Source organism: Dicentrarchus labrax, unplaced genomic scaffold (assembly GCF_905237075.1).
Source record: "Dicentrarchus labrax unplaced genomic scaffold, dlabrax2021, whole genome shotgun sequence".
Classification (NCBI taxonomy): domain Eukaryota; kingdom Metazoa; phylum Chordata; class Actinopteri; family Moronidae; genus Dicentrarchus; species Dicentrarchus labrax.
In genome coordinates this window covers 14,190,887-14,474,883 of record NW_026136720.1, presented here as the reverse complement: position 1 = coordinate 14,474,883, position 283,997 = coordinate 14,190,887, and the positions used below count along the sequence as shown (strand labels likewise).

At 39.9% G+C, this 283,997-nt stretch overlaps 19 protein-coding genes and 7 non-coding genes across 49 annotated transcripts; 19 read left to right on the top strand and 7 right to left on the bottom strand.

The window, feature by feature from the left end:
- The first annotated feature begins 34,611 nt into the window (after nt 1-34,611).
- snapc5 (small nuclear RNA activating complex, polypeptide 5) lies at nt 34,612-37,088 on the top strand. Its single transcript, XM_051383462.1, has 4 exons — nt 34,612-34,775; nt 35,234-35,361; nt 35,471-35,551; nt 36,251-37,088. Exons 2-4 carry the CDS (start codon nt 35,272-35,274, stop codon nt 36,434-36,436), a joined length of 357 nt encoding a protein of 118 aa, XP_051239422.1. The 5' UTR covers nt 34,612-34,775; nt 35,234-35,271; the 3' UTR covers nt 36,437-37,088.
- Nucleotides 37,089-37,335: 247 nt separating this feature from the next.
- Nucleotides 37,336-42,986, top strand: lctlb (lactase-like b). Of its 2 annotated transcripts, XR_007881382.1 has the most exons (16): nt 37,336-37,523; nt 38,447-38,633; nt 38,756-38,916; nt 39,023-39,110; nt 39,216-39,325; nt 39,424-39,552; nt 39,656-39,751; nt 39,852-39,906; nt 40,013-40,174; nt 40,259-40,539; nt 40,677-40,803; nt 40,901-41,100; nt 41,269-41,332; nt 41,606-41,681; nt 42,244-42,288; nt 42,459-42,504. XR_007881382.1 is itself a non-coding variant. In XM_051383450.1 (15 exons), exons 2-15 carry the CDS (start codon nt 38,507-38,509, stop codon nt 42,572-42,574), a joined length of 1,761 nt encoding a protein of 586 aa, XP_051239410.1. In that variant the 5' UTR covers nt 37,339-37,523; nt 38,447-38,506; the 3' UTR covers nt 42,575-42,986. The 2 variants fall into 2 exon arrangements, 1 of the variants encoding a protein (XP_051239410.1); XM_051383450.1 differs by lacking the exon at nt 41,606-41,681 and having other exon boundaries at nt 37,339-37,523; nt 42,459-42,986.
- On the bottom strand, nt 42,629-47,487 carry zwilch (zwilch kinetochore protein). Its single transcript, XM_051383449.1, has 18 exons — nt 47,307-47,487; nt 47,096-47,138; nt 46,891-46,983; nt 46,345-46,484; nt 46,026-46,216; nt 45,829-45,908; nt 45,597-45,752; nt 45,390-45,461; nt 45,209-45,302; nt 45,066-45,118; nt 44,876-44,978; nt 44,701-44,780; nt 44,439-44,595; nt 44,254-44,282; nt 44,023-44,159; nt 43,832-43,927; nt 43,345-43,460; nt 42,629-43,220 (listed from the first exon to the last, which is right to left on the bottom strand). Exons 1-18 carry the CDS (start codon nt 47,354-47,356, stop codon nt 43,111-43,113), a joined length of 1,800 nt encoding a protein of 599 aa, XP_051239409.1. The 5' UTR covers nt 47,357-47,487; the 3' UTR covers nt 42,629-43,110.
- A 398-nt stretch (nt 47,488-47,885) lies between these two features.
- Nucleotides 47,886-53,761, top strand: rpl4 (ribosomal protein L4). Of its 4 annotated transcripts, none has more exons than XM_051383456.1 (10): nt 47,886-47,994; nt 48,674-48,845; nt 49,003-49,109; nt 49,364-49,502; nt 49,757-49,881; nt 50,298-50,427; nt 50,792-50,948; nt 51,148-51,231; nt 53,411-53,531; nt 53,624-53,761. In XM_051383456.1, exons 1-10 carry the CDS (start codon nt 47,992-47,994, stop codon nt 53,693-53,695), a joined length of 1,110 nt encoding a protein of 369 aa, XP_051239416.1. In that variant the 5' UTR covers nt 47,886-47,991; the 3' UTR covers nt 53,696-53,761. The 4 variants fall into 4 exon arrangements, with proteins under 4 accessions (XP_051239416.1, XP_051239415.1, XP_051239414.1 ...); XM_051383455.1 differs by lacking the exon at nt 53,411-53,531 and adding an exon at nt 51,411-51,531; XM_051383454.1 differs by lacking the exons at nt 53,411-53,531; nt 53,624-53,761 and adding exons at nt 51,411-51,531; nt 51,624-51,759.
- LOC127354019 (small nucleolar RNA SNORD16) lies at nt 49,199-49,297 on the top strand. Its single transcript, XR_007881447.1, has one exon. It is a non-coding gene; the product is annotated as a small nucleolar RNA SNORD16 (small nucleolar RNA).
- LOC127354020 (small nucleolar RNA SNORD16) lies at nt 49,579-49,678 on the top strand. Its single transcript, XR_007881448.1, has one exon. It is a non-coding gene; the product is annotated as a small nucleolar RNA SNORD16 (small nucleolar RNA).
- LOC127354014 (small nucleolar RNA SNORD18) lies at nt 51,001-51,070 on the top strand. Its single transcript, XR_007881441.1, has one exon. It is a non-coding gene; the product is annotated as a small nucleolar RNA SNORD18 (small nucleolar RNA).
- Nucleotides 51,271-51,337, top strand: LOC127354015 (small nucleolar RNA SNORD18). Its single transcript, XR_007881442.1, has one exon. It is a non-coding gene; the product is annotated as a small nucleolar RNA SNORD18 (small nucleolar RNA).
- LOC127354013 (small nucleolar RNA SNORD18) lies at nt 52,755-52,825 on the top strand. Its single transcript, XR_007881440.1, has one exon. It is a non-coding gene; the product is annotated as a small nucleolar RNA SNORD18 (small nucleolar RNA).
- Nucleotides 53,035-53,101, top strand: LOC127354016 (small nucleolar RNA SNORD18). Its single transcript, XR_007881444.1, has one exon. It is a non-coding gene; the product is annotated as a small nucleolar RNA SNORD18 (small nucleolar RNA).
- Nucleotides 53,271-53,337, top strand: LOC127354017 (small nucleolar RNA SNORD18). The gene has a single exon (XR_007881445.1). It is a non-coding gene; the product is annotated as a small nucleolar RNA SNORD18 (small nucleolar RNA).
- A 29-nt stretch (nt 53,762-53,790) lies between the features above and the next one.
- On the bottom strand, nt 53,791-63,232 carry map2k1 (mitogen-activated protein kinase kinase 1). The gene is made up of 11 exons (XM_051383453.1): nt 62,948-63,232; nt 57,235-57,445; nt 56,723-56,869; nt 56,443-56,520; nt 56,213-56,264; nt 55,730-55,854; nt 54,976-55,183; nt 54,708-54,772; nt 54,526-54,584; nt 54,334-54,379; nt 53,791-54,246 (listed from the first exon to the last, which is right to left on the bottom strand). The coding sequence occupies exons 1-11, from the start codon at nt 63,028-63,030 to the stop codon at nt 54,133-54,135; spliced, it is 1,188 nt and encodes a 395-aa protein (XP_051239413.1). The 5' UTR covers nt 63,031-63,232; the 3' UTR covers nt 53,791-54,132.
- Nucleotides 63,233-72,869: 9,637 nt separating this feature from the next.
- Nucleotides 72,870-141,149, top strand: megf11 (multiple EGF-like-domains 11). 10 transcript variants are annotated; one of them, XM_051382792.1, is made up of 27 exons: nt 72,870-73,078; nt 86,691-86,823; nt 88,747-88,861; nt 90,378-90,479; nt 90,891-90,991; nt 95,160-95,252; nt 95,428-95,448; nt 116,564-116,810; nt 116,979-117,099; nt 118,193-118,329; nt 120,217-120,429; nt 120,926-121,100; nt 125,418-125,538; nt 126,562-126,725; nt 126,835-126,937; nt 129,708-129,854; nt 131,276-131,410; nt 133,597-133,725; nt 134,317-134,445; nt 135,086-135,214; nt 135,367-135,495; nt 135,602-135,835; nt 136,194-136,363; nt 136,452-136,515; nt 137,619-137,663; nt 138,420-138,626; nt 138,880-141,149. In XM_051382792.1, exons 3-27 carry the CDS (start codon nt 88,755-88,757, stop codon nt 139,053-139,055), a joined length of 3,399 nt encoding a protein of 1,132 aa, XP_051238752.1. In that variant the 5' UTR covers nt 72,870-73,078; nt 86,691-86,823; nt 88,747-88,754; the 3' UTR covers nt 139,056-141,149. The 10 variants fall into 10 exon arrangements, with proteins under 10 accessions (XP_051238752.1, XP_051238755.1, XP_051238751.1 ...); XM_051382795.1 differs by having other exon boundaries at nt 135,599-135,835; nt 139,163-141,149; XM_051382791.1 differs by having other exon boundaries at nt 135,599-135,835.
- A 9,200-nt stretch (nt 141,150-150,349) lies between these two features.
- Nucleotides 150,350-173,956, top strand: dennd4a (DENN/MADD domain containing 4A). Of its 3 annotated transcripts, XM_051382606.1 has the most exons (31): nt 150,351-150,562; nt 155,156-155,487; nt 155,680-155,926; nt 156,031-156,100; nt 156,259-156,428; nt 157,316-157,554; nt 157,681-157,747; nt 157,910-157,968; nt 158,073-158,217; nt 158,503-158,678; nt 159,062-159,162; nt 159,981-160,199; nt 160,649-160,794; nt 161,287-161,307; nt 162,900-163,033; nt 163,187-163,319; nt 163,713-163,919; nt 164,033-164,161; nt 164,293-164,437; nt 165,768-165,890; nt 166,891-167,001; nt 167,632-167,706; nt 167,825-168,666; nt 168,751-168,967; nt 169,570-169,661; nt 169,770-169,945; nt 170,166-170,556; nt 171,016-171,133; nt 171,412-171,574; nt 171,659-171,723; nt 172,166-173,956. In XM_051382606.1, the coding sequence occupies exons 2-31, from the start codon at nt 155,177-155,179 to the stop codon at nt 172,300-172,302; spliced, it is 5,229 nt and encodes a 1,742-aa protein (XP_051238566.1). In that variant the 5' UTR covers nt 150,351-150,562; nt 155,156-155,176; the 3' UTR covers nt 172,303-173,956. The 3 variants fall into 3 exon arrangements, with proteins under 3 accessions (XP_051238568.1, XP_051238566.1, XP_051238567.1); XM_051382608.1 differs by lacking the exon at nt 167,632-167,706 and having other exon boundaries at nt 150,350-150,562; XM_051382607.1 differs by lacking the exon at nt 161,287-161,307.
- Nucleotides 173,957-174,041: 85 nt separating this feature from the next.
- On the bottom strand, nt 174,042-180,896 carry LOC127353406 (sodium/potassium/calcium exchanger 1-like). 2 transcript variants are annotated; one of them, XM_051382611.1, is made up of 10 exons: nt 180,782-180,896; nt 179,281-180,494; nt 178,200-178,259; nt 177,843-177,951; nt 176,530-176,610; nt 175,881-175,969; nt 175,425-175,691; nt 175,244-175,333; nt 174,924-175,090; nt 174,042-174,801 (listed from the first exon to the last, which is right to left on the bottom strand). In XM_051382611.1, exons 2-10 carry the CDS (start codon nt 180,322-180,324, stop codon nt 174,552-174,554), a joined length of 2,157 nt encoding a protein of 718 aa, XP_051238571.1. In that variant the 5' UTR covers nt 180,325-180,494; nt 180,782-180,896; the 3' UTR covers nt 174,042-174,551. The 2 variants fall into 2 exon arrangements, with proteins under 2 accessions (XP_051238571.1, XP_051238572.1); XM_051382612.1 differs by lacking the exon at nt 176,530-176,610.
- Nucleotides 180,897-181,413: 517 nt separating this feature from the next.
- Nucleotides 181,414-187,359, bottom strand: LOC127353408 (sodium/potassium/calcium exchanger 1-like). Of its 3 annotated transcripts, none has more exons than XM_051382615.1 (6): nt 187,210-187,359; nt 185,115-186,113; nt 184,000-184,239; nt 183,817-183,906; nt 183,496-183,662; nt 181,414-183,393 (listed from the first exon to the last, which is right to left on the bottom strand). In XM_051382615.1, the coding sequence occupies exons 2-6, from the start codon at nt 186,087-186,089 to the stop codon at nt 183,132-183,134; spliced, it is 1,734 nt and encodes a 577-aa protein (XP_051238575.1). In that variant the 5' UTR covers nt 186,090-186,113; nt 187,210-187,359; the 3' UTR covers nt 181,414-183,131. The 3 variants fall into 3 exon arrangements, with proteins under 3 accessions (XP_051238575.1, XP_051238574.1, XP_051238573.1); XM_051382614.1 differs by lacking the exon at nt 187,210-187,359 and adding an exon at nt 186,365-186,707; XM_051382613.1 differs by lacking the exon at nt 187,210-187,359 and adding an exon at nt 186,391-186,707.
- On the top strand, nt 187,301-191,544 carry ints14 (integrator complex subunit 14). Its single transcript, XM_051382620.1, has 11 exons — nt 187,301-187,522; nt 187,626-187,733; nt 187,889-188,044; nt 188,328-188,446; nt 188,551-188,693; nt 188,789-188,881; nt 189,368-189,512; nt 189,621-189,754; nt 190,022-190,140; nt 190,614-190,679; nt 190,762-191,544. The coding sequence occupies exons 1-11, from the start codon at nt 187,301-187,303 to the stop codon at nt 190,993-190,995; spliced, it is 1,539 nt and encodes a 512-aa protein (XP_051238580.1). The 3' UTR covers nt 190,996-191,544.
- On the bottom strand, nt 191,266-195,437 carry hacd3 (3-hydroxyacyl-CoA dehydratase 3). The gene is made up of 11 exons (XM_051382621.1): nt 195,200-195,437; nt 194,410-194,452; nt 194,248-194,321; nt 193,973-194,137; nt 193,799-193,844; nt 193,592-193,702; nt 193,371-193,498; nt 193,100-193,212; nt 192,251-192,357; nt 192,032-192,163; nt 191,266-191,913 (listed from the first exon to the last, which is right to left on the bottom strand). The coding sequence occupies exons 1-11, from the start codon at nt 195,275-195,277 to the stop codon at nt 191,837-191,839; spliced, it is 1,074 nt and encodes a 357-aa protein (XP_051238581.1). The 5' UTR covers nt 195,278-195,437; the 3' UTR covers nt 191,266-191,836.
- Nucleotides 195,438-195,449: 12 nt separating this feature from the next.
- ppcdc (phosphopantothenoylcysteine decarboxylase) lies at nt 195,450-204,201 on the top strand. Its single transcript, XM_051382622.1, has 5 exons — nt 195,450-195,700; nt 197,801-197,896; nt 198,246-198,374; nt 198,473-198,641; nt 202,998-204,201. Exons 1-5 carry the CDS (start codon nt 195,581-195,583, stop codon nt 203,075-203,077), a joined length of 594 nt encoding a protein of 197 aa, XP_051238582.1. The 5' UTR covers nt 195,450-195,580; the 3' UTR covers nt 203,078-204,201.
- Nucleotides 204,202-208,859: 4,658 nt separating this feature from the next.
- On the top strand, nt 208,860-220,126 carry cunh15orf39 (chromosome unknown C15orf39 homolog). Of its 2 annotated transcripts, XM_051382610.1 has the most exons (4): nt 208,860-209,158; nt 212,469-215,751; nt 216,574-216,608; nt 218,066-218,233. In XM_051382610.1, the coding sequence occupies exons 2-4, from the start codon at nt 212,511-212,513 to the stop codon at nt 218,069-218,071; spliced, it is 3,282 nt and encodes a 1,093-aa protein (XP_051238570.1). In that variant the 5' UTR covers nt 208,860-209,158; nt 212,469-212,510; the 3' UTR covers nt 218,072-218,233. The 2 variants fall into 2 exon arrangements, with proteins under 2 accessions (XP_051238570.1, XP_051238569.1); XM_051382609.1 differs by lacking the exon at nt 216,574-216,608 and having other exon boundaries at nt 208,868-209,158; nt 218,066-220,126.
- A 1,065-nt stretch (nt 220,127-221,191) lies between these two features.
- On the bottom strand, nt 221,192-235,219 carry arih1 (ariadne ubiquitin-conjugating enzyme E2 binding protein homolog 1 (Drosophila)). The gene is made up of 14 exons (XM_051382619.1): nt 234,763-235,219; nt 229,739-229,806; nt 229,439-229,586; nt 228,389-228,481; nt 228,234-228,289; nt 227,230-227,296; nt 226,943-227,049; nt 226,766-226,808; nt 226,551-226,622; nt 226,042-226,172; nt 225,745-225,802; nt 224,847-225,107; nt 223,138-223,250; nt 221,192-223,053 (listed from the first exon to the last, which is right to left on the bottom strand). The coding sequence occupies exons 1-14, from the start codon at nt 235,048-235,050 to the stop codon at nt 222,969-222,971; spliced, it is 1,590 nt and encodes a 529-aa protein (XP_051238579.1). The 5' UTR covers nt 235,051-235,219; the 3' UTR covers nt 221,192-222,968.
- Nucleotides 235,220-235,801: 582 nt separating this feature from the next.
- On the top strand, nt 235,802-243,334 carry hexa (hexosaminidase A (alpha polypeptide)). 2 transcript variants are annotated; one of them, XM_051382617.1, is made up of 14 exons: nt 235,806-236,136; nt 236,751-236,849; nt 236,949-237,014; nt 237,223-237,269; nt 237,417-237,527; nt 237,618-237,719; nt 237,963-238,095; nt 238,385-238,565; nt 239,625-239,711; nt 239,799-239,871; nt 241,510-241,690; nt 241,918-242,008; nt 242,119-242,226; nt 242,337-243,334. In XM_051382617.1, the coding sequence occupies exons 1-14, from the start codon at nt 235,866-235,868 to the stop codon at nt 242,398-242,400; spliced, it is 1,614 nt and encodes a 537-aa protein (XP_051238577.1). In that variant the 5' UTR covers nt 235,806-235,865; the 3' UTR covers nt 242,401-243,334. The 2 variants fall into 2 exon arrangements, with proteins under 2 accessions (XP_051238578.1, XP_051238577.1); XM_051382618.1 differs by lacking the exons at nt 241,510-241,690; nt 241,918-242,008; nt 242,119-242,226; nt 242,337-243,334 and adding an exon at nt 240,391-241,503 and having other exon boundaries at nt 235,802-236,136.
- A 3,786-nt stretch (nt 243,335-247,120) lies between these two features.
- Nucleotides 247,121-280,989, bottom strand: ccdc33 (coiled-coil domain containing 33). Of its 4 annotated transcripts, none has more exons than XM_051382264.1 (12): nt 280,689-280,989; nt 265,839-265,986; nt 264,919-265,124; nt 264,751-264,814; nt 262,690-262,885; nt 262,047-262,135; nt 261,808-261,936; nt 261,572-261,665; nt 261,355-261,488; nt 261,054-261,143; nt 260,813-260,929; nt 247,121-249,152 (listed from the first exon to the last, which is right to left on the bottom strand). In XM_051382264.1, the coding sequence occupies exons 2-12, from the start codon at nt 265,887-265,889 to the stop codon at nt 249,069-249,071; spliced, it is 1,254 nt and encodes a 417-aa protein (XP_051238224.1). In that variant the 5' UTR covers nt 265,890-265,986; nt 280,689-280,989; the 3' UTR covers nt 247,121-249,068. The 4 variants fall into 4 exon arrangements, with proteins under 4 accessions (XP_051238224.1, XP_051238222.1, XP_051238223.1 ...); XM_051382262.1 differs by having other exon boundaries at nt 261,808-261,939; nt 280,689-280,988; XM_051382265.1 differs by lacking the exon at nt 247,121-249,152 and adding an exon at nt 260,448-260,717 and having other exon boundaries at nt 261,808-261,939; nt 280,689-280,988.
- Nucleotides 249,160-253,255, top strand: nr2e3 (nuclear receptor subfamily 2, group E, member 3). Its single transcript, XM_051382266.1, has 8 exons — nt 249,160-249,586; nt 249,887-250,037; nt 250,158-250,261; nt 250,377-250,640; nt 250,885-251,072; nt 251,161-251,401; nt 251,480-251,585; nt 251,698-253,255. The coding sequence occupies exons 1-8, from the start codon at nt 249,523-249,525 to the stop codon at nt 251,828-251,830; spliced, it is 1,251 nt and encodes a 416-aa protein (XP_051238226.1). The 5' UTR covers nt 249,160-249,522; the 3' UTR covers nt 251,831-253,255.
- Nucleotides 253,194-256,469, top strand: stoml1 (stomatin (EPB72)-like 1). The gene is made up of 7 exons (XM_051382267.1): nt 253,194-253,366; nt 254,054-254,160; nt 254,244-254,393; nt 255,227-255,430; nt 255,510-255,714; nt 255,836-256,033; nt 256,169-256,469. Exons 1-7 carry the CDS (start codon nt 253,210-253,212, stop codon nt 256,363-256,365), a joined length of 1,218 nt encoding a protein of 405 aa, XP_051238227.1. The 5' UTR covers nt 253,194-253,209; the 3' UTR covers nt 256,366-256,469.
- Nucleotides 256,516-260,637, top strand: LOC127353197 (cholesterol side-chain cleavage enzyme, mitochondrial). Its single transcript, XM_051382261.1, has 9 exons — nt 256,516-257,087; nt 257,343-257,498; nt 258,166-258,365; nt 258,494-258,697; nt 258,845-259,005; nt 259,107-259,273; nt 259,577-259,655; nt 259,761-259,952; nt 260,044-260,637. Exons 1-9 carry the CDS (start codon nt 256,840-256,842, stop codon nt 260,164-260,166), a joined length of 1,530 nt encoding a protein of 509 aa, XP_051238221.1. The 5' UTR covers nt 256,516-256,839; the 3' UTR covers nt 260,167-260,637.
- Nucleotides 280,990-283,997: the final 3,008 nt, after the last annotated feature.

Here is a 283,997-nt window from a genome sequence, read left to right as displayed (position 1 = left end):
GGAGAAGAAAGATAGACACCTCCCATAGTTATCAAACTTGTTTTGTGCATAAATTATGCAACATAACCTGTTTTGATGTACTACATACTGAATGTCTTTATATCAACACGTTTTCTTATTGTATATAATTACGCAGTGTATTATGCAGTGTAGACTGTACAAGGACTTAAGAACTTGAAGCAACAACCCACTCAATAGTTCTTGGGCCACCAGTCCCAAAATCTCTCATGAAGAACAGCTTTTTATATTTTTACCTAGTATTTCATTATACCACCATGGCTGTTAATACCAGTTTCACCTGGTTAACCTGGGTAATAAGCAAGATACATAGTCACTGATAGGCATTCACTAATTCAGGGGCATATGTGGGCATAATTGATCATAAATGGGCCACATACTGTATATTTTCCAGATCTGTTCCTAGAGGATAGAGTTTTAGTTTTACATGACACAACTGATGGAGATGTTACCTTGCTGCTGAATTATTTTTGTATTCACGCCTTTCAGTTTATTTATGTAAAATAAGTGTATGAAGAATTTACATTTTTCTAGCCCTAAAGTCAAATACAGGTTACAATTTCTGATGGTCATGTAATTTGCACATCACTACAGCATAATACCTAGTGCCTGACCAAGCTGAGATGATCCCTGTATAACGTGAAGTGAACTTATGTTCTGTAAAACTGAAGCAGTGGGTGAAAATGGCCTGAAATACAGTATATCCAATGTGTGTGCGTGCTTGTGTGTGTGTGTGTGGTCAGGCACACTTTCAGTCTCCAAGTCTGTTGCGTCCTGTATACCTTACAGGACTATAGCTCTGGGGGCATGTAAGCACTCAATTATGCAAATAGTCTCAAGATACTTTTTCGATATGATTATTTGTTAAGTGTAACTAAAACAACACTTAAAATAAAGTACAGTAATCAATACTATATAAGTTGTGTCTTACTGTTCACAACAACAGCAACAATCTGAATGTGAACAGCTTTGTTTAAAGGTGACTGTTAAAATGATTTAGCAAACCATCATTTGGAACAACCTATTGTTCGACATGTTGCAGAGTGACTTCCTTGTTAAACTTTGATCTGCTATATATATATATATATATATATATATATATATACACCGTACTTGTATACTGCATACTGTTTTACAATGGAATGGAAAACACTTCAGGAAAGGCAGACCTTCTAATAGTCGACTAAACCACTTTTCAATAGTTGGATTGTTGCAGCAAAAAACCCAACAATGTTGAGGAGCTGTGTCTTGTCACTGGGACAAAACGATTGATTTACAGGACAGCTCTGACCAGGACTCTGACTCTGGGGATGATGAAGACATGGCAGGTTCAAGCGAGCTGATTTATAAGTCCACAAGTATTTGTTTTTGTGTTGGAAGTTTTGAACAATGCGACTTGTGTGATTCCGAATTGTTTCTGCTTTTGCGGTTAGCATTTAACAGGAAGCTGTTAAAGTAGTATTTTTAAATTAATATCATAAATGTGCTACGCTTCGACTAGTCAATTAATGGCTTGAACGAACGACTACGATAGTGATACAACACAGACTATTATAAAGCTTTGTCAAATTGAGACCTCATCACCATCTCTTAAAATGAATCAGGTACTGTATTTAATTTATTTGTTAATCCTGTTGGTATGTATATTAGGAATCTTAAGTGAGGTTTTTGGCGTTTTACTACAGCGTTCAGCTTCCCCTTATGCTTTACATGCACGTATAACATCTTACAGCACGTTAAGAAAAAAGCAGAAAACTGCTGTGTTGTAACGTGTTTTGTAGTAAACTTCTGAAACTGTTGAATCTCAATCTTAAAACAGATAAACATAGTGGATGTCTTCTAAAACAAACTACTTGCTTTTCATAGAATTTGAACTTGTGATCTAATCAAAGAAATGTTGAAATTAACAATTATAATAAACAGTTTTAAAGCCCTAAAACAGGCTAATATTTTGTTAATACATTTACAAACATTCAAACCAGCAATGCTTCTGTCTCTTGTGTCGCCACAGCAACTCTATCTAATCTCTACTGAAAATAACAAGAACACCAAAAACAACAGGACTGGCTGGGGCTGAGGCAAGAGTGAAGAGAAAATCAGCAGTAAAGATTTGAAACAGGAAGAGTGTGGCGTCAGTACAGGCTGGAGATAAGAGCACTGCGCTCCATACACAAACACAGGGTTTCTGTGGCTGAGTGACTCCCAGCTCTCCGGGCACCCTCACAGTAGCTGTCCTCTCCCCCTGGCTGGCTCCGGACCACAGCCCGTCACCCAGCCCTGCACACAGCAGATCCAGGGGCCTGATACACCCTCAGTGACTCCAGGGGTTTTAAAGGGATTTGTGCAAGTCCAGAGGACTGACGGGCCCCCTCAAACAGGCAACCCTGGGAAAAAATGAGGGGACTTGTATCCCTTGCTGCATTCCAACCAGCCCTGTTGGTTAAATGTCATTGCAGCTCAGCTCCAAGGTAACTAATTAACAACAAAGCCTTCCTATTTATTTTATTATGTTTCCCACTGTGTCCAGCTGAGAGAGATATTATTCTAAATTAATATTGCAAGTCAAAGAAACAAAGCCCTGTTTCTCTAATACGACCCCAAAGGCTTGTGAGTGAAACTGACTACTGCTCCTAAGTACCCTAACTTGATTCTCACATGGTCTACGTTCCCAGCCATAAAAGAAGAACCAGAATCATCTTTGTAACAACAACAGGAATACAGTACATATTATAACTGCTGTCAAACGGCTGCTGTATTTACATACAGAAGCAGGATCACATACTCCTTTCCTTCACCACGAAACCACTATCTGTTGCAAGCATGCTTCAAATCCTATTATCGGAAAATCCTGAGTCAAATATCCTCCCCAGTGAATCTCACAGGGCCATCATTCAGCAGGCCTCTGTGTGTTATGACAGAGAGGTAAAGAGAGAAAAGACAAACAGCAGAGCAGTCAGATGAGCTTCTGCATGAGACAGAAACAGCCAAAAGTGTAACAGCACTATTCCTTATCTTGTGCAACAGTCTCATTCTCGTTTAGCCTTGCTTGTGAAAAGAGTTTTGCTAATTTTCTCACAGTCGGGAGACGAAGGAGAGTCTCCAACACCATCAGAGGATCAACCAAACTGATATAGGTTCTAGGCTCAACATGACAACGTTTTTTACCAGGCAGACAGTGTGTGTGTGTGTGTGTGTGTGTGTGTGTGTGTGGATGAGAAGCGAGGAAGCCTTTTGGCACAGGGTTGAAGGCTGGGAATCCTAGCCGGGTTAATAAAAGTAGCCCGTGGGGCACTGTTTTTCCAGGCGCTCTCTGTGATGTTTGAATGTGAACTCAAACAAGCCTTCATTATGTGGCCACAGCCCTGGAGCCCCTGGTGCTGGGAGAGAGGCCCTGCCACTGACAGCCATGGCTTGCTGGCGGGTGCAGACGCCTTCCCCTCAGCTACGTCTCCTTCTCTCTTTTTACTCCCCCTGCCTCTGATCCCTTTCTCCACACTGTTCTTAGACTCTAATCCTCCATTCCCCCTCTCTTTCCTCTCTAGTGCAATCCTTCCACCTCAATCTCTTTTACCTCTGTCTCTGTCCTCCTCTTATCCTCCCTCACAACTGCCTTTCCATGCATTTTTCCAATCATCCTCCATGAAGGCCCTTGTAGGACCCGGAAGCCTAGTCTAATCCACCATCTTTGTGGGTTTAGTTTGGTATGAATGTAACATTTTACCATACAATGACAGCTTCCAGACATACGTGGGTATATGGCTCTGGAGGTACTTCATCATATTTGGTGGTCCACACAATGCTGACCCTGCATGAAATAACAACAGATTTTTCAGAACATACACTCGTCCATCATACTTAATCGCAGTACATCATAATCTCAAATTGACACTTGTGAAACTGCCATTATTGCTTAAACACAATATTATGATTGGCCTGGTGTGCTGCTGCAGATGTTGTTTCATGAGTAGCTTGGAGCTGGCTGCTCCTCTTTACTTCTTTCCGTCAATCCATTTCTCCAAGAGAAAGTGTACAGCATCACAGAACTCTCTTTTAAAACTTTTTGAGAGGGAGATGGAAAGAAAGCTGAATAGATCAAATGAGAGGAGCAGAATGAGAGCGAGAGAGACACAGCGAGAAAGAGAAGGGAGAGAACTGTAATTAGAACCATCTTTTCTCCCAGTTATTGCAGCCCAGTGTTTCCCAAACCAGTGGTAAAATAAGCCCTCCTCCTCTCTCTAGCCTGATCTAGAGACACCCGCTGTGTCACTCACGCCAAATCCAGACAGAAATGATTAAGAGCTTTGGCCATATTAAACTTCTGGGAAGTTAAAAAGGCCAAAGATACGAATGGGCAAGATTTGGAGAACACGGCACAGCAAGGTGCTGGAGAAATATCACAAGGTTGACAAAGTGTGAAATTCACTTTGAATGTAAGAAACTGCAACATGCACTGTATGCTTCTACAGGGACATCTATTTATGGCTATCAGTCATATATAGCTGTACTTGACTGGTTAATGGTTTATCTTACCAAATCTTTGGTGATACTGTCTCGGGCTTAAACCATTGAAAACAGACCGTAGCCCTTCAAATTAGGGAATTGTGGCGCTTTACCTAATAACTGGGTAATCTGTATGCTTTTAACAGACTTTGATATGCTCTATAGGCACTATGTTGGAGACCGTTTGGAGACCCGCTGATTGATACATAAAAACACCATAAAATTATTAATTTGGCTCAGGAAAATAATTTTGTCTGGTGTGATGCTAATACTTGAAAGGTCTAGTGTGTTATATTTTAGAGGCTAAACATTGTTTTGGCAGAAATTGAACATTATATTTCTAACTGTTTTCAGTAGCGTATAATCACCTGGGGAAAAAAAAAAAAAAAAAAATATATATATATATATATATATATATATATATAGAATTGTTATGTTTTTAGTAACACTTCTACTTAGGGCTTAGAAGGGGAGAGTGAAGCGAGGCAGTTGCGATCTGCAATTATACCACTAGATACCACTAAATCCTACACTGTCGACATTTAAGCACTTATGTTGAGTGATACTAGCCTGACCCAAAGAGGGCTGACCGACTTTTATTGGTGAAGTTACATTACATTAATTTAGCTGATCTGAGTGCATTCAACCATGAGAATACAACCCCAAACTTTCAAGAATCATGCATACACTTCTTCAAATAAGCTGACCTGCTTCAAGTGCTACATTTAGAAATAACTTATTTGAGGTTTTAGAATGAAATGATCTATGGGTACATTGTGGCAATAAGATATAGTTTGTGTCTGGGCTGGCAGGCCTATGTGGCTTGCATGTTGGTGCTGCTGGAGGTAAGTAAGTAATCAGTAATACTAATCTACTGTTTGTCTAACCGGTGACTATGCACACCAGCGGCTCCATTCAATCCTGGTTGTTTTGTCGTTGGTTTATTTAAATTAATTATCACTGACTTTGTACAGCCAATTCATCGCTGCAATGCTTTCAAACATGGCCTGGAAACAGGTCTCTAGCTATTTGGAAACACTGAACTTATGTCCAAACTCTGTAAGCATGGTGCACTGTATGATCTAACAAGGACAAGATACTTGGAGCACATCAATGGGCCATTTTCCCAATAATATAATTCAGGTTACGTAATAGAGGGCATCTTGTCCAATTGTCAGACAGCTCAGCCATCCTGTCACCAACATGAAACTTTGGCCCATGACGTCCTGTCTTCCACACTGGAGTCTGATTGAAGCCTGTGTGTGCATCTCTGTGAAGATCCTCTGTAACATCTAGCCAGAGGCAGGGAACAGGCCTAGGCCTAATAGTCTGCATAGCTCCACAACGACAAAATGATTCATTACCATAGAAACCACTAATGTGAGTCATCTTTTGAGTAATCATCAATTATTCATGGAGCAAGGCTCTCAGACTGTTTTGTCTGCTTTGTAAACACAAACTAACTTGCCCCTCATGGTTCCTAAAAGTGAAACAAGTGGCTGGTTCTCATCCTGCCCCATGTTTACTGATGGAGTTTGACTAAGTGCTTAACAAAAATATACTATGTTGTGCTTTTCATACATATTTACTTTACAGACCCAAGCAAGCCACAACTCTACTATCACGGAGTCTTCTGATATATTATCTCATAATAATTTTACAGTACTCATACACAACTTCAAAACAAGTGGACCTGATGTCTCCTTCCTCAGTCACGGCCACAAGGATGAAATACAGCAGAGTTTTTAATTCATAACTGTGCTGGAGCTGTGAGAGTTGTGACACCTCCTGTAGTGATGAGACTGACTGACATGGAAACACCAAACACTCTCCAGGAATTCAAAACACGTGTTTCATCAAGTGGTGTTGATAAGTCAGCATATTCTGCCACTGAGGATCCTGGGAGTATCAGTGTCGGAAAACTCCCACTGTGTTGGGTCTCACATCGGGCTATGAAGAGGAATCTTGCTGATCTCTCCTGTGGTGAGCGTTTCGGACAGGTCAGCTAAAATTGAGGGTGAGAACCCATACCAGAGTCTGGGCAATGTTAAGTCAACACCACCAAACAGTTTGTCCTGTTGAGAGGTCAGCCATCCTCACTTCCCTATGACCCCTGACCCCTGACTTCTTGCCTCCAGCACTGCGCTGTCTGCTCTGCCACGCCTATCTGTCAGTCTGCCTGTCTCACTCTCAAACCGCAACACAACCTCAATGACCTGAAATACAGGTTCTTGCCCTGAAAAAGAATAGAGAAAGGCTAACCCAGCTCATCTAATGAAAAGTCTGAATGAAATGCAACGGCTTGTGTCATGCTTCATAGAAAAATGGACTGGGATAGAGGCCAAGGCGGCATAAGCCACAACAAAGACATTGTCCTTAACATGCTCAGAGGAATAAGAGGGATTTGTTCTAATACTTAAAGCCAAAAGTGTTTTTTTCCAACAAGGGCTTGTGTGTGACTAGTCTCAAACTGCATTAGCCCTTCAAAATATGTTTTTTTCTTTTTTTCCAGCTCAGGGCCAGGATGTCTGAAGCAGATTTCATTTCTTCATGAGGAGTGGGTGATTTCCTTGTGTATATAGAGACATGGCCCAGTTAGATAGCACTGTCTGCACAGGCTGGAGTCAGGGTTCCTCGGCCCACAGATAAGAGAGGGACGGTTTTGTGTGTGCATGTGTGTTTGTGTGTGTGAGAAGAGTGAGAGAGTGCTTTCAGATCCAGCATATCTGAGCAGCCCTCTGGGCTGTTGTGAGTTTAATGGTTACTGAAAATAAGGAATAGAACTCTCAGCATGCCTACAGAGTAACTTGTTGCAGTAAATTCTGTTCATATGTTGACTACACAAGGCACTGGGACAGCTACAGGACAGCACCTCTACCACTGGTAGAGATGTTCCTATCAAAATGGTAAAAGAAAGAGAAAAATGTCTAATTGAACTGTGAATTTCTCGAAAGAAAGGTTATTAATTCTAAAACAAAATCCTAAATTGTACTGGTAGCCAGTGCAGCACATTTGCATTCAATATAGTAATAGTTAGCAGGTGAGGAATATAAATAATGTTCATTATCTTTAGCCACATTCATTTTGATTAAGGCTCATTCTTAAATGATGCACAAGATAAAAGTACATTAAAAATTCTAATTGAGAGAGACATATAAAGGTACCATGTTGAATAGGATAAGGATGGATAAGAGAGAGTTTGGGGAAGGCTGGGGTGGAGAGGTGGGGTTGTCGGGTCTGCAGTGTCGGACAGAGCTGGGACACTGTCGCCTATTGATCTGCACCCCTGGCACCTCTATGCAGACTGTTGTTGAGAGCAGGTCTGCCGGCCCTTTCTTTGCAGAGCCGGGCAGATTTGAGTGGTGCCGCAGCCCAGCAGCTGGGATGTGCAGTGAATACAGTCTGCACAGATAAACAGTGCCTTGTTTAGCCGTTTCTTTGCCGCTGCTGAGCCAGCTGATAACAGTGGCGGGAGGGCAGGCGGCCCTTGGCGGCAGTGGACAAGGCCTGGGGTTGCAGACACTCTGGCAGCACCAAGCTCCCTTCCCACATCCCTCACTCCCCCCCAGTCTAGCTAATCTCGCCTCTTTTCTTTTCTGTCTCTTTTCACAGAGGAGGACTGTGCCAGTTAATTGCCAAGTGAGAGTGAAAACTATCAGTCAGCATGGTGAGCAGAAAGAACAGAGGGAGATGGACATCAAGGAGACAATCGGTGCTGGAGCAGTTAATACATATCGATACATTTGTGTGAACAACTGCACACACATGCAGGATATTTCTCTCTGTCATTTGACATTTCAACAAAAACCTTATGTCATTACACAAAAAACATCTCAATGTAAGGCAATGTAAGGCAATGTTTTATTGGGTTATAATGTTTTGAAACTAAATGATCTGAATACCACAAGGAATTACATTCATGTTGGACACACCAGTGTAGAGGTCTGAGAAACAAAGTTACTGTGTAGATAGGTCTACTGCGGGCCGACAGCACACAGAGGAGAGATGGGAGTTGAACTGTTCTCCCCCTCAACACCACAAGCTGTCATCTCATTGTCTTGGCCCGGCACCAGGCGCTGGAGTAATTGCAGCAGTGTGGCATTGTGGGGAATACTTTGCATTCCTACTTTCACAAGGAAGTTTTTCTTCTTTCCCTCCCTCACACTGCAACCTGCCACAGATGAAACATGTCTCAAACAGTGTTGTTTTCACTGTCGCTCTGAGACAATGGGGGTATGTGTGTCTGTGTGTGTGTCAGGGGGCAGAAGAGTAAGAGTATCCTGCTACAATAATGAATTCCATTCTGCACTGTAGTGAAAGATGGAGGAGGTGATTACGGTGTGTGTTTGGCTTTGGGTGGCAAAGGTGGAGGTGGGATAATCGGCAGTCACTAGCGATTAATAGAAAAAAAAGCTCTAAATGGCGGGGTTTGGCATATAAAATCTGTCAGTGTTGGGAGAACCCGTTAATAGCACTGGCATACAATTTAAATGGAGCTAGTTTAATATCACATGCTATAAAAAGTAGGAAGTTAAAACCAGGCAGGGTGAACTCTAACTTCCCATATTTTGTTGTGAATTGAACTCAATGGCTCACCTTTGCCTGCCCACCCCCCTACCATTTCAATTTATCATCTTAGCCCTTAGAACCCTGCTGATAGCCCAAACATACCAGAGGATCAGCAATCAATAATGGGGGAATGTTTTGCCCAGAACCTACGCCCCCTCCTTCAAGACCACCCCCCATATTCTTGACTTAAGAGGCCACATCTGTTTTTAATATTCTTGCCTCCGTGCTGCAGAGTTACACAATCATGATCAAGTGTGCTCTCTGAAAGGCAGAAACACTCACAAATACAGACAAGGACTCATGCCAATACCAACACAAACATACACTCTTTTGTGGCACACTAAAGGAAAGAACAAGATGTCACTGCGATCACTGGGCTTGGTGGATACGTTTAATAACATGAAGCTGGGATGCATGTATAGTACATGCCTGAGGGATGTTGTGAAATCAATAATCAGGTTGCGAGAGAATGTTTTATTATAATAATAATAATACGTTATGGCATTACTGGATCATATAAACCAGTTTTTTCACCCTGGATATCCAGGATTTGACTTTTCTTTTTCTTTTCTCTGTCTCTATGGCAAAAATTTTTTTCTGAAGAATAACAAAGAATATAAATTCCTGTGACAATAATCTTTATCATAGATACCTTAGTATTCTCATACAAAGGCCTAGTAGCTTAAAGCTTATATTCTCTGAATTAGTGACCTGGGGCATGTAAGATATAACCTTTACACTTTGGAGAGATGGAGCGAAGTAGAAAACAGAAACGTTAAATGCCATGGATAATTTTTAATGAAACCTTTGGGAGTACTGTTATTTATCGCTCTGTTCCGTTCTGTCATCGTCAGACCGACCTAACAGTTGCTTATTTGTTTAATTCTCTGTATGCATAACATCTTGGCTATCTAGTACTAGTAAGGCTAGGACGACTCAAAAGAAATAATGAAACAATTACTTGTTTGGTAAGGAGAGAATTTAGCTACAGCCACTGAAACAGCATCCTGTCACCCTTTACCCCATGTGTTAGTGTCACCACTTTATCTTGTTGTTTGCCAGTGACCACATTTTGAGAGCGCCACATTGGAACGAATCTCCAACTGAGAATTTCCCCGATATGTTACAAAACTGGAAGGATGCCATTGGCTGGTTGGTCCCAGCTTTAAGCTCCTCGTGCAGAGTATGACAGCCGTTAGGACTCCAGATCACCTTACACTCCACTTCCCAAGTGGCTCCGGGATTCCTGCAGTTACACTTAGATGTCAAGTTATGAGCTCCATGGAGTGACAGTGGAATTTATCAAGAACTTGTGCACCTCACTGGGGGGCGGTGGCATGCTTTTGATTATCACCCCTGTAAAATTGTGAACGGTTGAAACTAGTTGCTTATTTCACAGTACAACATTTTATTCTGGAAGCTCAAGTATAAAGTCCTTGAGTTTCCCGATGTCTTTGTAAGTTAAATAAAGGTATACATCAAAACAAGCACCTAAGATCCATATGTAATAATGGTACAGACAACCACTATAGGTACTACACCAAAACAAAACAAAAAACATTTTTTACTGTTGTTGCCTCCTCTCCTGACAAAGCATTGTGGTGACCACATTTTTGTGAGTTTTCCTTTCTTCCACTGTGATCCCATGCTGGCATTCCTTTGGCTCTTTTTACGACTATGCCAGCTCAGACTGGCTCAGCTCTGCCAAGCACCAACACAGCACTCTTGGTTTACGGCATTCTCTGATTCTGTACAGCAAGCCCTACATTATAATTATCAGCGCAATTAGCTGATTCACAGCATTTTAACACTGTGCCTGAACATACTCAGACATCTCATCAGTCACAGTTAAAAGCCTTCTGTCTCAGTGGAAAGCTATTCAGTGTGCTTGGGAAGGCTCTTTCCTGTGCAAGGCGGATGCTGCTAAAACAATGTCACAATGTAGTGACTCAAATTACTCTGACTGATGGAATGCATCACACCTTTCCATATTTCACCTGTCTCATTTGAGTGTGTATGTTGTGACAGGCACATGCAGGAAGTCACTTTAAGTAGCTGCCTTTGGATGGGGACTAATGGGTAGAGAAAAGGGCAATGTTGTAGCTTGAAAGATGGAAAGGCCAAATGAAGTGTGCTATAGGCACTTTTTGTGATTGGGGTACTTCTAAAAAAGCCAGCTGCCACTGCAACCCCTTCAACACAATGCCCCCACCCTTTCATCCGACAGCCAACTATAATTATAGGCTAATGGTACACAGATGCTATCTATCATTTTTTAAATGTGTTTTATAAGATATAACTGACAATTATACATTACACATACACAGAATCAGAAATACTTTAATAAACCCAGGGGGAGATTAATTTAAGAAGCACTCAAACTGGTTCTCGGCATTGACAGACACCGTCACACACACAATAAAACACTGTATAAAAACTGGTTCTGAAAAATAAATTATATTAGTGCACCCTATAATTACGTTCCTCATAAATAAATACCTTTGCCTGTGGTCTAAAGCTGATAGAAGCCATAAGTTTCATACTCCACCCAAACTCGCTTGTCCACTACCAACAAGTAGGGGCGCTGGCCATGATTCAGCCCAGACAAAGCAAACAATAACCTGACCTTGATGATGGAGATAGAGTTAGCATGTCACTGGAGGCTGGGTGATAACATTTGTGACCTATGCCTCTGGCCAGCTTTGTGCCTGGCTGGCGCTCTGCTGGTGCCACTCTGTCTTCTGTACACCAGCTGATTGAATGTTTCTTGTCTGTTTCTCACAGCCGATTGCAAACTGTCTAGCCATCCTTGAATACTCCCCCGCACCCTCAACTCCACCCATATCGCCACGGTCGGCTGCACACTGTGAAGCAGTGAGAGCTTCCAGTGCTATCTGCTTCATCAGACCCTGATGATAGTGTGGAGACTGGCGTCTGAGCTGGCCGATAGCCGTCGGGCGCTCTCTGTTCAGAAATAGAGATGTGCAAGAATGGAAAAATATCACGAACACAGTCATTATTTCCTCTCAATCTTCTAATGCTGTTGTTGCATCATCAGTGTAAGTGTAAGCACATATACTTTAATCCTGGTTTGACTCACAGATAATGTTTTTATCTTTTGTAAGAGAAAAGGGGTACAGTATATTTCCAGTCTGCTGGACTTTATCTCTTGCTATTGCTGAGTTCTATAAAAAACATAGTGTACTCAGGAGAACGTGCCTCGCTACATGTCTCTCTCTTCCTGAGTTTTCTCTTCAGTTGAAAGGTGAGGTGATTGCAGTTCAGAGGTTGAGTACTGGACTGGTGTGCATGTGTGCTGCTGCTTCCTGTCGACTGTAAGTCTACTGGTAGTTTGGCGATGGGGTCACCTCACAGGACTTTGTATTCAAAGAGGAGAACAAACAACGGAGACCTAGAACCCTCCCCCACTCCCCAGTCTCTTTCCAAATATTGGCCCCTAAAGACTCAGTGACAAAAGCTCATGTTCACATCACTGATGTGTGTGGGCAGCGACTGGGGAGAGGTTCTCACTCCATTCCCAAGTTAAGCCTGAAGATCAAAAGTTTGAAAGAATTACACCTCATTCAAATGTTTTCATCAGTCCATGCAAACATAACATGAATTTGTTTTGAAATAAATCCATGAGGCAGGGAATCTTTAGCTTTTCTAGCTGACTGGCTGCTCTGACTGAAGCCATGCTAAGCAGGGTCAGTGGAGATTCCCAGTAAATGGCCATGTCGCCAGTGCTCGCTGCTGCTGAGTCGACTGACAAAATAATGAACCGCACAGGCCTGTTTGATTTCCTCTGGAGACAGCTGAGCGGGAGTCTGATCCTCATACAGCCCTGGCTCTCACTAACCCAATCTGCTTCACCCCGCTCTTTCTCTCTGTCTCTGAGCGAGAGACGGCGTCTATGCAGGCTTTTTTAGGGTACATCTATTCACTGTGATTTATCGTAAATTAAAAAGCTGGGAGCTCAGTTGCACATGTAAAATGCCCTCCCTGACTGCCTGGCCATGCTCCACACTGTCTGAGCTGGATTCCATTTCCTCTTATGCCCATTTCGTTGCTATTGTAGCAGACCAATAATTCACATGAAATTGTGTGTTTCCAAGGAAAGGTTCATTTAACCGTGCAGTTTGTGGTGAATACTGATCATGCTAAAATTAGACAGCTGGCATGTATGAATATTTTATGTACCACAATATTATGTAGCTGTACATATAGACACTGCTGTCAGGTGCAAATTTGTGAAAACAGTGATTTTGGACGGACTGCACAGAACTATGGCAGTAACATAATTATGGGTCCATGATATTACAGTGCAAAAGTCAGAAAGGCTGGTGAAGGCACTGTCATGAAGGAGCTCGCCGAATTCAGTATTTTTCTGGGAATCAAGGATGTTGGCTAGCATGCAGGCAGTCAGTGGTGATGTGTCTTGGCAGGCACAGATAGGGGCAGTGTAGTCATGGACCCAGTCATCATCATCTGGCCACACATTCCTACCCTATCTGTGCAGTAAACTGGATCTCCTTCTCCCTCTTATCAACTGTCAGGAATTTTCTATCAGGGGCTCTCTCTCTCTCTCTCTCTCTCTCTCTCTCACACACACACACACACTATCTCTTTTGCTCTCTTATTCTGACTCCCTTGCTCTTTTTTCTCCTTTCCTGTCCCTTCCTTGAAGCTGCAGAGCTGACACAGAGCAGAAACGGTTAATGGTCATTAAGATAAGGAAGCAAGGAGACGTCAGGCGGCTCCTAGGACAGGCTGGAACTCAAACAGCTCCGGTGCCTACTCTGTCAGCACAGCAGAAGGCCCTCTGCCCCCGGGAAGCACCACTCACATACAGCGGACGCATAAAACAAACTGACACATTTAATCAATACAATAACCATAAAAAGCAGTTTTGGCCCATATCTGTAGATCTGGCAATTCTTATGTAGTAGACACATCTGAACGAAAAATGCTTTGTTTTATTTTGAAATTCCAAATAGTATTTAGTTGACAATCAGTCAGCATCTTTCTGAAGGTGAATAAATAAACATAAAACTGTATTTCTTTTCTATTATTCAAAGCATTTCTTTGCCTTATGTTATGTTTTTTGAATTGCCTTTTTGTTTAAAAAGTACTTGCATCATTTAAAGTTTTCATTTCAGTCTTTCGTCTAAAACGGGCAAAAACTACGACTGAGACACAAGAAAATGAAGGCTTGACTTGAATATTCCTCTGTGGCTGGCAGAAAAGCCCAGGTCAGGTCCAGTACGTCTACAGTGTATGGTGACCTCCCACTGTCAGTCACAAAATGGTAATGAACAATTTTAACATTTTATTTTAGCTGTCTTACAAAGTGAAAGTGTTATTTTCCCCCATTAAATGGAAAATATAAACTATTTCAACAGTGTTACATGACATGAAAACTAGAGGCTGTAAATCAGAAACTGCTTCATACAAACTGCATTTTCCATTGGTGTTGTTTCCCTTGTACCACAACTGTTAAGACCAGAGGGGCCAGCTCCACTTCCTCTTCTTCTGAGATAAAAGCATTTTAAATGAAATTATGTAAGCCTGCATTTACATTGGCCTTATTTCTAATCTCGCGCTCTTATTTCCACCTCAAAAAGGTGTAAGACTAAAGAAATGAGAAAATGACAAAGAAATAATAATAATGTGGGCAAATTAAAGATTAAAGACCAATATCTAACTATCAATAAATTCTACATCATAAAACAGAATTCCCTCATTCCTTTTTTATAGTATATAATACAGTTTTATAGTAATAAATATAAAACTGATAGTTTGACTGTAGTTTTATTGAAGCTCATGTTTATTTCATTAGTGTTTTTTTCCAAAGTCACTTTTCATGTCACTAATTATGACAGTGGTTAAAGGCTTGGTCATGAAAATAAGAAACTTAGTTAAGAAAAGTTAGTGAATTATTTCACCATACTTTCTTTAATTTGTATAGTTAGCTGCATTTCTAAATATGTATTTATTATCATATAGAATGATATTTAAAGTTTAAAGTTGATATTGAAGAAGATGACAAAGTGTAGCACGGTTACTATTACCCAATATCAACAGAAGTGCATACTTATTTGCTTTTGTAGTGGATGCATAGTTTTCAGAGCTGAAGTGTTATTAAGTCTGACATTTCAATTACACTGGTTTCCAGTGACCACTGTATCAACCAGAGTACCTTCTAGATAAAATGAGCTCAATTCCATTTTTGCTTGAGGTCCCACCATGTACAGCAAAACTATAAAGCCACTGTTGCGATAAGAATTACAACTGAATGTTGTGTGCAGAGTACCACTTTGCTACTGTCCCGTTCCTGCATGTCGTCTTATCATCTGGTGTCCACATCCTGCAAGCTAAAACATGGGTACAATTCATGCCACTGTGCCCATAACCCTGTAGTAAGTACAGCCAGAGGGGTCCTTATGGAGATATTTAAGTGCTAGCACAAACTGAATCTGAATTCAATAGTTGTGAATTTGAAATGCAGAAGATTATTTAAATTTTATTCCAAATTCAGTTCAGAATTCAGTTTTAACTCAAAGGCACTCAGCCGGGGGAGAAGATTTAAGACTCCATCCAGCTGCTTTCAAAGGACTTCTTTAGATGCAAGGCTTTCTGGGTATGTAGGCCATGAATGGAGCTGTGCAGCTTCTCTCATTTTGTCATGGCTGACAAAAGACCTGCTGCATCTCACAACTCACAGGTAAGTGTATTGCACTTTATTTATTAACACTGTATTTAAACATATTTTTATTCTAGTGCACATTCTGAAATAGTTGATGAGCAGGTCAAATGCAATAGACAAACCAACTTTATAGGGAAACAGAGGAGGCAGGCGCTGAATTTGAAAACTGAATTCTGAACTGAATTTGGCACTTTTTGTATACAATATTCAGTTTGAACATTTCAAATTAAAAACTATTAAATTCAAATTCAATTTGTACTGGCACTAAAATAACTCCATAGGTCTCTCTTTCCCCTCTCTCCCTCCCATTCACCACTGTGTGATGACAGACCCCTGAGAGGAGCCCTTTGTTGGTAATTGAGCTTACCTCATTTTCAAAATACCAGGAGCCCTGCTGGATAATAAAAATGTGCCTATACTGGGGTACATATTTCTGGCAGAAGACAAACAGTGCTATGCACAGAAACAGAGCAGTACTTGTTGAATTAGACCAGAAAGAAGGAAAAGGTTTGTTTTTTTTCATTCCCTGACTTTTCTTTGGTTTAGATTTTTTTCTCCCACTGCCTTAACTACAGTGGGAGAGTGGCCTTGTGTGGAGTCTGGATCGCAGGGGCCTTAGTAAAATCCACCAGGGAGCCTGTAATTACTCAGACAGCACTGCTGCCATCAGGCCACGCCTCCAGCACTCTTCAGGCTCGGCGGCCTGTAAACGTGTCAGTGGCAGGATGTCTCTCTTCCTCTCTCTTATACACTCTCTTACAAACAAGAGGATGGTCCAATACACTGTCTCAAAAAATACAAATTACAGAAGTAACCTTCAGTGTCTACCTATTTGCATTGGATGGTGGTAAATGACCTGATGATGCTCTTGGCCCTTGAACTGTTAGTATGACTCCTTTATGAAAACAAAATGTCACTTCTCTCCGTGTAGTGTAACAATGTTGGGCCTGTAGCTACACGGCAAGGTGACAACAGCTTCTGGGTTGTGTAAGTAATGTTTTTCAATAAATCAGGACATCATAGCCATCTCCAAAAATAACGCAAATAATTAGAAAATGCTCTAGTCTATTTGCCTTCTAATACCAAAATAAATGAAGCAGGAATAATCAAGAGGAACTTGGATAACAATGCAATGTGCACAATATCTTCCATACTACTGGAGGAGCTAGCAACACAGAGTTGCACATGATCATACATAGGCACACAGGAATGCTTTTTTCCTCCTAACTTGCACACAATCTTGAGCTCTAACTATCGGCTATCTTACCATCAGTGTGGAGGCTGGCAGACACGAGTCTTTGAAATGTGATCCTTGTCCCAGCCAAGTCCTGCCTCCCTCACCCTAATTGGATGATTATATCCAGAACAACATTATTTTAACTTGCAGTGAGACAGGGGACTCCTTTAATGCTAAGTAAATTCTTCTTGAGTTGCTGTTTGTACCTGTGGCAAAGAGTTACCAACTTCACGCTGTCAGGACTGGGAACAAAGCAGGGCTTGGCTTGGCCTTGTCAGCGTTTTAGCTATTTCAGTGGTCATCCGTATATCAAAAAAAATCCTAAAAACAGACAAAACCTCTTGAATATTTGCTTAAACTTTCAATGCCCCATAATCATGCCAGTAATGATAGTGTGTTTGCTTTGTCCAAACACCAGGGGCTCTGTTCTAAACACATAGAAACACACACACACACACACACACACACACACACACACACACACACACACACACACACACACAGGCATTTACACACATAGAGCACTGGGACGATGATGGATGTGAAGAAATTACAGGCCAGGGGCCCTGAATCTCCTCCTAGTCATTTAAATACACAATGCACATAAACATAGGAGGACTACACCAAATCTGATTAAATTTATATTGAAACAAACTATTAGTAAAATCACAATGTTCACAACATGGGCAGCTCAGTTTGAATCACTCAACAATAACCAGACTGAGACTAAATCAGATCAACACACTGATTTCATCCTTATTAGTGCTGAATATTACTTAGGTTATGTTTTCCCTACCAATCATCAAATGACTTTATGCAAGCGTTTAGTATTCTCAGTAATGAGAAACACCCGTATGTTATATGGTCCAGGGATGGAAATGTATTGAAGTCAGTGGCACTGTATTCCTGAGTGATTTTGTTGGTAGACATTAAAAGTTTGAATAAAAATAAGTTGAAATATCAAAGGCTTGGGTTAAAAAAACAACATCAGCCCAGAGGGGAAAATGGTACAATTACCTACAATGTGTCAGGCTGCTTGCCAGTTGAAAAACAGGTCATGGAAAATGTACATATCCAGCACAGAGAAAATGCAAAACCGCACAGTTACGTAAGGAGTCCAATAGCATTGTCATTCTTCATTAAAAAAAAAAGTTTGTTTACAACACCAAGAAACTCTGCAGGCAGTTTGTGTTTTTGCGTTTGTGTGTGCAGGCACATACAAACAAGCTTCAATTCATGCACAGTCATTTCCTCACTGTTGACTGAAGTGAGTCAGAATAAATTACAGCAACACAAACACATACACTCAATCAAATCCTGATGTACGCATCACCCCCATCACCTCTGGCCTCTACACTGCATTAACAGCCTAAAGTGTGCCAAGGCATTACTATAACAGCAGTCTAAAACTATGCTATTACATGGTTTTCTAAATAAAGAGCATCCTGTCACGACACTGAGTGTGAGTGAGAAAATGGCAACATGTTTCCTGAAAGCTCCACAGAGGGAATTAGCATTGGCCTTGTCACAAGGTCAGGGTTCACATCAGGGGTATGGTGGCAGGAGAGAAGTCACATGACCTCCTTACTGGCAACTGATGTTTGAGGTTTTTGGCTCCCAAGCCTTCAGCAGGTGAACAAACACTTCAGTCTATATTCTGAATAACATGCAACCGCTTCTGGGGAGCTAATGCTGTCATCACCTGGCACAGAGCTGGACTTAATGCTGCTTTCAGAGTAGTGTTTTCTCCCACATTCAAAACTGTCTTTGCATTCAAAGGGTCTGTGTCTAATTAAGATTTATATCACTGATACTGTTTGTCATTGATCAATTTGTACAATACGAACCCAAATTAAAAGGTTTAAAATAGGTTATATTTGTCTACATTGAGCTAACATTCAATTATTTATGTAGGTTTTTCTTGTATCATACAAAGCAAGCAAGGGGATATGGATAGGAATTTGAAATACAGTAACAACCGGGCAAAAGGATTAAAATCTTTTCTATCTTTTTTTATCTTGGAGAAAACAGAATATTTTTGCATTAAATTGGTTACAATCTCTTGAGGATTATGGAAATTACCTAAAAACAAGTGTTGTTAAACAGTTAAACAATCAGCTTAGACCTGATGATGTCCCTTCACTGCACAATAAATGAACGCACTTGCTGCCTGATGGTTGAGTAAGAACATATGTTATTATATTATTATACATATATAATACAAAATGACTTGCGACATGTGTTTGCCAGACCTGGGTGGCATTTCCTCTGAATGAAGCAGACAAAAGCTAACCCAAGAAACACATAATGCAGAACAAAAAATAAATCATGAGTGAGGGCGTATATAGAATAAAGAAAGTGTCTGTCAGGGCCTTGTTTGTTTGTACTCTTTCCCAGGCTGCCTGGATTCATTAACACGTAGCCCTTGGCAGCACCCACTTTGGCAAAGAGTTGAGCAGGAGGACGACCACGGCTGTGAAGCCTCCACTCACCAGAAGATGAGGACATGTCTTCTCCACCCATCCACACTGAACCTTACCCCACCCTGCACAGCACCCTCCTCTGGCATAATCAATTCCCTCCACCCTTGCTGCAGTGTCATATGGGTCAGTCGCCAGGCCAAATGTACTAAATATTTGTATGCTTTCAACAGACGTACTAATACAGAGTAAGGCTGGAGAAAAGATTTTAGATTACAGAAACAATGAGCAGAGTGGATGCTGTTTGGAGAGAATGGGTGGGAGTAGACACCCATTTAGAGACCATGGAGGCAGTCCTAAGATATTGTGTTTCCAGTCATTACTGCCTTGCTTTGTTTAAAACCCCTCAACTGGCCAGGTACTCCCCCTCTACTCCTCCTAACCCTCACTCTCACCCACAATGCACCTGGAGCAAGGCCAGGGCTGCTGTTAATTTGGCCTCATTATTAAGTTAAATGCATCGCGGGCGGCGGTGCTAGAGCTAATGAGCAGTGCAGAGCTGGCTGTGCTGCTCCCAGCCTCCTGTCCCAGCCATTAGAAAAATTAGAGAGTGGAAAATGAGTCAATCGTTGTGGAGGCCTTAATTGAAGTTTTGAATGAAACTGTCTCTGATCTGAGTAAACCCTGCTCTGACTGGAAAGGTCTCAACCCTCACAATAGCTCCTGTTGGGAGCAGAATGTGTATTTGGGTCAACAAAAGCAACATGGTGTAGGACAAGGTGTTTTAGGTAGGAACAGATACACAACAAAGTGTGCATAATGTAGACCAAGTAAATAATTTACAATATCTTCCAGCCATTGTGTGTGCATATGTACGTATATATATGTATATATGTGTTTTGGTTGTGTTCATGCACAAGATGGTATCTGAGGTGTGTGTGGGTGGCAGGCTGTCTGCACAGGGGGAGCTTTGGCTTTAGAGGAGAAGCTCAGAGCGGGGCCACTACAAAAATACACATGTGAGAGACAAACAGGGCACGCAGTGTATCAAAAGACTAAGTTACACTTAAGGCTTTTAAAGAGTGGAAAAAATACTGATTTGTATAAGAGCATACACTGTTCAAAGCTGTCCACTATTCTGGAATAGTATCCTTCTTAAGTCATCTCAGAGACTGTCTATCATCTAGCCACTCAGTCAAGACCGTGAGAGACTGGGAGGTTTAGAAGTATCTATGTTTAGATGACTTTGAGGGTTTTTCCTCTGCAGCCTTGCTAAATTGTCCAAACACGACCACACTGGCATTCATTTGCACTTCATCCCAACACAGCTTATCCTGACCACATATTGACAATGTTTTTCTGGGAGATACTGGGGAGATAGCTGGCCAAATCTTTGAAACCAAATCAGCAGCTTACAGAGATCAACAAGAGGCTCCATTTCGATATTAAAAGAGAGAGAAAGATCAGTTCTCTGTTTAGGTTTGGCTGAACTCTAGGAGAAGATAATAGCCTGAGGTTGGAGGAACATGGGAGGAAGATGATGACGGTGTGTGTGTGTGTGTGTGTGTGTGTGTGTGTGTGTGTGTGTTTGTGTGTGTAGTTTGTGGGTGTTTCCTAGAATCTGACAGACATTTCTGCTCAGATTTGTCTCAAGGGTCAGAGGTTGTAGTAACTGAGCTTTGTTCAAGTGCCTCATCCAGGCTCTTGTCTCCCTTTTGCTGCAGTGTGTGGCTTGGGACAGTGTATAGAAAATTCCTGTCACAGTATTGTCCTCCTGCAAGCCTGCTTCTGATGGAGAGCACTTAGTAATGTTTATAGCTGTACAGGTTCAAAGAGAGGCCAGCAGCACAATGGAGCAGGGCAAGTTGGCTGCAGCACCACTGTGTGGGAAACACCATCACACACCAAGGAATCAAAACAAAGACACAGAAGGGGAAAAAACTCTGCAGGGATTAAGGAAATTGCCATTTTTTCCATTTTATTTTTCCACGATGAATTCTGCAGAAAACATTTCCTCAACACAACAGCGATATTAGCCAAAAGGTCCTGTGGCACAATAATGGACTACTTAGGAAAATGACAACAGACATAAAGTTCATTCGTGCATCAGTCAAAAACATTTTGTTTTCAGTCACAATTATTTTTCTTGCACTGAAATACCTCACTTTTACAAAAGCTGGCCTCTGATTGGAAAATGGCCCTTTCTCAGTGAGCCATTGGCTGGGTGAATGGGTGCGGCCATAAGGCCATCTATAGGGCAGTGTTGTCAAAATTATTACATCAATGTGCATGACACTGCTAACTGGTTGTAACAGCTCTTACTTGTATGTTGACTTCCTGTCATAAGAACAGAAATCTACGCATACTTGGCGTCAGTGTAGGTGAAGGGCAGACACAAATGCCACATTAAAGGGATAAAACTGGAGTTTGGGTTTTGAGTAAATGTTTGGCTAACTCAGCTTCATCACATGTCCAGCATTTAACTAAATACTGTGCTGACATTGACCATCACATACAATAAAGGCAGCCAGTCTTCTCGTGGTGGCCTTCTCACCCCAACAAGCCCCTGTGACCTGTCCTTCAGGCTCCCCCCCCCACCCTCCAATGCTTTAATCCAGCTAACCTTGTCAAAACCACCAGACCTCATTCAGAACAAGCAGATGACTCTCTGCACGCCAGTGGCCTCTATAAATAGAAATTTCATTGAGGAGCAGCAGGCTGAATGGGAGGTATTGTAAACAGCGGGCCAGCCTAAAGCCTTACACAGGCCTAACCTGGGAAAGTGATGGAAAGTGACATGCTGCAGCCATGAGGCATGCAGTACAATAACAAACTGACACCACTGTACCACTGTCCTTCACTTCACATGTAAAGGTTTTACCTCACACTGTTAACTGCCAAAAACCTACTTGCAAACAGCATACAAAGAACATTCTTTGGGTTAAGCAACAAAACAATGTGGTTTATGTTTATTTCTAAAGTAAGAACGCTGTCTCCGACAGATTTCAACTTTCCAAACTTCCCTGTGACCCCTTTAAACAATAGAAAAATGGGATGTTTGTGGGAAGACCAAAGTGGACTGCTCACTCTGCATTTTGTATTAAGAATAGTCTGCATATGATCCTTAACTGACCATGAAGCAGACAGCTTTCCTTTACAGTATGTACTTTACAGTGTGGTTCCTCTCCACAGATAAGAAGTTGTTTTTAGCCACAGATCCAGCCTGTCTGTGAGCTGTGTGATTCAATCATCATTAATTCAGCTTACTTACCCCAGTTTATACACAAAGCAGTGTAACAAGCCCTCTGGCACATGTTAAAAGGTTTGGCATGGGAATTATGTCTTCCTAAGGAGGGAAAAAACATGTTGGATAAATCAAAGGTTTATTTTTTTAACAAAACTGTGCCATTCAGTGAAGTCAAAAACTGGCTGACATCTCATTCAGTCAGTTCAGCTATCTGCAGAGTGAATGATGTAGTCTCATAGGCGAGACAATTTGATCAGTGGGGCTAAGGACACACACCTTGTCTGTGGCAGAACAGCAGGGGTCTGACTCTGTTGAGGAGCTAGATTATAGGCGCTTCTATCCACCTCTGGCTCTTTTAGTTTTCAAAATCTTTAACACATGGACCCAACTATGAAGGAGCCTAGACAGTCACCTACCGAACTACACAAAGAGAAAGATTGAGAGAGAGACAGTGAGAGAGAGAGAGAGAGAGAGAGAGAGAGAGAGAGAGAGAGAGAGAGAGAGAGAGAGAGAGAGAGAGAGAGAGGTTGAACCATTTTTAAGCCACTCATTTGATTCACAATTCACACGCAGATCCCAGCCAGGGGGCAGGGATTTTGCGGAGGAGAGATCAGTAGCCAGGCTTAACTTAAAATGTCAAATGCTTTACTTTGACTTCATGGAAAAAAAGACAGTTCAGAAGACCCGACAGACCACATGCTACCAAGCATTTTTCCCTCCTTACTTGAAAAAAATCTCAGAAGCTACAGGTATAGACTGGCTCTTTCATCGAGCTGTAGTAAAACAACGAGGTGCTTCAGCCTCGAAGGCCAGTGATACCTGATCATCAAACTGCCACCCATTAGAGCATTAGGAGAAGTCATTTATTTTGCCTATGTAGGTGCTAAACTCCATGAACCATTCCCTCATACCCCTGCTGAAATCTTATCCAGAGCAGCTCTGGCCCCACGGAGAGAAAGAGGGATATTGAGGGGCTAAGTCGGACGAGGGCTCTGGAGACCGGGCTCACCGGAGTAGACCTGCCAGTCCAGGGTCAGCCGGAGAAATGACAACCCCCCCCACCACCACCACCACCTCTATCATTCCTTCTCTCTCTCCCCTCCTCTCTTCACAGCCTAGCTGGAGGACTTTGTACTACAAATTCATTGTTCACGACAGAAAAAAATCTGCATGCTCAGAATGATCAGTCGTGGTTTAGCTCCCAGAGCACAGGGGGTTGGAGGTGATGACTGACGCCCTCCCCTTTTTCAGCCTATGACCTAATGCAGGTAAAGGGTGAGGCTTGGAACTAGACTGCTCCCCTCTCCTTTAAGCCCCACACCCAAATCTCCCCATTTAGGTATTTGTTGAACCTCCTGCACTAAAACCACTGCCTGTAAAGGAACAGATTGGGTGTTGGGCAGCACACAAGTTTCCATGCATGGTAGGCAATGAAAGGAAAGCTCAATGGGCTTCCAGCCTACCCAATTTCACAACTATTAGACTACTGAAAGCCTAGAATAACTAAAACAGCAATAATAAACCGCACTTCAGTTTAGATACAATTCTCAACTCAAAACATCATAGAAGTAAAAAGTGTTAATTTGTATTCATAAATCAACATTTAAAAAGAGAAACTGTCATCAGTGAACAGAATGAAGAAGAAGAAGTGATGGAAAGATGAACTCTGGGGCACACAGGATAGAAAATAGTGTGTTTGCATGGTGTCTCATCTAAGAGGTGTTTCCAGGTGCTGCTCAAGTGGCTTATCTGAGGATTGTCAGCTAACACCTAAGCTGTCATGGGTTTACCCAGCTCGAATTAATATATGACACAACACAGTGAACACCTTAAACCGAGTGTCTGACACACCAGCATGAAAATAGATGTATCTCGATTGTTGAACTGCATGCAGTAAAAAATAATACTGAGGAAGTGGTAGTTAGCATACCATACAACAGTACCCATAATTTCTTCTGGAGGACAAAAAGTCTTGAATACAAAAACGTTTCCAAAGAAAATAAAATGTTTTCATCATTACAATTTCCACACATGCTTGCTATTTCTATCTATTGCAGTCATCCTTTACAAACATGCTCACCCTGTCTGATGAACAGCACCCTCTGCTGCTTAGCCACTGAACTATCCATCCATCCACTTCCTCTACAACTTAAATTGTTCAGGATCAAGGGGGTTGAAGTCTATCCCAGCATGCAGTGGGTGAGGACTCTAAACAACTCACCAATTCACAGTGCCAACACATAAAGAAAGAAACAAAATGTATGTTTACATTGACACACATTAGCTGAACTAGCTTCAGGGTAGGTCAACCCACAGAAAAGAAAGCACCAGTGCAAAATAAGCCTCCATATCATATTCATTAGGAAGATTGTCTATAAGCTCTAACTAAATGAAAAACAGTTCACATTCTGTCCTCCACAGGGAACACCATTAATTAAGTTTCTGGGAAAAGTGCAAAAAAATAAACACCCAGAGAATTGGTCAAAAGGTTTTATAAAGTACCACATGAGTCATATAGAGTGCAGTACTGTATCATTATGAACAAATCTTATTAACTGCAACATCCAAGTCCAAGAGTAGAAGTCTCTGGGAAACTGACCACTGGAAATGCTTATGACAGCCAACTTTTCTCTCCTTACAAGCCACATTACAGACATCATAAGATATATGGATGAAAAATGAAATGCAATGGCAAATGTATTCAATATTGATACAGATGACCTCTTCGCTTCCATTTGTCATTTTTAGCCAATATTATTTTTGTCCGAATTACTCAAGACGATTAGGCATAATTCCCTACAATCAAGAGTGGCGGTCTTGTATCAAGAGTCAATCCCAAACTGGGGAAGAGGATATTTCATCCAGCGGCTTTGCACAGGGCTCCAACAATAACACCTCCCCACTGAAAGGAAATTCCTCCACCTCCTCTGCTGTCGGCTCGAACACAGCTTTCTTAATCCGGCTCTGGTAATGAGGTCATTTCACAATATAATTTTCTACCTTCTTTTTTTTTCATTTTAACAAGTTAAATCTGGTGTTTGCCAGGTAACCGAACAAAACTTTGTGATTGATCTCTATCATTAATATGATAATTTCTTCAAAAACTATTAATGATTAAATATAATCTGATGAAAGGGTATATTTCCTTAATTGTTCAATAGTATTTCAGTTCAGAAGCCTTCAGTGGGAGTGGAGAGAGAGGAGGTGGTAAGGCAATGGAACAGACAGGGATGTTGTTGAGAGCTATGCCCTGCCAAAACCAACTCTGATCACTGCTCTGAAACCATCTGACCGCAGGAGCAGCCAGTCTCACCTTAAGTGGAGGTGACAGTGTGTCTAGGAGACACGTTACAAGTCAGAGGAAATTGGAGATAAACAGATAAAAGAATGCAATCTCTGCTGGAAGTAGCAAGGCACAGGGGGCAGGAAATAAACCTGTATTTAAGCTGATTACCCGAGCAGAGTCTCAGCCCCTTTCAGCAGCTCTGTACAGCCCGGCCTCACCAGTACCAACGTTGTTAATTAGAGATTTGCTAAGGGGAAAAAAGGCAGCCTTGTCAAACTTGCAGGAGTGTTAGTGATGGCTGGCTGGAGGGGGACATGCAGGGCTCTTAATTGGGTCTGTATGCTGTATCGGTGGCTGGCTGGAGCGCTGGTGATGATTGCTGTGAGCAGGTGGCCGTGGTGGCAGCTCCATGCAGGCCGTCCCAGGCCAGCCTGTCTGTTCTTGTCAGGACCTGGAACACTGAGCAGACAGCTCCTGAGCCCCGCACTCATTACGCCAAGTTGCCCACCCGGTTGCCTAGCAACGCCCTCACAGCCCCTTCACAACACTCCCTCCCTGGTCCCATAATGTAACCCACAGTCCTGCAGGACTACTTCCATACAGTCCAGCTATGGGAAAAAAAGATGAATACACTGCTACCTCTCACTGTCCTCTTTAAATACAATGTGTAGTATATTAAGCCAACTGTAATGCATCATCTTTTCCCGTTGTACCCAACAACGTTCACCAAATAGTATTATGTCAGTGCCAATCAATGACAGTGGTGTGTTCTATATGAAACCATCTATACTTTTATTATGTTAGCTGTTGCAACTGAAAAATGACATTGTGAATCAGAGATTCAGTATCCACTTTTTTTCATCTAACATGTGTCTCTGGATTTGAATCAGGCAATGTCTCAGACATGCCACAGCTGGTCATACATGACATTTGCGATTATGATCTGTCTACTAACAGTACTTCAAAAAGCACACAAATGCAGACACGTGCAAGCTTTCACACACGCATAGGAGTAGTTAAGATCTTGGATGCATTCTTGCTAAATATGCAGACCATTTTTTCTGGCAGTGATCTCCATTTGCACCAGAGTGTAGCCAAAGTAGGAGTGGGGAGGGGGCAGCTTCATGCAAATACTGCTTGTGACTTCAACTGCAGTCCAACAACTGCATTAGAAGCTGTGGAGAGACAATGCAGCAGTCTAAAAATCAATGTTCATAGACTTATATCTTTATTGCAAACCAAACAGGCTGGGTGCCAATATGACATTTGTTGGTAAAATTAAAATCTAATTAATTTTAAGGTGATACAACTGCCTGATGCAAAGTTTACAGGGAAAACTCCAAACTGCATGGGGGCAGAACATTTTAAATGCAGAATCTTTGTTAGATTTCCCCAAGGAACTGATTACCAAATGTAATCAGTTTCTTGGGGAAATCTATTTCCCAAGGGGACCCAGCATTTCTTTTGCTGCGGTTAGATTACTTTGGACAGTAGTCAGCCAAAGTTTTATGATTCAATGGAATTTTGATGAATGCTACAAATGAAGTGTAAAAGTATTAATCATGTCAGGGTTTGACTGGACGCACTTTGGAGAAGGGCATGTGGAACAGTGCCTGAGCTGGAAAATGACAGGAAACAGTAGAATGACATCAGTTATGGCACAGTGCAAGGTCTGTTTAATGAAATGGAGAAATCAATGGGTTTCTATAACGCCTTTAAAAACATGGAGCACACCTCGAGACTCCAGTTGTGAATTAAAAAAGGACATATTTCATGCAACCACAGAAGAAATTGGAGCACAGTTGGAATTCAATCAAAACCAACATCACCCCCTAATATGCAGTGACTAATCTGGCAGTAATAGATGTTATTTTCACTTCTCTCTTCTCAAAGCGTTATGGCTTGAAACTAAAATGAAACCAACTTCTTTTGTGCTGTGCCTAAGATCTGTATTATTCAAGTTGATTTAATCCAGTCATCAGTCCACTAAATGACACTGAGTCCCCACAGTCCGGGTCAGTGTTCTGACTTCAGACTGTCTGATGTTGAAAAAGGTCAATATTAAATCATAGCCCCACCCTGAAGGCTCTCTCTAACATAACAATCCACACCAGGACTTGTTCACATTCTGTGGTGCCGCTCCAGTTACTGAAGCCGTAGAGAGGGGAAAATTCTCAGCCCCAGACCCACTTCACTGTGCCAAGAAGCCAACACCATGCGAAAGCTGAAAACCCAAAGGGCGATCATTTGTCACGGGCAGTTCGCACGTCTGGAATGTCTCAGTTTGTGCACTCAGAATATCAGACAAGATGGGTGGTGTTCCTAGAGATCAGGGCCGCTCTCATGTCGGGCGATCAAAGTGAGCAGGACTGGCGCTACAACGTTCACACGCAGCTGTGTCTTCCCTGGGGTTGCACTTGGGCTGCGGGTGCTAGACCTCACTGTGGAAGTGCCTGTAAATAAATGGTTTTGTCACTGTGTTCACACATTCCTCCAACCAATGGGCCTGCTCTGCCTTATGCCTCCATTAGCATAGGCTGCCATCCTGGCAGCTGACTGCTGACATCACCTCATTACAAAACATGCGGACTTCACAGAAGGTATAAAATGATACTCGCAACATACCACCGTCATTTAGGATGTACTGTGATCTGCAGGAATCTACTGTACAGTACACGTTCCACAACATCTGGGACATTCGATTGATACAAAGTCTCTCTCTTTTATCTGTCCGTAAATATGGAGCTACAGCTATGAAGTCATTGCTCCCCGCCAAGAAATAGTCCAGCACATTACAGCTCGTAAAACCACAACTTGCCGGGGGGGGTTTTATGGTTGTTTTTTGTTTTGTTTCGTTTGTTGTTGTTGTGTGAGAACATGAGAGAGCGGTATCAATTCTCATCTAACTCCCAGGAAAAAAACTTCACTGTAGCCATAGGGAATGTGTTAGGACCACTGTACGCCTTTGTCTGGTTAATGAGAGTAAGGAAATCAGGAGGAAAGCAGGAGTGCAGTACCTGTGCTATGGTCTTTCCATTAGGAATGTGAGGAATGCCCAAACTTCTGTAGTCAATATTTGCTTTAGATGAAATGATAAGAACAGTTCAGTCTCTCACCAACTGCAACTGGGATGCCAGCCAAAAATTTGAGCCCAAAGGAACACATTAATCTGCAAATTAACCAGCTAAACGATTGATTTGCATTGCCTTTAGAACACGAGAAGCACAGAAAATTATGGAATACGCTTTTACCTAGCCAATGCCATGGTATGATCTCACAGCCAGTCCTATGGGAGTAATCGGACCTTATGTTGTCATTTGACCTTTGTCCTTGGCATGAGCACCTTAGACTTCCCATCTCCCACTGCTGTAGAGAGCCCTATTTTACAACCCTGTCATTAATCAGCATTTTGGGTTGTGGTGAATAGGGTCAAAAGGATTTGTTTATTTTCACCTTTATCCAAAACATCTTTCACCACATTTTGTGGCCAGTTGGATATTTGAGATTGAAAAGGCTTACAAAAAAAGAGAAAAATGAGCCTGCAGACTTACTAATAATGAATCATTATGAAAAGAAAAACGACAGCAGAAAAGAAAAACACAGTGGATTTCCTTCTAGCTGGTCTGACATTACAAGGATGTTTAACTTGGGGTACCAAGGGAGGTGAACTATAAAGAGCAATACACCAGCCTCAGGAGAGCGAGAGAGAGAGAAAGAAAGAAAGAAAGAGAGGGAGAGGGAGAGGGAGAGAGAGAGAGAGGAAAAGGGAAAATGTAATTAATCACGCTACAGTCTGTGGGTCTGGTCTGGTGGAGGTGTTCTTGAGTTCTGGGTTTTGTTTGTCGGTTTTGAAAGAAAGGCCAGTGGAACAGGAATGCTGTGTATGGGTGGTCAATTAGTTTACAAATTTCAGCTGTGACAGAGGCATTCTCCTCAGCCCCGGCCCCAAACTCCCTCCTGCCATCCCTGACCAAACCACATCATATCAGGGCCCAAACCTCATGCCGTGATCTGAGGCATTCCCTGGGCTGTAACATAAAGAAGCTCACTCGATTTAGCTCAACCTAAATCAACAGCCTTTTACTGTGGTTACGTTGGATTGCCTTACATCCAGGATCTGCCAGCGCTTTTAGCCCCTTTTCAGTTTTCCATGCGTCCGACGTACTTCTGAGAACCGGACCTCCATCGCTCCGTCACTCTGCTTTCTCACATCCCTGGGATCGCACAACATGTTGCACATCCTTTCCGATTTGACCGAAAGTACTTATACCTCCCTGGACAGATCAGTTTAACTATAAAAGCCAAATAAAAGCCACATAAGCAGACTGAAATCAAATCTATAAAATGGGATAAATATGCTTTCTTGAACTTATCACAAATAGAGCACAGAACCAACAGTGTCTCCTGGTACGCAAGTGCTTCAGATAATAAAATGCTGACGACAACAACGATCAGGTTTTCCAGTTGGAAAGGGGAGTAATACTCGGCTTTTACTACGCTCACTTCATGCATGACAACAGCATCATAGCTGCAGTGGGCACCTAGCCACACACACACACACACACACACACACACACGTTCATGTGTTGAAAGACAAAAAACACCCAGCGGATCACACCACACTGTTGTGGTTAATCTGGTGATTAACACTATTATCAATCATCTTCTGTAATGCAGTGACAGCGTGCCCACCGGGATTGAGCAGCTGACTGATTCAGTGTGAAAGTTATCAGTGTGCACAGAATTAAGGCAAACTGGATCATTGTTCTACATGTTCACTCACATGAAGATGATTTCTACTTAACACACAGATTACATAAAATGAAATATGAACATGTAAGTTTGTCCTCTTGCACTGTATACTGCGACAGTGTGAGTGTCTATAGGCATATTCTCTGAGCACATAACTGATCTGTATGAGTACACTAGCACATCCAGCCATTGACCCCCATATGCATCCATACCTTTCTGGCTTTGTGTACGTGCAGAAGATTGTGCTGATTACAAAAGAATGAACTCCAATACATTTGTCCCACTGCGTGTGCGTGCCTCTTTGCATGAGTATGTGTGTGTGGGAGTTCAGGACAGGAAACGTAAAGGTTGAGGTAGTTCCTTGCAAACAAAGGCTCCTCTAGATCTCTGCATGAGTCCTTCCCTTTCATTGGCGCCCAAGGCTCCAGTTCATATCACTGTTATGCTAAGAGGGAACATCCTGGAGCTGCCACCCCCATTTTTCCCTTCACCCTCTACAGATGGCTTGACATTAAGTGAATCACAGTCATGTAGAACATTAGCAAACATTAGCTTTGTTATGAATAAGTAAAATTTCAGTGTAAAGCTCTGGTAGACGAGTGCCTTGTTCCTGAACCAGAGATAAATGACAAGCAATGCTGGCCATGATCTGGTTTTCTTCAGCAGTGATTGCAAGGGAACACACGATTCCCCAGTGACTCAGCGACCCCATCGACTTTACAAGCCCTTTGCTGCTTTTTCACAATCTTATCTCTCTGGGCCTCACCTTACAATCTGTCTCATCATCTTCCCTCCCACTCTCCTTCTCCATCTTTCAACCCTCCTTATTTCCATGCTCCTGCTCCATGGTTTTAACTGCCATGATTGAAAATTGAGTCATAACTTCCTGACGGCACTGTTCAAAGGTCATCCCCCCCTTCTTTTTTTTCTTCCTTGCCCCCTTTCCTCTTCTCCCTTTTGGGAGGCCCCTCATCCAACACGCCCAGTACTGCATTCCACAAGCGATGGGAGCACCTTCAAACGCTGCACAAGCAAAGCGGACCACCGCTCGCAGCAGCACGCAGGGCGACTGAGCCCCGGGCATCAGCTGCCACCAGGCCTCAGCACTAGGATCAAACCCTGCCAGGCAGCGCTTTGATTGGGGAGAAATTGCAATGTAGCAGCAACAGAGTCTGCGTGATGACAAGGAAAAAGCAACTGTAGCTCTCAAGGAGCAGAGTGATAACTGTACAGTATTAGCCACCTTCAAGCTGCTGAAGCCAGCTCCAAGTAAAACCCTCATGCCACAGAGGGGCCTCTCATGTCTGTGCTGGGAGGCTGGCAGCTGCGGTAGTGGGGCGCAGGCTTCTGAGCCCCTATTCGTCTGACCCCCAAATCCTTAAGGTCTCTAGTACACTGACACACAGCTCCGGTTTCACCCTCCCAAGGCTCCCTATATGCTTGACTCTCAAAACAATAATGTTCTTGTACATGGTCACATACCATGACACAGCAAACTTACAGTGCTGTAATTAACCGTCAATTAATCCATGAGTTGACCGACACAAATGTAATGGAATCCAATCTTGACTATTTCTCTCACACGTCACCCTCAGTGGAAGTGAAACAGTACGAGCAAAGACGTCAAAATTATTACTGCTTGACTTATTTCATAGCAAAGATCATGAGTAATTCTGTATTTCGGAAAAATCCTGCTGGGTATTGTGCTGAAAAAAATATTTTTTTTTACAGCAAGCAAAAAAAATTTCACCTCTGAATACTGTAAAATATTTTGAGGAACAGTTGTCATTAAAAGGAGCAGAACATATTTCTTCATACAAGCAGTATAGTGCATCATTTTGGCGAAAAGGACTGCACTATAAAATCTATATGTTGTCACATGCGTGCATGCGGTGTAGCTCAAAAAAGCCCAGTTCAGAGGAGTATTGACAGAAATACTTGATATCAAACCTGTATCAGAGACACATGGTCACCCTCTTGTCAGGGAGTTCAGCACTGCATTGCAATGGACAGCTGCTGCATCTCACCTGAAGCACAAACATAGAACATTTTCAACAAGTGAAAACACAAAGATCAAGATAGTAGTGTAGTAATATATAACAAAATATTGGGTTACATTTGTGTGCATATAAAGAAGGAGGCAGATTCACAAGCAGGATGGCCCGTGAGGACATTCATACAGGTGCCATGAGGGTAAGTGAACTACACCCCATCGGCATGAAATCTGTGTCAATCTTTAATTCAATGTTTGTGTAAATAATTACTTTCCCTCACAGAGCATTAAAGTGTAAACAATATCTTACTGTTTTGTTTGTAGAATAAAATGAATCATTACATTTTCAAGGATCGTGACCAGGAATTACATTTCACCACATGTTAATGACCTGCGCTGTTGAAATTATTGTTGGGCACACCAATAGAAGGCATCTGGTTTAGGAAATTTGAGGAACCTACATCCTACTGCGGTTCTGTTTTCATGTGTGTGAACAGAGACAGGTATGTCTCTCCTCTTGGCTAGCCTCCATTGTTAGTCTCCAGTTGTGCCTGCATGTTGTGATTATCAATGCACACATCTGGATGGACTTAGTCAAGGAATCCTATAAAGAACCTAATGGGCTCTTCTAACATTTTTTGAAGACTGATTAAGAGCCGTTTCAGATCTTGTTCACATCAATGAGTTCCATCTGCGATCTATTTAAGTTTTCACCGAATTCGTTGTCTACATTACTTGCTCCCTTTTCGGTGTAATGGGGGGTTTGGGGGATTTAGGGGAGACTTGCATGCTTTGTAGGTAACAGTTAATGTGCAAGACTGCTGAATATTTGCTAGTGGAGCAGGTCAGATACGATGTGACTGTCCAACTGAGCATACATGGAAATTGTAGATGTTTCTGTACCATGAAAACAATCCCATCTTCTTTAACATGCATGCAAATGCTTAAAAACACATAGTCATAGTCATAAATCTGCCTTTTCCAACAAATCTATTCTTTAAGCATGGTTGCTAACATTTGTTACTTATCTTTAGTCTTGCAAATCATAAAATAAAACCACTTTTTGGAGTCACGCCGTCATAAAAGGCCAATTGAAGTTACACCTTGCATTTTAGCTCAGTTACATCTAGCACACAGTCTGGTGAAGTAGCAAGCAGGCCTCGCTTTTAAGGCCTATTTGCCTTTCAATGGTGTGACCCTTATGTTTTATGGGGGAGACTAACACCATGAACTACATTTGTTACAAATTAGGCTTCCTAGTGCTGTAAAGTTGACACCTGCCACTTCAAACCTTTCTTTGGAGAGGAGGACGGCCATTGATAACCGACTAGAAAGAAAAAGCAGCATTACTACCCGGTAATGAGCTAGGCTAGCTACCGTTAACTCACGTCCACCTGGTCAAACTGACCGCAGGGTACCAAATAACATATTAAAAATGCTTTGGTTTGTTTACACAGTTTTGTTTAGCTACTAAATGGTCTCTTATCATCTCAAAAACACATATTGTTCAAATAATTATCAGACAATTATCTTATATCCATCAAAAATAATTATTAAACTCATTTTCAACTCAAAGGCACAAGGCGACAGTACCAGCCTTTGACCACAAGATGTCGCCAGACTCACCGCTCCGCTACTATTTATGTTGCCTTTAGGTGCTTCTCTTAAGGTCGTATTTCTGGGATTAGTTATAATAAAAGGATATGTAAGTTGTGGATTCTTTTTGATGAGTCGACTGCAACAGAAATGAACGATGGAACAAAACTATCATACATATATTTCTGTATAATGTATGTATAAAGTAATTTCCCTCGAAACATCGTTCGTTCCCGAGACAAGAGCTTGTAATTTCCCACAGCACGTAAAGCTACAATAATCCCGGATATGACAGCATAACCACAGGACCCAAACTTTAGCTAGTAGCTGAAGCTGTAGCACAACAGCTAAGCTATCAGTATTCAAAATAAAAGCTGTCGGAAGCACGTTATCTTGTGTATGACCGATTTCGACGTTGATATGGAGCTGTAGGCAGAATTTATAAACGAAGGTAATGGTCTCAAACTGGGTTTTACTCTTTCATGTGAAATGAACTGTCACTCTGGGGGACCGCTATGTAGCCAAATTGTTTTTTTCCGTAGCTAGCAGTAACAGTACAATCTGTTTACATGTTTAATTTGACACTGTGTGAACTGCTGTGAAGGTTAAACGCCGATCTGCTCGTAACTTGTTGTGATAAAAGCCTTGTTGTACCATTAAATTAACTTAATTACCACACGACTACAGTGGCTGGTTGCTGATGAGCAGAGCTGCTCAATTGTCAAATTGTTAAACGAAATCTAAATAACACTCATATCCAACACAGCTTTGACTAGCATACTTGTAAGACTTCTCAGTGAGTTTGGGGAAGACACTTCCCAGAAACGTTGCCACCCCCATCGCCTTTGTAATCCACAAAAAGTCTGGTATGATTACTGCATCCCTGACTACTGATCCCTTCCCTGTCAGTGTTGAGGAATGGTCTGACTGCAGCAGTACCAGTAAAGATGCACAGCCGTCTGCAGGAGTTGAAGAAGGAAGAGGAGACTCTCCTCAAAATCAAAGTCATGCTACAAGACCAGCTGAACAGGCTGAAGGTGAGTGACAGAGTTTACAGCACAAGTGTTTTGGGGTTTGTGGTACCTGTGCTTTATATATATATATATATATATATATATATAATAATGTGTTAATTCTGTGTTTCAGTTTGAAGAAGGGGCCTTGAAATCTATCATTAATGCTCAAACAGAAGAAGGAGCCTCTCAACGTTCAACCCCAGAAACTGAGGTAAATCAGATCAAGAAACAGCCCTGCTCAGATGTCACAGTCTGTCATCCTAACATGAAATTATATTGTTGCTTGTGTTTGTTGATGAATTGACATTTAAGTGGTTTGTGGAAATTGAGGATCAGATGTTTTTGTTACACTGCTGTACTGTCTTACTGGAGATGTTGCAGTCTGCAGGCCTGCATTACCTCACTGATCATATTTAGATTCACACAAAAACCAGGTTACTCTGAGTAATAACATTAAGACAGGAAATAGGTAAACATGTTTATGTAGTTTGCAGTAATCTGATTACTGCAAAACCCCAGTTTAGATACAGTACAACAAAGGTTGCCAAGAAATCATGTTACGCCAGCAGAAATGTTGCTGAGTTCCCTGGGTTAATTTTGAATCCCTTCATCTGTGGGGAATAATAATAATATTACAGTGCACATGGAGGCACTGACTAAATCATTTTACGACTGTTTTTTTTTTTAATTACTTCATTTTACTCAGATACATAGATAGCTGTTTTGAGGAAGCTTGTTTGTGTTATTTAGCAATTCAGAGATTGAACTGTGGAAATAATAAAATGTATACTTCATTTACTACGCTGAATAATAAACACCCCCCTTTCTGCTACCAATGCTTCATTTGTGCTTCATCACAGGTATGCACATATTTATTTGACATGTCGTTTTCGTTTTTTCATTGTTTCAGGTTAATATTAACCTTGACGATGAAAGTGAGATCAATCAGACCAAACTGCTACTGAACGCTGCTGTAGATTATGATATGGAGGAGGACGACGACGATGAGGAGGAGGAAGACGAAGAGAACGATGAAGAAGATGAGAACGGGTTTGAGTTTGTGCCTGAGGAGGATGAGGAAGAGGATGATTACTGAGATTCCCAGTGTTTCATGGGGCTTCAATATTTGCACCACTGAAGAAAAAAACACATGTAAACGGACATCTGTTTATTTGTTCACCTGTTTTGTACTATCACTTAGAAAGTTTAATTTATTTGGATGGAGTGAGTAACAGTTACAGTGTAATGATGTGTGGTGCGAACAGTATCCTCTCCTCTGCCTGATTGAAGGCATGTCATCCAGATTTCAAGTTATGTTAGAATAAACCTTTTTCACAGCAGCCATTTTGACATGAAATAGTAGGGTAAACACAGGTGTAACCACTGACTAATTAAGGTTCTGTTCCATTTAGTGTAGCAAAGTCTTTCCAGTGAGCCACCATGCACAATAGCAGCACCCTGATCGTTTCACCTGAATGGAAAAAAACCTTAGTTAGTATGATTGGTAATACCTGTGTTTACCCTACTATCTCATGTCAAAATGACTGCTGTGAAAAGGGTCTATTCATGTGTCAAATCTTGTGCGAAATGTAGTAAGACAGTGTTATTAGGTGCTTATAGCTTACTATACATATTGTGCATTTTCAGGATTAACATTAAAATGTATGGCTGGGCCATATAAGAAGATAGTGTGTATGCATTATGTAAGAAATGATAATTAAGCACAAAATAAAATGTTTTGCATAGGGTTCACCTGTCTGATTTTTACAATGTACACATACATGTTATGTTTTTCATATGTAATGCATGTTTACTTATGGGCAATAAGAGGATGCTTCCTTTTGTTCGTTTCTTTCTCAGATAGTCAGTTAATGGTAATACATATATAAAATTGTCCTAACCTGACCCAGGCAAATGAGTAATGCAGTGCAAACACTTTCCACTAGCAAACCATTCAGCATTTTCTAAACAGCTAAAACAATAGCCTGACAATAAGGCCAGCTTTCACACTGACAGCAGGGACAGCTCTGGAGAAGGGTGGTGCTACAACAGGCAACGTACAATAGAGATTGCACCAATAGATATATACAGCTTTCTACATGGTCTGCTGTTCCAGGAGAATTCCCATTCACCCGGGGACTTGGGCTCAGCACACATACCTGCAAATGAATTCTTCATAAGAGGTAATTGGACACCTTGTTCTACACAATTACTATTGTGGATCAAATTTTATGGAGTGATGTTTATGGATTCTGCACTTGTGATTTAAAAAATTATTTTAAACAAAAATGCATTAAGGAGAAAATTACATATTTTGAAGAAAACAAAGGTAAACATGACCAGAAATGTATTTTACTTAGATTTGCAGGAAAAATTTTTATGTTCTATGTCTGAACTTTCTCTATATTTTTGGATTTAAAGTTATTATAGCACAATGTCTTCAATTTTGCATCATATGATAAGTCCTATGTATCACACTGATTTCATTCACATTGGACTATAAGACTGAAGTGTGATATGATGCACCTGAACATCTGGCATTTAAATTATTTATGAAGAGAATAAGTTTATTTTGTGAGAGTTTTGATCACTTAAATCTGGACATTAGCCATGAAAATATAACAAATAACATAGATTTCTTTATAAATGGCAAATGAGGAGGTTGTGAAAGCAACCATATTCACATTTAGTCCATATGTGTGTGCATCCACTGACGTGATTGTACGCTGTAAATATCAACCTCGCTAACATTAACTTTGCTTACAGAGGTGAAAACCATAGTTTGTATGGGATCTGTCTGCCTCAGCAAGATGAGCTCACACTCCATTGACTTTGAAAAGGGGTATTTGGCTCTGCATTAGGGATGTGGGACCCCCTGCAGTCCATCACACTGGAAGCTTTCAGATTGATTGACGACAGTTTATTGTGATTATATTGACAGTTTTTCTGTTTCTACTTTCTACTTCTGTTTTCTGTTATTACTTTTACAAAAAAGGGATTGTAAGCATGTGTGTGTATCTCTTAGATATAACAACATGTTTGCCCCCACACCAAGCTTGTTATTGTGGTTAAGTGGAGATGCTAAATGGTTCTCATCTGTGTGCAGACATCAGTGAGGGACTGGAGCAGAACCAGACAGTGACTGTGCTGCAGGCTCAGGAGTATCATGCTGCCCCGCTGTGCGTTCAGTGTGTGTCATGTGTTTGTGTTGGTGCTGTGTCTGTCTTCGGCTGAGGACTTCGACTGGACAAAGAACGACCACAGCTCCTTCTATTATGGCACTTTTCCAGCTGGTAAACACGTGTTGTTCTTTTCTTCAGTGGGACAGATTCAGTGCACTCAATTATTTGGTAACTGGTTATATCATCCCTCCTAAGAGTCATCTAACTCACAGTTGAATGGTTTTATTTATTAGGATTTTCGTGGGGTGCCGGCAGTTCAGCCTATCAAACAGAAGGAGCCTGGGACAAAGATGGAAAAGGACTGAGTATCTGGGACGTGTTCAGTCATAAGAAAGGCAAAATCCAACGAAATGAGACAGGGGATTCCTCTTGTGAAGGCTACCACAAAGTCAAGGTGGGTTGATCGTGTGTGGTGTGTCTTAGAGATATAAATGCAACATGATTCTTTGATTCAAATATTTCCCTCCATTGTGTGTAAATGTGTGTTTTTTGTTGTACAGGATGATGTTTCTTTGATGAAGGAGCTGAAGCTTAACCACTATCGCTTCTCCATATCCTGGCCTAGACTCATCCCCACTGGCATTAAGTGTGAGTAACAGCTGGTAATTCAAGCCCTTTGGAACTGAGCTGGTGTTTATGATTGAATTTGTTAATTGCTAAAGCTGAGGAGTTATGTGTTATGTTTTTTTGCAGCTGACCACATCAATGAAAAAGGAATACAATACTATGATGAACTGATTAACCACCTGCTGGAGAACCAGATCACTCCCATTGTTACTCTGTATCACTGGGATCTTCCACAGGTTGGTATACAAAATACTGATAATACCCAACTTCCCTAACTTTTTGCATTACTGCACTATTATTCTTTACTGAGTTACTGTACCCTTTGCTTTCCTAGGTCTTACAAGAGAAATATGGTGGATGGCAGAATATAAGCATGGTCAATCATTTCAATGAATATGCTAACCTGTGCTTTGAGAGATTTGGCAATCGAGTCAAGTACTGGATCACTTTCAACAATCCATGGGTAGGTTTTTTTTAAATCATAGAGCTCGGATAAGTATGTATATACCTGTTATTTAAAGTACTATTAACACACTAATATGCTATAATCTGCTAATCTGATTCAGTCTGTAGCGGTTGAAGGTTATGAGACAGGTGAGCATGCTCCTGGACTAAAGCTGAGAGGAACAGGGGCGTACAGAGCGGCCCATCACATAATCAAGGTAGGAGAATAAATATATATTCAGTAAACAAAAACCCTCAGCACTTCATGTGCCACTTTGAACTGAAATGTAAATCATATTCATGATATCTTTTTCATAGGCACATGCTAAAGTTTGGCACAGTTATGATACACAGTGGAGGGGAAAACAAAAAGGTAAACAAGTTCAAACTCTTGAAAGTAATATATTGAATTAATTCAGTATCTCCCTCTCAACAGTACTGTCTGTCTTAGTGTTGAGACCTGCTATTCACATCTGCAGGTTTGGTTGGCATCTCTCTGTCTGGTGATTGGGGAGAACCGGTGGATATCAGCAACCAGAAAGACATTGAAGCAGCAGAGAGATATGTCCAGTTCTATGTGGGCTGGTTTGCCACACCCATCTTTCATGGAGACTACCCACAAGTGATGAAAGACTTCATTGGTAAGATTAATTGTAAGCAGTTAATCCTGAAGTAACATCAGCCATTGGGGAATTAACTTATTGCTATCATAACTGTGTGTGCAGGAAGGAAGAGTGTCCAACAGGGCCTTGGGACATCTCGCCTGCCATCATTTTCCCCCCAAGAGAAGAGCTACATCAAAGGGACCTGTGACTTCCTCGGCATCGGTCATTTCACCACCCGCTACATCACCCAAAAGAACAACCCATCAGGTCGTAGCAGCAGCAGCAACTACTTCACTGACCGTGACCTGGCTGAGCTGGTTGATCCACGATGGCCTGACCCGGGGTCTGAGTGGCTCTACTCTGTGCCCTGGGGTTTCAGACGTCTGCTCAATTTTGTCAAGGTGACTTATAGTGAATGATGCAGAACAGGCTTGTTGATATTTGTGCTGTACCTGTAAGCAGCTCAGCACACTGCAACTCTAGTTCAATTACATTAAGACAGCTTATTGCACTTCATATTGATTTGTTTCCCATCTAGACTCAGTACGGAAACCCAATGGTTTATGTGACTGAGAATGGAGTCTCTGAGAAGATGTTGTGCACAGAGCTGTGTGATGATTGGAGGATACAGTATTATAAAGACTACATCAATGAGATGATGAAAGGTGAATGAGCTCACACACATGCTTTTTTTTGTTTGGAGTGAATCTATTCAAAGATTAAATTAATCCAACTCACTCTTTGCTCTGTGGTGTCACCCAGCCATCAAAGATGGAGTCAACGTGAAGGGCTACACTGCATGGTCCCTGCTGGATAAGTTTGAGTGGGATGAAGGCTACTCCGAGAGATTTGGCTTGTACTATGTGGATTTCAGGAACAAAAACAAGCCTCGCTATCCCAAAGCTTCTGTTCAGTTTTACAAACGCATCATCAGTGCCAATGGATTTCCCAGTCAGAGAGAGGTAAGAGACACAAAGTGGTTGCTACAAAGCCCTGACTCTAATCCTGTCCAGACAATGTTTTCAGATGTTCTGTTTAAATGATAACATTGAGAATCACTGGTCAATGCTCCACTGTGCCACAAAAATAATTCCAGTGCTGATATGTGATATAATTGTAAACCCCCACAGGTTGAGAACTGGAGAAGGAAGGCTGTTGAGACTTGTTCTTCTAGCAACCAGCTCCTAGCGGCAGGTCAGTTCGTCTATAACATTCCTGACCATATTTAGCAATAATCAGAGGTGAACAACTAGCTGGGGTAAACAAATAAAGATTCTGACCTAAATATCAAAAATGTGCATATAGGTTTTAAATGCAATCAAGAATTTAATTTGACTTGAATTTGTGTTGCTGTTCAGGAAACACATAAACAAATTATTAGTTAAATAAGAATGAGGGAAATATAAAACATAATTAACAAAATCTCTAACAGAATGTCTGAGATATCTTCTTTGTTTGCCCCTCCAGCTAGAAGAAAATCCAAGGAACATGCAGAAATGCCAAAGGTTTGGCCAGTGCATGATGAAGTGTAGAACTTATGAGGGTATATGTCTTCCATTCATGACATTTCTTTGTTGTTGATTTGTGATTGTGTGGTTAAATCTGACTAACAGAATTAAGCCTCTGCAGTTTAACCCTAAAACTTGCCTCTGAAACCAGCTTGTACACAGTGTGAAACTACATCTTCCTTTATCTGACATTTTACTAGTGTGCTTTAATCTAATTTGCAACCAAGAAGGACCCTTTTGATTTCACAGCAGCTTTGACAAAAAGTCCGTAAGCATAAAGCTTATCTGTGGACTTGTGCCCATGGGGTATTTCACAAAGCAGGATTACACTGTTTATCTTTTTTAGTTTAGTCAGATAACATAATGCCAGTGAAACTGTTAGTGATGGATCTTCAATTTAAAAAGCAAAATGTCAGCATAAGGTTATCTGTTGATAACTGATATTCATAAATAACATTTCAGGAGATTCGATTTTTAAAAACTATCTGGCTTTGGTACAAATGCTGCTTTATTAAATATTCCCCAGTAGCTGCATGCAGTTCTCAAAGGGTTAAAGTGCCGTTAATCAACTCTGAGTACTTTCTCTTTTTTTATTAGAGGAACAGCGGAGTACTGCTGCCAATATTCTAAGACTTATACATGGTAAGGAATCACTCATGTTCACTACAAATTAGACAAAAAATGATCTGATTCAGGGAAGAATATTAACCCTTTGAGTGCTGTGCTTGAGCATCATTATTTGCTTCATAAGCAGTCTTACCTACGTTATAATGCTAGTGAGTTGTTAATGTGTGTGTGTGTGTGCTTTGCAGACCCTTTGACCAGCCACATGGAGATGGTAACTGAGATTGTTGTTCCCACTGTGTGCACACTCTCTATTTTGCTCAGCGCCATCTTCCTTATGTTCCTGCTGCGGAGGCGGAATTAGAAAGGAGCTCTTACAGTGTGCATGTTTACAAACACAATCAACACACACACATACTGTAAATGCATAATTTCTTTAATGGATCACGTGTGAACAGAAATGAAATACATTATTTGAACTGAATTTCAAGAGAATTAGTGACTTCATTATGTGATGTGCAATAATAATGAATTTAATACCAGACACTCAGACTGTGTGGATAGCCCTGCAACATGTTGGATTTTATTATTACAATATTGCTGTGGAATATTACCATTACAGCCCTTGTGATGTACTGTACATTGTGTTTTCATTTGGTTAAAACAGGGAGTTGTTTGGAGAAAAAAAAAGCCTCTTTAAAAACATCTCTTTAACTGCTACACTGAACAGAAGAAATTCAGCAAATGTGATAATAAAGATGTGATTAGAAAACCCATGACAGTGTCACAGAAGATACATACAAAAGGACTGAAAGTTATTAATTCAAAACGTTTGACAGAAAATATAAACAGAAAACACTTTAGTAGAATACAAAAATGACAATAAACCCCTCTTGTTGTTCAGTTTTGCCCTGTGTACATTGACACAAAGCTGACGAGACTGCAGTACACCATGGTGGAGAAGAAGGCAGGATCCTCACTGTCTCCATTCACTGTTTCATTTTGGTAATCTAAAGACAGAACGGTTAAGAAAGAAAAATGTTAACTGTACTATACACTGGGGTAGAAACAACTTAAATACTTATACTTACAATATAGGAACTATATGGCATGTGGTGGTGCATTAAACATCACCTGTTTCAAAGATGACATGATCAACCAGTGGTCTGTCACTGAGCTGTAAGGATGTCCTGACCTCACGAGGACCGTGGCCACTGGACACCTCAACCCCCCACACTGCTGGGTGCTCTCTGAGAAACATGAGGGATGAGACAACAGCCCCTGCTAAGACTTTGCAGTTGGTACTTACTTCCTATACAGTACATGCTGTGATCCAACTGTGATGCAGTGTGAAAAGAAAATGTGTTTCTCACAATATTGAGCACAACAAACTCCATGAACACATCTGAATACAGTTGACTTGCTTCTTTTTTTTATTTCATACCTGATGCAAGGTAAAAAATCCAGTCACAGAAGTTCTGTTTCACCTTTCTGACACTTTTGCCGGTGAAGCAAATCACTGGTTTGTGTTAAAACATGAATGAAAAGACAAGTATCTCGACTTCATTTACAGTTTTCTTTGGATATAATAAAATAGTGTGCAAAGGGTTGTATTTCTTACTTCTGGTAGAAATGGCTGATCAACGCAGGTTTTATTTGCAGTTTAAAATCATGCTCCTCATCATATGGGTATGTTTTGTAGTGCTGCAAACATGATCTATGAGAAATGGAATTGTCTACTTTAATGTCATCTTCAGGAAAGTACATTCTGCACACTCATAAATCACTGGAAAAAAGCCAAAATTGATTTACTGTGTGAGAAGGAAGAGCCGATCGTAGGGCAAACCCAGGAAAGTACTGCAGGTCAAAATAATTTCCAGCAGATGGTGCAGTTTTCTGAGTCGGATCACTTGCTCCTGCAGATCAACCTCTGTGCTCAGGAAGTAACACTGTAGAGTAAAATATTCAAACTCACTGGTAACATAACTAACATAAGTAAATAAGTAAATAACATAAGTAAAATAGCCTTAAACCTAAACTTACCAAGTGGTTGAGAGTTGTCAATTCTTCACCTAAGAAAATTAACAGTTGCACATAGTTGAATATCAAAGCAAAGTTTGTGCTTAATAGTTCATATGCAGTGAGATTAAATATTACTGTAAAACCTAAAATCACATGAAAAGGACGTAGAGTTATACAGAGATTCAGGGTGATAAGTAAAAGGTTACCAATGAGGTAGTTAATGTAATCCTTTCTCATCTTGTCCACACCCATCTCTAACAGCATGTGGACGGGGGTGACACCTGTGAGAGACACATGATCGATCTGCTGGTGGTAGGACTGCAGGATCAGCTTGCTGAGGGAGCTGCTGCTGTCTCTGTGAATCTGGAGGAAGTGATAGACAACAAAACGAACAAAAAACACTTAACACACATCAACCATCAATCTTTTTCTCAGTGTTAAACGGTTTGCAGTAGTATAATTTCATACCCAGGGTTTAATGTCACCGTATCTTAGAGCTTCAGTGACCAATTTCAAGCAATCTCCGATGTCTTGGTATGAAGTCACACCTGTAATGAAAAACGGAGAAAAATGATCGTGGGTTTTCAGCTTGTAATGCTAAATCAAATCAATCCTAGTTTCCTTCATAAAGAAACTGACTTACTCTTTCTCATCCGAACCCACAGCTGCTCCACAAAATCCAAATCCCCTCGTTCCATGAGAGAGTTGAAAATTTGAGTCTCTGTCTCAGACTTCATCTTTGTGGTCTTTAAGAAAAGATGAAGCAAGACAGTTACCTAATTTATTCAGAAATGAATAAACTTGTGAAAAGTCCCTTGATTTTAACATCCTACCTCAGCTGGTTTTGCAGCCTGCTCCTGTAGTGTCTTTGCAGTGCTCTGAAGCTCTGAAAGAAGAAGAATAATAATAAGATCTTCTTAACTTTCTGTTAGCATTAAATCACAGTGAATGTGCATTTATTTAACAAAGCTGATACCTTCTAGCAAGGCCTTGGTTAGAGTTACAGCTGATGTGCTTTCCAAAGGTTCCATCCATTCAGTCTCACCAGTTCTCAAACCATCGGCAAGAGTCTGAAACAACAGGAGGAATCTCATATAGCTAGGTGTTGTTTCTTTTATTGATACTCACGATCATTCATCTCGCTGTGAGATACAAACCTGAAGAAACTCCAGCTCCCTGTACATCTCAAACATTGGGCTCCTCATATCCCCACTGGCAACTTTGATATTCTGCATGTGAAGATAAACAAGGCAAGCACGCAAAAAATCCATTACTTTATTCAGTATCTTAAAATTCAACTCTATGTACACATAAAAAGTGGTATTTATGGTAAGTAGTTTTGAGTGTTAATTACTGGTGCTTACCAGTGTTGCTGTAGAGGACAGGGGTGGGGTCTCAAGGATACTCTCCACATGGCTCCATTTAAAATCCACTGTCACACTACTCTGTGACTCAATGGTGGTGTTTTCAACAACAGTGGAGCCAAACAAGTTGAACCTGGCACTGCCTTTAATCGCCATCTGGAAGCATTGACAGATGTAAGTGAATGAACATTCATTCACACTGTCTTACAAGAAAGGATACACATTCACTTACCGAGGATGGGTGATGCCTTTTCTTGTGCTCTTGTTTAAGATCGCCCAAAGTTACAAGAGATTTTTTGTCCACAGTTGAGCCTAACAACATTTGAGTTGGAATGCCAGAAACATCAAAATCACACAGGAGTACAAATATTCCCTAATAATATTTTATGGGTATGTTATTCAAAGAGCTATGAAGCATTTGAGATATACCTTTGCAGGTAACGGAGTATAATTTGACACCAGATACTTTATTGCCCATGCAGACTGTTTCAGCTCCAAACCAGGTTGTTCCAGATGGATCAGACATGTCACATCGCACCCACAGAGGGTGTAAAACAGGGTTGTTATCCACAGCTGACACATTAGCATTTTGAGATAATGTGTACCAAGACAGCAACTGCCTGTAAAAAGAGAAAGAAAATACCACATTTTGATCGTCATCTACAGTGTATTAGATACACTGATTACATAATCCTACCAGCACTTGCTTTATTTGGAAGTGTTTTGGAAGCTTTTTAGCTTTGGTCACCTTGCTTTCATGATTGTGAGCGGCTGTGGTCCCAATTCTATCTGGACTTCATTGGCATCCTCTTCATCATTATCATCATCATCAGCGCAGTTTGATGTTTCAGTCATTTTTTGATCATCGGGTTCATTTATTTTTGGAACCTTGTAAAAATCACAAAGAAACATGATGGTCCAATGGTGTGCATTAGTGAGGAGTTAACAATATTGTATGAAAAAAATATATAAGCAGGTTACAGTACACCCCTTGCTTTTACTATGGTGCATGGTTATAATACACAATAATGGCAACTGAAGTAAAATTCAAGGTTAGTGGAGTATACTGATTTCTATTTAAGCTGTTAAACTGAATGTTGACCGCCTCATACCAACATTAACATCCTAAACAGCTGGTGATGTATCAGATGAACCATGCACCAAGAAACCTTAGATTTCTAAAAAAAAAAAAGACTATGTTCTTGTGTTACTGAAATTACATATTACACAGTAACACTAGAGCTTGCAGACACCCTGAGTATATATAATAAGTCACAGCATTAACACTACTCACAAGTTTTTCACAGATGAAGACTGGCTGGTTGCCACAGTACAAATTCAACACAGGGACTCTGTCTCCATTCATCTTTAATATTTGGATGTCCTCCTGAAACCCAACATATACTGTATCAACATCAATACCATAACACAGATTATGTTGTTGTTTAATACAGCAAACTGCGACAGAGTCTACTTTAATTTAGGTACAATTAAATTACCTCATATGTACACGGATCATTGTGTTCCTCTTCTTGAAGAGACCTTAGACCCAACACAAATAACACAACAAAAATCAACCTCTCTTTACGTACATGATAAGTTGTGGTTATTGAAACAATAAAAATAGTGAGCATAAGCTAAAGGCTGCCTGGCGTTCATTTAACGTTAGCTAGCTACAAATGAGTAACGTTACACATCCAGTAAACTCACCGAAGAACATCATAAAACTCTTTAGCACAAGATATCATCTTTGAGCCCATTGCAAAAGTATAGAACAAATGTCCTGTTACGGAGGAAATAACGTGGAGAAATATATAAAACCGAGGTTTTAACAGACTTCTGGACTTTGGGCTGCTACTGTTGATATTTTTTGACAGTGGCGCGCTAACTGGGGCGGTGACGTCATGGGGTCACAGGTCATGACTTTATCGTTATACGTTTACGTATCAGAAATTAATAATAGAAGTTAGCGAAATGTACACAGCGCCAATACCAAATAAACTGTTAAACGTAAATAAATTAAATAATATTTTTAGAAGAAAACAGTTTATTAAGAAAATATAGTTCGGCCTTTGTGGTCATCATGCGCCAACATGGCGTAAAGAAATAGTCCCGACTGTAGCAAAAAAAAAAAAAAAAAATTAAGTTGGTTTTGTTTCGCTAGTATAATTTGAATGAAAATACTAACGCAATTGTTTGTTACAGTCGTACAAATTAATGATGTGTGTTTCTTAGCGATAAGTAAAACGAAGCTGGAAAATGTATATGAACGGAAGTGATATTCGTCGAGGCGGAGGCATAAACCTCCCAGGGTGATTCACCAACTTCCTTTTTACTGTGGCCGCCATAGCGAGTGGAGCGTGGTCCCCGGCGAGCCGAAAAATAAGTATCGAAAATGGTGAGAAATTGTACTCGGATTGTTGTTAATACAGCATATTTTGCGCAGGCAGTATCTCGTCGTTTTTACTTGTACAAATAATCCAGTATTTTCTGCCGTTGGGGAGCTCAGATTCAGATTTAACGGGGCAGTGAGTCGGTCTGCTCCCGGCAGGCGAGGCTAACACGAGGAGCCATTTTGGACGAACAGTTGAACCGAAGTTACACGTGTGTTTGTCGCCTCGCTGCTACACCAGTAACACGCAGACAGCAGATGTCACTCATTTAGCTGGCATCTGTGTTTTGATTTGGTCGCTGTAGGAACTACTTGTGGTATTTAAGAGTGTTTACGCACTGAACGCCGTCTACAATGATTGAACAAGGGAAAAACTGACTTGCTGAGCCACGTTAGCATAATCGAGCTAAGCTAAGGCCAGCAGTCGCAGATTTCTCGGTGAACTTTTCTCCGTGATGTTAATGGACAGGCTCTGCTGCTATTAATGTTAGCTGAGCGACAGCCACACTTGATTTGAAATACTGTTTGCCCTGAGTTTTATCAGACTGCCTTAAACGCTAGCAGTGTGTCTCAACATCTTAAATGATATATTTCTGGTATCTTGGGAGTATGCCTTACCTTCTCAAATGCAGCGTTATGTATCTCAGCAGCATGTGTAACGCTCAGTGTTCATTTTGCTTTCTAGGCCTGTGCCCGACCCTTGATCTCGGTTTACTCCGAGAAAGGAGAAACTGCAGGCAAAAATGTTGTCATGCCTGCTGTATTCAAGGCTCCAATTCGCCCTGATGTTGTGAATTTTGTTCACACAAACATGCGCAAGAACAGCCGCCAGCCTTATGCAGTCAGTGAACTGGCAGGTGAGTGTATATGCCGGTGCTCAACTCACATGTTGATCAAGGTCTGCTCTTATAGTTAAACAGTTTTTTTAAGATGGTGATTCAGGTCATACATTCACAAATTTGTATGTATCTATTTGTTGTGTCTGTAATTTAGCTGTGTAATTGTTTATTTCAGGTCACCAGACCAGCGCAGAGTCCTGGGGTACAGGAAGAGCTGTGGCCCGTATCCCTCGTGTGAGAGGTGGTGGTACTCACCGCTCTGGCCAGGGTGCTTTCGGAAATGTATCCTTTTGACCAGAATTCAGGCTTACATCTTTTTTTTCTCACCTTTTTGTATGTGTCCAAGCAAACTGAAACTGAATGAAAACACTTGCCATGATGGTGTAATTTGCGTCTGATTTTGTGAACAGTGACGGTTGCCTGCCGTCATATGCTGGCACAGAAAGCTGACGACCAACTGAGTCTGAGCAGGTTTTAGGTACTTCAGTACTTGTGTTGCTGCAGGAGTTGTCAAAACCTCCTTGACTTTGATCTAGATGTGTCGCGGAGGACGCATGTTTGCCCCCACCAAAACCTGGCGCCGCTGGCACCGCAGGATCAACACAACCCAGAAGCGCTATGCCATCTGCTCCGCCGTGGCCGCCTCTGCCATTCCTGCACTTGTGATGTCCAAAGGTGAGCTCCAAAAGCAATATTCGTAGAGGACGAAAAGACTTATAGAAATGTTCGTAGTGCAGCTTAACGTTTGTCTTGCCATGATGGTGTAATTTGCGTCTGATTCTGTGAGCAGTGACGGTTGCCTGCCGTCTTTAAGCTGTCACGGGGAATTGATGAATGTTAAATTCTGAGCAAGCTCTGGTAATACTAGTCTTTGACAGTCGCACAAGTGTGTATGTGGATTGGGTTGACACAGTGGTTTTGTCTTTTAGGACACCGCATCGAGGAAATCCCTGAGGTCCCACTGGTGGTTGAAGACAAAGTTGAGGGCTACAAGAAGACCAAGGAGGCCGTGCTCCTGCTGAAAAAGCTCAAAGCCTGGAACGACATTAAGAAGGTAATATTTCTTACATTTGGCCGGACTCAGCACTCAATTAGGGAACAAGTGATTTGAAAATGAAACTGTGAATATGAAGTTGGGTGCTAATTTCAGCATGAAAAAGATTTGGGCTTTATATCCATATTGTATCAATGTAGGAATCATTGCTCTTTTTATACATAAACCCTAATTTTTGCTGAACTCCCTTGAACATGTTATACTCGCCTGAATAAAGTGACTAGGATCTTATCTGATGTTTTTGATCGTCTAACCTTTAAAACCTCAGACTGAACATGATACTTTCAGTAGAATTAATTAAGAACAATTACCTGCACGTGGTAACTGCCTAGGTTTAGCACACTTATTAGGCTTTACCAGTTAGTTTTTATTTTGTTTAATGGCATATTGAAGTTATATAAACCTTCTGTTCTCAGGTCTATGCCTCTCAGCGCATGCGTGCCGGTAAGGGTAAGATGAGGAATCGCAGACGTATCCAACGCAAAGGACCATGCATCATTTATAACCAAGACGCTGGTGTTACCAAAGCCTTCAGAAATATCCCAGGTATGGTATTTGGTCAAATGCCAAATTTGTTACTATGTTAAATGGATTTCAGTACAGTATCTTATTACTTTATTTATATTGAGAACCTAACAACTTAGTTTGTATGCAGTGAGTATTACAAACTAAAATGAAGATGAAGTAGAAAATGGGACAGTGTAGGGACATAGGCAGTAAGACTGTGCGCTATCCTTTAGAACCCCATAGCTGTGTAGTTATGTACGTGTATAATGACTTTTTCAATCTTGTGGTTATGAAAGTTTTGAATAAGTAAAAGTAAATTACTTTTTAAAAGAAGCAACCTATCTTTACCTTATGTGACTCCAGCCTGGTGAGTGTTTAATTATTGTGCTGTATTGTATTGAAGGCATCACTCTGCAGAACGTGAACAAACTGAACCTCCTGAGGCTTGCCCCTGGTGGTCACGTTGGACGCTTCTGCATCTGGACAGAGAGTGCTTTCCGCAAGCTGGATGAGCTGTACGGCACCTGGCGTAAACCTGCTTCCCTGAAGCTCGGCTACAAGTGAGTATTTAAGAAGTAATTGTAAATAATAGTAAAACCAATGTCTATCACATTACAGTGATGAGCTTCCACTTCAGGTCCGTGTTTTTGAAACTCTGTGATATTTAAGAAGTTCTGAGTTTTAGCATCAAAAGACAAGACAGTTTACTACTTGACACGATGGATTTTAATTAAATTATTACTTTTTATTTTTTTCCAGCCTGCCCATGCACAAGATGACCAATACCGACCTGAGCAGGATCCTTAAGAGCGAGGAGATCCAGAAAGCACTTCGTACACCTAGGTAAGCACTGCTCAGTTGACATTTTCTTTTAAAGCTTGTCAGCTATGATGATGTTCCACTTCAGGTCCGTGTTTCTGAACCCTGATTATATGGAAGTCCTGAGCAATACAGTGTTTCCTGAAAACGTGCAGTTTAGCAGAGGTTCAAGTTATTAAGACAGTCTTTTATTGTAATTACAGCAAGCAGATCAACCGCAGAGTACTGAAGAAGAATCCTCTGAAGAACTTGAGGATAATGCTCAAACTGAACCCTTACGCCAAGACAGCGAGACGTCATGCCATCCTTAAGCACGACCCTGCGGTAAGAATATTAACAATTTAAGCTGGAAGAAAAAATTGTAGACTGTAATTGTAGGGTGTGACTTTGAACTTGTATGTTTGTTCTTTCCAAAGATCAAGGCTAAGATGCTGAAATCCAAGAAGAAGCCTGGGAAGAAGGGAGCTCCCGCCAAAACCAAGGCATAAATCTATAAATCTTTTTAAAGACTGGAGTTCAGTGATAAAAAAAAAATAAATCGGTTGATTCAAATGCACGAGTCAGACCTGTCATTCAAAAATTTGTCTTATAAGACTATTTATTTCACATAAACTAAGATTGTAATCTGATGCTGTAAGTACACAAGGTAAAGAGGAATATAAAGCACACAGGTTGAGCAGCAGTTACGATTACATTTAATCATCATATGGCTGTACAGGCAGGCCTGCAATGTAGCCCCCAAGAATTGTTTTAGTTAATTTCACTTGGCATGTAGGCGTTTGCAGTTAATTTACAACTATTGATTTCACAACCTTTAAGCTTATTTAGTACTCAGTGTAAACATACTTTTCACCCATAATGCCAATTCACTTATTAGTGGACCATCAGGATATCAGGTTTGTTGTGGATGTTTCACATTTCTGAAACATGGATGTCAGTCTAAGTCCACTGGTACACTTGATTATAAATGGAACAACAATTATAAAGTTAAACTGCAGATTTCATTTTGAAGCCTTTTACTGGTGTTAATCCATTTTGTATGGAAACGGTAGGCTCTTTTTATACAGTACCCTCAATTTTGGGGGAATTGTGACTGTTTTACTCACCTAAAGTAAAACTAAGCTGCAGCACAATCTCAGTAAAGCATGACTGGGTAAGATGAGTTGCAGATGGATCGAACACAGAAGACAGTGAATCATCTACCACAAAGACACTGGTGTCACCAAAGTCGGCAAATATCTCAGGTGTGTTGATCAAATGTATAATTTATTGCTGTTAAGTAAATGTATATCAGAACAGTATTCTAAATGTTTATATTTAATACAGTGTATAATTCATATCCTTTTTACAAGTTTAAATTAAGATGAAAATGCTGCAGAACTCTAATCTGAACCACCAGAGGCCACGCTGGATGTTGGACCCCTCTGCATCTGGACAGATGAGCTGTATGGCACCTTACATAATCCTGCTTCCCCGAGGCTTGACGACAAGTGAGTTTTTAAGGAGCAATTACTTTGTAGTACAGGTTAAACTAGTGTTGGATCACTTTACAGTGATGAGCTTCCACTTCAGGTCCGTGTTTTTGAAATTCTGTGATATTTAAAGAAGTTCTGAGTTTTAACATCAAAAGACTAGTCTGTTTTTCTATCTGAATCAATTTCAACAGGAATTTAATTCTTTATTATTTATTCCAGCCTGTCCGTGAACAAGATGACCAATACCAACCTGAGCAGGATCCTAAAGAGCGATGAGATCCAGGAAGCACTTCGTACACCTAAAGTAAGCACGGCTCGGCTCTTGATAGTTCTCTTTTTTTTCCAAGTTTGTCAACTATGATGATGATCCACTTCAGGTCCGTGTTTCTGAACCCTGATTATATGGAAGTCCTGAGTAATGTGTTTCTTTAAAACTAAACAGTTTTAGCAGAGGTTCATTTTAACACTGTTACATTGTCATTACAGCAAGCAGATCAATCGCAGAGTACTGAAGAGGAGATCCAGAAAGCATTTCGTACACCTAGGTAAGCACTGCTCTGTTCTTGATAGGTTTGTTTAAAAGCTTGTCAACTATGATGATGTTCCACTTCAGGTCCGTGTTTCTGAACCCTGATTATATGGAAGTCCTGAGCAATACAGTGTTTCCTGAAAACTTGCAGTTTAGCAGAGGTTCAAGTTATTAAGACAATCTTTTATTGTAAATACAGCAAGCAGATCAACCGCAGAGTACTGAAGAAGAATCCTCTGAAGAACTTGAGGATAATGCTCAAACTGAACCCTTACGTCAAGACAGCGAGACGTCATGCCATCCTTAAGCACGACCCTGCGGTAAGAACATTAGCAATTTAAGCTGGAAGGAAAAATTGTAGACTGTAATTGTAGGATGTGACTTTGAACTTGTATGTTTGTTCTGTCCAAAGATCAAGGCTAAGATGCTGAAATCCAAGAAGAAGCCTGGGAAGAAGGGAGCTCCCGCTAAAACCAAGGCATAAATCTATAAATCTTTTTAAAGACTGGAGTTCAGTGATTTAAAACAAAAATAAATCTATTGATTTAAATGCATGAGTCAGACCTGTCATTCAAAATGTTGATTCACCAGACTATTTATTTCACAAACAAATAAAGATTGGCGCTGTAAGGACACAAGGTAAAGAGGAATATCAAGCACACAGGTTGAGCAGCATTTATCATGATTAAATAATTTGATCATTAGAAAAAGATGGCTTTTCAGGCAGGCCTGCAATGTAGCCCAAAAATTGTTCAATACATAGTTTGTTAATTTCACTTGGCATGTAGGTGTGTACACTAAATATACAACTATTGATGGCACAACTATTAAACTTATTTAGTACTCTGTATAAACAATACTTTTTTACCCATAATACAAATCCACCCATTAGAAGATACGGGGGTTTCTTGTTGACAGGTCTCACATTGCTGTACCGTGGGTGGGTGTCACAGGCTGATTGAGTCCAATGGTACTGCACAACCAGCCAGCAAAGTCAACCTGCTCTGCATCAGACTGTTTGATAAAAGAATGCACCTGAAGAAAAGGAAAGATGTGTAAGATGGTAAAGAGATGAAGAAAAATGTAGCCAAAAAGAACACAGCTAAATATACACACACTCACCGTCAACTGCTTCAGGTCTGCTCTCTCTGCAGGATTCTTAATCAAGCTGCAATGGAGACAATCTGAGAATGTAATGCATTTTAACACCACTAGATGGCATAAAGTCTGATTGGCAGATGTGGATATTCCATTGGTACTGATGTCAGTAAATATTACGATTTATATTAAGAAAAAAATATTTGTCCTACATACCATTTATTCACAAAGTCTTGAAATTCAGGGCTAAATATCCCAGGTAGCTTTGGTGGAGGCTGAAAAAAAAAAAAAGGTCCAGTCAGTACTGAATTCATTAGGCTACAACATTGTATACTATGTATACTATATATACATTATATGTTCATGTCAGGATGTGGTCATATAGTTGGCACACTCACCTCATTGACGATGTAATCCAGCAGCTCAAATATAGCCATCGGTGGTCTGCTGTCAGGTCCGTATGCTGGCGGGTAATAAATAAAGATATCAGCCTGTGACCTCTGCACCATCATCACTCAAGGCCACCAATAAACTTCACTATTTCAATTAAACAATTCCAACATACTTTTAGAAATTATTTAATTACAAGGTGCTGTAATTCAAAAAAAGAGAGCGACTGTGTCCGGTGCAGAAATACAGGATGAAGCAGTGTCGTCTTAGACTTACAGCTGCCTGGTCGCCCTGGGGGTCGTGGCTTTGGGGAAGATTCACTGGAGGCAGCCTCCCCTTCCACTGGGAAACCAAAAATCTGTTCCAGTTCTTTAGCATCAGGTGGGGGGATAGGGAAGCGTCCAATAGCCATTTCAACCAGGGACAGACCCATACTCCAGATATCCGACTGAACAGAGTAATGGGTGCCCTGTAAACGTTCCGGCTACACAACACACATGCAATTATCACTGTTATAGCAGTTATTAATTTGTGCAACAGTTAGAACGTTGCAGATAAAAACAGCATAATAAGAACCACAGCAATCAAGAGTAAAATTACCTGGCTTCAGGCAGGTTCCAACTTTACAGTAGTAAGTTGATAGTAAAATAGGCAACGGTGATAATATATTAGAATAAATACTGTGAGTTTGAGTAACCAGTTTTAATGAAAAGTTTTCAAATGCAGCTTGCATGCTAAAGCAGATTAAAAAAAATACATCTGTCACATCAATTACTATCATGTTAATAAAAATAAGTACATTGGGGAAGATGCTGAAAAGATATGTGGCCTACTCCACATGAAACCTATTTATAAATCCAGTCCCAGCTGATCTATGAGTCTTAAAAATTGTGAATTGAGAATGAGCTGGGGACTCCACTTGCCTTTAGACATATACATCTGAGACCTACTACAGATGTAACAGGAATCCTAAAGGCTAATGTGTGAATGAGAGCAGCATAAAAGGAGGAGTGTGTCAGTTTTAACTTACAGACATGTAAGAGCGAGTGCCCACAAATGAGTTGGCCATGGAATCTATGAGCTGTCCGCTCACTCCAAAGTCACACAGCTTGATCTCACCGCGGGAATTCACTAAGATGTTAGAGGGCTTGACATCTGAAAGAGGGACATGCAGTATTTAGGAGAACATGGCAGACAAATGTTCAACAGGGAACAGTAAGCACCATAGAACAAACTTCTGCAAAGGCTTGGGGCATGTTGTGCTTTGTGTTGCAAGCCTGTCTGTGTAACATTTCCTTTCATCATTCATATGTACAACAAAGTTCTAGTCTATGTATCTGAAACAGGGAATCACTGCAAGGTAAAGAATAATACTCTGCTTCAAGTAATTTAAACCAAAACGTGTTATTAAGTATAGCATACATATGTATTGTTCATGTATTTAAACGTCTTGTAACCTTTAAAAATACAATTATATTTATAACATATTTTAGTAGATTAAATAGTGATTGACCTCTGTGCATGATCTTGTGTTTCTCCCTCAGGTAGGAGAGCCCTTTAATGACCTGGAAAGACAAATATTGCATATCAGCCTAGCAGATTATTTGGTAGTACACAAGAAATAATGTACTACTGAATATGCATCCGTGAGAAAAACAGTTCTGTATCCAAAAACAAAACAAATATAGCTGTAGTGTGACGACCGAACACAAAACTGGTAGGAGAGGTGTTGGAGCTACCCACAGCGATGCTGACTTTGCCAAGGATCTGCTCTGGGATCTTGCCCGCCTTCTTCAGAGACTGATCCAGGGAGCCGCCGTCCTACAGCCAGCAGGGGAGCAAAATACGGAGAGCACAAAAATATAATTTGTGAAATTCAACACATTCAAACAAAACTGGTTTGTGTCAATAAAAGTAGGGTTGCACAGTACAGGCAAGACAACACACTTGTTACACAGACTGTAAAGCAGCTCTGAATGCTGTGTAAATACATTGGCAGGCACAATATATGAAAGATAAGTACCATATGTTCCATGCAGATGCTGATTTCTCCATCGCTGTAGAAAGCTCCATAGAAGCCCACAATGTAGGGTGAGTTACACTCATGCAGCACCTGCAGTTCCCTAATGATCTGGTTCCTAATTGCTGGTTTGATCTCCAGGTGGATTAACTGGAACACAGGATCATGTTTTATTTATGTTCTCTCATCACACAGAATATGAATACTAAGATTTTCAATCTGTCTTTTCTGTGTGCACACACAAGAACATTAAATACTCTACATGGTTTTATGATAAACAAAAAATCATTAGGAAAAATGTTACAATGTGGACATGTGTCAGTATTTCAGTGTGGATCAAACATAGCTTTTTTAACATTGTGTTAAAGACTGTTTGTCACAGTCACCCATATTTATGTTGTTGTCAAAATACTGGAAAAACAGTGAAAACAGTGCTGATGCCTGTAAAAATCAATGCCTGTCTGATATACTGAAGGAAACTCAGCCTGTAACTGGCCATCAGGGCCTCAGCTTACCTTCCTTGCCATAATCAGACCAGAGGGTCTGTGGGAGACCTTGAAGACAACTCCTCCGTTGCCTGCACCCAGCTCACAGATCTTTTCAAAGTCATCGTCCTTCAGCTCTCCCACCTTCTGCTTCTGTGTCAGAAAAGCCTCCAGGCGTTTCCGCTGCTGCTCATCTAACTCAAGCTCCTCAAGTTTTTTTTGCAGTGCCTCCAAGTTTGTTCTTAGAAGGTAAAGACAGAGAGGAAGATGAGTAAATCATGTATTATTAACGTATTCTTTCATAAAAGGACATTGAGTCCATTCAGACAGAACTTTCTCAGATGTTCTTTCCTAGAAGTACCAGCAGATCTGGACACTGTGTGTGTATCTATTATATAATTGAATTCTTGAAAAAAAAGACATAGCTTGGTGTGTGACAAGTACTACTGTATGTGCCTTGGGGAACAATGGCAACTAAGCAAAGACCCACCAGGAAGACAGAGAGGGTCATCGAGTATGTTTTAGTGTAACTTCCCAGATCCTGATGAGAGGAAGCTCAGAGCTCCTCTGAGCACTGACACTGCTCCCCAAATGCTGTTGTTATGGCAATGCATTTCCTTGAGACATCAATTATGAACCTCTGACAACCATTATCTCAAAACACTGTACGTACTGCAACACAAAGCCAGTCAAAAATCTTTGTATAGGTGGACTACAGTGCTCTTCCCTCTGCTGCTCCACCTCCAGCAAAGAGAGGGTTAAGTGGTTTTATTTTTGACTGCAGGCCTGCATATCCATGGAGACGAGGTGCTGAGTTAGAGTTGGTTGTGGGTAGCGTGGGCGTTTTTTCGACAAGAGCTGGGGGTGGAGGAGGCTGGAGATACTGAGAAGAAGAGCAGCCTGAAACACACTCCACACAATACGTATGTGGGAGAGACTACAGTAGCTCCACACTGCAGCCTCCCCCCACCTCTGGGTGCAGGAAGAAGTGAGCACGACACTGGCCCTTTGTGCTTCATCCACACAATGTCCAAGGACATCCAGTAGAACTTGCATGCAAAAGACTCAATATTTCTGCAGCTTGGCATAAGGTCCAAGAAAGAAGATGGCATTGCTGTTATCATCATCATGTGTTAAAGGCTTTTAGCCATACATTAGATTTTGCCTTGTGACTGGGTTGCAAAATATTTGCCTACTTTGACTTTTATAACACTATAAATTCTTTAAAAATGTAAGTTATTTACATTTTAGCACAAGAATAGGATATTACGGTACTGTAAAACATTATTACATACAAAATTACATTATTAATAAAAAAAATGAAACCATATAAACTTATGCGGCTGCAGCTGTGATGCCTTCATATATTTTTCCACATCAAGACTGCTGTCAATCTGCCTTTTTTTCTCCACAAAACCTACAACATAGATCACAATGGACTGAAAGATGTTCAGTGGATCAAGTATTAGAAAACAGGAGCATCACAGACTCAGTGCTTCATCAAATAAAGCTCATGAGTTAGTAAGGATCCAAGGAAAATACAGTACCAGTCAAAAGTCCTCTCCCATGAGAAAGTGTATCCAAAAGTTTGACTGGTACTGTAGATCATATCTTCTTTGCTTTTTTAATACAGAAAACATTGTGCTTTGATTGATTGAGTTTATCTAATACCTCCACAAAAAAACAGAATAGTGTTTAAACTGAAGTAGTATCAATCTCTTTGTGGTACAACCAGATAGCGTACGCTGTATCTAACCAGTGAAGAATCAGCACCACATACTATGGTTGCTGTTCTGGGTTAATCATTAATTTCCTTTTCACACATTCACATTTACACAACAAGCCTATGTATAGGAATGAACAGCAACCTTTTCTGGATAAAAGAGGTATAAAGATTCCCTAAATAATACATTCAATAATTAATTCTGTAAGTTTGGATGAATATGATAGTAGGATTTTATCCAAGATTTTAGCAAATAGCAAGTTGCCTGAGCAGGTCTTCCCAGAACAGGTTGTTTTTATTTGTTCTCAGATCTCCACTGATAATATTACATGGTTGGCTGGCATTATGTGGACCACTCAGTACACTTCTCTCGTGGCTGCCAGCCATTTCACGCTGAGAAAGCATTTGGCGGGCAGTAATGGCAATTTCTTTTCAACAGAGTAGAATGGTCTGCTTTCAATAAGAGGCGCATCGATTGCTGCTAGTGTGAACATCAGATCTTCCTGTGTGCTGGTCTAAAATCATTTATAATAATATATACAATAATAATAATTTATAATCATTTTTATGTGTCTGCTTAGAAACACAAGCATTTTCTCCCCTTTTTATTCAAAACAATTGGTAGGTTTTCTTTAGTTTCAGCTATATTGATAATGTTTTATCACCCATACGTCCTTATACAGTATAGGCCTTTTTCACAGAACACATTTTGACATGTCACAGTAGACAAATCACAGGTGAAATTAATACAATTAATGATGACTGAATTTCATTAGGGTTCTTCAGTTTCAGGTTCCTGGCATTGTGCATGCTCGCTCACTGACACGCTGTCATGGCTTACGGGGACACTTGAAAAGGACAGACACATCGTTAATGTTATTAGGAACACCTGTGCCTTTTCTAAGATGACAAGTCTGTTGCGAAGAAGGTCAGCTGGGTGGAGATGGTGGTATAATCAGCCAAAATATGAAACACCTGTAGGGATGAACCTGGCTGTGTAGGGCCTTTAATTGTTCGATTCATGGTGATCCCAAACATACACACTCATCCTATTATACCATATGTGGAGCAAAGTTGCCTGGTCCTTTAAATGCAGTCCTCCCCTTCAGTGGTCTGCAAATATTTGGCAAAGCTGCAGCTCTCCACAAGCAAATTACCCTTCCACCTTGCAGAGCTAAAATTAGGAAATCAGGAAATATTAAAAATTTTGGTTGACACATCGGCCTCGTTAGACATTTACACTCTGCACTCTTGGAAATGGATCGGCCTACTCCTCTGTAACACCTACAAGTTCAGATGCACATTGCTCACCTCTTACAACAAATTATAAATCAGACATGAATATCGTTTATTTCTCATTTCAGCTTCAAAGAAGTTGTCTTGATGATGATACGTCTAAACACTGGATGTGATATGATGAAGGGGGCACTTTAGGAGATTGCACATCACCAGTTGCTCAAAAACTCTGGAATTTAAATGGACTATAATTTGTCTAGAGTATAGGCATTCACTTAATATGCAATAATATACTCAATTAAGGTTTAATGGATTTGGTTCCAGCATTTTCATTGTGTATTCAGACTGTGATCCTATGATGTTTGGTACCCTTGTCATCAGACACACATCATATAGGTTCATCACTAGATCAATCAAATTGAACTTGTAATGCTGTGTGTACCTATAACAATTATTACTCGGGTTCCTTTTTCACGTGGCTGTTCAGAAGTTTAGTTTTTATGCAGTGTTAAGGAACAAAATGTCTGCAGATTATCAGGGTAATATGTGTGCCTGCAGACCAGTCATCAACCATCACAGAGCCTCAGACAGATGAAAGTGTGGACCCAAATAAATCTGTCTTTTTATGGAAAAGAGGTCAGAGTAACACCATGCTGCATGGCTTTCTGTCATCAGTGTGTCAGTCTGAGTGTCACAATGCAAGACACACACACACACACACACACACACACACACACACACACACACACACTGTGAGTTCCTGCTCTGGTGGGAGGGATCCCTCCACAACAGAGACTTCCACATCTCTGATTCAGAGTTCCTGATTGTTGCTGCAGATCGTGACATGCAGCTCCTTGGCCTCAGCGGGAGGAATGTGCTCAACTCCAGCCAAACATTATGTCATCATCAACTCCTACTGAGCAAAGCCAAAGCACAACTACCCTGTTTAACACTATTAACATACTGCTCTTCCAACATAAAAGCATGAAGTGTCTTTAATATCCGCTAATATCTTTTATGATCCTAATATATAAAAGTGTATAGATAAATGTATATATGGAATATTAATTATAATGAATGCTCTCTCTTTAATATTCAATTTAAAATGAAATGTTACAAAATTATAGCACACTTAAGATGTTTTCTATTTAACGTCAGCTAATTTATGGAGCTGATACAAAAAGTGGATTAACTGATTAACCAATTCACAGAAAATTAACCATCTGTTAACCATTAAATGGGAGAACTTACTGCTTTTCTTTGTCTTAAATAATAAAAAACTGTGTACATTTATGCTTTGGACTGCTGGTCAGACAAAAAAGAAAAAGCAGGTTTATTAGTCTAATTATATGTTGATTTAATACAGGGTTGGATTTTAGTCCTTCAGTTGTATGATCTAATGAAATATTACACCTCTACAACACATTTGAAAACCATCACGAGGGATGATAGCTTATGTAATACTCATCTGTACTGATACAGCTTGCTGCTGGACTGACTGGGCTTTTCTCTGTGAACTCAGAGCTATGAGAGCATTGTGTCACAACAATTTAATATCTCCATTACTGTGTTTTGTCAAACGGTGGTGGGAGCAGGCCTACACAAAACTTCTTCAACACACAGAAATATTACTGGCTCCCGGCAAAGGTCGATCTCTGACTAATCCGTGTCCACACAAAGTGGGATATAAGAGTTACAGAGCGACCTGCTCATCCTTGACACTCTGAAGAATGGCCCTGAGAGCTGCACATTATTGATCCTTTTCACAGCAGACATTTTGACTTGCCATAGCAGGAAAAACACAGGTGATACAGATGTTGTTTACAACGGCTCAGTTACATCAAGTAGTCCCAGTAAGCCAGCATGCACAATACCAGAACCCTGGACACCAGCTCATCGAGATGTAATGCAGTTAATTAGTTAATAAGAGTATGCTAAGAGTAACACATGTCTGCTGGGAAAAACCTCCAATGAAAACTATGTTAACATTTTCTTTGTAACGTAATTAATTTGTGTAAGAAAGCAAAAGTAAAGAAATAAATTGGAACTGTAAAATTTTCAGCAGCTGCAACATTTAGTGTAAACTAGTGCGTGAATCGATTAGCTGATCAACAAGCAAATCTATCAACCACAAATCTGAAAATCAATGAAACAATTGGTATTTATAAAGAAAAAAACCCAAAGGTTTACTGGATCCAGCTAAAATATGAGTTGATATGAATTACTGGTTGGGCTGGTGCATGGCTGACACACTTCAATCGATTAGTTGATCAACAGAAAACTTGTAGCCAACTATTATTATAACTGTTTAATGACAAACATTTGCTGTGTTTTGAGCTGTTTGAAGATGTATTTTTAAGTCAAAATCATTAATTGAAAAAATAATATCGACTTTCATCAATAATGAAAATGATCATTAGTTGCGTCTGTGCAGGCATAATGTGAAGACGTCACCTTGGACTTTGGAAACTTAGATTATCAATTATTCATCATAAGCATCTCAATATATGAATCGATAATAATGAAGGTTTTCATTAGTTGCCGCCCAAGCACTCTCTCTCTCTCTCTCTCTCTCTCTCTCTCTCGCACGCACACACACACCTGATGCAGAGTCCACAGAGTTACACATACAGTAAATGGGGTCCATGTTATTGCAGTTGTCACGAGCCGACTACATATTAAACACGAATTTGACATAAATGATCGATCACATGTCGTTCATCAATATATCCCCCCAATCACCAGCAGTCTGAATGTCAGCAGCGCATCAATATTGACACTCACTCCGTGGCTCCGGTGCCGTTGATAGTGTTTCCATCGGGGATCGGGTTGAGTTGGATCGGCTCTGGCTTCCTTCTCTTCTGCATGTTACACACGAGAAACCAGCTGGTGCACAAACACACGAGCTACTAGATGAGGAAGAGGCTCGGTCAGATTAGTCGACAGGCTGGGCTGACAGAAGAAGAAGAAGAAGACACACACGGCGGTGCAGTCATAGGCTGGAGGGACTGATATTCTTCTTAATGGGTGGATGTGAATGATCCGGGAGATGAAACGTCACAAAAATATTTACGTTCGTCTTCCGGACAGCATGGTGGTGCTTGGGACAGCGCCCCCCTCTGCTGGTCATGTGTGGTATTGTAATGCTTTAACCCAAGTGACAGTTTCATTCAGATCAGAGGTGGCAGCAGGGTTGTGGCTATAATATCATTCATAATATTTGAACTGTGACTATTATTATTCAAGCTCTCTTTATACATCCATGACATCGAGGCCATTTTCTCTCTCTTGTTTCTGGGAATTTGGGGGTTTTATCCACCTGCAGACCACAGGTAGATGATTTTATAGGCCGGTTTAGCATTTTAGACTCAGTGTGTATTTAAACTGGACTACCTTTAGGCTACAAAATAATGAAAAGAAATGAAAAATCCAAATAAAATATTGTCCAGTATGTAACTTATACTAGTGTGATATGGAAACTTGGAGCCACCAGACACTGAGAATTGACTTTACAGTGACACAGGAGACATCTTGTGTTCAGCAGGAAAACTTTAGAAATGAACATATTTTGCATATTGATAGATTCTTGAATTGTGTAATGAGGCAGAAGGACGCCTTATTACTGATTTTAATGTGAAAATTACACCTTTTTTGTGGAAAAAACATATCAGACACACATTATTTCTCCAATTAGACTATGTATATATGTCTTTACTTGTCTTTAGATGCAGTATTTCCCCACCAGATGATGATATGCTATGACCACAGTACCTGGATACAGCCCTGGGTGGGAGGGCACTGTTTTTTACAAGTCATGAGCAAGTTTGAAATTTAGAGATGCAACATCCAATATTAGCTGTCCAAAATGAATAATTCCTCCTTAATATTAATGCCATGTTTCCCTTATTCTAATAGTAGCGATAAAATAGTCTTAACAGAGTCAATTTAAGTTAAAGCCAGAATATATATATTCTAGTGCGATAACACAAGAAATCAGATGTAAGTTTGGCTGTTTTACTGTTTTTTGACTGAATTTAATGATGAGAAAATGATCAAGAAAAGTATAAATAAAACTTTCTTCACCATTTCCCATACATTCTTTTTTATTATTCAGGATCCCACCATTATATTTTCCTAAATGTTTAATTATGCAAAGTCCAGAATAGCAATGACGCACTTGGACCTCCCAGTAATGTATTATTTCAATAATATTGTTTCAGGTAATTCAATGTCTCACCACAAGATAAATAGAAAAGCGCCAAAAAGAATTTAATGGAAGCGAAATGAATGCAAATGTGAGTTCACTTTCATGCAACTTGTGTGTAATTATTATGCAAATGGAGTAAATTATTTAAATGCAGGAAAAACATTTGAAGACCACTTTATGTAATTCATTTAATGTCATTAATTTCTAATTAGGATGGAATATGTTTATTATCAGTAGTCACCATTTTCAACAAAGCAAGTCAATAATTAAATAGAGCTTATTGGGTAAACAATTTAATATTTAGCTATTCCCGATTTCGTCTTGCTCCCACGTTACAGAAAACCTCCAGCATTTACCTCACCAACCTGTAATCTCATTCGAAGATGAGCGTTTAAAATAATTTCACCATCTTTTTGCTTCCAGTTTATCATCAGCCTCCCATAAATCCAATGAAAATTTAAACATGTTCTGCTTCTGTTTTATTTCAGTCCACGATCACTGAGGATTCAGTGTGTGATTTCATCCACAGCAATACCCTCTCTTCTTTACTTCCCTTTAAACACTTGGCAACTTGTATTATTGTTGACACTCTCTGTGGCTGTTGAGAGGATTAAAAGAAGCTGTTGATGAATATGTTTTATATTCTACAAGAGATCAGATTTTTACAGGAGCTCAGGCTTGTGCTGAACAGTCCCAAGCTTTCTTATATTTTTCTATCAATGCCCTTTTTACCAGTTATACACTGACAAAAATCTCAAATCTCAAATGGCTTTTGACAAAATGATTCCGACAAATTAAATTCTGAACTTTAAAACAATTTTCTGAGTACTTATTAACCTATTCATCTTTCTGATCTATTAAATCACAATGGTTTGTTCTTTCTTTAATTTAGGGTTAATACTGTATCAGCCAGACTGTTTGACCTCTGTGGACACAATTAATCAAAACTACAAATTAATGGTTTCACCGGAGCACATCACCTCTCCTAGTGAGTGATGTGTCAGCTGTCAGCCTGACCGTACCATGTAGATTAGATATCAAGCACAACCTGAAACTGCCCATTTTTATAATCTGCTCTGAAGTCTCTACACTTTGTCCTGACAGAGACAAGGCCACTGAGTCGTGCTCAGTTTACCAAAAGCATCTTGCTGCCAAAATCATCTTTTCCTCCATAAACTAAGACTGACAGCAGGAAATATTGGTCGGGTCCTATCTTGAGCCCATGGACAGGAACCGTGTGAATTCTAAGTTGCTTTTGACAAATTGGGTTGTGGCCACTCAAGTATATCAGACCTGCTACAATCCTCCCACATGGACCATAAAACATGTACACCAGCGTTTTTTTTCCTGGGGGTCAAGACCTACACAACTTGTTGCAAGATGATTATCAGGATAGGAAAAACTCCTGCTTCTCAAAACTCTTTGGAGCTTTTTAAAATCTTTGCCTTTGTCCTTGTGAAAAAAGCTCTGAAACACTTCAAATGAACTGCTCACAACATATAAACATATACCTATAGAGAGGGGGTTCAAGTACTAGATATTTCTTTGTATTGAGGGTTAAAAAGCAGACATGGTTGGGAACCATTTCTTAAAACAAATACTGTTTTTACTACATTTGACCTGTGGGAATGCCAGGTCTTCTCGACTTGATGGGAGGATTCTTAACAGAAATATATATATATATATATATATATATATATATATATATATATATATATATATACATATAGTTTACACTGTCATTGCATGCTTTATTTCCAATACATTCTCTGAAGTACATCATCTATTGGGTTTTAAAAAACAAACATAATATCATCAAAAATAATAATGATGACAATATACTGAGATGACTACATAACAACTGAAGTTCATTCAGCTTGGACTCTATTATATAAAACGTAAACAGCCAGCTGGCTAACACTGGTACATTTACAGAAATGTTGATTAATGTGTGTTTTCTTTATGAATAAATAAATATAAATTATATGAAAATAAACACCTCCTTCCTTCCCCCACCAGTCCACTCGCCTCTCCAACAACCCTCATCTTTTAATAACATTACTTGTGTGGACCAGGGTAAAAGTAATCTAAACAAGGACTTGATCAAATGATAATATTCCAGGGCCCCCCTGCAGCTCACCTGATTGAGCTGGCGTCCCATGTATCGAGGCTGAGTCCTTGCTACAGCGTCCATGAGTTTGGGTTTTTGTTGAGTGATTTAAGTTTTTGTGATTGAGATTTCCCCTCCACCCCAAATCACAGGAGAAATTGCATTTGTGTTGCTCTAAACAATAGAAAATTATACTAAAAGTCGACCTCCAATCAAAAAGGAGTTTTGCTCATTGTTACTTCAGCCTGCACTGTAAATAATTTTGAGCTGGTTCAATTTCAAGAACTGAACTTAAGCTGAATAATAATAAAGTCTTATTTGAGTTGTAAAACCAATTGAGTTACTTAAGAACTTGAGAAAACATGTTCAATAAGCTTAAGATATTGAGTTGAACTAACGTTCACAATGATTTGATTTCTTTTCACATTTTCTCAGCTAGTCAGTTCTTCATTTCACACAAAGAACTTACAGCTGCTCCTGTTCCAGCATTGACACAAACACAAGATGTGAAGCTGCTCCCAGTGAATTTATCAAATTTTATATGAAGGAGGTAGAGACTGAATTCAAGACTAACCTTCATCGTGGTTTGCAATGTTTTTCGTGTTGTGACTCATAACACATCTTAATATGTATTAGAGACACACAGCACGTTTTCATCATGTAAAAAAAGAAGGATCTCAAGAGAATTTTAAACAATGCATGCTGGGAAATCTGCTAATATGCTGATTCTTTAGAAACTTAATTTATTTAATAAGTTGATTGAACTCGGTATGGTGCATTCATTCAAATGCTCATTCAAGTCAAAATACTTGAGGTTAAAAGAACTCATGTTTGTATGTTCTGAAGTGGTCTGAAAATAAAAACTAGAACATTTAGGTTTAATTAACTTAAACTTAAATAAAATGTTAATATATTCAAGTCAATGAGAAAAATTGTACCCAATTATGTTTCAAACACACACACACAAAAACACAATTGTAATTGTTTTACTCCAAACGCACTATTTTCTGTCCATTTCAAAGAAAGACAGTTATGTCCATTAGAATCTGAGCATGTTCTGAATTTAAGACATGGAAACCGATCATATATCGTCTAATATGCAACTTGCAACAGGTGTGAGTGGAGAACTCCATATGCACATACACCGAGAGTGGATCTTTCAGGGAAGTAGGAGACATGTTGTGGCCAGCATCTTCATCATCATCTAAAGATACTGGATTTTTTAATAAGGGCAAAGGAGATAGATTCTTTAACAAAGTAACATGATTTTTTTATGGAAACTCCCTGCTATATCCAAATTATTATTTAAAGTAGAGCAATCTTTTTTGTATATCTGAACATGTCTGGAGGGGATCTTTAAAAAATTTAGCAGCAACATTTTTTTTTCCAGAGTCAGTGTCTCTGGTACTCAGGATAATCCACTGACCTAGCTGTCAACAGTTTTATGAGGGCTATTTCCTTTTTAGAAAGCAGTTACAATGAAAACTTTGACTTTGAGGTCTGTGGATTATCCAGAATAACAGGGACTGTTGATGCTGCTCCAAATGTCACCCCCCAATGTCATTTATCAGAGCTGTGAACACCACAAATTAAATTACATTTATGTCCATTTTAATGCAGCAGAAATCTCAGAGACCAATATCCCAAATGAAAAATCTGCGCAAATAAAAACAAAACTGTGTTTATTCTATCTATTTATTTATATGTTTTCATCTCTGCTTGCAACTGAATTGGCGGACAATCACACATTCACTTGAAATAAACAAATACCTTACAGTCTTGCTCTCTGTTGTTTCTGGTTTTCTAGTTTTTATATTTTATATTTGATATAAATGTTTTCATCTCTCTCTCTCTCTTTCTCTCTCTCTCTCTCTCTCTCTCTCTCTCTCTCCTATGGTTTTGTTTTGTAGTGTCTGGTTGTTGTTTGTTTGTTGTCAGCTGTAAATTAAAGTCAAATAAACTTTAATATATACAAAATTAAATAAGCAAAAATATTATTTTGCAGCAGCATCCAACTGATGTAATGTCTGTCTATCTATCTATCTATCTATCTATCTATCTATCTATCTATCTATCTATCTATCTATCTATCTATCTATCTATCTATCTATCTATTGATTGTGCACATGATATCAAATAAATCAATGTCTTCGTACTTCTTTAAGCCCTTCTTTTAATTAGCGTCTACTGATTGAAATAATGTTTCTTTTGTTATTTGAGTGGCAGAAATCAGACATCACTGTGGAGCAAATGCACATTATGGAGGATGGCAACTGAGAATTACAACAGATGTCAGATGTCTCTGGCTTCTTTAAGTCCAACACTATTTGTAGTGTTAAATGGTTTCTGTACAGTATTATTACAGTATTTTACAGTAGCATTGTGTTTACATTTATAGTATTGCTAGGCCAACAGTTCCTCAGTTACAGTTTAGTTCCATTTATTTTAAACAAATACAGTATATAACTGTAATCACATACTCAAGAGACAACGCTGTGCCACGAGGACACCGCAGACGAGACATAAAAGGAACAAGCTCAGATACACTGATTGAGGAGGAGCTGCAGTGCTGGAAAACCAGAATACGCCATGTCTTGTTTGATGCTTTGGATTTGTTGCCTCATCCACCACTACTTTGTTTGGGGAGTTGGGGATTTGTGGTCAGGGATTACAGCAGGCCACAAAGGCAGCTTCTGAAGCAGGCGATAACAGCAGACAGCACAACAGTTGCTCTGACTGAGAGGAGAGGCCAGCAATGGGGTCCCAAACATGCAAATCTGTCCAATGACTAAGACAGAAATGTAGGCACAGGATGTGCCAGCTTTGGTAGGACAAGAGGGTACTCATGCATTATTTTCATTTCTTTGAATAATTGTTAATAAGCATGCTATTTGCTTTTTATTAAGTGGTTGAATCTCATTAGTGTTTGAGATTCCCTCCTCAATCCACATTCAACAGAATTACCTGCAGACTGTGGACTTAATTTACAAGTGGTGGTCTATTTAGTCCCTTTTACAATATTCCTTCACCCTGAGTGTCTTCCCCTTGGACAGGATGGAGTTTGTGAAAAGGAGCAAAAGAAAACAAAGGAGGGAAAAAACAAATTGCTTCAGGAGAGGATTTTTCTCTGCATAAAATAATTTGTTTGCAGATCCTTGAGTAGTGTAATGGATTTTCAGTTTCATACAGAACATAATGTCCCTTACCCAGTGGCAATGGGAAGGTGGAGCTGTGCCCTTCTGTTTGAGTAAGATAATTCAGCAGGCTAATACAAAGGCAAAGACAACTGTGTCTTCTTTTACTACAGATGTAGTTCATCTGGAGCCGGGCCAAAGCTACACACAGAGGACCGCATGCGCTGAATGTAGCTGCAAATACATTTCTGATAAAGTATGAAAAAACAAAAGTCTGACTCAGCTGAACTGAGGCAGAACAAGTACTTGTAAATGACTGATACATAAACACACACACACACACCCACACACACCCACACACCCACACACACACACACCCACACACACACACACACACACACAAGTGAGATACAACGCTGGGAATACTGCAGGTTTGGTTTAGGGGGATGTTGAACTACACAAGGTCATGGTAAACATAGACATCCACCTGAAAGTTAGCAGTGGTGTAAAGTAGAGACATATTCAACTATATTTCACAGGTACTTTACAAATAGTAATTTAAACAAATTATTATGTTAATATGATAAATTAATAATAAAAAAAGGTCAAACATTTCATGGTTCCAGATTGTCAAATGTGAGGATTTTGCTGCTTTTCCTTGTGTTAAACTGAATCAACTGTGCGTTTGAACCATCAGGCTGACAAGACAAGAATGTATTTTAGACATACCAAACAATTAATTAAAAATCACCATAATAATCAATAAGTTTAATTATCATTAAGTAAGAGCCCTATATAATTCAGTTAGCTGCACTTCAACCAACTACAATAGTAAATGTTTCTTACACATTAATGCATCAGAGAGATTATTCTAATGATATGATATATAACACTCACAGGGGCCAGTACTTTATACTTCAACTACATGTTGCTAGTAATACATCATTTATACATACTACATACATAATAAATACCTGAGATTTTTCTGCAGTGGGATATTGTTACTTCCTCCACTGCTGTTCCCATGGAGTTCTAATTGCAATTAAATGCAGACAGTCGGTTGACTTTGGGAGATTAGGTAATTACTGTAAAATCAGAGCATAATGTGTGAAATATTTTTCTTTGTTATTTCAGTGATTTTGGGTGTTTGACATTGCACATAATCACTGAGAATCACCGAGAAACATCAGAAAAAGAGAAAGAGAGGGTTTAATGGCCCTCTGAGAGCTTGGAAACTAACAGGTTGTAAAAACTTTTTTAAAAGCATATTTTGACACAGTTCAGTGGTTTAGCAGTTTCACCAGTGCTGAGACTGATAGCGAGCTTTGAGTGGCTGCAGAGGTGTTGATTGGTGGTGTAGATGACTACGGATCTGTTCAGTGTTGAGTGCTATACTGGATGTGTGCTGCTTTTAGAGCATTTATCAATAAGCCACTGGCAATACTTTTTACATTCCCTGCTGTGTCAAGTTTTATTTCACAGTTGAATTGTCATATGTTTCCTGTAACATGTCTTTACCACATTTGGTGCTGACACTGAATTTAAGGATAAGTCTAGTGTCAAACAATATATTTTTTCTTATTAGCAATAAATCCCACAAAAAAAGACCTAAACCAGCTCAGCTCTCAGCTCTTTTTCACTTCCCTACCGTGTCTGTGGCAGGATAGGGAAGTCAGCAAATGTTACCGGAGTAAAGGTGTATTTGTTGGGGAATATTTTCATTTGCAGATTAATACACATTTGGTGCTCTACCGCAATGGTTCCCAACATGGGGGTCCAGAGTAAAAATTTCATGGGGGGGTCACAAGGTCTTCTTGATTTTAAGGGGTGTGAGACCACTTTTTGAAAAAGATATACTGTATAGGTCTACAGTATAAACACTTCATTCATTTCTGTGGAGAAACCTAAATGAAATTGTTATTAGATTATTATTTAAGATATAAATCTTACTGGATAAGGGCAAAATGAAGACTTGAATACATATATTCAAAAAGACCGCACTCTCTGCTGAATAGCCTCATCCTGCATTAGAACATTTAAATCAACCAAAGAGCTAATAGCAGTTTATCAGTTGTTTTATTCTGTTATTGTTGTACATTGACTATAATATGAAATATCAATAAAATATGTTACTTAGTCAGGGGTCATCAGTTTACTCAACTGTAGAAAAGGTATCCCTTCAGGAAATAGGTTACTCTAGTGCTCTAGTGAGGAGGACAGTGTGTGGGACTCACCCATGCAGTGCTCGTGATCACAGTAATAAAGCACTGTTTTCAGTAGTTTTTAGAAAGCAATTGAGCTCTGTTTTTGTTTTTTGCATTGGATTTGTTGACAATAACAAATGTACATATCACCAGACTTTACAGTTTTATAGGTAACACAATTATTCAGTAAAAAAAAGGATAATTTACCTTAAACGGTCTGTCCACTACACTCACCAGCCTCTGACCTCCCACTTTCATACATCTCTGTCACTTTAAGAAACTAGATGCTAGGTTTCAAAATCTTTCATGTGGAAAATCAAAACGGGAATAATGTCTGTCGCAGGAATCGCTGCAAGGTGTGAGGTAGCTCTGCAACAGTGATATCTGAGACCTCGCTCAAATACACAAATGCAAAGTTTTTCTGCCATTGATCAACTTCCTCTGAAGCAAAAATGGAGCATAAATCTATCATAGGCCGATCAGATGAGAACATGTCAGCGCAGGTGGATCTTCAACAATCATCTGAGCATTGAAGGAAAAGCTCATTCTACCTGATCTTACTTGATCTTTTTTCTCCTGGTTCAGAGGAGAACTGAAGTGTTCACCCTTGCAGAAACATATAGGATCCAATTATAATAATTATGCCGTTCCGGGCAATTTACCCACTTTCTCTTCATAAAGGTTTGAATGCTGCAGCCATGTATAGGAAGAGAAGACATGTAATCTTTTATAGAATTATAAAAGAGACCCTGTCTTTGGATTTTAGACACCTTGAACGGGTTGCTTCCCCATTAAAGGTGGTATCTCCGAGTTGAGTAATAAATCACAAATTGTTGTAGGAATGTACAACAATACCATAACTGTAGTACTATGTTTAAGGTGATATTGTGTTTGTGTTTGTGAGTGTGTGTGTGTAGAGGTGTAGGGCTTGATGATAATGGTGGGTGGGGGGTGGGCATGCAGCATCAGCATCAGCGCCCATGACGTCAGCAGAGTTTAAAGTGGGCCGCGCTTCACCCAGTGAAGTAGAGGAGAGAGAAGAGGGAGGAAGCAGCGGTGGTTCCTCTCACAACACCTGACTTCTGCGCTCCGCTGTGCGTTGAAAACATGCCGGTGTGAACTCCCAGAAACTACCTGCTCTAACCTACCTGCAACTGTTTTGAGTTTTCTCGCTGATCCAAAGATGGAAGACCGTGTTGCGCCGTGGACCCGCTGATTTCTGTTTCACTGAGGGCGAAAACTTCTCAAATCTCCTGAAGGGTGAGTTCAAATGCATTTTCCCGAAAACCGAAGGAAGAGAAAAAAAAAAAAGCGGGGTGTTTGATTGATTCGGAAGAGGATGCAAATGATACTGCTGCAGGCATGTCAACAACCATCGACAATATGTGTGGTGATTAACAGCTCTGCAGATGTTTGTTAGAAGAGATAAATTGCTTTTTTGTTGTATTTTTGTTTGTGTTGTTGAAGCGGCCCGCAGTAACTTGGGGCGCAGTCTGCTGGCATTTAGAAAGCGCTGCTGTTGGCTGCTTGATGTGACAAATTGTGCTTTCTATTTAATTAGGCTATTGGCGAGTCTATCCCATGGAAATGTGCGTGCTGTGCCAAAGAAAAGGGCTGTATCATTCCGGAGAGTTTTATAATCCACTGCAGCCATGTATTGTTTTTTTTTTAACATGCCTCGTAGCTTGCATGATCAGCCAGGGAAACTATTAGTTTAAAGACATTTTAAAGCGTTTTGTATTGCAGTGAATGCTAATGATGTAGAAGTGTGTTACAGGATGCATAAGCAGTTGCTTTGAAGTGCTTCAATACAAGTTTACACTGGTGAGTCTAGCTGATCATCTTTCATTTCTTTGTTCATCTCCATGTTAAAATGTTACATTTTAAGATTAACATTGCTTTAAGTGACGCTTCAATGTCACATGGTCTTTCTCAGTCTAAGATCAATTTCTCGATGAGGATTTTAAGATGATTTTGTGTCCTTCAAAGTCAAGGATGAGGAGTGAATCCAGCAGCTGCGAGGAACGATTTGATTCTGTCTAGAATGAACATCCCATGCAGTAGCCTATGTTATATCATTTTCGAGCCACTAGATGACAACAGAGTGCAAGCTAAAGCAGCTGATTAAACTTGCATTAGTCTATTAGTCAATGAGCAGATCTGCACCATGGTTTAATAATGGAATCATTACTGCTGTTGATTTCCTTTGTGCAAAACTAAACAGACCAAGAAGCCTTTTTGCAAAATCAATGATTTTTTATCAAATCAGTGGCAGATACATTAGGTGAGCACACACACAGGCTCTCTCTCTCTCTCTCTCTCTCTCTCTCTCTCTCTCTCTCTCTCTCTCTCTCTCTCTCTCACACACACACACACACACACACACACACACGCACACACACACACTGTCATTTGAAATAACCAGACCCTACAGTAGCTGCTGTTGTTTCGCCCTGTTGGAGCTGCATACGTTGTAGCCCACGCTGTGTATCGGTTCTCCGCATTACAGCAATTTGTCATACAGTCATTTATCATAAATGTACCTTGGCACTACAACAATACAGGTTTTCTTTTGACCCTGAGACTGACACTTTGTCTATACTAAGAGCATGTTTTCGAAAATGGAGATTTTCTTGTTGTTTGATGATTGTATTTTTCTACTTCTTGTTTTTTGGGGGATATATAATGGCTACACATTTACAGGCTTCAATCACTTCCCAGTTTTAACATCCTTCATTCTTTTCCACCTCATAACTACAGAAACACAGCACATGCACATGCACGTGCACGTGCACAAATAAATAATTCATCATCATGCAAACACACATTTTTAACTTACAATTACTGTTTGCTTTTGTATTAAAAAGTTAGATGATGATAGTTTCAAAGTCATAACTACTTCTAATCGACTGAAGCAACAAAGCCAGTTGGTATTTTTGGACCATCTTACCCAGAATAAGAGAAAATGAGGATTAGCATCTCTAATGTTTTTATTTTCTTGTGTTTGTGACTTCCATGTCATTGTAATTTAGGCTGGCAAACAAGTTGACTAAATCCACATATTAATTTTTTATATTTTGTTGCTGTCCTGTGAAAATTATATTTCCAAAATGTCAACTTTCCTTGAGCATAAACATTGTTTTCTGCTTCGTGATCATGCATGTTACAGCTTAAATTGTTTGTTTAGCTTATTAAGGAGTAGGATCATTTTCTTAGTTAGGTTTATCTGATACATTTGAAATAACCAGATCTGGAGATGCATGGTCTTTTCCTTCAGCATTATCTGGCCAATGAGTTTAGGATGTCATTTCATCAAATTATAATGCACATTTATTCAGATTTTTATTTTTTATTCAAAAATATTTTTAAAAATTAATATATAGTCATTTTTTATTGGACCTCAGTCTGCCTGGTGTGCACTTATGTACAAATATTGTAACATGTTCAGTGAGCTTTAAAGTTATTTTCCCCTCTAATAAAGTGGCCATTAATTAAAGCTTGTGATCTGTAGGTTGTTGTTGTATACCATCTGGTGGTTCTCCAGCGTTAGGGTTGGTTCAAGCTGTGATTTCATGCAACTTTTTTCCAGCAATGAGAGGTCATGCTGCCAGAAAACAAATTGATACTCAGTTCAGCTTCAGTGACTTCAGCTCTCAGAAGAGCCAAGGACGGCATTTGCCACAGAGACGCCATGAATTCTGACGTTATTTAATGAGAAGTGAGCAGAGACATCTTTGTCTCATTTTCGGAGCTCTTCTAAAGCGGCGGATCCCTCAAGGGCACACAAGTGGCTTGTGCATTTGGTAGTTTTTTTGTTATGTGCACTTTACAGTCTAGTAAACCCTTTCAACTGGAAATCCTGATGTTTGGCTCAATCAATACATTTAATTAGTGCTGATTAATGAAGGAGCATGGCTGTGGAAGGCTGACAGCTTTCTCACTTCACAAGGACGCGTTCTATTGGCAAGCAGGGAGAAATTGCTTTTCATGGCAGGAATTAGATTTTTGTAGTAATACCAATTCGTAATGTAGATTAAACAATAAAAGAATATATTAGATATTGTGTTAGTGCAATTTACATTTCTGTTTGATTTAGAGGACACTATTTCATTCTTTCATTATTCAATATGCACACTTGATAAGCTGCTGGTTTGGACCCATGCAAGCTCAATCATTTCCTAATCACATGTGAATTAAAAGATTTGCAAACACCCATCAGCACATTTGCTGAGAAACAGTTTTCCCCCCACAGGCCAGATGTGTTGTTGGCAGTGTGAACAGTCTCCAGCAGCGTATCAGGGTGTGCAGTACATACAGTATGCTGTAGGATAATGAGTGTATTGGGTCCGGTTCAGAAGGGCAAATCATAATCGTCAGCTCAGCGTTATAAACTTGACACAGATTCTGAGAACTACATGTGAGAGCTCAGTACTGTAATATTTCAAGGCAGAGTTTCTTCTAGAGTTTGTGGTTTTGAACACTGTTCTCTGTCAAGGCCTCTCAAAAGTAACAGCTCCAATGACCTTTATTCTGCAAATTAAGCTATTTTTGCTTTGCGCTGACTGATAGATCTTATTATTTCAGCAAAAGTGCATTGAGCATTGAGTAAATACCCTGGAGCCATAGCAACTACATTAACAAAAGTTAATGAAATATATGGAGGCAGGACCTGAACTTTGCTTTACTTTTGAAAGCTGTGGCATTTACATTTTGCACGTCTGTGCAGAGGCAATGAAAATATAATACAACATAGCATACACCCACATTTTGTCTGTATAAACATATTTATGTAGCCTAAACAGCATTATCTGACAGACACTGGCTTGTTTACATCCGTTTTGTAATGCATTACCTTTTTTTTGTGCATCTGGATTGTATAGAAAAGGCATGGTTGTGAGTGTTTTGCATCACAACAAAGTTAAGTAAGTGCAAAGTGATGGTAAATTTTTAAGGCTGCAAGATTTTGTTCCTAAAAAAGCATAGCAAGCTGGCATTGAAAATAAGGAGAAATCTGCAATTTAGATTCAGCTTCAATTCTATGTTAGCTGTCCCAAAGGTCTCTCGCCATGTCTGCATCTGATTATGCTTGCTTGCATTTAATTAATAATTCGACAATGCACGGCATTGATGTCGGTCAGCCAACGCTCTGCAGGGGAATAGATTTCCTGAGCCTGATATCCAGCCACGGCCTCTTAGCGAGGGAGCAGAAACGATGAGCTCAGGCAGATTTCAGATACAGAAGCTCCAGCGTGGAGCTGCGTTAATCCCCCCTCCCTCAGGTGCAAACGCTCCTGGGGAGGAACACCACGGACTACAGCTCACCATCGATGCTTGGCCGCGCTCTGATTAATGCACTCATCAGTTCTTTTCTTGTTTGTTTTAATGACAAGCATGTCCCTTGTGGGAATCTGGTGACTTTTTGCAAATACTGCTGATGCATCTGCTTGCACCTGCCACTTTTTTCTTTCTTGTCTTGTGCAAGGACTGCTGCCATAAAGCGTGAGGCTTTTGACATGACTAGGCTGTCAGTTACAGTGCAGGGAACCACATGACACATTTTCCACCGGAGATACAGGAAATACATGAGCTGAGGAAATGAGCAGTGATAAGATCTCAGCGTGTTGGGATGTATTGTGCTTTGTTGATAAGGCTATTATTCATCATTATGGCTCAGACAGCAAAAATCCACTCTCCATCTCAGGCACATGCTTGTTACACATAGTTTACTCACTGATTTACATTTGCAGTTGAGTTGTAGCATTACTAATTACTATGGAGTTTAAAAATGATTTAATCACTTATTTATACTGTAGAGAAACCAAATCTTTTCTTTTGAGAACAGAGGTTGTTGAGCGGAAGTAGAGAATGGAAATATGGTCTTCTCCAAAAACATGCTGGAATTTAACATTTAATTGTAATTTGACAGCATCAAAAAGGTATTGAGAGGCAGTAAGAGAGTTTTAAAATGTTGCAAAAATCAGTTAAACCGGATGTGATTCGTTGTATAAAAGTCCCAAGAAATGTAGAAAATCATTCATTACTCTGATCAAAGAGTGAGGCTACTGTGAATAAATGAAAAAACATCACTCAGACATTTCCAAGCGTCCCGTTGTGTGAACCTGGCATGGGTCCTGAATGTATTGAAACTTTGCTGATTGTTTCCTTATTATCAAACAATGTTCAATCAGAAATGACATGCACTACATACAACAAAAGGAAAAAAAATCCAGTGTGTGTGGTCTGAAAGGTAGAATTAATTTGAGAGAAGCCTGAACGATTTTAACACTGATCTTAGAAAAATATGTAATTAACATGAAAAGCTGCCCTGAACACGAACTCTTGGGGCCACATGATTATTATTTAGGTGTTTCAATAAGTACCATAGTGTGCCCAGTATGTCTCAGTAGGGTAGCTGGCATAGTAATTATTATTCACATTTCCTATTATACAGCAATTCTGCAACATGATCGATGATTGATGATGATCATCACCGTGGCAAATGCAGACAGGGGAAGACTTGTGGTCATGCCACATTTGGCTGCCTATGTGTGATTGATGATTAAGTGGACAAATGATTCACTGTGCTCAACTGTCCATTAATAGTGTGATGCCTGTTAGAGTGTGATACCTTGCCTGTGGCACCTTTCAGAGAGACCTCATCATAGTATTGTGTGTGCGTGTGTGCGTGTGTGTGTGTGTGTGTGTGTGTGTGTGTGTGTGTGTGTGTGTGTGTGTGTTCTTTCGGGTGTGTACATATAATCACAGTGCAGCTGAGAGTCTGTTGAAGTGAAATTTGATTCAGAAACAAAGATTCTTTCTTGCATATGCTCATCTCCATTGATGCATTGAATGGATACCTGACATTTAACATATTCCTGCCAAATCTCAGCCACATGCTGTGCTACTCCTGTTTAATAAATGTTGTACATGCATCTCTTCTCAGCCTGTCCGATCAGTTCTAGCGAGCAAACTCTGGCCCATTTCCAAAGTCTAGTGATGGATCTTTGTGCTATCAGTGAGCCGCTTTGAGCCCTATAACATAAAGCCCCTGCGCTTATTCAGCACCCGCGTACCTTGCTTGTGATCAATGGCCAGCAGTCAGGACAGTGAATGGAGCACAGATTGAACCACATCTGGGATTTGGATGCTGAATAACTGCCCACTCAACAGGGGCGACTCATGAATAATACACACAGCCAGCCGAGTGTCTCATCTCCTTTGGCCCCTCACAGGCGATGCTTTTGCACTCAGACCTGTCCAGAGAGCAGAGGGTCAGGGCACAAATACTCCGCACCCCCCAGCATCAGGCAGTATTTTTATTTTGAGCACTTTTATGTACAGCACAAGGCTGTGTAGGTTGAGATGGGAGAGAGAAGTGCAATCATAAACACTTATGTCCTTTTTCTACCATTTTCAAGCTATGAATAAAAAAGCAGAACAGGACTGACTTATACTACAAATATCATTAATTTTAAATATGGCATGTATTATTTATTGTTATATATTATGGTACATATAACTATGTATATAATATGATATAATTGCTCTGTATGCTAATACTTTTATTTTGTATGTTGGATTGCATGGTTATATTTACTCTGTTGTGATATATGACACCGTTATATGCTAGTATGCACTACAGAGAAATAGAGATATAGGAACCTCTAATTAAGCAGATGATTTATAACAAATACATTTCTGTAGATTGTTTCTTCAGCCCAGTAGTTTTATTCTGTATCTAATGATTATACAAGCAAATTCTCTATCAGTTACATTTCATTTCATTTAAGTCTGTCATGTCAGTGATGAAAATAGGCATTTTCTTTGTGTATTCATCAGGCAGACTGAGCAGAGTCACAAGCACTCCTCTCTTTTGTTCATTTTTTTTAATGCATTCAGTCTAAGTAGGCGTATTTTGCTCAAGTGGATTCAAGGACATTTAAAAGGTCATGGTGGCAAAAATTGGGCATACATCTTTAATGCAAATCCAGTTGATGGAGCTCTCATTTCACCAAATTGAGATCACCTGGTTGCACGATGGCCAGGCTTAACGTGCTACAGAAGCATATTTTCAGATTTGATAATCGTGATGGTAAGTCATTCCTCTTTCAGTCATTGAGTAGTGATCCAGAAGGTTAATGTACTAGTGGGAGTAAACCATTGATCTAGAGAGGAATGTAATTGTAAATATAATTGTTAACATACTAAAACTACAGTACATCAGTGGTGGAAGGTAATGAAGTGCATTAAGATTAGATTAGCCTTTATTGTCTCCTTTAGAAGAAATTTGTCTTGGGCATTGAGAAGAACACCGTGATGTAGCAGCACAAATGTAAAATCAAACTACAGTTAACATGCAGTATCGCACACAGATATATAAAAACCAGAACATACATGTCGAGAATAATGCACGATGCCCTATGCCAAAATATTGCACAGATACATTCCCCCCAATAATAGCCAGTAGTCCCTCAGTGTTTACAGTCTAATTATGTCATACACAATAATATATCAGTTACAGGGGCATTTTACAGCAGAACCAGCACTTTAATTGGATACTTTTGCTTATCATATTTCTCTACTTATACTTAAGTAGGATTTTAAATGCAGGACTTTTACATCTAATGGAGTATTTTTACATGAATTTTGTACTTTTATGTTCTTCTTCCACCACTGCAGTACATACTCTGATCAGTAAACAATTGTATGTTTGTTGTATTATTATTATTGTTGTTCTATTGTGTGTAAGACTAACGTGAACTTCAGTACTCTTAAAAAAAATAAAAAAATAATCAAGCCTCCTATGAGATCTCAGAGGAATGTCTGCAGAGAAAGCAAGGTGCACCCAGGCGCAGTGGCTTTTCTCTTCCTCGCTCCCCCTGTCTGCTTCACACACCGCTTACCCTGCGACATTTGGGACGAGTTTCTCACTGCTTGGCTTCTCACATCTTGGACACTGACACAAAATAAATGAAGACACAAAGAAGACACAAGGTTCAGAGTTGGAAGGGGTTGGTGGCTGAGGTGTGAAACTATTGGAGTGTAAAATTGCCCTGGCAGCCGTGCTGTTGTTTCAGCATTTCATGGCGAGCTGCTCAGCTAGCGTCCCTACTTGCCTGCTCAGTGCCTTCTTCCCTCCACCTTTTTTCATTTGTTTTTCTGTCCACACCATACCCACTGAGTTCGGCCCCCTCTCTGTAGTGGCTGTAACTTTATAAAAACACAGCGGTGACCATCTTGGCTGCTTAGTATGCGTGGTTGTGTGGTTGTGCTTCCTTGACCAGGGCTGCAGAGTATTAGAGTAGTTCAGTTTTGTTCCCTTGGTGGGAGAGAGCAGAAGGTTCAACGGGCTAATATTCACACATTAATTTGTCATAAGATGTCCAACTGTTCTCCAGCAGCTCTCATTACTCGCAATCAGTCACAGGGTGGCTAATTGTCTGTGTTGGGAAGAAGGGCCTTACTGCAAGAAGGAGCCTGACTGGTGCTTCCTGCTGGAGGCAGCAGGAGGCCAGAGCTAGGCCAGCAGAGAGAGGACAGACGTAGCGCAGAGGGCATTGCAACACATTTGGCTGTCATTGTGATGCCTGGGGTTTGTTATTAGAAGCATGGGGTGAAACATAGTGACTATTCTAAGCAGCAGGCAAAGCTATATGACATCAGGCACATTGTTATTTTGGTTCATTAAGTGGTGTTGTTTCACTAATTAGTTTTCTTACAGAAAATGTAGGCCTAAAGCTGGTAATTGGTGACATGTTTATGACTGTAGATTTTGTGCCTGTTATATGGATAAGAACCCAAATCCAATTAATTACAAAAAAAGTGATGATGTTTGACGGTAGAAAAACCATGAGGAAAATGAGGGCGAAGTTGGTATATGCTCTATTCTACTATCTATATTTGATGATCATGTTTACTCACATTAGTTTCAGATTTTCTGCTCTTTCTTTGAACCAGTTCTGAACAGATGGCCCGACTGGCTCTGCTGCTCTTCTCCCTTGTGTGTCTGATTCTACATTCATAAAGCTAACGTTAGACTAGATTAGTTCCTCTGATGTCCATGAAGCAATTTCTCATTATTGCCTGTGGTTGAGAGTGGGCAGACTCCTGCCTGGGAGCACACAGGACAGTGTTTGTCTGCTCTGACAGGCTGCAGAAAGTCTTTGTGCCCAGACTGAAAGGAATAAAAGTATGAGGAGAGCCTCCCTCCAATGGGCTGTGTCTGGTGTTGGCCCTGCCCTGCGGTAAGGCAAGGTTATTCAGATGAAAGATGGTGTTGAGATTAGTGAGCCCTGCCTGGGCGCGTGGACGTCCAGCATGCCGCACTGCGTGATTTATGAGAGTCGTGATATCAGCGGTCGCCACATGAATAAACCATGTGGCCAGAATTAAGCTCCTGTTAAACGACGCACAGCATTTTCCCAGGTGCCTCAACCTCAAAGTGGAAATCACAGTCATGAAAGTTGTATTGATGCCATTGTGTTATAGCAGTTTCATGAGACCGCTTGTTGATGGTCCAGTGCGGCGGCTGAAGAACTACCAGTTCTAAATCTTCTGAGGATTTTCCTCATTGCTGATAATTCCCATGACTTTACCAGTGCTGTCTGCTGAGGGTTGGATGGTTCGAAGTTCATTAATGGTTGGATATGAAACACTGTTTGTGATGAAACACCAAAATGCAGCACAGCCAAGTTGAGAAGATTTGAAGACTTAACAGAGGAGAATGTAACTCCTCTAAATAATTTCCATCCCTGTAATTTTATAGCTTGTTGAATTCAAATGTTGGAATTTATAAAGTGTCTTTTTAAAAAACACACTAGGGCTTCAATTAAAATCATCATCGATTAATCTGCTGACTATTCTCTCCATCAATTAATTGTTTGATGTATGAAACGTCTAAAAATAGTTAAAAAAACCCACCACAATTTCATAAAGCCCAAGATGAGGTCTTCAGATTGCCTGTTTTGTCTGAAGGACTGTCTAAAACTCCTCTACTTTAAAAAAACAGTATTTAGTATTATTATTATTATGATAGATGTGTTATACTTATAATCAGCATCTGTACTAGATTTATAAACATAAACAAGTCAACGTAAAGTGAGAAAAAATCGCCAAGAAGTCTTTAAATAAAACAACTATTGTTGTATATTTTCTTGTCTTTATTACAATATATCACAAGAGGCACAATGTATAGTGAAGTGATGTGGTGGCTGAATACACCAGCACTCCTGGGAAACTGAAAACTGCATACATATAAATGTTGTGCATGCTAATAATATGAATATTGTACATCTGTCTTCCGTCCTTCCCATCCATCTTCACTCTCTGCTTAGAAAATCATATGCTGAAGCAGGATGGAATTATATAAAATAATGTGAACTCACGATATCCTCTGTCCTCACAAATGAGGTGAACCACTAATGTCCATAAACATAACTAAGCAGTATTAGAGTCATAGAGTGTCTGGTCTGAGATTGAGAGATTGTGAAGTTAATCCTTAGCTGGATCATGTCAAGCTGGCATTCCTAATCATTCAAGTGTAATAAAAAGGAAAGTCCCCATGAGTGCATTTTTACTGAGATCAGGTATAAGACATTGCTGCCTTGGCTGCACTTCATGCTGTCAGCATTACTGAAATTCCCATAAATGCAGCGACAAACACCCTCTCGGGCTTTATGACTTCAATACACTTGATGCCAATTCACGTGTTTGGTCTCTTTAAAGTGATGTGTAAATAGAGAGGAGCAGGAAATCAAGAGAAACCTAGAAAACTCAAGATTCCTCAGCACAGAATAACTTAAAGTTTAATGGATTTTTGTCTGTTGGAAGACGTTTTTAGGTCCTTACCTTACAAAGAAGGAAAAATGTATAGAAGACCACTGGCAGCATATACTTGAAGTACTAAAAGTGTTCCTTTTGCAGAATTATCCTGTAGTATTATTATCATTACATATCTGATTATTGATACATAAAGCAATTCTTTAATATTATAGATAGTTAAGTTGGAGCATTTAACAATAAACTGTTGGGTAGCTAAATTCACTGTGGTGAAAAATACTGTTCCTCTTAAATAGTGCAGAGTCAATATAAAGTTGCAGAGAATATAAATACTCTTGTAAAGTACCAGTGCCTCTCAATTGTACTTAAGTGCAGTACTTTCCACCACTCAGCACAGTTGAAACATGCTTAAAACACTTTCCAAGAAGTGGACTGAATACAGATTTTGCAGTCAGTAGCAGCAGTATTTAGTATTGTGCTTTTTCGTTGCTCCATTCGTCAGGAAGCAGCACGTCCCCTGACATGTCATTGTCCTCTCCACATCACACACTCAGGTATGTGGCTGAAGCCAGGGGAAGCAGTGTCTATGATGCACCACACCATGGCCTCTCTAATGAGGCCTGACTCTTAATGACTCACAGCCCCCAGCAGCAGACAGGGATGGCCAGCAGTGGGGCTTATCTCATTGGCACTCTGTGCTGCGTGGTTACACCTGTAACCTTTAGATCACTCCAAATTAGGTTGCTCCGGGAATCCTTCAGTAGTGATTACAAAACAGATTGAGTGGCCAGAAGAATTCTCATAAAAATTGTGTATGAGCCCTCCGCTTGAATTCAGAGGAGGAATAATAATGGCTGATTGTGCAAAGACATGTTACACACAGAAGCCCACAACTGATCATGCATTCTGTCTGTTTCTGCAGAACAAGATTGCAATACTAACTGATGTTTCCGTTGACTGGTTTCCATTATGTAGATGTAAATTAACACAAGCAAGCCAAAGCTGAGCATTGTGATAAATGAGCACATAGAGCACTAAGATGAGCTGGAGAAGCAGCTGCGATCTATACTTGGGAGGTGAGCTTCTGACTTGTGCCAGTCAGTCATGCCTGCTGAGCATCATTCATGGATGAGTCGAGGTGCTGGTCAGCCAGGGGACAGTGTGGTTAATTGCATTGCACTTTAATAAGTCACACACTGAAGACATGTGGCTTTAATCATGCAGATGTCTCTGCTGTAGGCAGTACTGGGGACATAGGTGTCTCAGGCTTATTAATGTCAATGTTTCCATCGGTCACCAATAAGTCCTTATCCTCACATATACTACAACGTCCTTACACCTTAACACTACACCCTGCCTCTTGTACTTGTGTCTCCATCAGTAGCATAAAAGATGCTGCTATTCAGCAGTTTGTCGGCAGGATCAGATACAGCAGCAATGCAATTGAGGGTTTTGTAGTCCCAGTAATCAAAGTGGTGAGGAACAGGAGAGAAATTCATTTAGGGGGAATAAGGTCTCTGGAGAACATTTTGTTGGTGTAAAGTGAACATTGTTTGATGTCAAAACAGAAATAAACTGTTTTTGTGGATGTCGGCAGATACAGGAAGAAGGCATACAGTAGAGCCCCAAATGATAAGCGTCATATTGATCCGACTTGTCTGTCCTATGCGGTGCTCTTTTTCTTCACAGTTCTTGTATGCAGAATCAACAATGAACAGAAGTTCACTTAGACCCAGTTAACCGTTATTAAAAGTATAATACATTTAGTCTTTTTGTAAACATTCAGATGTTGATATACGCTCTGAAGGACATGGCAGGGATCTCTTCAGGCATGACAAAATATCAGGGAGTTTCTTGTCCTTGACATTCACACATTCTGTTCCACTGACACATGCGGTGCTGCACTCAGCGGAGGTAGATTGTGACCAGATCTAACAGGGTAAGATTTGGTATGAAATCTCTGTGTGATAATATTGCACAATAGGGACAATCTGTAAAGAAAATATCATTTCAGATTCAAATTTACAACTGCAGTCTTTTGCATTTTGTGGCTGTTCCTGCATAAAAGTTGCCTCCTTAAGGAGTTAAATAGAAAACTGATTAGTCATCACATAGGGCTTAATTTTGGAACTTATATTACAATAATTGAGCTCAGAATGCAAAAACTAACTTTTACTATGGTTTCTGTTAAGTGTTAAGTTTGTACGGAATTTTTTTTTGTCTATTTTATCAGATCTGCTGAATTTGATCCAATGATTCAAACCTTATTGTTAATGTAGTGATAAATGTGTGCTTGTGTAGTGCATTTGTTAGCCAGCTACATGATGGCTCCTCTATAGACAGCTTAATTTAAATTCAGTTCTGATTACCAAACAGAGATCTCTAAATGATCTTATTTTTGAGTACAATAGACTTAATGAGTCTACCTAAAATAATTCTTCAGTCTTAGGTATCAGTGTCCACCCAGCTAAGGCCCCTTAGCAACCATTTATATGCAAAAGGAAATGGTTTGAATTATTTATTTAGCCAAGAACAAAACAGCCATGTTATTTTGTTGTGCTTGTGTTTACATCTTAATTCAGCAAATGAAGGGCAGAAGAATCTCAAACCTGCCCTCTGACCTCCATGAAGAATTATTAAGAGCAGTGTAATGAAAGAGATGACAAACACATCAATGTTCTGTTCATGCCTGTATTATCATTGCAATAACCCTTTTGTAGGCTTTGTTAATGAGTACAGATAACATGATCTTGTTGTATTGTGGACAAGCCACTTGTAGTGTTTGAAGTGTGAAGAGTTCATTGTATCAGGCCCTCTTGAGTTAATGTAGGCTTTTATTCCTGTGCGTAACTTTGTGTGTCTGTGGATACCAGGTAGGAGGGACAGGGAATGAAAACTGTGTGGTCGGATGTGGAGGCTGTGCAGAGTAAATTGGCCTTTCAAGAGCTGCTTTTGTGAACTATACCCCTGTTGAGATTCTTGATCCCATAAGAAATTTATGAGTTTGTGTGTGCGCATGCGTGTGAGAGCAAGCAAGGAAGCATGTGTCTTCTGTGTGTCATCATAAGCTCATTATTTTTCTTCTCTCCCACAGATCTGCGACTTGTCATCACCTCTCCCAGCGAGTGTGTGTGTCTGGGCACAGCGGCATTTCTGTCACTTTGTGCTTCCAGTGTCTCCTCAGCATCCACAAAAAAACACCCAGGGACCACAGGCTGTAAGATTAGGTGAGCTTAAGGTCACATGCCTCTGGCTTCTTGTTCTGGCTATCTTGCCCGAATTCATTCAGGATAATCCTAATTTTATTACCTCTCAGCCTCTCCCCGCAGGCGTGTTACTTAAAACTTGTGAGGTCTGACAAATGTGACATGACAAGTTATGAGGTATTCCACTTTTCCAAAGCCATTCGGAGAAATGACTGAGGGTGGTGGTCTAATCACAGGAGCAATAAAAGCTTGTCAGTCAATCAAGCAGGGTCCCTGTAGTATTTAACAGGATTGTTTCGGAGAAGGGCCTGAATATGAAAGCAGCTGTAACCCTTTAACATGTGTGTATCTTGATTAATCATCCTGTTAAGGAAATGAACATGACTTTAACCTCTGCCTGTTCAGATGAACTGCTACTTAGAGGAAGTAGAGGTCTGATTGATTTTCTTTCACATGTGAGTGAGCTACATGCGGCTATCAATGCAGAAGATTAGCTGAACATGTGAATGCCTGTGTTATTGGATACAGTCACTCAGAAATATTGAACGCATGCCTTATAACACACTGAAGCACATGCAGGGCACACACAACCTAATGTATGCATTTAAACACATGCATAGATATACTACACTTACAAAGATACAGTGTCAGCCTCCTTGTATTTATTGTCATGTGTTTGTTGATTATAATACAACAATGTGTGAGTTTTCTATTCTCAAGAAGCCATATAATGTTTGAGTTCCTAGACAGATCAGATACAGTAATGTTATGGCTAATGGGATCCAGGCATTAACCAAAAATATGAAATATGTTGCATGTCAGTCATATATGTGTCATCCATATATCCTCTTTGGTAGCGATTTGCTAGGGTAAGACCTGCACATGTGGCAAATCCATCACTGTCATGTCCTTTGATCATATGCACTCTTCCTCTGCCTATATGTCTAATGAAATAACCTGCTGGTCTAAACAAATCAGCATCTTTGTCACTGTCATGGGGAGGTTTCATCTCTGCAGCCGCTCACTGAGCAGAGCACATGTGCTTTTTGAAGGTCTTACTGAAGGAGAAAAGCATCGGAGAAAATGTTAAAGAAGAGCAGACACGTAGAACTACTCTAAAGGAATAGTTTGACATTTTGGGGAAATACACATATTTTATGTCTTGTTGAGAGTTAGATGTGTAAATCGATACCATGATTTCTTGGCCAATAAGAAGCAACAGCCCAGATACAGTTTAGCTTAGCATACAAACTGAAAACTATGACCGCTGAATTTGTGCAGTCTGTGTTTGTTCACATTGCATTGTGTCTGAACAAAGCTCACTAATTAATTATCCAACTATTTTAAATAGTTTTGCACATAACCACAACTTTCATACATGAGAGTGATGTAAATCTCTTCATCTTATTCTTGGCAAGAAAGCGAATTAGTGTATTTTCCAAAATCGCAGACTATTCTTTATAGATATATAATATAATATTAATAGGTATGTTTTCATTAATGAATTACCACCTGAAAATAACAATCGTAGTGTTTTCGTTACCTTAGAATGAGACGTTTTTTATCTACAGAGAGAGCAGGTCCTCTTCCATAGAGGCCGCCATGTTTAACCACCATGTTTCTACACTAGCCCAGGACAGACAAACCAAAGAGTCATTCATGTTTTTTGTGAGTTTCATGTGTTTCTCCCACATCAATGAAAAGATGAGGCTAGGGAGTTGTAATCTGCAACTACACTGCTAGATGCCACTAAATCCTACACACTGATCCTTTAAACAAGCACAAGTATGTGCTTTGATAATCCTATCTCAAAAACACAAGCTGATTAAATCATTGGAGATGTACCACTCAGTACAAATACATTCTTATTAGAAAGGCCAATATGAGAACTGATCCAAGTTACAGTCAGAGCACAACCATCTTTCTTCCCTGTCCTCCTCTCAGAGTGAAGAATGAGGTCATCTGTTGCCCTGCTGGCCCTGCTGCTTGTTCTGGGCTTGACCACTAGTGTATGGAGTCTGAACCCGGACGACCCCAATGTCTGCAGTCACTGGGAGAGGTGAGCATTATCCTCTTGTGTTTACCACGGTACATTGAATTTTAGATTTAAAAGAGAATCTTCTGTATTTTAACTGCACCAGCTTCCACAATTGACATTGTCGATCCTGGAACTTTTCAATGTACCTGCTGCACGCGTTCTTAACTAAAGTTCTAGATCTATTCTCAAAGTCCATACGGCAGTATCGATCTCACACAGCTCAAGTCGCCAAGCTCTGAGAGATGGGAGGAGTTGCAGCTTCAAATGAAATATGCAGGCAAATTGATCAGTGTACTCTCATCCCAATCAATCACGACAGCCATAGAGCCTGAATAATTATTAGTTGTGCTGGGCAGTGTCACTTATGAGAAATAAGCAGGAATAATTTCTTTCTTCAATGCAAAGGGGAGGAAAGAAAGCTGTGAAGATATATTGTCTGGATTATTGCCTGACCAAGGTGAGGGTACTTAGGGATCGTGGTTCCACCTTGTTGGCATCGAAATGAATTCCTTAAGTGAGCTGTGTTCATGGCTTTGAGGTCCTCCAATATCCTCTGGCTGCATATATCACTAACATGAATCTAAAAGCTGCTTTCAAGTCCTTTCTTTGCATATCAAAGTGATTGTATTACTTTCACTGGGACTGCATCCATTGACAGGACCTGTATGCTGTAATTATTTTATTCTCTTCAAACATCTTGAAGAAGCATGACAATCTATGTTCATTGCAGCGTCTTTCAATGATGGAAAAAGCATTCAGATCTTTTATTTTAGTAAAAATACCACTAAAACTAAGTAAAAATACCCCATTATAAGTACTGCACTCAAAATGTTACTTAACTAAGAAGTACAACTATTATCAACAAAATGTATTGTTGAACAGAAAAATGCCTCCTGTAACTGACTATGATTATATATTCTTAATAGAAAATTGTAATGTTAAATCTTACAAGTAACTATAGCTGTCAGATAAATGTAGTGAACAGAAAAGGGCTTCTGTGACTGACTATGATTATATATTATATTATATTATATTATATAGCAATTGGTTGTAGATGTCTGAGACCAAGCTGGCGTACTGTTAATAGTTTTCATCCAGTGGTTCCTGATTTTGTTGGGTTGGGGACATGATAAATCTCGGAGGTCTTGAGATGATTAATAGGACAGTAGAAAAGAAATAACTAAATTCTGCTAAATGCATTTGTATTTATTTGGTAACTTTTCTATAATGTTTGCTTTTTTTGTTAAATAACGTTGCTTCTTTGGGCCTAAAAAAACTAAAAACTGTTATTTAAGTGTGATTACCAGTTATTTTATAAGCTCATCATGCGTTTTTATGTAAAATCTTTTATGTGAAAACATACAAGTAACTATAGCTGTCAGATAAATGTAGTGGACTAATAATTCCCTCCGAAATATAGTGCAACTGAAGTATTTTAAATTGGAATTAGTCAAGTAAAGTAAAGTTACCTCTAAATTGTATTTAAGTATAGTACAGTTCTTCCCACCACTGGTGTCTTTACATTTCTGTCTTCTAGCTACGCTGTGACTGTCCAGGAGTCCTACGCTCACCCATTTGACCAGATCTACTACACCAGATGCACAGATATCCTCAACTGGTTTAAATGCACAAGGCACAGGTACATTCTCCTTATTTGTTTCTATATTTGTTTCATCAGGGATTCGGCCTTCACTGTCCCCCAAAAGCAGAGCCAAGTCTATGAAGGCCACAGTAAATGTCCTTGTTAATGTGGCAGATAGTGAAGTGGTCAGAGCCAGGATGCATCTGACTATAATCATCTTACAGTAAATGTTTTAATTACTCCATTAAGGTTTATAATGGGCATCCAACTAAATAAGTTCAGAGTCCCAAATACTGACTTTTATTTTAGCAGGTGTTTTATACAAACTTCCACTGGCTTTTAATTCTGTTTCCGCTTGTACTTGAAAATCATGTTACAACCTGCTTTTACCTTTTATATGTTTTCTTGCCCTTCAGAAAGGGTCACTCTTTCCATCACGTAGCTGTCTCGGTGTGTCTGTTTTTCCAGGATCAGCTATAAGACAGCTTACCGGCGGGGAGTGAGGACCATGTATAGGCGCCGCTCACAGTGTTGCCCTGGTTACTTTGAGAGCGGAGACTTGTGTGTTCGTGAGTATCCTTTATTTAACTCCTTTGTCCTCGATGATGACATTTCAGTTTATGTCTGCTAGACATTTAGAGAAAAGAAGTAAATATTAGGATTGATTGGTACTGTGGATGCCCACCCCACCTCCATCACACCCACACCAGTCTGATGCTTTCTTTTTATAATGAACACCCAATAACATGCCACCATTCATGTGAATTTACTCAGTTTAAGACGATTGAGCACGATTTAACATGGAGGCACAGTATTTTATACCGTAGACTGCTCTCTTCCAGTAAGAGTAATATAATCAAAGTTGTATAACAATGAGAAAATTTAACGAGCCAAGAGGGTCCCGGTTACAGAGTGAGTAGGTAGCACCCACCATAAAACCACACCGGAATTCAATAACCTAGAAAGAGCAGAAGCCGTTAAAGCTGGACTGTAGCAATACGCTGATAACAATCCTTCACTGTCACTTTTGTAGCTTCATTAATGGTCATTGATTTCTATTTTCACACATCAAACAGAATATTTTTGCATGTTGGCCAAATAAAGACAGAGCATATAGCTTCTGAAAGTTACGTTTTTGATATTCTCGCCTTACCTAATGTTTTATTCCCTTTAAATAAGATTAGAATCACACTTGAATATTTTCCTAGATCTTTTGCAACATGAGGGAGTTGCTGATACAGTGACTGCAGCCATGCTCTTTGACCACAGCTGAGCTTGTCCTTGTCTAGGCTCCGCTAGCCTCAGGGTAGCAGAGCACCGGGAAGCCAGCCAGCAAAGAATAAGAGCCGGTGTGAAGAGGCAGGCGCAGATTGATCAATAATGTATTCATTAACCATTTGACTGACAATGGAGCTATTTGTTCATTAACGGTGTTTTCAGGGTGTTAACTGGGTGAATCTACAAACTGCGGAGGTGCATCTCAAACGTGGCCTCTCCACTGTATGAACAATAGGTGTTGTTTTGATATTATGTTGGGCTGAGAGTGAAAGCAGCTGCCCTCCCCTTTAACCCTCTTTCAGGTGAAGAGGGGAGGCTGAGTTGATAGGGGCCGAGAGGGCAGTTTTGCTTTCTGCTGCCTTTGCAAACCGTTCCACCCCTTTTAATCCTAGCACTCTCACTACTAGGATTAAGAGATTTGTACTCCCTGAGCTGTTTTGCATGCAGTGACAAAAGGGGGCCTTATAGAGTAAATTGACCCAAAATTAACTCAAGTTGTCTATTTCGGGACACTTTGTTATACAGTTAGTTTACAGTGGATTTATCCATGAAGGCTATTTCATTAAAAGGCAGAAATGCTTCCTGAATGTTTGCCTTTTAATCTTTCCTGTGTTATTTTATTTTTTATTTTTGTCATATGGCACTACATCAACTCTTACATTAACTCCTATGAGAGACGGCTAAATGAATCTGGGGATGTGAAGACCTCGAATGAACCAAAATTATCACGCAAACACACAAAGGAGAATACTTCTGACACTGAATCAACAACATTATCTTTAAGGATGTTTTTGTTTGTTTGTTCTTTTGTTTCATCGTGTCTTTTGGAAGTGATTGTTTTCTCAAAGCTCTCCACAATAAGTTGAACTTTTATCTGTTTCTCTTTAATTAGTGCTTGAAGTTACTGACTAGAGGTCTTTATTAATTCTGTGACCTTTGATCTGTCGTCAAGTCATTACCTTAATCTGTAACTAGCCTATGTAGGGGATGTGAGGAACTCATTTCCCTCCTAATAAGCATGAGTATTACAGTTGTGCACGAGGAAGTAAGAGGAACTCGCTAATGACAACAGCTCCTAATATCTTCAGAGGCTGGCAGTCTCTGCAGGGCTATGAGTCCCTCTTTTTTGCAGAACATTTAGGCCAGATGACTCCTGCATGACTCTTGCCTGTCCAGTTGTGAAATATAATTCTAAAAATTACTTTGACGGCAGAATTAGTTGGGTCTTGATAAAGTTTCAGGCAGCAATACGCTAGCACATTTCACATTTGGGGTTTGATGATCAGTAAGATGATGAGACTTTTTTCCAGAAAGGGATTCTGTGCCTTTGATTTCATTTTGGCTTTGTTGCATTTTTTAATGCTTCAAAGACGCAGTTTTAAAATAAATCATCTCTGTGCTAGACAGAGGCATGTGGAAGAAGCTTTGGAGGGAGTTGTTTAATACGTTCTGTAGGCATATCTCTTAGATTTATCAGCTACATCACAATTTTACACATTTTTTCACTTCACTTTCACCATCAGTGTTCTATATCACAGTACTTCTACAAAAAGCATAAACAAACAGAATTGAGGTATTTTACTTGACTACAGCAAAGCTCTCAAAAAACCAGGGAGAATAACGCAGTTAAAGACTATACAGATGTATTTTATCAGACATTTTAAAAGATTGTGGTTTGACTGGGCAAGAATCTAAAATTTATTAACACTGCATGACAATCACCAATTAGCTCCATTGTTCCCTGTTCTGATAACACCTCTGCATAATGAGTTAGATTAGCCTTTTATCTAGATGAAAGACTCAATTTTCCAACAGATTCCTTAGACATGAGTTAAGCAGAGTGATTCATGAATTTCAATTAAAATGAAAGACCTACCTCCTACTTTATTATGCCAACCCTTCCGTACACCGGTTCAGATCTCAGGAGAAGGGTGCGCTTTATCCTTTCTCCCATATTCAAAACTTCATTTCCATATTTCTTTTTTTTTTCTAAGGGATGTGACACATTTGCATTTCCCTGTTCTTGCTGATCAGAATTTGCTGATTGAAAGTAAACGAAATCAACTCATCATGGTGACATTGAATTCGTCTCCTCTTCTGTTTGAATACCCTGCATACGGTGGACTCGATTGATTACATGTAGTCAATCTCACACCTTTGTTATCGTCAGCACAAATGTTGAAGCCCCTTTTTCTTTTTGCTGGCTTACTGTAATTAGACGTTTATTCTGCCAGAGTACTGATGCTCAGAAATCTGCCCTAAATTATCTTTCAATCTCTGGTTTACCATTTTTGCCTTGGGAGCATTTCTGCGATTAGCACCGGCTCGTGGGTGTTTGGGATTCACTCCTCTTTCTGCTCTCCCGCAGGCGGTGGATCCTAATCGAAGCCTGATTGAGTGATAATCTATAGTAGCACTGTTCAGGCCTGCATCCAGCTCTCTGCTGACCTCTCTGCCTGCAGGATGAGCGCCATAGTGTTGCACACAGAGCTGCAAGATCGCCCCAGGGCTTATGTTGTTTAAAAAAAAACCCACAGATGCTGTTCTCTTGCCCGTTTTTCACCTTTGATCATAAAACAAGGAAAAAAAAGCAAAAGAGACAGAACTTGGATGAAATGTTGGACGAGGTCTGATCAGTTAAGGCGTTGGTCTGTCTGTTCTGCTGTCCTTGGATTGTGTATCATCCCTCCACAGGCCGTGTTAGTGGACTGCTGATTCCCATCAGGCGGAGTTTCTCTCTCTTCGTATTGGCCTGACTGTCTCATTCCTCAGATAAGAGCCTTTCTGTCTTAACCCTGCTGGCCAGATGACCTTGGCTGCCACAGATTTATTCATGCTAAGTGCTTATTTTTGTGATACTTTTCTTTCTGGCACTGTGGCAAAAAAAAAAAACTCCATGTAAGTTGCTTTATTATCCAGCTGAACCAAACACCCAACTCTTGTGAATGTGCTCCCAGGCATACTGATGCCGACCCAATCAATTGGTTGCCGTGTTGCTCAATATGAATGATCAAGAAAACTGCACACTTAGTAAACACTGCGGTGCCTGGACCTGCTACATTAAAGCATCACTATATGACAAAGCACTGGCTGATCAAATTAGAAGGGATTTACAGCTTGTTCCTTCATGGCTCAACAGCTCATTGTGGAAAGTAAAGCTGTGTCATAAACAGGGATGTTGACCAAAGACTCAATCTCCTAAAAAATCATTTAGCCCAGTGTCAAGTAGTGGAGATGGATGTTAAATATGAGTGCCATGGCTAAGATTTAGTCCGTTGATGGTATTAGGGAGATATTGAGTGTTCAATTTTATGGGCCATTTTCTTTCAGCTGTTATCTTTGTGCTTTTCATTATGCTGTTTATTGGTGGTTTAATGATGTTTTACACTCTGCCTATGTGTGTGTGTGTTAACTCAATTATACCCTACACTGATGAGGGAATGTCTCTCTGTGTCTCAGCTCTGTGTACAGAGGAGTGTGTCCATGGTCGCTGTGTGTCTCCTGATACATGCCAGTGTGAGCCTGGATGGGGCGGACTGGACTGCTCTAGTGGTGAGTGCACTTTACTCCTAAACTTGCATTTAGTCACTTAGACCCATTTAAAGTATTCCTAAAATTACTTTTACCACCCAGTTAATCGATATGAATTTACTGTGAATCCTACAACTGTTTTGCCTCGATGTGCGTCTATCTCAAAGCTGCTCAGCTTTGTATCCTCTCTTCTTAGCAAACACAGCCAATGGAACAGGTAAGTCACAATGAATTCATTTTCATTTGCTGGAAGTGGAAGTGATTTGCTTGATGAATATAGCGGATGGATGGATGGTTGCATCCCCCCTGTGTCTACCAAGCTCTCTGTTATGGTCTTAATCATGATTAGACTGGTGCCTATGACTTGTTCAGTGGAATGATGAATCAATGCCAAGCTAAAACAAGCCATTGTGCTGGCCTTTCAGTTTACTGGGGTTTCCTCACAACTCCCGGAGCTGGACTCCAGGAGGGATGGGAGGGTGGAGTTATGCATATCCATCCTGCAATCAGCTAAATGCTGGAGAGTCACTGAGGCCAGACAGGAGCAAAGAATTTATTTACTCTTTTGTGATATTTATGTCTGCAAAGAAATGAATGTGAATGTGCATACAGGAGGCTCTTATCCCCAGATGGCAATAACCCAGGCACCATTTTCTGTATCAACATTTCTGACCCCAAATTCTTAACTTCAACTGTCTGCTCCTTGTAGCATTCAGCTGTTATTGCCTGTTGCATATTTAGGAATGAGAAATGGGAGCTAAAATCATCATCATCCGTAGTGTTATTGTATAGATCTATGAGTTTTCATTAGCAAGAGAGCCATTCCCTGATTAGCAACTGTGTGTAAATCAGCTGCTCTCACTGCAGTGCCGGCCCATTGGAGGTGGATTCATGGGCATAAATGACAAGCCTGAGCTGTTTGCCGCCGCTCACTCCTACAGTCTGGTGAGGGGTCCAACGGGGAGGATGTGAGGTGCCGGGCCCCCAGGGACTCTTGTCCCAATCTTGGTTGGTTAGGAGTGCAGTCGTGTGTGCCTTGCAGCCTGCAGGTGCTGGGCTAATCCACCTTATTAAAACAGACTTGATGATTGAGACAGAGGCATTATTCATAACTTTAGATTTCCATACCAGGCATGATTCCAGGCTTTTTCATTTACGAGCTTTCATCTGTAGAAATGAGGAATGCGTGCCAATTTTTAAATTAAATCTGCCCTCTTTTTCCTTCGTGTAAATGGTTCAGCATGTTTTTTTGTCTTTCACTGTAAATTTTACTTTCACCCAGCTCAGATAGGTGATGTGAGCTTCGGTAGTCTTGTGGAAGTCGATGCAGCCATTATATTGTGACTCACATGGGCTGAAAAGCACATATTAGCGTCTATTCAGTTCCAACACAATCAATGCCATGGTTTATTTTACCGGTATTATGTTTGAGTTGAGGTATTTGTGCTCACATAAAAGCCAATTCCCTGACACGATAGCTGGTGAGAGGGCAGAATGAGCTGGTCACATGATGAAGGATGTGTGAATGTGATATAAAGTGTGTCGCCCAGGCTTGGAGATGAAGAGCTGCCGTGGGATGCTGAGCGGCCTAAAGCTGAAGTGACAGCCTTTCAGCCAGTGATCTGGAGCTGGATCAAAGGCTTGGGCCCCGTTTCTGGAGCAGCACCCACCAGGAAGCAGTTTTGTATATGGGTCAGGTGGTGAAAATAAAGAGTTGGACCGTTTGTGGCCAGAAAAGAGAAGGCGATATGGTGGGAGAAATTCAGTAAGTTATGTTGGGAGCAGTGGTGAAGGCTGAAGAAAGATACTGCCTGTTTTTCACCTGCTGGTGTCCACCTGCTGTAGCCAGAAAACATTTCATCCTCTTTCCCTGGCCTGAGGCAGCAGTCCCACTGAGACCAGACCTGCTCTGTGATCTGGCCTGGAGTCCTGGGGTGTCTTCGTTCCATCTCAAGGGCAAACTGGTAGATGTGGACCACAGATAAATCGGAAAAAACGGGGTGTTTGCTGTTGACTGTTGTCTGCAAATGTTGTCTCGTTCTACATCCATCACATGTGGATTTGGAGCATTCTGGGTTGAGGTTGTGTTTTCCCAAAAGAGTGATGAATGATTAATTGTTGTTGTTGGTTTGTGTGATTTCTCTAATGCCTGCGTGTTGTGTTCGTGGAACGTGGTCTTGAAACATGTTTCTCTGATCAGATGTCATGAAACGAGTTTTTACTTTTTCATTTAACGAGCTATTAAAACAGTGTGGTGACATGTACCTGTTAATGTTTGTTTTTTTGTCAGTTTTTCTCTGTTGTGTTGTGTTTTCCATTGCTTGGCCTTATTCTCTTTTTATATTGAAATGTACTGTGTTCGTCTTCTTTGTGCCACAGTGTATACTTTGTTTTGTCAGTAGGGTTTCTCTCGAAAAACAACTTTGTTCTCAGTAGGATTTTCACAATGTAAATAAAAAAAAATGGAAGAAAAAATATTAGACTCAATAAAACAGGGACAGCAGCAATTTTTGCAAAGGCAATTCAAATAGATGGAGCTCTGCTTATGGGACTGAACAGTATGTCTTTAGTCATTTCAGTCTTCTGAAGTATAGTACAAGGTTTTGCCAAAGTAGTGATATTATTGGTTGTAGTTTGCAACAAATATGGTATATGTTGCTGTAAAAAGAATGGCGCAGTATGAGATGAAATGGGAAATCAAATCTTTGTAGAATATTATGAGTTTATTGAATGAAAACTGTATCAAGTTTTTTCAGAACCTTATGAGTTTCTTGGGTTTAAAAGTAGACTTTCTTTTTCTAAAGTTGCAGAGAAATGACCCTCCATCGTGGTGTACTTTTCTGCACTCATGATTTAATCTCTTTTGATGAGACTGTCACACAGGGTCACTATATGCTACAGTAATAACAGCTTTCAAATGAAGAAAATGATAAAGATAGATGTTGTATGTACAAGGTATATTTAGCTATGACTGCCATCACTTGTAAGATATTAGGTGCAATGAAGCACTGTCATTGATTTCATGTGCTCCAGTCAGATAATGATATGTTCCCAGTTCTCAGGGAAAGGAAATGTGCATAAATATGGAGCTTTTAGTGTTTCTTCTCTCTGCCTTACTGGAGTTTGCTTCCCCTTATTGTGGTGGAAATGTTCACCCTCTTGTGCAGAGATTCTAAAAATCAATGCTACCAAGATAAGTATCTAGAAAGTCCAAGGAGTAGTTTAGCTTTGTTAACCAAAAAGAATCCTTTGCGTTCTAAGAAGAAATCTATCACACTTAATAGCCAAATCTAATGTGGTTGGTCAACCGTGGTCCATGAGGTAACATATTCCTCCCTAATGTATTCAAATGGGAATGCAGCCACTGCTGCGGGTGCTTTACACATGGTTAATTGATGAATGTGGCCTATGAACACTTGGTTATGGGATATTGCACCAGACAGGGGAGCTACATGCTACTTATGTTAATTGTCAACAAAAACAGTAATATTATTCATTATTAAGGTAAATCAGTGATTGGTTTCATTAGATACTGAACTCATTGTGTCAGATTGAGAATTTGGGCTGGGTCAAGCAGACATAGCAGATATTTCCTTTATTTCCTTTATTTCATTGTGGATGATATTGCCCCAACCAGCATAGACACAAAGTGAAGGAGTAACCGGACCAAAACCGTGCAGTTAAACTTCATTTTGGCTTGAAAAACACCCTTGTGAGGACTCCCTCTGGCATGGCACCCGTCGACAGTATTTACACATTATTCTCAGAAGTGCATCTGTGCCAGATGGTTCCACTCCAATCCCACAGCAGCAGGACATTGACATGCATCGCTGTCAAAGACCAAGAGACTGTGAATTACACTGAACAGGACAGAGATGCACACACACATTTTCAGCAGCTCGACACATCGCTCCAAATGTCTCTATACTTTTCTCTCAAAGCTTCTCTCTTCATTAATCTTACAGATAGTGAATTCAATATTTGTGTGTGTGTGTGTGTGTGTGTCTCTTTTGTGTGTGTGCATTTTGAATTTCTACATCTAAAGCAACAAGTCACTTTTCTTTTAGATGATGGCCCCATATCAACAAAAAAAATTGGAAAAGTGAGATTTGATCTCCACACCACCTTTTAAAAAGGAAGTCTAAATGGATTGAATTCCTCATTATACAACCATGTAAAGAGAGACGTTTGGGAGAAGTATAAATATTCTAACTATCATTCTGAAAGGGGTTCCTTGCTGCTTGTAACAGTCGATGCCGACTGCCTCATTCATTTTGGTAGATCAAAGCGCCCAGGCAACGGTATTTCTTCAGGGGACAGGAGATGGACCGATCTATAGTGCCTTGTGGAGCATAGTTACTACTCTGTATGTGTGTGTTTGTGTGTGTATGTGTGTGAGTGTGTCCATGAAGCCCTCCTGCGTTGACAGAGCTTTGTTTTTGTATAGTACACTGGGCTCCCGGGGAGCGTTGCAGCCAGTTTATTTACTGCCAAGTATGTGACAGTGTTATTTATTTTCTCCACAGCACAGAGTTCATGCTCATTGAGATATCACCTCTTTTCTGACTCTTGTACTGATGAACTGGAGCCAGTTTTCAGTTCGATCTTAACGTAATTATCGCATGTTTATTGGTGTAGATTTCTTTGGTGTTTAGCCCAAAAGCAGCCCTGAATAAAAACAATGTAAGGAGCTGTGTTGGTGGGGATATGTTGTTTAAGGTACCAGTGACACAATGAAACGCGTTTATTATATTATTAATTTTACTCTGAGACAAGATTTTACAACAGCATAAAAACGATTAAAAATACAGCATCCACGTTACAGAGTAACCTAATTACCAGGAATATGTGCTTGCACGTATTTGATAGATTTATTGGAAGTTGAGACTGGCTGAACTTTTGCTGGACAGCAATACAACATCATCTGGCTGCAGTACTGCACTTGAATCAGGTTCAACATTTTTGCCAGACAACCCTGTGTTGTTTTGCCAGAGTCCCCTTCGTTGCAAACCCTGCTACAACCCTGGACTCATTCATACACTCATTGAAATGAATGAGGAGGCTGTGGTTTTTTCACTCAGGGTTTAAGTTCGTCTGAACACGCATGATTAAATAAAAATGGATTGCACCATAAACACTAATTATAAATATTATTTCTATCTTACACACATGTAACAGTTGGCGGCAGTAACCAGCTAAGAAACATAGCAATGTGCAAACAAAGGAAGTGAAGAAGACGGCAGCTTGTTAATGTGAATGCAAACTATGCATGATTTAGAATATTTTAAAAATCGTCTTTGTAAAAGTTTTATGAGGAAAGAAGTACATTAATTATGTTCAAGGATACACACAGGGTCTTTGGGTGAGAAACTATGAACGTAAACATAACTTTTATTTGTTTATAAGAAAACACCACAGGGCATCTTTAAGTTGAATTTATTGTTTGACCCCCTAAAACTGCTAAGTTATGTTTCAGCTTTGACTAGACTGCATTTTTTACATTTTAATGGTGCAACCCATTTAGTAAATCATCACTTTAACTAGTAGTCCACTAACAGTCACTAAGAATTGAGGAAGAACTTCACACACAAACTTTGTTGGTTTGAGTTGAACATTGATGTTGGCTGCTAAACAGAACAGATTGAACTATGTGGATGTCACTGCTGGGGCTCTGACAGAGATGTTTCAAAGATGTGACAGCATGCCTCTCAGATCTTTCCTTGCATGTCTTTCAGTGACTCATGTGACTTATGTGTGATGTAAATCACTGTGCCGAGACCTCAACTGACTGATGGTGAGTCCATCGAATGAATTGTGGCACATGCACTGTAGCTGACTGTAGCCTTCTTTACTGCTGACAACACACATACACAGATTTGTGGTGATCATGAATGAAATATTATTCAAATATTCTCACTGATGGGGACCACCACAATATTTTCAAGAGGTTTTGCATTAGTATTATGCATCAACTAGTTTGACAAGCGCGCACACACACATTCTCATTTATACACGTCTTCATAACATTTTCTGTACATATAAGCCTCATTGGCCCAGTATGCAGATTGACTTTTCCCGGCTCTGAAGATTTTTTTGTACCATCCCATTAACCAGGATTTATTGTTCCCCAAGAGCTCACTGCTCCATTACCTTTGGGAGAATGCCTGAAGTGTATGTGTGTGTATGTGTGTGTGTGTGTGTGTGTGTGTGTGTGTGTGTGTGTGTGTGTGTGTGTGTGTGTGTGTGTGTGTGTGTGTATGAATTTGAGTATGCTTTCTTTCCATGGATATAACCTCAGCACCAAAAGCAGGTGGATATCATTGCGTATCGTAGTGATGGTGAGGATGATCAGTACAGATACAATATCCAGTCCCACTGGTCATTATCACCATGATGCTTATTAGTCAGTAAGAGAGAGAGTTAAGAGCTCCTGGAACACAGTACAGAGCTCTGAGAGTCTGCATAGATGGCTTGATTTAATAAGGACATTAAAAGCCTTATCTCCTGTCCTTAAGAGAAGGTCAGTGTGTCTAAAATAGCTGAAATGCTATGATAACAGTTTAGAGAGATAAGATATCTCCTGAATACTAATGTAGAACAAAGCCGTTTTAGGCTCATTTCACAGTCTATAAGTCACACTTGAATTTGTGGTCCATTGCCATGTTTATGAAGTTTGTTTTCAAAGATTCAATTGATTTTTATCGATCATTGATTTTGATGACCTTGTTAACCTTTTTACACACATGGTGTGTGGTAGACATAATTCTACACACCTGGTTTGGACTGCTATAGGGTTTAAACACTGCTTGGTTTTGTCTTGTGAAGTCTCTACAGCAGTGCCAAATCTTTTTCTTTCAGTCTTTAGTCTCATAGTTTTTTTTACTTTGACCAGTTGCACATCCTTTTTGACTTGTGACCCTTTAAAGCGAAGCAGTATCGTCTTGTGAAATGTTTTTAGTGGCCTGAAAATGGAAAGATTTAAGAAAAGCCATAATTTGTGTAAGGAATCGTTGTCTTTCTAATCATCTCACAGTCCCTCACATTCCTCTAGCAACCCCTTAGTTGAGTCTTGGTTGAGTTGGAAACCACTGATCTAGACCCCTTGTGCCTCACCTTTTTGACCCATGATAACTTTGTTACATTGTAATTTTCCCCCCTTATTTTATTTGAATAATTTAAAAAAGGCTAGGAACACAAACAAAATACACAATACTGTAATTCACAAGGAAAATTTGAGAAAAGCTTGAAAAAATGAACAGGATATTGTTCTTTTTTCTGATTTAATATCCTGTTCATCATCGATTGGGTTCAGATTGGACCTAGACTACACGTTTTATTTGCAAAAGACACCCGTATCATCTTTCAGAGCCTTGGTTTCATGATAATTTTGGCCAAAATAATAGCTTGAGATGTAATTCTGTTCTTAGGGATCATCACAGTCCTTTGGGTGCTGTGTTGCAGTGTCCTTGGTTTGCTTTGGGAGTGGGAGCATATTAGCAGTCTTTCTCAGATCCTCTGGTGCACCTGCAATCTCCTGATGTTTAACCCTGGACTTCATTGGAGTGTTGCAGTGATTACAGGCCGTCCTGAGGGACATCGATTGTCCTGCTCCTCCTAGGCAAGCCCCACACAATGCTGACGAATGAACTCGTGGCCCTGCCAAGTCCAATTAACTGTCAGTGCCGCATCGACGAGCTCCTCCGTTTGTTGAGAGTGAAGAAAAACAAACTTTTAATCAAATTTGCCTCCGGGCCCTAGGGTATTTGGGGTTGTATTTTGCATTCCACTGTGTTCTGCCTCGCCTGCAGTCGTGCCACCCTCTCAGAAGGTTATATTGCATGTTGTTTGTGTGAGATAGTAGAGTGCCTGCACCTTACTTTAATGGCAGTCCTATCTTTCCACTGTCTGTGACTGATGAATCATCCAGTGCTAGCATTTTAATATTATACAGTCACAAAGGAGAAAAAGCTTAGGAAGCTAGGTCAACTCATAAAAAATATATTTGTCTACACAGGCATTGTTTTATACAAAAAGTATTACTTTGGTCTGTGAATCACAGTAGAGTATTGTGTATCTTTGGTGTGAGTTTACAGTAACTTGTCGCCAGAACATGCTTTCCCCCAGACGCCGTCAGTGTCTGGAATGTCTATAAGCACCTTTGACAAGCGGATCAATATAAACCCAGGTTACGATCTTGCTGAACAGTTTGTGTTTTTTTCAAAGCATTAACATCTCCACAAATACCCTCTGCTAATTCTACCAAGGTCGAGATAAACAACTCTACTCCCCACTCCTCTGATTAGAGTAATGCAGACATTAAAAGCCCAGAAATTCAATTAAATTTGTGGCTTTTGCGACAGTCGAAAAAGCAAAAGGACAAAACCCAAAGAGACGGTATCGCATAGCTAGGGCGTACTAAGTGGAACAAAGAGATGTAGCTTGGGATCTAAACATCGACAAAAGGGCATCTGGATGATAAGGATCAAAGAAAATTTTAGAGGAAATGGAATCATTACCAGACACAAGGATGCATTCATGAGGATACAATCTGTGTTGTGCAGAATCTGATCCAAATTTAGTTGTAAAGCTGGAAAAGAAACAACAAAAACAAGGTCAATGCCAATGAAATTGTCTTTTTTCACTGTGCAGCCGAGCACGTGTTGTCGGCCAATACGATGTTCAGTCTGAGCAGAAAAGCAGGCCTATAGAAGTTCATCATGTCCTGTTGTGTGCACTTCATTAAGACCTTTCAATTGAGTTTAGATGGATAAAAGACAGAAAATGCTGACTTACTGGTTCAGGCACCCGCATCCTCAAAGTGATGAATCCCCCCTGAGAAATTAGATTTGGAAAGAAACTTGACACCATGTGATTCTTCCAGTCTCGCACTTTAAACATTCGCTTGTATTATGATTCTGGGACATGTTCCTGGGACTCACTTCCATTCGAGGCGTAGGCATACTGTAGTTTGAATGACAAAATCGCCCTCCACCACAGAACCTTTGCACTGCTATTGGAGTTGGTTTTTTAATCTCATCGTACATGTGTATGGTGACAATAAAGGCATTCTATTCTAACAAAAAGAGGGTTAAGGGCCACGGATCATATGCCCTTAAACTAGACAACTTCAGTTTAATCAGAAGTGACCAATGATTCAATCAATTGTTGTTTTAAATATTTTACGCTGTTCCTTCACTCATAGTAAATGTCATGTGGACTGAGATTCAGGATGTATGCCCCATGTTGACAGCAGGTGCTGGAACCTCCTGCTCTTCCCAGATGGCTCAATTAATTTCTTAGCTTCCTCTTTAATGTAACTACAGTATCTCACTCCCTAGCGCTCTCTCTTTCTGTCTCTTTTCGTCACTCTCACACAATCTCTCTCTCTCTCTCTCTCTCTCTCTCTCTCTCTCACACACACACACACACACACACACACACACACACACACACACACACACACACACACAATACTCCCTAAGTTGCTGTTGTATACTTTTCACTTCACTTTGACTTTGAGAATCGGGGAGAATAATTCATGGGCCTAGCGAGTTTCAGAGACTGGAAGAACAACACTGCTTTCCGAGCCTGCAGTTCATTTTAGATGAACTCCAGGATTTCCTCTTTTTTTCTTTTTGGGAGAAGTCTCTAAAGGGTCTGCATTATCCTGGAGAGATGATGGTATAAAGGAAAAAGCCTTAATCTACAGTTTTTCTGTGTTAATCAAAGGCTGGAGATGTTTTCCTGTTTCTGTCCTTTCATATTGTACCAGCTATCTATCCATCCGGTGCCGCTGCTCTTCATACCTAATTGAGTATTACGCCCTGCTGTGGTTTTCAAACTATTTCTAGGTTCTGTTTTTCACAGGATCCAGTGCTAATTTAGTCGGTTATTAAACACGCTGCTATACCACATTTTCCCAATTTTCAGATAAATATGTATGATCCAGCTGAAGTTTAGTAAGTAACTTAAAGTTATTTATTTCTTCGTGTTTTATGGCTTGTTTTTAGACAGTTAAGCTAATTTAAACACCCAGGATTAAGGTTTATTATTGCACAGATAAGTAGACAGCGGCCAATAAAAGTCTTTGCTTTTAACTTTCTTCCTGCAGTGTATTATGTCTGTTGGCATTACTGGTGGTCAGGCAGGTAGAAACTCCTCCAAAGATTTATGGCTTCATGATGAGCATTTGCATAATGTGAGATCATTAAAAAGCAATTATCCTTGTGTTTGTGTTTGTGTGTGCGTATGTGTTTATGTATTGTTGGGATTCATTTGGTAGGTGGATAGGCACACTGATTGTCTGTCTTTAAACTAAATCATGTTTGTGTATACAGTGAGAGACGGATCCATACGCTGTGACGTGTTAGACGCATAAAATCGTTGGTTTGAGTAAACAACTGACATGTGCTGTTTGCTTACAAAACACACCGTGGAGAGAAATGCTCAAAGGCATACAAACAGGAAAAAATTACTTCCACTACTTTTGCATTCATACTGTGTTTGTCAAAAGGTTTTAGTGCTCTTTTACTGCATTTTTGATACTTTATTACTCACTGGATAGGTACTTAAGGTAGTTCAAATAATGATATGATGAAATGATAGAAAACATTATTTTCAACCTTACACTTCAGAGTGTTGTTGTTTTAATGCATGGAGGCATGAAAACCTTTCTGATAAAAGTGCTAAAAAGTATACCTGTCCTCTCTAATAATAATTATAATAATAATAATAATAATAATAATAATAATAATAAATAAAGAGTTAAATAGTTGAATTTGTATTTCATTTCCTCTCAGATTTCTATGCCAATCGCCAAAAGCTTTTAGCTAACAGTATTATAATGAAGTACTGTAATTCTGAGGATATGCCCTGGCCTACCAATCTTGTTCTCCAAATTTAAGAAGAAGAAGTTTGTTTGGTACAAAAATCCATTTGTGATGAAAACATGATAATTCTCACACTAATTGTGAATCATACAACATTTGCAATATCAGTCAGAACAATTGCAATATAATTTATTTGTCATATCGTGCAGCCCTAATTGGAAGGGTTTTTTTTATATGTTGTCAATCAAATCTAATTTAAACAAACCCACACAGTCTGAAGGAGAGCTTTTGAGTTTTTGAATATGGAATTATTTTTCGAACAGTTACTTTGCTTTTCCCACATTGAGTCTTTAAGGTTAAAGAGGAATACTCAAGATTTGAAACCAAGTTTTCATAGGTTTTGAAGTAGATAGCGTTTACAATAATCAAAGAAAATTAAGAGCAGCAATAAAGTTTCTCTCCTACCTACCTTGCCCCTTTTTGTGTCTTTGCTCTATCCAAACCTCTTACTGCAGTGTGCTCCTTCACAGAGAGCAGCGTCTGTACTGTTTAGCTTGGATTCATATCAGTTACAAATCGATTCCAAGTTTTCACTTCCTCTTCACTCTCCTGTAGCAAAAATGTTTTTGCAACACACTGTGCATAATGGTAGTCAGCTGAGATTTGGATTATGCTGCAGGAGTGATTGAAGAAGTTTCTGTGGACGTTTTGAAACGGTACAATATAACTGTTGTAAATTCATGGCAGCTGACCGCTGTTCTCTATGAAGGATTGAAGTGACAATTTTAGCCACAGCCACGTCAAGCCTAAAGAAGGTTGAGTATTTGGTACTGAAAAGACTTAAGTACTGTGGTAAATTTCCAGGTAAAGAAAGTCATGGCACATACTGTAACTGCAGTCATTAACACTGGACTGTCTCAGCTTCTCCTATGGCTCCATTGTACATGCACACACGTACATGCTCTTAATAGTAGATTAGCGTGGGTGAGCTGACCTATTGGATAATTGTTCAAACAAAAATCAATAGCCAGTTATTTTGATAATCTGATAATAATAAAGAAAAGTATATTGCGTAGTGTAGTTTAGTTTTAATTTTTCAAAAGTATTCATAGGCTGGTCTGTACAAACAGTATTTATATTAAACTGCAGGACGTTAACTGTTGGTCACTTGTCACTTGTCAGTTACACGCTAAGATTAGTCAGTCCCTCCAGGAAGTTGCGATGTTGCGATTGCAACAATTAATGCCAATGCAACCAGTCCCCATGACGTCTTCACGACTTTTCCGCAAATTTGACCAATCATTGTAGTTTCCCGCACAAACTGTTGAGCCATACGTCTCCAAACTCACTTCCTTGTTTCGAATTGTGAAGATTCAGACATGTGTGTACCCTATCCAAACAGTTACAACAACTTTATTCTCACTGGAACAAGTTGCTTTCAATTCATACAAAAGAAAAATCACAACACCTTTTTCAATTTTCTCCCACAATTTCATTGCAGAAAAAATGCCTAAAAACGTTGCAACATGCATACCATTTTTCCTGAAAACCTGCCGTGAGCCCAAAAGAAGCCCACGAAATCCTGGAGGGACTGATTAGTGTTTTCCTGTTGTGTGACATTGAATGTATTGTGAAGTGTGCTATGGGGTTTGGCTTGACAGCTGCAGGCTGCAGGATATTGTGTTGTCTGTATAGTGCGACCTGCTGCACTGGTGCTAATTTTTGTGGTGCATCACCAAACAAAACCTACTTCTATAACATGATATTTTCGGTACAGCAGCCTGGCACGTACATGGATAATTGATGTCATGCTGATGATAAAACGAACTGGTTTAAAAAATCTGTTTCAAGCTGATAGAAAGCCCCAGATTCACCTATGACTGTATCTGCCTCTTTTGTCTGGAGTGAAACAAACTTGTCACATGAAAAACTCTGTACATAGTGATATTTACAATAAATAATATTCTGTTAGTGGGCTGGGTTGAATTTTCTGTCTGTTATTGGACAACTACAGAAGTCATACTATGGACATAGAGGTGCACTAATTAGTACCATGTGTACCACATATTTAACAGCCGCAGCTTCCACTAGTTTAACGCCTCATTTATTAAGACCACTTATGCAAATCAAGTCAGACACAATTCTCTAATTGGGATACCGAGGCACAACAATAGCCCCTCACACTTGCACTCAAAATGAAAGACAGTGCAGGTGAAAGAGCACACTGTGATTTTACTACTAGCCGAGAAAACCACAATCCATGAGATGAGCGACTGCCCTGTCGCTGTTTTAGTTTTATTAATCTCATCTTGATTTGATGTTCATTTTCTATGTCATCAAGCAATATTGAGAATTTATAATGTAATTTATTTCATCCTCTGAGATTTCAAAGACAGTTATTATCAAATGGAACACCCATTTTAATCTTTTTTTTCTTCTTTTAGTTGGAGGGGATATGCCTTCTGTTTTACCTGCAGTGGTGGAATACATATTCAGTTACTTAAAGCAATAATACCACAGACCAAACAAAAAATACACCATTACAAGTAGAAGCCCTGAGCTGTTCTTATCAACAGACGCTGCAGGTCGCCACGTTTCTACAGTAGCCCAGAACAGAGAAAGCAAACACTGGCTCTAAAGAGGGCGCTTTGCATTTTTCGTCAGTTTTGCGGCTGCTGTAGTTTCTCCTACACACTTCACAGCCTGTTCTCATTCCCCAGTCCTCAAATACAGATGCCAGCAGTGTTCAAATAGTTGCAATCTGAAACTTCACTGCTAGAGGCCACTAAATCCTTCACACTGGTCCTTTAATGTTTGTTGTTTTGATTATGTATTAAAGATAAACCTACTTACTGTGCAAAATGGCCCCTGTCAGTAGAATTGTTCATAATTATTAATTAATCAATACGTAAGCAGTATTTTAATATCTTTGTGGGTTGAGTTGGGGTTCATTTTAACTGCTTTAGATACTGTTTTGTAGTTCTAGATAAACATCATATTTTATTAACTGATTATATATTTTGTTTGTACAATCTCCATTTGAAAAGTAAATTTGGCTTTGATATAAATGTTATGGAGTTAAAGTACAGTCTTTGCATTTGAAATGAAGCGATATAATGCAGCATTAAATGGAAATAAGTACAGTTCACTTAGACTTCTTCACCACTGCAAAATGTCTGTGCACAGAGAACCAGACTTTTTTTTACACACACAGCTGCGTCAATGCCACAACAAACATTCATGAAATATATTGCCCTGAGGATTCTTTCATTTTCTCATGAAGCTGACACTGAGGGTTCCCTTGTTGACATTACATGAATGTACATCAGTCTCTACTCTGTGACCTAACCCCTTTACATCGACTGCTGTTGCCCCATGGCACATTGTACTTCATCCTAATTAGAATTAATAATTGAAAATAGGAAATCAATGTGTGCAAATGAAGTCGGTAACAGTTGGTTTTATCAGGTTGACATTGTTTTTTGAGCTGCTACGTCGTCGCCCGTGACTGATCTGCCTTGTGTGTTACGTTTGTGATGCAGTGCAGTTGTGGCTTTATTTATACTCTGGTCACTGTGTATCGGTGTGTACTGTAGATAAACGTCCACTTCTGCTCTGATTGCTTTTCTGTTGTTGTCCTGTGGCAAGAGAGCAACGGGTTTGTTTTCTGCAGGACAGGGTGAAGGGTAAATTATTAATTGGAAGGAGCAGTGGGCTGTGTAACAATTTGCTGATCCAGAAGCTTTCATGAGCCTTGTCAGGTTCTGTTGAACAAGTGACTGGTTTACTGCACCGAGGCAAAAGCATCCCTCAAAGGCTGCCGGCGTTACTGCTCAACACACCCCGTTTTATTAGAAAGAGACGGACACTCTTTTAAGTTGCATCACTCTTAAGAGCTTGTTTAGAATAAAGTGTGAGATGACCTGGCCTTGTCTGTCTCGGTCAACCTACGGCCCTGTTAACCCTGATAGAGCTGCGCTGCAGAGGAGCCGGCTGGCACCTGCGGGGCTCATATTGATCCAGGTTCACATCCCAAATAGAACTTGGACAAATGATCAGATCCTCCTCAGGATAAACAACCAGGCCAGTCGTTTTAATCAGTAATGCATAGCCCTAAAAGAATTAAGTTATTCACTCATTAGTTCTGTGGTTCCAAATAGGCAACAGTCAGATCTTGTTACTTATTATCCGACTGCAAGGTGGTATCAGGAGGGAGCATATGGTGCATTATAGAGAACTGTTTGAGCAGCAAACTCTGTTCAGAGAGTCTCAGTGTTGTGTTGTGTTGTGTTGTGTTGTGTTGTGTTGTGTTGTGTTGTGGGCTTGGTCTTGTGCTGCTCTCTCTCCCCCAGGGGAATGTGAACACACAGGGGTTCAGCTAAGATGAATTAGGGCAGGACAAACGACACGCCCAACAGCAGAAGCTGCAGCACGCTGTTATTCCAATTCAGCAGAACTGCCCCATGACTATTGGCAGTTTCTTCTTTATATTTAGAAATTCATTTGTCAAGCTCAGAGGGATGTATCTAAACTGTTTACTTGTCGTGTCTGGGTTTTCTGAGGACTAATAAATAAAAGTGTAATAGGTGTCAGCAGAACATGGAGAGGACAGTGGGGCCTGTCTTGTAGGGTATTGGCAGCTTTTACAGCCTCAAGTTCAACAAAGCTGAGAGACATTTATCACTCAATGCAAATTTAACACTTCACACAACAATCATCACTTTCCCTTTAGACCCTGGTACCAGTCCTGTCTGTTTTCACTCTATTAGTCTGCGTCATTGAGTCAGGGTGCTGTGATGAATAGCCGAATGTTCAGCTTTTATTGAATAAGTCCTATTACAAATAGCTCATATTGACTGAAGAGAAGAATATAGCATATTCTTGTGTCAGCTAAATTGTAGGCAGAATTGTTTCATTTTAACATTTAAAATCTGTAAAGAAAGCCTGTCTCTTCATGCCATTTTGAAACAGTCACTTCCCAGTATTAATTCTGGTCATGGAGTGTAATTTGAAAATTCAGATCTGTCAAGGAAAAAAAGAAAACGAACAAAGCTAGTGGTACAAAGCGTGACTCAGACAATATGAAACTCAGAGGTGCACTCTTCTCATGAGGCAATGCAGGAGACTCATCAAGACAATGAGTCACGCTGCTTTGCTTTGCCACAAGCTCAGCTGAAGAGTAAGCGAAGAGTAAAAAGCTCTCAGGAGCCAGAGCATTTTGCCTTCTAATGTCTTGTATGAGTTAAGTTATTTCTCAAGTGTCAACAGTGTGTGTTAATAATAGTTATGTGACAGTGAGTGACTCTGGCAGCAGGGAGTGAAGTTTGGCTGCGTGCCAAATATTCCAATAGCAATAATGTGGTTTTCCCAGTTGGAGTTGGCAAAGAAGCAAGCATCTGTCTGCACTAACCACCTCGAGTGGCCAGCGTTTATACCAGTCCAGCCGTGATTCACATTGAAGTTTGCTTTTGCCCTGTGTCCAGCTGAATAAATGAAGACTAAAACTCTGATGCCATTTGAATGCTGAGAGATATTCTGCTGTTTAAAGAGCTTGACTCTGGCCCTTGTTTTGAATTTAGCTTTGAGAAGCTTTTGACTGTGGCGCATTCTCTCCGCGTAGAGAACAAACATTTTGCTGAAGAGGCCAAGTTCAGGAGAACTTCTGAATGAAAGTGAGCTGCTGAAAGCTGTTTGGTTTTAATCCTGTTGCAGCCAGCCCCTGATCATGCAGACTCTTGAGAACACTTCAAAGCTCAGCACCACCGCGATGGCTCTCTCAGCCCCTTCTTTGGACATCACCTTCGGAAGTTTGCTATCTGCCGGTACCCGTCGACGTGATCTGTTTTGTTCCAGCCAAGTGGATTATACCCAGCACCTTGGGATCGGACCTTTCCCTGTGTGTGAGGTTATCCACATTCCAACTGTTATGCATTATGAGCTCTGAGAGTCTGGGCTGGCTAGTGTATGTGTCCTCTGGTTAGGCTCACTGACCTGCAGGCCCGACCAGTTAATGGGCTGGATTGCAGCTTCTCTAGCTTCAGACTTGTGTGGGATTTGCTGCCTACACACCCTAACCCACAGGGGGTCCTCATCACCTCAGACAATTTAGCTGTACTCTCTAGAAGCAGAAGCCTTCATGCTACATGCTACTTTCTTCTGCTGTTTCTCTCTGTTTTTGCCCACAGCTCATCGTGAACTCTGACTCCTTAATCACAGTTAAATGCTGTCAGAGCTGGGAAGTGAGAGACTACTGGGTAAAGTTTGAGAACCTCTGTGTAGGAGAGAGACAGCGAGATAATGGGCTTTGCTCTCAATGTGCTGAGGCCTCTAACTGCAAGCTAAAGATGGTTTAAAACTTCAAATGGTAACATTTGTTGAGCTCCTAAGCACCAGAAAAGTCTGCAAATTAAGCGCTGGATAGATTTTGGTTTATTTCTGTTTTTCTCTGCCGCTCTGGGTATTTTTTACTGACATCATATTTTGAGTTATACATGAAATGCACTCTGTATTGAAATGGTCAAGGTTTGAAGCTGAAACCAGAGGTGATGATGCCTCTAGTTATATAGGCAGTGTGCCTGTTTTTGTACTGTGTGAAGGAGCACTGTTGAGCTGAGGGAGCTCTGATGAGTGCTTATAGAGTGCTAAACCAAGTTCCAACTAAACTGCTCATCCATTACCCCGGCCGCCTGCACACATCTCAGATTTAATGTGCCAGGGTCGTTTGCGTGGCAGCAGCTCAACCTTCAGGGAACTCATTCATGCCAGACTGGAGGCCAGGAGCAGATTAGATCAAATCAATGTGAGCCCTGTAATGTGGCCTCTAGTCTGTCTGACCACAGAAGTAATACTGCACTAGCCCAGTGTTTCAAGACCCCCTTCAGGGCAGACCTGTCTGTATCAGGGAAGGGCTGATCATCTTCCTGCTGTGTACCTGGAAAAACAGGCTTCAGTGCGGACCATAAAAGAGGGTTCATTAAGCTCCCACTCTGCCTGATCACAGCTCTGGCAAAGCGAGCATACAGGGAGGGGGCGTAGTGTCTTTACATTTACAACTGAGTCTGCGATGATGTGAGAATCAATAGTAGAATATTCACCGTCCGGGCTGCTGTGCTGGCCTGGATCTCAAGCTGGGCTTTTATGTGAGGCAATACAGCAGCTGCTGCTGCTGGAGAGACATGAGACCGTACCAATCACTTAAATCACCTCTACATCCTCAAAAGAACAATTACCCTGGTGAGAGTGAAGACTGCCTTCTACCCTAGCTCAGTGCCAATTGTTTTTCACATAAAAGCTGTTGTTCATTTAACCTTGAAGATTAGCTATTTGCTTGCAGTTATGGGACGTATTGAGTGTTTCTAAACAGACACATCCCCTGAGAAATGTGGGAATTGCTTGTTTTACATCGTTCCCTTAGGTACCGCTTAGTAATTTTACCGAGCTCTTTACATTAACCCATGTAGAGCAACTAGGTTATATAACTTAACCAATTTTCTTGAATGAATGAATATTACAATGCAGCCGGCAAGACAAATTTAGCTTAGCTTAGTTTCTTTGTTGAGGGATGTGTCACAGAGGATGAACATTGTCTCACTGTGTTATTTCCATTACTCGTGGGTTCAATAATATTGGCCAGTTAAAAAGTACATTTAGAAAAAGTTTGAAAAGTGAGCATCGGAGTTACAGGAGTTTGATGGTTTCACTGCTTCCAGTACCTTCATTTTTTCCCCATTGGCCATTTTGACAGCTGACTGCTGAATTTGCACCTGAAAAAGGTGTTTAAAGACATTCAAGTAACAAACTGTTATATTTGAAAAATCACTCGTGTTCTTAATCTTTGCATCTTCTTTTGCTCTTCTCTCTAGTCACTGAGAGGTGTGAACAGCTTGCGTCCCTTTTTGCAGATTAATTTCAGGGTATTTTTATGGCCTTTCTCTTTGATGTAGTATGTCAACATCACTCAGTCTGGTACAGTATATATCTTGTTATTTAGTGACAGAACTAAATTTTGCACCTGTTTGATCACATCATGTTACTTCTTGGTAATGCAGAGTTTTAGTCATCCTACTACAAAGGAAGTAACATGAATTTGAGTTAAAACACATTAAATCTGCATAGATATTTTTGATATTTACACTGAATCTTATGACTCAGTGTGTAATGTGAATGATGCTGCCTGTAGTGCTAAAATCAATGGGAGTTCACCCAACTCTACAGAGCTCTTTGGCCTGTTTTAATGTATTTGTGGTATATGTTTTGCCTGGATTTTATCATATGGTTGAGTCTGAGTTTAAATTAGTAGATTAATAGACTGATCATGCAACAGAAAATTTTGTTTGAAAATTTGTTTACCAAGTAAATTTTTTTTTTAAAATATACCAAAAAAATAAATCACTGCTTCAAATCTGAAAATGTGTTGTTTTTCTTAGCCTTCTTTGATAGTAAACAATATATCTTTGGGTTCGGGACCATTGGTAGGATAAAACAAGCAATTAGAAGACAACTGTGGCTCTAGGAAATTATGATGGCCATTTTTCACATTTTCTACATTTTCTCCGTTTTCCCGTGATAACGAGTTAATTAATTTGAGATCTCGAGATAACGACTGTGATATGATAACTGCGGTAAAGCCAGCCATTACTTATTTTTTATTCATCATGGGTGCATGAAACACTTTAATGTAACATATTTTATTATTATGTATTATGTATTATGTAGGTTCGAATTATAGCTTACTGTTCTTAATACCTTTATTTTGAAAACCGGAAGTGAATACGCTATAAATTTAAGTGCGGCTGATATGACCACGGAGATCAGAGTAACGGCTGGCTTGACCACAGTTATCATATCACAGTCGTTATCTCGAGATCTCGAATGAATTAACTCGTTATCACGGGAAAACGAAGGAAATAAAATGTATGAATACATGGCCCTTTAGGGCTTCCGTAATTTTCTACACCAAACAATTAATCAGTTAATTGATATTAACTGATGATGAAAATAATAGTTGGTTGTAGCTCTATTCTCATCAACTGCCAGACAGCTTTAGGTTAGCTGGTGAATATAGGAAAGCACCAAAACAGAACTAAAAATAAGGAAACAAATATACATTTTACTTTAGGTGACCAGACCAGGGATGTGATATAAAAGGGTTAAAAATGCAGTTTCTCAGCTTTAGATAACCATGTGATGTTCTTGTTGATATTGATTTGGGAAAATACAGCCCCTATACAGCACCACAGTGTTAAGTCCAAATAAGTCAAAAAGGAAAGAAAATCAACAGGTATGTGTTCATTCTTATTATTTTTCTGATATTGTTTGTATAGACCTGTCCAATACATTTATTTGGCAACCTGTCTGTAAAGGAGCTGTGTTTATCAGCTCTCTATACGGTGTATTTTTCAGCCAGAAGCTTTCTTTAGTCACTTGGTTACAGTTTGATGAATGTGTTGAAAAGCTCATATTGACAGGAGTTATGAATTTTGTTCTGCTGTGTCGCTGGCTTTATATTTGTCTTACAGAAGCTTTGCGATGTTCTTATGTGTGAAACAGAGGCTCAGTGGTCACGCACACAGTCTCACTTTGATTTCTGGATCACATCCTTTCTGTGTGGAGTTTGCATGTTCTTCCTGTGTTTGTTTGTTCATTTCTCTGAATGTGTGTGATTGTCTGACAAAGTTACCTCTGTGACAGATAGCAACCTGTGGAGGGTGTTCCTTTGCTTTTTGCTCAGGGCATGCTTGGACGCACTCCTGCAGCCTATGACCCAGAGCAGGAGTGAAGACAGTGCATGAATTTTAAAGATAAGACTGGTGATATTCTATATATTTTGTTATTGTGGAAAGTGAAATACCAAAACCAAGTCCATCCCTCAAAATAAATAAATAAAATCAATATGACTTCTGTACCTTGCAGCAAATACTCAAACAGGAAACTATGTGTGTATTTGTTTGTTAGTTATGAGCATTTAGCTACAACAACACAGAGGTGTACTACATGTTGGATTGACTCAAAATAAAATACAGTGCCCATGCTGTTGGTAATGACGAAACATGTTGCCAAGTGCAACCGTGTGGCTCATTGATGTGTTTTTAATCGTTTGGATGACAGTGGAGCTCTATGGCACCGATGAATAGGCTATATCAGGCTGCACAGATTTGTAGGATCGGTTGTTGGTTTTGATATTTTAGGGGGATTTGTTGACAGTAAACATTATAAGAATATCATTACACTTATGAATAAAAAACACATTTACATTAGAAACTGACATTTAATTAAATTTATAGAAAATAAAATACATTGGCATAAGCTGACGATGAATGTCAACAATATCAAATAGGAAAGTGTTAGTGAGTAAAGTAATTAGTTGGTGGGGTGATTTAATTCACGATGAACTATTACATGCGTTATAAGAAGTTATTTTGTGACTGACAAGATTTTAGATGGTTGCATATTCCTCTTTTGCTCTGTTGCTCTGTCTGATGCCACTTCTCTCTGTGCCTGCAGGCTGTGAGAGTGACTACTGGGGACCTCATTGCAGTAATCGGTGTCAGTGCCAAAATGGGGCGAAGTGTAACCCTATCACAGGTGCCTGTGTCTGCACTGATGGGTACCAGGGATGGCGTTGTGAGGAGCCCTGTGAGCACGGTTACTATGGCAAGGCCTGCCAACTACCTTGCCAGTGTCTCAATGGTGCCACCTGCAACCATGAGACAGGAGAGTGCATCTGTGCACCAGGGTACTCAGGGGCTTTGTGAGTACCAGCATCATATTTATTCCTTTGCAAGTTTCTCTTTGGTGTCAATGAAAAAGGGTTGTGTTGTTTGTCTGAGTGTTCTTTGTTGATGCAAAGAACTGCAAGCAAACACAAGTTACAGTATGTGTCTGAGACATTTGACTCTTGACTCGTGTTTGGTGACAGCTGTGGAGAGCGCTGCCCCTCCGGTAGTCACGGGCCTCACTGTGAGCAGCGCTGCCCCTGTCAGAATGGAGGAACATGCCACCACATCACTGGAGATTGCTCCTGCCCTGCCGGGTGGACGGTAGGTCACACGAGTAAAGGTGGGAAGGCAATGAGGAAGAAAGGCCTGAGAGAACCAGGTTAATACTGTCGGTGTTCTGGAAAAAACGTTTATATCTCAAATGTAGTCTTCAGAGCAGCAGCATGTTGAGAACCTTGATCAATATGCTGTGTTCAATTATAAATGAGAACGTGGGATTCTCTACTCCCTGCAGGAAGAAAAAGGAGTTCCTAGAGGGGAGGTTGAGCATGCTTTCTCAAACCACTGTTCACAAAGTAATGTCAAGTGAACACCCACAGTCAACAGTATAAAGTGATACACTAGGGACGTTCCTATGTCCTTGTATTTTAAGGCAACGTTACTGGTTTGATTCCAGCTGGAGACGTGTGTTGCATGTCATCTTCCTTGCACCCTCCTCACTTGTCAAACTATTGAATGACTTTCCTTTGAAATCAGGGACGGATGATATGGATAAAAACTTCTCTTACCATATAAATAATTATAATCTAATGTATTTTCTGGAAATTCAGTTAAGAAACTGATTGCATATGAAATAACCATATATGAACTTTTGGACTAATTAAATACCTGACAAATCAATGTACTTTATTACATTTATTAAAAAAGTTTTGAAAAATTCAATTTTGCTGTGAAGCCTTCCTCGTCATCGATGAACAACGCTGCCTACAGTTACCCTAAAAAAGGCAAAGATTTGAAAGGGACAGATAAACAATTTGATAACATCTCTAAGGCAAGACACATTTCTATTCTCTCATCATCATATTGCCCAACGCTACTTAAGATCAATTACTTGCCAATATAGCAACAACTGTTTAAAGTGTACAATCAAGATATTCTAATATATATCCTGGCATGTTATCACTACCATGGGGTCCATTAATGAACACTTTGGACTTCCCGTGTGAAAACAAGAAGTGTTGTTGTCAGTTTCTTTTCTGTTCTACATAGGAGAAGATGAGGCACATGTCAGAAACAGATAAAACATAAGTAGTAACATCTCTAAAACAAAAGTGTAAGAGTCTTGGGTATTTCAGACCTGGCGTAGTTGTGAGAGATGTATCTCATATGGTTCTTTGCTGGCTGTTTTTCAAAGGGTTCAGTTTGTGCCCAGCCATGCCTTCTTGGCAAGTACGGCATCAACTGCAGCAAGGACTGTTCCTGTCGTAATGGCGGACTGTGTGACCACATCACAGGGCAGTGCCAGTGCGCAGCTGGCTTCAGTGGACGCAGGTACGCAGCAGACACCCCTGGCAGACAGACTCAGTTATTATGCACAAAAGCCTTTTTTTTTGTTGCACGCGGTGCAAACTTTTGTACTCCTACTTTGAAAATAGGTCAGACAATGGAATGATTTATTGATATTAGTATTTAATGCAAAGGGATGGTTTCATGCCAACAGTTACACATTAAAAAGTCAATCATTTACCTATTCTCTTTGTTGACATCCAAATGAGGCACAAACCTGGCTGTTCTTTAAAAAAAGAAAGGAAATGTAAGAATAATCTCACACTCGAGAGAAATAAGCACTTATAAATGCCCATTAGTCCATTTGAGGGTGGATTGGAAGCTTTTAATAGGGGTGTTTATGTTTAATTAATCTTGTACTTCATGCTGGCCAGCAAGGTTTCATGTCTTCAGCCTTCATCCTCCTCTACTCTCAGCCTGTCCATTGATCTCACCATGGGCTACATGCTGTTTGGATTCTGCTCATTAATTATAAGTAATGGGCTTATATTAAGGTCTCATTGAAATCCACAGATCTTTTCAGTTCTCCATGCCTGCCAGAGCAGCCCAGAGCAGCCTGGGTTTATTAGTTCAGCTAAAGCAATTGTCTCTTGGATGGAAACACTTCCTCGACAAGACCTTTCCTTTACTTTATTATTTTGCAAAATTGCCCTCATTCATTTCGTCAGTGGCAGGTGAATTAACCTGCCAGGAATAATCTGAGATTGTGTTAGCCCCCACCCTCTGCTGTCTAGTATAATAATACCATTGTCCCCTGATAAAACTAAAGCCAGGGTAATTTAAACATGAAACATAACTCGCCCATTTTATAATGTAATTGAGCTATTTGTAATAGCTTTGTTACACTCTTGAGATTGATACTCCACCAGGATTGTATCGTTAAGTCAGTATATTTAAGTTTAAAAAAAAAAATCCACTTTCTGATCTGCTTCAGTGCTTCATGTGGAGAAACTCCTCAGCAATTCTAATTTCTGTGGTTGATGACGATTATTAAGTCTTGTTCGACCCCTGCAGAGATACTGAGGTCCTGACTGCTGACAGCAGGGGGCTGCTTTTTTAGGGCTTCCCTGTCATGTACTCGTGGAAATTTTGCCATGTCAGCTTTGGAATTCTGACTATATTTTCAAATTAAATATTAATTGTCTAAATGAATAAATATAAAAAGATTATTAATAATATCAGATTTTTTACTATATTACAGTTGCAGCCGAAGAGCTTCACTCCAAAATGAAATTTCAGCTAGCACAGTATATCCAAAATAGAAATTTAGTGTTAGGGTTTTATTTGTAATAATATACAAATAGTAGATTTTACGGCAAAACAGCAAAAGCATTATAATGAAAGAGGCAATAATGCAATAACATACATACATAAAATATATTAAAATTAGTCCATCATGTACTTAAATAATATAAAATATATACTGTATAACCCTTTTTATTTTTTTTAGGCCTGCAACTAGCAATTATTCTCATTGTTGAGAATATTTTCTTGATTAATTTAGTATACAAAATGTCCAAAAATAGTGAAAGTCACCGTTTCAGAGTCCAAGTTGATGACCAACAGTTTAAAAAGCAAACATATTGATATAATGATATGATATAAAACATTAGAAATTAGTAAATCCTCACATTTGAGAGAGTTTGAGACTTTTGCTTGTTAATGGCATAAACAGTTAATGTATTGTCAAGATGCTGCTCATTAGTTTTCTGTCAATCGACAAATAAAAGTAATGTTTTCAGTGTATCACGCATGCAGTGCTGCTTTGACCTTTTTAATATTTTCGTGTTACCACTCTTGACTCAGGTTTTTCTTAATGCACTTGTCGTTTTTAGAACACCAATTTAAAAGACAATGTAATCTGTCCTCCAGGTGTCAGGATGACTGTCCTGTGGGCAGCTTTGGTCGGCAGTGTAACCAGAAGTGTGAGTGTCAGAATGGAGCAAAGTGTCACCATATCAATGGAGCCTGTCTGTGTGAAACGGGATTTAAAGGCCCTAACTGCCAAGAGAGATTCTGTCCCACAGGCCTCTACGGCCTCATCTGTGACAAGTACTGCCCCTGTAATACCACCAACACCGTGAGGTAAGTGAGACATCAGTGCAGTGCCACACACAGCCTCACTCTGACCAAGCCCATAAGTAAAGCCCACTGTAGCATAGTGGTTCAAAGCTATATGAATTAAGACTTCTCCAACCGAATTTTGCTTCATCTTAGCTCTAAGCCAGCACTCATTCTAAAGTCTGGACACCTCTTAGCCATGTCATCCAGTTAGCTTTTAATCGCGACCTTTGCTTCATTCATAATTTCTCAGCAGCATTCATAGTTAATGCAATGTTAATGCTCTGATTCCGGCTGGAGTTGGGCACCAACCATAGAAGTCATTACAGAGCGAAGGAGAAAGGGGACACCTCATCTATCTGAAACAAGCACGTAGACACATAGATGGATGAATTGCTGTTGGCGCAGACTTCACACTTTGACCCTCACGAACGAAGTGTTGATACTCTCAGAGCTGAAACTTCATCTCACTCGTTTTCTTCCTGTTGTTGTCCCATCTTTCTTTCTCATTATGTTGTAGCTGCCACCCACTTTCAGGTGAATGCACCTGCTCTGCGGGATGGACAGGGCTTTACTGTAATGAGACCTGCCCGCCTGGATACTACGGAGAGGGATGCATGCTGCCTTGCAGCTGTACCAACGGAGCTGACTGCCATCCTGTCACCGGTGCCTGTATATGTGCCCCTGGGTTTATGGTGAGTATCTTGACTGCTATATATTTTTTTGTCAACTATGTTTTATTAAAGAATGGTTGAAAATGCCGTCTACCCACTCACTGCTATTTAATGGTACTTAGGTCAGTGGATGTTATCATGGTAATGTTTTATTGTTATTTTAGATGTTATATGTTTTATTGTTATTGTTTTTTGACCTTTACTTTGTCTCACGGCCAGTCTCATGAGATCTAAATCTCCTTTTAGAGGGAACCAACTCAATGTTAGCACAATTATGTTACACAAACCAGCACAGAGCCAACATTCACTTAAGGAAGAAAAATAGGAAAAATCACAAAACACATTTAGAAGACATTAAAACATCAGTCCTTAAAATGTCTTGACTTGTGTAAAATAATTTAACATGTTTCTATTTTGCTCACTATTTTTAATTTAATCACTGCTATAATTACAGTGTCAACTTGTATTTATTCTATTGGTTACATACATTTTTCAGGAGCCTGCCATAGATTAATTGTCATTGTAACCTTGCTTCTTGTAATCTTTGTTATACTTAAGTCTGTACAAACATTAAAAAATAATGATCAAAGGGGATCCGTGTAGGGTATCAATATTGTGTCAATAATATAGCTTATATGTGAAATAGTTCATCCTAGTGTGTGAGCTTAACTTGTGAAGGTTGTTGCTCTGATTTATATTTGATGTTATTTGTGGCCATAGTAAAATGTTTGCGTCATTGTGGTCGTAATGTTCTGGAAGTGGTCCCAATATTACTTTAGAAGCTTTTTGTACACAGGCAGGCAGAGGCAAGGTGAGGCATTTTGTTATTGCCTTATTATGGATGTGTTCTGTTGCAGCAAAAGAAATTCCTTGCTAAATGATTCATTCTCTGGTCCAGGCCTTTGCTGACATTAATAACAAGCCGTGTGTATTTTACAAATACGGTTAATGTGCCTTAACTTGTAGCATTAGAGAGACAAGTAGAGAACAACCTTAGATATATATATATATATATATATATATATATATATATATATATTCCTAGACCAATTGGGAGAAAATTGAATCTTTGACCTACATACTTTTCCATTTTAGTAGTTTTTGTGCAGCCATATTGTCCCCTTTTACAACTGTCAAATTAGTTGGGTAACTTCAATCAGTTTTCCCATTGTATTTCTTGTCTTGCAATCTGAAGTTACAGAGCAACAGAGACCGAGAGGGTACATTTCTGCCAACATTACATTTCAGTGGAAATTGCCTGTGTCTTACAGCGGGCCACTGTGGTGAATTGAGCTACCGAGCGGGGCCGCAGACTGTGTCTTAATTTGCTCCACCTGTTCTCTTTGGCGGCTGCTGGGAAGGGCTGCCAGATCCATTAAACAGACCTAGAGGGCAGGAGTTGGATAGAAAAAGGAGGCAGTCAGATGGGAACAGACACACCTCATATGGAGGATTGGTGTGTGTATGTGTTGAGGGGGAGGCGGGGGGGGTTATACTTGCTGTTGTTCAAACAACACAGACCACGGATGGTTTGCCTATAATGGTAGAGCTGTGACCGTGGTTCTTACCTGTAAGTGTGTAACTTTTTGCCACATACATGACTTGATCATTATCACACAGTGGGGCTTTTTAAATTTGCTTGATGATGGCGTTGATTGCTGGTGAAGTCACTTCCCCATGGGTGATAGAACAAAGATGCAGCAGGGAGGCTTAGTCCTGAGTCCCATCGGGGGGCAAACCAAGCAAAGTGTTGGAGCAGACTGAGCTCCTGAACGCTTGATTTAGCTCTAGTAATTGGACATGCTCTTTTTGACTGGGACAAAGTGATTACATGTTACCTATTCAGGCATTGTCCCTTGCAATCTGCAGAATGTACTCACAGTAACATTTCTCCACTATGTCTTCAGTTTCTACAGATTGTGTTGATACTGTATCTGAAATATGAATGCATTAGAAATGGATTCCAGTCTGCCTTTGTAGGTGGTGAAAACAAATCATTTTCCTATCTCTCAGGGCTTCTAGTCTCATCAAAAAGGTTCAGGGGTTCATTTTCTGTCTTGCTGCATGAATTTTAAACTGCAGTCACTCATCCAGCAGTTAGATGAACTGTTAAGGAGTGAGACTGATTGGTAATTAGTGGTACCATTTGCATCTAGTCTCAATGGGTTCCAGGCTGATCAATGTTGTGTCAGCGAGAGGCTTTCTGGAAAAAAAATGCTCTCCAATTACATTAAGATACTAATAGGTATGAATTTAGTGCCTTGGCCAAGGACGACCTGGCTGCCTCTCAGCGGCTCAGGTCTGGTTGCTTCCTCCATTGGCTGTGTAGTTATGTAAGGTCCTGCTGCTCTCGTGCAATGGACTGACAGCCCGTGTATTAATAATGATTCTCCACATACAGACTTCTATCCTTCGCAGCTCAGAAGGAATATGAATCAGTCAACTAATGAGAGAGCTGCCTTTCCCCTCTTGAGAGCAGACCAACCGCTGGTCTCTGTGCCATGAGGGTGAAACCAAGTGGAATCCGACGCAGCCATGGATGCAACAAAATCCATGTGGTCATTTGTTGCTGCATGACGTTTTATCCATGAGTCCAGTCACCAGTAAATTGCCTGTGCTCTGAAGACGGGCTGAACCTCCCTACCCCACCCCCCAGCCCCCCTGGCTGGTCGAACTTCTCTCCGCACTTAACAGCTGTAACTGAACTGCTATTGTTAGCAGTCTTGAAGCTGTCATTTCCAGTAGAACAAAGGTTATTGCAACCGATTGATAAAAATTTCATTCACAGACAGGCGCTTTTATGTGGTGTACGGGGAGGAGAGATGTTTTAAGATGTGTGTTCTGCCCCTGGCGTCCACTGGCACATCTCCTCCTGCCTCCTGTTTAAACTGAGTTCAAAATGATAATGAGAGCAGTGAGCAGCCAGCAGTCCCTCAGTGCTCTGGTTAGCAAAGCAAGAGCCACTCAGGACTCCTCTGGGCCACTAATTGGAACTCTAAATCATTGTGTCACCTGTCACTCAAGGAAGGGTTTGGAAGAGAGGGTGTGGGAATCCATAGACTGGCTGTGATCTCCAGCTTAGGGAGGGACGAGACTAGTGGAGGTGGGCTGTGCTCAGCCTTTAAAGCAGAGAAATTCTAATGATAGCAGGCTGCAGAGGACAGGGAAGGAGTGCCCTGTGTCCTTCATCAGATAGTTCACTCTAATGCAATGGTAAGGGACTTAAAGTCCGCGCCAGCATGGCTGCTGTTCCCCCATTGGTGTGCTTATTAATAGTACTGTAGGGGACTAATTGAGAGTCTGCTACAGTCTATCAGGGACGTCTCAGGGATCCTGTCTTTCCCTGTCCACCCTGTTCTCCATGGTGTTTATTTGTTTGGGTTTTGCATTTATCCTACGTCTCTCAAGTTTGGTTTTGTCATCATATTGTCATTCTTAGTACTGCTAACTCCCACTGTTGGCCTGAAGAGGGTGTAGACAGCCATGTGCTTTCTCAGATACACATAGTATCACCAGCTGCTTCGGAAACTGCACTTCAACCAACCAGTAGGAGTCGCTAATGAAGGGACAAGGATATGATCTTACAACAGTCAGTTTAGTCCTTAATATAGAGACAAAATTGAGGGTTGAACTCTGGTCTTTCAGGCAGTGGGTGAGACTTTTGAGCACTGTATCACTGCACCTATGGAATTTAATCGCTATGGTGGTCCCACTCACTTGTGTCTACAAAATCCCTACTTCACCTTGCAGTTTATAGTTTTATAGATATATCTTCCGTCAGGCATTTCACCAAACAAGGACCATCACCTGAGTTTGTTTAGAACAGAAATGGTTTGATCAATGACGTAATGCTAGTTGGACAGAAGGGCAGATGTGGTAGTACTTCGGTTGAAGGCTGATGGGGTAAGAGTCTGGATTCTCTGGGTTGGAGTCCTGCCAGTCTCTCCACTGATGAAAGTGGAGACCCCCCGTGAGACTAAGCTAAAGGGAGAGAGAGAGAGAGAGAGCGAGAGATGGAGAGATGGGGTGGAGCATGGTTGCGAAACGCGTATGGAGTGCATAATTGGAAGCTGGGAAGCTTGGGGGAATCAAGGGTAGTCCCTCCTCTTGAACTTCACTTACTATTATAGCTTTATTTTATTTTACAGTTGCATACAGATCCAGTATGACTGGTATCAATAAACAGTTCAGTAAGCTAAGGAGAAGTGCAGAGAACCTTCCCTGTCTTTCTGTCCACGTCAATTCAGACTATATTATTCCTATTTTAAGTCTGCCAGAGTCAGCATTTATTGCCATGCTGATACTTTGCCTCATAACTTTGCATTGTTTCTACCTCAGGGTGAGGACTGTGCTACTGTCTGTCCTCCTGGTCTGTATGGACCAAGCTGCATGTCCACCTGCTCCTGCCATAATCACGCATCCTGCTCTCCAGTCGACGGCTCCTGCATCTGCAGGGAAGGTACAGTATAATTGACTGATGGTAAAGGTTCAGAGCAACTCCTGAGCTTTGTAAGATATGCTACACTGACTGTACTGTATGCTTTATTATCTGACAAGTCAGATTCTTACACGGATGAACAGCACAGTCTGAATCCTCTCATTCTGTGCTTGAGAATGGAAGACAAAACACATAAAGTAGATTGTTTTCGTATACATAGTATATTACATGTATACAATGACCCCTTCCCTTTACTTAGTCCCTGCTTCTTATTTTAAGTTTTCTTTTTAATTACGCTTAATCTTTCTAATTCTTTTATTGTGATATACAAGCCTTTTTGGCTTATGAACCCTTATAATGAGACATCTGATTGAGATCCCTCATCTCAGGTTATGGCCATAGTGTGGACATTTTTTGTGGATGTTTTGAGCAGTTCAACCAAAGACTGATTTTTCCTTCCAGATTGTTTAATCTGAAGGCTCTTTAGAGGTCCTGAAGGAGTGAAAGTATTTTTTATTTCAGATAAAAGCAAAAATTAAAGACCTGAGGTTATGGTGCCACAATGCAACATCCCATCTCTTTCTCCCTTGTTTCTCCTCTCTTCATCTCTCTACTTTCAACTATCTAATAAAGGCATGAAAAATCCCCAAATCAGAGCAACAAGATTAAGAGCCTAAAACCGTGCTAGCAGGTCTATTGGTGTGGTTAGCTAAATACTAACACGTCTTAGTTTAATGTGTTGGCATGCTAAAATTAGCTAATTAGCACCAAACACAGGCTGCAGCTCAGGCTGTTGGGAATGACATTAGTTTTTCAGGTGTTTAGGCATGAACCAAAGTATTGGACAAATAGTTACCTGATGATGCCACTAGAGGAAAGGTTAAGGGATCACAAAAGTTATTACTATGCAGATTTATTTTAAGGGTTTGAACCCCAGGTTGGGAACCACTGTACTATACTATTATTTTGGTTGTCTAGTTGTGTAAAACAATGTAGCTGTATCCACAATACACTTGGAAATGTCTCTGCTCTGTCTTACCCCAGGCTGGCAGGGTGTGGACTGCTCTATCCTCTGTTCCAGTGGTACCTGGGGTCTGACCTGTAATCAGACATGCTTATGTACCAATGGAGCTGCATGTGACCCTATAGATGGCATCTGTACGTGTTCTCCTGGGTGGAGGGGAGAGCACTGTGATGAGTCCTGCCCAGTAAGTCTGTCTTATAACTAAGAGGTTGCTGCAGAGAATCCTGTGGTTCTTGAACCTTTGGGGCACCATACAACTTGTAGCTGTAACAGTGTGTTTTTAACATTGTCAGGATGGCACCTATGGCTTGGAGTGCCGTGAGCGCTGTGACTGTAGCCATGCTGATGGCTGTGACCCAGTGAGTGGCTACTGCCGCTGCTACCCCGGCTGGACAGGTCAGTATTGCTTTAATAATAACAACAGGCTTTAGGGACATAAATATCCTCTGAGTTCTGTTTATTCATCCTTATCTTTTTCAAGACATCAGATGCTTGTCAGACAAACTTATTTACCAAAACAGGAAAATATGCTGGGGCATTCATGGTTTCCACTGTTTACAGTATGTTTACAGAGTGTCTAAGCAGTGTTTTGTTAATTGAATGTTCAATTTGTTTTGCCACTAAGCCAGCGGGGTATATGAATGTGAGTAAAATAATTCTCTTGGCCGATTCACTGGATTCTGGTATGCACTCATGCTTATATGGCATCCATTATTGGTTATACGCAATGTCTGAAGTGACTCACAAGATAAATATTTGGAGATAGAATCAAATCATTGGCCCAGAAAGCTCTCATGAGTTTTAAACAGACTATGATATTATGGTATTTTTTATTTCCATGTTGTTGTAAAATTCCAAGTTGTTGTGAAATCTGACTGAACCAACTGCCATACTAATTCATCAGAGGATTCACTCTTTCATAGTCGGCATAGTCTCACTGTTTGAACTCTGATCCCCTCCAGACCCAAAAATTCCTAGTTTTTTCTGAACATATGTCTGCTCTTTGTTTCGTGTCATTTCAAACATTTGCTTACAGGGAAAGAGGTGGAGGTAGGAAAGTGTGAATGTCACAGCAAGGTTGAGGATCATTATGCTCAAAAATGAAGTGTCGCATCTGAATGTCAAATACAGGGGTCTAGCGGAGGACCTGGTCTCTGAGCCTGGGTGGAGAGGTGCAGTCAGGGAGGGAATAGATTCAGCAGGAAAGGTCAAGCCTGTGAGCTCTCAGCAGCCCACTCCATTCAGCCTCCTGAGCTTAGGGCATTTATTCTGGGAAACAATGTGGGTTTTATTATCTGCAAGAACGGAGGCGGCAAAACGGGTCTCTCATGCTCTGAATCCTGCACAGGTCGGGACCATCTGTCAGCCTTAATTGAGTCACTGGGGTGCAGGGCTGGGGGCAACGTACAGCCCAGTGGGCCAGACAAACACACATACATACATACTTGAATCATAGAGGCTTGACAATGGGCTCTCAGAAGGAAGGAGCACCTAGAGAGAAGAAGATGTGGGATTCGTCACAGGGCTAAGTCAGGGATAGAATAAAATGGCTATTTACAGAAACACTGGAGCTATTTCTTGCTGTAAACACTGTCATATCACTGAGCATGCTGGCTCCAGAGTTGATATGGCATCCTACTTTAGTGTCAACTTGCTATTTGTTTTATTGTGGGTTTTTGCGTAAACTGTCAAGAAGGTTGACTCTAGGAGTGTGTGCATGTAAGTGGCTAAGTCATCTTTGACCCGCACAGTTGTTGCTTAACTGTCGTAAGCCTGACATCAGCCAAGAAAGACTCAAAAGAAGTGCCTACGACAGGACACTTGATGCAGGGGCGTTATGCCAGTCCATGTTAAATAACTTCACCTTTTATTTCAGAAGAGATTCCATGTCATGGAGCAGGTAATGTGAGTGCGTGTTTACATGCACTGAGAGAGAGACGTTTGCTTTGCTCTGCTCGCTCTGTACAAATTGGATGGTGGGACCTCAGGCACTTCTCGCCGAAAAGCCTCCTTTGAAGAGACTTCAGTTCTGGCTTCTCTCACTCTTTCTTCTTCTCCCTCACTAGGCATCCAAAGCCCCTCTGTTTGCCACCATTAGACTGAAAAGTGTGATGCTCTGCCCGCATTCATTTTCTGACAGTAAAGGCAGTCACAGTTTTTTCTGCTTGGCCTAGCAGAACCTCAAACACACTTGCACAAGTCTTGCCCTCCTTTTGATGTCTATGGCTGGGCTTCTGACTAAATCACTGCTACCATGCCCCTTCCTCATCAGCACTAACATTTCCTCTCCTTTACTCCTCCATTGCAGCCCCAAGGCACCCTGGTTACTGTATAACATTAGTCCCCAGAGTTTAGTCCAGGTTTAATTCAAAGGTACTGCACTAATGCTGCTTTAATGGCCACACCATTCTCAGATATTCTCACTCAAAGGAAATTTCAAATGAGGCTTCGAACTAAGGGCTGGCACTTGAAAGGTTGCAGAGTTTGTGCACGTGTGTGAGTATGTGACTCCAACAGTGTGTATGTGCCTGCATGGTTGCAGCAGTATTGAACCTGTGTGTATGTACAGTACATGTGATTTTGCCCCTTAGTTTTTTTTGAAGGCATGGGTATTGCTAAGAGAAAATGTGCTGCTTCGACGGATGTGAAGACATTCATGTGAACAGTGAGAGAACCGTATAGATGCAGTGTGTTTTGCGTTTGTTGGTTGGAGCTGCGCCAAACACACAGTGACACTTCCAGGCTGTGCACTTGTAGCCTGAGTTCTTCCCTTCGGCTCTGTACACTACCACGGCTCTGCTGAAAGAGAATGGGAGACAAGCTTGGCCTCTCTGGAGACCCAACCCTGTTAATCAACACAGTGCACTGGCAGGGAGCCCCAGTCAGATCAAAAATAAAATACATTTGGAAAGGAGTCTGGAAGGATGAGCTGAACTATAAAAAAACACACTCCAAAATGCAGCTTTTTCATTTAGGATTAAAATCAATCGAGGATCCATGCTGGGTGTATAACCCTCCACAGATCCACTGTGATCAGGCATTGTGAATGCTGTCCTTTGATGATGTGTTTTTACAGATGGCAGACTATTTAGAATATTTCAGCACACCCGTCTTTGCCTTCTTAGTGTGCATTCGCTGAATATTTGTCATTGTAATGTGCCTGCAGGAATCCACTGTGATAATGTGTGCCCACAAGGCTTCTGGGGACCCAACTGTTCAGTCAGCTGCTCCTGTCAGAATGGAGGATCCTGCTCTCCAGAGGACGGCACATGTGTGTGTGCACCTGGATACAGAGGGACCTCCTGCAAAAGAAGTAAGCCTCCTTCTCTTTCTCCATGCAACCTCTCTTTATCCAAACCTTTAAGAAATCACAGGCACGAGACTGAGAGGGCCGCAGAAACAAACTCCATCACACAAGTGACCTTGGTTTGGTCTTTGAAGAATTGTTGAAGGGTGAGCCAGCTGGGAAGAAGCAGTTAGTTGTCGGTCATAACTGCTTGAGTGTAAACCCTTCATCACTACTATCACTTAATCACAGTGTATGTAGCCCTATAGCACACAAACACACAGACTCCTCACCCCCTACCCTGTCCTCAACAACCAACTCACAGTGGGAGACTCACAGTCCTCGGCCGAGGCTCATCAGAGGGTGTGCTCACTGGGAGTGCTAGTTCAGGTTTCTGAATGGGGTCTGTCTGAGGCCTCTCTCAAGTGATGAGCTCACTGATTGGGAGGGAAATTCTCAGTCACAAACTTGTAAACATCAATTTGAGTGAGTGAGTTGCGAGATTAAACAAGCTGTGTGTGTGTGTGTGTGTGTGTGTGTGTGTGTGTGTGTGTGTGTGTGAGAGAGAGAGAGAGAGAGAGAAAGAGAGGAAATGATTACTCCTCCAAATTCAATGTTTACACAGATAATGTTCTCGTCATGTGGAAACCTCATAACTGCTGCATTTTTGCTGCTTTTTCCTGTTGAAATTTTAATTGGAGGATTACATGCTTCTCCAAAGGCTGATAAAGGTGTATCACACCTGGTGCTTTAAATCAAATCAAAACCCATGGGGTAAACTTAACACTGCATGGTTGTCAAACAACAACCAAGGCTGTTTTGTCAGCTCCTTAAAGGTTTCTTATTTTGGAAATACCTGATTGCCTCTTGAGAATAATGGCATTGGAGCGGGAATCTTCCCAAATCATCGGCTATAAAAATAGGAACATAACATGGATTTTTAAGGCTCTCGCTGAAAATGAAATTAAACTATGTTTTTATTTAATATATTTATATCAATTGCAGTATCTGCACAGCTAACACTCTTTCTATAAAATGTTAGTATAATTACTTTTATACAACCGTCTGAATATTTCTTAATGGTCCACATTCTTTCAATAAAATCTGCATTATTAACGCACAGTTGTGCATTTCCTGACATTTATAGATCATCAAGCTGCTCTCAAGACTTAACATAAAAGAGATTTTCACGATTCTCTTAACTATTTTACTATTCTATCTCTGGCAGCAGATGAAATGGGAGTGATTACAATAAAGACTGACTCCCCTGCTTTTTCACTCCCTTTGCTGTCTCTCCCCGTCTTTTCTGCTTTAATTCTTCCGGCCTTGATTTCTGTACTCCCTTGATCACTCTTGTCATGCCCTGTTTCATTATTATATACCTCTTGTTCCATCCAACACTGTCGACTGATTCCCTCTTCTCTCCTGCCGTGCTCTGCCGGCTACAGTCTGCTCTCCGGGGTTCTACGGGCACCGCTGCAGCCAGTCGTGTCCGCAGTGTGTGCACAGCACCGGGCCGTGCCATCATGTCACGGGCCACTGTGAGTGCCTGTCTGGCTTCTCTGGCTCTCTGTGCAACCAAGGCAAGTAGCCTTCTTTGTCCCTTTGACCTTTTCCCTGCTGTTTCTCTTGCTGTAAAATTCATTCACTATGAAGTTTAAGTCCATGCTACTGAAAAATGTTGAGTACAATTTATATCTGAAAATGCCCGAGCATTTTGTCTTGATAGGAATTCGAAAAAAAAAACCTGTATTTGAGTGGTTCGGAAATACATTTTATTATGTAAAAGTAAGTTATTAAGTGCTGATGCCGACAATATCTCATAATATTTTAGGGTTCATTCATATGTCAAATAAACTCCTTCTGTCATAGCATTATGTGAGGACACCTGTATGTTTTCCTACAGTCCTTGCTGTTCTCAGTGACTCTAATAAGATCAACGGATGACCTCCTGCCTCTCCTTCTGGCATCTTAGCCCTGAAACTTTGAATAATGGCTATTATCAGTGCACCCCAGACCAAAATGGGAGAAAAAAAAACAACCTTCAACGGGATCTTGAATATTGCTGAGACCCACTTTTTTAGACAAAGAATACATCAAGTAAATGTTGCTGTCCCTCTGCCTTATTCTGCGAAGAGAGCTGCATGTAAATTGCTTTTCACAAATAGACAAAGAAACAACACATGTGCACGTCCGTTCATCTTGTTAAATTTAATTTGAAGGCAACCAGGCAAACTTTTTCTTTGTGTATAGCCTCAAAGATGTTGTTTGAATCACATAGGAAGATCTTGTCAGGAAGAAAGTGTGCAGCCTGTGTCTTACTTTCATAGTTTCTTCTTTTAGCTTTCAATGTGTGTTGATTATGATGTTTCATGAGTAATTTTAAACACTAAACACTACAAGCTATGTTGACAAATAAGTGTTAGAATACTTAATTACCATATAATGTGTTGACAATATCATAAATGTCATACATCATACATATATATGTGTTTTTATGATGATATAGCTCGTAGTCTTGTTGTATGTTCGGTGTATTAAAACACAAAAATGCAGCTTATAAAGAGATTGTTTAACGTAAAATTCGGGGTATCATGCTAGTTTTTTGTCTCGTCACTCTCCATCTATTCAATAGCTAAATGTTAGCAGTTCATCCAATATCGAACGTGACGGTTTACCAAAGGTCCATAGGTATTTGTTTTGTTAGTGATTCCTCAAAGGCTATAAAGTGCAAAGACACCTATATACAAATGTACTGTAGATTTTACTTTCTAATAATTTACCTTTTTTTTTATAAATTACAGAAAGGCAATTGGGGATTTTTGAATTCTCTTTCAAGGCTTTGAGCAATGTCTTACAAATAAAAGTTTAATAGGTTAGCTGAAAGAAGAGAAAAAAGGAAAAGCGAGTGTTCGTCCTCATTTGTCGGACTGTAATTACTGGTGAGCAGGCGTTAGGCCGCGAGGGACGAAGGTGGCCAACAACATACACATTCTCCTCTTTTTGAGCCCTGTTGGCGTCCTCACTTGTCCTCTGTCCAGCACACAAAGTCCCAGCTTAATGAAGCTCTCCTGGTGTGTTGAGGCTTGAATCCCCAGAAGCAGCAGTATGGGGGAGCCAACCTCATGGCCTAATGACAACCTGCTTGAAGGAGCTTGAAAGAGCTCTCAAGAAGAGGGGAAAGCCAGTTGAAATGTAATCATTAAAATCACCCCACATGAAAATGAGTCAGACCCATCTCTTTCACAGCCAGACACCTTATCTGATATTTCTAACGCTGGGCTATTCTCTTTATATGAGACCTTTTATGTATCTGCTGGCAGTGCAGCTCCCTGATCCTGATGGTTAGATACACCTTGGTTCAATTTGTCTCACAGCCAACAAGAAAACACAATGGAGGTTTCATTGGAAATGACATCTTTTATTGAAGAGTGCCGGAGAGCATTGAAATATTAATTTCATAAAAAATGTATACGGTGGTCTGTGTACATGGTCTATTTTAATTCTGTGGCACATCACTCATTCCACTCTTGTGAGTGGAAATGGGGCAGTTGTGCCACTGGAGGCCGTGATGTGATTGACTCCTCCTTTTGTTTAAACAGATCACTTCACTTCATGTCCACTCAAATAGAACAATATCATCCATTAGAGGAATATGTTTACACAACCTTTCACATAATGAGTTTGTTTGCATAAAAGTTTGGTGTCATAATGTTAATGGATTTTACTTGTCTTTGCATGTTTGTTAATCATGTTTTGTATTTTGCAGTCTGTCCGAGCGGCAGGTACGGCAGGGCCTGCGCTGAAATCTGCCTCTGTACCAACAACGGCACCTGCAACCCCATTGATGGCTCCTGCCAGTGTTTCCCTGGCTGGATAGGAGAGGATTGCTCTCAGGGTATGGCTTCCCTCCTTCATTATGTGTTCAATTTACTTTCTCTCAGATTTTCCCATCTCATTGTCTGTCTCCACTCTCACATTTACCTTCATACACATTAATTACTTTCATGACCCTACACATTCCAAGAACTACCCTCAGCCCCAGCTTATGTAGAACAGATAGCTTGTTTAAATGATTGTTGTAATACATTATGCTCTTTGATTTACAGCACTGTAGGCCAAAGATCATTTGCAGAGCTTTGAGCCGTCATGCCGTGGGACATTGATGTGTGTTTTTTTATTGCATCGACTACTTAAAGTAAAAATAACTTATGATCAGATAGATGTTATATTACCAGTGCTTCACTTTGGATTATTCAAGATGACATATATGTCGGCTCATATATTACAAATTATGGGCTTGTTGAGGGTAAAGATCGCACTGGATTTTCTGCAAGGATCTGTGTTAAGACATTTCTATATGTGGAGGATATTTAGGCATTTCCTCAAACATGTGTGTTATGTACTTCATCTATGCATTCATAGGACATATCGTATGTGTGGGGGCGGTGTGTGAGCATAAGCTTGACTGTGTCTCTGGCGTCTACAGCCTGTCCGTCTGGGCACTGGGGCCCTGATTGTCTCAACTCATGTAACTGTCACAATGGAGCCCAGTGCAGTGCCTACGATGGGGAGTGCAGGTGCAGCCCTGGCTGGACCGGACTCTACTGCACACAGCGTGAGTCTCTCCCTCCCAGTTAGTAGAAACACACTGTCATCTATTGGCAGTCAAACAGAACTGCAGCAAATGACAAGTGAGAAACGTTTTTTTTAGAGACAACTGGGCAACTGGATGATAATAGTTTTTCATTTACAGGTTTTTTTTTAGAGAGAGCAACATCAAAATAGCACTAATGGTCACTTCATTGTTTGCTAATTATACATTCCAGTCATTCACACAGGGATAGTGCAGATCATCATCAGTCCACTAATTTGAATTCCATTATCTATCACCACAAGGGTTTTATTCAGTCTTTTTAGCATTTTTATACTCTTTCTCTTTTGCATGAAAATGGCATTTGTTTTAAAAGTTTTTTCCTTTTTTCCCCCTCACATAGCTTCTTACTATTTCCAGTTGTCTTGTTCTTTATTTTCACCTCTATGTTATGTGATCACCATAACAAGATTTTCTGCTGAAGCATGAATTGTTTAATTTCCATTCATTCACATTGTCCCTTCTTGAGTATGCTGCAGAGACATTGAATGGTATTGATTTTCCCGTTCCCCTGCGATATGACCTTGACTCTTTACGTTGTCTTCCCCTCTCTTTGTTGTCCCCCCCCCATCCCACCCAAACATTTTATACATCTCTGTCCCAGGCTGTCCTTCAGGGTTCTACGGCAGGGACTGCTCCGAAGTCTGTCGCTGCCAAAACGGCGCAGACTGTGACCACATCACTGGCCAGTGTGCTTGCCGAACAGGCTTCATCGGGATGAGCTGCGAGCAGAGTTGAGTAGGCCCAGCACATTTAGCTCTGAGTAAAATTACCCTGTAGATGAGTGTGGTTGTGTATGTGTGTGTGTTCTATAAACACTTTGGCTCACACTCTCTAAGTGCTTTAATTTTGATGGATGTAGTAATGCACCTCTCTCCCATGCAGAGTGTCCTGCTGGTACATTTGGATATGGTTGCCAGCAGCTGTGTGAGTGCCTGAACAATGCTACCTGTGACTATGTGACTGGAACATGCTACTGCAGCCCGGGATATAAAGGCATCCGTTGTGATCAAGGTGAGAGGTGATCGGGATGATCAAGGCTCTCCACTGTATAATCACTCAAACACAGATGTGTACACAGTGTTTAAACAACCCACTCTCTGTGTTTTCTCTGTAGCAGCTCTGATGATGGACGAGCTGAACCCATATACCAAGATTAGCCCAGCACGAGGCTCGGAGCGCCAGTCTGCGGGAGCTGTCATGGGCATCATCTTTCTCCTCCTCATCATCATGGCCATGCTCAGTCTGTTTGTGTGGTATAGACAGAGGCAGAGGGACAAAGGACACGAGATCCAGCCCAGTGTTTCCTACTCACAGGCAATGCACATCACCAACACTGACTATTCCCTGTCTGGTAAGTATATTTTAGAGACTATTCAAACTATTTGCTTACTATTGACAAATGCTAATGAAGCTGATTAGGGAAAAAATACTATTTTTATAATAATTTAGTCGTTTCAGTCATTTATGAAACAAAAATAACAATTCATAGTTCCAGGGTTGATGAAAAGAAAATAATAGACCTAAGCATGCATTTGTCCATCAATTAAACATGTATCCTGATTAGACTTGATTTTTTTGTGGTCAAAAATGGGCATATATGTGTTAAAATCTTCATGCATATTAGTACTTTGAAGATAGCCGAGAAAAATATGAACAGTCAAATTATTTATACTTTTTAAACCTCTCAAACTTGCTGTTTCAACCCTCAGAGTGTGGCAGTACTGTAGCGATGAGGACCAGTGCTGCTGAGGTCAATCAGAGCCAGAACAGCAGCAGCAGCAGTGGCCAGTGCTTTTCCAACCCCAGTTACCACACTGTGGCCCAGTGTAATGTTGTCTCAACCATCTCCAGCAACCTGGATGGCACTCTGACCCTCAAAGTATGGCCACTCTTCATGTGTATTTGCATCAATTTTTATTTTCACAACAACATACAAACAAGACCAAACTGTGCTCCTCCTTTTACAGTCAAACACCCTGAAAAGCAGAAATGGCTCAGAATGGAGAGCCTACTGCAACCTCAATGATATAGGTAAGTTTTCCCTTTCTCTTACCATGAAGCGCCACATACATCCAGAATTTCTGAACTTTGTAGAATCGGCGCTTCAAGGGCAAAGACGCATGTGTCATTAGTACAAACCTCATATAGGCACCGGCTACCCTGCTGTGAATGAAGATGAACCAGGGGTTTCTTGTTAGACATAACCTTTGCTCTGATTTTGATAAGATATGCGTGTGGGACAGAGGAAGCAGCGGTGCGGAGGTGAATAGGGGTCACTGTGAGCTCATTAGTCCTCTTTCACTTCCCCCGGTGGCACTTCTCTCTATGATGGCTTACACTGGGTCAGATACTGCTCTCTTGGGCTGTGAATTATAGAAAAATGAAGTGTGACTCAATAATAACTTAAATCTCTAGTTCAAATATCCTCCCATTAGCGTTTATAGGCAGTGCAGAAACATTTGATAAATGGTTTATAATACACTTGTGAGTCAAAATAAGTTCTTGTTAATGTAATAAGAGTATAATATGTGTTTTCATAGAAGAAGAGTTATAATTGTTGACAAACACTGCACATTAATGAGCTCTCAAAAATATCCATATGTTTACAACTACTTTATAGCCTCTTATAAACCATTTATTAAATTTGTAATTAGTGTTTATAAAAGCTCAACAGGAGGGGTTAAAGTAAAGTGTTAGTGAGATTATACTGTAAATACTACAAAGTGACATGCAACAGTATAAATATCGATGATTCATTCTTTGTTATGCTTGACCTCAAAGTCAGATATCTCGATCTGCACTATTTCAATAGTCCCTCTAAAAAAACCAACATATTGGATGTTCACGCTGATGTACTGAATTAAGAGACTGATGTAGCACATTGATGTAGCCTTAAAAAGGCTTGTCTTCTCCTCACGATGTGTTGTTGTTTGGCAAATATCCCATTATGACCACAGATGATTATGTAAGCTTGTAAGCCTTGGGGGAATGTGTTAGCAAGCGGGTGAAACATTCAGTAACATTTTTTAGAAAAAAACATAAGACAGATCGTACCATAATGAGATATTTCCCGTTAACCTTCACACACTGGGGGAATATGTTGTTTGACTTTCATGTTTTGACATTTGTTACAGATGTTCAACAGGGGGAGACACAGACACAGAGAGGCTCCCGAAAAGGTAAATAATTAGTTGTGGTATGTGTGTATGTATGTGTGTGTGTGTGTGTGTGTGTGTGTGTGTGTGTGTGTGTGTGTGTGTGTGTGTATGTATGTGTGTTTGTGTGTGTGCAGACATACTGCATGTGGAATCCTGTTCAGCCTCACCAGCACCAATATTACAAAACCCTTTTATGCTCAACAGCCCACATATCAATTTCCCCATTTGGTTTCTATTCCCCTCTGAAACTGCCATTTCTCTGACCCAAAATCCCATATCCTTATATTCTCCGTGATTTATGTGAAAACTCTCTACACTTTGGACGAGATCATGGTGGGCTGAGGTTTTGTTCCAACGGTAATTGCTCTCTGTGGCTCAGTGCCCGATACGTCATTTTGTCTCCCACACTGTGCAGTCCGTGGTGAGTGTGAGGGACCCAGGGGTGTGAAGAGTGGTCTGAAGGAGCTTTGCTGCGGTCTCTAATGAGCCCTCTTATCAGACTGATGAGACTGTTATGGATGAGAAGAGCCTTCCGCTCTGTCCCCTTTGTACTCTGATTACTATATACCACCATTAGTCACCTGTCGGAGACAAAAGAAGTACAACTTTCTTAGAATGGCAACGATTTTCATTGCCATTCTCCAAGCCACTCTCTGATGTCTATTTAAATTTTAGTGCTAATACCAGAGTCTAGCATTAAGACCACTCCTAAAAGTCAGTGACAATCTTGTCATCTTTGTTGATGCTGAATATGTCCTTGTCTCGCGGCTGCTGCAGATTACATCAAGGGCTCCATGTGCAGCAACAGCTCCTGCTCCCTGAATAGTGAGAATCCATACGCCACCATTAGAGACCCTCCAGGGCTGGCTTGCAAGCACACAGAGAGCAGCTATGTGGAGATGAAGTCCCCCTCCCACCGTGAAGTGCCCTTTGGAGGCACTGCCACCCTCCTGGGCAGTGCGAGCAGGAATGTCTATGATGTTGGTGAGTGCGTTGTTGCTCTGGTGTGTGGCGCTCAGCAGGGTCCTGCAGCTTATGGCCTCTCTGGTCATGTACCCCGGTGTGAGCCTGTACAGACTTTGTAAGCCTTGATGAGTGGAAATGTGAGCTGCCTCTCTATTGCATGCATCTCTCCTTTCTCCTTTTTTCTCAGCCTGTGCCTGCCAATCTCCAGCCTCAGTGTTTCTTATGTACCTCTCCTACTTTTCTCCTTCCTTCTTTTCCAAAACTATCACAGAGCCAACGGTGAGTGTGCTGCAGGGACCCAATGGAATGGCCACCGGCTTCTCACAGAGCCCCTATGACCTTCCCCGTAGCAGCCACATCCCCAGCCACTATGACATACTGCCTATGCGTCACAGCCCCACACACACACCCCCGCCACCCCCAGAAAGTCCCAGCTCCCTGCTCTAGATGGCACACCCTCCGCCTGGCTCTGACAGCGTGCCGGCAGTCCAGGCAATGTTCGGTCAACTTTTCAACCAACGGCCCTCCCTCTGTCTCCGTGTTTGTTCAATTAGATACTGAGATGTTGAGATGGAGGGACAGCCACAGCTCTCCTGGACCCGGCTCTCTTTGGCTCCCTCTCTGACACTCTTTCTGTTGCCCTGAAGGAAGGAGGGGAGGAAAGAGTGTCCCACACACCAGCGACCATTCACCCATTTTATTTCCTTACAGAACAGATCACTCAAACTGCTGCCCGGCCTCTTTATGGACCTTCTGAAGTGGAACATAATGGTTCCAAACAGCGCTAAGGGCAGCATACAGGGATTGGGTGGACAGATTATTTACAGGGAGAGAGCTATCCTCACACTCATTTTTATCCCATGATATAGGTTTACTATTCAAGGGCAGCCAAGTGTTTATAATGTCCCCTAAACAGAAGTAATTTTCTCCACAGGAAGGAAGGTATAGCAACCTTGACCATTTCAAAGCAGGTGACGATTTACTACATAGAGACATCAGAGTTTATGAATTGTCACTGTGTGCAGCAGCTGCAGATCACAGCACAGCTGACATTAAGTGATTATGACCATCTACTCTGAGGGGATAGAAGAGAACTGATTGTTCTAAATGGTAAACATGGAAACCCGGCTGAGAGTCTGAAAGCATGGATAAATAGTAAAATATTGTAATGGTCCTTTATTCACTGTTATCCTGTAATGGTCACACAGTTAATACTAAGGTGATCCCTGTCTGTAACTCAACAGCTTCTTTTTAAGTTTCAGTGTAAATGAGGCCCTGTGTATCTGGAGATGCGTTCAGGTCAAGTGTTCATGCATTGTTACATTAACTAAGAGACACACTGATGGAGTAATCATATCTTGTGTTGTTTCCTATGTGAAAGCATTTTTTGCAAATGTTTTTTTTCATTTTTTGAAATATTGGGTGTTAATAAGGGATTGCTTTGAACTTTTATGTTTTGTATTTATAAAGCTAATTGCTTTATTTAATAATTTATATTAGTGACAGTGAATTTTTATCAATGTGACACTAGAATATAAAAAGATGAGCATGATCAGATAATGGATACCCACTGATGTAGATAACACAAAATTTATCTTCTTGTGAGATGGTCAGTGTCATTTTGTGAACTGTTTTTGAAGTTATTTAAAATGTTATAAAAAAAATCTCTCTCTCTCTCTCTCTCTCTCTCTCTCTCTCTCACTCTCTCTCTCTCTCGCTCTCTCAGATTGTGTAAATTCAAAATAAGGTTTCATCTGACCAATTCAAGACCCTCAAATACCATGTGCAGTATTTACAAAGGGAACTATATGTAAAAAGTCCAATTCTAAAATATTTTATGTTTGTATCAGGCTAATTAACTTATTTATATATTGAACTGAATTTATTCATTCACTATGTGAATTCCATTTCACCCTCTGTAGAAGCAATAACATGTTGACAATCGATGCCCAGACAGTGTTTCATTAGTGCTGGACATTATGCCATCTTTGACCAGTGTGGTGACAGTGGATCATCTTTTATGTGACTGTTTTTCCTCTGAGGAAGGTTTTTTCCAGTTGCTGTCATATCAATGCTGCTTGTTGTTTTGGTACTTAAGTTTCAAATTAAAAGCCTATTCTGCCATCAGAAATCCGTTTCAATCAGGTTAATAACCTGGATAGATAGAAGATGAATTTACGTTTCATGTCAAGTGTTAGAGAGGACATGTCTCTCTTCATCTGTAGGTCTGAATATCAAAATGTCATCATGGCAATGAACGTTGAGTGTTTGATACTGATGGATGAAGGGTTCCACTCTAACAAATAAGAAATGTTATTCTGTTAATCTTACGATTTCTGGGCTATACCTCAGCCTGCAATTCAAAGTGTCAAGATGTTGTCTTGTTAAACATATTCCAGATTCATGAATGGGGACATTTTGTCAAAGTGATCTCATGTTAAGTAGAGTTTTCAGAGGGGTGACGACTACAAGATTTCTGTTGTAGGCTCCAGTTCTGTACAACTTGTAATTGGAACAACATTTTAAAGGTCTGTGAAGATGTTCTGGCCATTTTATTTCTAACAGCTCTTTAATACATGAATTATATGATGAATATAAATATGATGTATTGCTTTAGATACAACTAGGCCCCATACTTGATAAAATGATCTCCACCATAAATAGCTACAACATTAAAGACCTGTGCACATGTTATTGCATCAAACCAATTAAATAATACATAAATATATTACAGGGGCCATTTATCCTCCAAAATGATTTCACTGATAATACTTTTACTAAAGTAAAAATTTTAATGCAGGACCTTTACTTGTAATGCAGTATTTCTACACTGTGGTATTTTTCCTACTTTTACTTAAAGAATCTGAATACTACTTCCACCACTGCACAGTCACCCCCACCAATCCTGCATTTCTAATCAAGTTAGTGTTGACACTGTGTGGGAATTCAACACTGTCCACTGTCCTTTGCCTAATTTAAAGAGTAACTTCACACCAGGCTGACAAACAGTATTCATTTTCATTCATTGCCTTCTATGGCTGTCAAGCCTGTTTTACCTCTGACTGCAGCCGGCATCACTGCTGAGTTTGGTTGAGTGTGGTCAGAAGTATGCTTTGTTGCACCAGTAACCACATCCAACAGTGATGTCACGGTGTCCTGGAGTACATCTGTACATCACTGCAGCAAGGTGAGAAGTTAAAACCCCTGGTGGTCAGTAAAGACAAGACTTCTGGGGGGGGTTAAGTTACAATTTAATGTAACAACACTGTAGGCAGTAACTGAAGTACTGACACAGGCATCTAGTGACTCCAACCACAACACCAATACTGTATAAAAACATGAACACATGCAACTTATTTGGGGAAAACAATGTGCTTTCAGTGTAACATTAAGCCTGAAGTACATCTGATTCATAAAGAGACAGTGGAATTGTGGCTGGTTAAGAAAGTTGTCTTTGCTGAAATGAGATGACTATTATATTATGGGAACTGGTAGAAGTTGCAATGTGAATCAGCTCACTATAGCAGAGGAGTTTGTTCCTCAGTAGTTAGAAGCAGGTTTCCACAGATGATGGACATGCTGCCCTGCTGGCAGCCAACAAGGCCTAAGTGATGCCCCACTGAAAGGAAACATGGCCAGTAAGTCAAGAAGCTAATGGACCAAATACAACTTTGAGTACTTCAGAGAGAGAAGCATGAAGAGACGAGGTCACACTGCAGCAAGGTGAGCACCCTAGAGAGATTTTGATTTTGCAGCTTGTTGAATGTCCTCTCAGCGTAGGGATAATTAATGGTATTTCTCACAGCTCAGAGGGGGCAGAGTTAGAGATGGCAACACAAAAGAGAATTTATTTAACTTATCAGAGAAGGCAGATTGAGAGCAGGGCAGATATTGAAAGGTGATAAGTTCAAACTGTGTAAAACTCAAACGCCTCCAAGCACGACATCCTACTAAAAAGGTGCTGAAGCCACTACTCATGTTCAAAATGCAGGTATGCTGCTGGGGAGCTAGTGCTGCTTTTCAGCTGAGTCACTGTGACAAAAAAATAAAAAACATTTGATTTTGATCCTGACTCATTGTTCAGCCATTCTGGACCAACGTGGATTAGGTTTGAAACACAATATACAGCCATTAAGAATGTCATTGTAAACTTGTAATTCCCTCTTCTGCTCCAAGGATTTCTAGATTCTCACTGATACATTCACATCTGTCCACACCTGTGCTCCATCATTTCTAATTTAGAGGCATCAACTGCCTCAGAAAAAGTCATTTGTTTTCCTTTCTTACACATTTACATTTTAGGTATAAAATTAATCCTGACAGTAAACACATTCCTTCTCCTCTGTTCCTCTTCCAAGTTCAGTGTGATGCATTGAATACTTAAGTTATACATCGTGTTTGCTGCATATTTTAACTTAATTAATTCACTATTTACATACCGTACACTAGTTAAAATTCTATGCAACTGGTAGGTTTAAAGATAATTTATTCAGCCCATACAAAAAAGTTGTGAAGGCAAGGCAATTTTATTTATGAAGCACATTTTTTAACTCGGTGGGATAAATATTTAAATGCATTAAGCAACAAGTAACACGTACAATAGAATATAAAAACATATAAGAAACTTCAACCATAACAAACAAAAAAAAACACTAATCTGAATCAGCAAGCTAAATACCAATAAACCCTCATTCTTCTTATCATATAAGCAGACAGAAAGGGCACAATAACTAAACTAAACATAATTGAATAACAAAAACAAATGTCGTTACTGAAGTAACAGATAATGTTAAATTATAGCACAATGACCAACATTAGCAAAAAGGAGTGTTTGTTTACTTGAATTCATCATTTTCAAAACATGACCAGACTTTCCTGTGAAAATACCCTTCAGTAGATTCATACAGTATAGGAGCAGCACATTAAATAAAACAACCTGGACTATGTGTAGGACTCTCTCTAGGCTGATTATTAAAATGTTAAATATTGCAGAGAACTGTGGGGACTTTCTCTTACTAATGCAGGCCTGAGGCATAATCCTTTCTGCTGCAGTCAGCCTGTCAGCTATATCTTTCAGCCAAAGCTGTTTTTTTTACAGAAGCTGCCACTGGGATGAGGCTATACCTCTAAATGCTCTGACAGAGTTGCACCTTTGATTTATTCTCAAGAGGCTGCACCTGGATGCTGACCACACTGCTGCTGGATAACCTGTCACTTTCACTTCAGTCTGACATCAGCTATTAAGAGCCCAGGCAGGTTTATGGGGGAAATGAAGTGGGGGAAAAAGTGAACATACAAAATGACTGGCACATGACTACCTCTGTTGAAGTTTGCATTGTCCAGATGAATCTCTGCTATTAGGATATTTAATCAGTACTCAGTGTAATAGTCATTTTATTTAAACATGTACCATTTGACTACACAATGCTGTGGATAAGTCCACAGCAGAGCTCAACTGCAGATTTTTATTGCGGTCACGTCCTGCTACAGGAACTGTGAGGATCCATCAGACCAGAGCTGGATCTTTACTTAGCCATTCTTAATGCATAATCAGTATTCATCCCAGTCAGACTGATCATTGACACGTCCTCTGTGTCTATAACTACTCCCAAATTCAGACCAAAATCTAAAATACGCCCTTTAACAAAGTAAGTCTGTAACATTTATTATATGGACAAAAGATTTATCTAAATTTGTCTAATTAGAGAGGTCATTGCAAGGAGGAGGACTCTATGAGAATACTCTGGACAGTTGTTTTTCAGCTGAGGTCTCCAGAAGTGACTATTTAAGATGCAGTGAGATGCTGATACAAGAGGTTTAATCATCATTTTTGAGCTGGGGATATTTGATACCAGCTACTGTATAGAGAAACATCCTTGCAAATTTTAATATTTAAACTTAAATCCATAATATTTCATAACATGAATTATTTGTCATTAAACTGCGTACTTACAGTATGTTGGTGTATGCATATTTTGAGTTTGAATTGGTCACCCATTTTGAAGGCCAATGTTTATCCAACACAAGGTCACTTAATTAATTTATTCCAAATTTAGTCACTATCATTATCAGGTCAGGCTTGCTTGTATGGGCGGTAGCCCTTAATTACAGTTCAAAGGGCATAACAGTGCACACACTTATTAAAATGACATTCATTAATCCTTACTCCCTCTGTGAGAACAATTAAAACTCCCACGAAGAGTTACTGGAAATAAGAGAACTGAAACAAAAGAGAAAGAAAATATGTTTAGATAAATACTGCTATTCCTCCCATTGGCCACCAGATGGCAGACAGGGTGACTGTAAATGTGAGAGATGAAACAATGACAAGTGAGTAGTTTTCTTTATTTATGATTATTCGGGATCATTAAAATCACATAAAAGAAAATAAAACTATTAATGATGAACCATGCAAACTACAGCAATGTCTGGGTGTGTTTTAGCTGCTGTTCAAACAGGTGGTTCCATGTTTTAATAATTACCTCTCTGAATTCAGTGATCTGGGTTTAAATCTAACCAGAATTTTTAACAATTACTATGCAAACAACATCATTATCAAAGACAGCTGCTGTTGAACAAACTGTGGTAGTGACTCCTGTAATGCTGATGAACATCACTGAATCATGCTGTTGTGGTGACCAAAAGGAGAAATACTAGTATTGATTGATCCTTTTTCCTCCAAACAAGTAGATCTACACACAGGGCTCACACAGTTACGAAAGCTTAATAAAAAAAAAAATCATTTCCAGTACATATTTTGATAAAGTCTGTATACATATTTTAATGAACCTTATAGTTAACATATTTTTGGCATTGTATATATTTGGGATCTGCACATTGATATTTTATATGTCTTTCCCGTACTGCAACTACTGCACAACAATTTCCTTCTGGATTGTTTTATAAACAGGGTTCACACACGCAAAGTTTAATTTAAATACATTTAAATACATTTTGAAAAAAACAGGCTTGTGGGACAGTGAAAGGTTTTTTTGTTGACACTAGAGCTTGAAGAATGATAGATTTATTTATTTTACAAGGTAACAGTACAAATCCAGTTTTATGTGAACCAGTAATACCTGACCCTTTGGCAGGTCACGACCCTGACTTTCAAATTCAATGCACTCTTGAAAAACCTTTAAGCCATCATAAGCCTTTTCAAACTGGTCCGTCTTACATGACCAGTTGATGATGGTCTCTTGTCAAGCTGTCAGCATTGTCTTGAGCTTTTTGTAATTTCTGATATAGTATTTTCTACATCACACTGGCCGACTTGTAACCAGCTTGAAAAATATTAATTTGGGTTGATAAATGTTCTTCCAACCTTATTTAGTGTGAGTGATTTTTGATTTCTTTTCACCATGAAAACAATAAGCTCAGACCACCCAAAGACTAGTCCCTATTATAAGGTTATTTTAGCTGGATTCTTCAGCGGGTGTCTTTAACAGAATTCATTGTGCCCTTATTAATCGTAACTAATCAGATGCTGACAAACAAACCAAAATAAAGTTGTTACAATGTTGTTCTGATTTCAAAACTCAAAGTAACCCCAAAAACAGCTGGCTCTTCTTTGTTCAGTGTAATACCTGGTGAACATCCTGAATGAAAACAGAAGACACCGTCCTCTTTCACTCTGTCTGTCACATGTTAGTGGGGAAGGTTCAGGTCTGTCTACACTGTTAGCTATAAAAACAGTGTAGACAGTGTGAGAGATTCATTCATCACTTCTGTGTATTGGCAATTTTGGCAATTTTTTTCCTGTGTTAAAATCATCATCCAGACTGTTCAAATTACCTTTTTTTTGCTTAAATGTAGTCCTTCTTCTCTTTGCAATTGGTAGTCTACAATTTTAAAAATATCTAAGATGTACATGGCAACAGCCTGTATATCTTTGTTCCCCCCTTTTTGACAGCTCAAATTTTGTAGTTATTGACAAGCCTTCGCCAGAGACTCTCATCTCTAACGCCTACAGAAGCTGACTTTTGTTTTTGATCTATGGCTCACAAGCTCATACTGAGCTATACACACAACATATCATCCAGTGTCAATGCCATGGATTCTTGTTTCTGCAGAGGCAGTGACTTTATTGCTCTAGACAGTAATAGTTTGGAGTTATGTGCTATAGCTTGCATTAAGAAGTCAGAGAAAATGACTGACTGTATAACATTAAATGTTATCACCGTTGCTCACACTTTGTGGCTAAATTCTAGTGAATAGTAAATTCTAAGTTTATTTGCTTCCCATATCTTTCATTTTGCTCTCCTCCACAACAGGTTTTTTTATGGTCTGCTGCACATGTATACAGTACATTAAAAGTCATGGTGTAGTCATTCCTCCTGTTCATACTGGACATTAAGAAGTCCCTTATTAACCTGCATCCAAAGTAAGAGACTTGGGACTAAATTCTCATTTTGTGAAGAAATTTATTCAAAAGTTTATCTGATTCTAATATGAGGCATCAGCAGTTGAGTTAGACAACTCAAGTGGATATCCTGCAAAGTTGAAGTCTTTTTAGTACAAAATTATTCCCTCTTTGTGCTACTATCCCTCCAGCTCAGCATAGAAAAAAACATCTGGGGAAATACAAAGAGATAAAAAGACAAAACTTTTTAAGCCTTTTTTGCACAGAATGAGAACTGTGGAATTTGTTCCCCATCAGGTACACTGGAAGCACTTTAGGAAGGAACTTGTACTTGCGAGTATGAACAAAAGGAATGATTACAGCCCGGAAAACTTGTTTCAAAACCGTATGGATACATGAATATTATTATAAGACAGGCTTGAAACCTTTCCTTTAAGGTCATAGTCAACTACAGTAACTCAAAACAGGTCAGCGTCAAAAGTTATTTTTAGTAAACAAATGATTTATTTTAGGTGACAAAAGAATAATTTAGTGATCTTGACAGGATGGAAGAGAAGAAAACTACATTTAAACATGACTTCTGTCATCTAATGCAGATACCAATTAATAATTTTCCTTGAACCTTTTTTGAGTTTATTTATCCAGACAACAGTGGATGCTGAATTACTCTTTGTAGTTTGGTCAAAATTGAACTGGTTTCACCTCATAAACCCTTCAGCAGTTTCATATTTACATATCAGTGTTGTGTAGACATCCGCTGTTGCAGTCCAGAGAGGTGTCTTGTCAAGGCCTCAGGGTGTTCATAGATGCCAAATATGTCAAATTGCCGGTTGGAGAAAATTATAAAAAAGATTTCCAGATTTTTGCATTTTGCAACGGTGCAACCATAAAAGTCATCTTAGAACATCACAAATAATACACTGGGGCAAGAAGATACAGAATATAAAGTGTGATACAAGTGTAGGGGAATTGTAGCTCTGTGGAGGGAAACTTGAACTTGTTGGGCCTTGAGCCATTTTTGAGTTTCTTTATTTATTTATTTTCCAGACAGCACTATAACGGTAGATTTGGAGGCCTCCGATGAAACAGACCATAAAATTGCATGTCAGACAAGTGGGATGTTAGGATATTTCAGTAAAGTCTTACAAACTGGATTCACATGGCATTGTTGCCTCTATGAGTCTTTGTTTTATTATTAAAGATAGAACACTAATTTTGATTGAAAATAATTTGAATTGTCCATAATAAAGGTTGGATGGGTTACTTTAAAAATGTCATCAGATACAATTACTGTTGTGTACTATTATTACAATTACCTTTTACCAAAAAATGTATTACTTTCTGTTACTTTTGTATTACCTCAACACCAAATAAGCAAATAAAGACAAGAGCAAAGAAATATCAAGAGTCAATAACTGAGTCTATAGACTTTAAGCTGGAAGGCCGAACTTGCACTGTACTGTGATGTTGTTCCTCTTTTTTGGAACAAAATAAAATTTCCACATAGTGAAACTTCTTTTCACTAGAAGCCCTGATAATTTTAGCTCTTTCTTAGATTAGCTGTGGTTTCACTCCAAACCAGAGTGGTGTTGAGACTGTTGAAGTGTTGTGCACACTGCACATATGCATGGTCGTATATTGTGCATCTTTAAATGTATTTTGAAATTGTAATCCAATAATGCAGATTATCCCCATTTTTATTAAATGTAATTGTAATCTATTTTTTTTTTCTGTATGGATTACAAATAACTTTTTTTTGTATCCTGATTATTTAACTCTGTTGCATGTAATCCACTACTCCCCAAGCCTGTTCATAATGGGTTACAAATGAATATATTTTATATGAACCCTTAACCTGAGACGTTGTAAGGAACTTGTCTCACTGTCTCACTTTCTGTACATCTGTAATATCATATATAATATATCTCTTTGTGATGAGAAAGCCTTTAAAGAAAACAGATGATGATTTTTCTGTCTTCACAGACTTCACAGACTTCACAGTCCAGGGTGGACAGGAGACAAGGGCTTCCAATCTGTGTATTATTCAGTCTCATAGAGACAAAGAAAAACCCAGACACAGTCTGTTGCTGCTGACTATGAAATCAATTTGGCATATTCAAGTTGTCATTCACTCTCTCCTGGTAATTTCTTGGATTTATATTTTTCTCTTTCTTTTATCCAACCAGAGCCTCTCAACTGAAGTGGGATGAAGATAAACGAGCCAAGTGTGATTGGCTCATTCATAGATTTATTCCACTTTACCTGCATCCTGTTTTTTCTAATGCAATCTCTCATCTTCCAACCTTTCACATCTCTGTAAAGGTAATAACACGTCTGACATGTCTGATGTAGAGACTTCAGGAACTGTTGTACCACAAGACAGCAATGTCAGTGCAATGGGGCTCTAAACATGATCATCAAGAAATAATTATAACATCAAAGATGACACAGCAAAATGTCTGAAGTCAGTGTACGTCTTCCGGTATTCAAATATGGTCATTTGTAAGTTTCACCAAAATGGTATGTCTTGGTAATCACCACACAAGGGCAGTAGAGGGCAAGAGAATAGGCCGTGTTGTCTGTGGCAACAAGCACTGCACCTATCCAATCTTTCCCCCCCTACTACTGACTGAACAGTTTCATTGCTGCATTAGTCCAAGTCTAAAAAACAAATACAGTATTCCTTTATGCTCTGCACCAACATCGACTTGGTTTCACTTTAAGTTTTAGTTGACAGTTGGCTGACGAACAGCACACAGTATTGTAGCTGCTGTTTTCTCCAGACGGAAATGTTCAAATACAAAAACAGGTACATGTAATTGTTCTGGCAGAGAGATATTGCTGATTTACTCAGAAGTGTGGAAGGTACTATCACATTAAATAATTTATAGTAAATAATTTAGAGATTTTCAAGAATTATTTGCATTTTTTTTACACTGAAAATTAAAATTTCTGTTATTATGATAGTTGTATTGTATGTCTTAGCTGCCATTGAGAACACTGTGGTCATGCCCACTTAATCGATTAGTCAGTTGACAAAAAAATTATTAGCAACTTAATAACTGAATACTATGAAATGTCAAACACTTGCTGAAGACTGAATATCTTCTGAATATCTTTGGAACATTAATCTAGAAAATAATTGTCATATTTATCGGTAATGAATATGAATTGCAATCCTATGATTATTATGATTATGATTATTATTGTGATGAATATTCTAGTTATTTATTATTATAATTGTTATTATTTAGGTTCTTCCTCCCCGTTGCGCACTATAAACTTGTACATGTTTCCTCACAGCTACCGACGTTGTTTCTTCTGTCACAGCTGCCAGCAGTGTCATCAGTGACGTCAGGGAGGGTTGTAATCAGTCACGTGAACGGCGCAGGTCTGGATAAAGCGCTGCTCGGGACTACACCGCCTATTCGGATCCATCCAACCCACTGTGAATTATTTTATTTTTTATGGTAACAAATAGGCGAAAGAAAAGAAAAAACAGAGGAAGGAAAAACACTAAGAAATAATATCCCTGGGTTTTATTTCGACGTAGGCTCATATTCGACAGATCATCTTCCAATCGTCGTGAGATGTGAGTAGATTCTTCTTTTATTGAGAATAAAAACAAACCACCGTAACGCACCCAGTCTCTATAATTAAGGTGTTTCTCATGTTTATTTATTTTTTAATATTTTGAGACTGTGAGCGTGTGAGCGAAACCAGATCCTTTGAATTATTATTTTAATGTTGGATAGTTGTTCAGGATAATTTTACCGACACGGTACATATGGTTGGTTATATTATTATTAAGCTATATGCATTGCAAGAATAATTTAATGCTTCAAAGTCAGCATCCTGTGTGTGATTCAATATATTTACAGCACACCCTTTGGTTACAATGAAGTCATATGGAGGCTCTGCATCCCGTGTAGATGCTCCATAAGATGGCTTCTTCAGATGTGGACATATGAGAAAACCCCTCTGTATTATTATGGTCGCTGTGGTCAGTTGTGTTTTTCATTTGCTGGATTTGTGGTAAACCAGATATTGCCAATGCACGAAATGCCAGCGTTGCAGGCTTATCATGCAGGGCGATTTAGTATTTTTCTATAATTCCAGCATTACATTAGAGTATTTTGTCCTTCATCTTTCTGCTCTGTTTATCTTGGGCGTGTGTGGTTTCCTCATCAAGCAGACAGGGTCCCCCCCCCCTGTCAAACATAAGGAATGCAAATGGCTGAGGAGGGTGAGGGTTGTCTTCGTAGCTAAGAGGGAACAGATGCTGAGTGAAATGTTGTGGTGGTTCCCTCCCCAGATCAGACTGCCCATCCTCCCTGCCCCTCCTGCTGTTAATACAGCCCTCTAATCCCTGCACAGCCTGGGACTGACTGTCCAGCAGCCACTGCCTCTGTCTCTTGGGCCATAATTACAACACAACACTGTGATGCTCAAAGCAAAAGTCAAAAGGCTTTTATTTCACACCACAAAAGCGTATACAGTGAAGAGTGAGGGTTAATTGTTTGTCTTTGTGAAGATTTTATGTCAAAACCCTGCATGAAATATTAGAAGGCAGATGAAAAAGGCTCCTGTCATAACTTCTATACTGAATTTAATCTCAAGCCAGCAATTTGAAATATTTTATCTCTTTTTAAGCTTAAAACAAAAAAACAAAACAAAAACATTTTCATTCAGTTCATTCATTCCCACCTTTAAACTGGTTCTGTGTAGAAAAGCACTGGTAAAGACAGATTAGTACATTTAATTGGTGCAACCATAAATGGCAATGTCTTAAATGAAGCCCTGGGACTATCAGATACAGAATATGACGTGTGATGTTCTCAGACAGTGTGGGAAAAGATCTGAGTTTGTGGCTTCTTGAATGTGAAATTAAAATGTTGGGAACATTATGGCACAAGTGGTTAACAAATTACTGACAATTTGTCATGCCTGCAAAGCTGACGGAGGTGACTCATTAACACAATAGTGGTTGCGAACAGGGAAGTTGGCTTGTTTGCTGGCAAGAAGAGGAAATCCGCCGTGTCCTTATTTGTGCTTCTGTTATGAAGAAAATTGTGGTGAATGAAAAGATTGCATTTTTCTGAGGAGACTGTGAGTCACTCACTTCCAGTCTTGACCTAACGTAGGATTGCCTGCATGAAGTAAGATAGTTGAGAATCATGTAGAAAGTGAAATATCAAGTCTGGTCGAGTGAGGTTTATTTATAGGCTTTTTGCCACTAAAGCAGGTCTCAAAGGATTTTAGAAGACAAGTTTTGTTTTTTTTTCTAGCTTGTTAGACTGAACAATCAAAGGGATGCAAGACTGTGTACAAAAAAAACACACAAAACAAAGCACAAGAGAGACATGACCGCAGAAGGGGAGTAATCTTCCTAATCTAGTGCAGCCTACGCAGCATTAGCAACCTGAGACTAGGAATGTAAAGGCATATGGTGACACAGTTAAATTGCAACACAGCTATGTGAAGATTCAAATCAGTGAGATGAAAAATTAATTGTGATATTAATCACGGTAGCAAGACACAAAGACAAAGGATTCTATAATCTGATAGAGAAAGAAGAAAATATAAGAGAAAATTTATTTTGTAGATTATTGAGAAGACTGAGAAAATCTTTCAATCACAATTTGTCTTTGATCTCATTTTGTTAAGAAATTTTTGAGAAAATTGTATCATGAACCTTGTATGGTGTGTATCAAATTGTGAGTTAGTGTATCGTTGCATCCCTACTTGAGACACTAATGGAAAACATAGTAAAAGCCACAATAAGCATTGCTTGGAAACCCATGGAAAACTATGGCTTTTTCACTGAGAGATGAGTGTGAAAGAGCAGGTCAATACAGTAACATGGAAAAGTATTACGAGACAGACAAAAAGTATTGTTAACTGATTTTCATTTTCATATTCAGGGTGTATCATTAAATATCTATGTTTAAAAGATGTTATTCTTTGGCGGTCTCTGAGACTGATTTTATTAGCAGAATAGATCTGTGGTAATGACACAGACAATTAATCGACTTGTATTTAACAAGAGCAATGTTCCCAGCTCGTTTCAGCATCAGAGTGACAAATGCTCTCAAATGTCTTCAGTTCAGTTTTCAGTTTTAATCTTGTTGCTATGGCAAGGATGGGTATAATTTTAGGTCTGTGCTTCCTGTTGAGGCGGAGGAATAGACTCTGTGGATGTAGTGGTAGTTGGAACTAGAGATTACATCTATATTTAATCCTGAACCTTCCAAGTATTATACGACACATCTGCCGTGCCATCAGCTTTATATTTAGCTGCGTTCATGCTACTGAGAGCAGGTATTTTGCAGAAGAAGAGGTGGCTCTAATGAGCAGGAAAAAAATGTTGGCCTTTAATTTGGTTGTTTGTTATCTTGCTAAATGAAATTGTAACAATGATTTTCATTCTTTATCATAATAACTGTGACATTATCGCTATCATGAGCAGCCGGGTGAAAGCTGTGATGATGGAAAGTTGAATAGTATTGTTGTCTCAAAATGATACTTGACCACTACCTTCTGTATGTATGGGGAATTCCAGTTCAGCAGTCTGAGATATGTTATGTTTACAGACATAATCTGATGTCAAATAGCCTCTATGATGCATAATGCAAGGCTGGTATATGTCTTATTTCAGTGGCTCTCAATTTTGAAAACCAGAGCGAATACAAGATGAATAAGGAAGCAAATACAGTCATTCATTAGTGCTGCTGTAATCTACCTATTTTGCTATTTAATCACAAACATGCAGTGTCGAAGGAGATCAGAAAAAAGATGAAAACTTTTTAGCTGTTTGGCATGCTTAGTCATCGGGTATACCCACAAGGCTCAAGCCGAAGAGCATAAACAACCAGAATCAAAACAGCCAGCAGCTAATCGGGGAACATTGGACAAAAACATCATAAACAGATGTAGACTGAAACACTGTGAGACAACGAGCAACCTTGTGATGATGAGTCATAATTTTAAAAGATCACTCTCACTAATGTACAGAGCAAACAGTTTTATGAAACAGTTGATGTATCTGACTGAATTTTGTCGGTAAATTGGTTTGTATGGTCGTATGTTTTTTAGTATAATAACTGTGACAAACCAGTTACATGTGGCTGAATCATTCTCCTCCCTCAGCATGACGGTGGTAATGCTTGCAGTTTGCTTGCTACTATAGATTATCTTCCTTTTTCCATGTTCTCATGTTAGCGGTCAGTTTCACGCCCTAAGCCTGTAAGCAGTGCTTAGCTTTCTGTCCCTTCACTCGGCCACATGGGGGAACGGCACACGGACCCATTAGCTGTAAAGCCAGTGGAAGCCAAAGTCCTAAGTGGGTGAGATATAGTCACAGCCTCCTGTGTGCCATGGTTTCTAGCAGTGGCACATCCAGCACGGGGGGGGGGTAACTTTATTCTAACTCCTTCATATCCCAGTGGGGGAAATAATAGACAGCTGTTTATCAGTTTGCTAGTGAGTGTGAAGGAACTGCTGAGAGAGATAAAGCAGGCTCTTCAGCTGAAGCACAATAAACTGGCCCAGCGCTCAGAGGGCTTCCAGGGCTCCATGCTTTGTGATAAAGCTATAACAAGCTGACTCACAGGCGCTCCCTCTATTCCTTTCTTTTTCTCGACATTGTTGAGCACAGAATATATGAATAGTACTTCGCTAAAAGCTCAGGAAAAGCTTTTTGCTGCACTACATTGCACCCTCTCTTCATTTCCCTAATGCTCAGCCATAGTTGTAGTACTTTTCCTTTACACACATTTCTTGTTTTTCTACAAAGGCATGTGTTTTATTTTACATGATCAGTCATGGCATAGCAAGGTCATTGATCTTCAAGTCCTCACAATTTTTTGGGTGAAATATGGTGTTTTTGCAGACAGGAATGCATGCTAAATGCTTCCAGATGCTCTCATTATATTTTGTTATGTCTTCAGTATGGTATGCATTTGTAATGTGGGTAATGTCTATTTTACATTCTGCATGGTGTCTCAATTCCCTTGTTTGATGCAACAATTGGAGCAGCAAGACAATTATTAAAGGGTGATCAGAGAGCCAGGTCATTTCCTGATGGCAAAGGCCCCTTTTACTGTTGTTTTTAAGCCAGACTACATATAGCGCTATGATTAAAATGCATAATGGAAGCCCTCCCCTTCTCTTCTCTACTTTTCAGCCCCCAGTGTGGGAATGGGAAATGATGGAGGATAAAGGGCCTCGTGTAGCCGACTACTTTGTGGTTGCTGGCCTCACCGACTCGTCCAAGCCTCTTGAGGAGGAACTCCACTTTGATGATGCCGGTCCCAAGTCTGTGAAACCCAAAGCCCCCATTACCGACGTAGCAGTTGTGATCCGCTCCCTAGGTGAAGAGGTACCCCCTGGTTTCACATGTGTGGAAAGCACCCCTTCAGGCCTCTCTGCAGAGCTCAATGGAGCCAGCCTCAGGGGCCCGCAGATTTTCTTGTGCTTTAAGCGAGGCAGAGATAAGCCTCCACTGACAGATCTTGGGTAAGCACTAATCCTCAGTCACTGACCCTTCACTCACCCAGCACCACTAATCACTTCTCTGCCTTGGGTCACTATAATCGGGTCTTAAACACATCCTCTAGTCTGACATCTCTTCAATGAATATATTATCAAAGCTGTGCAGTAATATTTTTCAAAAAAATCATATAAAAAGTTTCATACTCTGTATTTTAGGATTCTGTATGAATGGAAAGAGAAGCTGAAGCCTGGATGTCACATCGTCCAGACCACACCCTCAGGTCGCCCTGCCAACATCAGCAACTCATCGTCCCAGCGCATCTACATCACCTACCGCCGTGCCCCGAAGAGCCAGCCCCACACTTCACTGGCAGTCACTGATGTCTGCATCATCATCCCGGGCAAGGGGGAGATGCCCCCTCACACCTTCTGTAAGGTGGACAAGAACCTCAACAGCAGCATGGTGGGATAGAGCTCTGAGAACACAGTTAGATCTCTAGTGTGTCTATACAAATAATGCAGGTTTTGATTGATCTTTGATGGCCTTTGTCTTTTCTCATTATCCAGTGGGGCTCCTCAGTGTACCTTTGTTATAAGAAGTCTTTGGCTAAAGCAAACACGATCGCATACAAAGCAGGTAAAGTAGTGTGCAGTATTTGTGCTACGAGCTGAACCTAATTCAGAATACTCTAGTAATTTGATTTTGGAAAATGTCAGTTTTAATCTTGCCTGTAAATGAACATGTAACTGAGTTATGCAGCTGTGTTTGACTTTGTTTTGTGTATTTGTGTCCAGGTCTGCTGTGTAGGTACCCTGAAGAGGACTATGAGTCCTTCCCACTGCCTGAGTCAGTGCCTATGTTCTGCCTGCCTATGGGGGCTACGATCGAGTGCTGGCCAACACACACCAAACACTCCCTGCCTGTTTTTTCCACATTTGTACTGACGGGGGCCTCAGCAGAAAAGGTAAAACCGCCTACTTACATTTGTGATTACCAAAAAAAAGTCACTTATCTTTTGTGACCTTTTTGTTTCATGCAACAGGAAACACACAGGAACCTACAAACATGCACACTGATTTTGTCAATGGACCACCAATCTCCACAAAGTCCTGCAAAGTTCTGTTTACATTATCATTAATTAAGTAGTTCCCCCAAAGTTGGCATCGGTTTTCTGGCCGTTAAGAAACTAATTCTCCCTTGATTGCTTCCTTTGAGCCAGACTCTCCATCTTTATTTCCTCCTTTGTCTCTCTCTGCACATTAGTATCCCTTATGGATTAGTTTGTTGAAAGACTGCAACTGTTGTATTTCTAAGAATATCTGACAATCTTAATCAACTTCTAAACTCGGACTGGAATCAAAAATGGTCTGCATTGCATTTGGAATACTAAAACGCTGTTAGTCTTTGAAAGCAGTACAGCATAAAAGACTTTTTGCAGCACATCTTTTGAATAATGGATAGCTCATGCGCCACTTGGGCTGGTGCATAACTTTTAAATGCTGAACGCCTCAGTGCACACTCCTTCTTGCCTGCAACCTCTAGTCTGCAGACTAGTCTCCTGGCACTTCATGCCTGGAATGATTTGTTTATTTATTTGGGATGGACATCTTCAAAGGACTGAGCATGATTAAGATGATTTATTATGATGAAAATTATCCATTGGAGCCATCACAACCTCTTACCTGAATAAGTTCTTTCAAAGGACCTCTGACTACTTTGTCAGTGTGTGTTTGTGTCTTTGTAAAGTTTGCATTAGGATGTTAACAACTTTTTGTGTGTGTGCATGTTTGTGCTTGTATTGAATATTCTTATCTGATTAGCTCCCTTATGTTGTGTTCCTGTTGCTTGCAGGTATATGGAGCAGCCATTCAGTTCTATGAGCCTTACTCAGAGGAGAATCTGTCTGAGCGTCAGCGCTCACAGCTCGGTCTGCCAAGCTCGGATCTCAGACCTGATGGGACCAGGAGTGTTTACAGCAACAAGAGCATCTGCCTGCTCTCCCACTGGCCCTTCTTCCAGTCCTTCAGGAGCTTTCTCACTTTCCTCTACCGATACTCCATTTCAGGACCACATGCCCTGCCTATTGAAAAGTTAGCATTGTTTCACAGATTCATTCTCTTTTTTGAAGTCTATCAGTCGCTCTGGTTTAAAGATTCAGGTCTGTTCTTAGGTTTGGGTGCCCTTACTGCTTCATTAAATTATTCTTTTTTTTTTAGGCACATCTCTCACTTCATGCAAACCGTGCCATTCCCCTCCATTCAGAGACCACGCATCCTAGTGCAGGTGAGCTTAAAATGTGAAATTTGATGAGTGAAGTAATGACTTCAGTTCTGTATGCTTGCTTTATTTGGTTTGACACAAATGTCTTTAAGCATACTCGTCATCAGCTAAATCCTCCACCCACTGATGCTCTAACACTTTAACACTCCTGTGTGTCTTCCACAGCTGTCTCCACATGACAGCCTGATGCTCAGCCAGCCTGTGTCCTCTCCACTGCCTCTTAGGTAGGCACATTAGCAAAATGCAAAAATATAACATGTAGACATGTACTTGCTGCTGTCTTCATTTGGAACCATTTGATTTATTTGTGTGTGTTTTTGCTCTATAGTGGTGGAAGCCTCTCCACATTATTACTGAATCTGGGTCCAAAGAATGCAGCCACTCTGCTGGTGCTGGCTGTCACTGAGCACAAAATCCTGGTACATTCCCTGCGTCCAGCTGTGCTCACCAGTGTTACAGAGGCCCTGGTGTCTGTAAGTCCTTTTTTGTTTTTCTTCCGTTCCACTTTTCCTACTAATAGCACTAAGGAGTGTGATTTTTAATGTGATTATAGGTACAATGGTGGATGAGGTAAGAGGCATAGCTGCCCATAATCACATCAAAGAAGAGCCTCTGGTATAATGGATGTTCAGCAATTACCGCTGAAAAACATTCTTCAAAGAAATGTGCATATGAAGTTTTCAGAATAGAGGAGGAAATGAGAGAGATTGCTTACTAGCTCTCTGTTTAAATCTCTTCTGTCGTCTCCTCCCTTTCAGATGATCTTCCCCTTCCACTGGCCATGCCCCTACATCCCTCTGTGCCCGCTGGCCCTGGCTGATGTGCTCAGTGCACCGTGCCCTTTCATCGTGGGTGTGGACTCCAGATACTTTGACCTTTACGTGCCCCCAGCTGACATCAGCTGTGTGGATCTGGACACCAACACGATCTCCCAGTAAGTGACCTCTGACTGCAACTGCTCTGTGATAGATGGCCAACTTCAACTTTAAAACACTTTTTAAATGTTTGTCCCTCACTGACACCAGGTATAATGGTTTAAGTTCTGTAAGTCTGATGATGAAAGTTCTTCCCAAGGTTTTTGGTATTTGTCAGTGAGAGCCTTTTATATAATGATAGGAGTTGGAATTTGAAATATTCTTACTGTACACAAAAGCACATTTGGGTATCACCAGTCTCCCACATCAATTCAAAAGCAATTTTGCAAAGAGATTAAATTGTCAGTGCTGATGACAGTGAATCCATCTACCTACTTATATCTCTTTGCAATGTTTCTTGACTGTCCTCCCGTGTAATGAAAACCATATGGTGTGCTTTCAGAAAAGACGACAAGAAGGCTTTAACATGGAAAATCTTGCCCCGGAGAGCCTGTAAACATCTTCTGAATACCCTGAATAAGCTCTATCAGCAGCTCACTGAGGGTGAGTCCAGTCTGATGCTGTATCATTTTATATGTGGTTTCATGAATAATTTAGGCTATCTACTTGAGTCTGTTGAGTCAGCCTGTACAGTCAATTTTACAGGAAAACTCATTAGATGCTTACACTGTTACATAAAACCAACGTACGATATTTAGTGCCTCCCAGGAGATATTGTGAATGAAGGGTAATTTAGTCTTCATGGTATACCAACCCCTGCTCCACCTGCCTCGTATACATTTACTTGAATTAGTCATTTAATATGATTCCTTTCGGCCGTTACTCAAATTGAAAAAAATATTATAGTAGGAGTATTTTGTACTATTATGGTTTGTCTGCAGTAAAAAGAGAAATACCAGCCTGTTCTACCATGGATTTGTTTCTTTGTGATGGTTAAACATCAATGCAAAATGAATCACGCCTAGAAAAGCTTCAGTTGATTGACAGAATAATATTTACCTTGGATTTTTTCTGCAGCCATTCTCCATTTGATATTGTTACAATGCACAGCTAAAGCACAAAAAATAATTTTAGCATTGATAAAAGTTATTGTGGTATCTCCATTTTAGAACGTGGAATATTATTTGGTTAGCTAATGCAGGTAGAGCTTTATAGAAATATATAAATAGATTAACAACTTACCATTTTAAAACAATTTTCTATCTGCTCTGTGTTTCTCATCTTCTCCTCCAATGAATATTTTTTGACAAACTCAATCTGTGCTTCAGTTGTATGGTTTTTAACAAGTAAGTCTTTGTTGCCAAGTTGACTGTGTGCTCATACATAGACCTACTACATGATCTACTGCTGTGTGCTCTCAGGTGGTCAGCTGAACCGTGAAGATGTGCAGATGGAGCACACAGTAACTGACAGTGAGCTCAATGGTGGGAAGAGCCTCCACACTCTGGAGCTGGAGATCCAGGAGGCTTTCCTGCGCTTTATGGCCGCCATCCTTCGAGGCTACCGCTCTTACCTGCTGCCCATCACCCAAGCCCCCTCTGAGAAGACCACCGATGCCAGCTCCCTCTTCGACATCCAAGGTACACTTCTCAGTCTGCAGTGTTATACTGTAATCACAAAAACTCAGTGACAAGCTATCATTGCTGTGCCTGTATTATGTGATTTAGTGCTGTATTAGGTCAGGAGGTTAAGGTCTGAGTACCGCTGCATCAAAGTTTGGCCTAAATCACTGCTGTAATGACTCTTGTGATTTAGCTTAAGCCTCGGTGGAAATTAGGCTTGGATGACAAGTTAGAGAAACCACCACGATTAATAGCACAATGTCCCTGCACATCTGTGTGCTCTTATGTAAGCAGAGCAGCAGAGAACAACTTATCATCCCACAGTATTCATTTCCTGGAAATGTTGAAATCTGTGTGTTGACCCCTAAATGTTCTAAAACATTTAGATAAGTCAGGTTGAGTTTTATACTGTTATATTAAGGCCCACTTGTCATGTTTGTCATTACATAATATGTTCTGTTTCATAGGCTTCCTCAAGAGCAGAGACCGCTCTCATCAGAGGTTTTACTCCCTCATGACTAAGACTCAAATGTTCAGCCGGTTCATCGAGGAGTGCTCCTTTGTCAGTGATAAGGACGCCAGCCTGGCTTTCTTTGATGAGTGTGTTGATAAGGTGAGGTTTGCAGCTGAATCTTTATTATGGATTTTCCGTGTCAGAGACAATTCATCAGAAGGACAGCATCATTCTGCTGTGTAGGAACAAATGCTCCAGTAACAATATTTAGTCTGGCATCCACCCATTTGCAGAAGAAGAAAAAAAGCTGAAGCATTTAGAGGAAAGATTAATCACATGCTGTCCTTTCAATTAAGATGCCTTATTAAGGCCTTGGTTTAATTTGAAGGAGCTAATAAGAAATTAACAGGAACTAATAGAAATAAACAAAGAGTTATTAACACTACAACATCTCCCCTGTGACTCTATATATCAGCACAAAGCTTTTCTCAGCTGTTTTCTTCTTTTCTGTTTCCCTGTTCTTTCAGTCCTTTTAAAAAGAGCTCTTCTGTCTTCTTTTTTGGTCTTTCTATTGTTTTCCTCTTCTTATCTGATTTTCTGCCTTTTGTCTTTTCTGCTGCTCTGTTTGTCACCATGGCCGCTGCCTCATAGCTATTTACCACTGGAGGCAAGGTAAGCTACAAAAGCTTGTGTTGTAGTTGACTTTTTTCCTTTTTTAGCAGTAGTGGCATTACGTGTGAACCCAATGAAAGGGTTTTCCATTGTTCTTAGTGCATGACTCAGCTCAGAGTGTTTTCTGTGTGTATGTGTGTGTACTGAATAAATCAAGGTGAGGGACAGAGGGAGTGGAGCTAAAAGTGCAGGACAGTGAGGATGTGCATTAACTGTCAGTGTGTGTCAGCAATCTGCATTATTGAACCAGGTGCCTTCAGGATGAACCGCACAGGGAGGTTATGCAGAACCATTCGAGATTCAGAGGTGACGCTGAGAAAGCAGCATTAATTATTTGTTCCATTTGGTGGGATGCACTAGCCTGACTCCGAAAGTCTCTCTGAAATATACAGAAAAATGAGATGGAGGCGATAATCCTTATTTGTCGAAGTGTGACATGAATTCTGATGTTGAAAACCCGTCGGATGTGGTCTTTCTCTTTGTCAGCAAGAGTGTTAACCATTTGGGGATTTTAAAGCTTTTATTAACACAACCTGCCTACACATGTTTTGTAACAGGCACAAAAAAAGACAAAACATCCTCCTCCCTTACAAAAAAATCTCTATGCTTGCAAACTTGTGCAATCCGGATGTCACATTTACATCCTGCATGAACAGTTTGAGCTCCTGTATGAGTGGTCATTGCGGTTATTATTGAGAAGTGGAAGCATTGATTCATTCTGCTGCTGAAGTTGACAACAAGTGCGTGATTGAGAAAGGCCTCTTGGGTGTAAGAGGAAGGGCAACTAGTGGAGAAACACTGAGCAGAATCGAAGCAAGGGCAAATAGGTCAGTTAGAGGCAGTTGACTGAATCATCCACTCGACTGAGTGGAACAAACCCTGTAACACAGTAGCACTGGGGAGCTATTCAGCCGCAGCCTTAATATACATTTTTGCAGGAAGCTCATATCTGAGTTAAGCTGGTAATCGATTCAGATAAGCCAAGTGACTGACTGTGCATCAGTATAGCAGGCATTTAATGATCTATTCAGTAGTGATTTTCTCATATAAAAGAACACGTGGGCTTGCAATTCAACACAAAGAAGTGCCACTGCTGTTGTTCTCAGACAGGCAGGAAGGCAGTGGAGCTTTGTACTCGCACTTTTCCTCCACACAGAAGATCAGACAGTCAGTTCTGAGCTGAGGGAAATGTGGCAGCTTAGTTTCAAGCATTGCCACAAAAGCGGTACAGTTAAATGGTCTCATCTCCCTAGAGCAACACGGCATCAATTTTGTCCAGGTCACCGCAGCCTGGATTAATTTAGTCTTGGAGGATTTATAAGATCAAGCCCCTCCCTTGGCAGTGCCCTTTAGATAAATAGAGTGGGGACACATATTATACCATATTTCTGATGTAGACAGACTCCTTACTGACATCAGTTTGTACTCACTGACCCCCATATCTGATCTGAGGACTCGTACAGCATCAGAGGCCTGTGAGTCTTCAGGCAGCATTAGCATCTATTGTGTTTAGTTTATAGTAGAGCTTAGGAAAAAAAGATGAAGAACAGAGAGAAAAACAATTATGAATGTGTATTTTTTCTGAAAACCAGATGGACAGTGAACGGCCAGAGGAAACCAGACTGATCGAACTGGATGAATCCCACCGCAGTGAGCACACGGTCTACGTCAACCCTCCAGAGCTGCCTCCTCTACCGCAGGGAGAAGAGCATCCTCTGTGCTATAGGTACCACACGGCAGAACAATCTCTAAAAAATAGATGCACGACAGGCTGTTTATTTTGTCTTTTGTCACTTGGCTTGCCAGTGTTTATGTGGGGTTGGTGTTTATTTCAGTTCATGTCAGGGGTATATCTGAGTGAGTGTATGTCTTTCTGCAGCTACTCTGGGTTCCCTGTGCTAAATCCTGAGCTTCTGGAGCCGTTGGAAGGAACAAATCCACCATCAGCAGGCATGGCCTCGCGCCACAGCAGCCCAGCCAGCCCTACAGCCATCTTTAGACGCTCTAAACAGGTCAGCCACACGAGTTGTCAGATGTTCTTGAAAATAGACTTGTAAATACCATTACTTTTTACCCAGTCTAAGAAGTAAATGGTGACTTGTTGTCCTAAATTACCATATACAAAGAAATCCTTAATTTCCTCCCTTATTCTTATGGCTTTCACTAGCTCTTTTTAATTGTGAAACCATATAATTAAATATAAACATGAATATGTGTTTGTATGATTTGTGTTTGATATGATTTGAGCCTATTTGTTTTTATGTTTATTTTTTTTTTGAAATTAAGCTTATTTTACTGCTGCAGTAATTCTATTATCTATCTAGTATGAGTGTGAATAAAAAAGACAAATCTGGTTGCTAAAGGACGATCAGTCATCTCTACATGTGTCTCCTCTTTTATCTCAGGAGATCAAATCAGCTCAAAGGATGGCCAAAACCTATTCATCTATGCCTCAGATGTGGTCCAAATGTCTGCTGCGCCACTGCTATGGCCTGTGGTTCATATGCCTACCAGGGTTTGTCAGCACCAGCCACTCTAAGGTGCGGGCTCTGCGTACAGCTTACGATGTGCTGAGAAAAATGCAGGACAAGAAGTTGCAGGCTCCAGATGAGGTGAGAAAAGTTTAAGATAACAAACCACACAACTACCAACATATCTTATAGTGTAGATTTTGATAAAATGAGCACACTCTTCATATCATAAATCCTGGTGTTTTCTTTCCAAGGTATGTTACCGTGTGTTGCTGCAGCTGTGTGGACAGTACAGCCAACCAGTCCTGGCTGTCAGGGTGTTGTTTGAGATGAAGAAAGCTGGAGTTCAACCCAATGCCATCACCTATGGGTACTACAACAAGGTGTGTGCTATTTGTATGTACTGTACATACATACAAGTAAGCGATCAACAAGCTTATCTGACTAACTGCTGACTAACATCAACTAAACTGAAGTCTGACAATGCATGACCACATACTGTCTACCTCTCTAGGCAGTGTTGGAGAGCACTTGGCCCTCCACCACCAGAGGAGGCTACTTTTTGTGGGGAAAGCTGAGGAACGTGGTCTTAGGTGTGCTCCAGTTCAAGCAAGCGGGGAGAAAACAACAGACTCAGCACAGAGATCCTCAGCTTTCAGGTAAGAACAGTAACGTCCTGACTCCTGGCCAAACATCTGGCCAAACATGTTTGTTTTAGCATGCATTCTCTAGTAAGTGAATCCTTGAAAGTGTACCTGCACAGATGCTGACTGTCACACTGTTGCCTCAGGAGAAAACCAGTTTTTGTAAATATTAAAAATATGCTTCCTACAGTACTGTTAGTGTTGATAAATGCACAGAACGATAGATTTATTAGTTCAATCGATTTGTAATATATCACTTTGTGTAATATATCACAAAGTATATTGTAATGTGTATATAATAATAATAATAATAATAATAATAATAATAATAGTAGTAATATATCACAGAGATGACAGCCATAAGAATTGAAAACACAGTCATATATATGACTAAATAAATCATCCACATATAAAATCATCTGTTATTTATCAGCAGTAACATATTTTGCGGCAATTATTGCAGCACAGTATACAATATATCATGCACTCTTACACTGACTGCATACAAATACTAAAACACACACCAGTAGTCATTGTTTTATACCCAAGACTAATAACTTAAGTTGTTTTAGATTGCATTAAGTTCAGTGGTAATTAAATTCAGTAAATGATAGACTGAAAGTTGAGGATTTTCTTACTTCCCGTAGTTCTTAATGAATCAAAATGTAAATGAGTGTGACCCCGTGGGAGCATTTTTTTTCTTCAAGGCTTCATTCCCAGTCTCATAACAAGGTTTATCCCAACTCCAGCCTCCTCCAGCACATATTGTTCCCAACCGGCATTTCTTTAATGACACTAATTAAACAGAGTGAAGAGGTTTTCCTTGCCAGCAGTCAATGCAGTGATGTCAGTCCCTAATTCCCACAACGGCTCAGTGACACTCTCATTTCCATAATGACCTGTTGTGTGAGGGGCTCTAATGAAAACATCATGCTTTACACCACGTACTATAACGTTGTTGTTGTTGTGTGCGCGTTTTGATTTAATTCAATTAACAAAGAGGATTTTAAACAAAATTCCAAAGGTGGAAATGTGATCATGTTTAGTAGCATTTTGTTATTTCTTTGCTGGTGTAATTTGTAAAAAAGGCAAGTTATTGATTAATTCAACCCTCATTTTGCTTTCCTTTGAGTTAAAAATAAGACAAAATAAGAAAAGTCTCCTTTTATGTTTAGTGATGTGATGACAGATGTGTGGAATTCAATGCATTCTTTACAGTAGATGATAATGATTACAGCACTGAAGATTGGGGGTTTATACAATGCTCTTAAACCGGCTGGGCTCTGTTTTCACGACCCTGTTGATTTAATTTGTTCTCTCATCCTCTCCCTTTCTCTCCTTTCAGACGGCAGTGATCTCGACACAGTCAGTCATGGCAGTTTGGACAGTGCTAATGACTCTGCTGAGCGTACCTCCATCGACACTGACTTCACTAAAATGGACTCCAGTGATGATGGATTTAGTACTGGTAGGAAGCCACAGTTCTGCTTCTTTCTTTTTTCGCACTATTTCATCCTTTAATTCTGTCACTGCTGCTCCTTGTGTCTCATTTTAATTTAATTTGATTTAACTTACTATCTTAAAAGTGGCCCAACCACATGAATTATAAACCTTCAAATTTGTTCTTCTCTGCTTTAAATGTCACTTTACTCAAATAAACTGTTTTGACATTATTGCACATTCTGCTTTCTGTCTATCACCTGACACCCACATAAAGAAACCAACCAACGTCTCCAGTACCAAGAAATGGTACAAAACTGTATCAGCCTATAACAGTTGAGTCCAAGATGTGACAAATGTTACAGCAGCTCATCTGAACAGTATAAATGAATACATAATTAACACCATCTAGTTCATTTTTGTATGATAAGAAAGCTAATTACTATGCGATGGAATTTAAAAGTGATTGCTCATTGCAAAAAATTTAAACTTGACTTTGACAAATGGACCATTTGCCTTGGTGACACTGTTCGTTTCTTCTTTTGCCTCACATTATGAATAATATTCTGCAGATGAAGGGCAGTAGAGACAGCAGGGTGTATGGTGGTCTATCAGCAGGTCAAAGCTCTTATACTAATAATATCATGGATAGGAATCTGGCTCCCAACTTGTCTTATCTTTCTTATCCCTCAGTGGCAAACAGTTGAATAAAGCAGAAATTCTGTGAGAATAAAATAAATGACAGCAGAGGAAGGTTGAACTTCTTCTTGTAGTCTGACCTTGTGGATATGATGATAAAGTTTTCAAAGACTCCTTTTCTCTCTTGCTATTCTGGGAGTTTTGTTCACTGTAGGGAATGTTATAACGCTCCCAATGAAGAAAAACCCTCAGATCAGTTGTCTCTTATAAAGCATCCATGGAGACAAAATATTCTTTTTCTTTTTCTGAGAGAGGAAACTAAGCAAGGTGAACAAAGAAAACATCTCACTTTTTCTTTCAGAGTAAAGCATCTAACTTATCTTTTTCAGGTGGACAGTCAGATCAAGGCTACGATTCACTGTCCAAAGAGGAGGATAGGATGTGTGGCAGAGAGGGTGACAGTGCAACACTGGTGGAAGACAAAGGACAGAGGCAGTCAAGTGAGTTATAGATTACCCTCTATCTCAAATCTTTGACACTTAGTCTCATTTCTGCAGGAGTGGATCACCACTTACTGGCAGCAAAATGAACACTCTCTTTAAAAGCTGGGGTATCGTATCGCAGTGTGGGTGTAATGTATTCTCTGCTCATCCATTTGCTGTTATATTTAGATGTTTTTTAGGAACAGATTCTGTTGATGGATGAAGGTGTTATGTAAGCAGGTCATTGTTCACATGACAGGATTTGTCTTGAATTGTGTTGCAAGTAACAACACGCTGTGTCTGATGAAATATCTGTTCCAGCTTTCCTTATCAATAGTCCCTCACTGATTGGTGCGGTGTTTCATCAGAGGCTTAATTGCTTACTTAGATTTTCTTGGGGGGGGAATAGAATACAAGACAGCCATATTTCAAGATTAACAGCTGTCTGTTTTACCCTTTTCCACCCTACTGCAATAGTTTTATGTTTATATATATTTTTATAGATATAATCAAGTCAATCCTTTACAATTGCAAAATGTGTGACTTCCTATATTAAATGGAGACTGTGCATGAATGCAATACTACCAAATGCACAAATATATCTAGTGTTCTATCTCCTTAACAATTTGGTATCTTTTAAATCTCCAGTGCCAGAGATTGAGGTTCCAATCAGCAGCATCTCTCCTTCTACTAGAAGCTGCAAATCAACAAATTTTAGTGCAGGTAAATTTTATTTATCAAGGAGATTGTCAAGAAGCAATTATGATTGTGTATAAAAACCACAGATCTCAGTATTACCATATGAGAGCTGAATGTCATGCCACATTTGTTATCGTCACAGGCAATGGCAACAGGCTGGTTTCCAGTTCATTTAGTGACACCATTCTGTGTGGAGTCCTTCCAAAGTCAGAGAGACCAAAATCTCTGGACTTGTCTGGTGGACAAGGAAGTCTGAGGCTCACCGTCCCTCACCTTGGTTCGACAAAGCAGCATCACCTAGCTGCTGACAGACTGCACGGGGTAGAAGAAGAAGAGACAGAGACTGATAAACAGAAACCTCAGGTGGAGAGAAGTGTCAGCTGCAGTGATGCAATGGAAAGGCCAGGAGTGTCTATAGAGAGGAGTGTCAGCTGCAGTGCTGGGACTGTGAGGAGAACAGGTATTGAGGTGGGGTTTGATCCCCTGTCACTGATGACGACGGATACGGTAGAAGAGTGTGATCAGGAGAACAACGGCACATCTGCAGCCCGTCGTGACCTCGCCGAAGAAATTGAGATGTACATGAATAATGCCAACAGCCCTCTGAGCAGCCGCACACCCAGTATGGACCTGCAGAACCCCTCAAGCCCTTTGTTTCGCTCGGCCTCGTCTCCTCACACCTCCCCTCGACCCTCCACCCTGCTCCGCTCCAACACACACCTCCCTCTGCCTGTCAAATCCAAGGAAAGGCTGAGGTCATCGCCATCTCTTCCTCTGGGCGTCTGTAACAAAGACAGGGAGAGGCCTTCTTCCTTGGTGTCACCCTCATCACCAACTCCCTCCACCTCATCGTTCTCCATGGACTCACTGTTCACTCCAACTCTGGACATCTTCAAGAGCAGCGTCATATCAGCAGGGAAGGGCGTGGCGGAGAAAGCCAGCCGCCTCTACTCTCGTCTGTCCTCCCAGACTTCATTAACGCAGGTTGGTAGTGCAGCATTTTACCCTAAGTAATATTACCAATCAAAGTGCATCCAAACTTAATTTGTTCTTCCTTCTCTCTTGCAGGATGCAAACTGTGACCAGATTAGTGTATCCTCACTGACCTCAGGAGAGGCAGACTGCTCCTCGCTGCTCGATAATGACTCCTGTCTGGACCCAGATGGCTTTACTTCCCCCCAGCACGGCAGTGTGTCTAGACTCAGGAGGAGCCCTGTTGTGGGTCATACAAACCTGGGCAGCCCAAGCACCCCAAACAGAGTCTTCAGACACAACTCCTTCTCTGGTTTGTTGCACATCATTTAATCAGTCTGCATAAACAATATTGTTGAAATAAAGCTACTAGTTTTGGTTTTCCGTTGACATGTGGAATCTTGAAATGTTTGCTTTAGACGAGCAGCACAAGCCACATTTATTAAAGTAGTTTCTTTATAAAAGCATCTCTGATCTGAAAAAGTCATAGCTTACAGACATGCTCGTTAAATTGCTGTTTTAACCGCAGAGTTATATTGGTTCCCAGCAAAACACTTCTTGGCGATCTAAATTTAGAGTAGGGCTCAGTAATGGAGAGAGTTGGGTGTTGTTCTGTGCGAAACTAGGCCAGCAGAGATGAGGGCTGATTCAATGTGTAGGCTTCCCTGCACTCAGACACAGGCCCTATGCTAAACATAAACAAGTCAACATGCACACGTGCATGCACACTCACGTGCACTCTCCCCGACACAGATTCAGTAAACCTGCTCTGCAAAAAGAAGCGAAAGAAGTCTGCTGATTGTACACTTTGAAGAACGTGTTGCTGCTTCTTTATGATATGTATAGCTTTGATACCTGTGTTAAATCTTGGCTTTGGCTTGTGTGTCTAATTGTATAATCTTCTATAATATCCAGGCGGTTTGGCACTTCCCTCTAAAACTCCTCACACTCCAGATTCCTCCCCCGACACCAGCCGCTTTCAGCCCACTCCCAATTACACCATAGAGGTAAGTTACTCAAATCTAAAAATCCTTATCACACACTCATCTGTAGACTGACTGTCACGACTGAGTGTTGCACTGTGTCCTCAATTCTCCTGTCCTGCTGCGTTGTAGGTGCTGATGTCCAGCTGTTCACTCTGTAAGACATGTGACTGCCTGGTGTACGATGAGGAGATCATGGCGGGCTGGACAGCAAACGACTCCAACCTCAACAGCACCTGTCCGTTCTGCGGCACAGCCTTCCTGCCTTTCCTCAATGTGGAAATCAAAGACCTGAGACCACAGAGCAGGTAAATGCTCACTTTACACAGACCAACACAGTATTTACACAGTATATATTCACATATAGTACACAATCATCATCAATCAAAATCATTTCACACTGATTTTAGTAATAACATGAGTAATAATAATAATAATAATAATAATAATCTATTTTTAGAGCACTTTTTCCACACACATTATCCCTGTGGCCTCTTTTAACAGATCCACTCTGTATCTCCCCCTTAGGTGTTCTGAGGAAAGTAATCCTGTGACAGAGGCGGACATGTTGCCGTCACTCAATCCTGAAGCCAAAATGTCTGTAGCAGACTGTGCAGCTCAGTCATCTGCAGCTCCCCCGCAGAAGCAGGAGAGCAGTGGGAATGCCAGGCCGGCTGTGCTAGCCTCAGCCCTGGCCTCGGATCCAGTGACGGTGCCCTACCTGAGCCCTCTGGTTCTGTGGAAGGAGCTGGAGAGCCTGCTGGTGAATGAGGGCGACCAAGCCATCTCCTCCCCGAGTGTTGTCGACCAACATCCCATTGTCTTCTGGAACCTGGTGTGGTACTTCAGAAGGCTGGAGCTGCCGAGTAACCTGCCAGCTCTTATCCTGGCCTCCCAGCACTGTAGCCATGGAGACCAGGTAAATATGCTCTCCCACATATAGTTGTGGGTAGATGGACCCATTAAGAATAAAGCTGTAATTTTATCAACTCTGTTGATATTGTATGAGTTAGATGAGATTATTGATAGCACTCATATCTGTACGAAGCGACCACCAGTGACTGGTTGCTTTAGCTTAACACAAAGACTGGAAATGGAGGAAGAGATGTTCCTTTCAAACCAGTCCTTTAAACCTTCTATGTGTACTGTTAAACCCAAAATCAGACTTTGGTGACTCCTAGTGGTAATTTAAAAGAAGACACTGTCAAAATAGAGCAGTGCATTTAATGCAGCTCATAGATTATACCAATTATCACTCAGAACATCTCTTTAACCAATGAAAATGAAATATTTTTATAAATATATATAAAATTCAACCCATAAGGGCTGTAACATACAGTGTAAGAGATTAATCTTCCACATGTTTTACCTCTTGCAGACTCCTCAGAGCGTTTCATCTGAGGACAGTAAGCAGGTGCTTGTGAGGATTATGTGGGACAACCTGAAGTTGCACCAAGACAAGGTTCAACCCTGCTATGTCTTGTGGAACACACATTGTAAGTCATTAAAGTGTTTACCTCAACAGACTGAGATATAATATGTTTTAAAAGGTGAAATGACTTTTAGAAAACAAGTCTGCTGCTAATGCTGGCAAGGTCAGATATTTACATGTAAATTAAATAATGCATATGAAGTAACTAAAAAATCATGCATAATTCAGTTAAGGACTCCTATTAGTCATGCCTTATCAGTGCAATACTTTCACAGTAGATTTAGCGTGATGGAGATGAATGAGCCTTTGATCAGGGTGACTTTTATCTCTTGTTCTCTGCAGGTGCAAACTCCCTGGTTCGCTCTGGGCTGTGTGAGGAAGGCCAGCTCTTCACTGTGGAGCTGCTGCAGGGTTTTGTAAGAAGCATTAAAAAGAGTGATGTCTATCAGTCTATGGGCCAGATCATCCAGCTGCTGGGGCCAGAGCTGGGTTTTAAAAGACAGAGGTGAGGAGATAAAGATTTGTAAAGCCATGTTTGAAAGATGAAATGAATGAAAAGTCTAATTGTTTTTCTTTTTTTCTTAAAAAGGAGCCTGTACCGAGATTTATTGTTCCTCGCTCTGGTGGCTTTGGGCAAGAACAACATTAATATCAGTAAGTTCAAAAGCATTATATCCCTGTTTTTAGCCATGCTACCTGCTAGCAGTTTGTCAATTGGTCTACCACTTTTGTTCCGACTGAAATATCTCAATAACTGTTGGGCTGATTGCCATGAAAGTTGGTACTTATATCGATGGTGCCTAGAAGATTAATCCAATTGACTTTGATGATCTCCTAAGTAGTTTACCCTGTACTGTTGTCATCAGGCCACAATTTGAATTTTGTTTAGCACCAAATACCAGCAAAATTAATAGGACTAACGCACCCAGCAACCTTAGCTGTGCTTTCTGTTTATTGCTAATTAGCAAATGTCATTGTCAGAGTTGTTTTGCCTTTAAACTCAACGATAATGGATTAAATACATTTCTTATAGATTAAATGTGCTGACAGTAACACATTACATCCATGTTGTTAAGTAACCAATATCTCTTTACAGATGCATTCGACCGGGAGTATAAGTTGGCATACGATCGCCTCACCCCCAACCTGGTTAAACTGACACACAACTGTGACCGGCCCCCTGGAGCAGGGGTCATGGAGTGCAGGAAAACTTTTGGGGAACCCAGTCTTTGAACTACTTCTCTTCCTCTTTCCCATTAAGTTTTTCCATCAACCACGGTCACTGCTGCTGTTTTTTTTTTTTTGACTGCTCCTCAGTCTCAGGACCAGCTCACCTGACTGGAGCACCAAGCTCTTAAGCACAATTGAAAAATGACACTTGATGTAAAGCAACTGCCATGAGTTTCTTGTATACTGTTAGAGCTGAGAGGCATGGAGTGACAGGCCTTGTGTTTGTAAATATTTAGAAAGTCCACTGTATTTTCAGTGTAGTAAAATGTTTGTACAGTTATTATACATTCTATTTTATGACTTTGTTTCTGTTTAAGCTGTGAGTAAGTATGTACAAGTAAGTGTATGATCACATTGTTGAAATTCTTAAGTGGTCCTGGTGACCTTGTTGACTGTTGAGTGTGTGTATAATAAGTACTGGCTTTTTGACATTCATGATTTAACAAAGCACTTTGGCAAGATGAGCTCTTGCCATTCGTTCTCATTTACGTAACGCTGTCACCCAGCAGCCTACGCTTAAGTGACTTTTTATTTGACAGCTGCAGGACTTACTGAACTGTCTGATACTTGCATTACATTCAGTTAACAAAAACAAATAAATTCCTCCTCATCTGCACCCTGTACACCGAGCAGGGCCATGGTCATATGCCTGAATACATTAAACTACACGGTAACATAACACAATATTATTTCTGAATCAAGAATGGAGTACTCAATTAATGTACGGTATATGCACAATGTTTATTTGTTTTTTGTACAATGTACCAAAATAACTCAAAAGGGAATTCTATGATTTATTTACAGTTTTTTAAGCAATACCTTTTTTAAAAGTGGAGTTTGAAAAATTGATGTTTTATGGGACCACCAAGGATATATTTCCTTAAAAACAGTACAATCAAACTAATAATAGACACATAAAAACTAAAAAAAATTTTTTTCATGGTTTAATCAACATGTTTTTTAATAATGAAATTAATTTATTGACACAGTAATGGATCTATAAATGTACAGATTATTTGATTCTAGTATTTTGTATATTTCCTTTTGGTCTTTGCTGTATAGTGTAGATGTCAGTTTTAGACATTTGGACAACAGTGCACTGTTTGATGTGACATTCAGAGTATAAAAATACTTTTTAAATCTCTTTGAACAGATGTCAGTGCAGGTTTCTTTGCACTGAGCATATTAAATGTCAAAGGTGTTAAGTTGGAACAGCTCTGATCTGTCCTAATTCAAAATCACTTCCAAAAAGTTGTGTAATGGTTCATTGTGTTAATATTGTCTTTCACTATTAACTGACAAAAATCTGCCTAGATGTGATGCAGCTCCACAGCTTATTACTAGACTTCACCTCAGTAACGTGTGATTATATGATGCTGGATTAGACATGGCTGTGTGCCTGTTTCATCAGCATTTACATTTGCATTTTAATCACTTTGTAAGTTGTGACTGAAAAAACACTGATGACCAAAACATAATTTGATGTCTACATGTTGTTTACACAATTTGTCAATTTAAACAATGTTATTATTATTATTATTTATCATTTGTAACACAGATACTAATTTCTATGATTTTTATATAAAAAAGGAATCAACTTTCTTCCCTGGCTGGATCTATTGTTTGCTTTCATTTATGAATAAACACATTTATTCTATGGAGGTCAAGTCTGATTTTATTATTGCTGTGCCTGACATTTTTATAAAAACTGATGTGCATGAACAAACTTTAACTTCAGGGAAGGTCAGGTTCTCAAGAAAACAAAACGTCATTGGCGGAAGTGTATACTTACATATTATACAAAATTCACATTTAAAAACCTCACAAATGTTCCAAATTGTGCACATATTCAGGATTTATAATTCCATTCTGTAGATGCAGTATACAGTGTAAACAGTGAAAACATTTGAATATCCCTGTTAGTATTCATTCTTTTACTTCACAACCTACACTATATTAGACAGTAGTTCTTGCATCTCCTGGTGTAATCAAAACTTGAATATAAAAGCTGCCATCGTTGCTAAAGGTGAGTATATAACAAGTTCTAGAAAATGTTGTAGTATGTGTATTGCTTCTGACACTCAGGACACATGCCACTGGCAGCAATGCAGAGCAACTACTGTAGCTTTCTGCACAGTTTCTACAGATATCAAGACCCATGTTCATGAGGTCCACACATGTATGGGTTAACAGTTCTGCTTCAGGACACAAGAAGAGAATCCTGGCTGTAGAGAGGGTTTATGTTCACACGTTCAGATGGAAACAGGGCAGACAATGATGCGATCCTCCAGCATCACGCTAAGCACCAGGAAGATAAAGTAGAGCAGGAACATGGTGGAACCCAGTGCCTTGTTCATCTTCCACTTACAGGATGCAATGGAGACGATGACAAAGATGAGCATGATGAAGAGCAGCACGATAGCACAGAAGAGCCCATTGCTGCTGACAGCCACTGGAGCCAAACCATGTAAGGATGAGTACAGAAGCCACGGGACTGGCAGACTTTTGAAACAAAGTGACAGAGCGAGAGAAACACAGAAAAACAGGAGACAAAGAAACCCATCAACTGAGTGTTCATCTGCATTTCTTTTTAAATCGTGACACATCATGCTATCGGAGCTCACCCCACAGTGATGTCGAAGATGTTACTGCCAACAGAGCTGGACACAGCCATGTCCCCCAGGCCTTTACGAGCCACAATCACACTGGTAATGAGGTCGGGGATGGACGTCCCTGCAGCCAGGATAGTAAGGCCCATTATCTCCTCTGAGATACCGATGGTCTCCCCCACCTACAAGGGCAAACCAGATTTCAGAGTGGATAGAAGCTACAGAAACAGAAAATTATTCACATGTTTTTTCTCAAAATGACCGATTCAGGGTACAATCTTAATCTCAAGTCCAAATGTGCACTTCTATCTCTAAATGATACTACAGTAACTGACCTGATGGGCCCACCACACCATGAGGTAGGAGAAGACAGCAATCCACAGAATAGAGCCCAAGAAGGTGACTGCAAAGAATCTTTTAGATTTCTGTTGGACAAAGTCAGTGATGTAAAAGCAAAACAGTGTTGAGGCATTTAGGATATTGCAGCTGATCTGAGAAATGTGTCTGTATCTTTACCTGGTTGCGGACATCTGGAACTGTGAGCCACAGAGGGAAGATTATGGGCAGCAGGAAGAGGTAGGTGGCTTGTTTACGTCGTGTGTCAGGCCACTCCAAAGAAAGAGGTTCATCTTCTTTCTCCTCTTCTTCTTCCTCTTCCTCATCTTCCTCTTCCTCATCATCTTCATCTTCACTTAACTCATCGCTGTCTTCATCGCTGTCATCTTCATCACTGCCATCATCTTCTGACCCTCCTGACCCAACCTCTCCTGCAGGTACGTCATCCTGAAGCGTTGGGGAAAGACATCATAAAGTAAGACAGTAGAAGTGAAGAGGAAATACCAAAAGAAAATACCAAAGAAGCCTAAAGACGCCATTTGCCTAAAGTACTGTAGCTCTGACTCTTACATAGACAGGTATCAAAGATTCACTTCTGGGTTTTTTGAAAACCACTAGGACATGGTTGGAGAGTACCTTCTCGTCCTCTGGCTGCTCTTTCTTCTCTGGTTCTTTCGGCGGGGTGGCCTCTGGCTCATTGGTCTGCTCAGTTTTCCCCCCATCATCTGTGAAAGGAATCCCAAAAATCTTGTGCATTCCCCCCATGCTTCAAACTCATTCCGCTATCTTAAGGAACTCCCATTTCATTTTGTAAAAGCTTTAGGTCTGGTCATGTGGGGAAATCCAGTGAATGTGTTTTTTAGGACTTACATCATACATGAGGTCATCCTCATGGAAACTGAACTGAATTAACTTGCTGTCTTCACTGGTTTATTATACCTGTACACAATTTGATGTATTCCTTGTGTTTTATATACACTATGTATACACATCATATTTAACTGCCAAGCAGCAAAAATTATGCTAAAGACACATTTTTCCTTTGGCTGCAATAAAATTATCTTATGGTGGACATGTCTCATAGACATCATCTTGCTGTTGTCACACAACCGGTTTGATTCATTCAGTTCACACACTGAAGCATTTTGGGTGTATGGTTTTAATGTGAAACAGAGCTTTGCAGCCCAGATGATGAGGAGCTTTCAGACTCTGTACATGAGCAGAGTCTGAAAGCTTAATGAAAGGCACCTGATCAATGGATGACCATCACATCCTTCCATTTTACCTTCACTTTTGTCTTGGGTTTGTGTTACTGCTGTCCGTCTAGCCACATTATTCAGAGTCTCAGCCTTATCCATAAATTTTCCTACAATCAAACAAGCAAAAATAAACTCAAAAATCTGTGATGAATTACTATCGTGTGATAACAATTACAATAATTCTACAATTTAACATTTACATTGGTGAAAAATTAAGCAGCCACATAATTCATGAGAAGAGCAAAATATTGGCAGTATAACATCAAAAACAACAGCAGCATCATAATCCTTACGGCAGCACAGAGAAATGTCATGAAAGGAAGAAAGATAGACGCTGAGCTGCAATGTGTTTCCAGTACACATTCTTCAAAAAGAACGCAAGTTTTTTCCTTTTGATGTAATGTCTCACATTAAATACATCCACCTCAAGCAAGCATAATCAAGAGCAGACAACTATAGACAACCATGCAGTACAACGTAGGATAGAAAGCAACTGCAAACATCCATTTTGATTTTACTTTCAAAGTATTTGATTCTTCAGCTCATCATTATTTACAGAAGTTAAGTAAGCCACAGGTATTTATAATGTTGCTTTGATGCATCATGTTACTAGTGATCTCGAAGAACATAGATAAAAAGAATTGGTTGATACTGGAGCTGCTTGCTGTGATCCAGATTTTATAGGATCATTCAAAAGCTGATTATAGTGCTGGAGTAAATTGTAAGTGTTTGCTGCCTGGAGGCCTGAAAGTAGAAAAACCAGGAGCCAAATGGGAGACAAGGTACAGCAATGTGGTCCTGCCTTAGGCAGTCATAGAACAGGAAAATGTGAACTTTGCTGTGAGAGTATGATCACCATATCACAAGGTACTACAAAGCTACAGTAACCTTACTACTTACTAACTACAACTATCAGGAAAACCTATTGGGGAAAACCACTGGGGAAACTGTACAGAACTAGTCCATCACCACATCATAGTTAACAGATTGGATTACTTTGTTATCTCTCTTTGGTATGCCTCTCATATAATAGACATGGTTTAATAATCATTTATCAATCAATTTAATAATTATTATGTGTAAAACAATCTCCCTGTTGACTAAGACCAAAGCTTGAGCAAATCTTTTTCATATTTCAGTGTAGGCCTACAAATGGATCCCTCCTTAGACTGTGGCAGGTATTTATCTGCTTAGTAACAATCTGGACTTAGTGCTGCCTTCATTTGGGACACTTTGCTAATCCATTTTACTATGAGAAGGACATAGTCTCCAGACACTCAATATAAGAGCAGTTAAAAAGGCAATCGTTGGGGCAATCGCTGTGGTATATGGTACTCACTGTCTCCGAGAGGGTCTAATGTGTGGATCATAAGTTGGAAGATGGTGTTTCTCATAGTGCTGTTGTGTAAAGAAGCTGAACTTCCCCCCCGCTGAAGGGATGGCTTCAACTGGGGAAAGAGATGGCTGTGGTCACGAAAGCTGCTCACAATAACAGAAAGTTAAACAACCATGTCATAGCAGCGGTCAAGCTCGTATTTTTACATGTACCAGCACTTGAAGGGAGGCTGGTTCATTGGGAGGACTGCAGAAAGGTCAATAATATGCAAACAAATATGTAGATATATGAACACTGTGAGTGTTTTTTGTGTGTTTCTATTTGCAGTTGATTGCAGTTGGTTGATTGTTTGATTTTTACCTTTAACCGATTCTTGTCCTCTGGTGCAGGAGGGGCATTATCTTCATCGTCCCCACTTGTCTGTGTGCAACAATGTTTTTTCAGTGATAATTATTCATTGGTAGAGATAGATGAAAGTTATTTCAATATGGTAGAGCTTAAATATCACTATACTGTATATAATCTTATACATTGCTATTTCACACATAGTACCCCATTAGGGTCTTATTAGTGTTACATGTCATTAAGAAAGATCTGTTTCATGTACAGGACTATACATTTGTAAAATTATTAAAAAGAAAAAAAGAAAAAATGACACTATAGTGTGATTACGTATGATGAAAAATAGCATCAAGATATCAAATAATTACATTTCTCCAGCAGTATATCCAGCTCAACAAATACCCTGAGTGTGCACAAATACTGTAGCTTTGTGCAAATTAAGCCTCAATCACAATTACCAGGGTTAAACACGATATATGTTGATACTACAGCTTGGACAGAGCCGTGGCTCCTCAAAGGATTAGTTTGCTGTGGCTGATCAGCTTTGGTCCAGCAAGGCCTTTGCTAGTATCATTTCACTCTTTTGACAAGATGTGAGTATAGATGTCATGAGGGATGAGCAATGTGGCTTTCTGTTTCAGTAATAACCACACTGCTTGTAATCAGTATGACAGAATACAAGACAAGATTATGCATAAGTGAAAGGGTTAGTCTCACTTTTGAGAATATGCATCTGTTTTATGGGGTGCCATATCTATACCTCTACATATAACAGCATTTCTTTCATGTTAACAAGATAGCAAAAATGGTGCCAGTGAATTATTTGTGAAGTATCGCATAATCTGCAAAAAGAGGTATACATTTGTCTCATAAATTACATAACACTGTTGTAATAAATATGTATGCAACTATGCTTCAAAGCACTCAGGCAACTTTGGGCAAATGCCTGCAAACTATAAGTTAGTAACTCTTCAGGGTTCTGCCCACAATTGAGAAAGATCTCTGATAAAAATACATAATAACAGACTTAATGTGTCAATTGAGGACATGAAAAATCTGATTTCAGACCAGCGTCATGTTCTGTCACAGGAGTGCTTACCTTTTCGGGTTCCTCCACAGTAATAATCTTGACAATGTTCTTGTGTTTGTAAAGTTGGGTCTTGAAGGCCTGTTCTATTTGCACATTGAACTTCATGAAAATCACATAGAGAGTGTAACTGGTCACCAGCATCATGCTCTCCCACCACATTATGACATTATCCAAGAAGAAGATGATGAGTAAGATGAGGTCAAGTATGTAGAAGGATACGTCTCTGAAAAGTGGCCACCAGGTTAGGTGAAGAACCTCCCGTGAAAACAAAGCACACATTCCAATCACAAACAAAATGTTGAAAACTGCTGAACCAACAATTGTGCCAATACCCACATTGCTGTGGGCGATGAAGATGCCTATCAAGGAGGTGAAAAGCTCAGGAGCAGAACCTCCAGCAGCCATGAAGGTGGCTCCTGCTACATCGTCAGAGATGGCCAACTTGTCTGTGATTACCCCCAGTGCGGGAACAAAGAACTCATCACACACAATCGCAAGTGAAATGAACATGTACATCATTCCAAAAATGTGGAGGATCACCCAGCCTCGTCTGCGGTCTTCAATAGAAAAGATATCTTCAGGGTATTCGCCCTTTATATGTGGAGCTTCACCAGGAGAGGCTGGAGTGATGGTGGTTACAGGAGGAGCTGGAGCTGGTGTGGGTGTCTCCTTTGGAGATTCAGGGGCCACATAGATGCAATGCACAAGAGTTCTGTTTGTAGTTGGCAATGGTGGAGATTCAGTGGGGGTGGATGCTTTAAAATCTGTTGTTGTGTCTTGATGATGCACCACATGCATCTCTGGTGTTGTTTGATCTGTGGGCTCTAATTCATGTGTTGCAGTGAGAGGTTCCTCCAGCCCCTGAGTCTCTACTGTAGTCTCATCAACCCCCTCTGTTGAACCCTCTCCAAAATCCTCTCCAATCTGAGGCATTGGCAAAGGCTCATACAGTCTGGCACTGATGGTCAGCTGGTAGAGGGTACACAGGAAAACCCCAGAAAGGAGAAACAGGACCCGGCTCAGCTGCAGTCGCTTCCTTCTTGTACAATACATTTTCCTCCAAAGCACTGACGCTGTTGGCTATGGAGAATTAAGCTGCATAAATGGGCTTTGGTAGAGGACAAGTCCAGCTTTCTCCCCCGGAGACCATGGGGTGACAGAATCCAAAACCTCAGCGGGTTGATTCATGTCATATGTGTCATCAACTCCTTGGAAAACCCAGCCTATTGTTAATGAAAGCATCAGAGATAAAATTACATTTAGACAGCATATGGCACAACAGTAGTTTGAAAGCATTTGAACTATTCAGACAATGTGACTCGTACACAATTTTCTGCCATAGCATTATAAATAAGCCCATTTAGAAGCTGTTATGTCCATTTTCTATAAATGTTGGTGGTTTCCAAGAAGAATGAACAGAATGAGTGACAGATGAGCACAACAGACAAACACAAGCAAATGCAAAATATCAATACAAATAGAAAATAGATAACAGCAGGGGGAGACTTACCATAGAACAAATATCTTGCAAAGTCAATGGTGCAAAAAAATCCAAAAGCAGATTTCCACAGCTGGGTATTGTAGCACAAGCTAAAGTCCAAATTGTTGCCAATCGCTAAAGGGTTATGTAGGACACAGGGACAAGTCTCCACAATGGATCAGCATAATACCTGAAGTCTTCTAAGAGGATTATGTGCATTGTCTCACTCTCACTTTATCACAAGCCTACCTTAGTAATATTTAATGCAAAATAACATTGGTGCTTTAGTCTTTACTGCTATTATGTTGCATAACTATAGCCAGAAAATGTATTTTATGAAGCCTGAGGCTGAGAAACTTGGAAATAATACTTGGAAATAACAAACTTTTTGAACTGGAACAGCTAACTCCAGTCCATAATGTATAATGTAAATAAGCCAATAGCATTACTGTTGAAATTGCAGTGTTATTTGCTGATTTCTTTTGCCGTCCTTTTCAGTAAAGTAATATGAACTTTCTTATTTAAAGTCTGTATCACATAGGAACTATGTAATCCAAGATAAACTGCTTTCACCCGGACAGAAGTAGTGGTGCACATATCAGCACAAACTGATGCTGTGAGAAATACCAGACCCTTCTCAGAAATACTGCAAGGCACATGTATCAGAATCAGAATCACTTTTATTGGCCATTTATGCTTACACATACAAGGAATTTGACTTTGACTCTGGTTTCACATTGCTCTCAATGTACAATGCACATACACAGAAAAAGGTATACGTAGAGCTAAAAGAAAGGACAACAAGTTCAAGAAGGTAAACATAAACATTAAACTATGTACAGATATAAATATACATATATATACATACATACATACATACATACATACATACATATATATATATGTATAAATAATAGAAAACTAAAGAAAAAATAGAAGAACAAAGAAAAAAAGGGCTGTGTGTGTCTTCTGTTCTTCTTCTATATATGGTAAAAACATAGGACACAAACAAGACATTGGTTAAGGCTCGACTCATCTACATCAGACATGAAACACATGATAAATACACAAAATTGCTTACCAAGCTATTAATTAGCAAGCCATTACTATTTTCAAACATGCATATGGCACATACTTCAAAAAGGCTTTGATGTCAGTCACAACCTGGGGACTTAACCCAGTGGAAAATACAACAAAATAGGGCAATCCTTTACTTAAAGGTCACATAGGTGTTGTTATAGGTTTGAAAGGATGCTAGCATCAAGTCAACCATGAGCTGCAGCCGCTGTGGCAACTGCTGCTTTCAGAAAAAGGCACAAACTGTCCCAGTTGGAACCAGACTTGGTGGAAAAACAATAATTCTTGTTCTTCTTGTGTCCCTTTTTAATTATTCTCAAACTTCTTTTTTTCTTTAACATTTTAAGATTTAAATTTGAGACTGATTATTAAGGACTATGTTTTTGAAGCATATTTTTTTTGAAAGTCACCAGATGAATATAACGTTAAATCTTACAGCTGGTGTCCTTTACTTTTGGAGCAACAGTTTACATTAGGTGTAATTGTAAAATTTGTATCATCTGCATACATTATTACTCTGGATTATATATTATTAATATGTAGGCCCATTATGCTACTGTTATTTCATACTTTTTGTGCTAAAATTTCAATGGCTAAAATAAATAAGTAGGGTAAAGCCTTGTTTTAAATCTCTTTTCAAATATATTGTTTCCGTAAGGTTGTTGTAGATTAATGTTTTAGATGGGTAGTAAATGTATGTAGTATATGTTTGTTTAGGGGGTTACAGATTTTATTGTAGGAGGATGTCTGGTAAGAATCTGGTCACAGTCACAGGGTCAGATCAAAGGACCATTTGTGTTAAAGACCTAACACCTTCACATGCGATTTACAGCAGTACTGTTAATAGGATCCCAGATGTGTTTTTGTTTTGATGTACTGAAAGGTATATAAGGGAGAGCATTCTGGAAGTTGGGAGAGAACATCTATGCTGTGGTCTTCTCTCCATGCTGCATGAACAAAGGGACTTGATTCATCACACAGAGTTCGTAATTCTTCAGAGAACTAGCAACTCTCAATATTGTGGAAGAATTTCTCCTACAAGGTCACCATTATTAACTATTTTACCTTTTGAATTACTATAAGGAGCTCTTATCCAATTAATTATGGAAAGGTCAACATTGAAATAGTGTTGACATTTATTCATAAGCGTGTGTTTATGTGTTTGGATGTTACCATAAATGTTGGGGTTTAAATTGTTGTACTTTGGTCTGTGAATGAGCACTGCATTGTGATCAAGTAACGGCCCACAAATGAAAGAATGTACAGTATATATATACATACACATAAATTATATCCAATTATTTTAAGCCCTTTTGGACACACTAACAGGGCAGATAATGATTTCATACTGCATCATAATGCTAAGCGCCACAAAGACAAAGTAGAGCAGGAACATGTTCAAACCTAACACCTTATTGATCTTCCACATACAGCATACAATGGAGATGATGAAAAAGAAGAGCACGACAAAGAGCAACACCATAGCACAGAAGAGCCCATTGCTACGAACAGCCACTGGAGCCAAACCGTGGATGGATGAATACAGGAGCCACGGGACTGGCAGACTTTTATAAAGAAAAAGAGCAAAAGAGAGAGACAAACTCATTAAATGCATGTTAATCAGCATTAGTTTTTCAACTGAAGCACACCCGGCTATCGGAGCTCACCCCACAGTGATTTCGAAGATGTTACGTCCCACAGAGCTGGACACAACCATGTCCCCCAGGCCTTTACGAGCCACAATCACACTGGTAATGAGGTCGGGGATAGATGTTCCTACAGCCAGGATAGTAAGGCCCATTATCTGCTCTGTAATGCCGATGGTCTCCCCCACCTACAAGGGCAAACCAGATTTCAGAGTGGATAGAAGCTACAGAAATAGAAAATTTTTCACATGTTTTTTTCTCAAAATGACCGATTCAGGGTACAATCTTAATCTCAAGTCCAAATGTGCACTTCTATCTCTAAATGATACTACAGTCACTGACCTGATGGGCCCACCACACCATGAGGTAGGAGAAGACAGCAATCCACAGAATAGAGCCCAAGAAGGTGACTGCAAAGAATCTTTTAGATTTCTGTTGGACAAAGTCAGTGATGTAAAAGCAAAACGGTGTGTTGAGGCATTTAGGATATTGCAGCTGATCTGAGAAATGTGTCTGAATCTTTACCTGGTTGCGGACATCTGGAACTGTGAGCCACAGAGGGAAGATTATGGGCAGCAGGAAGAGGTAGGTGGCTTGCTTACGTCGTGTGTCAGGCCACTCCAAAGACAGAGGCTTATCCTTTCGCTCTTCTTCTTTTTCTCTATTATCATCAGCATCTTCATTTTTACCGGAGTGATTGCGCCCTTTATCACTTACAGCATCTTCAGAGTCTCCTGACTGATCTTCCCCTGCAGGCACATCCTCCTAGGAACAGGCATTGGGTGTGTTGATCATGCTGGGCAATAGTTCAAGCATATGAAAGATAAAAGATAAGACCAAAGAAGCATAAGGGCCTAGAGGCCAGTTGTGAGTCTGTACATTGGCTCTTATGTAGACAGGTTTAAAAGCTTTACTTGAGCTTTTTGCTAACCAACAGGAAATGGTTGGGGAGTACCTCTTGCCTTTCTGGCTGCTTCTTTTTGTCCTTTGATGCTAGTTTGCTCTGGCTGCTCAGCTTTCATTTCCCAAAGCCTTTGTTAGTAACATTTCACTCTTTTGACATGATTAGCATAAAACCTCACAGTAGGTGGGAGTGTTGTGAGGGATGAGTAATGTGGTTTTATGATTCATTTTTCATAGGCTTTCTGTGATGATCATGACAGAATGAGAGACAAATTATGCATGAGTGAACAATTTTCACTTTTGAGTACCTGCGTCTGTTTTGCATATGGAACAAATTATGTGACTGTGTTACTTGATGTGATAAAAGCTAATTTTTCTTGATATTAAACATATTTGGTGCTTTTAAATATTTTTTCAGTATCAAAAACTCTATTTTAAACTCATCAAGTGGAGTAAAATCACAGTATATGTTCTTAAAAGCTACACAGATCTGTGCTAAGTTATATACCATTGTTGTAACGTGCAAGTATGCAAATATGCTGGGATGTGTTAAATCAAAGCTGGCCGAATGCCTGCAAACTGCAAACTATAACAGCTCTTTAGGGTTTCTCCCACGCTTGAAAAAAAGAATAACAAATGCCACATTCTTGATCTTGTTAGTTACAGAGTATGTATACAAGAAAAATGATTAAATCCCTTTGATTTGAGACGAGTACATTTGTCACAGGAGTGCTTACCTTTTCAGGTTCCTCCACAGCAACAACAATGTTCTTGTGTTTGTAAAGTTGGGTCTTGAAGGCCTGCTCTATTTGCACATTGAACTTCATGAAAATCACATAGAGAGTGTAACTGGTCACCAGCATCATGCTCTCCCACCACATTATGACATTATCCAAGAAGAAGATGATGAGTAAGATGAGGTCAAGTATGTAGAAGGATACGTCTCTGAAAAGTGGCCACCAGGTTAGGTGAAGAACCTCCCGTGAAAACAAAGCACACATTCCAATCACAAACAAAATGTTGAAAACTGCTGAACCAACAATTGTGCCAATACCCACATTGCTGTGGGCGATGAAGGCGCCTATCAAGGAGGTGAAAAGTTTAGGGGCGGATCGTCCAGCAGCCATGAAGGTGGCTCCTGCTACATTGTCAGAGATGGCCAACTTGTCTTTGATTACCCCCAGTGCGGGAACAAAGAACTCATCACACACAATCGCAAGTGAAATGAACATGTACATCATTCCAAAAATGTGGAGGATCACCCAGCCTCGTCTGCGGTCTTCAATAGAAAATAAATCTTCAGGGTATTCGCCCTTTATATGTGGAGCTTCACCAGGAGAGGCTGGAGTGATGGTGGTTACAGGAGGAGCTGGTGTGGGTGCCACATAGATGCACTGCACAAGAGTTCTGTTTGTAGTTGGTGATGGTGGAGATTCAGTGGTGGATGCTTTAAAATCTGAAGTTGTACCTGAGACCTGCATCTTTGGTGTTGTTTGGTCTGTGTGCTCTAATTCATGTGTTGCAGAGAGAGGTTCCTCCAGCCCCTGAGTCTCTCCTGTAGTCTCTCCAAAATCCTCTCCAATCTGAGGCATTGGCAAAGGCTGGTACAGTCTGGCACTGGTGGTCAGCTGGTAGAGGGTACACAGAAAAACCCCAGAAAGGAGAAACAGGACCCGGCTCAGATGCCTTTGCTTCTTTTTGGCACAATTCATTTTGCCCTAAAGAAGCAGTGGTGGCTACGAAAAAAACAAGACAGCAACTTTAGTAGTGTACTTCATGTCACACCCTCTTGGCTCTTTCATCCTATTGTAATAACAGATACAATGACAAGTAAGCAGCAGCATGCACACATACATACACATAACCTATGGATATATATGCATTGATCCTTAAGTCTTTTTAGAGGATTATGTGTGCAGTGTCTTATTTTCACACTCAAACTGATCACCAAAGCCGTTTGCAATCTTCATCAAATACACATAATAACCTTAAAAACGGGCGACTCTTCCTCACCAGTTTCCCCGCAAGTATTAAAAATCCAGGGCTCTCGTCGGATCGCTAGATGCCGAAAGCTAATTGTGCGGATTCTCGGACATTTTCCGCGCATAACTTTTTACAAAAACAACTTCTCTGTTTATCACATGCGCGCACATTTCACTTACACAACGCGATCTGAACCGGAATAACTAAATTCAGGATTAATACTTCAAAGATCGAAACTCCAGCATGTAATATCCAATGAACCAAAGCTAGAGCAATTAATGCTGGAATTAATTAAGTAAGCTGCTGATTTCTGCGCACGTCTCAGCTCAACAAGATCACATAGGAACCACTTGTCTTAAAGCACACTGTTGTCACCCGGACGGAAGTACAGGTGCACATTTACAACACAAACACTGGATGGCGAGCGAACCGTTGAATGGCGAGTATAGATCCAGTTTTTGGCCTGTTAATAATTAACTTAATATTTTACTTTTTGAGGTAGATATCTTCTCCCTTTTGTTAAAGAGTAACCGGAACGTTTCTTCCGTTGGGTTCCGTTAGCCGAACAATTAGCCCACACTAGCTAACAGTCCTCTGCTGTGACATGTTCCTTCTTTCTTCTTTCTTCTTTCTTTTAGCTCTTAACGTCGTTAATGGTCGTTAATGGTCGTTAATGGTCTACACTAACCCCACTGTGACACCCCTCAAAAGCCCTGGCAGTGATATAAATACTTAGTCGCATAATAAGCCACATAATTGATGAATTATCTTGTCCTCGAGAGACGCTGTTTGACGCTAAGTTAGTAAACAGTTAACTTTTTAGTTTTGCGTTGTTGTTTTCACATTTACCACATTTCTGTTTCTTTCCTTCAGTTGGAGCACGTTGGAGGGTACTTTAAGTCCGTTGTATTTATCAGGAGCCCACATACAACAGTAAACCATGCCCACGGTGGTCTTAATGGACGTGTCTCTGTCCATGACACGGCCAGTGGCTCAGGACGGCAGCGAGGAGTTTCAGAGGAAGAACCTGGCTGTCCACGGACTGAATATGTTGTTTGAACACATGGCGTCAAACTACCGCATGGAGTTCACAACGCTGATGGCTTTTTCTTCCCTCTGGGAGCTCTTGGTGCCTTTCACCAGAGATTACAATGCATTACAGGTAATTTGTGCCTGTTTTCTCGAGGTCAAACTCAACCAGTGAAAAGGAGTAGGACTTTGGAGAAGAGTTGGACATGATCTTTTTTAATTTCTTTTCTGTACAGGAGGCTCTGAGCAACCTGGAAGATTATGACAAGACCTGTGTTGAATCCGCTCTTCAAGGAGTTAGTAACGTGGTACAGCAGGAGTGGGGCAGTGCCTGTCCCTGTCAGGTACTTTGAGTCCTTTTTATACACTCAGTTTATTATTAATTAGATAAAGATGGTGGTGTATGGTCAAATCATGTTTTCATAGTGATTCCAGCTATCTATGCCTGTTTATTGTGACGCAGGCTTATGTTTTTGGATCTCCTTCCTTTGTCCTGTAGATGGTAATGGTTACTGATGGATCTCTTGGTATTGGAAAGGGTTCCCTACGTCACTCCCTGCAAACACTGAAGCAGCGTGGGGATGACAAGAAGTTTCCACTCCCTTTCCCTTTCCCCACCAAACTGTTCATCATGTGTGTGGCCAATGCAGAGGAGGTACTGAGTCACCCTTTTTTTGCTGACATTCAACAATTAATTAAAAGGTTTTGCATGATTTAAGTACTCCAAAATGTCTAAATTATTAAAGCAGTGACTTAGAGATTGAAGTCAGTGTTTGACCTTGGGAGAAGATGAGTGTATTATTTTATTTGTCACTTGTCTAGTGTGACCAGTAAGTTTCCATTGCGTCCATGTCAAATTTAAGCTAATGGTAAATCAGTGCTTGTAATAGATTTGTTAGTTGCAACAAATGCAACCCCCCTGTTTTGTGTAATTACAGTTACAGATGACTGACGCCATGGACAACTTGGAAGAACTACTTCGTCTCAGTGGAGGGGATGGACAGATCTTCACTATGGAGGGGGCACTTTGCATGAAGAGTGTTCAGGCCATGTTTGGGTATGACTCTTACTGGGAAAATAATCCAGGAAAATATTTTACTTTTCCATGTTTTTGTAGGTACTAAGGAACCGTGGCTATTGTATGTCTCTGTATGTCTTCAGGAGGTTGATTGATCACGCGTACTCTCCCTTCCATGCCGTCCTGCATTGTGGAAACCTGTCGTCAGACGTTCAGGTGTTCCCTCGACCTGAGCCTGTTGTGATGGATGAAGAAGTGGAGCCCATGCCCCGAGCAGTCAGCACAGGTACCCAGCTGTCTTTTAAATTGAATGATTTAAAGTTAAATTGAAACTATTTTTTCCCCCTTTAACACAACTTCATTCTTTTATACTTGTTTCAGATTTGGAAATTGTGGGCTTCATTGAAATTGGTGACATTTCCAGTCCTCCTGTTATATCCAGACACTTGGTACTGCCTATTGCTGTAAACAAAGGTTAGTGCTGGAAATGTGTGGTGTTGTTCTAAAGCAAAACTATTGTGTACATGTGTAGACAAATCAGCTGTTCAACCTGCCCAGGCCTTGTTGCTTTTTGTGTAAATGATTTTCTCAAAAAAATGTCCAGTTTTTCTTCAAAGGAGCAGATTGTTTTAAACTGATTTTCACCTGCACTGCACTGTCCACACACTTAAAAGGTTGTTCCCTACTTCAACACTAGTCTTTTTGCAACAAGGATGACTCAGATTGTGCTCCCAGTAAATCTAATTAAAGGGAAATAGGTAGCAAATGTAAACAAAAGTGTTTGTGATGCAAATAATATTTTTAAAATAGCATTTTTACATAGATTATGGTCACCTTTTATATTCAAATAAACACATTTTAAAAATATAAAAATGTATGAGCCCTCAGTATGCCACATGATAGGGTTAGTGATGATATTATCAATGTTTTTTTTTTTTTTTTATTTGTTCTTGATTTCAGAGGTGGATGAAGTTGGCGCAGGAGCCACAGATGAGCTTGAGGAGGAACCCTCTGCCAGTCAAATGGCAGGCAAAAGTCCCAATTTTTGTGTACTTTTACATGGCAGTCTTAAAGTTGAGGGCATGGTCGCACTGGTCCAGCTGGGGTGAGATGCAACAGAATTGAATTGAATTCATTCTAATTATTATGATTTAATCAATTTATTAAAATATTTTATGAAGAAATTGCCTAAATCAAGCTTAATCTTCCTCAGGCCAGAGTGGTATGGCATGCTGTACTCCCAAGCAGACAGCAAGAAGAAATCAAACCTGATGATGTCTCTGTTTGACCCTGGTCCAGAGCCTCTGCCTTGGCTGGGCAAGATCTCACATTTGGGACCAATATCAGGTAACTCCTCGCCCCTCCATTGTGTCTGGTGTCGCTGCAGACACATAACAAACTGTTCATGAAGTCTTTGCTAGTTCCTAATTCCTGAAGGCATAATTTTAATAGTATGACATTTTTTGGATATTGTAATATGTAACCCATGTACAGATTGTTTATTCCTGCTGAGCAATGTATGTGTACATAATCAAGCACTTAATTATTTACAGAGTTGGGTTACTTTGATTGTGATACTGACAACACTGTTTGATTCACTTTCTGCTATTTCAGAGGCTGCTGAAAATCCCTATGGAGAGGATGACAGTAAAAGTCCTTTCCCTGTGCAGCCCTCGGTCAAACGCAGCTATGCCCAGAATGTCACTGTGTGGATTAAAGCTAGTGGACTACAGGTACACTGTATTAAGGCACTGTTGTCTGTTGAAGTCTGCATATCATATACTAACAGTGCAATGGAACTGGGTTAATGCTTACTGATGATGTTGTTCAAGTCGTATGGTCATACGGTTTTGTAGAAACCAAACAAACGTGGACGCCTCACAGCAGCTAAAGTCCGTCATTCAGTGCAATTAAACCTAACTTCGGTGGATATGGTGTTAAATGGTTGAAGCACAGTATTTTAACCCTCACACAACCAACAGTACAACCGTCCCGATCCAAAAATGATGTGAACACTTGTAATTTATCGTGGGAATCTTTCACATCTGTGAATGTGGTATGAGGCTGTGTGGTTACTGAGGTATATACCGTTAGGAGCCATAGCCATGTTTTCCTGTTTCTGTTTGTTCTGTGACCATGTTACCATGAATATTGAGTCAGAAAATTTTTTGAGGGTCATTTATGCTTATGTTATTTCATTCTACAGACTGATGTGCAGAAGATCCTGAGGAATGCAAGGAAACTGCCAGATAAAACTCAAACCTTCTATAAGGTAATTTCTTAAAGTAACTATTAACTAGAATATTTATGTTTCGATCATTTAAATTACTCATTTGATTGTTTGAATCTGTCAGGAGCTGAACCGGCTTAGGAAGGCTGCCTTGGCGTTCGGTTTCTGGGAGCTCCTGAAAGGAGTGGCTGATCTGCTGGAGAGAGAGTGCACCCTGCTGCCAGACTCGGCCCATCCGGATGCTGCTTTCCAGCTGTCCCATGCTGCACAGCAACTTAAACTGGCCAGCACTGGTGACTCCCAGTATGCTGCTTTTGATCACAACATTGTTCCCATGCACACTGACTTCTCAAGCTGAGCCACATCTGAAATTTGTAATAATAGACTAAAATATAGGAGCCCCAGCCTGTGTGGACCAAGGTGGAGAACTGTGTGTGCTGATTGTTGTTTTTAAGGAACTCATCAAAGGAGCTGCTTCAATAACCTTCATGTGGAACCAATTGATACTCTTTTTTGACACTGCCTGAACACGGCAAAACAAAAATTACATGTTTGTAAGATGTTCATGTGTACATATTGTTTTTTTTTTTTTGTAGGATATTTTGTAGGATATTTTTCACAAATTAACCAGATTTAAGTTTAATTTTATTCACTGTCAAATAACTTTCACATTTACAGGAGCCTCGGGAAATTGTGACAAATTAATGAAACAGTAAAATGAGGAAGGGATATAAATATAACTTCTTTCATAGGTCATTGTTGAGCATAAGGGACACAACATGTTCTCTGTATTTTAGCAGTAGCCCTGAGGTTGGAACGGTTCAGAAATCTGGAATGATAACACACAGTATTTGTTGAGAAAGTTGTAGCTATCTTCATTCATACAAAGATTAAAAGGAAAAACAAACACAGTATGCTTATTACAGCTCTTCACTAATCTACTTATCTCTTACAGACTAACGTCTAAGAGAACTCAATGACCAGTAAATAAGAGTGTAAATGCAATGATGAAATACTGAGTCGTCTGTAGGGTGTTCATGTTAACCACAAGTGAAATTATTTTAGTGAAAAAACTGGCATGAAAAGAAAAAATAACCTCTTAACAATAACTGATTTGACTGAAGCATGGTTTGAGGAATCGTCTTGAAAAAAGAAATAAGCAGGCAGCAAAGGTGTTTGAGTATTGTTGGTGCTGAATGTCAATTTGCTTTCCTCTTCTTGGTACGGAAACGCCTCTTCCTCTGCTTGTAAAGATGGCGGAAGTTGATAAAAAGCCCTGAAGTGGGGGAAGGAACCAAAAGGTTGATATCAGAACAGAAATGCTGATATTATAACATAGCATTTGTTCAGAAGTCTAAACATATGTATGACTCAAGTTTTATCTTCACACTTACCCAGAAACATGAGAACAAGATAGATGTGCAGGAAGTAAGAGAAGCCGATAGAGGTGCCGATGGCTTTTGGCAGAGGAATGCTGAAGAGTTTGGTCTCATGAAAGATTGGAATCGATTGTATCACGGCAACGGCTACATGGGGTTTGCAGACAAGATACATTTTAGTACTTGTGTGAGAAGAATTATCATTCATTGATTGAGAGAAGTAAACAAGCTCACCTTCAGCTATAACACCTAACGGGTACAGTGGTATCCAGATTGTGTACCGCAGCCACGTGAGAGTTTTCCACTCTGTGTTGAAACAGCCCAGCATGTAGAATGGATACCTGAAATTAGTGCATCATGTTAGTTTTCACTAAGACTGACCTGGCATGTTGCAATTAACCAACTGATACAAGGCAACCATTAACAGCCCATTCTCAAAACAATGTAGCCTAAATGACCTGCTCTTGTTCTGATTCTTTAACGCTAATTGCTGCACCCGTCTGCGGCATTGGAACAAGTTAACCTCAAACCTTTTGTTAAATTAAGTCTGCAGTTATTCTTTAAGTGATGATGCTGAACTTAAAGGATTTGCATTACGGGATTTTACTGACAGCGTGCTTAGGTCAACAGTTATTGCCACTGATGCCATACTGCAACCGTTTTACCATTTGCTGTTGGGCTAAAACAAACTATTTCAAAACTGATAAATCTTCTGAGTATTCTCCCGACAAATCGTTTGGTCTTTAAAACAGTGACAAGCACAGTCTGGTGTTCTAGGATATTGTGAGAGACATTTTACACTTGTCTATCACAATGTCAGAGAGCACAAAGTGACGCCATTAAGTGTCTTGTTTTGTCCGAACAACAGTCCAAAACCCAAAATATTCAATTTACTTAATTAAAAGCTAAGATAATTCTCAAATTTGTGAAGTTGAAACCATCAGATGTTTGGCTTTTTTGCTTAAAAAATGACAGTGGCTATTATTAAGCTAGGAAGTACAATAATCTCATGTCAGCAGAAATATATGTCTTTATCAAGTCCATTTGCATGACTATTCACCACGAATGCAAATGCATATTTACCTAAAAATCTCAATGCTGCTCCACAGATAGAACACGAAGAACACAACTGGCCGGTTGTGCATTTCCTCCAAACTGCCGAAAATGATGAAGAGGATAAAATTCCTTCCAACCACCTGGTAGAAGAACAAAAACACTTATTAGAAAATTAGCACCTACACTATGTATGTATTGCATTTGGTACTCCATCTGTTGACTGCATTTCTGTAACTGTGCAAAGCAGGTGTCACTGGACATCATGAAATTCAAACTCGGGCAAATGAGCATCCCACACCTGTATAAGAGTTGGAATAACACCTGTCCGGACTACACCAAAAGCAGCATTGAGGACCTCTACTGCTGCCAGGATCTGGCAGAAGAACATCACGTCCGAAATGGTGTGAAATGTGTCGTAGAGAGAATCTGAAGTGAGAGTAGCGTCATAAATATTCGGTCTTTTTATGAAGAAACTGATCAATGAAACTTTGAATCCACAACAGTCTTATATTTACTCACCTTGGCCAAAGATAAAGAGCCGCACTGTCATGTTGACAAAGATCCATGAAAAACCAAGAAACTGTACCAGGTTGTATATAAACAAAAATCCAGTTTTCAGGCTGACAAACCCTGAAATATTTGAAAGAAAGAAAGAAAAATCATTGAGGCAACTGATGAGACTTTAGAGAAACAGGCATTCATCCAGGCAGATTTGTTTTTACTCACCTTCCTCTTTATGCCTTGAAGCATTCAGCCGGTTCCTTTTCTCCTCCTTTTCCCAAGTAAAAAAATATATTTGTTCATGACACTTTGCAATATTGACTTTAATTAATTAACACAACTGTCAGATGCACAGGGTTGTATGTTAATATGCTTCACTGATGTAAATATTTATCTCACTTTTTCCCGGATCTCCATTTCAGCGTCTGACTCGTCCAGCCAGCTGTCAAAATCAGGTGCCAGGAAGACTGGTTTGCGCTCCTGTACCACCAATCTTTCCCACCAGCCTCGCTGCTCTTTCCGCACTGTAATATTCACCTGCCGCTGTGTGGACCTGTGGGTCACCTGGACACACACACGTTCATTTAATGAGCAGCACAGTCAGCAAAGCTAGAAGGCATTAAGTATGAAAGTAACTGTGGACATATGGGACTGATTTTAAAATGTATACATACCTCTGGCTTTACTGGTGAAATAAACTCCAAGTTGAACTCATATTCATTTAGTCCTTTTGCACCATGGCCCCGGGCTACACGCAAAATACCATAAAAATATGTTACACATCAGGAACTTTTAGAAATATTCCCATAGTCAAATGAACATTAAATGTATATTACCTCTGAACTGAAGCACCTTTTCATGTACATGGACATCAATATTCTGCAAAAAGAAACAGATGATGAGCATACTTCCTCCCAGTGTGAGAATTTAAGCACCATATTACCATCTGTTAAATAAAACATTTAAAAGAGATTAAATTAGACCTAATAACAATTAAGTTAAGGCTGCCACTACAATCTATAATCCATCAACAATTGTGACATTACCAGCCAGTAACAATGTCCTCGTTTGAAGAAACTCAACACGGAAATGAGCGGTTTCACACAAACTCCACCCTGAATCAGCTCTTCATGATACTGTATAAGAAATAAATAAAAGTGGGCAAAAGAGGATCCTTCCTGCAGCCCAGGTCCGGGCAAAGTGCACCTGGGTGATGCAACACCTGTCCCTAACCCCTGCTTACCTAACCTAACCTATGGGGCGAGGTGATAATGTTACACTCCACCGTTGCGATTCAGGCAGTGCCGAGGGGTATTACAACCACACACATATCTCCTTAAAACAATAGTATTCTTTATTAATAATAATAATTAACAAAATAAACAGGTTTCCTGGAATCAGGGGACACAGGGGGCTTTGTGAATATCATCTAGTTATCAGCTAAAATGATCTCAGTTTATCACCACATATGCAAATTGTACAGCAACCCATCGATGTGGCATTTACAAGAACCTGCAGCCTTCATTTGCATTATCTAACATCAGAGGCGGTGACACAGTGAGTGCAGGAGGCACTTTGTTGCCCCCGCAGGAGGGTCCTATCTAACGTCGACTCCTGTGAGCTCACCTGAGCGTCTGTCAGCTCCACTCGCAGGTAGATTTCTTCATGGCGTTGAGCCCAGTAAACGAGCGGTGTGAGTGTCATTGTTCCGTTTCCCAGGAGCTTCTTGTTTTCAAACAAATATCAGGATGTTCGGACAATGAATGAAGCCGCCTCGCTTCATGCTAGCTCGGCTTGAAGGCTACAGCTAAATTACCCAGAATGTTCTGCGAAGCGCGTGCGCCCGCCTGTCCGTCACCGTAGCGACGTGCTCGTGCTAAAGGGAGCCGTTGGTTGTGCTCTCCTCTGATTGGCTGGCGGATGAATATTTACGGAAGTAGTCAAGTTTAAGTGGATTAGAGGAGCGACACACGACAGCTTGTCGACTGGTCTTGGTGACATACTAATATGCAGACAGACGATCATGGTTCTGGCCTAAGAACATTTCGTGTTCTTGTTGGTGTCACTGGAAGCGTTGCAGCCTTGAAACTGCCTCTTTTGGTATCCCAGCTCCTTCAGCTCCCTAGGGTGAGCTGCTTCGTATTTACTTGTATTTTAGAGCCTGACTTAACCGTGTCTTCTATCTGTCTGTGTTACTTAGACTCAAAGTATTACGCCCATGCACCTGCACACACTGTTGCGTCTTTAACTTACCTGGCAGATTGCGCACAAGGCTCACCTTAACCGCAAGATGGAGATGTGTTAACTTAGCAGCTGTTTTATAAACACACAGCAACATAGCAGTGTAGTGTTGTTGTGATAGACCTTTTATTCAGGTACAGTGCTGGTATTTTACTTTCAGATATATTTCATTTAAAGCATCACAAAGCACAATGGGATTAAACTAACAGTGAACTAGTTCTCTTAACCGAAGTAGCAAAAGTTGTATAGCAATGAAAACCCCAAATAAGCTGTTACAAGAAACTGTGTGGACCTGTGGGTCACCTGGACACACACAGGTTCATTTAATGAGCAGCACAGTCAGCAAAGCTAGAAGGCATTAAGTATGAAAGTAACTGTGGACATATGGGACTGATTTTAAAATGTATACATACCTCTGGCTTCAACTCCAAGTTGAACTCACATTCATTTAGTCCTTTTGCACCATGGCCCCGGGCTACACACAAAATACCATAAAAATATGTTACACATCAGGAACTTTTAGAAAGTATTCCCATAGTCAAATGAACATTAAATGTATATAACCTCTGAACTGAAGCACCTTTTCATGTACATGGACATCAATATTCTGCAAAAAGAAACAGATGATGAGCATACTTCCTCCCAGTGTGAGAATTTAAGCATCATATTACTAACTGTTAAATAAAACATTTAAAAGAGTGGTTAAATTAGACCTAATAACAATTAAGTTAAGGCTGCCACTACAATCTATAATCCATCAACAATTGTGACATTACCAGCCAGTAACAATGTCCTTGTTTGAAGAAACACGGAAATAAGCTGTTTCACACAAACTCAACATCAGCTCTTGTTCATGATACTGTATAAGAAGGAAACAAAAGTGGTCAAAAGAGGCTCCTTCCTGCAGCCCAAGTTCTTAGTGCTTTATAGCAACGAAAACCCAAAATAGGCTGTCACAAGAAGCTAAAAAGAGAAGTGAAACCAGTGGCTGGATTAGTGTGTGAAATAGTTTGCGATACACAGTGGTGTGATGGTGCCTGGAGAAGTGGGTATACTCTTAGTTTATGCCTCTTCCAGCAAAGGATTAACGCCCTGTGTTATAAACAGTGTCAAGACTACTCTTGCATATTTAGTTCACCCAAAATGGGCCAGAAGTATTTGCACATTGTCGCTAAACTTCTGCTGCCTGACTTCAGGGAGTAAGGAGCATTATGAAATCTACATTAGCCACAGAAGAGGTGCAGATTACATATTGTAGGGTGAGAACATAATCATGAATTTTGAATTATGTTTTCCTTATTCCTTACTCCATCCACTATAATATCGAATCAAATAAAATTTTATTATTAATTTGTGAAAAGGTATCAGTGCATACACAATACATAACCAGACAAACAAAAAGTAAACAACATACATACAAATATTTCAAATACTGGTTTTAAGATGTTTGAAATTTTTAAAATGACAAAAATGTCATGCATTCGCCATTCTAGGAAAAAAAAGTCAGGTGAACACTGCTGAATGATGCGGATTAGAGGGGAAACCCATATACCTGTGTATGCCGTACACTACACCACTGGCAACACATAAAATAAAGACAGTGTTAGGTTTTGTCATACTTAACAGGTTTGAGAGATATTTAGTGCTGTATCCACCCTTACAATTTTCAAGGAATATTAAAAAGAGAGAAACTCCAACTGTGATATTTACACAAAATAATGACTATCTCAATATGATCACAGAGTATAATTAAATGATGATAATGGTATATCAAAAAACTACTGCTGGATACAGGTCATATGTAAGGTCTTGCAAAATGCAGAGAAAACTACATGCCCAGTGTTATCATACAAATGAAAAGACCCATAAAATAGTCTTTAAGATAAAGATCAGTTACTTGTCGTCTCTTTTTAGTTTTCCACCTCTTCAGCCTGATAGCAATACTAAAAAGTGATTTTCTTGTGACTGTCTTGTTTTATTCTTTAGGTGGACGTAAGAGTGGTCACTACAGAGCATGCCAAGCACTTCTACGATCCTGCAGAGGTTTCAGTAAAAATCTACAGTGACAAGGATGAGTGGGAGGTAACAATAGATTTTCATAGTATAGCCATTATTAACTGACAATCCATAGCAGAGTTTCTCAAACTTGGTTCCTCTGATAAGCTGACTGGATTGTGGAAGGGTTTGCAGTATTAGCATAATTTGAAGCTCCCTTCATGCTCTTGTAAAAAATAAAAGATTGATGCTGAGAATCACATGATGTGTGTGATTGAATTAAAGTGTGACACAAGTTGTCCAGTAGTCATTTGTAGACAGCTTCCCAGCTGGTCATGAGAATTTTGTCAAGGGCCAGAAAAGATTGAGAAACGCTGGTCTAAGTATAACTTAGGAAAGGAAGTGAGGAATTGAGTCTCTCGTGTCTCTATTCTAGCTGTGGACTCAGAGATCTGACCCTGTGCTACACATTGAGCTACGACGCTGGGCAGACCTACTTGTCATTGCCCCCCTTGATGCCAACACTCTTGGAAAGATTGCTAGTGGCATTTGTGACAATCTGCTGGTGAGAACATGAAATTGTTTTCTGATTACCTACAAAATGTTACGGCTGATAATTTCTCTGAAATTACTTCCAAGCTGATTAGTCTTTGTCATTGGCAGACATGTGTGGTAAGAGCATGGGACACCAGTCGCCCTCTCCTCTTCTGCCCTGCGATGAATACAGCTATGTGGCAACATCCCATTACAGCCGAGCAGATTTCCAGGCTGACAGAGTTTGGATATGTGGAAATTCCCTGCATTGCTAAGAAGCTAGTGTGTGGAGATGAAGGTGGGTTTTAATACCAGAAGAAACTTAAAGATATTAAGTTTTTACCAATATTTGCTATCATTTCATGAAATCTCAAAATGCAGGACCATGTTGGTTTGACCAAAACAATTAGAATGCACTGGAAACATGAAAAGTAAAGAATAATGACCAAATCTAGCCTAATTCCAGGGATTCTAACTGCATTATAGTCTTTTTAATTTACTTTTTATCACCTTAACAGTTTTTAAGTATGCAATTAAACTTCAGAAATAATTCCTAACTTACATCATAAGTCGTCCTCAAGGGCAGTAATTGTAAAATAAACAGAATCAGCTAAATACAGAGCAGATGCATACATGTAGGAATGCTACTAAACGTGAGCAGACAAGCACTATGTGGAAGTACAAGATATATACATCTAATCAACATCTAATGATGTATAAAGGCAAGTAAATTGGGAAACTGGCAAAGGCAAAAGTTGTATGACAACAAGAAACACTTAATAAATACAAATGGGTAATTATTGAATGGAAAATAGGTCTCAGACACAAGTGCTCTGCCTTACTCAAAAATATCCATATGTGTAAGTTGACTTTATTTAAAAAAAGCAACTTCCAGTGGTTTCTTGTAGAAGTGCACTCAAGGGTGTGTTAGTACACTATCTGTTTCTCGGGTGTGGCAGATACAGCAGAGCACATTTCTGACCACTGTGGTAGACATTTCTTTAATAAACTCAATTTTAAAAAAGGCAGTTGTCTTTCAGAGTTTTGTTACAACTTTTTGTATGCATGTGGAGCTCATCCCTTTATAAGAAAGAAGACCAAAAACTGGTTAAAGTAAAACAAAAAAAAGTGGACAGTATTGGATTAGAATCACATTACCTAAAATCACATGCCCCACCTTTAATTGTGAGGAGAGAGGTTCACAGTTTAGTCACTGTCAGATTCTTTGTAGGATTAAGTTTTCAGATTGCCAAAATAGCTAAACAAAAAAGTAGATGAAGCTTAATGCCCCTGATATCAGCAGAGTTAATAGATTTGCCTTTGGGTTACAATATTGGTTGGAATGCAGAAAACTCTTAGTGATGAAGCTGTAGCTGATGTCCTGGGAGATTTTCAGCATGCTGGATCAGCATTGTAACATTTTAAACAAGTTTGCAAATGAGTTACATCGAGTGAAAACTTTTAGATCCATTACTGATAGTAAAGCTGAGTGAATCGACTCTCAGTTCATATCAGGAGATTCTAAATCAAATTGGTTAAACCCTGTATATGAAAAGGACTAAAGGTGACAATATACACTGCTATGTTATGTTATTGAAAGTATCAATTTAACATGAATGTTCGTCAAGTATTCAGAGTGCCCCTCCTGACAGTTTTCTCCCTCTATAAAAGGTTGGTCTACACTGTTATTAACTTCTGAGACAGGGTGGGTCCTGGTGCAGAGATGAAGAGATGGTGATAGATAAATGGCCCAGTATATCTCTGATCAGTTATTTACCCCAAGATAGTCAGACTAGACCATTTGTACATGGCGTTTTTACAAAGATGATACAAGCAGTTGTAATCTTGGAATGACTGGCAGTATTGTTCTTGCTAACCAGTGTGGTATGTGGTCCGTATTGATTCTAAAGTATAGTGTGTCTTCGGCTGTGTCTCATTCCGCCTACTTGCAGACTTCAAACACTTAGTTTTAAGTATATAGTGTAGATAACACAAAAAGTCAGTGCACTGAAAGTACCCGGATGAACCCCTAAAAACGGTCAAAAAATTCAGTGTGGAATGATGGACCCTACTCACACTGAACGGACGCCATCTTGACTACAAAGCGGAAGGGGAGGGACCATTGGGACGAGCACGTTATAAATGTGAACTCTATCGTATAAATGTAAGTAACAGCGGTAATACGAAACGTTTTACTGTCGTCTAATGCATTACTTACATGTCCTCACTGACACTGACTGAAGCCAGACATAATCATTTGGCGAGTTAATTAGCGTAAAGTTACATGTTAATGCTACCTAGCTACCCTAACCTGCATTGGCGTCGGAGGCGACGTAGTTTCCACATGCTGTGAACTGAGTGGTAAATGAACGTTCAGAAAAAATGTTTGTAAACAAAAGCTGGCATATTTTTTTAGCGGGCTGGAAAATCTCGTTCACATGTGTTGCGTTTGTCGCGTTTGTCACGCTCATCCCGCTCGTCATTTCCGGTAAGTGTTCCTTTTGGGACAATACTAACCATTGAAAGTGGGCAGTGCGGCAGTAAGTGGGCACATTAGCAGTGTACTGACGGAAGTATTCAGAATGAGACACAACCTTACATTCATTGCATTTATTAGTGTGCCTGAAAAGCACACTACTATTATTGCTCATACTTACTATTCTTACGTACGTTTTTCGGTCGACTACTCCTCCCGCAGTTTTGGTCGCACATACACAAAAAGGTACCAAGACGTGCGGCTCGGTGTGGACATCAGTGCTATGACTTTTCTAAGCATTTCGCCAAACAGTTTCCCGATAAATCGCCGAAAACCGGGCCAAAAAATGAATGGGTGTGTATTGGTAGAATGCTCAACTGTTTTCAACTGCCGTTTTCTGGACCTGGTCGCCTAGCAACCAAGGCCTGCAGCTCACAAGCTTGACTGTGAACAGGCATTACTCTTCCCTGTCGTTTTTCGGTCGACTACTCCTCCCGCAGTTTTGGACGCACATGCACAAAAAAGGTATCAAGATGTGTGGCTCAGCCGGGTCATCAGTGCTATGACTTTTCTAAGCGTTTCACCAAACAGTTTGCTGATAAATCACCAAAAACCAGGCCAAATGAATGGGTGTGTATTAGTAGAATGCTCGCAACTAGAGTGCGTGACATTATCACTAGAGTGTAGAGAGAGAAAAAATTGTTGAAAAATACATTTGTAAACTGCTCTCAGGGCCACAAATGTCACTCTACAGAAATAATTTATAGATAGAAAGATGTTCTAGTTTGTCCTGTTGTATAGTTAGGAGCTACAGTATGTTCTGTGTTGCTGTTTGGCATACCTTTATCTACACACGCTTTAACATTGAGTCTTTAGATAGATAGCAATGCTAAATTTGTTTAACTTTGTTATCTTGTGATTGATTAAACTACTTAAACTTTAAGATTGTTAATTATCTTGAATTTTTGATTAGAACATACTAATAATTCAAGATTAACTTTTGATTGCATGTTTGAAAATGCAATCCAATACAAACATACTGTATATTACAAGGGGAGTATCAGCCCTAAGAATTGGTCTTTAGTACAGTTATCCTACTTCAGCAAAGAGTCAGCTGTCCTTTACTTACCATTGAAGCCAACCTCATTTAAATGTGGGGTTGGCTGGGGAACTTTTTTCTCTGAGGATATCAGGAGAGCATTGTTCTATCAAGGACTGAAAGTTCAAGAACAAGGTTTAACAACTTTGCAAGGAGGGTACAGCAAATTGTTGTCTAAAATCTTTCTTTCGGGGAGAATATACTTGATGCAAATGGTTCTTCAAGGTTATCATCAGGCTCCCAAGTTTTATAAACTACTAATAACTTTTTTTTTCTTTGAAAATCACGCAGAAATTACTTTTACTTCTAATTATTTGAAGCACTTTAGATAATAATGTAATAAGTAGTGGCGGAAGAAGTACTGAGATCTTTTACTTGAATAAAAGCAATACCACTGCATTCAAAATTCTACTTCAATATAAGCAGAGAAGTATTATCAGCCAGCAAAAAGTGTTTAAACAAAAGGTGGAGCTACTTGAACTTAATTGTTTGAAGACCCAATTAAGCTATTAAGTAGTTTCTTTCCTTGTAAAAAAAAACAAAAAAGTTATCGCTTTCTTTTTGTAAAAACATGGTGTCCATGTTTCCCAATGTGTTGGCTACTACTGTTGGGTCACAGGTTAAAAACAACACAATTGTTTTTGCAAATGGAAAAATGTGGTTGTTTGCATATAGAGCGGGGCTGTGAGATTTGATCTGCATGTGGACTTGGAAGAATGGTTGTATGATGTCATTAGAGCTGTCCAGGAGAAGGAAGCGTGATTCAACCGATTCACAAGAAATGAAGCCTGTTCAGTGCTCTCAGAGCAGGCCAGTCTTGTATCAGGAGAGAGTCCAAAGAAAACTGGAGCACACCGACATAAGGCAGCAAAGTTTATTAAATGACTAACTTTTTGATGTCCGGTGCATCAAAATCAAAAAAGAAAATCTTCCAGCGGGGCATCTAATAGGGCACTTTTGCTGCATTTTGGTGAATGTATAAAAGTGCATAAGAAGTTTGCATGTCTGCACTGACTGATAATTTATTTTTCCCTACAGAAAGAGTTTGTGTAACTCTGAACTTCTTTACTTTGTTGCAGGTAAAGGGGCCATGGCAGAGGTATCGACTATTGTCAGTGTTGTCAAACAGTATCTGCAGAAACCAGATGAGTCATCTTAGAAAACATGTACGACACATTGTATGATGATGATTGTGCTTTGACCTTCAAGGCCCTACACACCCATGATAAACACTGTTGCTTCCACCTATTTTACGTGATATGTCCTCTTGTGGAGATTGCATGGATGATTACAGACCGGCGATGACTGGCATCTCCCTGACTCCCCTGTTAGTTTTGTTGCACCTGTGCAACATGCACCTTTACCCTTCTTATTACTACATGGACTAATGGATAGCTCAACCCAAGTGCCCAAGTGAAACCTCTGCAGCCTAATCCGTCAGAATAACATAATGACCTTTAGCTGTTACCAGCAGCTCTTAGAGTAAAATTTTAAACAGTTTGGTGCTTGTTTTCATATGCATCATCGATTTATCATGAAATTATACTGACATGATTGATGGTTTACTAGAGAGAGGATACCCTTCAGCTAATGTTGTCATTTAAGCCATTTAAGCCCAAAATCACATTTAAATATGGGATAGTATATTTCTGCTCACAAAGCGGCATTTCATTAGTGAAATGTCATCGAGCTTATGTGAGTACATTGAAAAATGCAACTCCTGTATTGACATTATGGCTGCGCCTCGCTTCCTTGTCTTTTTCCTCTAACGGAGATTGGCAAAGAAATGATGCATCACTGCCAGCATTGTTAAAAGAGTGATGGTTATTGGACAAACCTGTTTAATGATGTACTCTATTTGTCTTTACAAGAAAAAAAAAAGCATGGTTCTTCTGGATCCCTGTTACTGTTTATTTTGTGTTGGAAGCTGAGCAAACAATGTGGTTGTGGTTCTATGGAAAATGATATGTAAGGTATGGGCATGCTATTGTCTTTTGTCACATCACTGTATGAAGTAAGAACACAACCTTAATTTAATAACTTAATGGCGGGTCGCTGAAACAAAAGGTGATTCTCATTCCTGGGCTGTTCACGTTGACACACTTAAATTGCTATTAGGGAATTGGATGGATACTGTCAGTGTCCAAGGTATAAAGTGAAGGAAATCTGGATTAAAAAATAAGTTTTAAAGAGTTCGGTCTAGACCTGCTCTATTTGAAAAGTGTCCTGAGATAACTTCTGTTATGAATTGGCGCTATACAAATAAAATTGAATTGAATTGAATTGAACCATTTTTTTCTTAACAGCAAAATGCCTCCAAAAATATGGTTTTGTATTTTATTATGAGATTGTTTCATAAGCAGTAAGTGGCACAATTTTAATTTAAAACATTCTTTACTAGAACAGAATGTAAAGCAACACAGGTTCACTTTAACAAACTGGTCATTACACCACAAAAACAACATTCTTCTCATTTGAGTCTACCGGAGCTGTCATGGTTCCTGGGGGGTTAATTATGCAATATAAAGCTGCGGAAACTCTTTTCCCACAAGGCACTTTGACAGACTGGCTTTACTGCAGGACACATAACATAAACCTGTCAGCTGAACTATGGATGTCTCGAACTCAGTGACTATTGAGCACTAGTAGTGTCTTAAGAGCCTTTTACCGTGACTCTGAGCACCAAAGGTCGAAAGTGATGAAATCCATGGTTCACATGGTTAACGTGGTGTTCGACATGTTTATCTCTGTGAAAACCCTCCATCTCCTAACAAAATGAAATGCGCCAGTCTGGATTGTGTCGAGAAGACACACATGAGAGAATGTCAAACCAAACGACACAATGCTTTGTTTATATTACTGAGTGGAAACAGACAGTAACAAGTGCCTTGCTTGTAATAAACTGAAAGGAACTGAACCTTGTAGGTGGCAATCTTGGAGGTATGTGTCCTCTGCAGTAATATCATGTTGGAGAAATAGAACTATGCAACACTTTAGACTACCTGCTTTATAAGAGGTCAACTTACAAATACTCATTGTCATTCAGAAACAGGAAACTGTTGAAAATAACCTTATTGCAAAACAGATTCAGATTTACAAACACACAATCAAAATCAGCATTGCTGATTATTAGAATTCCTCTTACAGTACATATACCTTTTATTTTTAACAGCAGGCTTTAAAAAAAAACATATAAGTCTTCCTGATCGCTGGTAAATCATTAATTACATTTATTTGCCGTCAAACTGTTAACATTCACTTATTTTCGAAGCATTGAAATTTCTCTTCCCTGGGAGAGTGAACCCTTCTTTTTTTGTGTAGACATTTGTGCTGCTCGTGTTTGTTGTTTGCTATGCTCTCCATATACTTATGTTTTATCTTAGTTTGTCAGTGTTCTCATCAAACCGAGTTGGGGCGGAAGAAATTTGGTTTGCAAATAACTGGGGGCATTGATACTGTTGAGCTGTCGAGGTTGCAGCACATGGAGCCTTGTGAATGGCTCTCCAAACTAAACGTATCCTTCCCTGAGCCATAACTTGTCCTGCTGCTATTGGCTGCTGTGTGATTCTGTTAACGATGCCAGAGGAACATTACATCAGCCACACCGACAAGGGGAGTGTCATGGAGGCCTTGACAGCTCTGTGGAGTGTAGTGTGCAGCCTGCAGGTGCACCTAATGGGAATAAACGCAATGTTCTCACAACTACGGACAAATCATCAAAACATCAGATAGGCTGTAGTCGGATGCAATGTGAAATAATCAATGGTATGCTTTCAAGACTAAACATGCACTACTTTTCTCTACTGCCACTTCAGTAACTTGTTTATTAAATGAGGTTTACTTACAAGAACATAATGTACAGTCACTAGAAAATATTATTGCACCCTCCCCTCTGTCATTGTTTTGGGATGTACAAAAACATGCAGGAAAAATGTGACTTACAAAAAAAGGCTAATGTAACTAAACATAAAATATGATAAAGCACCACAGGAGTCCATGAGAGACTGATCCTGCAGCATACCATCATATTTCTAATCTCAGCTTAAAAGAATTGTTAAAATGTTCTTAAATGCATCACTACTACTGCTGCTGCTGCTACCTTCAGATATTAGTCACTTTATTTAGTCTCATTGATATCAGGAGACCTGCAAACAACCACACGACCAGCATACAAGACCAACACAAAAACAAAACAGAACGAATGCAGTCAATAACAGGAGGTGAATGAAACAACAGATCGTAATGCTTTGAAGTTTCGGGGGGGAGTGAAAGAATTTACATTGGGGTTCATTCCTTCTCAAAGGTTCATTATACCTAAACTAGTTCTGCCAAGGTTAGTATGTGCATATGGGACTTGGAATGTATACGGTACTTACAAGGTTTAAATGAGAGAGGAGACGTGAGGTAGTTTACCTGCTTTAAGAGTAGAAATGTGACTGAAACTGTACATATACTGAACATGCAGCTCCAGCTTTTGATTTATAGTTTAATGCAATTAACTGGACACAACTGTAATTTAATACAAAGAGGAACTTATTAAGGAAGTTATTTTTATTTACCAGAATATACATAGAACCTGCCAGATTTAAATACAAGTTTCAGTTTAACCATGAAGTGTGAAGTGAATTTCAGTCAAACCTGCAGTGACCTGAGCAGCGAACGATAAAAAAATGACGTCCACATCACACAGTGCATACTTTGTATAGTGTGTATAGTCTATGTATGGAAATGGGACAACACATATGCATTACACCAATATTATATGTATATATATCTTATTTTCTGTGTTAATATGTGTGACATTCAGGTGCATACATGTGTGCAACCTGTGCAGTCTCTAGGCTCAACATGTAGTTTCTGGCCTTTGGGAATGTTCAGCGGTGTTTCATCAGAAACTACATCCTGAGAGATCACCTGCTCTACTCCCTGTGTCACCACAACTCACCTTATTGACTCTCAGACGTTTAAAAGTGGTAAACACCTTGTGACTCAGGAGGGTGTGACATATTGTACTTTATGTACGTATTGTTCTGTATTTACAGTAAACTATCAAATAAAAGTCCTGTGAAACGATATTGGTGTAATTGCTGCTTGTGCAAAAGGACAATCTTAGATCCACAAGGAACAATTAACTGTCTAACTATTTTCTGATACTCTTTCCTAACTAATGATATATTTATTACTCTCTTTTTTTAAGCATTACCATAACATTGTAACTTCTTTCTATCCAGGATTTGAACCCTTTGAGTAGAAAATGTTCCCCATGTTCATAGCCCCAAGGCTAAGACAAACCCATCTTCCAGAAAATGTGTTTAGTTTAAAAATAGTTAATGTTATCTGCTGTGTGCTACATATTATTGTGTATTCATGCATATTAGTTATTTAACATGTTTCACAGAGGGAAATAACCTTTAACAATACAACACTTCCAACTTTGTTGTCAGGAAATAAGAGGTAGCAGATAATAAGAAAATCTGTATCATCATATTTGCCTTGCCAATCACGAAACTGGTTTCTAACAAGAGAGTACTATATATATATGTGCGTGTGTGTGTGTTTAATGCATAAATTTCACCTTGTATGTTTGAAGATCTCTGTTGCCATATGTCACACTGTTAGCCCCTTGATGCTTAATGTTGGTTAGCCTTAAGCTGTAATGCCATGGTAACTGGAAATGGGGGAGAGGAGAAATCGCTCCGTGGGGAAAAGTACCTGCCTTCTCTCCTCAGTCAACCCCCCCGACGAGCGTCTCTTTATCTGCGAGGCTGCAGGGACTGATGAAAGCCACCAACTTGTCTAGACTAAACTGTGGCATTCCCACTGGACACACAAATTAGACTCCTACTCAGGTGAAGAGGGACTGGTATGATGCAAGTGCAGCAAGAAATGAACTCATCCAGAGGGTTACTCAAGCAAGTGGAAGAATTTAGGTTTGATTGCCTATTATAATAGCTCACCGTGATCATGTTATTAAAGCATCAGGCACGCTGCTAAAATCAAACATTATTACTTTACTGCTACTAGTAGACGAGAAGCGAGTTAAAACCCTGTTAGACTGAGGTAATGGCTGACCTGATTGTAACTTTGGTCAACTAGTCAACCATTAACTACATTAGGATGAGGTCAACGCATGATGATTTTGTGCTGAAGCCTTCCTTCACAGCAGGATTTTGTCCATACAAGCTTTATTATGCTCTTATTTGTTTTTATTCAATCCCTCATCCTTAACTTTGTTGCTCTGCAATTCATTCAATTTGTTTTTCGCTACTGAGGAGGCAAGGTGCCCCCACTGACTGTCTGGATTCTGCACTATGGGACTTTGAGTGTAGCCACTGTGTTTTTCAAAGGAAACCCTCTAATATGTTACCACCAGAATATCATTACATTCATTTCCTTGTTGCAGATATCATTACGGAAGTGTACTCCAAATCCTTGAGTCCTTCAGGTGCCTTCATCGTGAGAGTGAAGCCATGCAGTGTATAAATTATATAGTTCACTTTGTTGTACAGTGGGGGAACTTAATCCAGGTGAGGGGTTCACAAACTAGTTTCTACTGGTATAAGCAACAAATAACATCAAAAACATGATGAACTGAACTGATGTCTTTTAACTTCAATGGAGTCAAATAATATTGATTCCTTATTTTTGGTGACCGCCCCTCCTGAAGGTTTGGGATCAAAACTGGTTTGGGAATAACAGAGAAAAGGACATAAAAAAAAATCAGGCTGAGGAAATAAATGAGACACACACACTATCTCTCTCTCACACACACACGCACTCTCACACTCACACACTATGAATGAAAAAGTAAAAACATGACCCTAAGTTCACTTAAGGTGCACAGCAGCAGGCTGGTCAGTAGGATACAGTCAATAAAGGTGAGAATGTGGCCAGCGGGGGGGGAGAGAGAAACATTACATGTGTAGAAAACTCGCCGTGGATAGACACAGGGTGTGACTCCGCCTATTGATCAAAGACCATCCTCCTCCCTTTTGTCTTTTCTTCAGTTTGTTAACTTCTCTAAAAGCCGCGTGGACCTCGGGCGAGTCGCTCCAACCCCTTTTTTTTTTGGCAGACCTTCAGCACATTTAGTGGGATTTTTTTTTGGCACATCTGATCTGACCGAGACCACTAAACAAGCAGAGGAGCGACTTTACCCCCCAACACACTTTTATTTTTCTTAGAAGTTGTGTTTCATGGAGCACTTGTGGAAATCATTTATTGCCACCACAGCAGCGAGGTAAGACAACATATTTACTGGCTCAATCCTTCCAGATCTCCAATTAAACGGCGGATTATGAGACCGAAACAAACAAACTTGGCCAAACGCGCACGGGTGAATCTTTTTTACCAAATGACATGGCAGATTGTGAAACTATGTCATGTAGGCAAAGCACTGCACCTAGGGGTGTTTTAAACCGTGTGTTTTTTCGCCCACAGTGTGGTTTTTACTTTTACCGTGGTTTGCCTCGCTTTCGCAGCCTGTATGGAAATCACTCGCACTGTGATCGAGCTATTGCGCGTACATGATTTTCATATTATTTGCGTCTTGTTGATATGAGCAGGGTGTTTATGCAGACAGGACAACAAGCGCATGTCTTTTCGCGTAATCCTAAGCAAATATATATATATATATATATATATATATATAGATATAGATATAGATATAGGCTATGCGCTTTCATGGGCTCAAACTTCAGCCCTCTTGCGAAAAATGCGAAGACACTTTTTTCGCAGTTTTAAGTTCCGTTTTTATGTGTGAACGTGAGTCGTTGTTTTTGAGAGCGCACACAAAACCACATTTTTTTCTTCTTCTTGTGTCATGTGAACTATCTCTGACCCGACAGGCTCGTAAGTTCTCTCTTAGATAAATGATTTATAACTTTCGGACACACTGGAATAAAGTGAATATTTGCCAACTCACTCTTTTTTTCCACGTGGTTTGAGGCTCAGCCTGTCCGTTTGGACGGTTTGCCTTCGGAAGTCACACTCTCCATCACCCTTACCCTACAGGTCTGGGAGTACGGACACATAGATATACATACATACATACATACACACACACACACACACACACACACACACGTCAGAGTGTGCGGCTTTTCTGTCCGTTGAAAACTGCTCTGCGCAGTTTCCTTCATGCAGTTAAACAAACCACACTGCTCCTCGCTATATGCAGATAAGCCATGGCTCTTCTGAAAGGTGTCAACAGGATGAGCTGATAACATCTGATCTGTTAGGTTCTGGATTCAGAGATATTTGTGGCCCCTTGTGGGGTCTCATCACAGCCCACAGATAGCTCACAGATAATATGATCAGCATTTTCTTTTCTTTTAAAAAAAATAAAGTTTGTTTGATGTATGTTCAGTGGATTTTATGCAGAAGTTTCAACATATATTAGCAGATGTTATGCTCTGAATTTGGCTACCAGGGATGTTTTTAACTTCTGTTAGTTTTAAAGCACTGTTCATTTGTCTTTTTCTTGCACCAAGAGTGCTTTGTGCATAAGAAGTGCCATTTGAAGGCCCGCTGGAAAAGCCAGAATTAGGATTTGAGCATATATAAATAGTATCATTAAATGGGTAAATGTAGGCTAGGCTGGGGTTTTCACTGGTGTTGAAGTTTCCATAAGGTGTGCATGGATAATGTATTTTTTTGTATAAAATTAGATGTCAAAATAATCTGTTGATGGACAGAAAATTAATAAGAAACTTTTTTGATAATTGATCAATTTTCCAAGTGAAATGTCAGATGTCCATTGGTTCCAGCTCTCAGTCGTTGCTGCTTTTCTTATCTTATGTGATAATAAACTGAACATCTCGATTTTATAGTCAGACAAAAAAATATATTTAAAGTGAAACTATGATGGGCATGTGTGATGCTATTTTGATAGAAATGTAAATTTAATTTTGTTTATAGTGCATATTCCCATAAGTCTGTATACACTCGAATGAAGTGACAACTATTTTGACAACTGATTCATCATTACAGTAACCTTTTCAAGCATTCACAGGTTCCAGTTGCTCAAATTTGAGGATTTGCTGTTCTTGTTCCTTTTTAACTGAATATTTTGCAGACTTTGGATGGTTGGTTGGAGAAATCAAGACATTTGAAGAAATCACCTTGTGTTCTGGAAAATTATAAGGGGCATTCTTCACTATTTCTTTTAGATGAAACAATTTGTCAAATAACAGACTAAAGAGCTAGCAGTTTAATTGAAAAGGAAAATAATACTTAGTTGCAGCCCTATATTGGAGAAGTGTATTAAAAGGGGAACTATAGTATGATTGAGGATTTGTGATAATAAAATGCAGAAAAGAAACCAGTGTAGGGTTCAGGACATAAGCTCAAGATAAAAAGTGCTTTTGAGATCTTGTGATAAGTTTGATAAAAGAGAGACTGAATCTCTTACGTGACATTGATGACACATTCTGACATTTTATTTGAGTCGTACTAAGACCATAATGCACCAAATACAGTATTACAGTAATTGCCAGGCAGCTCAGGTGGATTGTCTGCAGAACACAGAGTTGGAGGTTCGATCCCCGCCTCCTCCTGTCCATGTGTTGGGCAAGACACTGAGTCGGGGGATGTTCCCCAGCCACTGGGACACAAGCCATAAATTCCAAGCTTGAATAAATGCGTCAGGAAGGGAATCCGGCATTTAAAAAAAAGCCAGTGCCAAATCAAATATGTGAATAATCAAATGTTGGGCAGGGCATGGTTTGCAGAGATGGAAACAACTGATCTGCTGTGGTGACCCCTGCGGGTAGCAGCTGAAAGAAGTACTAAACAAAACAATTTCACAGGGATTCAGTCTTATTGTAATTTTCAAATATTCAGACATGGCCTTGAAGTGAAGACTGCTTTCAATCACAAGTGGATATTAAATCACCATGCTGCACTATGAGACCTGGTTTATTTTCTTGCAACATGAGGCACCACCTCACTGGGTGTCTGTAGGAAATTGTTCTCATTCTTGGCCTTCACGAATATCATCTGCATTAGTATTAAATTATGAATCATCCTCACACATTCCTAAGATTGTAATTTTCTTGCAACTTGTGGCATTTCACTTCCACTAATGGGCCTCAGCTGATGATTGTGTATATGACATACATGTGATGAACCACAAGATTCATGAAGTTGAGCAAATGCCTCTAGCCAATTGTTGTCTAAAGTTGACTCCTTTTTTATTTGTGCAAAATGTTTATTTTGTGTCCTGTCTGAGGTCGGAGCTTCTTATTAAAAGGATGGAACTAATCTTGCATAGATATTTAATAATGAATGCCAGTTGCAATGGCAGTTGTATTTATATAGCACATGTAAACTCAATGTGCTTTGCGTTGAGGGACAAATCACAAAAATATAGGCATAAATATGAGAAAATAAGCAACATCAACAACAAAAATAGGAATGTTAGGGTGAGTAAAACGCAGAAAGTGAATTAATCAAGCATACACCAAACATACCACACAGCAATGAACCCCCCCCCCAAAATCAAACAGAAACCACTGCCCAATGACTAATTGTTGTTTTTATGTTTTCAGGTCTGGAGCCCAGTCATTGCATCATCATAACAAAGTTACTACATGATGAGCAGCCAGTCGATGCAGACCCTCATTGACCCAGTGTTTCGGAACAAGATGCCATTACACGATGGGACCATAGCATCCACAGGACTGTCAAAACCACAAAATATGTCAGATTTCCTGGGTAAGCAGACGCTGCAGTACAGTGGGGCCTACTTTACTTATGACCCCAGAGGAAAGGAGGGGGCACGACTCACTCCTCCTTGGAGCAACTCAAAAACCTCTCTGCTGGATGGCAGAAGTCCTGTGAGTCACCTATCTGGCATGGAGGGACAAAACCACATAATCTACAGGCAAGACAGCAACTCTTCAGAAGAAGGACATTCTCATTCTTCCTCTCTGCATCACGCCCCAGTCAAACAGGGCTTCACATTGTATACTAAAAGTCCTATGAGCAGCGGTCCTACAGCTGCTACATCAGTGGCTGTTAGAAAACAAAAGACTGGAGGTGACAATTCATCTCCCCCATCTGAAAACTCGGTTTACTTAGCAATTCCTAAGCCAGTTTATGGACACAACCCCTGCTGTAATGAACTGGGTTGTGTGATAGGACAGCGATACAGTGTGGAACATGGCTCTCCGAGGATACAAAACACTGTATATGAGCATGATTGGATGCAATCTGATGCTCACTACACTGAAAGATCGCCCATCCAGAGGAAAGCACAAGACTCACTGCTGCAACAGAGAAGTTTACAGTTTGAGCCCAGGGCAGAAACACTGAAGAGAATACCTGTAGATACATACAGCCCAGGTAGGGCAAGGACTTTTCCTGCTATGATTGAGCCAAACTACAGCAGTTACCCCTGCACCCTGACTCGTTCAATGTTTGGCTCTTTAAGTGAGCAGAGCCAGCATTTACAGACTTCCCCCAGAGGCTACCCTAGCTTATACCCCTCCCATCCTACATATGAGCATATGACCTCAGAGGTTTATCAAGAACATTCTCCCATGTCCAAATATGGCCATCTAACACAGCACCCAATGTTTTACTACCCCCAGGCAAATGTGGAGGTAGAAAACGGGACACACTGCAAAGATATTGGCAGTAAGCAGAGAGAAGATGTCCCTGTTATTCTTAAACACACAATCTCCAACCCCCGGGAGCATTACATACTGCCTCAGTCGCTTCATGGTGAAATTCCTTTGCCAAGCACCGAAACGTTGCCAAATCATTCCTTTATGCAGGGTTTTGACTATCCATATTATGCTGTTCCTAGATTTCATTTAAATGCAACCCAAATCAGATCCCCCCTAAAAAGGCAACATGCATCGCCTAGCTTGCATGCAAATCGCATAAATGCTTCCCCATCCAGCCAATACATGGATCACCCCATGGCCTCTGCAACCAACCTACACAAGGACAAACCCAAAGCCAGGCTGCACTTGGAACAATCGCACGCAAACTCGCCATTCCTACGTATGGATCAAACCAGTCCTACCAGACGTATGAGCCAACTTGGTGTCTCACCGTCCAGCATACAAATTAACAGGTTTTTTCATCCACTCACTAGCCTGCACATAGAGCGACCCATCCCCCCACCAACTGGCTTGAACATGGACAGACTCCAGGACTATTCCTCCTGTGAAGCCCAGGTTAGATGCCCGAAACAGCCAAAAGGCCTTCCGGTCTCCCCAGCGGCATGGCTTTCCCGGTCACCCCATTGCAACTCAGATCAAATTCACACAGCTATACCCAATAGTCCAAATGTCAGAAAAATAATTTATTCTCCTGCTGTTGCACCAGGAAATAAACACAATGGCCACGTGTCCAGTTCAGGCAGCACTGTTCTTAAAGGGTGCCTAAAGAGAAGTTTTTCTCACTCATCTTCACCCATCAAAATAAAAGAAGAGGGAAGGGATTTATGTGAAGTAGAACTCGTTAAGAAACGACAAAAGGTGGAAATGGAGAATGAACAAGAAGGAAATAAAACGGACTCTCCCCCTATGCCAGTTATTGACAATGTCTTCAGTCTGGCACCTTACCAAGCATACCTGCAGGCCTCTGGAGTGTTATTTCCAGGCAGACTACCTCAGAGACTTGTCCAGTTGTCTGAGCACCGTGAAGTCAAACACAAGCCAAACATCAAAGAGAAAAGGCCAGATGGAGATGAACAGCAGCCTGTTGTCCATCTAGTTTCAGAAGAAATTTGTGCAAATACCCCAACAAGGAAGCCTGTTGTAGAAATCTTTGAACCGAAAATGATTAAAGTGGAAAAAGTAAATACATCAGACACAGACAACTCTGTAGAGACCCCTGTCAGTCAAATGAACTTCAGCAAAGTACCAAACAAAAAAGAGCCGGAAGTGACCGATTCGTCCAACAGTGGACACCTTTTGGTGATAAAGAAATGTGAACCTGATGAACTTGAAAGTAAACCCTCATTATCAGATAAAAATGAGACTTCGGATGAGACCAAACCCAGTGACGTGACTGCACAGATGAACTCATCTCCTCGGGGTGATACACCAGCATTGCACGAACAGGTAGTCACCCTTCAACCCAAATCCATCACCCCACCTCAACCACCTGAGCGCAAACTAAATTTCAAAAACATTCCTCCTCAGTGTCTGAAACTTTCCACCTACAAACTAGTTCTCTGTAATATGAAGCATTCTGTCCAGGGTCCACCCCCAGAGAAACCACCTGTACAGCCAATAACTGAATATATACCAAATCCAGAGCTCCAAATGCCAGTCCGCAAGCATTTCTTTGAGTTGCACCATTCCTTCTACAATCTAGTATCCAAATCTGTGTTGGCCTCGTCAGAGCAGGAGCTCAGAACCTGGTTGTCTCAGTTGGAGATGACTGAACCAACTTCTCCTTCAACCAAAGTCCAGAAAGTTTCCTCTTTGTTCGGGGTGAAAGCCAGAGAGATGTGGCTCAATGAGGAGATAAAGTCGGCACTCCATAAGCTCCTCGAGAGGTTAAGAGAGTACACTGCCCAGGAACGCTGCCCATTTCCACATGTCATGCGGGCAGGTGCAGTGTTCCTCCCCATGCTGGTAGTGAAGGAGCTGTTGTTTCCGACGGTCCAGGGTCACTTCATCGACCAGGTCCTGCAGGAGCACAGAGTGGAGCTGCGGCCCACCACGCTGTCCGAAGAAAAGATCCTCATTCAGCTTCATAAACGAGCCTGTTCCTCCAGGCTCAGGAGACTAATGTCCCTCAAACACCTGCCCAACATCTACGCTGACGTGGTCAACCTTTTGTATTACACCTGTGTCTGCAAACATCTGGGTGAGTGCGTGCTCACTTCAGATTTACTGACTTACAAACATCTTATTTTAGTCCTTTTAAAACATTTCCGTCTGTTTTCCAAATTAATGTTGCTCTGGGATGGTATTATAGTATTTTGTGTCAAATTATGGGTGCTGCAGAGAGCAACAGTTAATTAGCCCTCATGGGGAAATGATGGACACAACATTAGACCAACACTGAAGTAAAGAGAGGCTCATGAAGGAGACAGGAAATGAATGAATAATGGATGTTTATCTCAGAGATGCATACATGAACTGGATTCCTTTTTAAAATATTACACAGGGAATCTTTCCAGTATCTTTAGCAGTTCTTCAGCACAAAGACCGCAATTCATTTTGTCAGTTAAGTAGGACTGGTTAGGCAGCCATATAAAGATTCAACTTTTCACCTCAGTCATAAGTGAAAAGCATGAACATGCTTGTAAAAGATAAGGTTTGGGTGTGATTTACTCTCACTGTTATTTAAGATAGATCGCTGGACTCACTGAAATAATTCACATGATATATTTAGCTGTATTTCGCTACCATGTACTTACTGAATATCTTTGTTGCTTGATAAATGCAACAGTACTTCCTGCATTTTCTTGCAGATTTCTGGAAATCCCCACTGGGTAGATGGAGCGATTAAATGATTGTCCTGGATCTTTATAAAGCATCATATTTTGACTGTTGGCTGTATCATGGTTTTCCCTCACAGTCTTTTAGTAATCATATTTTTTGCATTATTGGCCCTTTTTTGTAAAGAACAAATCATAATAATAAACAATAAATATTCAATATAAAATCCATTTATTTTTTACAGAATCAACCTCACCTGATGTCCAAAAGAGAGTCCAGGTATATTTATTTTTTATGTTGTCCCTCAATCTCACTACTCTTTGCTTTTCTGATCAGAACCAGCTTACTCTCAGTAGCTAATCATAAGAAGTTGCATGATTGCATTATACTTGTTATGGGTGGGTGGAGGAAAGGGTGCTAAGCTGGGCTATTTGTGTAAAAATGTAGCTCTCCTTCATGATTCTGTTTGATAGTGAACCTTTAAAGATTGTGATGCATGCTGTTGGATATAGAGGGAGGATATGACAGCTTGCAGCACAGAGGAGGCTTCACTGTGGCACAAATTCATGGTTTCAAAAGATTGTGATCATCTTTTTGTTATTGTCAACAAATCATGAAAAGACCAAAACAAACAGTGTTTCTCCGTCTCTCAATACTTTCTGTGGCTGTCAGCCCAAGCCCATGTGTTCCTACTGAAGGCTGAATCTCCACAAACGTATAGTTTCATTTTTATTCAAGGGTTGAGCAATTTCCTAAAACAGTTGGGCACTGTAGTTGTGAGTCAAATCGGAATAAATAGTGCATTTGTTTTGACTATTTTCAGTTCACTATTTTTGGCTTTAGAACAGTGTATGTGGGGTTTACTTAGTGCCCGGGTTCATTATAAATAAACAATCAGTGCAGTGGCATGGCTCATTATGTGTTTAAATTTGGACAACATTGAAGGTCTATGGTAGAGAGGTATAAGCTTTGGCTATTGCTGCACAGGCAATACTTGTTAGAAGGATTACATTTTAGTCTTTTCATGTTATTGGTTGACGGTAACAAATATAGAATATCATCAGACTTGTCCTTTTGAATCACCTTTTTTTTAACTTTGTGTCCTTCAACAGCTATTATTTTATTTGGCACATGTATTTGCTAACTGAATTGGGCTTAATCGAATTTCCGTTCACTGCTGACATTATTAACAGTTCACATGGTTTGAGAGCACTTGACTTTGGTATCTCAACATTTCCCTTGTTTTACTCTTGCCCAACTGCTGTTTTATCCCTGACTGATAGCCTGATCTCTAGTAGCAGCTGACTTTTTTCCCAGCCTTCGTGTTTACTCCCACAGCCTTCTATTCTAGCTTTGCTGAAAGGGTGTTTCATGGTGGAGGATCATGCTGCCCGATCACCATGTCTGCTGATATTATTAGAATAGTTTCACATTGTTCCTGTGTGCTCAATAAGCACTGTGGGAGCGTTTGATTTGTCAACTCATATGGAAGTGTTGAACTTTGTGGTTGCTAGCTTGCTTTTTAGGAATTACCTGTTGGCAAATAAAGTTTAAAATTGATTTTATTTGTATTTGAGTCAAAAATCATAAACCACAACTTGCATCTAAGGCTTCCCTGATCACTAAATAAATTCTACAAACTCACAGACTTGTCGGCAACTTCATTTTCATTTATCTGGCTTTTTTTTTTCTATTTACGTTGACCTCTCCTAATTACTATATTCTCTGTGTTGCAGGATTAGATATGGATGACTCTGCTAGCAGAGAAAAAGATGAGGGTTGCAAGACTCCTGTATTTTATGACATCACTGCCTCACCAGCCTCACCTGCAGAGTCACACCCACCGAGTCATCCGACGGACCAGGAAGAGGTCAGATCTAATTTGAACAGGAACAGAACAAAAAGCAGAGTGAAGAGCAGTTCAAGGCGTATGTTTCTTGACAGTAGTTTGTCAGATAAGGAAGAGGCAGATTACACTGTAAGCAGAGGTGTGCCGAATGCATTTAGTAATGTAAATTGGAGTGGCCATCAGTCTGAGGGAACTGAGAATAGAGGAAGTGACCGTACGGATGCAGAGCAGGATTCTTCACCCGCAGCTTCTGAGAATTCATGGACATGTCCTTTAACCTTGGATGAGCTTACTCCCTCTCCCAGTGACCCAGAAACAGAGGAATCCTCCAGTCCGCAGCCTGCTAGTCAAACTTCAGGACCTGCAAAATCTCTGGTTAGATCCAAAAATTGTTCAGGTATGATTCTTAAACTGAGAAGGATGTTCAGCGAGGGTCTAAACAGAAAAAAGGCCCACTACCAAGCAATCTTGGACTCCGGGACATTTGCTGATCCTTCCCTCTCGCAGACTGATGATGGGAAAAGAGAAGTGACCAATGAGATGGAGCTTCACAGGAGGACGGCCAAAGTAACCCACAGGTGGCAGAGAACAGGAAGCTTCTCTCACGACTTAAGACCCCTTAGCAGCTCTTCTAAAAGAAAACGCAGGTCACTCTTTAAGATCAAGTACTGTCCCTACTTGTCCGCCTGCCACAGTGCTGAGCGCAGGAGTCGCTGGGTCCTGCGTTCGGCTGTTCACAGGGCTCAGAGGGCCATGAGGTTTTACTACCCGGACCTGGTGGGGAAGAGGATTCGCCATCTGTACGAAGAAGATGACAAATCAGAAGTGTGGTACAGAGGGGAAGTGCTGTGTATCCATGAGGCCAACGCCAACCCTCTAAAGACTATATTTGAGGTCAGGTATGACAGCGAGCCAGAGTGGAAGTACTACCTGGAGCTGCTGATAGACTATAAAAAAGGCTGGCTCAAGATTGAAGACTAGTTTCCCCACACAAATGTGCCAATTTTGGTTTTTGGTCACATCACTGAGTGCAATTACAGTTTATCAGTTCCTCCTACTGTTTTCTTGTACTTGTTAACAGGCTGATGAGCCTCAAATATCTGTCTCGTCTTCCTCAGGAATGTAGCCAGACTGGATCTTTTTTTGTAAGTTCAGGTAAACATTCCTTGTCACTTGAAAGCTACAGGGCGCATTTCTTTAGGGACAGTGTGCAGCGCCCTGTAGTGTACAGTTTTAAGCTCTTATCATCTTTCACACTATGCTATAAGTGGCGTTTCTGCTTTACTCACAAGTTAGATTGTGGTAAAGGTGAAAAACTCCACGACCATGCTTAATTTTTTTTTTTTACAAATATGCAAAAAGTCCCTTCGGTTTGTCCAACTTTTAATTGCAATTAACTATGAAGTTAGGCATTTTTTTTCTACTTATGTCAGAATTATCCACTTTTCTGGTTTAAAAAAGAAAAAAAAAGTTCATTCTGAGTGAAGTTAGTGACTGGTAGATGTTTTTACTTTTCTTTTTTGATAGTAATAAATAACAAACTGGAAAATGACATGGACATATTTAACTGTCAAACAGTGCCAGCCACATGTATATAGTTTTACAGAGTGCCAGTTGTGTATGTCTTTATAAAGTGATTTTTACCCTGATGATTGTGGTTGGTGTGTGTTTTATTGTGTAACTGAAGCTGGACAGGCATTCATGTAGTTCTGTACTAAGCTGCTCAAGAGGTCTTTTAACGACAGTTTTACATGTCCCCATGTCAGTGTTTTTAATCCCTGTAACCTTAAGACTTTAACCTCAAATTGTACCATTGCCATAGACCTCTGCAGATTGAATTGTTAAAGCATTATTCACTCATCTTAAATACATGTTTGTAATGATTCCATGTTTTATGCCACACTGTTGAAATGTATTTTCTCCCAAAATACAAGATTTTTGACTCATACATTATGTAGTGTTTTTTTTTTTTTACTTGCATACCTGACTTTCATTTGCACAAACTGAAATTTCACATATTGCCACATCTTTATCATTGATGGATAGATTACCAGACATTTCTCAATGCACCAAAATGATGCAATCTCTTACCAATGAGCAGTTCATTTAGTAAACATTGCCTTTGGAAGATAACAGAACCTAAAACACTTCAAATCAGATTTAGAGTCTTTGTCCCCATCTTGTGGCAGAATCTCTATTTGCAGGTTCCCTTTTTAACTGTCCTTAGCGTTAAGTTGTGAAGAGTTTAGCTTGTTCAAGTGACTTCCACAGTACACAGCAGTAGTCTTCTTAAGGACTCGAGTGTGGCGAAATGTTTTTTGTAATTTTGTTGCTGCCACAACAAAAACAGTATCCATTATCAAACAAGCACCAATGCCAGAACGATGTTTGCAACATTTTGCACTTTAATATTTTCTCCAAAACAGACAACTAATTTTTCCCACATTTTTACACTAATAGGAAATAAAACACCTTTGATAGCATAAAGAAAAGATATGTAGAAAAGTATTAAAAGTTTTTGGATGTCTTAATTTAATCTAAGTAGCTGCTTTTGTTTTGCGTAATGTTCATGAACTACTAGCAGACACAATGAAAACAGTGAGCCCTGGAGAGTATATAAGCCTAATGATCACAGCTATAGCTGGTGTGTTACCTGCAAGACAACTTAGGGAAAATAGCCCATCTTTTGTTATTATCCATTCAACTTGTGTCATTGGTTCGTCACTTGAGAGACAAAATTATTTCAAAAGGGACATCATACAAACAACCATCTGATCTTTATCATACAATCTGCAAGTAAAAGTGGTTCATAAAAGCTAACATTTTCGCCTAAAAATCAAAATTATTCAAAGTTACCAAATGAATTCCACGTAATTCTGGAAGACAACTCTGCAAAGGTCTGTAGTATATGACATCGTAAAATACATAGCGCAGAAATGCATCATGGATGTTTGGTAAATTCATATGATTGAGACCAAACCTACTCTAATGACTCACACAGTACTCCCAAAAATGAGATTTCTCATGACATTTATTCAAATAAACAATACAGTTTATAATTTGCTAAGATAAAATAATAAGTTTGAACACATAAGAAGCATGTGGGAGAGAATTCCCCAAAGATCTGAAACTGGATTAAAGGATGTGTTTTAATGAAAGCTGACACTTTGGTGTCAACTTCTGACTTGCATCAGTGCCTGTATATTCATGTCCCCTCCAGTCAATCTTGTGAAGACTGCCATATTGCAGAGACATGAACGAGCATTTACAAGCAGAGAGCTTGACGACCGGAGCAACCATCACATTGAACAATGCAAAACCTGGAGGGGGCACTGACATTTCCATGTCGAATCCTCAACCCATGTGCGAAAAGTACAGTCTTTAATGCAAAAGCATAACAGCGTTATAAAACAGTCCTACAACCTTTAGAAGTTTGCCCTATATTCCTCATCTGCCTAAGGATCACGTCCATCTGTGTAGCTTGGTTTAAAGCTAAATGTTCAGTCTCACTGCAAGGTAATAGATCTCTTTTAAGAGGCATGGCTGCTATCAGCCCTATGCCTCCCAAGTATGTCCTGCAAGAGTGATGCAAATGCCTGACCCTGTTTGACAGTGATCCAGCCAAATTAGCAACACTACAAAGCTGTGCTGTCAGTACATTCTATTACCCTCATTCAATCCCCAAGGTGCAAGCTGAGCTTTAAGAGGGCTATCTCAAGCCACGTCGGGAAGAGAGAAAAAAAGAAAAAAGAGTGAATGTCACTCAGTTTGGCTCTTGCAAATAATTAGTAATGTTCTTAAATGTTAAACACCTCTAAAAACAACTAAGAGGGTACGGCAAAAGGTTAGAATAGAGGGACACAGGGCCGGAGCATTCTACCTCACCTTTGAACTGTAAAACCTTTTCTGCTCTTGGTTATCTGACTCGGCTGTGCACTTTCACTGAGTCCTGTATCTGATCACTTGGCAACTAAGAGAAATTATTTCTATCAGTCCCCATTTAGAGTTACTGTTAAGGTGTAACTTGTGCACTGCTCTGAAGAGACTGGGGATGATAGGGCAAATGCCTTATTGCCAAAGACCTCCCAAACATTATGGAAGGAGTAAACAGACTCAACCTACATGGCAAAAGTACACCCCTTTTGAATATTGGTAAAGAATAAATATTTCAAAATTTCAAAATTATGCAAACACGTGCCACTCTTGCTCTTTAACTTCCATGCATATGGACTATTTACAAATTGAAAAATACAGATTTGCTATTTTGTTCTTTTGATGTTTTTTCTTCTTTTCCCCCCTGAAATGTCTTTGCCCCTTTTGCAATCAGCCTATCAACATTCAGCCACCCAGACAAGGATCTCACCACATATTGCAGACATGGCCAGGACAATTAAAGCTGTGTTGAAAACATTTTCACACTAATGGGAAAACAAAAGTCAAAATCAAAACAGAAAAGATTCACAAGCAAAAAACATAGGAAAATAAGATAGCTCAGGGGAGGTGTTACAATACAAGCCAAAAGGATGTATTTGTTTAAGATGGTTTTTCTGCTTTCTCAAGACTCCACTCTGTTGCTAACAATACTGTAGTACACTTTCTTTTTATTACTCTACCTTTTATTTAAATATAATTTACTTTGAAGGTTTTGTTAAACAAATCCAGGAAAAATGATGCAAAAGTGGTTGGTTTGCCAAAGGAGAGGCGGCAGAAGGCCCGTGCTGCCCTGTTAAATTGCATCAGCGCTCTAGTTTGTCAAGATACTCAAGAGTCCGTTGCATTGGGATGTGTCCTCAATCCTCAATGTACTCCCACAGGTCCTTCTCATAGCCTTCATGCACGTGCTGTAGCAGCACTCTTCGCCTGCTCTCACAGTATCTGGAAAGACAAAAAGTTTTTCAGACCAAGAACACAAAGACGTTAACAGTGGCAGGCAGTAATTACAATTCTTCCTTCACTGACCTGTACTTATCTTGTACTTTCTGCTTGATGTCCTGCAAGGAATCCTGGGAGATATCCCGCTCTAGGTAGCCAGAGAGCACCTCAGTGGCATTTTCCAGGTCTGCCTGGTTGTTCTGATGAAGCAAAACAAAAAGAAAAGATCAATACTATTCTATGCCACAGCGCAAATTCAAAGACAGAGATGCAATGTCCCCTAAACTTTGGAGCGCCCTGCGTAAGGCCCAGCTCAAACTACAGTTAGGTCGGGCCGATTTCCCCATTTGCCCCTCCCAAAAATCAGGTCACTCATTTGGCTTTGTCAGTGAACTAGTTCTGCTGCCAGAGAGAGGAACCATGAATGGAAATGTGGCCAGAATTTCATGGGATAATCTGTCTTCCAAGAAAAATCCTAACTGCACAGACAAAGAGAAGCATTAAGAGCAAGTCATACCAGTGTGAATGAAAGACGACGTGCATGAATGAATGAGTGTGTGTCAGTGGGTTTAAGGTGGTGCAGAGCTTCCACTTGCAAGATAATCTAATATTATGTACCAAAATATTTCCTATTTCTAATCTTCATATTTTGTGTGATAGAATTCGGTTTCTCCAGTAACGCGTTGATTTCACCAAATGCATATCTTTACTTTGCATCCACATAGAAGAGAGACGGCGAGAGAGCTGCAAACTGCGAAGAGCTGTTACTACACGCCTCCCCTGCTGATTTCGAGAGATTCTTGTTTTAACTTAGTTTTAACAGCTAGAATCTATAGGGTTTGCCCAATGTGCTCCAGGCACTGTAGGTTTTTAATGTGTTCCACAATTGTTTCTGTCCGCCTGACCTGATAGAACAGCACACTCCCTGTGTACAGGGACCTCCTGATAAAAGAGGTGTTGAAAGTAATGTGTGTTAGTTGGCTGAATCATTACACACACACACACACACACACACACACACACACACACACACACACACACACACACACACACACACACACACACACACACACACACACACACACACACACACACACACACACACACACACACACACACACACACACACACTTTTAGACTGTTTTTTTGTTGACGTTATTGTGATATCATTATTTTAATATTTTGTACCACATAGAGAAAGTCTAATAACCCTTCTTAGAAAGTTATGTTTTCACATCTTTGTCCACTAGCGAGCAGTGTTGGGAGTAACACATCACTGTAATTTTGGCAGTAATCAAATATAATTATGTATTTACTACTGTAGTAAAGCTTGGTTAATGTTTACATCCGTGTGGGTGTTCTATCAAATCATCCCGTCTTTTAACCAGGACAGTAAGTGTAGCTTGTAGGTAGTAATGCTAGTCGTTGCTGCCCTAAATTTGCCTTTTCCACAGCAACACTAAAATAATAGCCGACAGCCGTTTACATTAATAAGAGAACTGAAGAAGACATTTAAAAAGTACAAGTTACTTTAGTAATGAAAGTAACTAATTACTTTTACATACAGTGGTCAATTTGTTTTAAGAGAAGTAACTAGTAACTTTAACTAATTACCATTTTTCAGTAACTTGGCCACTAATGCTAACAGAGAATCAGGAGTTATGACTGAATGGCTGAATTTTCCCTAATAAGAGCAGGCAACGTGACTTTGGTGATAGAAATCTAGTTCATGGGTTTTCTCAAACAATAACATTTTTTAAAAATGTAGCGCTTATTACATTGGAGCCAACACTCACCTCAAAAATAATGGACTGGTTGTTCTTCTTGAGGTAGAAGGCAAAGACGTAAGTGAACATGAGCGTGGAGCGGCACTGGCAAAGCACATCCACAGCCTTCTTCAGAAACTGCACCTCAATCCAGGACATGTTGTGCTGCTGCATCTCCTCCATCTTCTGCTTGACCTGAGCATAGAGCTTGTGCTCAAAGCGCAGGCTCTGCATGTGGTTCATGTAGCGGTTGCAGTAGAACAGGTACCTCTGCAAGGCGGCCCTGGAGCGCTGCACACACAGCATGGATGGGCTCAAGCATACTCAACTACACTATAAACAACTTCAAACACACTGGATACCGGAGTATTAGCAACATATAATGTCTAAGTTGCATTCTGCAGTTGTTTCAGGAAAGATGCAATTCTTCAGTGTGCAGCAAGCAACCATGTTTATGTAATGGACATTTATTATCAAGCAGACGCAGCAGCTGTCCGTTTCCACCCCACTGAATCCACTGTTTTTGGATAAACTCAATAGTATACAGCAGGGTTACATGGGGAACTGTAACTTGTTTGATTAGTTGGAGTGGATTACATTCTTATAAAATGATGTAGTTATTTCTGTTGCAGGCTATAACATTGTTGTAGCATTTATCAATGTAAATGTATATACTTTTCAAGATTCCTTGTCTTAATGTGTGTACAACCCAGTGCCAGGGATGGAAATAGTACTTGGGATGCTGCTACCTCTGCGTAATTAGAAATGCCTTACACTTCTGGCAAATATGGCTCAATGCTGCGCACTAAAGAAGGGCTGCCTTAACCAAAAAGTGAACAAAGTATTGAAATATGTCATTATGTGGCATATCTACCAACATATAACACACAAAATGTTAAAATGTATCAATAGGAGTATGATTTATTACCTCTTGAGCATCTCTGGCTGCCTTGGCATCATCTTCATTGTAGCGATTGCAGTTGTACCTAAAACATCACAACCGGGTCAGGACCATCAACAATGTTTTCCAGAATACCAAAATCACTATTGTTTGACAACTTTGTGATTTCATGCACATGATATTAGAATTGATAGTTTAGACATATTTAATGGTTTAAGTTATTAATTGAAATGAAAACAAAACTATCAAAATCTGCCAATAAGTATATTACCACATGGCACTAGAAGTGACACATAAATGGCTTCATAAGCCATTAGTTCTTACCAGGCTGAGCCATGGGGTTCCCATGGACCCAGGCAGACCCAGCAGAACTCAGCTTTGCAGTTTTGGTTCCGACAAACCATGTGGTTGCAGCCACCATCTTTCTCAATGGTCACATGGCATTTTGGACACTCCTGTCAGAAGAGGAAAGTAATTTTTTTTTGTAGAAACATAATTAAAAGTCTGTTTAGACTTAAAAAGCAGGTCGTTCATAAGTCTAGAGTTGTGTCCGAAACAGCAATGAAGGCCTGATGGCTTGGGACATTAAAACAAATGGGCTGTTTGGATTGGACCAGTACTCATCACACCTGTAAAGTGTGCACACTTAACACATCAGCATACAAGAATATAGAAATATGAGGTACACAGTTTTTCACCAAAAACAATACGTACTGTTCAGTATGACCAGTATTTCCACAATTGAAATTAATTTGTAGTTTAGTTTTGAAATGAATTGCTTCCCAACATGAACCACACAAGATGGGAAAACTAAAACCACTTTGATTCCATACCTTAGTATTTGCTGCAATCCAGTTAGAAGTTTCACTGTCGTCATCACACTTCTTAATCCATTTTCTCAGCCACTGCGAAATAATTCAAATAAGCGTAAGAAATAATCATGCTGACAATGAATGCTCATCTCAACAAAATTCACTGTCAGAAAAACATTGCTGGAGGAATATGTTAACATTTCTGCATGGTGATAAAATATTGCCAATTTTCTTACCTTGCACTTGACAGGATCATGCCAATTCTCTCCACAGTTGAAGCTGCACCAACAGGACACATCAAATGTCAAATTCACATAATGTTTAAAAATTACTATTAAAGAGTCAAAATTCAAATAGAGTTCCTCTCAGTTTACTATAGTGCAAGATACTGTTCCTTAAACAAGCTCTCTTACCAGAACTGACGGCCACACTTGCACCTCACTGGCTTGGCATCTGGATACTGGACTTTGACAACATGATGGCAGTCTGGGGCAGGGCACCACTTTAACAGTCGATTGCACTTAAGGAGTAATGAGAGATAGAATATAAACACATAGTTTCATTTCAACACTTAAGTACAAAGAAGGTCCTTGTTTTTCTAAGTAGTGCATACAAAATAACCTAACAGCTCAACATCATAAATCAAGGCTTTATAGTCCATTCAATATACTGTTAAGGAGGAGGAAATCTCAAAGCTTACCTCTACAAAACTATTCGTAATTAAATGCTGGTACTTCAACTTCACTTTTGAATCTGTTATGAGGCGCCTAAAGGAGAAGTCAAATCATTTATTAGCTTTCATTACATGAAATGGGTGACTTTGGTAAAAATGTCCTGCATAATCAGTGCATACCTTCCAAACAACAATGTAGGAAACAATTGAGTAAAATTAATGACATTACAGTGAAATAATATTAATTTGTTTGACATTTACTATTAACCAACACATTTCATAATTTTAAAACTAAGAGTTTAAGCGCAAGCTACGAACTAAGAGGTACAAAATGCATTTCATGAAATTTAATATTGAAATGGGAAGCATAATTTCTGCATGTGTTGCACCCTAAACTGATCAGTGAAAACACTAGTAGGTCTCTTGCTAGTTGGTCAGATCAGAATGTAGGTTAAGACAATTACTGTCAGCTTAACAAATGTTTCAAGAGATTAGTGGCCGTGCTTTCAATATGGAGGTATATTTCATTGCACTACAGGTTGAACATCAACAATGTGAAGTAATGGTGTAACTAGATAGCCCTGCAATAAGAAGTTTCTTTTAAAAGAATAAAATGTCAGGTAAAAACACATTCCAACTAGCAGTTTCTATTTCTGTCAAATGCAGTAGAAAACTAAGGTATAAGGTAATAAAGAATAGAAATGAAGAAAGCCTGTCTGATTTCTTTCGATTCATTTGAATGTAATAATTGTGTCTGTGTTCTTTATTATTAGATTTAATTGTTAAACCAAATTGTATACTGAATGGGCTTTATTATGTTTTTTGACTAGCAAAATTAAACTGACTTTTTGACAATTTTGTGAGAAAAATGTTCTTCTCAAGTAGTTTGTTAGTGAACTGCAAGAGGAGTCCTTCTATTGCTCTTTTCATTACCAGAAGCGGCCAGTCACATCTATAGTACATATTCTGATCTCTGTTGACCAACGTGCAATGAGACATCAAAACAAATATAGGCACAAACAGATACTCACATGACTGTGTTGTCATCAACCAAAATGTCACAACTATGAGCAGGACAAGAAATGGTCTGGGAAGACAAGACGGAAGGCCAATCATTAGTCAGATGGCTTTTAAAAGACTAACAGTGATCGGTGACTCGTACCCTAAAACAAATCTTAATAGGTACCTGTCCCATCCCTTCTTCTATGATTTTGGTGGTCAGGTAATCTCCCCAGCATTGCATGCAGAACTTGTGTCCACACTCCAGGCCTGTAAAATACTGTAAGAGAAAACCATCCAGTAAATGAAAACAAACAAGATATAACATGATTATGAGCATCATGTGCTTCTGGCAATCAAGTCAAAAGCACACAAAAGAGTGTGGTCATTAATACGAAAAATATTATCCAGATTTGACGACAATTTTGTTTTAACCAACTCATGAAAATAACCAGTGGATCATTTTGCTACAAACCCTAACACAGAAATATTGTAAATCAAAATACCCAGAATTCTGCCACTCTTTCTGATTTAGGAAATTTTATTAAATCAAATTTAGTATCGAAAAGGGTACTGACTGCACCAACTGATATACTCAATGAGTGCAGAAAACTGATATTTCTGTGATATAGACTCAAAAAAAGATGTTAAGCTGGCCATGGAAACGTCAGTGTGTCCTGCAAATGCAAGTTGCTGGGGAGATGCAACTTTTTGGAACTGGTAAGTCCACTCCTGTGATCTTTGACTATATGTTATCCAATATCCATATTACGTCAATATGAAAAACGCTTCTTTTCTGTATATAATTTAGAAAAAATGCTAGTGATAATATATTAGTGTCACTGTAACGTGCAGCAGCAAGCTGCATTGAGCAAGAAAGAAAAAGCAGCTCTCAGTAATGTCAACTAGAATTAGTTGATAATGTATAGGTGAAATTATTTACATGTCCTGTGTGTAGGACTAAGTAGCATCTAGCGGTGTAGCTGCAGGTGCAACTCCAAAAGGCTGGCTGTTAGCCTGGTCTGGAGCAGTCTAGCTACACAGAATAAATCTCCATGATAACATTTGTGCCACTGCTTTCATGGAACTGAGTCACTGTTAAATTCAGCCAGGATAAATGGAAAATTCAGACTTAATCCACTAACTATGTTTTGTGAACTAGCCCTCAGAACTTAGACCTGGCTACCGTACACATCCAGCTGGTGCAACACAATGCCAGTGTCATTATGTGACTCACAGAGTTGGGAAAGTTCAGATAGCAGATCTGACATGGCATGTCCTGTGCCGATGATCTAGTGTTGATTGGAGGACGGATCCGAGGCTTCTTACTGGGGTTAATGACATGACACTCAGAGAAAAGCTTGTCGAGATTACCATCAAAATACCTGCATGAATTGACACAAAATGAGAGAGAAAGAAATCACAGTGTTAAAGAAGCATGAAGACATGAGCTCTCCCAGGACAAGTCTCAGCTAACATACTTGTTAGCTGGCCTATTAAAAATGGCAAATATGTAATGTACTTAATAAATTCTTACCTTTCCATAAGCTTTTCTTTATCCCAGTTGAAGTGACTGAGAAGGATGCGTGTTATTGTTGCAGGATTCTAGAGGAACAAGAAGGTTGGTCAGAAATAAACTGGAAATTTACATTCACTTTTTAATGAATTTTAATTCTTCACTATAACCACTTATAATTGGGGGTAAATTTGACATGAAAGGTGCATTTATTGCCATTTCCATAATTCTACTCATCTTATTAACTATCCCAATGAAATACCACCAGAAACTACAGCCACAGAAGACAACTCCTCTCTGACACCATCTCAAGAAAGATGATTCATTAAAGATAGTATTCACTGCAGGGTTATTCTACTGGAATGCATTTCATTTTTCTGTTCACATCAGTTGCTTAAGAGTAGGCAACTGAGCCCAGCACTACATTCCAAATTAAACACTAGTTTTCGATTTTTGCTGTGTCTGTAGACTTTTCACAGGCAAAATGGAGGCAGTTTACGACGCAATAAACCAGAAAACTAGATAATGATTTAAAAAAAACAATATATCCCAGGGCACCATTGCCTGTGACTAGATAAGTCTGTGTATAAAAGGAAAGCGAACACAACTGTATGAAAACTTCAACACAGTCCCAAGGGCGAGCATTCACCAACGCTGACTCTAGGCTGCTGACATCTGTTTGTTTATTGTGTGTTGTTATGTTATGTATTGTTGTGTATAGAGTGTGTTGTCCCTTTTACCAGTGCTAAAGATGAACATCCATTTTATGTAAATTTAATGGACATTAAAGTAATCTGAAACGGAAATATAACTTGCCAGCTTGTGCATAACAGCAGTGATCGAATCAAATCACAAAACCTGCCATTTTAAATGGTACAAACACATCATTAGTTTACCGTCATCCCAACTGATTAAGGCCTGACAATCCCGAATTCTGAATGAAAGGACAACAAAACCAAATACAAACGTATTCACCAAAAACACATAATGGAAAAGTTCAATTAAATCAATTTCACATCAATCACATAATCCTCTCTAATTTGATGAATTAGGCACACTCTTGTTGATATCCTTCCTGACTTCCTTAAGCATAAATGAGCAAATAACATTGCAGAAAATATATTCTTTGGATGCCGTTTTTCAACCTAGTAGCATTTCTTATTGCATAGTTGCCATTGGCTACAATCATTTACATTTATGATGTCCTATTTATTCTCCTGTTCAGCACTTTGGTCAACTTTGGTTGTTTTTAAAGTGCTTAACAAATAAAGTTGGATTGGATACAGTCAGTTTGGTTAGAGATGAGACTGAAGTCACTAACAAAGGTAGTGAATATACAATGCAGTTGAATAAATGAAGTAATTACCTAGAGCTAAAGTAAGCTTATGTCACTAACTGAAAAATGTAAGCTAGCCAGTGCTACATTTGAAAGTGAACTTGGTCGATTAGTAACGTGCCAGGCCACCAAGAGCCACTAGAATAGCATCAGTGCACCTCTGCATTAATTCTATAAGTCCATATAGTAACATGCAGACATATGCTTTACCCCTGCCAGTGTTGTGCTCTAGAAGAAACACAAACACCAAGGTCGTGTTCAGTGATCACTCGAGAGCCACTCCAGGTTTTCTATCCGCTGCCTACTATTTGTTCTCTGTGAATGCTGAGAGAAACCCAACTTTGGTTCACGATTTGCCACATTTGATGCTTCCCTGCAATAAAGTTATATGATGCGAGGCGAAATTTAGAGGTGGCATGCAAAGTCAATGGAAAGTTGCAAACCAACGCAGTGACAGTGTCTGCATAAGTTAATGATGGTTCACCAATAGAAGAACATTTGAAGTTCTGAACTATGTGATTCTACTCTCCCTATGGGCGGCTGTGGCTCAGAGGCAGAGCGGGTTGCTCCTTAATCGGAAGGTTGTGGGTTCGATCCCCGGCTCCTGGAGCCACATGTCAAAGCATCCTTGAGCAAGATACTGAACCCCAAATCGCTCCCGATTTGCGGTGTGTCTCATCGGTGTGTGAATATGTATGAATGTTAGTTTCTGTTAGATGGACTTTGCCATCACTGAGTGAATGTCTCACATAGTGTAAAAGTGCTTTGAGTGGTCGGAAGACTAGAAAGGCGCTATACAAGTACAGGCCCATTTACCATTTTCTGTACAGACATAAACATTAATTGTTCACGTGCAATATTCTGGGCAGCGATAGTATTGGCTTCTGTTCTATTATTTCCTGTGTGCCATGAGGTATCTGGAAAGAAAACACTGATAATCTATAAACAATATAAATGGTTTTCCATGTATGATATAAAGGGTTGGATTCTGATAAATGATGACATATGCATCCCGTACTTGCCAATGATTTTGCTTTCTCTGCCCCCGTTTCCACTGCCCATGCACTATATGTATTAGAAATTGAATCACTGCTGTGCTTTTTGAATTACGTACATATTCCACATAGTTATATCTAAGCAGAGAATGAGAGACACAGGTAGACATGAAGGGACACACAGCCCTTAATTATAAAGATCAGCTCTACATGTGTTTAGAAAATGGCAGAAGAACAGAATCACTTGATGACCGGTGTGAACAAATGAGGTTCTAATATGAACAGCCAGGTTCAATCGTGCCTATTAATTTTAAGAGAGCAACAGCCAATGGGGAAACTCCCAATGGTGTAACTTCATCACTCAGTAAGGCACAGACTCATGTTGGGGAGGGGACAATTGGGGTTTCTGTCCAATTTTAAAAATCAGTTTGAGTGTGCAATGTCATACAGACCTATACATGTACAACCCCCACACACAGCTTTGTGTATTGTTACAGAAACACTCTGACTATCAGTCAGGGAAAACCAATGAATTGATTGTTGGTACCCAACAGACTCGAGACTGCACTCCAGCAGTGAAAATTCCTTTGATTAACACAAGACAAAAATTTGTTTTGCAAATGCAGTTTGCTTGTGAGAGTACATATTGGTACTGTGTAAGTAAAACACTGGGGATTGTTCTCTGGGGATTGCGAATTGTATTGATGTACCTTTTCATATACATGTTTAGTTGGGTTCATCCTGATGTAATTAGGGATGGGAATCACAGGGTAATTCATGACAATACTACTGGAATACAGTGTTCGCTGATGTGCTCTGTGATAATGAGTGTATTGGGATACAAGATAATCTGTAAAGATATCGTTGGAGCAATGTTGGGAAAACATTTTTCTAAAAATGTGCAATAATTTCTCAAACGGCAGTGATCATATACACTTCTCAAAGCATTAAGCATTGCTTTCAGTTATGCAGAATTCAGAGAGATTGATTGAGACACGTACACACACACGGTCACCCAAAAACAGACAAGGGAAAAAGCTTAACTGCCACAAAGCACAAGAGTTCCTGCATAAAAACAATGCAATTCAAGTTATATACACCTAAAGAGAACAAATCATGACATTGATACCAATGTATCAATAATGTATGACAACAGAAAACAACATAATACCCTCAGTTGTCAGTTTATTATGTTCGCCTAGCTAAAACTAATGCTGTCTTTTACAACAATATGGCAATAAATGCTACCTTCATGAAGGTTCAGTTTTTGTTGATAATGTTTTAGAGAGGTGTTGAATTAATGTTATAGTCATTTTAGAGGCTGTAGTTTGTGGTGGTGTTGAACTGCACTGAGTTATGGAGAGGCGTTTCTGGGGAGACACCTGGGAGGGAGGGTACTAGAAAAACCTCTCAGTACACTCATTAACAATGTATGTAAGGTTAGCCTGTTACAGTATGTCATTCTGAAGTTTGCAGTGCAATCTTTGACAATCTACAAAGTCTCTAAAGATGACAAAAATTCATCAGCCACTTGTAACTTTACCCCTAAAGTGTCTTCAGAGGCCAGGCAAAATCAGTCACTCTTGACATGTGAAGGCACAGTCACTAGAGACATTTACAAGAAAAGTAAATTCAAGTTAACTATCCTATTGTCACATATTCCAAGATGAAAAATTCAGATACACAAAAATCTGAAAATGAAGTAGACCTAAATACTATTTTTAGAGGAATCACCATGCCAGTTGTCTGCTGAGGAAACAACTGCCATGCGGCTGTACTGTATCCACACTACAGTAACCGATACTTTATCCATTTTGGTTTTGGGGCTCGTTTATAGTGAAATGGTGACACTCAAAAACACTTGGTGTAAAATGCAACGCTGCTGATTAAAAACGCAAATAGTGGCAAGTCTACGAAGACCCCTTTCCATTTTATTCTGTGCCCAATTGAAGTGAAGTGAACGGAAATGGAGGCCCGAGTTAACGACAAGTCGAAGGGATCCGATGAGTTCCCCTGATATTTAATTTAAAACTTTACTTCTCGCCAGATTAACTATAATGTTCGTACATACGGTCCGTCCCCAAAAGATGTGGAGATCACGATAAGATAGCTTGTAAACTGTTAAGTATCCTAGCATGTAACTTGCTAACTAACTCGATGACCAAGCCTTTCGTCCAACACTGAAATAACGTCAACGCTAATGTAATATCACACGTTTAATAACCTTGAGCTTCAGTTGCTCGGTTAACGCACTCCAACCGTCACCTAGCAGGAGTTGGTAGTCAAGCGATCCAATTCTAGAACTGAAAGACGTTAACGCGTTTGGCTCGGTTAACGGTTACAGTTGGCTAGTTAGCAAGGTAGCTAACTTGCAAGCTAACATTAGCTTAGCAAACGTTGCTGCCAACTTCTCAACTGGGATTAGACTACTTCCTGGAAGAAGGGGGAAAAAAAACGCATGGAGATTGTTGCTTTAATTTGCACATTTGACGTTGTCCATAGCATCATGTTAAGTGCTACGGACACACACAAATGCTAAATTGAGTTTTTTTTTTTTGGTGTGTTTAAACGTTATCACTGTTGTGAAACTGCCAACTTCCAGCAAGTAAACTACTCCTACAGAGCTAATGCTAAGCTAACGTCCAAGGCCTGTTTACGCTTCACCCAAGCCTGGACCCCGGTCTTTCCTGACGCTGACATACCAAAATACCTACCTGGATGACCTCGTTGACCTCCCTGATACACTCCACCATATGCTGGAGGATCTGCTCGGCAGTCAAAACCTCGAAGCGGTAGTCCTCCTCCTCTTCCTCACCGGGACCGTGGCCACCTCCACCAGTCTCGCCGCACTCGTCTCGATCCCCACCGGCCACCACGGGATCGACCAACTCAACCTCTCCGAGCTCCAGGGTGTCGTCCTCGGGCTCCTCTTCGGCGCTGTCCTCGCTACATTCCTCCTCTTCGTCGTCGTATTCATAGTTATAACCCTCGTCTGAGTCCATTCCTAGGGTGGTTATCAACTTGTGACAAGCACACCTAAAGGTCTACAGTGTGAGAAATGTTGATTGCGGAACAATACGAAAACCAAAATTATCCGAGCCTGTTTTTCAGCTGCAGCGAAAATAACAACAAAACGTCGCCGCTGCTAAGCCAACAAAGAGACACAGCGTCACCAACTGACGCTGGCCTTACGTCAGATGGGCTGTACAAGAAAATGTAAAATATATATATATATATATTTTTTAAATATATGACACACTTTTATTTACACGTTAATATGTTTTCAAATTGTTTTTAAAAATACACACAAAAATATATTACATCCGATTCAAACACTCGCAGGAACAAAACACCCAACTCCCCCAACGGTTAAAAAAATACCAAAACTTATAACGAATACGACTCTAACATTACATATAATGCTCCACGGGTGTTTTGACTTAGTAAAACTGTCATAATTTGATCTGCATACAAGCAAGCCTTATTTTTGTAGCCTAATTCATGGTAACCTATTTTTTTTTTTCGTCTCCCACAGTTTCCGTTTGCGTTTGCTTCAGTTGTCACAGAACTCAAATGTGTTTTAATGATAAAACCGCAAAGATATGAGCGATTTAAAAAAATAGTTTGCACGGATACGTCTCTTAAATATAAAAAAACACAACATTTAAACACGGTGTAAGGCATTTATTTCACCTTTGATTTAAAAAAAAAAAAAGAAGAAACACCCACACCTTGTGGCCCCGGTCATGTGACTGCATGCTCTTCAGCACCTGACTGGCACAGTTTGACAGTGTAGTGTTCCGCCGGATAGAGTGATATGGAAGTCATGTATATGGTTAGGTCTGGGCGATATACTCGCCTAAATGTGTATTTACTAATACTGAGTGTCCTCCAGCTTAACCTGCACACAGTGGAGGGAGTATGGCCATTACCGCAGGCTTTCACCTCCTCAACGGAGCGGTACCCGCTGAACCCGCAGGCTTTCTACTTTGGTTACGGAAGACAATCAGCCGCACAGCAGGGTTGTTCTGTTCTGGATTCTGCATTTAGGAGATATTTCTCTCTTATTTTTCCAGACTACACTGATGGTAGGTGATACAGTGAGGTTGAATTAAGACTATGGTGAAACAGACAGTAAGATTTTTCACCTTGCTGAAGTTTAAAGGTCCAGTCTAATAAAAAAATAGGAAATATTCACAGATGTACTTACAGTGTTTCTATGGCACTTACATATTTTCATTTACTGTGGCAGCACTATATACCATAATTTCCATAGGACCATAATTTGCTGTGCTATGTGATATGTGATATAAAATGTAATAATGTATGTGCAAAGCCTGGCTATAAGATGAGCTTGTGATTCACACGTGTAAGACTGCTTTATGAATGGACAAAAATAAAGTGCAAAGGGCTTTTGTTTTGAATGTTCTGTTTGTCATGTTGGCTTTTAAAATAGCTCAATGGGCTTTGTGGAGGCAGCAGTTCATCAGTCAGGCAGTGTAGGCCTACCTACTCTAAAACCCCACAATGACAATGAACCAATGGAGTGGCACAGCTTCATGTTTGTGTTTTCAAAATTACTGTAGGTTATAGAATAAAGGTAGTTTGAGCGTGTCATAATGAAATTTCCCAGGCATTACTTCTCTTAAAACATTTAACCCAGCAACTAGTGAGTAATGGTTTCCCTTTTTATGACCAACAGGACGTCTGCATTTCAGTCAGTATAAACCATTTACTGTCGAGGTCAGTATTGACCACGATGATTGTGAGGGTTACCCAAATGAGGACTCTTCCGAGAGATGTAAGTGTTAACAAATGTATATGATGTCACCATGGCAACAACAGTCCCAACAAGTAGGGGTTGATGCATTATCTAACTTGCTTCCTGTTTGTGTACTAGACAATCTGAGTGTCTCTGCAGGACAAGCATCTCTGAAGGCAGAAACCGTGTGGGGTGCTTTAAGAGGTGATTATAACCAATACATTTTAAAAGACATGTACAAGCAACGTGTGAACAAAAGTGCAAAAGATTAAATGAACAATTCAATCAAAGCCTGTTTAGCAGGTTTTACTACATTTCTCATGCTATCCAACATTTACTAACTGACAGAAGAAGCTCACCATTATTTGTGAAAATAAAATGATTGCTGATTACATCCTCTGATTAAGCACAGGTCTGGAAACCTTCAGTCAGCTGGTCTATCAAAATGATTTTGGCTCTGTAAGTCAGAATTTTTTTGAACACTCAAACTCACAAAGCCTCTGAAGTCATTACTCATACACAGTATCAGCTTATTATAGAACTTTATTAATGCTCAGTATGGATCAATTGAATTAAATACCTTTTCTGATTCTCTTCTTCTTTTAGTATTTTATCAACAAGACTGAGATTGAAGACTTCCCCCGGTTTCAGTTCAGAGGGATTTTGTTGGACACGTCACGTCATTATTTACCCGTGCAGGCCATTTTAAAAACTCTGGTAAAAATCAAATGAAATAAAATTAACTTCAGCCCCTCGCTTTTGTTGATCATGCTTGTCAGTGATAGTAACATATGTCTTTCTTGTTAGGATGCAATGGCCTACAGTAAGTTCAATGTGTTTCACTGGCACATTGTTGATGACCCCTCCTTCCCTTATCAGAGCAGCAGCTTTCCAGATCTTTCCAGTAAGGTATGTCATGTGGATGAAGTAATAAAAAAATAATCAGCCACCTCGAGTCATGTGCACCATGACTCTGCACATCCATTATAATTTAGCTTGTAACCATTTTTTATCTGCACTTCAGGAGATGAAACTCGTTATTTTATATTATCCTAAGTTTTTAACTAGGCCCACTGCAAGGGTGATTCATGAGGTGGGAAAATAGTGAAAAGTTGCATCCACCCTGAACAAAGGCTTCTGGCTCTGATTCAGGGGGCTTTCCATCCGATGACTCACATCTACACACAGTCCGATGTAAGAAGGGTGATCTCACATGCCAGGCTGTGGGGAATTAGAGTCCTTCCTGAGTTTGATTCACCCGGCCACACTACATCTTGGGGAAAAGGTAAAATTCAAAAACAAAATGAGCCACATTTGCTTTTAAAAACAACTGTTTTATTTCTCAGCTTCTTGATCTTTAACATATAAAGTACTTGGCATTGTGCCCAGTTTAGTTTCACAAGAATCAGCTAAACCTGCAAATCAAGACTATAAATAGCAACAAAACATGTACTGAATTTTGAGCTTGACTCACTTCTACTTAGGAGGCTACTTGAGTAAAAATGCCTGAACTCAACAGGCAATGAAAGAAACTAAATGCTGAACTAAATCGGAACCTAATATTTATTTTCCAGGGCAACCTGGCCTGTTGACTCCCTGCTACAATGGGGGCACCCCTTCAGGTACTTTTGGTCCTGTTAATCCAGCTTTGCCCTCCACCTACCAGTTCATGGCGAGACTATTTAAGGAAGTGTCATCAGTGTTTCCTGATTCTTACATCCACTTAGGAGGGGATGAGGTTGACTTTTCCTGCTGGTAAGAAAAAATGTGAGAGATCATTTAAATGCTCACTGTTAATGATTTCAACCTGGGCCATTCATCATACATAGATAACTCAGCTATCAAGATTAGGAAGTTGTAAAATTTGACACAAGTCTGGATTTTGTTTGGTTCTGCAAAGCAGGTTTAAAATGAATCTGGAACTGTGGTCAGAGCAATAAGTCCTTAAGCCCAACCTACAAAAGTGCAGGCTTATAGACAGTGGGATCATGACCAAGACATCTTTTCATACTTGAACTAATTTTCAGATACAAATGGTTTGCTTTATTAGATATATAATGGAAGAGTGTTTATATAATTATGGTTTTCTATGAGAACATGCAGGTTATTGAGAAATCGATATGATCTCTTGATGTAATTACCACAATTTAATTTTCACAATGACGTGTAACTTAAGCTACTTATACATGATAGAATATACAACAAAATAAAGTTCCCAGTACACATAACTGCAATTGCATGTTGAGCACTCAGCCAAGCATATGAATGCTGATCATGGTTTCAACTCTCTAATTTTGCCTTTATATCAAAATAAGAGCACACTGTTAACATAACTTCATCCAGGATTAACAAATCAATCCGCAAACTGCGTTCAAAGAACCAAATTAGCTGGATGAGAATAAACTTATAAATACAAATATTTCAGCCTTATAACTGCATGTTAGCTGCAATGAGTTAAACCACTTTAGAAGAACAGAGCCAAGGATTTCCTGGTTTTGATCACTATTGTTTGTTTACATTGTTATTGGACTTGTCAGCGAATAAGGGCACCTTTTATTTGTCTGCAAAGTCCGGTCCTGCTGTTAAAATCTTTTAGTGCCCGACACTGCAGTGTGATCTACATTGTCTGTGTCTGTGTATTTGTTTTCATCTATTCAAAAATACAATATATATATTTTAAAGTAATTGATGTAGGTGCATGTATTTGATTTTACAGTAAAATAAATAGATAAATAGATTTTGTTGAAGTTACCATAAGCTTCTGAAAAATGTGTTTAAACAATTAGCATATAGATAAATGAATTGTTTCCATAGGAAATCCAACCCTGATGTCCGAGCATTCATGCAGAAGATGGGATTTGGCTCAGACTTCACCAAACTGGAAGCATTCTACATGGAGAAGTAGGAACACACAGTGTAGAAAGCTCAGGGGAAAGACACCAACAAACACGTTAACATTACTAATGTCATTAATGTCTCTGTTTCCAGCATTGTGAATATCACGTCAGCTCTCAACAAGACCTCTATCGTGTGGCAGGATGTGTTTGACTACCATGAACGAGTAAGTACACCCCAACAAATAACCTCTATGATGTGAAACAAAACTGTATATTTTAAAGATATTATTTAAAATATGATTAGAAAAGTTGAAATATTACACTGATATTGGTGCAGACGTCTAAAAAAATTATACTATGTCAAAGTATCTGCATTCTCTGAAGGAGATCTTACACATGAAGCATATATTTTCAAACATGTTACATTTTTTCAGACATTCACAGTGTTGGCTCAAGCAAAAATAATATTTTTAAAATGTTTAGAGGGAAATCTGTCACATTTAAACATAATTAGCCTATTATAATTAAAATATTTAGAATAAACACTTGCGTAGTCATCCACATACATGATCTATTATGTTTAACATATTGAATATTTTTTAAATATAACAACAACAACAATAACATTTGACCTCAACAGGTTTAATGGTTTGAATCAACAGACCAACAATGTTTAAAAGTATGTTGTCTGATAAACACAACCAGTTCATGTAAGTCTGATAGTCTACAGCATTGTTTTGCAGCGTAGCTCTCTGTCAGTGGTGGAGGTATGGAGAGAGGGCTGTTACCTGTGTGAAGTACGCAGAGTGGCTAAAGCAGGGCTCAGGGTTATTCTGGCCTCTCCATGGTATCTGGACCTGCCAGGACCCACACACAACTGGGCCCGCTACTACACTGTGTGGCCCCTCGCCTTCAAGGGTCAGAAAATAACCTGTGTGCTGTGGCTTGTACTATTTGCTGTGGTTTTTGTCTTTCATGATAATTTACAGGTAAAATGTGGTTTCCTGTAAAATATAGGACATACATGGCCAAAACATTTAACTGTTAGGCCAACACACAATATTTTATTTGTAGCCGGACCACTAGGTGGCACTGATGCTCTTGTCCATGCATCATTGTTACAGAGACATATTCTCTGTCCCAATTCCATATGGGATACTAATTGTATACAAAAAGTATTGTACACAAATCTTTGTAGCATAGACATCAAAGTACTTTTTAAATTTAATTAAATTTTCCTGTGTGCACACACTACAAACAGTACTTCACCTAGAATAAGTATGTAGTATGGAACTGGGAGCTTCAGAGAGGTGTGCTTGCTGTGGTACATGCTCACAATGCTGTCTGTACAGGCCTGTGGCAGACATGCAGATTTCCCCTAAACACCTAATAAAAATATTGCCATTGGCAGTTATTTTACAAATCTACTTGCGTCAAATGATGAAAGCAAATGCCCAAGTCTATCAGTCATTTGCTTCTGAAGAATTTTTTTTTTTTTTACAGTATAATGGGAGAAGTTCCCATTGTTCTTTCGTTCATTAGTTTCATCAGGCACTTTGCACAGCATGGTGATATTTTGGAGAAGGGATATTCTGATGAGACTTTGAGTTTATTAACAGCCTAGTTTTGACTATGTTATCGCAGTATGGAATCTAAAGTTCAGATGCTTTGCCCCATATGAGGGTTGGGAAGGTTGCCCTTGCTGATGACAGTTCATTAAGGATTTTTTCTGTGTCTATTTTGTGAAATACAAAACACTAAATGTCAACGGAATAATTGATACAAAGATACAGCAGGCAGACAAGTTAGTAGCAATATAGTACAGAAGGGCAAGACAGCATGTTGTTTGTCACCCTGCGCAGATTCCTAAGGACACAGTGCTGCACATCTGGAAGGGCATCCCAGCTAAGTATCAGGAAGAGCTCAGCAGGATCACCAAAGCTGGCATGAGGGTCCTGCTGGCCGCCCCGTGGTACATCAACCACATTTCCTATGGCCAGGACTGGCGCAACTACTACACTGTACAGCCACAGAACTTTTCTGGTGTGTGGATGGCCAAGTACTTGTTGTCCTGGTGATGGTACTTCTCTGGTGATGGGAGCTGCCAATGGGAATTACCATTTATAGAGGCACATTTAGGCCCATTTGCTGAGTTTTCACTTGAAGTGGTTTGATAAATTTGACATGAAGATTCTGATTTGTACTAAACTTATTACCAGCCTGCCCTTAATTAAAAGAAAATCATTATTTTATTCCCCATCCCTTCACAGGTACTGAGGAACAGAAGAAGCTGGTGATAGGGGGTGAGGTCTGCATGTGGGGAGAATATGTTGATGCCACCAATCTCTCTCCACGTCTTTGGTATGAAATTAAAAAGACCCTTAAAATCACTAAACTAATCAACTAAGTAAGTGCAGTAACAATTTCAAAAAATCATTCAAAATAATCACTGATTGCACCCAAAATCTCAGGCCAAGGGCAAGCGCTGCAGCAGAGAGACTGTGGAGTGATGAGAAGCAGACCTCCAATGTGGACAAGGCGTTTCCTCGTTTGCAGGACTTTCGCTGCAAGCTCCTGAGGTATTTTACCTTGGACCTTAAAAGAACTTAGTGCCAGCATACCTCAACAAGACACTGGGATCTTTCTCATAATGTCTTCTTTTCTGTTTCTGCTTCCCTTTCTCCTCAAGGCGTGGCATCCAAGCAGAGCCTCTGTATGTTGGACACTGCAAACATGAGTACCAAGGTGTTTGATGATGTTGGATGGATTAACATTGGAAGATTTTTTTCTGGAGAATATTTTAACTAAGTTCATAGTTGCCTTCTTAGCTGATTTTGGATCTTGCGTGGGACATTTAAAGTGGAGCAAAATCTAAAAAAATAAATAAAAATACAGCCTGAAAGGTTATATAAAATTCATGTACCACTAGATGTCGCAGTAGAGCACCAGCATCTCTGAGCAAAACAATGGGCACCATGGCCGACCAAACTCCTTTGACAGAACCACAAATTTTGCCTTGCAGGTAATCATAAAACACACTGGACAGCCACTTACCAAAACCGTCTTTCAACAGTCTTTCAACACTGGATTGGATTAAATAAAGCCTAAATTAGTTAGATGAAAATAAACAAACGAGCTGCTATGGCTGCCATGTAATGTTGGCGAATCCTCGTCCCGTCTCCTTTTTATCTCCATACATACAACACACCATAGAAACTGTTTTGTACTCAAATAGATTAAATATTAAGTGGTTTCAGGGGACTTTTACTCATATTACTTTAGATGTTGCCATACCTGTGTCTGCACCTCAGATTGTTTTTCCAAGTGTCTGACACCAACATGGAAAGGATCTTTGAAGAGAAAGCTCTTTTGTTTAACAGTGCAATGCAGTACCATGCACACACGGCTAGACCGGATTTGTAAACAAAGCACAGACGGGCTGGGATAGGAACACAGGCAAAGGGAGTGTGAGTGTGTGTTCTCTGCTCAGGATACCATGACTCCACTACGTACATTATACTTTCTCAGGGAGTTATCTCATTACCTGTATGCTGCACTATATTGCCATGTTGATGCAAGTTAAATGCAAAATATAGATGTAGATTTTCAATTTAAATCTTAACTCTGCCAGTATACCAGTAGCTAGTAGTCTTGCCTTGAAATGTAATAAAACAATGTTGTTGTGCACACACTGTCTCTGTTTTTTTTCCTTCTAAACATCTGTTACTCTAACTAATGTAATTCTTAGAGTTAATTAACATTACATGTTGTCCCTACACATGGTGATTTGACAGGTTGCCAGTATAATCACAAAGCTAACCAAAAAAAATAACCACATATTGGCAGTTTAGATTTTCCAGGGTGTCCAACTTTTACTTCTGTATGGAGGAAACCCAGAACATACAAAGCAAGTAAAGACTCCTTTAAGATACCTAAACCATAAAATTGTAAACTACAACTATGCTAAGTAGATATGCAATTGTAAGAGAATGACACCGGAAAAACCTAACACAAAAACACAGCAAGTGGTCTCTGAGCAGAGGGAGAGCAAGGGAGAAAGAAATAGTTCAATTTAAAGCTCATATAGAAGAAATACAGCACAGAAACAGAATTTAAAATTTTGAGGAGAGAATGACATATAAGCCATTAAGTTAAGTTAATATCTACAAAGGAAACCATCTGTTGCTGCAATAATGGTGACAGAGTTGAAGAGAGAGAGAAGCGTGTTGAGAGAAAGAGAAATAGGCTATGAGCAATATACTGTGTGTTGGGTGCGTGAGGGAGAAAATAGGCTTCTTCTTTCCTTTCCACAAATAATGGAAATGTTCGCAGGTGTCTTCGCAAGGGTATCAGAAGGGAAAAAGAAGCATTTCCTGTGGTTTCTCGGGTATGTGGTGGAATGTGTTTTGCAACATAATGATAACAACACACACACACAGAATTTCACATTATTACATAATAGACATATTTTTCCTGTGATTTCAAGTATCACATTCTTGTCTGTGGTTTCATAGAGTTGTTAGTTGTTAGATTGCTCCAAACAAAACAAGGTCTAATTTAATGATGGATATCAATCAATTAAACTTTTGTATAGTATCTTTCATACAGGTTAGATGGCTGACAGGCCAATAATAAGAATAATGAGAGTGCACCATGATAGAGAGAAATAAAAACATAATAAAAGCTGAAGTAAATGCAGTAGGCCTGAACAGTTGGATATGACCTAGAAAATCGTATTACTGTTACTGTACTGTAATCAAGCCTATAAATGTTCCAGTCTCACGTACACATCATCTCTGACTCATCAGCTGTGAGTTGACTCAGCTCTCATCAGCTACATTGCTTGTGACTGACCACACTTTTACAACACAGTCAAAGGATTTTTGTCTCCCTCTAGAGGTCAACCCGGGATTGACCGTTAAATCGGCTGTGATGTTGCAACAGTGACTGAAACTTTCAGTAAGACCTGTGCAGTTACAGGTGAGACAGCACTCATCCCGTGCCTCCTGACAAATAGAGAAAACGGAAACCCATGGGGGTATCTGACCACTTTCTAAAGTCCACAGTTAACTGAGAGGGATCCATTTCTGTCCTTGTATTACCTCTAATGAGCAAATGCATTTAGATAGAAACATATTTAGGTTGGGTGGAGGCACTTATATGATTCAAACATGTTTTTCAAATGGGGGAACACTTTGGAGTACAGCAGGGGATAGATGACATTTTTTATATTAATTTTGAAAATATCAGTCATAATTCCTAACATAGTCAAGGCAAAACTGTCAAGGAAGTAAATTGTAAATGTAACTCATCAAAAAGATGCAGTTCAATGCAACTACAGTGTTGTCTTTGTGTTATTGTTGAGGACTAAAAAAACATTTCCATGAATTTAGTGATGGATTCTAAACATTTGAAATGAAGTGTTTTTGTGTAATTTACGTAATTTGTAAATTTGTAAAGGCTTTTCTTTCCAGGCTGAATAATATATTTCAAATGGGGGAAAAAAAACTTGAGAATCACTGGAAAAGAGCATGTTGGGCTCTCTTTTTAATATTTATTCAGGATGTCATTAGACAACAAAAGAACAAGGCGGATGGATAATGGTGTGACAAAATTATCAATTAGCTGTAAGAAAAGCAAACAATTTCAGGTTTGAAACCGTTTAATCGTGTCAGTGTTCATTTATATTTAAGTTTCTGCTAGTTTATTTTTAGTTTTATCTATGCCAAATAGCGTGAGCTTTTATTTACAGGACATAACCAAACAAGATTCTCAGTTCCTTTGTCAGTGATTAAATGGACTTTACAGACTCACTGGTGTTAGTTTACCTGTTGAATTGAGTGGACATGACTTTGATATGGACTGAGACAACTGATTTTCTCATCGAATGGATTACAGTAGTGGCAGCAGATGGCAAGGCGGGGCAATCCCTGGGAGGCATAGTGCTGACACCTCAATCCTTCTACTTCATCTGACTTGGGGGGGACCAGAGGAGACGCTGAACTGAACCTAACAAAGCTTAACCATGCAAGCTTAGTTAACCATTCTCTGCAGCTATTGGAATCAGGTGGATATGCTGAGTGCAGTGTAACATAAGCTTATGTTGTTGTAACAGAGCAGGCATAAGATTATCCTGCTGGGACATATTACTGATCTTATTCATCTGAAATTGTTAGCATTACATTTTAGGTCTGTATAAAAAGTGGGTTTTTTTTAAGTTTATTTTATTATTTTGATTATATATTTTTTTTTCATTATAAAAGTTGTTTAACTATATACAGAGTATTATCATAGTCCTAAAGGAATTTGCATTTGCATTAGGATTATGAATTCAAAGCACACGAAAATTAAAAATAAGAAATACATAATCAATTATGACATATTGTATGCTTTACCAACTTGAGGCACCTGCTCCCTGTGCATAAAGAGGACACCGACAACTTTAAAAGTTAATCTCAGTCAATAGCTGGCATTCAAGATTATATCAAAAAGCTGCTTAGACTGATACAAAGATTTGTGAATAAAGGGCATCCTCTGAAGGACACTAAAAGTATGTCTGGCACATTTGTGCCTGCGGCAGTGCATGTGCCTCCAGTGTATTTGAAAATATGTAGAAAGGTAACAGCACTCTCACACTTAACTAAAGCTGATCTGTCTGATCTGCCAAGCAAATGAGTGAGGGTTTTACTGGTGACGTGCTTCAAATCATCTGCAGGGCTCTGTCATCATAAATGTTTCCACTAAATACTTAATCATCCATTTGGCTCATGGTAGCAGGCTGCTAAAGGTTGGCTGCATCTGCGTAACAATCAGAGGGCTGAGGAGTGAAGAAACATGACAGTTATCCCTGCCAGGCAAAACCTCAAAGCAGCGCTTTGCTGATGGCAGCAGCATCTTCTCGGTGCCGACAACTGGAGAGTCAGACACCCAAAAAAAAACCCACGTATGCTCTGTTTATTGTGTGTTCACAAACATGAACTGGAAGGAAACATGCAATCATTCCTCAAAGATGACCTTTTATATGCACCTGTTATATGTACATCTAAATTCCATGTCTAGTGTGAAGAATAAGATAATCAGCTCACCCCTGACATGTGAGTAACACCTGCGTTATGTAATCTGATACAGCACTCTAGATTACCATACTCAGTACTGCTTAGGTCAGTATAAATGTGTATATGTGTGAGTAGGTTTAGATGGTGTTTTGAGTATAAATGTGTACTGTACCACACCTGTAGTGCAGTGGAAATGCAAATGTGTGTCCATAAACTTACCAAACTTAATTGACTATGTCAAATTTTCTTCACTGGCTGTCTGACCGAACGCAAATTCTTATTTTTTATGTCAGCCCAGTCTGGATACAAAGGACTGCAGGCCAAGCTACCAGGCCTCAAGGCATTTATATTGTGTATTTGTACAAACCTTTGGCAGGTTCATTTGGCTTGGGCATGTATGCTCGTCACATTAGTCAAATTGTTGTTTTTTGTACACGAGCCGAAGCAATACAAGCTTTAATAGTACACAGTGATACAGTGATTTACATACATCTAACGTAAAGCTATTTAAAGTGCTTTACATTAAGCAAAGAAGTGCATTACAACATTAAACAAAGCACAACACACTAAGGAGAATAAAATCAATTCAAGTAGAGTAAAACAAAATTAAGCACAAACAATTGTCCCAAATTGAATAAAGAAAATACAAATGCAGTAGAGGGATTTAATAAAAGAAAACAGGAAACAGAAAATAAAGTGATTTAAGATCATTAGGAAGTTGGTTTCTATTTATATGCATCACAGTGGGCTAAATGCATCTCCACTGCTTTCTGACTTGAGGTAATACTCAATAACCTCAAGCATATCAGAAATATATATATGAACTAGCAGCAGCAGCAGCACTAGTATAAGATAGTATACAGATTTAAGATTGACTGTACTATTGCATCTGCAGCCAGTTTTCCCTATGTGATAGCTGTATTAGTGACGTGCCTAATCCAAAACTAATTCGCTGCGTACTATTATTATGTACACCATTCCAACTATTGGAGCTTTCCAAATCTAAACTTTTTTGTCCTTGTTTTCAGGATTATACAATTCATTCAGACAGCAGGCTTGTGTGTGTGTGTGTGCGTGTGTGTGTTCACAACCCTCATAGACAGCCCCCAGTTTGTAATCCTTTTATACACCAGTTTAGGCCAACAGAAAGAGCTCTGTTTTCAATACGACGTTGTTTTCCTAAAATCAAGAGTGACTTAATCAGGATTACATACAGAAATTAAACTGTGGACATGGCACATCAGTACTTTTTGTGTTTTTGCTACTTTCTGATCTGATTACAGAGCTGAATTAGATGTTATTAGCGATATGCAATGACAGCCATCAGCTTAACGTGATTCCAGGAGTTGTGAACACGCAATAACAGTAAGTTGCACTTGAGTTACTAATTAGGTAGACGGAGGCTCCACAGAGCAGTCACCATATGGCAGAAGAATGGAATTAAGGGTCAACTTGTTGCTGCTCTTTCAATCTCTCCACTAATTGTTTTTCTTCTCATCACCCCCTTTCGTGATCCCCCTCCAAGAAGGGGACCACATTTCATGGAAGGTTAAGCTACTTTGCTGATTTGGGGTGGCTATATTCTCCTGAGGCCATTAATGTCATTGACTGGGCCAATATGGCACAGAGGGAATGTCTTAACTACCTTGTTAACCCCCATGCCCTGCTCACAGAAAGGTGAACATATGTGTGCAAGGGGTGGGACAAATAATCCATATTGCAATGTTTTGTGAGTCTCTTGTTGATTAGTTCTAGTCAAATAGTTCACTTGCTGACTTGTAGTCAACTTCTAAAACGTGGGTAGTAGTTGACTACCTATGGATGATCTTAGGAAGCATCAGGTTGTGCACCACTGGAGTAATATTTCTTCTAGACTGGTGTTAAACAGGTGCAACATGTAATTATTATTAGTTTTATCTATACTGACAATAGATTACAGCTTGAATGAGACGTGTATTTGAACCGTACAACAAATCAAAATTACATAAAATCTTCCAGCAATTAAAAAATGGCAAAATAAGAGGTGCGAAAATGCTATATGATCATACACTGGCCCCTTGACTGGCATGAGTGAGGCTATTCTCCATAAAATACATGGTAATAAGAACATATTTGATAATCTGGGAAAGGTACAAAGCAACAACTGAACAGTGAATAATCTAAACAACAATGCTGATCACAGTTACAATCCGCAGACAATGGTGACCTTTACCTTGCAGCAGCCAACTTTATTCAGTAATTATATAGCAGTGTGGGTGAGAAGTAAAATATATTATTTAAATTTGTGTTCACTTTTGTTAAATACAGTAAGTGGTGTGACTGATTGATTTACCATTATAGACAGTAAAGATTAAGAGGATGACAAATCAGCATTTGCTTACACAGCGCTTATTGCTAATCTCCTTGTCTTCCTTCAGAAAGCCCCCAGACGACTGAGGCTTGCACTCATTCTGGCAGAGAGAAGGAAAGAAGAAGACAAGTAGTGACTCTATTGACTCCCCATTTCATCAGAAACGAGAAGAGAAAGTCAACAGCACTGGATCAATTTCATTGACAATTTCTGGAGTAATGCTCTGATGATATATGAAGAACTTACGCTATAAACTTTAGTGGAAAAAACAACAAACCCTAGATCTATTGTGTTTTGGAAGTATTGCCATTTGTCAACACTTCACAAGAAAAAATGTGTTGATCCAGCCAGGCAACCACACAAAGAAAAACTTCATAAAGAGAAGGAAATACTTTTGGGATAATCTTATATTTGTTTAAAAACAATTTATGAAGTGAAGTGAAGTTCAGACAGTAGAACAGCAGGACCACATGACCAAAATGAACATGTTTTCTTCTGACAACTCTAATGACTTCACAGATGGAACTGAAGCAGGTAAGTCACTCATTATTGTAATATGCAACTGCTGAAATATGAAAGATCTAAAAAAAAAAGTTAAACAATGAATACAAATTAAAAAAACAAGAACTTTTTTTCTGTGCAGATCATTTTCTTTGTCAAAATTATGATGTGCATATTTCTGTTTCTACACAGAGAAATATGCACAACATAATTCTGCCAATTGGAGGGAAAAGAGACCAAATAAAGAAATGATTTAATGAAAAAAACACAACTAAGCCTAAAAATTATGTGAAATAATATTAAGTATTCATTTCTGCTGTCTGTTCTCTACAGAACAAAGTTCAGTCCCAGGTAAAGCACTTGGCCATGGCCTGCTTTGTAAAGTGTGTTCTGATTCAAGCAGTGGTAAACACTACGGCATCTATGCCTGCAACGGCTGCAGTGGGTTCTTCAAGCGCAGTGTAAGACGAAGACTCATCTACAGGTGAGCAAATTTTTATCCTATAGTCAGAAACAGTAATTAAGAAATACAATTGTATTTTATATTAGTATTTTAGTACCCAGTATCTTTATCAGAATTTTCTTTGCCAATACCACAAAAAAGGTGTCAGGCTGGAACTGGCAGATGCCCTGTTGACAAGGCTCATAGAAACCAGTGTCAAGCTTGTCGACTAAAGAAGTGTCTCCAAGCTGGCATGAACAAAGATGGTGAGAAAACTGAATTAGGTTGATTGTGTAGAGTATATTATCTGTGCATATATAATTGATTACCTGAAGCATTGACTGGTTCAGATAATATATTATTTATCTGTCCCTTTGGCAGCTGTGCAGAATGAGCGACAGCCTCGAAGCACAGCCCATGTCAGTCTAGACTCTATATGTGTGGACACTAAGAAGGAGCTCCTAGCCACCACACGTGAGCTCACCTCCTCTGCTACCTACTCGTCAGTCATCTGCAGACCTCTGGTCACTTCCTCTGTCACCACCTCTGCCACCACACAGCCCTGCAGCAACCCCAATAACAACCACCGCTTTATGGTCAGCCTGCTGACTGCAGAGACCTGTGCAAAACTGGAGCCTGAGGAAGGTGAGATCATATGATAGGAGTTAAATTAGGGTGGACACAACAAGTACCCACTTAGATGGGGCAAAATTATTTAGAAAATACATTTCATGATTTGGTTTTGCTACTTAGATCGGTAATAAGTGGGGTTACCCTTTAAGGATGATATAATAAGCTATATACATTTAAAATGGTCTTGCCTGATGCATTTAAACAAAAATAAACAATATTGTACTCCCAGTAGCCTAACTCTTTCTCTAATGTACAGTGGAGGAGAATATTGACGTGACAACCAATGATTCAGAGAGAGACCGGACTCCCTCTGACTGTCGCATGTCCCCATACACCTCCAGCTGTTCAGAGAGTATATATGAGACATCGGCACGACTCCTCTTCATGTCTGTCAAGTGGGCAAAAAATTTGCCTGTTTTTGCTCACTTGCCATTTCGAGACCAGGTGAGACTGACTGACTTATGTTTTACTGAACCGATTTAAACATACACACATTGTGTGTGACTGATAACATGTATTTCCTCTTCCTCAGGTGATTCTCCTTGAAGAAGCTTGGAGCGAGATGTTCCTCTTGTGTGCCATCCAGTGGTCCCTGCCCATGGACAGCTGTCCTCTTCTGTCTCTGCCAGATCTTTCTCCCACACAGCAGGCTAAGATCAGCCTCCCCACAGCTGACCTGCGCATCCTGGAGGAGGTCTTTAATCGCTTCAAGGCCCTGGTGGTTGACCCTACTGAGTTTGCCTGCCTGAAAGCCATTGTGCTGTTCAAGCCAGGTGAGGAGTTATTCCTTCCGCAATATGTCTTTGTTATTGAATGGACATTGTAACTAATGTCGGCTGTTTAACTCGCAGAGACACGCAGCCTCAAAGACCCAGAGCAGGTGGAGAATCTGCAGGATCAGTCACAGGTGTTGCTAGGTCAGCACATGCATTCAGTATACCCCAGCCAAAGTGCCAGGTAAGCCTGAGGCAACTCTCTGACGTACTACAAAGATCTGCAAGCATCTGGAGTATTAGTCATAAAATCCTCAATAAAAACTACTCACTCCCCTTTGTTCTTGTCCATCAAGGTTTGGGAGACTGTTACTTCTGCTGCCATCCCTCCACTTTGTGAGCTCTCAGAAGATAGAGCAGCTGTTCTTTCACAGGACCATCGGCAGCACACCAATGGAAAAACTGCTGTGTGACATGTTCAAAAACTAAACAAGCATCTAGGGAAGCCGAATGAAACCCGCTAACAAAACACAGTAAACCAGCCCTCAAGCAACATGTTTTATAAATGTATATTTCAGTTAGGGCAGTCAAATTAAATAAGCATACAGTGATTCAGTGATTGCTGCACCATTTTCTTTTAAATATTTTTTAATAAAGAACCACAGACAGAATTATTTTGTGGTGGTACTTAGTTGCCAAGAAAAAAGCATTTTTGTTACAGTATATGAAAATGAGGATATGTGTTTTGAATGTAAGTATTTGTCCTAAATAAATATGGAAAATTTGTATTTGACAAATATGTTGATCTTGGGTCGTTTATTCCTTTCTTTCCTTTTCCTTCACCAACCTGAGCTTGTAGATGAAGCTCTCACGTCTTCCCAACTCACCTGCTGTTAAAACAATGAGAAAAAACTCTTCCACCTCCACTTTCCCTAGCCTCTCTTGCACCTTGTTTCTTGCTTCATGCGTTTTCTTCTTGAAAAAGCTTCTTCTTATATCGACAGTTATCTACAGTTATCCACAGTTTGCTCACACAAAATTGCACCGATGTGTCAAGTTGAATGACACACAGAAGACCAGTTATTGATCAGTTATCATATCATGTTATTTTTTAATATATACTCAGAGTGACAGATGAATAGAGTTATAAGCTCTATTTTTTATTATTCTTATTTTAGTAACATATATATTACATATCAAATATATATAAATACAATATTTATTTATTTGTTAGCTCATGGGCTACTGATTAAACATCCGGGGGCCACTGCCATAAACAACCACTGCTATAAACAGCACAACTATGTACATTTAAGTTGCACATGAACAGTTTAGTTTTTTGTCAAAGTTGCTCAGATATTTGCACACCATTTTTTTTCACTTGCATATTGCATATAGTGTATATACCTTTCATTTATAGTCTTATATTTTCTATTATATTTTGTAATATTCGTATTTTGTGAGATCTTATTGTACTTCCACTTCTGTACTCTTGCACTACATTCCCCTATGCTGCTGTGTCTGACTTCAATGTGTCCTACGGGGGATCAATAAAGGCACATCTTATCTTATCTTAAAGATAAAGGTTTATGAACTTCGGGCTGTGTCCCGTAATGGAAACTGCAGCTGGGCTATAGCGGCGTTAGGTGGCGGTAATGAGCACATTTACTGATGAATACGAGTCGACAGTAAACATCAAGAAGAAGAGCTGGAACAAAACACGGAAAGACGCTACTCTAGTTAGTTAGCACGATTAGCTAAAGCACCCTGCGTTTTATTAACCATAACTACTTTATTTATGCTATGTCAACCAGCCGGAGACTGACAGTTGATATGAACTTGCTTTAAAGAAGAAATAACAGTTCACAATGTTTAGCAAGTCGTACCAGCTGCTCCCTCAGAGGGACTCCACAAGTCCGAGGACTCCTGGATTGTTTGTGGACACTGATGGCTTCACACAGCCCGGCTACCATAAAGGACTTTCATTTGACAACATGCCCAATGTTTCTAAATACGACTTTACTGGTAGGTAGCTGAAATAACTGCACTAATAATAAACTATGGCACCTGGCTTATGTTCGTTGGACGTGGTGAGTTCATATGAAAATAATCTAATGAAATGTATTTCCCTTTCCCTTTAACATGTTCCCTGTCTAAATATGAGTGGTTTACCTTTTATTATAATAAGTGTTATTACTGCTTCCAACGTCACCTTTAACTATTTTCTTTATTTTGTCTTGCAGTCAGGTGAAACACAGTAAACACTAACAGACATAAACACGACACATTAAACTAATAGAAATCTGTGCAACTTATGCCAAAACCCACGATGCTACATGGCATTGCACGTAATGCAAGGACTTGAATCAGAGTCAGAATGAGACACATCAGCATAGTCAAAATAGCAGAGGATGATATAAACTGAAATTTCGTCCCTTGGATGAATCAAACTCGATGCCTACTATTCCCATAATGCAACTGAGTAGCATGTTTTTTGAGACCCTTCCTGCTTGGTAAAAATCACTTAATCTCACTTAATGACTTAACTGACATCATTCAAGTGATGTCACTTTCTCAGACTAAAGAAAGCGCCCATTAAAGCCACAGGCCCCATCATGCAACTGTTTTCTACAGACCGAGTAGGTCTCCCAATGACTGCTTCACTAAACAAACTCCTAATGATGACTTTTTTGTTTGTTTCTTTGCTTTAAGATGCCTCCCAGGGATGGTTGTCGTGGATTTGCAACCTGATTGTTATCTTCCTCGTCTACATCTGTACCTTTGTAACATTTCCTATAACAGGATGGTTTGTACTGAAAGTAAGCTGAAATTATTACTCCCACAACATGTCTACTCTCTTGTTGAGAATAAAACAAACAACTGAGACTCATTTTGTTTTTAGACTGTGCCTAACTACCAGAGGATAGTAGTATTTCGTCTGGGTCGAGTGTGTCCTCCAAAGGGCCCTGGTATTGTCCTTGTGCTGCCCCTCATTGACCAGTGGCAGAGAGTAGACCTGCGCACCCGTGCTTTCAACATCCCTCCATGCCAGGTAATACACTATACTCCCTCCATCATTAGTTAGCTGCTGTTGTTCCTGAAGCACTAAATAAATACAGAGAGCAACTGTGGTCAGGAGTAGTTTCCCTCACATTGTCCCACAGGTTTATTATTATTTACAATGTTTCAGGTTTGTCTTAAAACAATTGTCAGGTTCTCATATGTACATTAAAACATGATTTACTTTGGTCATTCCTCCTGTTAATACTGGAAGATAACAACTTCATTTGTTTAACTCAGACTTACTTACTTTACTTAGTTGGATAAACTTTTTACTATATTTTTGCACAGAAGGAGGACTGTAGAGTTTACACCACGTTACTTTAGTTAAAAGTGCTTTAGGAACAGATTTACTATTTACCTGTGTGAACCATGTCGATCATTTTCTGATCAGATAGCATAATGTTTTAGGTGTAATTTCAATGTGTGAGTTTAAGGCAGTTTTTAACTCAAGCATTTGGAAACAAAATTTAAAGACAGTGATGAAAACATGTTGGGTTATGGAGGTCTTCATAGATTGTAGAAGGAGGAGTCGTAGTTCCTTAGCGGTCATGTCAACTTCAAGCAACATCTCTGTTAGTTGTGTGTGTGATTTGTTTCGTCCTGCAGGTGGCACTCTTGGTGCACTGTTGATCAGTGTGAAACTGGAGAAAGTAAACTGATACCAGGAAAACTCTGAACTTTGTGTATTGAATGTCATGTATTTAGTCTTATGTCATCCCTTAGTCTTTCTATACATGTCTCTATATTCCTTAAATAGTGACACATTTTAAATGACCAGTGTGAAGCCCACCACTCATAGAAAATTAAATTATGTCACTGTAGGTGACTACTCGTGATGAGGGTGTGTTGGCAGTGGGAGCAGACATCCAGTTCAGGATCTGGAACCCCGTCATGTCAGTAGTATCAGTCCAGGACCTGAACGCCTCGACCAGGATGTCAGCACAGAATGCTTTGACCCACAGCCTGGCCAAGAAGACTGTCAGGGAGATCCAAACAGAGAGAGTTAAACTGGGAGAATATCTCGGGGTGAGTCTACACCGGAGCTACTCTCTGCTGGCTTTTCACTGCATCACATCAAACTTACATGCTTTCTTGCTCTGTACAGATGGACATAAATGAGCTGACTCGGCACTGGGGGCTTGAGGTGGACAGGGTTGAACTGACCCTGGGCTCTTTACTAAAAGCACCAGATGAAGGGCCCTCTGGACCCCTCATCATGCCTCCCTCTGTGCCTGGACTTGAAGGTCTCACTGGCCCCATTCAGCAGTTGGCCATGCACTTTCTGGGCCACAGTTCACAGCATCAACAAAGTATGCTCCTGCCACACACACACACACACACACACACACACACACACACAAAAAATTGTTTTTGTGCAACATGTACCCGTTATCATGATGTTTTGTGATACATCTGTTTTTTACTCCTCAGAGGACAGCATAACTTTTACAGATGAGCACAGCACTGCACCTCAGGCAGTTGGGGCCACAACAACTGTTGAAGAGCTGCTCGGTGGGGTCAAACTCGTGCTCTCTGAAACTTTGGTCCACCAGGTTGGGGCCTCTTTCCAGTTTGACATAAGCTCAGAAGATGGACAGCATCACAGTTACTATGTGGATTTGAGCCAAGGTGATGGTTCATATATGGCTTTAAGAACATTGATACAAATCCAAGTTGTACAAAATGTGTCTAATGATGCTCAAATGTTTGTAGTAAAAGTACAGTTATATATCAAATATCTCCATTGCTCTGTGTGTTCTGTAGGTAGCGGTGCAGCTGGAGCAGGGTTGTTGTCAAGAGAGCCAGATGTGACACTGAGTATGAGTGACAACGACCTTCTGGCCATGTTCCAAGGCGAGCTACAACCATTTGCTGCTTACACCAGTGGCAGACTTAAAATCCAGGGAGACATTAAGACTGCAATGAAGCTGGAAGAACTCATAAAGCTGCTTAAGAAATAACAATCATATTACCATTTGTATAGGTATATATTAAGTCCTAAATTTTAACTGTAGACTGAAAGTTTTTCATGTATGCACTGATTACATTTGTTATTTAAACTAAACTTCTGTTATGGTTTCGTCTTTTGTGGAAGAAACATTCCTTGAGGTCCAATTTTGTGGCTGATTCAGATGAGTTTTATTCACTGCGCAGTTGAGACAGAAGTTCACAACAAAGCTGTTTGTGACCAGAATTATATACAGGGTTACAGGAAACAATCATGCTAAACAAAAGGTGAGGGCCGTACTCTCCCTCACAATAGAGATACTGTTCTGTGGTGTATTCTGGCTGTAACGTTAAACTGGAGAACCTTGATCACCGCAGCAAGGGGGGGCTGACTATTTAGACCAGCCTCCTTGTTTTGCACCAGACGTCCCTGGGAGAGCCAGAGTAGCTGCTGAAGGTAGAGAAGAGTGAGCATTTTTGTTGTCGGGATGGCCAGGTGGAGTGTGTGGCGCAGCCCTGTGATGCTGACAACAACGGGTGTGCGCTGCAGCAGCAGTATGCCGGTGGTCAGACATGTGTACTCGGAGAGCAGCAGCATTGTCAGGCCTTTCAATGAAATTCCTGGACTGTGGAAGAATGGGGTGGCTAACTTGTACAATTTTTGGAAACTGGATGGCTTCAGAAATCTTCACCGCATCATGTTGCAGAACTTCAACACTTTTGGGCCCATTTACAGGTACGGAAGGCAGTTTGCGTAAATCTTAAAGTGATTAAATAACTCTGCGTGTCACTGCCGCCTATGTTGGGTAAATAGCATAAGTAGACAAAACAAATGAGTTTGAATTGCGTCACTAGGTTGAAACTATTTTCTGATCAAAATATAAACATTTTTATTTATGAAAAATATCTGTGATTGACAATCTACAAGGTCATGTTTTCTAAAAACAAGAAGCTGACGTGGCCTTTTCACCCTTCTTTTCCTCTGACTTAGAGAAAAAATAGGTTATTATGAAAGTGTAAATATCATCAATCCCGAAGATGCTGCTATCCTGTTCAAAGCGGAGGGCCATTATCCTAAAAGGCTGAAAGTTGAAGCCTGGACGTCATACAGAGACTTCAGGAATCGCAAATATGGAGTTTTACTGAAGTATGTGGTATTATTATCTCTTTTTACATGTATAAATCTGTAAATTCTGTTTTACCAGTATTTTGTTTTATTAAGACTGCCCAATAGTTGCTTTGCTAGTTTAAGTTAATACCTGTAGAAGAAAATGTAATACCTAATAGTTTTGGTTTTATTTTATTTTAAATATTGTCTTTGTGTACTATTAGTCAAGGCTTATTTTCTCTGTCTGCCCTTTATGCTGCATTAATAAGTTCACCATAATCAGGTTTTTTATGAAGCAGGGACCAGTGTGTAGGATTTAGTGGCATTGAGCAGTTCCGTTGCTTATTGCAACACCCTCACTTCACTCTCCCCTTCTGAGCACATAAGAGAAAGTACGGTGACTGTGAAACGTGTGAAAAACACTTAACGGCCCTATCTAGAACCAATGTTTGGTTTGTCCATTCTGGACTACTGTTGAATCATTGCAGTTCAACATGGTGGACTAAAATTAACAAAATTACTAATTTTAAGGTAATAAAAACACAACAAGTCTTGTTTTCAGGTGATTATACAGTAATTAAACGTACCTATGAATATTGTGTTAAATTTCTGCCAATAGAGCTTCCTAAATTTTACACACTGGACCTTCAAGTACAGATCCTTTTCTTTAGCTAAAAATTCTTCCACATATCCAATCTTTCTACAGGAATGGAGAAGACTGGAGATCAAACCGTGTGATCCTCAACAAGGAGGTGATTTCCCCAAAGGTGCTGGAAAACTTTGTGCCTTTGCTGGACGAAGTGGGCGAGGATTTTGTGGCCAGAGTTCACAAAAAGATAACGCGAAGTGGCCAGAACAAATGGACCACTGACCTTTCTCAAGAACTCTTTAAATATGCACTAGAGTGTAAGACAGGCTTTTATCTCTCTTGATATTCAAGTATAATTTATTTCATGCACTGTGTAGACCAGTGTCCTTTTCTTTCTCACACTGTGCTTGGCTTTGTCTGTCTTTGTTCATTGTGTCCTACACAGCGGTGAGTTCAGTGCTGTATGGGGAACGCTTGGGTTTGATGCTGGACTACATTGACCCTGAAGCTCAACATTTCATTAACTGCATCACCGTCATGTTCAAGACTACCTCACCCATGCTTTACATACCTCCTGGGCTGTTGAGGCGGATTGGAGCGAAGGTGTGGCGGGACCATGTGGATGCTTGGGATGGGATCTTTAATCAAGGTAGGGCTGAGAGAAACAACAGGTTGAACACTTTTAGTTTGATTGGCTTTGATTAGTATCATTAGGGTATTTGATAATCACATATTCTATTTTGATCTTTGTACTACATATGTTTCCTATTTCATTTGTATTCTTTTGGTGCATCAGCGGACCGCTGCATCCATAACATCTACAGGCAGTTACGGCAGGAGACTGGGACTCCAAAGAAATACCCAGGAGTCCTGGCTAGCCTGCTCATGCTTGACAAGCTGTCCATTGAAGACATCAAGGCTAGCATCACTGAGCTAATGGCTGGAGGAGTAGATACAGTAAGAAAACAATTACAAAAATAATTTATTTCAGGAATATGGCTTCTTCTTGGGTTTCTTAAGAAAGAAAGCTAAAAGTTTATGCTGTGTGTGTGTTTCAGACCTCTATAACGCTGCTGTGGACATTATATGAACTAGCTAGGCACCCCAACCTCCAGGAGGAGCTGAGGGCAGAAGTGGCCGCAGCTCGGGCTGAAAGCCAGGGAGACATGTTGGAGATGCTGAAGCGGATTCCTCTTGTTAAGGGAGCTTTGAAGGAAACACTGAGGTGAAAAAAAAAAGGCTGTGTCATACAGTAATGCTTTTAGTGATGCTGTAGAGATGTCAGAATGTTGATGTAGGTGCATCAGCTCCTAAGTTGTTTTCTTTTTCTTTCGACTCTTTCTACAATACAAAGTGCACCTTGTGTTGTTTGAAATAAGACGGCTGCATCTCATTTGTATTATCAGAAATGCAAATTCCATAACTGTTTAGGAAATAGTAATACTTTTCCCACTAATATATAGCGGTTCTGAAAATGACCTTTGGTTCTGCCATCTACTACCATTAAGTTAGTCTTCTGCTCCTTCAGGTTACACCCGGTTGCAGTGAGCTTGCAAAGATACATAGCAGAGGATATAATTATTCAAAACTACCACATCCCAGCTGGGGTAAGTAAAACAAGTAGAGATGTTTAATGAAAACATAACTAAACATGAGCAGTCTGTTTAGCAGAGTTTTGAGCAGCTGTTCACCTTTTCTGTGTTGGTTTTTAGACTCTGGTCCAGTTAGGGCTGTATGCAATGGGCAGAGACCCCCAGGTGTTTTTTCGTCCAGAGCACTATCAGCCTTCCCGCTGGCTGAGGACAGAGACGCACTACTTCAGGAGCCTGGGCTTCGGCTTCGGCCCCCGTCAGTGTTTAGGACGCAGAATAGCTGAGGCAGAGATGCAAATCTTCCTTATCCATGTGAGAAATACAGAGAATAAAGAGTTTCACCATATTCTGAGGCTCATTTACGCAGCGTATTAACAGTGTGTGTTATCTTCTGTCTTTGCAGATGCTTGAGAACTTCAGAGTGGAGAAACAGCGCAATGTAGAAGTGCAGAGTACCTTTGAGCTCATTCTCTTACCAGAAAAGCCTATAATATTGACTTTGAAGCCTCTACATACTAGTCGGTAACACCAACTTCGAGAGGAAACTGTGGTACATTGTAAGTCGAAGGCTGATTTCTATAGCCCTTTATCACAGTTATTGTAAAGAGCTTCACAAAGCACTGAAATATAAACCCAAAATGAACTCTTCTAACCATAGCTGGAGAGCAAGAAAAAAACATTACGAAAGAAAAACCTAAAAATGTGCATGAACAAATTACCTCAGTAATTATATGTACTGTATATTACTTACTTAGTCATGATGGAAATGTGTAGGCTGTGTGTGTGTACAATATACTGAAAAACCTGGAATGTACAGAACCTTTATTCCAAAAGTATATAGAAATACTATCTACTATACTATCTATAAACCAGTGATGAATACAAAAATTAAACTGATTTCAAAATATGTCTTGTAATATGTAATTGTATTACTTATTTCAACATATAAATATATTTATGAAAGATTAAAAAAATGGGAACATTAAATAAAAGAAAACTGTGTGTGTTTGCAGATCATTTTACAGGCTTCTGCTTCTTCCTTCTGTTTTGTTGATACAGTGATTCTGATACAGATCTCTGTAAGAAGCAGAAATCCTTCCATGTTAAATACATTATACAATAATTGCACATAGCACATTTTATAAAGCGAAGGATAGCTGCTCTCAACTGACCGAAGGAACATTATGAAGGATTGTGGTGGATGTCCGGACAAAACCATGCCTGTGCTCCATCAGTTTGGTCAACATTTCTTGTTTCTGTCTGCCCCATAATTTAGAGTTTTCCTCCAGCTGAAATACATGCAAATGAAGGAAAAGCATTTATTCAACCATGAATGAAACACGGATCATTGACTTAATAAGACCATGAAACATACAGCTCAAGAGTATTATCTTATATATTTTATATTTTCACCTGAGTCTCCAGAGTCTGGACTCTTGCCTCAGCCTTATCCAGTTTGTTCAGTAAACTCAGTCTCTCCTTGAGTGGCAGTGCATCTTTTGTCTGGGGGGGACATGGCATATGTAAAACTGAGATTTTAGTAACTGGAAGACAAAATCTGTGTGGTATGATATATTTAAAAAGTATATATTTTACAATATATTGACATATAAAAGACATGAAATCTGGTCTCTGAGCTGTAGTCAGTCTTCAGACCTTCAATCTGATGAGAGTTGTAAACCATTTCACATTGTTTGAACACTGGTTTGAGTACCTTGAGTGGCTGTGCTGACTGGTGTATAATGACTGGGGCCGGCTGCTGGCGAATCCTGTCCAGCTCTTCTCTGAGACGAGTGTTTTCTGCTGCCAGGGCCGACTCTATCTCTTCCTTAATGTGGTCAGTCTCACCTGCACAAAATGAAGAGATGTTCTGGTGACTGCAAGTGTTTTTGTGAACCCATATTGTTCCCCACCTCACTGATTCCACTTACCTCTTTGTTTTTTCACCACCAGCTTTTTATCACCACTATGTTTATTCTTTTCTCTGAGTTTGCTATCTAATGCCTTCTCCATCTTCTCAATGGTCTGAAAAATTGAGATTGCACAAGTATACAGGATATTATCCTATTATACATTTTGTGTTATTCATAGGAAGAAGCATTCTCTGCTGTAGAATCAGATAGTTATACCATTAAGTTCAGGGCAGACTTTGTATCTGACTCTTCACCTTTTCCTGCTGTTTCACTGTGGCCTCCAAAGTTGCCATTTTTGCTAATCGACTCTGCTGGTACTTCTGATCCTCCTGCTGCTGCTGGTGAACCCTCTGAAGTTTTAGTAGCTCTTTCTCACTGTCATTCTTCTTCACAACACACACGAAGGGAAGACAAAGTAGTAAGTTACACACCAACATGAATTTAATATTACATAGAAGTTTCATTTGTGTAACGTGTACATGTATATTCTAACCTTAATCAGGTCATTCTGCAGCTGTTGGATCCTGTCCCTTTGCAAGGCAGCCTTACTGGTCTCACTGGCCAGCTTGAATTTCAGAGAGGCTTCACAGAAACAGGAGGACACATCGCACACAGCAGCATAAATCTGGGTAATGTTGGTGCATGTGCAGATTTTTTTTAGGTATAGGAATGTGCTTTTAGCATTTGTAAAGTATGGGACTTAAATGTCAATACATTTTCAAATTTAGAATCATCGACATGTCAGTTCTTAAGCTTGGGCATTTGATCAATAATGATCATAACTCCCATCAATAAAGCTTTTTGAAATCAAATGGATTTTCTGTTGGATGGGACTTAAATCCAGTCCCTTTGCTTTGATGCCAGCAGAGAGACCTTCAGGAACATCCTTTTTACTGTGGGTCACAAACTGTCCTTCAGGAGATAAGAGATGCACTACCCACAGAGCTTATCAGGGTCCATGGCCTAAATGAGCTGCCTTATCACAAAACAGCACAGTCTGCTTGGGAATAGACATTTTTCAGACAGAATGCAATTTATTGCTTTTGCGTGGAGTTGGTTTGGACTCATTTTAAGACAGGATAGTAATGAATGTATAATATATAGTTACACATACATAGTTCTCTGCTGTGGCTTACCTATACGATCAGCAATCTCAGCCTTGGTCATGACATCAATGTCTGTGTCATCAAGAAGATCTCGGCCAAGGTCCTGATGCAGAGACAGATCAATGCGGAGCTGGCTGTTTTCTGCCTCCAACGTCACCACCTGTGTCCTCAGCGCTATGATGTCTTCTGCCATCCTGCTCATGGCTGAACGATAGTTTTCTACCTCCTGGTAAAGAAATATGGACTTTCAGTCTTAGACCAGTGGCTTGAAATGGGATATTTGTTATAGTTATTTAGAAACAAAAAGAGTAATTCAATACCTTGTATACCCTTTTAATGCTAATCTAGAGCTCATAGTGAAACAGTGCCAGTTTGAGTTTAATGAGTGCCACCAAGGTTGTTGTAAGTCCAAAGATGACTAAAAACTATCCCCCCAACTGAACACATCAGGGTAATTTATAATCAAATAGCCAGGAGTCAGACAAAATTGCCAGTGACTAAAAGTTAATGGTTTTTTTCAAGAACAGAAAAATAATTCCCATAAATCTGCAGGGACAAATTTGATGCCAAGTGGTTCTATATGATCATCACCACTAGATGTCTCTTCAGCCCCATCTTAGAGAGTTCTTGACCCCAGGATGTAGTCAGCGAGACATGTCTGTATACTAGGGGAATCAAAAACAAAAAAACATCCCAGCAGTAAATACATATTGCATGTAGAGTTTGTCATGAGGCTCAGTGTCTCAATAAATAATTGATTTTGCTTGGTTTTGGATAAGAATATAACATAACATGACTGGAAGGCGAAAGAGAATATTACGCCATAAAGTGTGATTTTCCTAAGGTTTGGGTACAATGAATTCATGACTCCGGCCCCTCAAATCCAAAGAGACAATAACACCCTATCCTGTTAAAGTCCTTTGTCATGGGAGCTTTAACAAGGGATTTGGGATAAGTCCTAGTCATGCATTCACAACGATGCCTTCCTGTGAAAACCTGTTTGCTGAAATGTTGAAGCAAAACTCATGCCAAATTCATGAGAGTATTTCAGCAAGACGGACAAAAAAAAAGAACATTGAATTTTATACAAATCTTCCTTCCAAAATCGTAAATTTTCTCCTTTCTTTTCAAATTGTTGTTGCCCTTCTTTCAGCTTGAAAAGATACACATTTCCTCACTGACTTTAGCTTCCATCAGAGCTGCTGTCCAGAAATCATACTGTTATCAAGACATTTCTCTGTGTAGGGCATGAGCATGTTGTCTAGCAGCTTATATGCACTCATTGTTCTCTTCTCTGTCACATTGAGTAGACAGAATTGAATGGAGACTGAGAGCCGGGTCCAGCTGCATGTATGAGAGGGGGCGACGATTACGGGATTCCAATCTTGGATGGTGTGGTTGTGACTCCCGTGGGACACAAGGGTGAAATTGAGCATCTAATTGAAAGGGCAGGGATGAGGTGACAATCATGACTGTAGATGAGACGGTGTCTCTGCTGGGGGCCCCACAGGCATGATGGGAAGGACGGCTCCCCATGATGAGTCTGGAAAGTCCCATCATGTGTCAAAAATAAAAGGGGAGCCTGTCTCTGCCTGTGAATACTGGAGGTTCCCTCCCCTCTCTGTGATTTGAAGACATTAAAGTTGCCTTGCTGTTATACATATTGTCCCCTCAGGACAAAAGACAGCTGGACTGGATTATGAGGATTCAATATTTAATTAGGCTTTTCCAAACAGTATTATACTGTAAATGTATGCATTGTCACTATGAAATCACCCAATTAAAAATCAGATCTCTGCCTTTCTATCATACAATTTATCAAAATCTTCATGATTTAATATAAAATCTATATGGATACAATGTTAGCCAATCCACAGATCTGAGCAGTGAATTTAAGTAAGTAAATGAAATTATGAAGAAAACCTCACATCTAGGAGAAAAATGTTATGCATAAATAACACCTTGGGACCCTGGCATAAGTTTCAACCTCATTAACTCACTGTGTCACTGTTCACTAACTAGATGTGACAGTGGGGATTGCTTCACTGATTGATTGATTCAAGAGTTTAGGTATTGATTCAATCTATTCACCTTAGTTTGGAGGACGGTGATCTCTGCCATGTGGGGATCATCCTCAAAGTTATGCAGAGGGGGTCTGAGGCATGAACACAATTTATAAAAATAAAGTTATTAGTGAAATGAAACCATAAAAATCTTTGTTTTAGTCTCACTATAATATAATATAGTTGTCTGTCTGACCGCTTATGTGGATGATGTACTTGATAGGTGTGGTTTATGTTGGGTTTGTTGGCCTGTGTAGTCTCTGGCCTCTCAGCTGGTCTCTCCTGTTCTTGTTGGGCTGCTCCTTGGAGCTCAGCGTCCACTGCCTTGGAAAGGTAGCTGTACTTTGGTAGGATCTGTGACAGGGCATCATGGGATGGGAGATTGTTTCCATCCTTCTGAAGCTTTATAAGAAATTGAAAAGATATTGTTGTCATTGAAAAATCTATCTCTATACTCACCATTGTTTTATCAGATTGATACTTAATGACATAAATTCCATGAGAACTGCTTATAAACATTATTTTGAACAACTGACATGCTTCAGAAGTCTGCTACAGAAAATGATGCATTACTTCTGTTTTGGGGTCTCAGATTCCCAGCTGTAAAACATGGTTAAATACAATGATTTGCATATGCTCTATAGCTGTTATTGGTGTTGACAGCACTTTTTACACAGCTCTTTAGGTTTAAGCTCACTTAAATGGTTAACAGTCCTCCACAAGAATGTGGGAGGTCTACGGTCAATGACATCTGCAATGGGAACCTTAAATCTACTGTATTTTTTACAGAAAATAAAAGCTTTCATCCAAAACACTGTAGCTATGACCTCTCAGTACTCACCGTCCTTGTGTGTGGCCTGTTCTACCTCTTCATCTCTTGAATATAAAGACTGTTACATCACAATGCCCATACCGTACCCACTCTTTAACAAGAGAGCTCTCAGTCAATAGTCCTTCAGGTATGAGCACTGCATATACAATGTACAATGTCATTGATTCTGGTTGCCAGGTAGCACAAATTCAAAGAAATTACATGAAAAGGAGTCATTATCTATTATCTTCCTGCATTGTGAGATCTCTCTCCAACACAAATACCTCCACACTAACAGAGCCTACCTTTATAGCTGCAGGGTTGCTGACTGATTTTGTCTTTTTTGAAGCCTTCATCCAACAGAAAATGTCAGAGTCCTTATCAGAAGAATGATCACGTAAAAGATGGTTGATGTGAAAGTTGGAGCTCTGTCATTAAGTCAGAACAATCAACCTGTAACCACAACACAAACCTTAGCAACTTTCAGGGCCAATGAGGGATTTGTGTTAAAATGCTGTAGAATCATGTTTCATATTCAGCAGGGCTCTAAGCAAAACAGTGGCACACAACCTATTTTCATCTAAATTCCTCTTTTGCAGTGGAAGTAACTCATTTTCTCAATTACTGTACTTCAGTATAATTTTTAAGTACTTTTACATATTGCTTCACTATATTTACTTGACAGCTTAAGTACTTTGCATACTCAGATAAATGTAATGTATTAATTTACAATTCTTGTCTTTCATTTTAACAATAAAAGTCAGTTTCTCCAAAGCAGGAGTTCCTTTGTCCTCATTCTTATGGAAAGTATGTAAATATTTATACGACAAATCTCAAAAGCAATGATTGGTAAAGTCATAAAGTAACAGTCTTCCAGGTTAGTAGTTGATGGTATTTGTAAGTGACATTTTAATTTAAGGAATTTTACTTGAAACAGGGTATTCCTACATTGTGGTACTGTTACTTGTACTTAAGTAAAATATCTGAGTACTTCTGCCTCCATTTGGCTTTTGTTCTGAATACAAAATAAAACCTTGTGTTTTTGCCTGGAAACAGCGTGTAACAATCAATGGAATCAAAGGGAGGTTCCTGCTCAGTAAATACCAGCCCCCACATGAATTCTGTCGTAGCCTGGATAAGCAGATTGATGGCAACTGACTAATGATTTCTAAGTGACACGCTGTGCAGCACCTGTGGCTCCCTCTCAGCATTTATTCCCAGCTTCACTCAGATAGTCTGATCTGTCATATCACTTACACTGCGCAAAAGAAATATTTAATTTCAGGAAGGGGAGTTCAATTTAAATTGTAAATCTGTAATTTGAATCTTTCAGAAAAAGTGTTCATTCATTGTCAAGAAATTTCTATTACTATTTAAGCAGAATACATAATTTAAAAAGCCATTGAATTATCTGAAATATACATTGTTACAAAGATGTAAACAAGGCTGTTTTTATTTGCTAATGAAGTTCACAGTTTAGCCATTATGAATATCATATATGAGCTGAAAGCCTGCACAAAAAACAAGTTTAAGTTGCCTTAAGTGTGTATGCGCACATGCTTGTATACAAATGTGTGTGTGTAACCTTCAATAGCATCGATCAATAACTCTCAGGCTTGGGCAGCTCATTAGGATGCTGGGATAGACAATCATTGAAATCTGATTGTGACTAAATTATAAAAGAGGGCGCAGGGAGGAAGAGTCATCAATGATCTAACAATCTCTGTGTAGTTGATCTGCATTTTGTGGAAACATGTAAAAATATGTTCTGTATGAGAGGTAAACAGTGAACTTATTAAATCTGACAGTAATGTAGAATATTAAACAAACTGTCCTACCCTTTTGCATTTGTTTTTAACAGGCAATAAATTGTGTTGGACACAAGAAAAATAAGAAAAATATACTGAACAATTTGTTTGAGAAATGTTGAAATGTGGACATATGAGAAATTGGATAGTGTCAATGTGTAGTAGCCGACCCAAAATTTACAGGTAATTCAATTCAAATTAAATTCAATACTAACAATAATTTGCATCACAGTTACAGCTTTTGAATATAAAACTCCTACTCTGCTCAGTTTTTAAGATAAATATTTTCATAACAGACTGTTTTAATTCATGATAAATAATTCACTGGATGCTTGTGGCTATGTGCTCTGCTAGAAGACATAATCTCTTCTAATCCAACATGGGAAAACCTTTATTATCATGTATGAGATTGCCCAACAAATTTACAAAATTCTCAGAACAAACAAATTCATATTCACATGTTGTACTTTGCAGTCGCTGCTCGTGTTCAGAATGCTTTTGACCCTGTTACATATAATCTATGGAGACCTGGGGAGGGGAATGTGTGCTGTGTCCCCATGCAGGAGAGAGAAGGGTGGGGGGGTTTCTGTGGTCTGGGATTTCTGTAACATCATCAGAATTCAGCACACAGCCTGAAAAATGCAGCAAATGGGCTCTTCATTGGAGTGACAGCTCTGAGTCCACTGCCACACAGAGCTTCAATTAGCCTGCCAGAGCAAGGCGGCTCCCACGGGTTTTCTCTACATCCACATATTCCACCTTTCCTGTCCACCACCTTTTATTTTTTCCCTTCAATCCTTCATCTGACCCAGACTTCACTTTTTTTTTTTTCACTTTTCCCACATTTGACCGCCCGTCCTTCTTTCCCATAAAAGCTCAACCCTCCCATGCCGCCATGCACATGTGAGAAGCCAAGCAGAAATACTTGTAGTGTGCTAATGGACAAAGGTACAAAGGGTGTTGGAAAACTGAAGGCCATTGAAGCAGAAGAAAAGAGGATGTAAAGGTTTACAGAGCTGGTCTCTTCACTACAGGATCACCTTGACACACAACTGTAAACTCCCCAAACTCCCATCCGCTTCTGTTGAAATTAGATAACATGTTAACTAGGGATGCTCGATATTGGCTTTTCTGCCGATATCCGATATTCCGATATTGTCCAACTCCCAATTTCCAATACCAATATCACCCGATACCGAGATATATATATATATGCTGGCTTTTTACACCAGAACTGTTAGGTACCAACATAACATATCTCCTATTGTGGAATTAACACATTATGCCTAATTTTATTGTGATGCCCCACTGGATACATAAATGCAACATGGCTTTCCAAATGTAAACACTGTCTGTGCAAAATAAGAGAACTTCAAATTTCATTGTATTAATATTGAAAAGAGCGCTAACGCTAATCGCTAGCTAAGCGCTAGCTTTGGTTAATGTGTTTAATTGTATTATCCACCTGAAGGAGTGCTAATGTAAATTCTAAGCCAATTGTTAGTTTGGTTAAGGAACAGCTCATAGCAGGTTAAAATATTTAAGGTGCATTGCACTTATTTTGTGTTAATATTAAAATCATTCAGCTTTAAATTGTTTGCTTGTTAGCCACGGTTAGCAACCAGCAGTCTAGCGTGTAGTTGTTGTTGTTATACGTCGTCTAGCGCGCGCCGGTAAACGTCCCATACTGCGCTCATGCAGGCTCGGAAATGCTGAAGCCTACAGAACAAACATCGGTTATAAAAACCCGACACCGATAATTCCCGATATTAAATTTTTTAGGGAATATCGGCCCTCCGATATTATCGGACATCCCTAATGTTAACTATAACTAGCCAACCATTGTAAGGAGAATTGATGCCAACCGCTGATGAAAAATTACCAACTGCTGGCGAGAAATGACGTCACTGAGGGGTATAAGACCAAAAGCCTCAATAGAGGTTTTAGGAATTCTGTAGTTGTTCTGTGATTGTACTTGGTTTTCTGAAGAGTTCTTGGAACTATATTGCATCGATTTGAATAAATTCCGCAAAGGCTGTTCACGAACTTCTGTCTCCAAGTATTTTTCCAACAACTCCTGACCTTCTTTGCAAAGAATAAACTAAATGACAAGACAATTTGCTTCTGAAGTCATTATTTCAGACCTCACCAATTAAAATTTCCACAACATCAGAATTTGAATCCTTAGATGATAGTGACTGTTTGTCAAACAAACCTGATCTGCATTTCTTTTTTACGCATTTTACACAATTAACATGTAGTGGTTTACACAGTTGGTCTCTCTTCACCACAGGAATCCCTGTTCCTCTTTTATGTCTGTGCTGCTGTAATGAAGATCTCAGTCAAGAAAAAAATGGGATTAGAAGAGAGAAGCAATAATTACATCGTTCTGCTGATGTTAACAAGAAGGAATTTTTCACTTTGTAGTACTACAAGTATACAGTTTTGATTGTGTAATTATACACTCTGTGTTCAACTACTGGATGGAGATGGAGATGTGAATACAGTCAGATACAGATGGTTTAAACAGGATATGCTGAAACAATCCAGTAGAAACACTGGATATATTACATAAAATAATAACTAAAAATTAGACATATTTCATAGTTGTTATAGATTATTATTAAGCTACACAATAATGAAAATGTCATGTTTATATATAGTTTTGCATATGAACAGAACTGATCGGGGTAATGGAAAAATTGGTTAGTCTGACCCTTGCATGATACCCTTGTTTTCTTAGCCTTTGCACTTTCGAAGTTGCCTGTATGGGTTCATGAGTTTCAGAACTGGTTTTGACCAGCTCAACTCAACCTTGTTCTTTTTCTTAAGAGAAAGTGTTAACCACAGGCAGTTTATGCAGTATTATAAAAAAAGTTCTATTCCATCCTGTCATTTGTCTCACTCCTGACCTTCTTTGCAAAGAATAAACTAAACGACAAGACAATTTGCTTCTGAAGTAATTATTTCAGACCTCACCAATTAAAATTTCCACAACATCAGAATTTGAATCCTTAGATAATAGTGACTGTTTGTCAAACAAACCTGATCTGCATTTCTTTTTTACGCATTTTACACACCAAACAATAAAAGTCTCCATTAATTTTAGCTGTGAATTAGATCTGGGAAAATTCCTATTCAAATTGTTATTCAGTCAAATTGGTAATAATTAATCTGCATTAAGGTTCTACATGCAATAATATAAAATTATGCAAAATTGAATTTAAACTAATTCTTGTTTCAACCAGCTGTGACTAAAATATGTCTTGTGGCATCAAAAAATGTAATTACAGAGCTCCCCTGAGAAAATTACATTTTGCTCCGCATGTAATCATATCTGTGCTCTGTCAGCAAAATAAAATCACATCTGCAGTGAGCCATTCTGTGGGTATACAGCTTTTTAAAATAAAGGCAATAGAGAGAGAGAGCAACACAGAGTGAGAGGAGGGATGGAAAGAGAGAGAGAGAGAGAGAGAGAGAGGTGTGTGTCAAGGGCAACATGCAGCTTTGACTCAAGGACATGTGGGGCTGACAGCCAATGCCACTCCTTATGAGGTCCAATGTGAGAGCAAAGCCAAGGATTATCAGTAAATCAACGTCTGTCAATTACGGTTATGCTGCCGTGAAACCACAGTGCTCCATAAACAAACAGGGCGTGCACGTAAAAGCAGGGTTGGCCATGAGCATAATGAATAGTGTGGGTGAATGAGTGCATCCAAACACACAGCTCAGTAACAGCAGTGGTGGGGTGGATGTAAACCTAAAATATGACCTCCAGATTTTAACAAACCACACACACATTCAACTCTCAAATTGTTGACAGTACTATTGAATATTTCTGAATTGTTTGAACTTCCTGACAAGATCATATCATCTATTTATAACTGCAGTATATTATAATCATGGATCCCTAAAATAACTGCATCCTTTATTGTAAGACAATCAAAGGCTTCTTAGAGGTCTTAAGGAATATTTAAGATCCTGACATTGTAGTCGTCGTGGCAGTCAGTGGTGGAGGAAGTACTCACATGCTTTACTTACATACTTAAAAATACTCCATTACAAGTAAAAGTTCTGCATTTAAAATACTAATAAGTAAGTAAAAATACAGAAGTTACACTGTTACACTGTTAATACTGATGCTGATGTGTAAGCAATATTTGACTGTTGTAGCTGGTTGAGGTGAAGCTTGTTTGGACTGTTTCATACACTGTTGAATAGTTCAGTCTTTTGGTTCCCAACCTAGGAGTCGGGACCCTCCAAAGGTTCACAAGATAAATCTGAGGGGCTTGTGAAATGATTAATGGGACAAAGAAGGAGAAAATTCTTATACATACATTCAGATTCATTTTCCAGACTTTTGCTTGCTTTTTGTGAAATAATTATTATAATCGGGGTTCAAATTATACTAATTGAGGTTCAAATACATATTTAAATTATTTAAATATTTAAATTAAACCATGTGAGAAGTTTTGGGAGGGATTGCGAACAACTAATAGACATGTGAAACATGACAAGAGACCCCAATTACACACTGGTTTTTGTAAGGGGTCACAAGTCAAAAAGTTTGGAAAGCAACTAATTGTTACAGTTGTCAAATAATGAGTACAATATTTCATTCTAAAATGTATGCAGTAGAAGTATAAAGTAGCACAAAATGGAAATATCCAAGTAATGTAGAAGTACTACAAATTTGTACTTACGTATAGTACTTGAATAAATGTACTTTCTGTAGTTGCATTCCACTACAAGAAGTTCAAACTGGTACGAGAGAGTAATTCATTTTGTATGCGGGGAAACCGAGCCAACCTTCAATTCAAAACAGAAATACATTGAATTTTTTTTTCTACAAATAGCAAACAAAGTCTATATCTTATGGAGGCCAGAGTTTCTAATGTGTGATGTCTTCTAATTCCTGTGAATTCCCTGATCCTAATCAAACATGTTTAGGAAGTATGACTAAGCCTCTGGGGACAATGAAGCAATCTAAACCAGCCCTAAAGCCTCGCCAACAGCAGGCTGGTGTCCATGTCGCAGTCAGCCACAGCACAGCGAGTATCAGGAGCTGCTTTTCCCCACCGGCTCAACATGACCTTTCCAAACTGCTATACAAGTGAAGCTTAATGACTAACACACCGGTTGACATTTACCGAAGCCAGCTTGCTGTTAAATAGTTCAGAGAAACATCAAAACGCAAATGTTTCTTGTACCCAAAAGGGACCCCCAAAAGTGAAAGAATGAAGATATGTACTTAGACTGACATCATCTCAAACAAACTATAACAATAAACCTTTCAAGAGGTTTTGTATGAAAAAATTATTCAATGGCAAAAGGACATATAGTTGAAAATCATGTTGGGTAGCTATAACAACCATTTTCTGGTAAAAACAAACACATTCAAACGAATTAAACATCTTATTCTAAAAACATGCCACATCTTATCTGAGCCTGTGAAAAGGGCATGAAGATTGATGAGGGAGTGGTAGGCGTGCCTGTCGTGTAATACATCATTCCTATTTTGGCAGGACTGTCAGTGGGATTGAATTTACATCAGAGGGCAGACCAGTGATGCAATGATGTCAACACCCAGCCCCACACCTCTTCCTCACAACACGGGTCTGAGGTCAGTCAAGTTGACCAATGTAATTGCAAAGCTCAGAGAGAAACACCAACTTCCACCCCACATCCTTTGAGGAGATGGATATCTTGAGAACACTTTGTGTCTGAAAGCCCCTTGCCTGCATCCAGATTATCCAAGAATGAGAGAACAGGTCAGCTGGGCAACCGGCATTAAAGAAAGGGTCAATAGACGCAAATAATGACCACATAAATTGTTCCCATTCCAGTGTATACATTACTGGGGGGAAGATGGGCATTTAGAGTGCTGTTTGTATGTATGTATTCATCAGTCATAGCTTCTATGCAACCTTGGAAAAGACCATTTATCATGTGTGGAAAGGAATTAATGGCATTAGCCAGGGGTCCATCAGAGGGTTAAAGACTTACATTAGCTTCATATCGACTGAGGCCAGCAAAACATGGGGGGGCTGACGGGGTATTGTGCATTCTGGGTGCCTAATTTACATTTCTAAAATCAGATAAGAGAGCATGATAGAGAAGTTAACCCCTCAAACCTTTTTGTGCAGGACAATGCTCTGATCTTTAATGACCAGGCAAGGCTATTCAGCAGGGTTTCATGAAGGTCGGCTGCGTATAGATGGACAGATGATGGGCCATTAGCTGGAGCCACACTGATACAAGACAAGCTAGACAATAGGTGACACTGCTGGAACAGCTTAATTGTGAAGCAACAGCCACAGTACATCTGTATTCACAGGCGATTGTAAGGTTACACATTTAGCTGAGGTGGGAATAACAGAATAGCTTTAAATCTGTTCCACAGCTGCAAAGTATAGATACAGTCCCCTGCACAACACTTCAAACAGAGCAGCCCAGCCCAACCTGCAATACCAGACAGGAGCCAAGGAGCTCCCTGCCCACTCCTACCTTATCAGAGAACAACAGGAGAACGAGGTAAACAACTGAGGAATTAGCAGTAAATAAGCCTGTTAAGGGCTTTCCTAATGAGTCTGTTAAATGTATAATCTGAAGAAAAACTGGAAATTTACATAAATGGCTTTCTTGTATTTGGTGCTACATTATATATTAGAAACATTGATTCAAATGTTTCAAAATGGTGTCTTCTTGCTCATGCCAAATATTAATAATAAACACGTGCTTGGGGCTTTTCCATATAAGAGGCATCAGAACCTTGGCTTATGATGACCCTCAGTGTTCAGGGTCTCTAAAGCTCTCAGCTCTTGTATTTAGACTCAGACTGAACCACCCACATTCATGGTCGCCCCCTCCTATACACATCTGGTGTGCTCCACAGCCATTCTTTCTGCTTTTGTCTGTCAAGGCCAGCTTGTGTCACACTGGCTTTGCCTACACTTCAGTCGAAGACTTACGTATACTGGACAGCGACCAATGCCTGTTGGCCTTGCTGATTACATTATCTAGGACAAATGAAATAATAGAGAAAAAAAAAGTCTGCATTCCAGCACAGACAGGCAACAGTATGGTAGGAAAAAAAGAGAAGCTAGACAGTCAAGGTTGGTGTCATAAGAAGAAGAAGAATACGCACATATGAAAAGCTTTTAGAAGTTTCAGCTAATATAACAAATTTCATATAAAATTCTGTTACATATTACTTATTATCGGTGCTCTGACACTGGATTCCTTGACTGGAAACACAATTTCATCACTGGAAAATGTATTTGTAATGGCCAAAGCAATCAAAACAAAACCAGATGATCACAATCCACACCTCACAGTTATAATAAAATGCCACTAGATGTCACTGTGGCCCCATTTCATCTCCCATCAGCTGATCGACCGACACTAACCTCTATGTGTGAGAACTGCTGAGAGACTGCCTCTGCAAGGGGATGCTCAGTCTGCTGTGTCTAAACTGCACAGCTGCAATGTGTGGAAAGTGTCTGTAAAGCTATTACTATTCAGGACCAGTTCCACACTTCCCGTCCCTCTGTCTGCAATTCTCTCAAACCACAACAGTGCCCGGCGGCAGGGGGCTCGGAAATTACTGTAGTGCTGCAGATCTGCTGGAGCAGGACTGCATACATTATGCTGCATCTGAACCTGGGGTCCCGCCTGTAGGGAGTACCACAGCCGTGCTAATAAAAAATACATAAAGGATTTCACAAATGCTTGCTGTTATTATTGAAATAATCGCACTGGTGATGTTGCTTGGAGACTAGTTGGACAATCAAGCATGTGACAATGATGCTATTCAGACTTATACCATGAGCAAGGTTCATTTTATTTTAACCAGCAACAGATGGGGTGATGGATGATTGAACGCAGAGCGATCACAGGTAACAAGATTGACAAACACAAAGGAGAAGATTTATAGAAATACTCATAGTCCTGTTTTCCTTCCCCCCTTTACATTAATATCTATGCTTTCAGTCATACAGTACAAAGGTGGAAGTATAATGCCCAGCAGATCTACCTGCTATCAAGCTTCTGTTTGTTCTGACTGATGGGGGAAAAGTAATCAGATTCTTTTCAGGGCAGCCATTGCACAAAATCAATACTATATAAGGAGGCCTGATGAATTTGAAATTTGTACTCAGAGTGAATATTGATCAGTCTCAGTCAAAAGACTTTTGAAAGCCCATGTAGATTTCCAATCGATATGTAGTTTAAAACACGTAAGTCTACTGTTATAAACATAACACAAGCAAAGAGAACGAATGAGAGTAACATCAACATGAATCTATCTATTCTATAATGACTTAACCTGATCATACCGGTATATTGTAATAATCAAAGGTGCTGTAATTTTCATGTTCATCAGATAAAATTTAGGCAACACATTGCATTGAAACTCTAGCAGCGGGACTTACAAAGAGCTGGGCTGGGCGTGGTGCTCTTGCCTGGGAGGGACAATATGAGTGAAAGACCCCTCCTCCTGGTTTGCCTCAAGCAGCAAAGATGGGACACTGGGAGATCAATAAATACTGTGGATGTTTAATACTATCACACTGTCAATTTATTGCTTCTGGTATTAAAGCTATCAGCATGTTTAATACTGATAAAGGAAATAAAAAATTGCAATGTGAATAAGAAATAATGCCATATTAGTTTCAGTGGTTACGTAACCTTTACGCTTGAAATAAGAGACTCATAGTGCCTGACTGACTTAACATGGCGGTCTAGCAGACCTGTATCATGGCATTGAAACTATCTCTGTTCAGTCTTCCTGTGGCTCATCAAAATGAGGGCTGTGTGCTGGAAGGTACTCTCCAGACCCCTATCTAATATCATTAGGAGCGGATATACATTGCCTGGACTAATCCAGCTGTTCCCCACAATTACATTTTAGCCTCTTAGACATATCTGACCCAAGTTCATTGCAATAGTGCTTTCCGGGCATGATTTAATGATTGAGTTACTGGCTGGAATGGGAGACCAGTGGAAATACTTACAAGCCTTATTAAATTTTATAAATTGTTTAATTAAGAAAGCTCATGGTTTTGTTAATGGATCTTCCAAATTGGATAACAACCCATGTCTGCTTATTTTAATTACCTATCAAGTCATTATAGTCACATTAGTAAAAGCTCAAAAAAGGCTTTACATGCTCATTAAGTGTTCATAGCTATTTTCCCTGTGTTCAGCTGGTAAAATACCTGTACATAGAATGACCATAATATGACACAAAAATAATAAAAGGTTTATTTTTTTAAACCAACATAGAAAATACCATTATCATGCACTGTATTAGATGCCCTTAAAAGGTAGTCAGATCAAAGTTTAAAAACTGGAGCACAAGAGACATGTTAATGTAAAAAAACATAATATATTGCCATTTGTAGCCAGCAGGCTGCATATGTCTCAGAGATAGACTCTTGCCGGACTCTGCTCTGTATCTTGTAATTTGAATGTTGGCTCACAAATGGATTCATTCATTAACCTGGCATCTGGAGGCAATCTAATAAGCAGACTTTTCCTTGAAGCACAACTCCAATCTGTCTCGCTGAAATGAGGGTGCTGAACTGCGATGAGCACCAAGGACATGTTGTCTGTGTCTGGGCATGTTTGAGGAAGAAGAGAGACAGTCACTGATGAAATACAAGGCACTAAGCTATGCGTAGTCACATAGTCCTGCCTTTGTCTTCTTAACATTTGTTTGTTCTGGCTGTCTGAAACACCTGCCCACTGACACAAAAATTATACTGTGAGGATGTTATTCTATGTTCTATCAAATACAGATTTCTGGTTTGGCCAGCTCCCCGCACCCAAAGCTGAACTGGTAATTTATGGTGTTGTAGAGTCTAACAAACCAATTTTCTGCCTCAGCACAGGAGTGTAGGGAGAACAGCTGCAGAGATAGTGACTGTCAAGAGTGCAGCAGTGATGATGTGCCTCTCCATCCAGCAGCAGGCAACTAGTTGCAGCAAACCCCCCCCCCGCGCTGTCCATGGTGCTGAAGAGAACAAAAGCATCAAAGCCGGAGGAGCTCTCCTCCTCACTCCTCTCATACGGGGAGGGGCCGAGCTGTGGAGGGGGAGGCACCATGTGTACTTGATTCAATTAGGCAGTCTGTGAGGCCTCCCTTGGGAGCAGGCTGCAAAGAAGGGGGCTGCAGGCCTGTCTAACAAAGACGTTCAACCCAGCCCTTTGCCCCTACTGAATCCACCTCATTAGTCAGTCGAGTAAGTGTTGATCATCTCAAACAGTGTCCTCACCACACAGCAGTATGAGGAGGAACAGATCTTGTTCTGACTCTCTACAAGAGCTGAAGCGAGGCAACATGACAGATAAAATAAATGTACCCTTGTTAGGATTTTCGTTGCACTGGTGAGTATTTGCACTGCAGAGACCTACTAACCGAAGAGGATGAAACCCCGTATTTTGTGCATTTTGTGTATACTGTAAATTCCATGTGTATTTGTTCACTGTGTGTGTATAGCAGTTATGCTTGCTATAGTTGAAGTTATTATCTGCTTCTATCTGTCCATAGTAGTTGATCCACTGCAACATGAACAGAAATTGACACAGGAATTCAGAATGGGAAAATAAGCCAGCAGAAGAAATATCTCTGTCAGTCCAAGCTGTGTGTCAGCATCAATAGAAACCATATCTCTTGGCAAACATCTGCCATATCCACTATCTGACTCACACCACTGAAAGTCCTGCATGTTTCAAAGTTTCCTCTGTATCACAGAGAATAAGCAGCGCATTTAACTCTTTTGAATGTCAGGCTGATAAATACAGTCCAGCGGCATTAGTATTCATTTTCCGTTCTGCTGGTCCTTTGAAACACAGCAGATGTCTGTGTTTCTGCATTTGCACGTTGTCAGATTCCCTCAGAAGCGATGGCGGAAAAAGAGGAAAAAATGAAAACATCTGCTTGGTCCGCTTTAATCAGTGCTACACCATTTCTGTCAACACCAATCTGTGTAAAATAGCCTCAAGATCATTATACAGTTATGTGAAACACAGCAAGCTGGAAAAAAACATGTTAATGGCTTCATTGAAGGTATAGGAGTGGGTTAAGGTTGAGAAACCATGGTGTCATATATGGTGTTTGATCCCTCAGGAGAGTTTTGGTTTTCATAGCTATATTAGCCACCATGCAATGAATCAAACTCAACCAATTTCCTTTTATTCCAGTTCTTTTAATTTGATCAAGTAACTATCAGTATACTATTGTCATCATGTATGAACAAAAAACAAAATCCAGGCACATGTCTGTTCAGTCACAGCCACCCCAACGGCTCATGTGCACTCACATCCATATACAGGCCCACAAACCTGCAGTCTGACAGTCACACCTGCTGTGCTCTGAGACCACTTGGCTGTTTTAGCAATCATTGCCATCATAGGAACCAGAGATAATTACACAGCTTCCACCCACCAGGCTGGCCTGCTTCGCTAAAACCGTATTGCTCCAGTGCAGCAATAACACTTGTCTAAATGAATGCACGGCACTTTACTGCACGACTGACAGCGCCCATTTATTCTGCCGTCCAACTGGAAAGAAAAAACAAATTAATTTGGCACTTAAGGCCCCCACCCCTGTGAATAATATATCACTGTTCCCTCAAACTGCATCCCCCACCCCCAAATCACCGCCATTAGTCACCTTTTTTTTTATGATTCCCAGTTTTAGGTAACACAACTGCCAAAGAGTCTTTCATCAAAGCCTTTTACATTTATACAGAGAGATGAATCACTGGTATTTGATCTCAATCAGTCCTCATCAGCATTACCATTTATCTTAAATAATTTCACTGTCTAGCTATTAAACACAGTGGAAAATGTCCATCTGTCAAACTTTAAAAAATGAGCAAATTGTACTGGCGCTCTAATTGAGCTACACATTTCTAAAGAGTACTAAGCGCTTCATCTTCCCATTGAGTCAGTATCAGGTTCATGGTGCATTTGTTTGCTAGCCACAGTCTCTTTGTTCACTTTACACCATCTCATTTATGGTCTGGGCGTCAGAATAACAGCTCTCTAACAATTATCACTTGTGCACCCAGATCCCAGTAACACCTCTCCTCCACCCCTAGGGGAGGACAGACGTTGGGCTTTACACTCTCTTGTGCCCCATTATATTTATGCAAATTAGACTAAAATCAGGGGAAATCAGGGGGCATCCTTTCCTGTTAGTGCTAATTAGCAATGAATGCTATATTGTATACATTATGCATGAAGTTGCCCTCTACGCAGCTATACATTGTGACCTTGAGCACAAGGCCAAGTTTGGATTATAACACCAAGAATTCTGTATTTTTCACAGTCTAGCAGAGTACAAAGGCACACAAATTCTGTACAGATCCGCCATCCTTTGTAATATAAAGTTAAAGTAAAAGTCTGAGGAATACCATTTCGAGAATCATTGTCCAAGAACATAATACTTACGAGCATAACACACAAGAGAGCTATGATGGCAGCAAAGAGATCTATTAATATCATATGGCTACTGCTTGCCAATGAATCAGGCCTCATAAAGGAGCCAAACAGTAGGAGAGAGACAGACCGGGTACAAAGGTGGTGAGACACATCACATCCAAGATTGCCACTCTGCTCCAGAGAGCCAGTAAATGGTATTTTCTCAGTTCCCATAAAGAGGCTGCATTAAGATAAAAATGTTGAAAAGCAATTATTAAATGGCCATAAAGTATGTTTAGTACCCTCTCCAGGCAAGTGGGGCACATATTTTTTTAGGAACTGAGCAAAGAAGTGAGGCCTGTGGCACAGCGACGAAAACTGACTTACGACAAAGTAGACATGAATATGTGCTTTGTTATTGTTGAATCTTTGAGAAAGAAATCTTGTTTTTCAATTGAATATAAGGTTAGTGACTAAGCTAAAAGGTATTGTGCGGTTTACAACTTACATACTGTAACTCAGTGACCACCTTCATAAGACAATACAAACACATACAAATACAAATACAAATCCTTATCATAAAGGTAAGAAGAATGTGGTATACCACAATTTATCAAAATAATTTAAATTGTAAAAGACAGGAGTTGCATGGTTCAGTGACTCTAATATTCACTTATATATACAGTATTTCTTATGAAAGAGTGCTGGATAGTGTTAAAGTGTCAGTAGAAAAAATCCAGAATCATACATATGTAGTACATTCATAACAATAAAGGAAAACAGTCCAATAAGAAACACAAAGAATGGTTGTTATCCTGACAATATATTTCAATCTTGTTTTAACATTACATTCTGTACCACCTATGAAATAATGCTTTATTAAAAAGGGAAGCATAAGCAATTAAGCCCCTCACTCACCCTTAGGGGGAGCATCTCCACCTTCATCCCCTTCTGCCCTGTTTCTGACATCAGCTTCCTGTAACTCCTGATGGGAGAGCCATGTGGATGAATAAGTTATCTGCATACATCACAACACCATGGAAACCATGGTCCTGCTGGAAGGATCCAGGGCACATTAAAAACTGTGTAAACATTCCTGATTTTGCATCAGTGTAGTTTCACATTTTCTCCCTGTACATGTTTGACTTTAGTCCCTATGATACCAGTGGTTCGGGAGTAATACTCCAACATCAGAGCAGCAGCTCCAATAGACCTGGTGGCATAGCCCTGTTCCAGAAAACGAAACCTGTGCTTCCACACAGGCTTCATCTCGAGGGAAACAACCTGGGAGACTTGGGATGCAAACACAGCAACACACACAACAAAGACTCAACGTGGCTTCAGGAAATGATCTGCATTCATCAAAAATTAAACACACTCTGAATCCATCTTTAGTCAACTGTAAATCTATATTAAGCACAGCTTGTCCCTGGGTTAATAATAAGTCTCTGGGCGGGAATGGGAGGACATGATGATCAACAGTTGGCACAGCGAGGTTGATCCCAGCAGGCAGTGCTGTTGTGGCATAGCTGGGTGAGAACGTGGACGGCACCTGGCTGGTGCCCTGAGGGGAGCTGGCTGGCAGATGGTATTGACGCTGGGGTGTGCATCCTCATATACTGAGCACCACTAAGCCTTACTCTCTGGGAGAGAACACAAAGAAAGTGGGCACCTGCAGGTGAGGAAAGGAAGCGCTGCCAAACAGAGGGAGGAGTTGGGCAAAGGGACTCACATGGAGTTGGCTGGAGAGGGGCTAGGAGGGTCACAATATGCCCCAGGCAGACAGATGTTTCAGCTCATTAGGGTTTATAAGCAGGTCTGTATACTTTGCCTAACAACTGAATTATTTATGCCTGCATCTTTCTGTAACCTGTCTCTAACCCTCATGCAGTATTTTCTGGCTCCATGCTACTATGTATAGGTGCGGCACATGCTGAACACTCAGACGGCTTCGGTGCATCTATATGTTCTGCCAGACTGAGCACTGTTTAGAAACACACAGAGATTGCCAAGAGTGTCATTTACACATCGCCTGATGAGTGCTTATCCATGGGGACCTTTGAGCTTAAAATGTCATTGGCTGAGACTCCTCTGTGCACGCATAAAGGTCACCAGTGACACTGGCTCCAGAGATCCATATTGATTCCCAATCTACCCCCATTATTCCTGGCAATTACAGACGGAACTGAAATTCTAATCATGGAAATACATTCAGTGTGAGGATGTATCTGGAATTGTAATGTAGTGCAAATACATGTATAATTGATTATAAGGTCAGGGGTTCCTCTTTGAGTTGGTGACCACTTGAGCATTTCCCCACTGCTGCATCAACACGTGGTGTGATTTAATGAATCATAATATGAATAGTTTTTAATATTAAACATCTACGGTCAAAATAATTTATGTTTATTTAATCATGGCTGACATGAAGCATTCCAGTTGAGCACCTGCATGACTGTGCTATTGAGGTAAAGGTGACAGAAGTCAGTCAGCATGTATCTAAAATTATAATGGCTACATTTTTGTTATTGTTTTGTTTTTCACCCACTGGAGCACCAGGAAGCACTTACTTGATGGAATGGGTTGAGCACACTGTAACTCTGACACGAGCTAAGTACAAGCATAGATAAAAGGAAAAGGTAAAGTGCCAACATTAATTATACATTTCAAATACTTAGATACCACAATGTAATTAAATGCATGTAGATTAAAACTGGTGTTCCTTTCATAGTCTCAGTTATGGTCTTACCATACGTATGTGTTATTTAGAAAAGAACACATTTTCATATTTTAAACAAGCAAAAAAACAAACAAAAACAGAGCTATGTGGCTTTATGAAGAGAGAGAGTGTGTATGAAGTGGCCTGTTGCCTGCCTGAGCACAGATGGTGGCAGAGCAGGATGTACCGACCTGTACTTTTGCCCACATGCGCGTGCTCACATACACACACACACACACACACACACACACATACATACATACAGAGTAATCACATATGCATGGATGCATATGTAAATACTGCCCTCATACATACACACCCACACATAGGTGCTGATCAGCCAAGTGAAGAGCTCACAGGAAGTAACTGCAGATAGACCCAACAACATACTTGTAATTATGTAATCAGTTTCTTTCCTTTTTTTAACGCAAGGCAACTAGACATGTCCATCAAAGGCTGACTGTGGTTCACAGGGACATCCAAGGCCAAGCAGGATAATTAGTGCACTGGAACAATCAATACTCCTTGCCTTGCGTGGGGGTTGAATGCAGGGGAAAAAGCAATCTAAGGAAGAGTTGGGAGAGAAATGCTAGGGAAAGCGAAATCCAAACAGCTGCCATGTACATTAGGAAGTAAGAGATTTACATCAGCGGGAGGGATTCCACTCACTGTATGTAATGAGTACATACCGAGTGCAGGATGTCCATATTAAAACCACTACTATTCATTATTTATATTCTGAATAGAGAGGGACACAGCATATTGATTACTGACAGATATCCTCAGTGAGCATACAGACAAGTGGTAAAGACTGGAGACAAATGGCAAAGCGCTAAGACAGGAAGACTGATAGATAGGTAGATGAATGAAGGCGAGGATTCAGCAGATCGATTGGCAGAGGAAGAGCAGAGGTCCCTTGTGGGCAATGGGGCCTTTTTAGCACTGTGTGAGGAGAGAGGAATGACATGTTTCCCTTTTGAGGTGGTGAGTATGTAAGGGAGGGTTATGCCATCACGGCCTGGATGGAAAGATGCATGAGAGGAGAGTGTGTGGCCACGGCGCTCTGTGGCGTGACAGACGGTGATGGCGAGTGACAAACAGAGCTCTCTGAGAGAGGAGAGGAAGACATACTGGTTCTCCAGACTCCAGCTCCCCACCATGACTCTGGGATGTGAGCCATGCCCTGCCCATCCTCGCTCAGTTACAGCAATCAAGAGGAACACAGAGCTTTTGATTTGATATGGAAGCTTTCTGATACATCATCCCGTCGTCTTTCTGGAAGTACTTCAGGGGGGAGACCCAATTAAAATGGGTCAAAAAGAGCCCAACAAGCATACCTGAAGTCAGCCCTGTGCAGTGAGGTGTGGAAGGTGGAAAATATATTGTGATCACGGCCAATCCTGCTGCTTGTGGGGAAAGCATCATAACGACCTTTAAAACCAAATGCCACATAAAAACATCACATTATTAATGTTATTATTATTAGCAATAATCAATAAAAAAAACTA

Excerpts from the sequence above, each read along its gene's own strand:
- hacd3 (XM_051382621.1), bottom strand. The coding sequence starts at position 195,277 with ATGACACTCACACCGCTCGTTTACTGGGCTCAACGCCATGAAGAAATC. Across the intron at positions 194,322-194,409 it reads AAAGGTGCTTCAGTTCAGAG|CCCGGGGCCATGGTGCAAAA; the intron begins GTAATATACATT and ends TTTTGCGTGTAG. Across the intron at positions 191,914-192,031 it reads TCTTGTTCTCATGTTTCTGG|GGCTTTTTATCAACTTCCGC; the intron begins GTAAGTGTGAAG and ends CCCCCACTTCAG.
- dennd4a (XM_051382606.1), top strand. The coding sequence starts at position 155,177 with ATGATGGAGGATAAAGGGCCTCGTGTAGCCGACTACTTTGTGGTTGCT. Across the intron at positions 156,101-156,258 it reads CACGATCGCATACAAAGCAG|GTCTGCTGTGTAGGTACCCT; the intron begins GTAAAGTAGTGT and ends ATTTGTGTCCAG. Across the intron at positions 169,946-170,165 it reads GACCTGAGACCACAGAGCAG|GTGTTCTGAGGAAAGTAATC; the intron begins GTAAATGCTCAC and ends TCTCCCCCTTAG.
- hexa (XM_051382617.1), top strand. The coding sequence starts at position 235,866 with ATGGAAGTCATGTATATGGTTAGGTCTGGGCGATATACTCGCCTAAAT. Across the intron at positions 237,528-237,617 it reads AGGCCATTTTAAAAACTCTG|GATGCAATGGCCTACAGTAA; the intron begins GTAAAAATCAAA and ends CTTTCTTGTTAG. Across the intron at positions 242,227-242,336 it reads TTTCGCTGCAAGCTCCTGAG|GCGTGGCATCCAAGCAGAGC; the intron begins GTATTTTACCTT and ends TTTCTCCTCAAG.
- ints14 (XM_051382620.1), top strand. The coding sequence starts at position 187,301 with ATGCCCACGGTGGTCTTAATGGACGTGTCTCTGTCCATGACACGGCCA. Across the intron at positions 187,734-187,888 it reads GCAGTGCCTGTCCCTGTCAG|ATGGTAATGGTTACTGATGG; the intron begins GTACTTTGAGTC and ends TTTGTCCTGTAG. Across the intron at positions 188,694-188,788 it reads GCCCCGAGCAGTCAGCACAG|ATTTGGAAATTGTGGGCTTC; the intron begins GTACCCAGCTGT and ends TACTTGTTTCAG.
- rpl4 (XM_051383456.1), top strand. Across the intron at positions 50,428-50,791 it reads AGCCTTCAGAAATATCCCAG|GCATCACTCTGCAGAACGTG; the intron begins GTATGGTATTTG and ends ATTGTATTGAAG. Across the intron at positions 53,532-53,623 it reads TCCTTAAGCACGACCCTGCG|ATCAAGGCTAAGATGCTGAA; the intron begins GTAAGAACATTA and ends TTCTGTCCAAAG.
- ccdc33 (XM_051382263.1), bottom strand. The coding sequence starts at position 280,739 with ATGTCAGAAACAGGGCAGAAGGGGATGAAGGTGGAGATGCTCCCCCTA. Across the intron at positions 261,489-261,571 it reads GGTGGTGAAAAAACAAAGAG|GTGAGACTGACCACATTAAG; the intron begins GTAAGTGGAATC and ends CATTTTGTGCAG. Across the intron at positions 249,153-260,812 it reads TCCTTCATAATGTTCCTTCG|AATGAGTGCAAGCCTCAGTC; the intron begins GTCAGTTGAGAG and ends TCTCTCTGCCAG.
- LOC127353408 (XM_051382615.1), bottom strand. The coding sequence starts at position 186,089 with ATGAATTGTGCCAAAAAGAAGCAAAGGCATCTGAGCCGGGTCCTGTTT. Across the intron at positions 183,907-183,999 it reads TTCCAGATGTCCGCAACCAG|AAATCTAAAAGATTCTTTGC; the intron begins GTAAAGATTCAG and ends TTTGTCCAACAG. Across the intron at positions 183,663-183,816 it reads TGGTGTGGTGGGCCCATCAG|GTGGGGGAGACCATCGGCAT; the intron begins GTCAGTGACTGT and ends TTGCCCTTGTAG.
- megf11 (XM_051382791.1), top strand. The coding sequence starts at position 88,755 with ATGAGGTCATCTGTTGCCCTGCTGGCCCTGCTGCTTGTTCTGGGCTTG. Across the intron at positions 126,938-129,707 it reads CTGCTACCCCGGCTGGACAG|GAATCCACTGTGATAATGTG; the intron begins GTCAGTATTGCT and ends ATGTGCCTGCAG. Across the intron at positions 131,411-133,596 it reads TGGCTCTCTGTGCAACCAAG|TCTGTCCGAGCGGCAGGTAC; the intron begins GCAAGTAGCCTT and ends TGTATTTTGCAG.
- ppcdc (XM_051382622.1), top strand. The coding sequence starts at position 195,581 with ATGCAGACAGACGATCATGGTTCTGGCCTAAGAACATTTCGTGTTCTT. Across the intron at positions 197,897-198,245 it reads GTGACAAGGATGAGTGGGAG|CTGTGGACTCAGAGATCTGA; the intron begins GTAACAATAGAT and ends TCTCTATTCTAG. Across the intron at positions 198,642-202,997 it reads GCTAGTGTGTGGAGATGAAG|GTAAAGGGGCCATGGCAGAG; the intron begins GTGGGTTTTAAT and ends ACTTTGTTGCAG.
- lctlb (XM_051383450.1), top strand. The coding sequence starts at position 38,507 with ATGCTGCCCCGCTGTGCGTTCAGTGTGTGTCATGTGTTTGTGTTGGTG. Across the intron at positions 39,907-40,012 it reads GTGGAGGGGAAAACAAAAAG|GTTTGGTTGGCATCTCTCTG; the intron begins GTAAACAAGTTC and ends TCACATCTGCAG. Across the intron at positions 40,540-40,676 it reads GTCTGCTCAATTTTGTCAAG|ACTCAGTACGGAAACCCAAT; the intron begins GTGACTTATAGT and ends TTTCCCATCTAG.
- arih1 (XM_051382619.1), bottom strand. The coding sequence starts at position 235,050 with ATGGACTCAGACGAGGGTTATAACTATGAATACGACGACGAAGAGGAG. Across the intron at positions 229,807-234,762 it reads AGGTCAACGAGGTCATCCAG|AATCCTGCAACAATAACACG; the intron begins GTAGGTATTTTG and ends TTGTTCCTCTAG. Across the intron at positions 227,297-228,233 it reads GTTGATGACAACACAGTCAT|GCGCCTCATAACAGATTCAA; the intron begins GTGAGTATCTGT and ends CTTCTCCTTTAG.
- stoml1 (XM_051382267.1), top strand. The coding sequence starts at position 253,210 with ATGTTTAGCAAGTCGTACCAGCTGCTCCCTCAGAGGGACTCCACAAGT. Across the intron at positions 253,367-254,053 it reads TTCTAAATACGACTTTACTG|ATGCCTCCCAGGGATGGTTG; the intron begins GTAGGTAGCTGA and ends CTTTGCTTTAAG. Across the intron at positions 255,715-255,835 it reads CAGTTCACAGCATCAACAAA|AGGACAGCATAACTTTTACA; the intron begins GTATGCTCCTGC and ends TTTACTCCTCAG.
- snapc5 (XM_051383462.1), top strand. The coding sequence starts at position 35,272 with ATGCACAGCCGTCTGCAGGAGTTGAAGAAGGAAGAGGAGACTCTCCTC. Across the intron at positions 35,362-35,470 it reads ACCAGCTGAACAGGCTGAAG|TTTGAAGAAGGGGCCTTGAA; the intron begins GTGAGTGACAGA and ends TCTGTGTTTCAG. Across the intron at positions 35,552-36,250 it reads GTTCAACCCCAGAAACTGAG|GTTAATATTAACCTTGACGA; the intron begins GTAAATCAGATC and ends TCATTGTTTCAG.
- zwilch (XM_051383449.1), bottom strand. The coding sequence starts at position 47,356 with ATGGGCTCAAAGATGATATCTTGTGCTAAAGAGTTTTATGATGTTCTT. Across the intron at positions 45,909-46,025 it reads ATACTCCGTTACCTGCAAAG|GCTCAACTGTGGACAAAAAA; the intron begins GTATATCTCAAA and ends AAATGTTGTTAG. Across the intron at positions 45,753-45,828 it reads AAAGGCATCACCCATCCTCG|ATGGCGATTAAAGGCAGTGC; the intron begins GTAAGTGAATGT and ends CAATGCTTCCAG.
- LOC127353197 (XM_051382261.1), top strand. The coding sequence starts at position 256,840 with ATGGCCAGGTGGAGTGTGTGGCGCAGCCCTGTGATGCTGACAACAACG. Across the intron at positions 257,499-258,165 it reads AAATATGGAGTTTTACTGAA|GAATGGAGAAGACTGGAGAT; the intron begins GTATGTGGTATT and ends ATCTTTCTACAG. Across the intron at positions 259,953-260,043 it reads TGCAAATCTTCCTTATCCAT|ATGCTTGAGAACTTCAGAGT; the intron begins GTGAGAAATACA and ends CTGTCTTTGCAG.
- cunh15orf39 (XM_051382609.1), top strand. The coding sequence starts at position 212,511 with ATGATGAGCAGCCAGTCGATGCAGACCCTCATTGACCCAGTGTTTCGG. Across the intron at positions 215,752-218,065 it reads CTGTGTCTGCAAACATCTGG|GATTAGATATGGATGACTCT; the intron begins GTGAGTGCGTGC and ends TCTGTGTTGCAG.
- nr2e3 (XM_051382266.1), top strand. The coding sequence starts at position 249,523 with ATGACCAAAATGAACATGTTTTCTTCTGACAACTCTAATGACTTCACA. Across the intron at positions 250,262-250,376 it reads AGCTGGCATGAACAAAGATG|CTGTGCAGAATGAGCGACAG; the intron begins GTGAGAAAACTG and ends TCCCTTTGGCAG. Across the intron at positions 250,641-250,884 it reads AAAACTGGAGCCTGAGGAAG|TGGAGGAGAATATTGACGTG; the intron begins GTGAGATCATAT and ends TCTAATGTACAG.
- LOC127353406 (XM_051382611.1), bottom strand. The coding sequence starts at position 180,324 with ATGTATTGTACAAGAAGGAAGCGACTGCAGCTGAGCCGGGTCCTGTTT. Across the intron at positions 175,692-175,880 it reads AGCAGCCAGAGGACGAGAAG|GATGACGTACCTGCAGGAGA; the intron begins GTACTCTCCAAC and ends CCAACGCTTCAG. Across the intron at positions 174,802-174,923 it reads ATCTTCGACATCACTGTGGG|TCTGCCAGTCCCGTGGCTTC; the intron begins GTGAGCTCCGAT and ends TTGTTTCAAAAG.
- map2k1 (XM_051383453.1), bottom strand. The coding sequence starts at position 63,030 with ATGCAGAAGAGAAGGAAGCCAGAGCCGATCCAACTCAACCCGATCCCC. Across the intron at positions 55,855-56,212 it reads ACACAAGATCATGCACAGAG|ATGTCAAGCCCTCTAACATC; the intron begins GTCAATCACTAT and ends TCCCTCTTTCAG. Across the intron at positions 54,380-54,525 it reads CAAGACTTTGTGAATAAATG|CTTGATTAAGAATCCTGCAG; the intron begins GTATGTAGGACA and ends TCTCCATTGCAG.